Source organism: Macaca mulatta, chromosome 10 (genome assembly GCF_049350105.2).
Source record: "Macaca mulatta isolate MMU2019108-1 chromosome 10, T2T-MMU8v2.0, whole genome shotgun sequence".
Classification (NCBI taxonomy): Eukaryota; Metazoa; Chordata; class Mammalia; order Primates; family Cercopithecidae; genus Macaca; species Macaca mulatta.
The window spans coordinates 103,345,691-103,632,961 of record NC_133415.1 but is presented as its reverse complement, the minus strand read 5'-3'; the positions used below and the strand labels follow the sequence as shown (position 1 = coordinate 103,632,961).

At 47.5% G+C, this 287,271-nt stretch overlaps 3 protein-coding genes, 1 long non-coding RNA gene, 1 other non-coding gene and 1 pseudogene across 14 annotated transcripts; 2 read left to right on the top strand and 4 right to left on the bottom strand.

Moving 5' to 3' along the window:
• Window positions 1-17,254: 17,254 nt before the first annotated feature.
• Window positions 17,255-38,958, bottom strand: PARD6B (par-6 family cell polarity regulator beta). Its single transcript, XM_015148783.3, has 3 exons — window positions 38,507-38,958; window positions 32,331-32,553; window positions 17,255-20,998 (listed from the first exon to the last, which is right to left on the bottom strand). The coding sequence occupies exons 1-3, from the start codon at window positions 38,570-38,572 to the stop codon at window positions 20,169-20,171; spliced, it is 1,119 nt and encodes a 372-aa protein (XP_015004269.2). The 5' UTR covers window positions 38,573-38,958; the 3' UTR covers window positions 17,255-20,168.
• Window positions 38,959-56,737: 17,779 nt separating this feature from the next.
• LOC114670643 (U6 spliceosomal RNA) lies at window positions 56,738-56,844 on the top strand. Its single transcript, XR_003720344.1, has one exon. It is a non-coding gene; the product is annotated as a U6 spliceosomal RNA (small nuclear RNA).
• A 27,550-nt stretch (window positions 56,845-84,394) lies between these two features.
• RIPOR3 (RIPOR family member 3) lies at window positions 84,395-189,585 on the top strand. 10 transcript variants are annotated; one of them, XM_077951988.1, is made up of 25 exons: window positions 84,828-85,260; window positions 115,618-115,725; window positions 116,338-116,484; window positions 131,454-131,595; window positions 144,628-144,746; window positions 155,075-155,221; window positions 159,267-159,345; window positions 164,087-164,110; window positions 164,401-164,454; window positions 166,045-166,194; window positions 166,355-166,418; window positions 166,758-166,801; window positions 166,975-167,100; window positions 167,178-167,323; window positions 170,884-171,013; window positions 172,990-173,562; window positions 178,183-178,313; window positions 179,627-179,750; window positions 180,387-180,522; window positions 181,175-181,336; window positions 182,694-182,855; window positions 183,342-183,544; window positions 186,275-186,358; window positions 187,830-187,920; window positions 188,386-189,585. In XM_077951988.1, exons 5-25 carry the CDS (start codon window positions 144,637-144,639, stop codon window positions 188,484-188,486), a joined length of 2,841 nt encoding a protein of 946 aa, XP_077808114.1. In that variant the 5' UTR covers window positions 84,828-85,260; window positions 115,618-115,725; window positions 116,338-116,484; window positions 131,454-131,595; window positions 144,628-144,636; the 3' UTR covers window positions 188,487-189,585. The 10 variants fall into 10 exon arrangements, 8 of the variants coding, with proteins under 8 accessions (XP_077808111.1, XP_077808115.1, XP_015004270.3 ...); XR_013400050.1 differs by lacking the exon at window positions 131,454-131,595 and having other exon boundaries at window positions 84,586-85,260; window positions 186,163-186,358; XM_077951984.1 differs by lacking the exon at window positions 131,454-131,595 and having other exon boundaries at window positions 84,586-85,260.
• Window positions 115,256-122,338, bottom strand: LOC144332190 (uncharacterized). Its single transcript, XR_013400052.1, has 3 exons — window positions 122,253-122,338; window positions 121,453-121,502; window positions 115,256-115,392 (listed from the first exon to the last, which is right to left on the bottom strand). It is a non-coding gene; the product is annotated as an uncharacterized LOC144332190 (long non-coding RNA).
• Window positions 154,029-154,519, bottom strand: LOC107000358 (large ribosomal subunit protein eL36 pseudogene; annotated as a pseudogene).
• A 1,582-nt stretch (window positions 189,586-191,167) lies between the features above and the next one.
• PTPN1 (protein tyrosine phosphatase non-receptor type 1) lies at window positions 191,168-265,687 on the bottom strand. Its single transcript, NM_001258193.1, is given in 10 exon segments — window positions 191,168-193,028; window positions 194,239-194,434; window positions 195,775-195,998; window positions 196,370-196,531; window positions 197,071-197,280; window positions 201,053-201,190; window positions 207,019-207,117; window positions 210,741-210,841; window positions 214,341-214,431; window positions 265,490-265,687. Coding segments are annotated over 10 exon segments (1,308 nt in total). The 5' UTR covers window positions 265,553-265,687; the 3' UTR covers window positions 191,168-193,004.
• Between the last annotated feature and the right edge of the window lie 21,584 nt (window positions 265,688-287,271).

The following is a 287,271-nucleotide window of genomic DNA, read 5'->3' as shown; positions in this document are numbered from 1 at the left end:
GCCAACACGGTGAAACCTCGTCTCTACTAAAAATACAAAAATTAGCTGGGTGCGGTGGCGGGCTCCTGTAATCCCAGCTACCCAGTCTGAAGCAGAATCGCTTGAACCCAGCAGGCAGATGTTGCAGTGAGCTGAGATCACACCATTGCACTCCAGCCTGGGGGACAAAGCAAGACTTCATCTCAAAAAAATGTCACCCAGGCTGGTCTCAAACTCCTGGCCTCAAGCGATCCACATGGTGTGAGCCACCATGCCTGGCCTGCTTGTTTTTAAAGAGTGTATTTAAATGAAAAGAGACAAATTTAAAGGACCCTTGGTTTAAATAGAGCAGGTTGGAACCACCCTCACGGCAGCCCATGGTCCTGGCTCTGCCATCCTCCAGAACCACCTGGAGCCAGGCGGGGACACCCAGGTGTCTCTGTGCAGAGGACAGCGGCCTGATGGACAGACAGACGATGAGTGCCCTGATTTCTGATTTAGGAGAAGAACAAGCAACTCCTTGGGAAGCCCCAGTGTCCCCTGCAGTCCACTGTCCCAGGACTGCAGGCAGAGGGACGCCTCCTGCCCGCAGACCAGTCAACAGCAGGCACGGGAGTGAGGACCGGTGTCCAGGGAGGCCACTTCCCTCTGTCTGTCAGTCTGCAGCCCTGGGTCCCAGCCCACTCCACTGGCGTTTTCCCAGATAAAGATGACTCATGAATTTCTGTGAATTATCTAGAGGGCGTTTTAATTCAAATGGCCCCATCACTGCCCCGTCACCACTCCCACCAGCCATGTTAGGGGTCAGGCAGGGGTCACCTTGAAGACAAAGTCTCTCTTTGGGAAAGAAGCAGTTTTTTTTTTTGAGACAGAGTTTTGCTCTTGTTGCCCAGGCTGGGGTGCAATGGCACAATCTCGGCTCACCGCAACCTCCGCCTCCCGGATTCAAGTGATTCTCCTGCCACAGCCTCTCGAGTAGCTGGGATTAGAGGCATGCACCACCACGCCCGGCTAATTTTGTATTTTTAGGAGAGATGGGGTTTCTCCATGTTGGTCAGGCTGGTCTCGAACTCCTGACCTCAGGTGATCCAGGTGATCCGCCTGCTTCGGCCTCCTAAAGTGCTGAGATTACAGGTGTGAGCCACCACGCCTGGCCGGGAAAAAAGCCTCTTGAGGCCACTATGGGGGTGGCTGTGTATCAGGGTGCCAGGTGGGAAGGCAACTGGGGCCTGCCCAAGCTGGGGAAGAGAGCGTGGGGAAGTGGGGGGTGATGGGGTAGTGGGAGGGAGCCGGGGAAGCTGGGCCTCCAAGAAGCATAGGCTGACTTGGGAATCCCATCTCAAACGTGCCCCACCCTGGTCTCCAGCTGTAGGAGCAGTGATAAGGATGGGGACAGGCAGGAAGGGCTGAGATGAGGTGAGAGCAACTGGGGACTGCAGACAGACCCCTGACACTGAGGGAGTGAGGTAACCTGGTGGTTGCTGTTCCAGGCCAAGCACCTTTGTTCAACTGTCAAAAACTGGAAACAGGCTGGGCACGGTGGCTCGTGCCTGTAATCCCAGCACTTTGGGAGGCTGAGGTGGGTGGATAACTTGAGGTCAAGAGTTCGAGACCAGCCTGGTCAATATGTTGAAACTCCATCTCTACTAAAAACACAGAAATTAGCCAGGCGTGGTGGCACATGCCTGTAATCCCAGCTACTCGGGAAGCTGAGGGAGGAGAATTGCTTGATCCCAGGAGGCGGAGGTTGCAGTGAGCGAAGATCGCACCACTGCATTCCAGCCTGGGTGACAGAGCAAGGCTTGGACTCAAACAAACAAACAAACAAACAAACAAACCTGAAGACTGCAATAATGCCAGTGGTACCCAACATGGCTACAGGAGTTGTGCAGTGCCAGGCATTGCTCAAAGAATTCACTCATTGAATTCCTGGTACCCAGGAAGTCTGGCCTTGAGCCTGTGCTCTGCCCCCACTGAACAGACCCCCTCTTTCTAAATCCCGGACACTGGGCTGGACACACAGGCTGTCACTCACCCCCACAGCTCCACGTGGGGAGGGCACTGTTACCAGTGATTCAAACCCAGGTGGGCTGAACTCCGAAGCACACTTCGGCCAACCACTGGTCACTGGAGTGAACTGCCCCCAACCTCTGTCATCTCAGAGACAAAACCCTGCCCCCTCCACAGGGCTGGACGTCAGAGCAGCTTCCCTCTACAAAACAGTCAAAAAAACAAAGACAGACTTCCAGGCCTGCCGCTGCCTGGGAGAACCCTGAGGTTCCTTTTTGGAGTGACCTCTCCATAAGACGCACAGGCCATGCATGGGCCCACGAACATGTGAATTACTTCTAGGATCAGAAGACAAAAAATGATTCTTTAGGTCAAAGAAAATGTGTTATTATATAATAGTAATGTATTCATTGTTATAACAAGTTGTAATATCCCCTTCTCCTTTTTTTTTTTTTTTTTTTTTGAGAGAAAGATAGAGGGTCTCGCTCTATCATCCAGGCTGGAGTGCAGTGGTGGGATCACAGCTCATTGCAGCCTTGACTTCCTGGGTTCAAGCGATCCTCCCATCTCAGCCTCCTGAGTAGCTGGGGCTACAGGTTCGTGCCACTGCACCCGGCTAATTTGGTTTTAATTTGTTTAGAGACAGGGTCTCTCTATGTGGCCCAGGCCAGGGTGCAGTGGTGTGATCATAGCTCACTGCAGCCTCCAGCTCCAGGGCTGAAGCGGTCCTCCCACCTCAGCCTCGTGAGTAGCAGGGACTACAGGCGTGAGCCACCACACCCGGCCCTATTTCTTATTGGAAGGACCCCTGCAGGCCAAGATGCTCGGTGCCCAGGGAAGTAGGAGAGCATGACCCTGCCCTTGACCCCTCCCAGCCCTCCTGGGAATCTGTCTCCAGCCACCTCCAGGCCACAGGCTCCCTCCCCTTCTCTTCCCCTCCCAGGAGCTGTGGTACACAGATCAGCTTAGCGTTTCCCACGCTAAACAACTGAAACTGAGGGTTTTATCTCCCACTCTCCTTGCTCCCAGTTCAGCATGGCCACTGGCCTGGCCGAGACAGAGCCACTGGAAGTGCCCGGCCGGACCTCATGCTTGACCTTCAGCATCTTACTTAACCCTCGCAATGCAGGGCGGTGGCCTCCACTGGGTCCTGCTCAGCCACTACTCCTAGAAACGGTCTGGGGGGTGAGGGTGGGGCCCCCTGGAGAGCCCGTGGACGTGTGTTTGTGCCATCGCAGTAGTACACCCACCCCCTTCTGCTTCCGCAGAGCCTGGCCGGCTCCTCCCCATTCCAAGGAGAGGCTCCTCCTGCTCCCACTTCCCTCCTTTACATTCGGCTACTACTCTTAGGGGTGGGCCTTTGTTTACTTTGCATTTTCCTGATTCCTAATGAGACTAAGTATATTTCCTTAGGTTTACCGGCTTCCCAATCTCCTCTTCTGGGAATTACCAGTTCCTATTCCTTTGTCCAGTTATCTGCCTTCTTCTTCTTGATTCCTGGGAGCGGCTGATAAATCCCAGATGACCATCCTTTCTCAGTTTTCTCCCAGCCCCTCACCTTTTAATCTTATATTGTTCTGTGTGTGTGTGAGTGAGAGAGAGAGAGAGAAAGGGGGGGAGAGAGAGAGGAGAAAGAGAGTGAGAGAGAGTGAGTGAGAGAGAGAGATACAAGCTTTAAATGCTTATGTGGCCAAATCTGTCACAGGCTTTCCTTCTGTGTTTTAGAGTTTGGAAACTGCTTTCTCAGTCTCTAAGATTAAGTTGCTAATCTGTTAACCACTGGTATCTAATTCCCTGGGGGAGAAGCTTGTCTTCCCAGCCAGGCTGCAAAGTCCCCCAGGGCATGGCTCCATCTCCCCCGCTGAGGAAGGCCTTGGTCAAGATATTCCACTGCTCCTCAGAAATACCCTGAATTTGTCCCCTCCTTCCCACCTCCACCCCTACTCACCAGGACTAATCCCTGCCTCCCCCTTACCCTGTGCCCCACATGAATACTACAGTGACTTTTTTAAAAAGTATATCCATCAGAGGCCAGGCGCTGTGGCTCACGCCTGTAATCCCAGCACTTTGGGCGGCCGAGGTGGGTGTATCACCTGAAGTCAGGAGTTGGAGACTAGACTGACCAACATGGACAAACCCCATCTCTACTAAAAATAAAAAATTAGCCTGGTGTAGTGGCACATGCCTGTAATCCCAGCTACTCGGGAGGCTGAGGCGGCAGAATCGCTTGAACCCTGGAGGTGGAGGTTGCGGTGAGCGGAGATGGTGCCATTGCACTCCAGCCTGGGCGACAAGAGTGAAACTCTATTTCAAAACAAAAAACAAAACAGAAAAAACCTGATGTAACCCAAAGGTCCAACAATAGGGGATTGTTAAATAAATTAAACTGGTTACATATTATGAAGCTACAGCAAAGAATGGGGATGAAATGGATGCGGTATTCTGGACTAGGTCTTGGGCCAAAAGAAAGACATTAGTGGAAAACTAGTGCTATCTAAATAAAGTCTAAAATGTAATCAATAGTGAGCTGGGCACAGTGGCTCACGCCTGTGATCCCAGCATTTTGGGAGGCAGAAGGGGAGGATCACCTGAGCCCCGGAATTAGAGACTACCCTGGGCAAAATGGTGAAACCCTGTCTCTACAAAAAAAAAAATTAGCTGGGTGTGGTGGTGCAGGCCTGTAGTCTCAGCTACTTGGGAGGCTGAGGTGGGAGGATCACTTGAGCCAGAGAGGTCAAGGCTACAGTGAACTGTGATTGTACCACTGCACTCCAGCCTGGGTGATGGCGCGAGACCCTGTCTCAAAATAATAATAATAATAATAAAAAAAATCTGGTGTTTTGAAGGAGAAAAAGACACACATATCCCTGCAAGTGTGTACATTAGAGCAACCTTTCTGGAAGGAAATTGGATCTATTCATAAGCCACTCCCTCCCTTTCCAAACAAATGTGTACGCCTTGACCTAAAGATTCCTTTTATTCTAAGGAAATAATTGGACAAGGAACACAAGGATGTATTTACAAAGTTGTTCACCACAGCACTGTTCATGATGGTGAATGAATGAAAGCAGTTCAGAATAAGGAATTGGTTTTACAAAATGATGGTGCATCAATACAGTGAAATATGATGAAGCCATTATAAATGATGCAGAGCCATATTGACAGAGAAGGGTATGTGCAATATATTGTCCTCTAAAGAAAGCAAACTACAGAATAATTTTATAGGTCTAATATGAATATACATTTCATGTGCACATGTGCTGAAAAACTTGAGTGGTTATCTCTGAATAGTAATTTTTTTTCTCTAAAATTTCTCCTAAACTCACATATTACTTCTGTGGGCACACAGCTTCCTTAACTTGTTTACTTTTCATATACAATATTTATATATACAAATATACATTTTTCCTTTCCAGGTATGTCTCCGAAGCTCCGAGTTAAACCTTCAGGCCCAGACATGAATACAAAAAGCCCTGGCCAGGTGTGGTGGCTCACGGCTGTAATCTCAGCACTTTGGAGGGCCAAGGCAGGTGGATCACAAGGTCAGGAGTTCAAGACCAGCCTGATCAAGATGGTGAAACATGGTCTCTACTAAAAATACAAAAAATTGGCTGGGTGCGGTGGCTCACGCCTGTAATCCTAGCACTTTGGGAGGCCAGGGCAGGCGGATAACGAGGTCAGGAGTTCGAGACTGCACTCCAGCCTGGGCAACAGACAGAGACTCCGTCTCAAAAAACACACAGACAAAAAAAGCCCTGCCTACAACTTTTTTTTTTTTTTTTTTTTGAGACTGAGTCTTGCTCTGTTGCCCAGGCTGGAGTACAGGGGCGCCATCTTGGCTCACTGCAACCTCCACCTCCCGGATTCAAGCAATTCTCTGCCTCAGCGTCCCAAGTAGCTGGGACTACAGGCGCCCGCCACCACGCCTGGCTAATTTTTTTTGTAGTTTTAGTACAGACAGGGTTTCATCATGTTAGCCAGGATGGTCTCGATCTCCTGACCTCATGATCCGCCCACCTCGGCCTCCCAAAGTGCTGGGATTACAGGCGTGGGCCACCGTGCCCAGCGTACAATTTTTATTTTTGTTGCCTATTGATAAAAACATCTAGGAATGAGTACTCAACAAGGAAAAAGTAAAAACAATTAGCCTTAGGAAGAAAAGAGTAAAAATAAGCACAATGTCAGTCTGCCAAGGAGACACAGTGGTTCCACGTTCTGAGAACCCCTAATTGAGAGCGAACTGCTGGCCTGGAAATGAGCATCGACTGAGGAATAAATTATGTATGGCCACTGTTAAATATTTTATCCATCCTTTTTTTTTTTTTTTTTTTTTTGCGACTGAGTCTCTCTCTGTTGCCCAGGCTGGAGTGCAGTGGAGCGATCTCAGCTCACTGCAACCTCTGCCTCCCAGGTTCTAGCGATTCTCCTGCCTCAGCCTCTCGAGTCGCTGGGATTAGAGGCATGCACCACCACACACGACTAATTTTATCTATCCTTAACCATTATTTGTCTTCACAAAGCAAAAAGAGGAAAGAAAAAGAAAATACCCACATCATAAGCATTATCAACTTTGTCATCTCTCCTCCACTGCAAAACAGCCACACAAACTCTCCTGAAGAGGACAAACTTTAACCAGGTTTGAAATACAAGACCAATGTGGCATTACTACTGAGGAATGTCAAGGTGGCATTGCCTCGTCCGTCAGGTTTGTCATCCTTCAAAATCATGAACGTTTTGCTCTACGGAACATGCTGGTCTAAAAACCACATGGCCAGGCCCAGTGGCTCAAGCCTGTAATCCTAGCATTTTGGGAGTCTTGAGCCCAGGAGTTCAAGACCAGCATAGGCAACATGGTGAGACCTTGTCTCTACAAAAAATTTAAAAATTAGCCAGGCGGCCGGGCACAGTGACTCATACCTGTAATCCCGGCACTTTCAGAGGCCAAGGCTGGTGGATCACCTGAGGTCAGGAGTTCAAAACCAGCCTGACCAACATGGCGAAATCCCGTCTCTACTAAAAATACAAAAATTAGTCGAGCATGATGGCATGCGCCTGTAATCCCAGTTACTCGGGAGGTTGAGACAGAGAATCGCTTGAACTCAAGAGGTGGAGGTTGCAGTGATTCGAGATCGTGCCACTGCATTCCAGCCTAGGCAACAGAGTAAGACTCCATCTCAAAAAAAAAAAAAAAAAAAAATTAGCCAGGCGTGGTGGCACATGCCTGTGGCACACAGCTACTCAGTAGGCTGAGGAGGAAAGATTGCTTGAGCCCAGGCCGTTGAGGCTGCAATGAGCCGTGTTATTTGTGCTGCACCCAGCTTGGGTGACAAAGCAAGACTGTTTCAAAAAATAAAAATAGGCCAGACATGGTGGCTCACGCCTCTAATCCCAGCACTTTGGGAGGCTGAGGTGGGTGGGTTACTTGAGCACAAGAGTTTGAGACCAGCCTGGCCAACATGGTGAAACCCCATGTCTACTAAAAATACAAAAATTAGCTGGGTATGGTGGCAGGTGACTGTAATCCCAGTTACTCAGGAGACTGAGGCGCAAGAATGGCTTGAGCCCAGGAGGTGGACACTGCAGTGAGCCAAGGTAGCGCCAGTGCACTCCAGCCTGGGCGACAGAGTGAGACTATCTAAAAAAAATCAAATTAAATAAAAATAAAAATAAACTGTGTGGTGTATGGATTCTTGGTGATGCCCAGGCAGAGGGAGCTTGTATCCCCCTGGTATCCACACAGCGAGTGGTGAAGGACAGCTGGGATAGCTGAGGCCTGGTCAAGGGCTGATGTCGCCCATTCAGCCTCTCCCATTTGGCCAGCTTCCCAGCCACTCTGCCTGCTCTCCTGGCGCGTCTCCCTTTACCGTTTATTTTCTCCCACTCTGCTGGCCCTGTCTGCTCAGCTGTTGGAAACACATGCCAGCCCCACTGGGCATGGGCCCTGTGAACATGAGCCAAGGCACCCTGGGGGTGGAGGAAGGACACTGAGGCCAGCTCACCAGAAGAACCCTGATGTGTTCCAATTTAATTGCAGAGGTTTATAAACCTCTCACCCTCCAAAGGGGACTGAAAAATTATTACAGTTTGTCAGTTTCTAGTGGGATTTGTGTGTAATCACTTTTCCCATATTGTCTGGCATTGTGTATATGTGTGTGCTCTAGAAGTTTAATTTCACATCTAGGTAGATCAGATTTGTGTGTGTGTGTGTAATTGCATATGTCCACTTTAAAATGAACTAGTCAAAAGTCATGTGGAGGCCAGGCACAGTGATTCATGCCTGTAAACCCAGCACTTTTGGGAGGCCGAGCCAGGCAGATTGCTTGAGCCCAGGAGTTTGAGACCAGCCTGGGCAACATAGTGAAACTTCATCTTTACACAAAATACAAAAATTAGCCAGGCGTGGTGACACACACCTGTAGTCCCAGCTACTCAGGAGGCTAAGGTGTGAGGCCACTTGGACTCAGGAGTTTGAGGTTGCAGTGAGCCATAATCACACCACTGCACCCCAGCCTGGGCGACAGAGCAAGACTCTATCTCAAAAAAAAAAAAAAAAAAAAAAAAAAGTGGGGTGAGGGGAAGAAAAGAAAAAAAGAAAATTAGCTGGGTGTGATGGTTCGTGCCTGTAGTCCCAGCTCCTTGGGAAGCTGAGGTGGGAGGATTGCCAGAATCCTTGAGTTCGAGGTTGCAGTGAGCCATGATCGCACCACTGCACTCCAGCGTGTGTGCAAGAGAGCAAGATCTTGTCCCTTAAAAAAAAAGAAAAAGTGTGTGGGTGTGCATTTTGAAAGTCAAGGAGCTTTTTCCACATTTTCTTGTTTTACCAGATAAGGAGTCAAACAATCGAAATCAACATTCTTTGTAAGCTACCCTACGTGGATTGTTGCTCCTGAGAATGACTGATTTGAGATTCTTGGTGATTCTAGGGTCCGTTACTGGTCCACCGGAGAAGCAACACCGTTCAGCGTTGCTGTACTCAGGCAGTCGTCATCACTGGCATTACTGGAAGGCCTATGTTCTAAGTCTCTCCTTGAATTCCTCCTTACCCGTGCACATATTTACCAAGTTAATGATTTAGTTTCTGAGTCACTAAGCATACACATTTTTGCCTGAGTCAATTTGGGTTCATACCTGAGACAGCAGCTGAAGGCCTCTGGGAATGCAGGAGAAAACCTGATATGCAACTTACCTACCATTTATTGAAGGGTATCACATGCTGGCAGAGAAGCAGCCTGGGAACAAAACTCTTTTTTTTTTTTTTTTTTTTTTTTGAGACGGAGTCTCGCTCTGTTGCCCAGGCTGGAGTGCAGTGGCCGGATCTCAGCTCACTGCAAGCTCCGCCTCCCGGGTTCGGGCCATTCTCCTGTCTCAGCCTCCGCAGTAGCTGGGACTACAGGCGCCCGCCACCTCGCCCGGCTAGTTTTTTGTATTTTTTAGTAGAGACGGGGTTTCACCGTGTTAGCCAGGATGGTCTCGATCTCCTGACCTAGTGATCCGCCCGTCTCGGCCTCCCAAAGTGCTGGGATTACAGGCTTGAGCCACCGCGCCCGGCCAACAAAACTCTTATGTTCTATAAGAACAGTGCTGGGTTTGAGTGTAACCTGCTCCAGGTCTTAGAAACAATGGTATGAATGCTGTTTCCTTGTAGTTGCAAGCATTGCTAAGAGACTGAGTGAAAGAGGAGTGCTGTGCTGATACAATCTGCGGGGTGGAACCATTCGTCAAATTCTAGCCTTTCTTGTCCTTTCTTCTGGTAGATAACCTATAGCACAAAAACTCTGCCTGAAATCTTCAGAGGCTCATTTTCTGCACACATAAAAGGATTTGTGTGAGGAGTTACTGACTTCGATCAAAACTGCAATTCTGATGAATCAGAGTTTACCAATTTAGGAAGTGGGATTCTCGATCAGGCGCGGTGGCTCGTGCCTGTAATCCCAGCACTTTGGGAGGCCGAGGCGGACCGATCACGAGGTCAAGAGATTGAGACCATCCTGGCCAACACGGTGAAACCCCGTCTCTACTAAAAATATAAAAATTAGCTGGGTGTGGTGGCACGTGCCTGTAGTCCCAGCTACTCGGGAGGCTGAGGCAGGAGAAGTGCTTGAACCCAGGAGGCAGAGGTTGCGGTGAGCCAAGATTGTGCCACTGCCCTCCAGCCAAGGCAGCAGAACGAGACTCCGTCTCCAAAAAACAAAAAGGACATTTCATATGAAAATATGGATTTCTGCCATCTTCTGAAAAGTTAGATGAGCAGGGCCGGGCATGGTGGCTCACGCCTGTAATCCCAGCACTTTGGTAGGCCAAGGCAGGTGGATCACCTGAGGTCAGGAGTTCAAGACCAGCCTGGCCAACATGGTGAAACCCCATCTCTACTAAAAATACAAAAAATTAGCCGGGCATGGTTGCAGATGCCTGTAATCCCAGCTACTCAGGAGGCTGAGGCAGGAGAATCGCTTGAAGCTGGGAGGCAGAGGTTGCAGTGAGCCAAGATTGTGCCATTGCACTCCAGCCTGGGCAACGAGAGCGAAACTCAGTCTCAAAAAAATAAAAAAAAGAAAAGAAAAAAAGTTATAAGAGCTGACAACACTGGGCCCACACATACCAAAATGACAACCTGACAGCCATCGAATGTGGTGGCCCCTGCCTCGTTGGGGACAGGCATCTCCTACTTACCAGCCCCACCTGCCCTGCACACTCTGGCCCTTTGGGCATTTGAATTTTCAACTTCCTATCTGAGACCCCTGGTCCTATGATTTCTATACTTTGAAAGTAATAGAATTTGAAAATTTGAAACTGCCATTTCAGGTTGAAGTTTATATTGCATTTATATATTCTTTATATATTCAATTTGTGTCAGATTTATTTCATATATATATATTTATATATATATTTTCTCTTCTTTTCTGTTTTTTAGAGATAAGTCTTGCTCTGGCCCAGGCTGGAGTGCAGTGGCATGATCATAGCTCACTGCAGCCTCAAACTCCTAGGCTCAAGCAATCCTCCTGCCTCAGTCAGCCTCCTGAGTAGCTGGGACTACAGGTGTGCACCACCATGCCTGGCTAATTTTAATTTTTTTTTGGAGAGGTGAGGTCTTGCTATGTTGTTCAAACTCCTGAGCTCAAGTGATCTGCCTACCTCAGCAGATGTATTTAAAATAGAATCAAAATAAGCAATAACACTTGAAAACAGAAGTCCTAGTATAGTCACTATTAGGAGTTTTAAGTTTTTCCTTTAAATGTGGAACACTGCCACTGGTCTCTATATTTAATTTCCACCCTTACCACTTTACTTTGATAGAACACTGCTCTCTGTCCCCAGTTTACCTCGTGCAGGACACTTTATAAAAAAATGTATCCCCAAATACTCTTTAAATCTACAATGCAGTGGGAGCATTGCTTGAGGCCAGGAGTTCGAGACTAGCCCAGGCAACATAGTGAGACCCTGTCTCTCCAAAAAATATTAGCTGAGTGTGGTGGCATGCACCCATAGTCCCAGCTACTCAGAAGGCTGAGGTGGGAGGATTGCTTTAGCCCAGGAGTTTGAGGCTGCAGTGAGTTATGATCGCACCACTGTACTTCAGCCCAGTGACAGAGCAAAAGAAAAAAAGAAAAAAAGCTGCAGGTGATACCCACCGTGTTCCCTCCCCGGTAGTTCTTCCTCTTTCTTGTGGTAACAGAACCCTGATCCCTAATTTTTTTTTTTTGAGATGGAGTTTTGCTCTTGTTGCCCAGGCTGCAGTGCAATGGTACAGTCTTGGCTCACTGCAACCTCTGCCTCCCAGGTTCAAATGATTCTCCTCCCTCAGCCTCCCAAGTAGTTGGGATTACAGGTGTCTGCCACCACACCCGACTAATTTTTGTATTTTTAGTAGAGACAGGATTTCACCATGTTGGCCAGGATGGTCTCAAACTCCTGATCCCCGGTGATCCACCTGCCTCGGCCTCCCAAAGTGCTGGGATTACAAGCGTGAGCCACCATGCCTGGCTGATCCCTGATTTTTCTTTAGGGGACCATCCCTCCCTCAATAGGTCCAGAATTGGGCCCATGACTCAGGCTAGGACAATTAGGAGTTACAGGGATTGGGTTAGGGATGGGCACATGACTGAGACAGGGCCAGTGAGGGTGGTCTCTGGGCTTTGGCTGCCATCCTGGGGAAGACAGGCTCCCTGTCAGGTGGTTGGTAATGTGACAGAAAGTTGCCAGGGTTGCTGGAGGCCATCTTTGCCACCATAAGAAGGCACTTGGCCTAAGGGAAAAAAGGTAACGGGGAAAAACAAAAGCAAGAAATGGAGAGGGATTCCAGTTTGTGCTGTAAAATAATACAGTAGCCACTGTCTACATGTGGCTGTTAACAGTTAAATTAATTAAAATGACATGTAATTTGAAATCCAGTTTTTCAGTTGCACTAGCTACACCTCAAGTATGCAGTAGCCACATGGGGGCTAGTAACTCCCCTCTGGACAGAGCAGAAAGTTCTATCAGATAGCACTGTGTCTGATCTGTGCTGAAATCTTAGCCCTGATTTTTCAGTTACACGAGCTAATCCATTCCTTTGTATCTAAGTTGGAAGTCAATTGGAGTTAGGTGTATTCACAACCCAAAGAATCCCAAGGCAACAGCCTCTCACTCTGAACACTCTGACTACTGACCAGCCCCATTAGTCACAGATTTAGGTATCATTTGGGTGCTTTCCTTTTATTCAGACCAATGCCAAAGAAAGTCATTACTGAGTTCAGAAATGTAGCTAAGCAAACAACATTCGAGAATACTGGTGCCAGGTCACCATTTTCTATTGTTTCTTCAATAGGAATGCAATCAAAGATGCGGAACATGTGGATATAGAAAACACATGTCTTTCATCTGGATCCATTCAGGTTTTCTTTTCCTTTCTCTCTCTCTCTCTTTTTTTTTTTTTTTGAGACAGAGTCTAGCTCTGTCATCCAGGCTGGAGTGCAGTGGCACAATCTCGGCTCACTGCAACCTCCACATCCTGAATTCAAGCAATTCTCTTGCCTCAGCCTCCTGAGTAGCTGGGATTACAGACGGCTGCCACCACACCCAGCTAATTTTTGTATTTTAAGTAGAGACAGGGTTTCACCATGTTGGCCGGGCTGGTCTGGAACTCCTGACCTCAAGTGATCTGCCCCCCTCAGCCTCTCAAAGTGCTAGGATTACAGGTATGAGTCACTGCACCTGGCCCCATTCATGTTTTTAATCAGGACAAGAATAATTATAACATCTTATTTATTTTTTGAGATAGGTCTTGCTCTGTCACCCAGGCTAGAGTGCCCTGGCACTCATAGTTCACAGCTCACTGTCGCCTTGACTTCCTGGGCCCAAGCGATCCTCCCACCTCAGCCTCCTCAGTAGCTGGGACCACAGGTGCATGCCACCATGCCCAGCTAGTTTTTGTATTTTCTGTAGAGACAGGGTCTCCCTATGTTGCCCAGGCTGCTCTCAAACTCCTAGGCTCAGGTGATCCCTCCATCTCAGCCTCCCAAGTGCTGGGGTTACAGGCATAAGCCACCACCTCTGGCAATATATTTTATTTTATTTTTGCCAAATCACTTCTCACCTGATAAACCAATATTGAATCAAACTGATATGATGTACCTGTTGACATGGTGAAATGAAGATATAACATCACCTATGTAATATTCCTGATAAAAATGCAAACTTGAATCTGTTTTTTTTTTTTTTTTTTTTTTGAGACAGAGTCTCGCTCTGTCATCCAGGATGGAGTGCAGTGGTGCCATCCTGGCTCACTGCAACCTCTGCCTCTTGGGTTCAAGGGATTCTCCTGCCCCAGCCTCCCAAGTAGCTGGGATTACAGATGTCTGCCACCACATCCAACTACATTTTTTGTATTTTTAGTAGAGACGGGGTTTCACCATGTTGGGCAGGGTTTTGAACTCCCGACCTCAAGTGATCCACCCACCTTGGCCTCCCAAAGTGCTGGGATTACAGGCGTGAGCCACCGCGCCCAGCCACTTGAATCTAATTATGAGGAAACAGACAAACCCCAATGAGGGACAGTCTATGAAACAGTTTGTCTTTACTGTTCAGAAATGTCAATATTATGAAAGGCAAAGAAAAGCTGAAGAACTGCTCCAGATTAAAGGGACCAAAAGAGATGAGATAACTCAATGTGATGCCTTATTCTGGGTTGGATCCTGGATAAAAGAAAAAAATTTCTGTAAAGGATATCATTGGGTCAGTTGATGAGATTCTAGTATTGCTTATATATTAGATAATATTGTAGCAATGTTACATTTTTTGAATTTGATAATTGGGGTTGTATAAGAAAAAATATAAAAAATGTAAGAGAATGTCCTTGTTTTTAGAAAATATATGCCTGAGTCTAAAGGGGATAAAAGGGGAGAATCTCTTTAACTAATTCTGAAGCGGTTCAGGAAAAAATACACAGATAGCAAATGTGGATATAACCTGGACAAAGGTTATGCTTTTCATGCAGCTCTTTTCTACATTGGAAATTATTTCAAAACAAACAAACAAAAAAGCTAGCAAGCAGATAATACAGTACCTTTATTCTCCTTTAGGGAAAAATATGCTAGTCTTTCCCATGGCAGATATCTCAAGTGAAAAGTAAAGTGCTTCACAGTGTTTTTCAAACAGTGCATCCTGACATTGTTTTTGGAATGTTCCAATACACATCCTACACAAGTGAAATAGAAAATCAGAGCATTTTTCATTATTATATGAAAACATAGATGTGCGTGTCCTGGATTATAGTGTTCAATGCATTTCTCACTGTGTATTGCAGTTTTTTAAGAACAATTTTGAGAGCCCCTATAATAGGGTGACCCATATTGCAATCTACCAAGACAGATCCGGTCTGAGCCTGTTCTACTGGCATAGTTCATGGCAAACCCATTCATTCTCAAAAGTGTCCCAATTTGGATTATAAATTATAGTCACTCTTATTTTAAGCCACGATTCCTTTTTGTAACAGAATATGGTGTGGATAAATGTGCATGGTACTGCCAAAACACTTCAGCTTTTTCTGTACTTTTTTTTTATATGGAGAACGAATTTGCACATTATTTATACGATTGAAAATTATTTTTAAAAAGTTATCTTTACATACTCATACTGTATTATCTTGTTATCCATCCCTTGGGATTATAATGAACTAGATAATAAGGGTATTAAATTTTCTTTATTTTCTGTTACACAGAGAATACTACTTTTAGAGTGAACTTCATTCCCAAAAGAGAGCTTTTATAAATGGAAAAACACCTAAATATAGCTTGTAAATAAAATACAAACTCCATTGAATTTTAATATTAACTTATAAAATACAATTGTGCTGTAAAGCAACTGGATAAACACATTAGCTTTTAAAATATTATCTAAGTCTTGTTTTTAGGGGAGAATTTGGTAGATTACTACATATTAAGGATCTTTTAACCGATTAATTTCCTTTATATTTACCTTCTAATGCCCAGACATCTACCCAATGACAATCATTTGACTGCACATATACTTCCTTTGGGCAATGAAGACTTATTTTGGTTTCCAAAATATCTTTTCTGACAGTACTTAAGTAGCATGTTATGTGATCATAGCTAGGAGGCACTGGGTTTTGCTTTACCCTACAGATAACAGCCACCATCACCACGATACATCATCACAAGATAAAAACAAAGGCTTTCCAAGTTTAAAAGCAAAACACTCCCAAAATTGTGCTTAGAAGAACTCAGCTGCCAAGTCGCTGGTGTACATACTTCCAAGTTAAATCCTGCATCAAACTAAAAGAAGGGAAACACAATCAAAAGTGGTTCTATCAGTTGCTGTTAAACACTTGAGCACCTAAAGGCAGGACAGAGAGGTTTGGTTTTTGATAAATTTTTGTAACTTTAGTTTTCCCTCAAAATCAAATTTGTCAGGCTCTTATTCAGCACTGGAAACTAGGATGCAAATTGCATTGGGGTCATTTTTTGGGAATGAAAGGGATGTTTTAATTCTGCATCGTTTCACGGACCTAAAACCCAGAGATGAATATCGGGTACCAAATGCAACCCAACCAAAGGTGTGAAGAGTTCTATGTGCATGATGTTCCCTTTATACTCAGGGGATTTCCAGTGTTTTTAACTTGGAGGGAAGGAATTAGGATTGTCCTATTGTCCTCTAAACTTGTTGGCAGAAGAGTTAGTGCAATGATCAACTAAGCCAGTGGCAGGGTGGCTAATTTGGGATTAGAAATGGCTCAGGAAGGGTTGTTGTTTTCCTCAGACCTTTTTTTTTTTTTTTTTGAGACGGAGTCTCACCCTGTTGCCCTGGCTGGAGTGCAGTGACGTGATCTCAGCTCACCAAAACCCTCGCCTCCCGGGTTCAAGCGATTCTCCTGCCTCAGCCTCCCAGGTAGCTGGGATTACAGGCGTGTGCCACCACGCCCAGCTAATTTTTTTTTTTTAATTTTTAGTAGAGACAGTGTTTCACTATGTTGGCCAGGCTGGTCTCGAACTCCTGACCTTGTGATCTGCCTGCCTCAGATTCCCGAAGTGCTGGGATTACAAGCACGAGCCACCGTGCCTGGCCTTGTTCTCAGACCTTTTAAGTTTTTCAGTATAAAATGAATTCAATCCACATAGGCCATACTATATAGATAGTATTAATAAGTGAATTTGAATTTCAGAAGATAAGCTGTCACATTACAAACTAGTTTCAAATAGTCTTAAAGAAAATTTTGGGTCAATAGCTTGCATAACCTTTCACACTATCAGAATTAACGACATTTTACAAGTTACCTTCCAACCCATAGCCATATGGTCATACACAGTTGCAATAAGTGCACATACAATTTGGGGTTCATCTTTTACCAATTAAAAGTTAAGGAAGCAAGGATCTTGTTAAAATTCAGGGGTTTTTGGGAGGCCGAGACGGGCGGATCACGAGGTCAGGAGATCCAGACCATCCTGGCTAACACGGTGAAACCCCGTCTCTACTAAAAAATACAAAAAACTAGCTGGGCGAGGTGGCGGGCGCCTGTAGTCCCAGCTAGTCGGGAGGCTGAGGCAGGAGAATGGCGTGAACCTGGGAGGCGGAGCTTGCAGTGAGCTGAGATCCAGCCACTGCACTCCAGCCTGGGCGACAGAGCGAGACTCCGTCTCAAAAAAAAAAAAAAAAAAAAAAAAAAAAAAAAAAAAAAAAATTCAGGGGTTTTTCTCCCTACCTATTTTATATAATGATATAATGGGCACCTGGTATGTGTGGGCAGCTTTTCATATAACTTCAAACAAGAAAGTAGCCTTTATACAAGTCTATCTTTATTTGTAAAAAATAACATACAACTAAAGCTAATTTGATTTTTAAAATCAAAGTTCATTTAGTGATAATGTACACTTTATAAAATTGTAGTAAAATACTGACATTTGATAGTTATAAACAAAGTATCATTCATGTAAAAATCATGTTATAGCATGTAAAATTTAATTAGAAAATTCATAGCTCACAAAAGTACATATATTTTGTTGATAGCTCGAGAACATTATCATAAATTTACTTAAGATACAGAACAAAATTCACAGTGAGGCTTGACATTTAGTACTATAAAATTTTATGCTGGATCCACTGATACTTTTGTTAATAAGGTGCACTTGAAATAATTGAGACAACCAATGAGCTGATATTTTATCGTATAACCAGGATCTATTGGTTTTACAGTATGTCTAGTAATCAATTATTTCACCAATAATTTAAGAGTCAGAGATCTAGTTGAAAATACTATTGACAGATACCCTTAACACGATAATTAAAATAAAAAGCACTAGCAGCTTTGATTTCCATTTCCATGAACGTGTACAAGATAAATCTGTATTTCAGTTAAAATTTGTACAAAAAGTCAAGCCCTGAAGTAGTTTTTCCCCCAAAAGTTCTGATGTTAAAACTTTAAAAAAAAAAAGAGAGAGGTAGTGTGTAAAAATATTTTTACTTAAAATGTTGAACCCCTGCACCACTTATATTATAAATGAAAGTTAACCTTCTACATACTAACATTATTTTGCCATTCAAGAGTCAAATTTATAAGACTCACAGAATGTTAAAGCCGGAATGCCATTAAAAATAGTATATAAATGGAAGAACTTCGGTGATCTCAACAAAAAGTACATCGTATTACATAGTGTTGTGTAGTCAGTTAATAGTTTACTGATAATATGCTTAGTGGTAATGTGAACAAAATACATTGAAGTATTCTGAGTCAAGCGATATTCATGTAATCAAGACTTCTTCATATATTTTACCATATAGAGAAAACATCCTTCAAAACGGAGTCATTTGAATCTTCATTGTTTTAATAGCACACAATTGTTAAAAAGATATTCATACTAGCCCTACCATAAAGTTAATTAATAAATAACTCTCCATAAGCCATAGGGAACTTATGTACTTCATAATATTTTTAGTTTCTATATACAAGCATACCATTGTGCTTGTGCACATTGTACAATAAAATCAGGCAAGGAATTAAAGTTAGCAGCCTTACTCTTAGCTTGTTCTAAGTGGATGCACTGGAAAGTAATAAATAGCCTCATAAAATTAACAGTGATAAACTACCTGTCACAGGTGAATACTATGTAGTTTTCATAAACTGTAGGCAGTGTTTCTAGAAATCCCATGAAGGAAAACCCAATTTTTTTTTTTTTTTTTTGGTATAAAAAGTGCACAAGTTTGTCCTATGTGTTAAAACCTCTTAATTTGGATGCATTTTTTATCCAAAATGATGCATACTTGAATGCATTAAAAGCACACCAACAAAAATACACACACTAACAACAAAATGAATGATTTCAAATGAGACTGGGAATGGGAACAAGAACAGGTTAAAGGAGAGACTTCCATGTTTCCAAAGTCAAGAGAACTGCCTTTTAAAACATAAATTATAGCCATACACAATTAATTTGCAAATATGAAAGCTATAGGAAGGACAAACACCAACTTGAACAACTGTTGCAGAGTTTCATAACTCAAGAAAAGACAGCTTCCTGGCCGGGCACGGTGGCTCATGCCTGCAATCCAGCACTTTGGGCAGCCGAGATGGGCAGATCATTTGAGGTCAGGAATTCGAGATCCGCCTGACTAACGTGGTGAAACCCCGTCTCTACTAAAAATACAAAAAAATAAGCCGGACGTGTTGGCACACACCTGTAATCTCAGTTACTCAGGAGGCTGAGGCAGAAGAACTGCTTGAATCTGGGAGCTGAGATTGCACCACTGCACTCCAGCCTGGGCGACAGAGACAAAAAAAAAAAAAAAAAGAGAGCTTCCTGAGCTTTATAACATGGGAAGCAACTCCTAAAAACAGCCACGTGGTTTGATTCTTAGAAACTGGAAATGCACTTGAGAACATCATTTGTTACAATTTATTAGAGAGGAACATTAAAAAAACAAAAATCAAAATAGGCTGGGCATGGTGGCTGTAATCCTAGCACTTTGGGAAGCCGAGGCAGGACTGCTTGAGCCCAGGAGTTCAAGACCAGCTTGGGCAACATGGCAAAACTCTGTCTCTACAAAAAATACAAAAAGTAGCCAGGTGTCATGGTACGTGCCTGTGGTCCCAGCTACTCAGGAGGCTGAAGTGGGAGGATTGCTTGAGCCCAGGAGGTTGAGGCTGCAGTGAGCTGTGATCATGCCACTGCACTCCAGCTTGGGCAACAGAGTGAGATCCAGTCACTAAAAAAATAAAAAATAAAAAATAAAATAAAATATTGGGAACATAAGACCTTTAAGAGCTGAGGTCCCCAGTGTACCAAAAGAGAGAATCAGACTTCACATTAGAATTTTAAAAATACAGTTAAAGGAAAAATTAACTGGGCTCTGCACAGCAGGTTAAATATGCAACCACTTCCAACAGAAATGATCTAGTCTTCTCGCATAGTTCCAAGAATGTGCTTTAACATCTGATTCTCCACAGACAAAAAAGTAAAAGCACGTAACTTCATCAGCAAAGGCCCCTTTGTTTTGGACTTAAATTCACCTCTGATCCACCAAAGTTTATATTAACAATTACCAGACTACTACTTTAATAATATTGTAAGCTTGCAACGTTACTCGTCTCATGCCTATTCCACGTCACTGGTCAGAGGTATATATGCTTTTAAACTAGCCAAATGTACAAGTTCTCATGGCATCCTCACTCTGAAAACATTCAAACAATGGTTTCATAATGTTATGATTGTTCCATCTTCTTCTAAGAGTTTTTGATCTGGAGCATGTGTTTCAAATTCCGTGTTTGAGCCACTTGCTATGGGTGCTAAGCTCACTTCATTAGAGGGAATAAAGCCATTCTGTCCAGACTCAAAGCTTAGCTCTATCTGTGTTAATGACTCCAGGCTCTCGGTATTAGGAACAGCTTTTGGAATCTGCTGTGGCACTCCATTGTCTTCAATGATAATGTCATCTTCATCGCTGTCTTCATCCTCTGGCTCACAGCTTGGTTCAATGTGCTGTGGGGAGCCAAGAAGGCTGTTATCGGTAGACTGGCCAGAACTGCCAGAAGTCCGACTGTTCCTCACAACATTATTCCTCTGGTTTGCCGGTCTCACTGTTATGATGAGGTTACGGCTATTTGCAATCATCATGTCTGTTACTTGATCAAGGCTCTTCCCTGAAACTTCTATGCCATTAACTTCTAAAACTTCATCATTAACAGCTAATAGTCCTGTACTTTGAGCCAGACCTCCTGGGACAAGCCTGGATATAAAGATCCCTGGAACCTTTTCCAAGCCATGTGGTGTTACCCTGACACTGGAGCCATCCCGGATGTAGAATCCTAGGGGTTTCTCAGTGCCATATTTGTAAAGACGTACCCTACGATGTGTTTCTGGAAGAATATCCACGTCTATAATAGAAGACACAGGTCTAAAGTCTTGGGGCATACTAATGACTATATGTGGCTTTTTTCTATGGTTGTCAGGACGCAATACGTTGGTTAAAACATTCTTCTTCTTTATTAGCGTGTCTGTACCAAAGGCACTGTAGTCTGCTTCTTCTGTTTAAAAATAAAACAAAATAATTATAGAAATGCTGTAAAAATATCTATTCACTTGCGGCAGAATCTGTACAGAAAGGATAACTCAAAATATATTTGGTATATAAACAAACTAGCTAATAAGCTTATTTGCTAATCAGATCATAATCTAGTACAGTAGTAAAATGCCATACCAGAAAAAACCACTAGGTGGCCATCTCAAATACACATCACAAAATAAACCAATGTTGAAGTTAAATTTGATAGAGCTCAATCACTATTAAACATTAAATATGGCAAATGAAATTATGATAGATCTTACGTATTCTTTTTTTTTTTTTCTTTGAGATGGTCTCACTCTGTCGCCCAGGCTGAGTGCAGTGGCGTGACCTTGGCTCACAGCAACCTCTGCCTCCTGGGTTCAAGCAATTCTCCTGCCTCACCCTCCCGAGTAGCTGGAACTACAGGTGTGTGCTACCAGGCCTGGCTAATTTTTTTTGTATTTTTAGTACAGACAGGGTTTCACCGTGTTAGCCAGGATGGTCTCGATCTCCTGACCTCATGATCCGCCCACCTCGGCCTCCCGAAGTGCTGGAATTACAGGCGTGAGCCACCGCACCTAGCCAGATCTTACATATTCTTAAACATCATTAAATATATATGTATTTTTCCTTTTTTTAAAATAGGGTCTTGCTGTGTTGCCCAGGCTGGTTTTGAACTCCTGGCCTCAGGAGATCCTCTCGCCTCGGCCTCTCAATGTGCTAGGAGTACAGGTGAGAGCTACTGTGTCTGGCCTTAAAACATGATTTTAAACCAGCTTTTTTTTTTTTTTTTTTTTTTTTTTTGAGACGGAGTCTTGCTCTGTCGCCCAGGCTGGAGTGCAGTGGCCGGATCTCAGCTCACTGCAAGCTCCGCTTCCCAGGTTCACGCCATTCTCCTGCCTCAGCCTCCTGAGTAGCTGGGACTACAGGTGCCTGCCACCTCGCCCAGCTAGTTTTTTGTATTTTTTAGTAGAGACGGGGTTTCACCGTGTTAGCCAGGATGGTCTCGATCTCCTGACCTCGTGATCCGCCCATCTTGGCCTCCCAAAGTGCTGGGATTACAGGCTTGCGCCACTGCGCCTGGCCAAACCAGCTTCTTAAAATACATTTTTCCTTCATTTGTTTAAAAAACTTGTAATGTGGTTGGGCGCGGTGCCTCACGCCTACAATCCCAGTACTTCTCTGGGAGGCCATGTTGGGTGGATCACTTGAGCCCAGCCTGGGCAACAGCGTGAGACCCTGTCTTTACAAAAAGTAAAAAAAATTAGCCAGGTGTGGTAGTGTCTGCCTGTAGTCCCGGCTTCTTGGGAGACTGAGATGGGAGGATGGCTTCACTCCAGGATTCAGGTCTACAGTGCACTATGATCACCGCACTCCAGCCTGGGTGACAAAACAAAAACACGCCTGCAATTTACATGTTTATCATATGCAACTCAAAGACTTGAAATGGGATATCTGATTCTCAAAGTAAATCAAGAGAGTAAAATCATAAACCAGTATCAGAGGCTGAGTGGGCAGATAATGTAATTGATGCTGGTGCATATCAAACACACACTTAGGAATTTTGGTCTTTTGCTGATAAACACTCTCCCTCAGTTTTCTGGGGGAGTTCTTTTTTGTTGCTATTGTTTGAGACAGAGTCTCGCTCTGTCATCCTGGCTGGAGTACAGAGGCATGATCTCAGCTCACTGTAACCTCCGCCTCCCAGGTTCAAGCGATTCTTCTGCCTTAGCCTCCCAAGTGGCTGGGATTACAGGCATGTGCCACCATGCCCAGCTAATTTTTGTATTTTCAGTAGAGATGGGGTTTCACCATGTTGGCCAGGTTGGTCTTGATTGAACTCCTGACCTCAGGTGATCCACCTGCCTCAGCTTCCCAAAGTGCTGGGATTACAGGCGTGAGCCACTTGCCCAGCAGGAATTCTTGATCTCTCATGTTCATTTTGAAAGAAGCAAAGGTAGAGTTTTAACTTTTTTCTTTACTGTGTGAAAAACTATGCATAAAGTGCAATGATATTTTGTCCTCAGTGGTGGTGACACAGACAATAGGAAGTAGTAGGACTCTGGCAAACTGGAGAGCTCCTGCCTCATTTAGATGGCATAGCTGCTTCTCAGTTCCTGGCAGATTTTCTTCATGCCAGAAAGTCTTGCTTTTAGGCAAAATCTTCCCATCTTTAAATACTGCCACCTAATTAAACAATAAACTAAAAGGGAAAACAGAACACCTAACACCAGATATGGTTAAATTTATATGGCTGAAGGAAGATAGTCTATAAACAAAACATTTCATCAGAGAATGAGAGGTAAAAGGGAAAATGAAACTAACAGCAGAAACAAAAGTTAAAATAGTATTTTCAAAAATAACTACAACGAGGATAAACTAAAAAGTGAAATTTACATGAATTAAAAAAAAAAAAAAACTTCAATAATGCCTCTCCCTGGTTTTCTAGGGGCTAGGCAAAAAAAAAAAAAAGAAAAAAAGAAAGAAAAGAAAACAAACAAACAAACAAAAAATAAATGGCTTCCCTCCTCCACAAAAGAAATAGTTGAAAATCCTAGTCTCAACTGCTGCCACAGAAAACACCAATCTCACCATCTTGCATTTGTATAGTGCTTCAATTCATATTCTCTTGCTTAATCCTGAACCCCCTCATTGCTAAACTATTATCATCTTCACTTTATAACCAAGAAATTAAGGGTACAACGTTAAGTTATAGAGAAAGAACTAGAGTCCAGGTTTTCTTACTAGACTAGTATCTTCCAAGTCACAATAATGAATGCCAAGTATCAATTATGTCAGAGCACAGGGAGCTTTAGTATTCTTTTCTGATGCTGTGTGAACACTTTTCAAAACCTGGTTTCAGATAAATATATAAGGTTAGGGGTACCCTATTTTTTTGGCATTTTTCCCCCTTGTGGACACTTGTCATCATTTATAAAGTATTTGCACTGGGCTCTTACAGAGACAGAAATGTATTTATAATATGGCTTTGGATATAAATTCATTGGTACAACAATCTTTTTGGCAAAAAAACCTATCAAGAATAGTCTTCTGGTAATGTGTTTTCTCAAAATCATACACATTTCTGTTTTAAAACAATCAATAAGGAAAGCCTACATAACATTTATAAGGGAAATTCCAGACCGTACAAACTGAGAACAATATTAAGTTGCCTACATACCTACTCATGGGAAACCTAACCAAAAAAACCCCAAATCTGCATAATTTGGCATCACATCCAGACTCCATTTGAATGCTCTCTGCTAAATTCTCAAAAGCAATATGCCCCAGTACAAAGCCACCTTTGTTCTCCCATCTAGCTAATCAGTTTCCAGGCACTGGGAAAGAAAATATTTTGGCAGAAAGCCAGGGTTCAGGATGTTAAAGTGTAAAGGTGAATGTCCACAAGGAATTGGAGTTGACTTTCTACCTGAATACTATCAGAGCATTAAACTCAGAATGAGATGAAAAGTTTGAAAACTTGAGCATAGCCATTGTCCATTTGTATAATTTCACTTATGCAACAGTACATGATATAGGCTGATACAGCAGCACCACATTTATCCCAAGCCTTTTCTTCAGTCAATGATCTCGGCTAACTGAACAGACAAGGATCCACCTAGAAGGCCTCTAAATAGTCAAGCTGGACGTCTTACTTTCTTACACACAAATAGTGGCTGTTCTTCACTCACCCTGCAGGGCCTCCCTCTGAACCTCTTAGTCTTTAAACATTAATTCTGAAAAGCCTAGTAATCTCATTCCTTTGCTCATAGAGGGTCATAAACCACACATTCAGAGCAAAGGGTAAGGATCCACTTGTGGGTGGCAGGCAGATATAAGACATAAAAGCTTTACAGTGAGTAAAAAGCAAATCTAGAAGAAAAAAACTTCTACATAAGCTCCATCAGCATCCCCATACAGTAACAAAACAGCAACCGTTATAGTACAGTCATCAACAAAGTTCAAGATTATGCCCCATTTGAAGTTCAGAGGAAGAAATCAAATAATGAAATAATTTTTTAAAATGTTCTAATCCAAGGGTTGACAACCGTTTTCTGTCAAGAGTCAGACAGTAAATGTCTAGGTATTACAGGCCATATAATCCCTCTTGTAAAAGCAACCACAGACAATCCATAAAAGAATATGTGGCCAGGCATGATGGCTCATCCCTGTAATCCCAGCACTTTGGGAGGCCGAGGTGAGAGGGCTGCTTGAGCTTAGCAGTTCAAGACCAGCCTGGGTAACATAGCAGGACCCTGTCTCTACAAAAAAAAATTTAAAAATTAGCCGAGTCGAGCGCGATGGCTCACGCCTGTAATCCCAGCACTTTGGGAGGCCAAGGCGGGTGGATCACGAGGTCAGGAGATCGAGACCATCCTGGCTAATATGGTGAAACCCCGTCTCTACTAAAAATACAAAAAATTAGCTGGGCGTGGTGGCGGGCGCCTGTGGTCCCAGCTACTCGGGAGGCTGAGGCAGAAGAATGGCGTGAACCCAGGAGGCAGAGCTTGCAGTGAGCCAAGATCGTGCCACTGCACTCCAGCCTGGGTGACGGCAAGACTCCAACTAAAAAAAAAAAAAAATTAGCCGGGCATGGTGGTCTGTGCCTGTAGTTCAAGCTACTTGGGAGGCTGAAGTGGGAGGATCACTTGAGCCTGAGAGGTCGAAGTTGAAGTAAGCTAAGATGGCACCACTACACTCCAAAACAGGCAATAGTGAGACCCTGTTTCAAGAAAATTTTATATGCAAAAACAGCCAGCAGGCCTTAGTTTCCCAACTCTTGCTCTAATATAAAATGGTTAAATGAGATAGATCTGGTAACGTTTTTTGAGACGGAGTTTCGCTCTGGAGTGCAGTGACACGATCTCGGCTGTGTCACTGCATGATCTCGGCTGAGTGCAGTGACAATATCCAGAAGAGGGAGGGCCAGACAGACAAAGAAATCCAATACAGCTAGAACACAGGGTGAAAAGTGGGAGGGAGGGAGGGAGGAAGGGAAGGAGGGAGGAGTCAGGAGCTGAGTCAGAGGCAGCCAGGGGCCAAACAGACAAACAGGGCCTCCTAGGAAGTACCAAGGTTTACAGACTTTAGCCTAAGGGCAAAGGGAAGAAAACCAAGGATTTTAAGGGAAGACAGAGATGGTAAGCTCATTTGGTTTTTCTACAAAGCTCACCCTGGCTGCAAGTTGGAGAAGCATGTGAGGGGGAGGACAAGAAGCTACTGTAGCCAGCGCAGTGGCTCACACCTGTAATCCCAGCACTTTGGCAGGCCGAGGCTGGGGATCACCCAAGGTCGGGAGTTCGTGACCAGCCTGACCAACATGGAGAAACCCCATCTCTACTAAAAATACACAATTAGCCAGGCATGATGGCGCATGCCTGTAATCCCAGCCACTCAGGAGGATGAGGCAGGAGACTCACTTGAACCCAGGAGGTGGAGGTTGTGGTGAGCTGAGATCACGTCACTGCACTCTAGCCTGAGCAACAAGAGCGAGACTGCTTCTCAGAAAAAACAAACAAAACAAAAGCAGCAGTTACTTCAGTAAATTAGGATAGCACCTGGCCTGGAGCAGAGGACGTGGAAATGGGGAGACAAATCTGCAAAATAACTAGAACCCAGTTTTAACAGGCTTGGTGACTGACTAAAAAATAGGTATGTGTCAAAGGTGACACCCAGGTTGCTGTTGTGAATAACTGGTGTCACATACTGAGATGTTACTCCACAATTTCTTTTCTTTTTTTCTTTTTTGAGACAGAGTCTCGCTCTGTCGCCCAGGCTGGAGTGCAGTGGCGCGATCTCAGCTCACTGCAAGCTCTGCCTCCCGGGTTCGCGCCATTCTCCTGCCTCAGCCTCCCAAGTAGCTGGGACTACGGGTGTCCACCACCACGCCCAGCTAATTTTTTGTATTTTTAGTGGAGACACCCTGTCCCAGGATGGTCTTGATGTCTTGACTTCATGATCCACCTGCCTCGGCCTCCCAAAGTGCTGGGATTACAGGCCATAATTTATTTTTTTCATTTCTGGGACGTATCTTTTGTTAAAACTACAATTTACAATTCACTACTAAAACGTATGTTCCTTAGACAATTTTAAACTAAACTCTGATTCGGAAAAATGTAACCTTAAAAAACATCTACAAAATAATGTCCAGTGCACAAAGTCTAAGAGATGATTTAGATGCCCAGTTACCAGTATCTGGGCCACAAAATCGTGCCTGTGTGAGGGCATGCCCTACGTGAGACCAAGTTTAAAGCAAAGCCTTTCTAGTGTTTCCAACAAAACTAGAATAAATTGAAGAGTTAAACATATGTGTCTGGTGTCAATCAAAAATAGACTGTGTTATAGCAAGAAGTCTGGATGTAGAGATTCTGACTAGATCTGGAGAGGGGTCTGCTGTAGCACCTCAACAGATCCTCCACCTGGCTGATTATCAGGACTGGCTGGGAAGCTTTTAAAAATACACATTTCCCTGGCTGAATTCCAAACTGACAGGAATGACCTGAGTATTTTTAAAAGGCGCAAGCTTTAAACATTTTAAAAAAATTTTTGGTGCACAGCAATAACCTCAACAATGACAGCGGAAAAGTCTATTCTGTACCTTCTCTTCCCCGTCTCCTGAATCAATTAGGATAAACTCTAATACTCTTAACAGGGAATGGCCGATTGGGATCCTCCTCATGAAAATAACTTTTAAGATACCAGGTTTCTTGTGTTCTGTTTTTGCTCCCATGATAACTGCTCTAGGAATAGAGTATGGGATTTTTCTTCTAACAATAAATTGTTATAAAAATTTTTCAAGATATCCAACAACACTATCTTAAACTTCAGACTATAAAGTAGTTCACATATTGAATTGTAAGCTTTCACTTTAAAGGAATTTTAGTAGAGTATCAGATGTTAAAAGATCATATAGTTTTAAATTTTTAAATGGTTTTGCAATTTGCTTTTCAAAAATCACTTGGGGGCCAGGTGTGGTGGCTCATATGTGTAAACCCAGCACTATGGGAGGCTGAGGTGGATGGATCACCTGAGGTCAGGAGTTTGAGACCAACCTGGCTAACATGGTGAAACCCTGTCTCTACTAAAAATACAAAAATTAGCCAGGCATGGTGGCACACACTTGTAGTCCCAGCTACTTGGGAGGCTGCAGCAGGAGAATCGCTTGAGCCCGGGAGGTAGAGGCTGCAGTGAGTGGAAATCACACCACTGCACTCTAGCCTGAGTGACAGAGTTAAGATTCTGTCTCAAAATAAATAAATAAATAAATAAAATAAAATAATTGGGGCCAGGCACGGTGGTTCCCACCTGTAATCCCAGCACTTTGGGAGGCCAAGGTAGGTGGATCACTTGAGGTCAGGAGTTTGAGACCAGCCTAGCCAACATGGCAAAACTCTGCCTCTACTAAAAATACAAAAATTAGCTGGGCGTTGTGGCATGCACCTGTAGTCCCAGCTACTCGGGAAGCTGAGGCACAAGAACCCAGGAGGCGGAGGTTGCAGTGAGCCAAGGTCACGCCCCTGCTGCATTCCAGCCTGGGTGACAGAGCAAGACTTAAAAAAAAAAAAAAAAAAAGAAAACACTCGGTACATATTAAGTGTAACTTCTGCCTTATTGATGCCTAACTGAAATCAAAAAGCAAAGAAAACAGAAAATGTGCTGTATTCAAGCAGTAAAATGTAACTATACTTAATGTCATATTTTATATTAGTTTCTTGAGTTAAATGTTCATTAAGGTTTACAAAAAATCAGATTTCTAGTTAAGCATCGGCTCAACTTTGCTAAAAGAAAAAGTGCATACATTATAGTAAACTAAGTAAGTCTGCCAGATTTAGATGCTGGGACCTGATGGTAAACAAGACAGACAGGAAACAAGTTAACATATTCTTAAATAAGATACTTCCAGGTCTTCAGAGGATGATGTGGTAAAGGTGGGAGGGTGGAGGGCTTTAGTTAGGGTAGTCAGATGAGACTCCTCTGACAAAGTTATCTGAGCTAAGTAGGAGGAGGCAGAAGTGGGAAGAGCTGAGGGTGAAGTGTCCTTAAGAATAACCAAGCATAAGAGCACAGAAACAGAAACAAGGTCACAGCTGGGTGCAGTGGCTCACACCTGTAATCCCAGAACACTGCGAGGTCAAGATGGGTGGATCACCTGAGGTCAGGACTTTGAGACCAGCCTGGCCAACACGGTGAAACCCCATCTCTACTAAAAATACAAAAATTAGCAAGTCATGGTGGCGCGCACCTGTAGTCTCAGCTACTCAGGAGGCTGAGGCAGGATAACAACTTGAATCTGGGAGGCAGAGGTTGCAGTGAGCCGAGATTGTGCCATTGCACTCCAGCCTGGGTGACAGAGCAAGACTCCATCTCAAAAAAAAAAAAAAAGAAAAAGAAAAAGAAAAAGAAAAGCTCACCAAGTCTGAGGAACAGGGAGGAAGCCAATGTGGCTGACTGGGATGAGGGAGTGAGAGAATGAGGGAAGATGAGGTTGGGAAGTCCAAATCAGAAGGGATTTTATTCTGGTTGCAATGGGAAATCATCAGAGGGTTTTAAGCAGGAATGAACTGACTACCTACTTTCATTTTTGCTGAAGTCATATTTGTATTACATTTATATTTTTAAAATATAAAATATTTCTGTTGAATTGCCTATTTCTAAATCAAATTCTAAGGGTTATCAATTATATAGGACATTTTACCTCTACTATTAATACACAGAAAGCATTTGCACATAGAAACGTATTTCTAAGTTGTAATTCCTATGACAATAAAAACCGTCAAAAGTCTCAATAAAAATTACACCACCAATAAATAAAAACCAAAAAAGGAAATAAAACATAACCACCCTTAAAAGATGTTAGGATTAATTCCATAATCATGCAAGGGTATAATTCCATTAACAAAACATGTGGTGGTATAACCCAACTGTCATAATCTTTCTAAGGGGATAATCCAACAAAAGTCTGTCAGATGGCAACACTTTAAAAACCCGCTCTATATCTGAATGCACATTCCAAACAGCAACTAACTTTTTAACAAAAATTACAATTGCTAACAAGAAAGGCCTATTATTCAACCATAATTATTTAAATTCTTCCTCCTTTTCCAGCACTCTATATATAGCTTTCCAAGGTTCTATCCATGGTCTTCATCTCAGGTGGCCTTTATGTCTACTCCCAAAATTTTAACTATCACTTTTCGAAAAGCTTGCAAATCTAACTAGTTTTTGGATTTCTACCCTGAACTCTTGTCTACCATTTCCAATCTCCTGCATGATTGGTTAAGTTTATTTGTCCTAACACAAAACTCATAATTTTCTTTTCCAAATCAATCTACTCTGCTTGTTCATGACACTGTCCCAGCTGTCAGACTCAAACCATCAAGGTATGCTCTGCTGGACTCTCCTTCACTGCAAAGCAGCCAGTGAGTGCAATGACTCCCAAGTATTTCCCCTCCTATCTTCCCACCACTGCCTCCTCCCCCCGGGCCCCGCTTCCCTCCCCTCTACTTCTGGGCCAGTCTCCTCACTTCTTTACCGCCTGCTCCTGGCTCTCTACTGTAAGGCTGCTGCCCACTCCAATTCATCCTGAACAGCCAACTGAATCTTCCTAAGATCATATTCTCATTATATCGCACCCCTGTTAATTACCTACAAGATCCATCTCAGGAGACTTTAGGAACATTAATTTGTGTGTGAAAGTATTTTGTAAAATAGTCAAGTGATATAGGCAGAGGTTATCCTTGGAGGTTTATTTTGTTGGTGGACTTTAGTTCCTGAAACCCAGGAAAGCAAAGATACATAATCAGTGGAATTCCAGAGCCCTGGGAGTGGTCTAATGCTTATCAACTGATTAGAAATAGTTTTCACCTTCAAAGGTAATCCCTACCCATTCTCTCAAGCTACTTTCTTTTTTAAAAAAATTTTTTGAGAAGGAGTCTAGCTCTGTCACCGAGACTGGAGTGCAGTGGTACGATCTCGGCTCACTGCAACTTCCGCCTCCTGGCTGATTCTCCTGCCTCAGCCTCCTGAGTAGCTGGGATTACAGGCATGCGCCACCACGCCCAGCTAATTTTTGTATTTTTAGTAGAGACGGGGTTTCACCATGTTGGCCATGCTAGTCACGAACTCCTGACCTCAGATGATCTGCCTATCTCAGTCTCCCAAAGTGCTGGGATTATCACGTGAGCCACCATGCCTGGCTGCTCTCAAGCTCCTTTCTGGGTTGGCTTATAAATACTGTAAGTCTTTAATTTATCCCAATACTAGGCTCAATGCTCTCATGCTGGCTTCCCAAACCACTTCATTTACAATAAAGGAATAAATGGTACATACCATAATAAACCCTACCCTGCCCATCTGCAGACACACATACATACACACACAGAGGCTACGAGGTTAAAAAAAAAAAAAAAAGTTTTAGGACTCAAAATACATTTGAAAATTCTTGGCTGAGCATGGTGGCTCATGCCTGTAATCCCAGCACTTCTAGAGAGGTGGGGACTGGAGGATCACAGGAGACCAGGAGTTTGAGAAGAGTTTGGGCAACATAGTAAGACCCAGTCTTTACAAAAAAAGAAAGAAAGAAAGAAAGAAAATTATTGCCAAATACCGATTTCAATTTTTTTGGAAGACTAATTAATATCCGTGTTTACATCCCTCCATAATAGTAACTTCCCACCTCATTTTCCATATAATTAACTAGTTTTATACGATTTCTTTAAAAAGTATCCTAAAAGTAAAAGAAAATATTTACTGGGTGCCTACTATAAGCCAGGGCACTACACTTAGCTCATTTAATCCTCATAGTAATTCTACAATATATTATAATCTTTCTATAGATGCAGACATTGAGACTCAGGAAGATTAAATGGCTTTGTTTCTGGTATTTATTAACTGATAAATACAGCCCTTGAAAGTTGGTTGCCACCAAAAATCAGGAATGCTTCAGATTCCAAAGTCACACTCTTTTCACATTTTTCTGAATGGAGAATAATCCATTTGATAAAGTGAAGATTCAATAAATTCCCAATATTCAGTAAATTCCCAATTTCTACTTAAGGAAAAATAAAACCAAAGAGGTTAACACAAAAGTAACTAGAAATATAAATTTTCTAAAGTACACTTAGTGAAGCATAAAGATATTAATTAAACTAACAATATCACAAATGTTTTAACCTACGTGTTAGTTAACAGAAGAAGAAGATTCACACAAAATGTTTATTCACTAAGTTTGTGGCAAAGTCTGGGTATCCTTTCAGTGGGGAAAATACATTATTTCTATTTCTAACACAATTTTTCTGAACAGTGATACTTACCCTTCTTTTGTATAAATATCCTAAGCAGTGGATTGGCCGTTGAAACAGCTTTGTGATAATTATCATCATTATTTATAGGTAGTAAGTCTCCATGGATGTCTGCATAGCCTACCAAAACGTCAACATTGGGGATCTTATGAACATGTTGTAGTAATCCATAAAACTCCTCAAATTTTCCAGGTTTTGATCTTTCCAGCGAAAACCGACGAAATTCAGCTCCAAACTATAAACATAACAAACATATTACTTAAAAAAAAAAAAAAGGTAAAAGGACCCAATTTGAAAATGCATGCAATAGAAAAATTAACGAGTAGAGCAAGTATTTTTAATTAAGGAAAGAAGATTGTCTACTGTCAGGAACCTTACTATCAGGGATTTTAAAAAGCCTAAGAAAGGCATAAGAATGTGCCTCCTGACTGCTGTGTCTCTGAAGAGCATTCCTTTCAAGAGAGGCAGGCTCAACTCAATCCCTGGGGTACCTAGGCGTTACTGCGGACTGTTCTGTATAGTGACTCAGCTCAAACCCTGTCTGGAGCCCAGACTCTGATGACAATGCTCTCCTTACTTGCATCATGGGGTACCAAAGACTTGTCCAAGTCTTTATTTCGACCAAAGGAAAGCATTTAAGTGTCCTCCCCCATAAATGGAACTAGGATTTCATGGGATGTGGTAAGAATCAACAGCAAAATGTACAAAAAGAACTGTGAGCTACGTGGCATTAAGGTATGATCTTCCCTATGTTAACACAGAAAAAAGAAGCTTTAGTAATACATCAAATGTATGTCCTATAACTATCCAATTAACACACAAAGTGTTTATGTGTTTGGCACAGTGCTAGGCCCTAGAAAGCCTTGAGCCTGCTCCAGAAGCTCACCAATTAGTGGGTAAAGAGAATAATTACTTCAGGGAGGTATTAAGAGATCACATAAATGGGGCAGAATGGGGAGGAAGACAGCCTCTATCATGCCCAATACTTATGTTCACAGTTCTGATTCTCAGTCTGTTTCCCTACACCTCTGTTTTCCCAATGTCAAATAATTAAAAGTGACTCTTATTCAACACTAAGAACTGAGGCCGGGCGTTATGGCTCACATCTGTAATCCCAACACTTTGGGAGGCTGAGGTGGGAGGATCATAAGGTCAGGAGTTCGAAACCAGCCTAGCCAACATGGCAAAACCCGTATCTACTAAAAATACAAAAATTAGCCAGATGTGGTGGCACATGCCTGTAGTCCCAGCTATGCAGGAGGCTGAGGCAGGAGAATCTCTTGAATCTGGGAGGCAGAGGTTGCAGTGAGCCAAGATCGCGCCACTGCACTCCAGCCTGGGCGACAGAGCAAGACTCCGTCTCAAAAAAGAAAAAAAAAAAAAAAAAAAACCAAAACACTAAGGACTGGCTCCATCCAGTCCATAATAAACAGGATTTATAACTTACTGTGGGAATAGCATGACATTTCCTCAAACGTGGAAACCTTAGAAAAGTTAATCAGCCTTCTTCAAAAAGTGTCCCAGTCATATAAGTTTGAGAAATGCTACATAATTATGCTCTTGAGAATCACTGTGGAGACCAGCACTTTAAAGGCTCATTTAAGCCCTATGTTGATTTTTTAAAATATTTAAACAAACATTTGCCAAATGTGTTTAACCACACTGAACTCATATTTCCTCCATGTATCTATTACTAGCAAGAAATACTAATATAAAAATATTATGTCCCAGAGAAAAAAAGAGAAATACTAATGTACTGTTGGGGCAGCCTTAAGTATCATGTTGAGAAAGCCCCATCATAATAATTTGAGTTTACAAATATGTCAATTCATTTACCCAAAGGCCCCATGGGACGTCTGGATTCACTGGTTTTGCTCTATCTAAAGTTCATCTGCCCTGCTTACACCCATACTCCTCAGTGGTTTTAAAATCAAAACTCACTAAAAACACCTCTTACTTCTAACAAAAAGTTAAAATAGTTCCCAAAACACATTCCTGAAACATAAACACTAACATCTGTCAAGAAAATAAGGTGAGTCATACCTAAGGCTCTCAAAAAGTTTAGTCACACCTTCACATTTCGAAGTAAATAAAAACTCAGGGAACACCCTTCATATCAGAGTTAGTCTTACGATGTTATCAAAAGTCACAGTTTCTCTTCCATTTTCTTTATTCTGGTATCACAACATGAAGTTGCTAGTGCTTTCTGATTCATCTACAGGGTTTATCACTTCCCTGATGTATGAATGGGAATAACACCTGATCATTTAACATTTTAGGGCTTCAATGTTTTTGTTAAAGCTTTTGGATGAAATTTCTTCGCTCAAGATTTTCTCTTGCTTAACTGTTATGATAAAAACAATAAAAAATTGTATGGCTTCATGGTATATGTGCACTTTTGCCAATGTTGGTATGGGAAAAAAAACCAAGAGAAATTGTTATGCTTCTTGCAACACAACAATAGGATTAAGAGAACTTTTTACATGAACAAAAACACTGAGAGACAAAATTAAGATTCAATCAGCAATTATTCACTATGTGAACCATTTACAACTGTTTTATCGCCTAATCTAGTTTGCCCTAGTCATCCAGAATGCATATGGACTCCCTTCCCCCAGTGTCTGTTGGTACATTCTAGAAATGCAAACTTAATTTTCATAATCTATTTGCCTATGAATAATAATTAGGAAATTTTATGACTTAAAGACTGTTCCAGGGTTATTAAAGGACATCACCATGATTATTAAGAATCTTCCCAACCCTAGAGATACAATTAGGAAGATAAATCAGTTACCAAAGAAAAGTCACATACTAGCTGGTACCACAAATTGAACTATAGGTATATTTACATTCTTCATTCTTTTATTATCATTACTATTTTTCCCTTCCACGTGTGAAGATAACAATGTTGACACTACTGCTTTATTGCATTTTTTTATTTTTTTGAGATAGAGTCTCCCTCTGTCACCCAGGCTGGAGTGCAGTGGCTCAATCTCGGCTCACTGCAACCTCCACCTCCCAGGTTCAAGCGATTCTCCTGCCTCAGCCTTCAGAGTAGCTGGGATTACAGGCATGCGCCACCACACCCAGCTAATTTTTACATTTTTAGTAGATACAGGGTTTCACCGTGTTGGCCAGGCTGGTCTTGAACTCAAGACCTCAGGTGATCTACCTGCCTTTTCCTCCCAAAGTGCTAGGATTACAGGTGTGAGCCACCGTGCCTGGCCAACACTACTGCTTTACATGAAGAAAAAGAGATCCTAAAAATGGACCGGAACCCAGTGTGGTGGCTAACACCTGTAATCCCAACACTGTGGGAGGCCTAGGTGGGCATATCACTTGAGAACAGGAGTTAGAGACCAGCATGACCAACATGGCAAAACCCTGTCTCTAAAAAGATAAAAAAATTAAAAATAGTAAAACAAAAATGGACCAGCTAGGTGCAGTAGCTCACACCTGTAGCCCCAGTACTTTGAGAGGTGGACGCAGGCGGATCACTTGAGCTCACATGTTCAAGATCAGCCTGGGCAATATGGAGAGACCCCGTCTCTACAAAATAAATAAATAAAAATAAGCTGGGTGTAGTGGCGCACGCCTATAGTCTTGCTACTCAGGAGGCTGAAATGGGAGAATCGCTTGAGCTCAGGAGGTTGAGGCTGCAGTGAGCCGAGATCGTGTCATTGTACTCCAGCCCCGGTGACAGAGCAAGATCTTGTCTCAAAAACAAAACAAAACAAAAAGGACCTGCACACTACCTAGTTTTGGTTATAAACTCTTAGCAATCAGTTTCGTAAAAAGCTGTGATATTACTAAAGCAATGTCAAAGAAAATACTGTTTCAAAAATCTGTCCAAATATTTTTTAAATATGTATCAGCAATATATATTTGAAACATATAAGGTGTCACAGACACATTAGAAACACTCCCTACCTATACCTTGCCTATTTGTCAACAGCTAGAATAGTGGGACCGACTTCATTCAGCACATGTTCCTAGAATCAGTGTATGATTCTATTTAAAAGACACAGTTCACTAAAAGCGCAGTATGGCAGTTCAAATATACAACATGTAGTTTAGAAGTAAGTGAAAGATTCACAAGTCAGTTGACAAGAGAAAGGCAAAAAGCCTGAAATTCCAGTTTTAAAGCACTCAAGGTTTTCTTAGTACTAGAGATAAATTACTGTTTGATTGTACTGATCAGTATACTTAGAATTCCTACTCATTTTTTTCTATGGAAAAAAATTAAAGACTTGCTACCAAGATTAGTGCTATAAACTTAAAATTTTAAGATGATGCAATATCACAAGTGTTTTTCTTTCCATAACCTCAACACCCACAAATCCAAACTAGACTTATAACAGAAATGCCGTAAGAAGGTTCAACCACTGGGCATGGAACCACTACTGCCACTATACACCGCTAGTGGAAAAGCTCTGCTATATATTTTGGGTCATCTTAACGCTATAGCTCAAGCAAGTCACTTAAATTTGCTATGCTGTGCAGAGGACACATGGACGTGCACATTCCTTAAATTGCTATAACTACACTTCTATTCTTACTAATTCTGAAACTAGTGCCAATACTCATATGAGTTAAGTGCCAAATCTTTTTTTTTTTTTTGAGATGGAGTTTTGCGCTTGTTGCCCAGCCTGGAGTGCAATGGTGCGAACTTGGCTCACTGCAACCTCCACCTCCTGGGTTCAAGCGATTCTCCTGCCTCAGCCTCTCAAGTAGCTGGAATTACAGGCATGTGCCATCACGGCCGGCTAATTTTTTGTATTTTTAGTAGAGATGGGGTTTCACCATGTTAGCCAGGCTGGTCTGGAACTCCTGACCTCAGGTGATCCACACGCCTTGGCCTCCCAAAGTGCTGAGGTTACAGGCGTGAGCCACCGGCGTCCTGCCTCAAATCGCATTTTTTTAATGATGTTACAAACGAATGTAGATTTTCTCGATGTGATTCTCAGTTACAGAAACTTAACAGAACTTGGCTTATCAACCCTAGACAACAAAACCATTCTACCCAGACGCTCTAGGAAGCTTTCCTCACTCCACTGGACCTCACTCAAATCACTCCTTCATTTTACATACTCCTTGGTAGTCTTACCATCTACGATGCTCCATTACATTTTTTTAACTGATGTACTTTCAATTTTCTCCTTTTCTGTGTTTTGGCCTTCTCAATTCTATTTTAAATGTTCTCAGGGCCCAGCCAGTGTCCTGTTTTGTATTCTGCAGTGCCTAAAAGTTATTGTTAAAAAGGCATGAAGGCTTTGCAAAAAGCAGCTTGGAGAAGTCATAACCTTTCTGATCCTCAGTCTTCTCAGAGAATTGGACTAGATTATCTAAGCTCCTTTTAACTCTTTAACTCAAGAAACGCTTGCTGAAAATGTTCCCGTGGCTGCCCATCACCTTCAAATTCCACCTCAAAACCCCCTTTGGAAGGCATTCCCTAACTAATCCCTCTCTACAGACTACCCTGCTCACCGAGCCTTGAGACTTAGAAATTCAGTGAATACCGCAGTAATCAGCAGCAGACTGGCATACCGTTGGTCAAGGGGAAAAGTACTTGATGTGAGTAGGTAGCAGGATGGAATGAAAAGAGCATCTAGACTCAAACTGTAAAGTGCTACTCCAACGTAAGGTGATAGTGCTAATTTTACAGATTAAATGCATACCAAAGTTAGTGCTAGAAAGAGCGCCAGCAGGAAGCAAAGCGAACTTTTAAAGGGTTGTTTAGTTCACTGGGCTCTCTCCTTCGCCGCTCGATGCGCCCCTGAACCACAGAAAGTGGGAACAACGGGGTGGTCCAGGGCCCACACTCACAGCCCAGCAGGCAGGATTCTCCTACACCTTTTGAGCCGCCTCGCATTCCACTCAGTGTGTGCCATCCTCGGGTATACCTTGGCCCCTACTCCCGTCCGTGAACACGGGAATGAGATTTACGGAATGAGATTAAATGCTGGACTAGGTCTTCTCCCTGCCGGGGCCAGGGGCGGACACTAGAGCCCCCCGATCCCCGCCGCCCCCTCCTTGGCAAGTTTATTACCCACAGTCTCCCGCCCGCACCGTCCAGACCCCGGGGCAGCTCTGCCCGTCGCCTCCCACAGCGCTTCGAGCCTGGCCCAGCCTCTCCCAGGCCCCGGCCCCCCAGGCCCGCCGCTCCGCCCAGCCCGGGCCCCGCGCACCTTGCTCTTCACCTCCATGGTGCCCAGGCAGCCGCTGCCCGCCCCGTGCCGGTGGCTGCGGTTCATGCTGAGCGCCGAACTCCGCGACGGCCTCCTCCGGTCGGGCGGTCCCTCAGGAGCGCGGGGAGCGAGTGCGCGACCGGAGGTCTCGGAAACCGGCTGCGGCCCGGGCGCCTCCTCACAGGCACCTGCAGAGAGGGCGGCCGCAGCTCCTGCGTCTGCACTGAGCTCCACTCCGCCAGCTACTCACACAGCGGGACCGAGGGTCGGACTGGCGGCGCGGCAGGCGGGGAGGCAGCTCCCTCCCTCCGGGCCCCGGCGGCGACGGCGACAGCGCTGGAGGAGGAGGAGGGGGCGGAGCGGAGGCCACAGGCGCCGCAACCTCTCCCTCGGCCACCTCCCCCGCGAGCCCGCGCGCGCGCACCCGAGCCAGCCACAGCCGCGGCGCGCGCGCGCGCTCACCTGCAGCTGCCGAAGCTGCCGCAATCGCTCGCGCTCCGCCCACACCCAATAGGAAGCGCGCACCTGCGCCCGCGGCGCCAACCAATCGATACACGCCTCGCGCGGTGCGTGGGCGGGCTGCCTCCTCAAAAACCCCGCCTACCACCGCACCATTGGTCCTGCGCTACGAGGGAGGGGCGGGATCACCTGAAGCTATGGACCTCCGCCCCGCATCAAGCCGGAGAGACAGAAGGCGCATGCGCGGGTTCCGGAGTTTCCGCCCCGGGAAGGCACGCGGGGAGGCCGGCCGGAAGCGCGAGCGCACCTGAAGAAGGGCTCGGCTGGGTGGGCCTTTTGCGCACGCGCGGGTGCGCGCCTCGTTGTCCGCGCCGCCGGGGGCTCGCGCCGCTTGGCGCGCGCCGGTCACACGCACTGCCCGGGGATGGGATGCGCCGCGCGACAGATTGCAGAGGCGCCGCGGGGCTGTTCGGTTCCCGCCGGTCACCCTCACCGCTTCCAATTTGGGATGCTGCAGCCCCCAACGACGCCCCTCCACTGCCCCTTATCGTCGCTTAGGCGTCCCGCTGCAACTCTTGGTTACAAAATTCAAGTTTTCCCGCCTCTGCAGCAGTTGCTGGGGGAGAAGCTTAGGGCTCTCTTGGCTTGATTTTATCCGAAGAGACACCCTGCACACCCTAAGTCCGTCAGGTCGAAAGGGAAGGAAAGTGGGCTGAGGCGCGGGAAGGCTCCTTGCAGGCCCAGCCTCTACTCCGGTCTTTCTGGGGTTTTTTTTTTTTTTTTCTTTAAACCTATTAAGTCTTCCTCTTCCCTTCTCCCGCCATTCCTTGGCCATTCGCTGTTTCTACAAATGACAGCCTCTAGGTTGTGTTCGTTTCCCGGAGTGACCAAGCTGTGTCCCAGAGCAACAAAACGCTGAATCCTCCTCTCTGAACGTCCCAAAGCCCGGCCTCTCTTCACACAGACCCTGTTGGTCATGGAGAGGCGAGGAGAAGACTGAAGATTTTGTCTGGAGGAGATTCCTAGGTCCCAAGGGCTTCCTGTGGGACCTGGGAATCCAAGAGCTGTTGAAACCTGCAAGCCAGGAAGGGGGCTGTGGAAATGGAGGTGGAGGGGCAGGTCCAACCTGAGATGTGGCAAGAAGAGTGGTTAGGATACCTTCCTCCCCTCATCTCCCTTCCCACCCCGGATGCCTCCCAACACTTGTACCCCTGTTTCCCAGCACTTGTGACAAGTTCCAGGTTTCCCATTTTTGTGTGCATCTGAGTTTTGTGAGTAATCCGCCTCCAGCCTAGAATGAAAACTCCCAAAGGCAGGGACCGCTTGTGCTTTGCTGGCATTGAGTAGCACAGAACCTGGCTCCCAGCGGGTCCTCAGATGTGTCTTTGCTGGGTGCTGCAGCTGAGGGTGTCCGTTCTGCAGGCTCTTTGCGTCACCTGGGTTCAAAGGTGAGAAGCTCATTTCCCCCCCCCTTGGAGGATTTAGGTCACCAGACGTTTATGGGGGAATTTAAGGTTTTTCTGGCCACCTGTGGCAGCACAGGTGGAAAGGACACCAATCCAAGCTGAATAATAAATAAGCAAGCTGCCTCCCTAGGCAGCTTCGAAAGCACATAGGAGGTGACTAAAGCTCAGCCGGAAATAAAGTGCGTGTCAGGGAAACTGCAGGGCCTGTAACTCCCCTGTTTGGACTAGCACAGCAGTTCCCAACTTTTTTGTTTTCAAGACCCCTTTACACTATTAAAAATCATGGAGGACCCCAAAGTACGTTGTTCATGTGTTATGTCTTTCAGTATTTATCTTAGAATTAAAACGGATGTATCTAAAACATGGGAATATACAAGCATGCATTCCAACTGTCATCAGAGTGATGATGTCATCACATGTCTCGTCCCTTCTGGAAAACTCTATCGTATACTCATGAGACAATGAGAATGTGGAGAACAAATGATGTCTTAGTTTTGTGAAAGCAGTTTTGGCCTTTCAATGACCCCCGTAAAGGGGTCTCAGGGACTCCCAGAGACCACACTCTGATCATGGCTGGACTGGAAACCATGTCACCACCTTTAGAGAGCTCTGTTCTTAGGTCTCCTCCTCCTCTCCCTGATTGGCAGGGCCACACCCTGGGAGCAGTACCCCAGTTCTGTGTGAGTGAGTGTTGGGTGGTTGAGTTTTACTCCTGTTATCAGTACTGATTTATCAGGCCCTCTTGAAAAGGAAGTTCGTGGGTGCCAGTGCACCTGCGTGGGCCCTGCATTCCTGGAGGTGTTGTCACATCCTCTCTCCCTTCCCCGGGTGTGGCATCCCTCTTTACTTGGACTTTCCTTTCTAGAGGGAGGGCCAGGCCAGAGCTTCCTGGATTTCCTAAGGAAAATTATTTCAACCCGTGCGCCTGGGTTGTATAAGGAAGAAATGTGGAAAATAGTTGGAATTTGATAAAGGTATTGTGAAGGAAGAAAACCCTTTAATTCTGAGAGATGTTAAGGCCACAAGTGTGTTCACTGGGCCTGAATTTCAGCCATTCTTGAGAAGCATGATCAGCACAGACAAGGATATTATATTCCCGTTTCTTCCATTTGAAGGCTAACCCTAACCTTATTTCTCTCCATCATCCCTCTCCACCCGCAAATCCTCAAGCTAAAGCTGATCAAGACTTACATGTGGCCTGAAAAGCTAGTCCCTTGCCTGGGAGAATTAATACTCAGTGGGTTAGGGAGATAAGTAAGGTGAACACATGACATTCGGGACTCTCTAAATTATAGGTTCACAAAATTGTTAGTCCAGAATGGGCTACCAGAGATAATCATGCCCATACACTGTCAGGCCTCTCCACTCTGAAAGAAGTTAGTGAAGTTTACACTCCTGCTTTCTGCTCCATTTCAATACTCTGTGTCTTTAGGTTCTACAAACACCCTGTCATGTTTGTCTGAAATCTACCTTGTGAGGTGAAAGGAGTTTGTAATTTTCCACAGTTAGTTTTCTTAATTCGTTATCGTGGAATGATTCTTCTTCCTTTCCTTCTTCCTCCAACTCTTAGGAAAAAAAAAAAAAGAGGTGGCAAGAAGTCATCTGTATTGCTGGTAAAAATTTTTTCAATAAATTTCTCTTGCCAGCTCTTTTTCTCCTTGATTGCCCAAGTTCCAACTCGATGGAACTGGTTAATCATTCTTCGAAAAAGAGTTGAAGTGTATATTTACGAATATCAGACTACTCACCGAAGCATTTTAAGCATTTAGCAGAGGCGGAATTAAGTCACATGATCAATTTTCTGGTTAATAGCTTACAATACGGTACTGCTTTTTGCGCGGGGCCGGGGTGGTGGTGCTCACAGAGAGACAAATGAATTATTTTCTGTAGCCTTTAGGATGTGAGAGACCTTTTAGGTAAAAACTCAGCTTTGCAGGAGGTTGTATGTGCCAGGCACGGTGCCTAAGCCTTGCCCTTGGCTTGGCCTGCCACGGGTTTGCTTTCTGACCCCTCTCTGGGACTCAATTTCTCCATCTGTAAATGCAGGACCTGATGAGATCATCTCTACAACCCCTTCCAGCTCTTAACATTCTGTGGTACTCCAGGGATAATGGAGATTGATCATTATTTCAACATTACCAGGGATGAACTGGAATGAAAAGAATAATCTTTCCAAAAGGGTCAACAGACAGGCTGCAGTCATCAGCCAAACTATTCCACTTCCCAGGAGGTGCTGATGAAGAGAGTTGATAGTTAACATTTATGAGACCTACCAGGTGCCAGAAACTGGCTAAGCTGCTTTCTATTTACTTATTTAACTTTAAGTTGCATGATAGAACTTTGTATTTGGAGGCACCCAGATCTTTGTTTTTTAAACTGATAGACATTTATTTGAGTCATTGCTCTGCTCCTTGCTGTCTGGGTGACCTTGACCCTGTTCCCTTAACCACTCAGAGCCTCAGATTTCTCCTCTGTTCCTCTATAAACAGAAGTAGACAGCAATGCCTACCTCACCAGATTGTTGCAGGGCTCAGATGGTACAGATATTAGTGGGTTTCATTTAGCAAATAATGTTGCCTGCCAAAGCCTTTGAAAGGAATTCGTTGAAATAAAATGGAAATGTGTAATAAATAAATGCTTCTTTTTGTTTTCACACCGGGTAACCTCTCAGTAGACATCCCTCAGAGAGGCCAAGAGCAGTCATTAAGAGCATGACTCAAGCCAGATACCTATAGTTGAGTCCTGCCTCTGCCATTTTCTAACTATGTGACCTTAGGCAAGTTCTTAACTTCTTTGAGCCTCTGTCTTCTCATCTGTAAAATGAGCATAATAAGACAATGAATTGTCTTAATTCACATACAAAGCACTTAGGATAGTGCCCAACAGAGAGTAAGGATGCCCTAAGTGTTACATATTATTGTCATTATTGCTAATTATTTTTATTACCTACTGTCATAATATAATTCATTAATGTAGCATGTATGTAATGAGCCCCAACTCTGTATATAACGTTGTGCATGGAGATAAAGGAAAACAACAACGAAAGAATGATGCTGGGATTGATTCCTGCCATTGAGCACTGGGCCCTCCATGGACAGACTGCTCCAACAAACTTTCCTGGAGCACCTACCATGGATCAAAGAGACAGATGTGAACGCGACAGAGTGCTTGCCTCCAAGGAACTCAGAGTCGAGCTGAGAAGTCAGACCTATGGAGAGGGAACCACAAACCCCCCTGGAGATGGTGGGCACTAGACTTGACCATTCAGGGGTCACATGTGGTTCTGCCACCATCCTGCTGTGGAACCCTGGACACCTGTCTCAATCTTTGTTTCCTCAGAGTAAAATGAAGATAGTAATAGTATCTACCTTCTTTGATTTAATAATTATTGATTGAGGCTGGGCGTGATGGTTCATGCCTGTTTCCTAGCTCTTTGGGAGGCCGAGGCATGAGGATTGCTTCAGCTCAGGAGGTCGAGACCAGCCTGGGCAACATAGTGAGACTCTGTCTCTATTCTTTTTCTAAAAAAAATTATTATTATAAGGCCGGGAGCAGTGGCTCACACCTGTAATCCCAGCACTTTGGGAGGCCGAGGCCGGTGGATCACCTGAGGTCGGGAGTTCAAGACCAGCCTGACCAACATGGAGAAACCCCATCTCTACTAAAAAATACAAAATTAGGCGGGTGTGGTGTTGCATGCCTGTAATCCCAGCTACTTAGAAGGCTGAGGCAGGAGAATTGCTTGAACCCGGGAGGCAGAGGTTGCAGTGAGCCGAGATCTCACCATTGCACTCTAGCCTGGGTAACAAGAGCAAAACTCTGTGTCAAAAAAAATATATATATATTATTACTGATTGAGTACCTATTATGTACCAGGTACTAGTCTATTTTTTTTCCTTTTTTTTTGAGACAGAGCCTCATCCTGTTGTCCAGGTTAGAGTGCCGTGGTGTGATCACAGCTCACTGCAACCTCTGCCTCCCAGGCTCAAGTGATCCTCCTACCTCCAGCACACGTTCCAGCCTCCCAAGTAACTGAGACTACAGGTGTGCACCACCGCTCCTGGCTAATTTTTAAATTTTTGTAAAGACAGGGTCTCACTGAATGGTGTGAACCCAGGAGGCGGAGCTTGCAGTGATCCGAGATCGTGCCACTGCACTCCAGCCTGGGGGACAGAGCGAGACTCCATCTCAAAAAACAAAGCAAAACAAAACAAAAAGACAGGATCTCACTATGTTGTCCAGGCTGTTCTCAAACTCCTGGACTCAAGCAATCCTCCCACCTTGGTTTCCCAAAGTGTTGGGATTACAGGCATGACCTACTACACCCAGCCCCATGTAGTATTCCAGATGTTAAGGAAATTGTAGTTTAAAAAAAGGACAAAATCCTGGAGCTGACATTTGCAAATAAATGAATTTAAGTATGTAGTGTGTTAGCGATAAGAGCCATGGAGGAAAATAAAGCTGGGAAGTGGGATGGGAGGCCTGGGGTGGTGGAGTGAGGAGTGAAGGGAGAAAGAAAATTTAAAGTAGGGTAGCAAGATGGCTTCTCTGGGACATTGGAGGTGAGAAAGTGAGCCTTGTGTTTCTGCAGGTTTAGGGGGCCGGGACTCAGGATGGGCGTGAGGATTAAGGGAGATAAAGCTCACTTGGTGCCTGGCACACAGCAGGGCTCAGAAAGCACCAGCTACTATTTTAAGCTATTACTCAGTGCTAAGGCCAGGGGATGAAAGGAGAGGAGTGGGAGCAGAAGAGAGAGAATGACTAAGTCAGCCCCGGGGCGGGGGGGTCTGGAGTGTTTCACGGGTGAAGTGACTTAGCGCTAGGGCTGAAGAATGAGTAGGAGTTTGCTAGAGGCACGGCGGGGAGGAGGCATTCCAGGAGACGAGCTTCACAGGCAGTGGTGTGGGGGCAGGGAAAGAACATGGTGTATTCCCCAGCCAGCAAGTAGGGTGTGGGCGCGTGCTGGGTGGGGGCCCTCTCTGGAGATCGGGACTGGAAAAGTAGGTGGGAAGCAGATTGAGAAGGGCCTCGGAGGCCATGGTGCAGAGTTTATGCTGGGAGACTCCACACATTTAAAACTGGGGAATGAAATAATCAGATTTGTGTTTTAATAATATCTACTGAGGAGACAGGCAGTGGCGCAGCAAATTAGTAAGTCTTGCAAGGAAGGCTGTGATTAAATGGCCAAATGAGTGGTGTGGCCTGGGGGGTTTAGGGAGGAGGGAGGGTATGAAATACATTCATGTATTTTTTCATTCATTCAGCACGTATTTATTGAGGTCTAGCTAAGAGCCAGGCACAGGCTAGATGCCCAGGTTACAAGGGTGACAGACAGTCAGCAAGTGCACCAATGTGGGGTGGAAGGAGAGGCTGGGTGGGGACTCAAGGGGACCAGAGCTTCTGCCCCACAGGAAGGACTTACCTCCAGCCCATATGGCTGCAGCTGCATGGGAAGGAGGGCTTTGAAGTGGGCAGATCTGATTCTTTAAGAGAGGCTGGATTGGTTTTGTTTGTTTTTTTCAGAGACAGGGTCTTGCTCTATTGCCCAGTCTGGAGTACAGCGGTGCAATCATAGCTCACTGCAGCCTTGAAACCCTGAACACAAGCAATTCTCCCACTTCAGCTTCCTGAGCAGCCAGGACTATAGGCGTGTGCCACCATACCTGGCTAGTTTTTTACATTTTTTTGTAGAGATGAGATCTCACTATGTTGCCCAGGCTGGTCTGGAACTCCTGAGCTCAAGCGATCCTCACTCCTTGGTCTCCCAAAATGTTGGGATTACAGGCATGAGCCACTGCATCCAGTTAGAGACTGGACGTTTTTATATGAACCTTCCTGATTTTTAAATGTTGGCAACTGATCAAACCGGGTACAGTGACTGAAATGAATGGAGCAAGTGTGTGTGTGTGTTGTGTGTGTGCTTGTGTGTGCACGTGCATGCGCACGCACATGCGTTCTGCTTAGGTAGGGCATGAGCCACTGTACCTGACCAGGCCTGGAGCTTCAAGTGAAGGAGAAGAATGGCTTAAAATGAGACTGAAGCTGGACATGGTGGCTCACACCTGTAATCCCAGCACTTTGAGAGGCCGATGGCAGATCGCTTGAGGTCAAGAGTTTGAGACCACCCTGGCCAACATGGTGAAACCCCATCTTTGCTAAAAATACAACAATTAGCCGAGCGTGGTGGCACACACCTGTAATCCCAGCTTCCTAGGAGGCTGAGGTGGGAGGATTGCTTGAACCTGGGAGGTGGAGGTTGCAGTGAGCCGAGATTGTGCCACTGCACTCCAGCCTGGGCGACAAAGCAAGACTTCATCTCAAAAAAAAAAAAAAAGAGAGAGAGAGAGACTGACTGTGGCCGGATCATGCAGCCTCTTGCAGGCTATGACAAGGACATTGAATTTTATTCTGAGGTCATTGAGAAGCCATCTCAGAACAATTAGAAATAATTTTAAGATCTGTGGCATCTGAATCAGACCGAGATGATGGGAGTTAAAGGAAGAGGTGTTCTGGGCAGGAGAATAGCAAGAACAAAGGTTTGAGCAGAGGTTGATCAAGGTGAAGACAGTGAGGCAGGCTGTTCACATGGAGGGATGTAAAGACAATGGGAAGCCTTGGGAGATGACATTTGAACAGGCAGGCTGGCGCCGTTTTACAGAGATCATTGAGGCAAGATCTTTAGTCTCTTCCAGATTTTATCTTGTAGGCCTGAGTGTCCCAAATGTGCCTGAGGAAAAGAATTGTCTTGGGTGCTTATTAAAAATGCAGATTCCAAGCGCCTCTTCTGTGATCTCATGTCTGGTAGTCTGGAGTGCGGCCCAGGAAACCTATAATTATTCTTATTTTTTGAGACAAGTTCTCACTCTGTGCAGTTGCGCAATCACTACTCACGACAGTCTTGCCCTCCCAGGTTCAAGCAATCCTCCTACCTCAGCCTCCTGAGTAGCTAGGACTACAGGTGCGCACCTCCCCACCAGGCTAATATTTTGTATTTTTTGTACAGATGGGGTTTCACCGTGTTGCCTAGGCTGATCTCAAACCCGTGGGCTCAAGCAATCCACCTGCCTTGGCCTCCCAAAGTGCTAGAATTACAGATGTGAGCCACCACGCCCAGCAGTGAACCTGTAATTTGGACTCTCATCCTAGTGATCCTTATCTCAAGCAAGTTTAGGAAACGCTAATGTAAGTATTCAGGTGTCATCGCAGGTTTTTGACCTGGGAGTCAGAAATTGGTGTGTTAAGATAGATCTGAGGACAGAGAGCTGCAGGCAGGCCTGCATTTGAAGAGGCCCTGGGAAGAGGAACTTGCACAGAATGTGAAGGTCTGGACTTAGGTTGTGGAAGGGAACTGTATTTGTTTTTTTGAGTGTTTTGTTTTGTTTCTGAGACAGAGTCTTACTTTGTTGCCCAGGCTGGAGTGCGGTGGTTTGATCTCGGCTCACTGGAACCTCTGCCTCCTGGGTTCAAGCAATTCTTGTGCCTCAGCCTCCTGAGTAGCTGGGATTACAGGTGTGCACCACCACATCTGGCTAATTTTTGGATTTTTCATAGAGACAGAGTTTCACTATGTTGCCAGGCTAGTCTCAAACTCCTGACCTCAAGTGATATGCCTGCCTCGGCCCCCCAAAGTGCTGGGATTGAGCCACTGTGCCTGGCCAGGAACTGAATTTGTTCACAAAGTACCACACGCTGGGTGGCTTAACACAACACAATTTTGCTGTCTCACAGTTCTGGAGGCTAGAAGTCTGAAATCTAGGTATTGGCAAGGTTGGCTCCTTCTGGAGTCTCTGAGGGACGGGCTGTTCCGTGCCCCTGTCCCAGCCTCTGTGGCTGCGAGCAATCACTAGTGTTCCTTGACTGGCAGCTGAATCACTCTGATCTCTGCCTCCATCATCACGTGCATCATGTGGTGTTCTCCGTGTGTGTGTGTGTGTGTGTGTGTGTGTGTCTGTCTGTCTCTGTGTCTATTTTTATAAGGGTACCAGTGATTGGATTTAGGACGTACTCTAATGGCCTCATTTTAATTTTTTTTTTTTTTTTTTTTTTTGAGACGGAGTCTCGTTCTGTCACCGAGGCTGGAGTGCAGTGGCGCGATCTCGGCTCACTGCAAGCTCCGCCGCCTCCTGGGTTCACGCCATTCTCCTGCCTCAGCCTCCCGAGAAGCTGGGACTACAGGCGCCCGCCACCATGCCCAGCTAATTTTTTGTATTTTTAGTAGAGACGGGGTTTTACCATGTTCGCCAGGATGGTCTCGATCTCCTGACCTCGTGATCCGCCCGCCTCGGCTTCCCAAAGTGCTGGGATTACAGGTGTGAGCCACTGCACCCGGCTACCTCATTTTAATTTTAATTATTATTATTATTTTTTTGAGGTGAAGTCTTGCTCTGTTGCCCAGGCTGGAATGCTGTGGTGTGATCTTGGCTCACTGCAACCTCCACCTGCCGGGTTCAAGTGATTCTCCTGCCTCAGCCTCCTAAGTAGCTGGGACTGCAAGTGCTCGCTACCACACCCAGCTAAATTTTTGTACTTTTAATAGAGATGGGGTTTCACCATGTTGGCCAGGCTGGTCTGAACTCCTGACCTCAGGTGACCCACCCACCTTGGCCTCCCAAAGTGCTGGAATTACAGATATGAGCCACCATGCCAGGCCTGACCTCATTTTAATTTGATTACATCTGCAAAGGCCCTATGTCCTAATAAAGTCTCATTCCCAGATACTGGAGGTTAAGACTTTATCTTTTTGGGGAACACAATTCAGTCTACAACAGGGACATAGTAATGGAATAATAATCAAAATACTCATATAATACTGATCATAGTGGCTGCAAACACTGTGCTATGCATCTCACAAGCATTCCATCCTCACAACTATTTAGTGTTAATACACCATGTTTCTATTTTTCAAAAAAAGAAGAGCAGGCTGGGCGCGGTGGCTCACGGCTGTAATCCCAGCACTTTGGGAGGCCAAGGCGGGTGGATCATGAAGTCAGGAGATTGAGACCATCCTGGCTAACACAGTGAAACCCCGTCTCTACTAAAAATACAAAAAAATTAGCCAGGTGTGGTGGCGGGCGCCTGTAGTCCCAGCTACTCGGGAGGCTGAGGCAGGAGAATGGCGTGAGCCCGAGAGGCAGAAGCTGCAGTGAGCCGAGATTGCACCACTGCACTCCAACATGGGTGATAGAGCGAGACTCCGTCTCAAAAAAAAAAAAAAAAAAAAAAAGAAGAGCAGACTGAGTCTTGAAGAGGTGAGGCTTCCTGCTCAGAGCCTTGTCACCAAGGCAGAAACTTGGCCAGAAAGCACAGTTGAAGCAGGAGAAGGAAGAGGAAACAGAATAGTGAAATGCTTGGAGCAAGGGCTCTGGAGTCATACTTTGGTTCAAGTCCTGGTTCTGCCACTAGGGGAAGTGAGCTGGCCTCCCTGACTCAGTTTCTTCATCTGTAAAATGAGGATAATAATGCTGCCGGGCGTGGTGGCTCACGCCTGTAATCCCAGCACTTTGGGAGGCTGGGGCGGGTGGATCACAAGGTCAGGAGATCAAGACTATCCTGGCTAACACGGTGAAACCCCATCTCTACTAAAAAATACAAAATATTAGCCTGGTGTGGTGGCGGGCACCTGTAGTTCCAGCTACTCGGGAGGCTGAGGCAGGAGAATGGTGTGAACCCAGGAGGCAGAGCTTGCAGTGAGCCAAGATTGTGCCACTGTACTCTAGCCTGGGTGAAAGAGTGAGACGTTGTCTCAAAAAAATAAAAAATAAAAATAAAATAATAATGGTACCTATTCCTTGGATTTTTCATAATGATCCAATGAGCTATCTTTAAGGGGTTTGATATAGTGCCTAGTATTATACATAGTAAGCGCCCCCAAAATTGTCACTATAATTCATATTATTCAACTATTCAACTATTTGTGTTTTTTTTGTTTTGTTTTGTTTTTTTGTTTTTTTTTTTTTAGAGACAGTCTCACTCTGTTGCCCAGACTGGAGTGCAGTGGCACAATCACGTCTCACCGTAGCCTTGACTTCCCAGGCCCAAGCGATCCTCTCACCTCAGCCCCCCAAGTAGCTGGGACCCCAGGCTTGTGCCACCATGTCCACCTAATTTTATTTATTTTTTTGTAGAGACGGAGTCTCACTATGTTGCCCAGGCTGGCCTCAGCTCCTGGGTTCAAGCGATCCACCTGCCTCTGCCTCCCACAGTGCTGGGATTACAGGCAGGAGCCACCACACCAGGCTCTTCAGCTATTAAGAGACAGAGGAGGAGTGGACAGATAAGCAAAAACCATCGTGGGCATTCACACAAGGGGAGGAGCCTATTATCCCCATTGTAACCTTTAAGTTACATGTCGCCTAAAAATTGAGGAAGAAGAAAAGCCTGAAGGATTTGTTGAAAAGCTCTTTGCCTGGCACTTAATAAATTATCTTAATGGCTGTCCCATGACTGGCCAGAACATGTATTTGGAACTTTGGGAAACAAGTCAGTGTAGTGATAGGAATAAAAGGCATATCATGGGCCCCCGCAGAGTGGATATTGAGGAAATGAGGACCACAGGCAAGGAATCAACGATGGCTGGAGGCAGCCACAAATAATAACAGAAAAGATGAAGGAACATTAAAATGTGCAGGTGTTGGCCGGGCACAGTGGATCGCGCCTGTAATCCTAAAACTTTGGGAGGCTGAGGCGGGCAGATCACGAGGTCAGGAGTTCAAGACCAGCTTGGCCTACACAGTGAAACCCCATCTCTACTAAAAATACAAAAAATTAGCCAGGTGTGGTGGTGGGCACCTGTAATCCCAGCTACTTGGGAGGCTGAGACAGGAGAATTGCTTGAACCCGGGAGGCTGAGGTTGCAGTGAGCCAAGATCATGCCATTGAACTCCAGCCTGGGCGACAGTGCAAGACTTCATCTAAAAAAAAGAAAAAAAAAAAAAGTGCAGGTGTTGTTTCTAAAGCCCACATGTAGGCTGGGCTTGGTGGCTCATGCCTGTAATCCCAACACTTTGAGAGGCCGAAGTGGGAGGATTCCTTGAGCCTAGAGGTTCAAGATCAGCCTGGGCAACACAGTGAGACCCCATCTTAATTAATAAATAAAAAATTATTTTAAAATTAAAAATAGATAAATAAAATAAAGGTACATGTACACTCTCATTTCATCTTTTTTTTTTTTTTTTTTTTTGAGATGGAGTCTCACTCTGTCACCCAGGCTGGTGTGCAGTGGTGCGATCTTGGCTCACTGCAACTCCCACCTCCTAGGTTAAAGTGATTATTGTGCCCCAGCCTCCTGAGTAGTTGGGATTACAGGCACGTACCACCATGCCTGGCTAATTTTTATATTTTTTGGTAGAGACAGGGTTTCACCATGTTGGACAGGCTGGTCTCGAACTCTAGACCTCAAGTGATCTGCCCACCTCAGTCTCCCAAAGTGCTGGGATTACAGGTGTAAGCCACCACACCCGGCCTCTCATTTCATCTTAAGGTGATGGGCACATATCAGTTTGCTTGTGACTTTCCCAGTTTTAGTCCTGAGAGTCCCAAGAAACCTTCTAGTTCCTTGCACACCCTATTTTATCTTCATCAAAACATATGGATTTAGGTACTGTTATCATCCTCAATTTACAGATTGGAAATAAAGGCACAGAGACGTTTAATAGCTTGGCCAACATCACACAGATAAGTGGCAGAGCTGTGCGGTATTGAAACCCAAGCAGTTGGGTTCCAGAGTCCTTACCCTTTTATATAGCCTTTTTTATGGTCAAATGAATTTCAATTATTGGTTTAAAACTCTTTCTTCCTTCATGAAATACATCATTTTCTTTGGGACCAGAAAGCATGCCTGTGTCTTTTTCCTCCTGCCCGGAGATAATCCTACAGGTAAAAAGTCAGTTAAGAGTCAGGTTGCAATGCCTGTTGGCTTCCAGGAGCCTTCTAGAAACATGATATCCTCCCAGGGATCTGACCCACAGCCCCAGTGTCTGATCCGAATTCCTCATGGGATTTTTTAAGGAGGAGGAGGAGTGGTTAACCATGGAGAAGAGTTTCCAAAATGAAAATAAACCAATAAACAACATGACTTATTAACGGAGATCCAGTGACTTCGCCTTTTTAAGTTCAACACGAAGGCGGGGAGAACGAAATCATTTATAGAACTCTTTTCTCCCCCAGGAGATATTTAAGAAGTGAACATATTATTTGAAATTTAAAGGAATGTGAAGTTTATGTAAAATTATACCAGTGATGACAGAAGCTTGAGAACAACAACAAAGCTGGCCAGAGTTGATGCCCACGGTTTCAGACTGAGAAACACAGCAGAGGACAAGAACAGGGCAGCACGAACGTCATGAAAATGGGATGATGGAGAGAAAGGCAGGGAGCCTTTCTGAGCTGGGAGAGCTTGGACAGGGGACCTCACCTTTCTGGCTCTCTAAAATTAGATGCTGGGCCGGGCAGAGTGGCTCACACCTGGAATCCCAGCACTCTGGAAGGTCAAGGTGGAAGGATCACTTGCGCCCAGGAGTTCGAGACCAGCCTAGGCCACATAGTGAGACCTCATCTCTACAAAATTAGCCAGGTGTGGTAACACATGCCTGTATTCCGAGCTCTTCAGGAAGCTGAGGTGGGAGGATCACTTGAGCTTGGGAGGTCGAGGCTGCAGTGAGCTGTGATCATGCCACTGCACTTCAGCCTGGGTGACAGAGGGAGAGCCTGTCTCAAAAATAAATAAATAAAAAGTAAAATAAAATGAGACACTGAGAGTAGCTACTCCAGAGAGTTGTACTAAGAACTCTACCACACTGGGTGTGGTGGCTCACACCTGGAATCCCAGCACTTTGGGAGGCTGAGGAATAGAGGATTGCTTGAGTTCAGGAGTTTGAGACCAGCCTGGGCAACATGGGGAAATCCCATCCCTACAAAAAATACAAAAATTAGCCGGGCGTGGTGTTGCATGCCTGTAATCCCAGCTAATTGGGGGGCTGAGGAAGGAGGATCACTTAAGCCCAGGAGGTTGAGGTTCCAGTGAGCTATGTTTGTGCCACTGCATTCTAGCCTGGGCAACACGGTGAGACCCTGTCTCAAAAACAAACAAACACCACACACACACACACGAAAAAAAAGGAAAAAATGGAATTCCACTAGTACTGGGCATGCTGGCTTATGTGTGTAATCCCAACACTTTGAGGGGTGTGGGAGGATTGCTTGAGCCCAGAATTTTGAGGCTGTAGTGAGCTACGATTGTGCCCCTGCAGTCCAGCCTGGGTGACAGAGCAAGACCCTCTTTCTTTCTTTTCCTTCCTTCCTTCCTTCCTTCCTTCCTTCCTTCCTTCCTTCCTTCCTTCCTTCCTTCCTTCCTTCCTTCCCTTCCTTCCTTCCTTCCTTCCTTCCTTCTTTCCTTCCTTCCTTTCTTTTTTTTTTTTTTTTCTCAGAGTTTTGCTCTTGAGGCTGGAGTGTGGTGACACAACCTCTGCTCACTGCAACCTCCATCTCCCGGGTTCAAGCGATTCTCCTGCCTCAGCCTCCCGAGTTGCTGGGATTACAGGCACCTGCCACCACTCCCAGCTAATTTTTATATTTTCAGTAGAGATGGGGTTTCACCACGTTGGCCAGGCTAGTCTCAAACTCCTGACCTCAAGTGATCCGCCCACCTCGGCCTCTCAAAGTGCTGGGATTACAGGCATGAGCCACCATGCCCAGCCGACCCTGTTTCTTAAAAGAAAAAAAAAAAAAAAAGAAAAGAAAGCATCCCACCAACTAATAAAGATCTTACTTAACACTGTTTCTGGCACATGGCATGTGCTGAATAAATGGTATCTGTCACTAATCCGGACTTCTTTGGGTTTCTATTTTGACTTGTGATTAGAGAGAGCCCCAAGCTTGTGCTCATCAAAGGCTCACTGTGTCAGGCCCAAGCTAAGGGTTCTACACACATTGTGCTATTTAATCCTCACATTAATCCAGGTACTATTATTATTATGATCCCATTTGCAGATGTGAAGATTGACACTTTAGAGGGGAGAATAAATAGGTTTGCCTAAAAGATTTACACCATGCGGAAGGGGAGTAGCCTGGGATGAGGACTGAGGGCTGCTCTGACATTGCTCTCTACTGCACAACTTTGCAGGAAAAAAAAAAAATGCAATTTTCGTAATTCCAGAATTCCAGGTGCCTTTTTTTTTTTTTTTTTTTTGAGACAGAGTCTCGCTCTGTCGCCCAGGCAGGAGTGCTATGGCACAATATTGGCTCACTGCAACCTCCTCCTCCTAGGTTCAAGTGATTCTCCTGCCTCAGCCTTCCAAGTAGCTGGGATTACAGATGTGTGTCCCCACACCAGGCTAATTTTTGGTATTTTTACTAGAGACGGGGTTTCACCATGTTAACCAGGCTGGTCTCAAACTCCTGACTTCAGGTGATCCGCCCGCCTCGGCCTCCCAAAATGCTGGGATTACAGGCGTGAGCCACCGCACCCCACCCCAGGTGCCTTTACATATAAAGGGACCTACTTGTTTCTGGAAGGTGCCAGTGGGAATTTCCAAAGCAGAGCAAGGTGTGCCTGGCACTTTTCTTGAGTGGGGCGTCTTTGCTCCCGTTTAGAGGCAGAAACTTTAGGTGGAAGCTGTTTCCTGCACAGTTGAAGCACTTCAAGGTAGACTTGAGGAACTTGTGCCCTAGGACTAAATCCCCCTCACTCCTGTTTCATCATCCTGGGGTAAGTGTGTTCAAAAGCCTCCACTTCAAACAGTAGTCCTTGACTGGATGTGGTGGCTCACACTTGTAATCCCAGTACTTTGGGAGGCTGAGGCAAGAGTTCGAGACCAGCCTGGTTAACATGCTACAACACAGCAACACCCTGTCTCTATAAAAAAATTAAAAAATTAGCCAGGTGTGGTGGCGTTCGACTGTAGTCCCAGCTACTCAGGAGGCTGAGATGGGAAGATTGCTTGAGCCGGGGAGGTTAAGGCTGCAATGAGCCATGACCGCACCACTACACTCCAGTGAGACCCTGTCTCAGAACAAAACCCAAAAACCAGCAGTCCATAAAATAGGATGTTTGTGCATGTGGGTTGTGTTTCCTGTTACTTGGTGAAAATGGTAAGGAGAATGTTTATCTAAGTCTACTAACCTAGTTTGAGTTTTGAAACCACGAGCAGTAAATATTGCTTGTTATTTATGTGTGGCTGTTTTTGGTATTCTTTCCTTTGTTGATCAGTTCTATGACTTGGGGGAAAAAGGTCTCCCACATCCGTCTTTAAAATCAGAAGGGTGCAGGTTTAGTGATGTGCATTATTAAGTGTGGCCATGAACTTGACATCCTAAGCTCTCACCCTTTGAATGGCTCTCAATGAGAAACGTGGATTCTGGGCATTTTTCCTCATGTGGCTGATCCTCTCACACTCAGATAGTCATTCCTTCAGTGATGTATTCTTTCATACACCAAACATGGAGCACCTGCCACAGCTTATTTTTTCTTTAAATTCTTCTTTATTTAAACTTAAATAGAGATGGGGTTTTGCTATGTTGCCCAGGCTGGTCTCGAACTCCTGGGCCCAAGCAATCTGCCACCTTGGCCTCCCAAAGTGCTGGGATTCCAGGCGTGAGCCACCACAGCTGGCTACCTTCCTCAGTTTAGACAACTCTTTCTCTGGCAGCCCAGTGCCTCTCAGAGTGCTAAAGTACTGGTTTTTTAAATTGTCCAAATGTTGCAGGTAAAATGCTGCCGTAAAATACGATAAAATAAATTACCAGAAAAATAAAAATTTAAAACCTCAAAGACCTACAAAATACAAATTTTAATTTTTTAGTTTAAGATTCAACAGAGGCCCGGCACGGTGACTTGCGCCTGTAATCCCAGCACTTTGGGAGGCTGAGGCGGGTGGATCACTTGAGGTCAGGAGTTCGAGACAAGCCTGGCCAACATGGTGAAAGCTCATCTCTACTAAAAATACAAGAATTAGCCGGGTGTGGTGGCATGTGCCTGTAGTACCAGCTACTCGGGAGGCTGAGGCGAGAGAATTGCTTGAACCCAGGAGGCGGAGGTTGCAGTGAGCTGAAGTCGCGACACTGCCCTCCAGCCTGAGCAACAGAGCAAGACTCCGTCTCAAAAACCAACCAACCAACCAACCAACCAACAAAAAAGAATCAACAGAGTACATTTAGAGTAGTATTGTGCTTGAGGACACAATTACAATACAGTGTGGTAAATGTCCTCATATGTTTGAGACCCCAGATGATAGGAACATAAATAGTTTTGTGGGAACCCATAGGATTCAATTATCTATGTAGTAGAAAAAGCCTTAAAGATTAGATTCTGGTGCTTGGCTCAGCAGCAGAGCTACTCAAACTGGAATGGTACAGAGAAGATTAGCGTGGTCCCTGCACAGGGATGACGCACAAATTTGTGAAGTGTTCCGTAAAAAATAAATAAATAAAAATTTTTTAAATTAAAAATTAGAGTCCAGAGGCCTCAATGTCTTCACTTGTCAGATAGTCTATTTCATAAAGTTATTGGGTGAAGGTGAAGCATCAAGCACTAGATACACCTAAATCTGAAGAATTTTAAGCAAATCTCTCATCAAGTTCCATTGGTAGTTTAATAACTCAAACTTGCTGGGTGCGGTGGCTCATGCCTGTTATCCTAGCACTTTGGGAGGCTGAGGCAGGAGGATCACATGAGCCCAGGAATTCCAGACCAGCCTGGGTGACATAGGGAGACCATGTTTTTACAAAAAATAAAAAATTAGCCAGGTGTGGTGATGAACACCTGTAGTCCCAACTACTAGAGAAGCTGGGGTGGGAGGATTGCTTGAGTCTGGGAGGTCGAGCCTGCAATAAGCTGTGATTGTGCCACTGCAGTTCAGCCTGGGCAACAGAGCAAGCCCTGTCTCAAAAAAACAAACAAACAAACCATATATGTATATATTATATATACAATTTATATATATATTCTTTATATATATTCTTTATATATACATATATATGTAAAGAACTCAAACTGCTTACTCAAACTGACCCAGATAGACTTGCCTTGTAGAGCATCCTACAGATAAAAATATTTTTTAAATAATTTTTATTATCCAGGTGTAGTGGCTCATACTTGTAATCCCAGCACTTTGGGGAGGTTGAGACAGGCAGATTGCTCGAGCCCAGGAGTTTGAGACCAGGCTGAGTAGCATGGTGAAGCCCAGTCTCTACAAAAAATACAAAAATTAGCTGGTGTGGTAGCGTGTACCTGTAGTCCCAGCCACTCAGGAGGCTGAGGTCAGGGGATCACTTGAGCCTGGGAGGTAGAGACGGCAGTCAGGCGTGAGCCGTGATCGTGCCATGACTTGTGACAGAGCAAGACCTTGTCTCAAAAACAAAACCATACCCAAAACTTTGGGAGGCCAAAGTGGGAGGATCACCTGAGATCAGGAGTTCAAGACCAGCCTGGCCAACATGATGAAATCCCATCTCTACGAAAAATACAAAAATTAGCTGGGTGTGGTAGCACATGCCTGTAATCCCAGCTACTGGGGAGGCTGAGGCAGGAGAATTGCTTGAACCCAGGAGGCAGAAGTTGCAGTGAGTTGACATTGCGCCACTGCACTCCAGCCTGGGTGACAGAGTGAGACTCCATCTCAAAAAACAAACAAAAAACAACCCAATAAAATAATAATAATAATAAATTTTATTATAAAAGTAGAGCATTTCAGGCCGGGTGTGGTGGCTCAAGCCTATAATCCCAGCACTTTGGGAGGCTGAGACGGGCGGATCACGAGGTCAGGAGATCGAGACCATCCTGGCTAACATGGTGAAACCCCATCTCTACTAAAAAATACGAAAAACTAGCTGGGCGTGGTGGCGGGCGCCTGTAGTCCCAGCTACCTGGGAGGCTGAGGCAGGAGAATGTCGTAAACCCAGGAGGCGGAGCTTACAGTGAGCCAAGATCGCGCCACTGCACTCCAGCCTGGGCAACAGAGCGAGACTCCGTCTCAAAAAAGAAAAAAGAAAAAAAAAAAGTAGAGCATTTCATAGGGGGAAAAGAAAAATCTCTCCTTACATTTTTTTTAATTATGCACATACAAATATAGCAATGGGCTTACACCATGTATAATTTGTTTTTTGTTAATGAACCTTTCTTGTTACACTCAGTCATACATCACTGGTGATGCTTTCATTTTACCACCTATGTGCTCTTCCTCATTCTTTTTAGTTGCTGTGTAGTTTCCCAAGGTATAGTGTATCACAAGGCAGTTTTATGATGGTGAACATTTAGGTCATTATTACTCATAAGTGTTGCAGTGAACATCCTGTGGTATATCCTATGCACTTATGTGTATATTTCTTTAGGATAGATTCCAAGAAGTGAGCGGGTGTGTCTTTTTTTTTTTTTTTTCTGAGACAGGGTCTTACTCTGTCATCCAGGCTGGAGTGCAGTGGTGTGGTCATAGCTCACTGCAGCCTCGACTTCCTGGGCTCAAGTGATCCTCCCACCTGAGCATCCCGAGCAGCTGGGATAGGACTACAGGTGTGTGCCACCACGCCCGGCTAACTGGTTGTGCCCTTTTTTAAAATTTTGTATGCACTGCCAAAATCATCCTCCTGAAAGATAGTACCAGTTGTGATCAGTTGTTAATGTTGGACAGTTCGATGTCGAACTTTATTCTGCAGATCGAAAGGCTGAACGGGGAAGAGCTTGACAGGGTCACATGGTGGGAGGGCGAGCCAAGAACACAGCCTCTGGACTCTATCCAGCAAGATTCCGGTGTTCCTGTCATCCTCTTAAAAGCCCTGTGGCTACTTACCTTGTCTGGTATGATACCCTGCACAGACTCAGGTGGGAAGGCTTTCAATTCATGTCAAATAAACCTCTGTCCTTGAGATTGTATCTTGAAGTCCCTTGTCAAATCATCCTCCAGCCACAGCTAGGTAGAGGGGGTGAAGCACAAGCTTTGAAGGCGGCCACCTTGAGTTCCGATCTCGGCTCTGCTCTGGCTGTGATTGGGACATGCTGCCTCAGCTTCCCCAGGTTGGACACAGAAACCTCACCAAGCAACTGCAGGGATAAAATGAGAACGACGTGTGTGAAAGGCTCCTGGGAGGTGTTTGTTTTCTTCTCAGTCCTTCTCACCATGGAGTCGAGGACGGGGATTTGTGGTTGAGGTTTCCAACAGAGGGCACTGTCTGAACTGCAAGTGGGGAATCAGAGCCAGAGAAAGGAGCTGGTGTAGTCCTAGAATTTCGATTTAATTGAGATCAGAGTCATTTTACTCATCACTGCTGCACAGTCTTTAGGGTGATATGGAAAGATAATGTTTCTGTGGGTTTGGAGGTTATTTAAGGACAAGAAGTGGCCATGTACCAAAATTCCATGGACACTCCCTACACTTTAATCCCTCTCTGAACTCTTTGTGTCCTAAGTGTTATCATTTGTCTTCCACTGCTCTATCTCCCATGTAATCCATCTCTGTTAACAGCACCACTATCTCTCCAGTCATCCAGGACTCTAACTTTATTTTGAACCCTCTTTCTCTGTCACTCCCCATATCCACGTGGCTGCCTGATTCTAAACCTCTAACATAGCCAGGCGCAGTGGCTCATGCCTGTAATCCTGGCACTTTGAGAGGCTAAGGCAGGAGGATAGTTTGAGACCAGCCTGGGCAACATGGTGAAACCCTGTCTCCACAAAAAATGCAAAAATTAACTGGCATAGTGGTGGACGCCTCTAGTCCCAGCTACTTGGGAGGCTGAGGCCAGGAGGATCACTTGAGCCTAGAGGGTTGAGGCTGCAATGAGCTATGATCATGCCACTGCACTCCAGCCTGGGCGATAGAGTGAGACACTGCCTCAAAACAACAAAACAAAACAAAACACCAACCTCTAATAAGCTGGTCTTCTCCTGTTGGCATGTAGCAGCACCCCCAGGTCAGATACTCATAACCTCCTGCCAGAACTAAAAGCCACATCCAGAGGGGTTGCAGGAGGCCTCTGCTGAGGGCTGCAGAGGCAGCAACCTGCCCTGCCCCCTCCGTTCCCCTCCCTTCCCCTCCCTTAGCATAGTACTCAGTTCTTTCCAGGGTCTCTAGGCTCTGGCCCCAACCCCCCACCTTTGGTTTCCATAATAATGGCTGCCACTCATGGAGAGTTGACTGTGCAAAGCTAAGGCCTTTATAGGCAGGATGTCATTTAATTCTTACAACTGCCCTAGGAGATAGGAACTATTATTATCCTCTATTATGGATGAGGAAACTGAGAGCCAACAGGGTGTAGCAACTTAAGGTCACACAGCCAGGAAGTGATGACGTTAGAATTTAAAGCCCTGTGTGTTTTACCTGAGTTTCCCAAACAGTGGTCCCAGCATCCCCCATGGGTGTGTTAAGAGGGTCCCGTGAAATGTCAAAAATAGCAATGGCTTCTGTCTCAATGTTTACTTTATTTATTTTATTTTTTTGAGACAGGGTCTCACTCTGTTTCCCAGGGTAGAGTGCAGTTCTGTGATCATGGCTCACTGCAGCCTTGACCTCCTGCACTCAAGCCTCAGCCTCCTGAGTGGCTGGGACTACAGGTGTGTGACACCACACCCAGCTGATTTTTTTTTCTTTTCTTTTTTTTTTTTTTAAACAGAGACTGGCTCTGTTGCCCCAGCTGGAGTGCATTGGCACCATCTCAGCTCACTGCAACCTCCACTTACCGGATTAAAGTGATTCTCCTGCCTCAGCCTCCTGAGTAGCTGGGATTACAGGCATGCACCACCACGCCTGGCTAATTTTTGTATTTTTAGTAGAGACGGGGTTTCGTCATATTGGCCAGGCTGGTCCAGAGCTCCTGACCTCAAGTGATCCACCTGCCTCAGCCTCCGAAAGTGCTGGGACTACAGTTGTGAGCCACCGTGCCTGGCCATCAATTTCTACTTTCAAAAGATCAATAGAGTTACTATTTTTAAAATTTCCTTTAAAAACCTGGTGGCATGGGGCTGGGCACGGTGGCTCATGCCTGTAATCCCAGCACTTTGGGAGGCCAAGGCGGGTGAATCACAAGGTCAGGAGATCGAGACCATCCTGGCTAACATGGTGAAACCCCGTCTCTACTAAAAATACAAAAATAAAATTAGCCAGGCATGGTGGTGGGCGCCTGTAGTCCCAGCTACTCGGGAGGGTAAGGCAGGAGAATGGCACGAACCCGGGAGGCAGAACTTGCAGTGATCTGAGATTGCACCACTGCACTCCAGCTTGGGCAACAGAGCGAGACTCCGTCTCAAAAATAAATAAATAAATAAATAAATAAATAAATAAATAAATAAAATAAAATAAAATAAAAACCTGGTGGCATGGGAGCTCCCGCTTGCCCAGGGAAGGCAGATCAGGTGAGCGTGAACATCACACAGCCACCTACCTGGTTTCTGTGAAACACCTTGAGCACCATGTGGGTGATACAGTGTTTTAAGAATCAAATGACTTTCCTTCTTAGACTTATATTGCTTACTTTATACCATAGTAGAACACTATTGGTTCAATCTGACAAGTTAGCGAGGAGCTTGAGAGGCTGAAAAATCAGCATTAGAAAAAAAACGGAACTCCCGACACCCCACCCCGCAGACAAACAAACAAAACGCGGAGGCCAGTCGCAGTGGCTCACGCCTGTAATCCCAGCACTTTGGGAGATCGAAGTGGGTGGATCCCTTGAGCCCAGGAATTCGAGACCAGTCTGGGCAACATGGCGAAACCCCAACTCTACCAAAAATACAAAAAATTAGCTGGGTGTGGTGGTGGATCACCTGAGGTCAGGAGTTCAAGACCAGCCTGGCCAACATGGCGAAACCCTATCTCTACTAAAAATACAAAAAATTAGCTGGGTGTGGTGGTGCGCACCTGTAATCCCAGCTACTCAGGAGGCTGAGGCAAGAGAATTCCTCCAACCCAGGAGGCAGAGGTTGCAGGGAGCCAAGATCGCACCACTGCACTCCAGCCTGGGCAACAGAGTGAGACTCCATCTCAAAAAAAAAAAACAAAAAAAAAAAACCACACACACAATTTAAAACACAACATGCAAGTGTTCAAATTGTAGTAGACTTCAATAAAAGGTGGCTGTTAGGAGGATGGTCCTTTCACCAGAAAATATGCTCCATGAAGGTAGGGACTGTGTCTACTTTTGCTGCGGGATAAAATGTGTTCCTGGCACATAGGAGACTCAGGAATTATTTACCAAATGAATGAATGTTGATAATAGGCTGGGCGCGGTGGCTCACAGCTGTAATCTCAGCACTTTGGGAGGCCGAGGCGGGTAGATCACGAGGTCTGGAGATCGAGACCATCCTGACTAACACAGTGAAACCCCGTCTCTACTAAAAAATACAAAAAATTAGCCGGGCATGGTGGCAGACACCTGTAGTCCCAGCTACTTGGGAGGCTGAGGCAGGAGAATTACTTTTACCTGGGACGCGGGGGTTGCTGTGAGCTGAGATCGCGCCACTGCACTCCAGCCTGGACGACAGAGCGAGACTCCATCTCAAAAAAAAAAAAAAAAAAAATGTTAAGAATGTTGATAATATAGCTGTCCCAAAGATGAGATGCAAGATGTGATTTTCTGTTTAGAGGCAGAAAATTTAGGTGGAAGGTTTCCCAGCACAGTTCTCTTTAGGAGAAACTAAATGATGACCAAGATTTTCTTTTCTTTTTGAGACGGAGTTTCACTCTTGTCGCCCAGGCTGGAGTGTAATGGCATGATCTCAGCTCACTGCAACCTCCACCTCCTGAGTTCAAGTGATTCTCCTGCCTCAGCCTCCCAAGTAGCTGGGACTACAGGCATGCACCACCACGCCTGGCTAATTTTGTATTTTCAGTAGAGATGGGGTTTCACCATGTTGGTCAGGCTGGTCTCAAACTCCTGACCTCAAGCGATCCACCCACCTTGGCCTCCCAAAGTGTTGGGATTACAGGCATGAGCCACTGTGCCCGGCTGATGACCAAGATTTTCTGCCTTTTATAATTGGTGGCACACTCTCTCCTAATTATTTCATATAGTCCTTATAATCATCTTGTGCTGTGGCTAGATGAAGTGGTGTTCCCTCTTTATAGGGAGATTCAGAGAAGTGAAATGCTGTGCTTAGGGTCCCACAGTAAATGACAGAGGGCAGGTCTTTTGGACCTAAATCCAGTTCTCTTTCTACTCTCCTCCACTCTCAATACACCAAAGGAGGCCCAGAGATTGGTGACTAAATTGATCAAGTTCAGATCCCCCATCTGTGGAGTGAAGTTTGTTTGTTTGTTTGTTTGTTTGTTTGTTTTTAGAGATGGGGTCTCACTAGTTGCCCCAGCTGGAGTGCAGTGGCATGATCACGGCTCACTGCAACATCAACTTCCCAGGCTTAAGCAATCCTCCCACCTCAACTTGCAATGTAGTTTGGACTACAGGCACATGCCACCATGCCTGGCTAATTTTTAAATTTTTTTTTAGGGATAGTATCTTGTTATGTTGCCCAGGCTGGTCTTCAACTCTTGGATTCAAATGGTCCTCTCACGTCAGCCTCCTAAAGTGCTAGGATTACAAACGTGAGCCATCGTGCCCAGCCAAGGAGTGATATTGTGATTGGCCCCCACTTCTAAATGCTGAGGACCTCCTGGTCCTCAAGCACCTCTTCTCTTCTTTGACTTCTTTCCCAGGATCTCATCCAGGGTCATGGCTTTCGATACCACCTGTGTGCTGGTGGCCTTCACACTGATATTTCTGTCCCCAGCCTCTCCCCTGAACTCCATTCATGCATATATAGTTGCCTACTTGGCCCTTCCATTATTTCTATCTAGTAGGCATTTCACACTTAACATGGTCCACACTGAACTCCCCACCTCCCTCTTCATCAAGAAGCAGATCACAGCTCCATCTTTGCAGTTGTATCTTCCAGATGACTACCATTAGAATTATCCCTAGGCTGGGTGTGGTGGCTCACGCCCGTAATCCCAACACTTTGGAAGGAGGATCACTTGAACTCAAGAGTTTGCCTGGGCAGCATATGGAGGCCCTGTCTCAAAATCAATCAATCAATCAGGACTGGCATGGTGGCTCAGGCCTGTAATCCTAGCACTTTGGGAGGCTGAGGTGGGCAGATCACTTGAGGTCAGGAGTTTGAAACCAGCCTGGCCAACACGGTGAAACCCCATCTCTACTGAAAATATAAAAAACTAGCCAGGCATGGTGGCGGGCACCTGTATTCCCAGCTACTCAGGAGGCTGAGGCAGGAGACTCGCTTGAACCCAGGAGGCGGAGGTTGCAGTGAGCTGAGGTCACACCATTGAACTCCAGGCTGGGCAATAAGAGTGAAACTCTGTCTCAAATAAATAAATAAATAAATATAAGTAAATAAATAAATCATAAAAATAACAAAGGAATTATCCCTGACTCCTTCGCTTTTCTCACCCCTCAACATCCAGTCCTGTTGGCTTGACCTCCAAAATATATCCGGAATCCAACTATTTCTCACCACGTCCACATCTTCTACCCTGTTCCAAGCCACCACCATCTCTCGCTCGGACTCTCATAGCAGCCTCTTCTCTGGTCCCTCTGCATCTACCCTTGTCCCTCTCCAGTTGATTCTATACAACAAGCCAGAAAGGATTCTGGTAAAACCTGTCGGATAGTGTCCCTCATCCGGTCAAAGCTTTCTGAAAGCTTCTTATCGCATTCAGAGTCAATGCTAAACTTACAATAGCCTTCCATCTCCTGTGATCTTTCGTCCTTTATGCAATCTAGCTCCCACACCATCTCCCGCCTTCAGGTCCTTCGAAGTTGCCTCTGCCACTCCCTCAAGCCCCCAGCTCTCTGCTTCAGGTCAGATTCTGGACATATTTACTTGCTTTGTCTGTTTGTCTTCCCTGCTAGAACCTGAGTTCCCTGAAGGCCTCCGTGAGAGGCACAGACTTGGTTTTTTTCCTGCTTTATTTCCAGTATCTAAAATAGTTTTGGTCAGGCTCAGTGGCTCACTCCTAGAATCCCAGCACTTTGGGACCCCGAGGTGGGAGCATTGCTTGAGCCCAGGAGTTCAAGACCAGCCTGAACAACTTGGAAGGACTCAGTCTCTGCAAAAAATACAAAAATTAGCCACGCATGGTGGCATGCATCTGTAGTCCCAGCTACCCTGGAAGCTGAGGCAGGAGGATTGCTTAAGCCCAGGAGGTTGAGACTGCAGTGAGCCAAGGTTGTGCCACTGCTCTCCAGCCTGGGTGACACGGCGAGCTCCTGTTTCAAAAAAAAATAAAATCGTTCTGGCATGTAGTCTGCACTTATGAGTGAATGGGGTGATCAGTCAAAATCCATATGGTTCTAAGAGGCCGAGACTACCTTGGCCCAGACCCAAGGCAGCACGACATAACTTTACCTTTATCTGGCAAAGAGGGAACCAACAAATGGCACTGGTGGTGTCAGCCACAAAATAACACAGATTCCATGTTAAGGTTTGATCAGGATGCAGAGTAGGCTGGGCGCGGTGGTTCATGGCTCTAATCCCAGCACTTTGGGAGGCTGAGACGAGAGGATCGCTTAAGCTCAGGAGGTTCAGGCTTCTGTAAGCCATGTTCGAGCCACTTCATTCAGCCTGGGCAACAGAATAAGACCCTGTCTCAAAACAAAAACAAGAACAAAAACAAACAAAACAACAACAACAAAAACAAACACAACAATCTCTCCTGGCCATTTGAATTCACTGGGTCTGGGATGGGGCCCTTAAATCAGCCTTTTAATTTATAATTTTATTTATGTATGTATTTATTTATTTTTGAGACACAGTCTCACTCTGTTGCCCAGGCTGGAGGGCAGTGGCGAGTTCTTGGCTCACTGCAACCTCCACCTCCCGGGTTCAAGCAATTCCCTGCCTCAGCCTCCCTAGAGTAGCTGGGATCACAGGCAAGTGCCACCACACCTGGCTAATTTTTTATTTTTGTATTTTTAGTAAAGACAGGGTTTCACCATGTTGGCCGGGCTGGTCTCGAACTCCTGACCTCAAGTGATCTGCTTGCTTCAGCCTCCCAAAGTGCTGGGATTACAGGTGTGAGCCGCCACTCCTGGCCTATTATTTATTTCTATTTTTTGAGACAAAAGTCTTGCTCTAGTGCCTACTAGAGTGCAGTGGTGCAAACATGGCTTACTGCAGCCTCCACCTCCTGGGCTCAAGCAGTACTGTCACCTCAGCCTCTTAAGTAGCTAGGACCACAAGTGTGTGCCACCACGCCCAGCTAATTTTTAAATATTTTGTAGACACGGGGGTCTCACCATGTTGCCCAGGCAGGTCTCGAATCCCTGAGCTCAAGTGATCCGCCTGCCTCGGCCTCCCAACATGTTAGGATTGCAGGCATAAGCCAATTGCACCCGGCCAGGACTTTTTCCATGGCTGTTAAAACCACAAGGTAAAGATTCAAGTGTTTTTCTTTCAAATGTATTATATAAAAAGGAGTATATCTCAACAGCTGGAATCCAAACAGAATGAAACAAAAATTCAATGAATATGTATTTGTTTTTGATGCTTATTGCTCAGAGCAAAGTAAGGGAGGTTAAGCAGCAGAAAGAACCCACATCTCGTATTTAATATTAAGCAGCTGTCATCGCCCCAATTGATATATTGTTCACAGATTATGGTTTCTCTGGCACCTAAAATATACACACTCTCCATCCCTACATGTAAGTGTCAAGAGTCCTTAATCATCTCCTGTGTCGAGCAGATTATATTTCCCAAACAATGAGCACAATTTCTCCCTCAAGAAAACGTATTGAAAGATGCGAGAGACTGGAATGTGTAATACAAAACAGAGATGCAGAGAAGAGGGTTTCCTAGTTCAAGAGGAAGAATGACTTTATTGACTGTAAAAATAAGGTCTGCGTGCCACGAGCTGGCCCGGACCCATCTGTGTACCTCTTTTTCAAACAGACCTGAGATTAAAAACTGGCCAACAGCCAGGTGTGGTAGCTCATGTTTGTAATCCCAGAACTTTGGGGGGCTAACGCTGGAGGATCTCTTGATCCTAGGATTTTGAGACCATCCTGGACAACAGAGTGAGATTCCATCTCTTTTTTTGTAGAGATGGAATCTCGCTCTGTCACCCAGGCTGGAGTACAGTGGTGTGATCTCAACTTACAGCAACATCTGACTCCTGGGTTCAAGCTATTCTCCTGCCTCAGCCTCCTGAGTAGCGGGACTGCAGGCACATGTCACCATGCGTATTTTTTGTAAAGACAGGGTTTCACTGTGTTGTCCAGGCTGGTCTCAATCTCTTGACCTCAGGTGATCTGCCTGTGTAGGCCTCCTAAAGTGCGGGAATTACAGCCATGAGCCACTGTGCCTGGCCCATCTCTACAAAAAAATTCTTTAAAAATATTAGCTGGTGTGGTGGCACACGCCTGTAATCCCTGCTCCTCATGAGGCTGAGGTGAGAGGATCACGTGAGCCTAGGAGGTTGAGGCTGTAGTGAGTTATGATCGCACCACCGTACTCCAGCCTGGGCAAAAGAGCAAAACCATGTCTCTTGTTTTTGAGACACAGCCTTGCTCTGTCGCCCAGGCTGGAGTGCAGTGGTGCAATCTCAGCTCACTGCAACCTCTGCCTCCTGAGTTCAAGTGATTCTCCCATCTCAGACTCCTGAGTAGCGGGTATTACAGGCACCCACCACCACACCTGGGACATTTTTGCATTTTTAGTAGAGACAGGGTTTCACCATGTTGGCCAGACTGGTCTCAAACTCCTGACCTCAAGTGATCCACCAGCCTCGAGGAAAATAAATGGAAAGTGCTGGGATTACAGGTATGAGCCATTGCGCCCAGCCGACCCTGTCTCTTAAAATGAACAAATAAACAAAACTGGCCAGCCCTTTCATAGCTGTGTGGCCTTAGGTATGTCACCTGGACTCCTTTGAGTCTTGGCTCCTATTAAAAGATGCTATTGCCTCATAGAGAGGTTGTGAAAAATGGAAGGATAGGCTTTTTGGTTAGTTTTGTTACCATAATTGTTGTTTCCTGTCTTACCTGGCCAATGAATCCCAGCAAACCTGGGCACTTTCTAGCCCCCATACCTTTGCTGGTGCAACTCATTCTTCCTAGGCTGCCCTTTGAATTTTTGTATGCCCTATGCTGACCTGCAAAGTTCTGCTTAAATGCCACCTCTTCCAAATGCCTTCCTGGATGCCACCAGTCAGAAGTAATTTCTCCCAGCTCTTATCTTATCAACCCTCCATGTGATTGCGCCTCTGGTTACAGAAGTTAGTGCAAACTGCTCCCAACGCGTTGCTGCCAACATTCCTGTGAATGGCACCGCCTCCACCAGCTGCTCAAGCCCCAAGCTAGGCTTGTTCCAAATGCTTCACCCTTCATCACCTTTTAAAGCCGTCTGTTTTTGCCCATCTCCAGTTCATCCCCCACAGTGATCCTTCTAAAACGCAAACCTGTATTGCCACTGTGATGCCTAAAGCCCTCAATGGCTCCAGATTAGTCTAGGTGTGCCCTCCTTATCTCTGCAGCTTCATCTTTGTTTTTTGACATATCATTCACGTGCCATAACATTCACCCCTTTAAATTATACAGTTCAGTGATTCCTCTGTTTTGTTTTCCTTTTTTCTTTTTTAAAATTTACAGATGCACTTTTTGGTTTCATACGTGTGTGTGTTTGTTTGTTTGTGTTTTTTTGAGACAGAGTCTCGCTCTGTCGCCCAGGCTGGAGTGCAGTGTCGCGATCTCGGCTCACTGCAAGCTCCGCCTCCCGGGTTCATGCCATTCTCCTGCCTCAGCCTCCCGAATGGCTGGGACTACAGGCACCCACCACAACGCCCGGCTAATTTTTTGTGTTTTTAGTAGAGACAGGGTTTCTTTTTTTTTTTTTTTTTTTTTTTTTTGAGACGGAGTCTAGCTCTGTTGCCCAGGCTGGAGTGCAATGGCCGGATCTCAGCTCACTGCAAGCCCCGCCTCCCGGGTTCACGCCATTCTCCTGCCTCAGCCTCCCGAGTAGCTGGGAGTACAGGCGCCCGCCACCTCGCCCGGCTAATTTTTTTTGTATTTTAGTAGAGACGGGGTTTCACCGTGTTAGCCAGGATGGTCTCGATCTCCTGAACTCGTGATCCGCCCGTCTCGGCCTCCCAAAGTGCTGGGATTACAGGCTTGAGCCACCGCGCCCGGCCGAGACAGGGTTTCACTGTGTTAACCAGGAGGTGTCGATCTGCTGACCTCGTGATTCGCCTGCCTCAACCTCCCAAAGTGCTAGGATTACAGGTGTGAGCTGTTTGTTTTAAGAGAGGATTTTGCTTTATTGCCCAGGCTGGGGTATAGTGGCTTGATCATGGCTCACTGCAGCCTCAACCTCCTAGACTCAAGTGATCCTCCCACCTCAGCCTCCCAAGTAGCTGGGACTACAGGTGCATGCCACCACCCTCAGCTAATTTTTACATTTTTTTGTAGAGATGGGGTCTTACTCTGTTGCCCAGGCTGGTTTTGAATTCCTGGCTTCAGGTGATCCTCCCACCTCAGCCTCCCAAAGTGCTGGGATTACAGGCATGAACCACCACGCCCAGCATCGGATGTAGTTTTTAGATTCACAGAGTCATACAACTCTCATCACTATTTAATTCCAGAACATTTTCATAACCTACAAAAGATGGCCCAGACCCACTGGCTGTCACTCCCTGCTGTCCCCAGCCCTAGTCCCCGGCAGCCACCCATCTACATTCTGTGTCTCTAGATTTGCCTATTCTGGACATTTCATACAATTGGAGTCATACGAGAGGTGGCCTTTTGTGTCTGGCTTCTTGTTCTTACCAAAATGTTTTCAAGATTCATCCCCATTCATTGTAGCATGTATTAGTAGTTCATACTTGGTTTTGTTTGTTTGTTTGTTTGTTTGTTTGTTTTTGTTGAGATGGAGTCTTGCTCCCTTGCCCAGGCTGGAGTGCAATGGCACGATCTTGGCTCACTGCAACCTCCGCCTCCCAGGTTCAAGTGATTCTTCTGCCTCACCCTCCCACGTAGCTGGAATTACAGGCACCCACCCTCATGCCCGGCTAATTTTTGTACTTTTGTAGAGACAGGGTTTTACCATGTTGGCCAGGCTGGTCTCGAACTCCTGACCTTAGGTGATCCACCCGCCTCAGCCTCCCAAAAGTGCTGAGATTATAGGCATGAGCCACCGTGCCCGGCCAGTAGTTCATACTCTGATGGCTGAATCATATTCCATTGTACGGATAGACCATATTTTGTTTATTCGTTCCCTAGTTGATGAGGATTTTGGTTGTTTCCACTTTTTGGCTATTATGAATATGATGCTATGAACATTTGTGTTCAAGTTTTTATGTGAACATGTATTTTCATTTCTCTGGGGTATATACCTAGGAGTGGAATTGCTGGTTCAAATTGTATTCTATGGGTTGGGCGTGGTGGCTCATGCCTGTAATCCCAGCACTTTGGGAGACTGAGGCGGGTGGATCACCTGAAGTCAGGAGTTCGAGACCATCCTGGCCAACATGGCAAAACCCCATCTCTACTAAAACAAAATACAAAAATTAACTGGGCGTGGTGGCAGGCGCCTATAATCCCTGGTACTCAGGAGGCTGAGGCAGGAGAATCGCTTGAACCCTGGAGGTGGATGTTGCAATGAGTGGAGATTGTCACTGCACTCCAGCCTGGGCAACAGAGCGAGACTCCGTCTCAAAAAAAAAAAAAAAAGAATTATATTCTATGTTTAACCTGGAGACTATTTTTCATGGTGGCTGCATGGTTTTGCATCCCCACCAGCACTGCATGAGCGCTCTGATTTCCCCACATCCTCCTCTGACATCATCTCCTGGCCCTCTGAGCTCTTAACTCCATACCTCCTGTTAGTTCTTACATCAGCCTGGTTCATCTTCTCACACAGCCAAAGGAGGTGCTTGAAGATGCCTATGGTTTCAGCCCTACCAGACATAGTGCCTCCTCGTCTACCCTGAAATGAAATTCATAAATAACATAACCTACCTACCCAGATCATGAAAACATGTATGTGTAATTCTCAAACTATAAAATCAAGGAGAATAAATGGAAAGTCACTTATAATCAAATCATATGTACTTTAATGCTGGAAGGTCTGATGAAGTATCCAGGTGCCTGAACTCACAGGGGAAAACGCTTTGCAGGTGACAGTGATCATTGCAGAAAGATCCAGGTGTGGTGCATTGTGGCTGCGTGGAGTTGCTGCCAGGGCTGTTACTCCAGAGCAGTCATGAGTGCTTGGTGAATTCCTGAGCGAAGTTAAGCACAGGCCTTTCTCCGTTTATGTGGTCACTGCATTCCAGGAAAATTCAGTGTTTGTTAAAACCATGCAAAAAGTGCTCTGTATTTATATGTAAAATGGAGCCAGGTTCTAGACTGACCTAACCCCTCCTGGTAAGAATCACCTGTGTAGGTTCTTCCCCTCAGCCTCAAACATTCTTCCCTCCTCTTGCATCAGGTCACTTCACCAGCTCTTCCAGCTCACACCTTTTTTTTTTTTTTTTTGACAGAGTCTTGCTCTGTTGCCCAGGCTGGAGTGCAGTGGCTCAATCTCAGCTCACTGCAGCCTTCACCTCCCAAGTTCAAGTGATTCTCCTGCCTCAGCCTCCCAAGTAGTTTGGACCACAGGCATGCACCACCATGCCTGGCTAATTTTTGTATTTTTAGTAAAGATGGGGTTTCACCATGTTGGCCAGGCTGGTCTTGAACCCCTGGCCTCAGGTGATCTGCCTGCCTCGGCCTCCTGAAGTGCTGGGATTACAGGTGTGAGCCACCATGCCCAGCCGGGCTTCCACCTTCTAGTAGGCTAGTCCAGCTTATTTCCCATTTGTAGTCTTGAAGTTCCAACAAACAGGCCAGGCATGGTGGCTAATGCACTTTGGGAGGCTGAGGCGGGTGGATTGCTTGAGGCCAGGAGTTTGAGGCTGTAGTGAGCCATGGTCATGCCACCGCACTCCAGCCTGGGCAACAGAGCAGTACTCCATCTGAAAGAAAAAAAAAAGAAAGAAAGAAAGAAAAAGAAAAAGAAGAAATTCCAAAAAAGTAAAAACAAAGGTGGAAGGTGCAAAGTGGAGGCCTGGTCCCAAAGTGGTGCACGGTCATTTCCGCCTCATGGGTGTGTCAAAGCATGTCCCAGTGACAACCTGCTGCAGGGGGTTGGAGAGATAGGCTCACCTTTGATGGGAGAGGCAGCCCTGGCCCATGCACGGGTTCCAGGAGGCCTGCTTACCGGGACGCTGCTTGTAGTGATTCAGGCAGCAAGCTCCCTGGAATGCGCTCTTCTGCCCCTTGTCCTGAAAACTGAAGGGCAGCTGTGGCTCTTTCTTACTGATGGAGGATCCTCTGGGAGCCTGAGCCTCCCCTCTGGTCTTGGCATCTCTTTGGGCCTGAAGATGGAGGTGAAGAAGGTGAAGAAGATTAGGGTTTTTGTTGTTGTTTGGTTTTTTCTTTGAGCTGGAGTCTTGCTCTGTTGCCCAGGCTGGAGTGCAGTGGCTCGATCCTGGCTCACTGCAACCTCTGTCTCCTGGGTTTAAGCCATTCTCCTGCCTCAGCCTCTGAGTAACTGGGACTATAGGCACACATCACCAAGCCCAGCTAATTTTTTGTATTTTTAGCAGAGATGGGGTTTCACCGAGTTGCCCAGGCTGGTGTTGAACTCCTGAGTTCAGGTGATCCGCCTGCCTTGGCCTCCCAAAGTGCTGGGATTACCGGTGTGAGCCACCGGCGCCCGGCCCTTTTGGTTCTTTTTGAGACAGAGTCTCTCTCTGTTGGCCAGGCTGGAGTGCAGTGGCTTGATCCTGGCTCACTGCAACCTCTGTCTCCTGGGTTCAAGCAATTCTCCTGCCTCAGCCTCTGAGTAGCTGGGACTGCAGGCATGTGCCACTGTGCCTGGCTAAGTTTTAAATTTTTTGTAGATATGGGGGTCTTGTTATGTTACCTGGGCTGGTCTCAAACTCCTGGCCTCAAGCAATCTCTTGCCTTGGCCTCCCCAAGTGCTACGATTACGGGTGTGTGAGCCAGTGCACTCAGGTGAATATGTTCTGTTCCAGATTTTGTTTGGGTCTTGTTTGGTTTCATTTGGGAAGAGTGATCTCATTTTTGCTTTGGTGGCTTTGATATTTTAAGTCATGATATTTTATTTTCTTGCCACTTGCCTTATTTCTCTTCCAACTCACCTGCAATGAAAAGTCAAGGCAATGGAGCAATCCAGCTAGTTATTCTGTAGATTTTGCGGCAAAAGCACCTAAGAGTTGAGAGCATGGACTCTAGAGCAAGACCCTTTGAGTTAGAATCCTGGCTCTGTCACTTATTAGCTGTGGGACCTTGGGAAGGTGCCTCAGTTTCCTCCTGATCATGGAGGAATCCCTGATCATGAGAATGCCATTGCTTGGGAGGGTGGTGAGGATGGAGTGAGGTAGTTGATGCAAACCCCTAAGAGCAGTGGTTGGCACCCCCGGGAAGCCCCCGAATCTTGGGTACCAGGACTATGCACAGAGTAGGCACCTCCACAGGGCAGCGGGGAAAAGAGCCAGATCAGAGTGCTTGTGTAGAGGTCAGGCAAGCAGGGCACGGCCCCTGCCGCAGATGTTTCTCAGGGGTGGAGGCGGGGGGTTGCGTGGGGGAATAAAGAGGATGGCTTAAATATTATAAAAAGCAGTTTGTCGGCTGGGCGCTGTGGCTCACGCCTGTAATCCCAGCACTTTGGGAGGCCCAGCTGGGCAGATCACTTGAGGTCAGGAGTTCTAGACCACCCTGACCAACATGGCGAAATCCCATCTCTACTAAAAAAAAAATACACACACAAAAAAACAACTTTGCCGGGCATGGTGGTATGCACCTCTGTAATCCCAGCCACTTGGGAAGCTGAGACAGGAGAATTGCTTGAAGCAGGAGGCAGAGGCTGCAGTGAGCTGAGATTGTGCCACTGCACTCCAGCCTGGGTGACAGAGTGAGACTCCGTCTCAAATAAATAAATAAATAAATAAAAATAAAAGGCAGTTTGTAATCTCTTAGGGCATTCATGAAAGAACAAAGCCAGCACGTATGGTGACTCCTGCCCATAACCGGGTCTCATTCTAGCCCTATTACGAGGTATTTGTGCTTTCAATATAAATTATAAATCTAAACAGATGCAGGGTTTGTTTTCTCCCCAAAGCAGATTCCAACCAGCATGAAACCAGCCAACACAAATAAATTGTGTGCTTAAGTCCATTGTTTCCAAAAACATGTAAACTGTTGGGTTGCAGAAAGTCGCTTTGAAGGGGCGTCCCATTAGTGTTCCCAGCATGAGGGTTCAATTTAGGTGGTACATATTTGAACAGTGTGCTGGAAATTTGTGGCAAAGAGAGACACGCATGGGGTGGGGGCGGTGGGGCCAAGAGGCCCTTATCAAATCGTACAGGATGCATTTAGGGGCTGTTGAATGAAGTGGCAGCTCTGAACGCAAGAAGAACTGTAGAATTCCTCAGCTGGCGGAATCATTTTGGGAATGCAAAGATCGCTTTCAATGTTGTGTTTGTAAGGAAATGACAGTCACCAAGTGGAGAATGTCAGGTCCTCTGAGAAACCCTGTGGGCACTCATGTGCAGAAACTATTTACTTAACTGGAATTGGTTTCTGAAAAAATTTGACTTTGCAGATCCCAAAGGGAGTGTGGCGAGTGTCTGGGATTTTCTTTCAGGTCAGGACTCGGCCTTTGCTAATCTCCAAAACTGATAAGGCCTCCAGATTTCAGGGCAGATTCATTCCTCATTCCTCTGCTGAACCAAGGTTTAAAGTCCTGGTTGAGGCCAAAGGGAGATCTTGTCATTCCAAAGGCCTCGCCAGCTCCACAGAGCCGACTCCTATCTGATAGATTAGTCACATGGGATCAAAGGGTCGTGGAATGAGGCTCAGGATGGGCGAAGACGACAGTAGCGGAGACGCCTAGGAGTGATGGATTAGAATATTTATCTCCAGAAACACTGCAGCAATCTGACCTTTCCCATCAGGGCAGAAGGTAGATGGGGCTGATCATAGGGGAGAATTTTTGTGCCATTATCCTCAGGTAAATGACGGATTTTACCAAGTAGAATAGGTTTGGAGACTCTTCCTTCTGTTAAGTACCATCCCCTAATCCTCTCCCCAAACTCAGACTCTGTCTCTGCTCTTCATCCAAAGGATGCTTGGGCATTGGGAAGTAACGAGTCCAGAACGGCTCAGCCAAGAGTGACGTTGCCTGGTTCCAGTCCGGCTTTTCCATGTGAATTAGACAAATGACTTAAAACCACCCAGTATTTATCAAGCACCCCCTCTAGGCACAAGCATGCCGTGGTACGCGTGGCAGTCGTGACACAGAGTACTGTAGCCCTCGGTGGCAAGGTTTGCAGGCATTCATGTTCAGACCACTGGGATTGGTGATTCTCCTCTGACTAGGGCTGGCTTAAATGCTCCCTCTGTGGTCTTTCCTCTCAGGTGGAGGAGGATGAGAAAACAGGCAATATTGTGGGATGATGATGATGATGATGATGATGATAGCAACAACATACATTTAATAGGAGCCAAGTATGTGTCAGGCAGCCTCACCTTTTTACATATAATGTTTCAGTGCTTCTCACATTTAACACATATGTGAATCACTTAGAGATCCTGATAAAATGCAGAGGCCGGGCACAGTGGCTCATGCCTTTAATCCCAGCACTTTGGGAGGCCAAGGCGGGCAGATCACCTCAGGTCATGAGTTTGAGACCAGCCTGACTAACATGGTGAAACCCTGTGTCTACTAAAAACACAAAAAAATTAGCCAGGCATGGTGGCGTGCGCCTGTAATCCCAGCTACTCCTCGGGAGCTGAGACAGGAGAATTGCTTGAACCTGGGAGGCGGAGGGTTGCAGTGAGCTGAGATCGCACCACTGCATTTCAGCCGGGCAACAGAGTGAGACTCCGTCTCAAAAAAAAAAAAAAAAAAAAAAATTGCAGAATCTGGTTCTATAGTTTCGGGGTGGGGCCTGGGATGCTGCAATCTGCTGGTCTATATGCACATCGAGCAGCCAAGTATTATTTACCTAATGCTCACAGCAGCGCAATGCGGCACTGTTGTCATCCCCATTTTACAGATGAGGAAATGGAGGCCCGGAGAGGCCAAGTTACTTGCCCAAAGTCATGCAGCTCGGAAGCAGAGAAGCCGGGATGGAACTTCAGGGCCCATGTGCTCACGCAGTTCTGCCCTGATGGGGCAGCCAGGATGCTTGGTAGAGGAGCACTGTGCCCAGAGTGGGGGCTTGGAGAAGGCTTTGGGAGATTGAGACTCCTTAGCTGGATTCCAGTGGGTTAAGAGTTAAGGTATTAACCAGGTGAAAGGCAAGGTGGGTGGGACCTGGAAAGATCCAGGCTGGGGGAACCACAGGACACAGGAGAGAGGCTGGCACCTTAAAAGGACTGAGGTTCATTTAGTAGAAAGGGAAAAGTAGATTTGGGGTCAGAGACCAAAAGCCTCTGCAGGACCCTTAGGCTGCCAGGCATGGCCCTCCCCTGAGGGCCATATCAGAGGCTCAATCTAGAAAGATCAGGGAACCTTTCTGTTCTCTCATCCTTCAAGACCCTATTGACATACTTTCCTGGGATACCCCCTTGGTCCTCAAAGGCAGAGGCCCATCCCCCTGCCTCTACTGCCCTCCCCCTGCACTGAGCGCTTGGTGCTGTGGGTCCCAATTTTTTTTTCTTTTTTTTAAGACAGGGTCTCACTCTGTGGTCCAGACTGGAGTGCAGTGGCGTGATCTCGGCTCACCTCAACCTTTGCCTCCTGGGTTCAAGCGATTCTCCCGCCCCACCCTCCCAGTAAGTAGCTGGGATTACAGGCACACACCACCACTGCCCCGCTAATTTTCGTATTTTTTTAAGTAGAGATGGGGTTTCACCATGTTGGCGAGGCTGGTCTTGAACTCCTGACCTCAGGTGATCCACCAGCCTTGGCCTCCCAAAGTGCTGGGATTACAGGCATGAGACACCACGCCTGGCCGTGGGTCCTTATTTATATGTCTGTCTCTCACTAGCATATTTCTTCCTTAAAAAAAATTTTTTTTTGAGATGGGGTTTTGATGTCACCCAAGCTAGAGTGCTTGGTTCCATCACAGCTCACTGCAGGCTCCACTGCTCAGGCTCAAGATTCTCTCACTTCAGCCTCTGAGTAGCTGGGACCATAGGCACACGCCACCATGCCTGGCTAATTTTTTTTTTTTTTGAGATGGAGTCTCCCTCTTGTTGCCCAAGCCAGAGTGCAGTGGTGCGATCTTGGCTAACGGCAACCTCTGCCTCCTAGGTTCAAGCAATTCTCCTCTCTCAGCCTCCCGAGTAGCTGGGATTACAGGCACTTGCCACCATGCCCAGCTAAGGTTTTGTATTTTTAGTAGAAACAGGGTTTCACCATGTTAGCCAGGCTGGCCTCGAACTCCTGACCTCACATGATCTGCCTGCCTTGGCCTCCCAAAGTGCTGGGATTACAGGTGTGAGTCATCGTGCCCAGCTGCCCGGCTAATTTTAAAAAAGTATTTGTTGAGATGGGGGTCTTGCTATGTTGCCCAGACTGGTCTCAAACTCCTGGGTTCAAGTAATCTTCCTGCCTTGGCTTCCCAAAGTGCTGGGATTACAGGTGTGGGCCGCTGTGCCTGGCCTTGAGTATTTCTTCCTTGTTCTAGCATCTGGGATGAATATTCCTGCCCTCTTTACATGGTGAGGACGCTCTAGCATGGAGAGAGGTGCAGAAATCATTTGACAGTGTGAGAAATGCCACGGCATTTGGAGAGTGTATGCATGTGGAGGCGTGGGAGAGGGAGAGGGACCCTCTGGTTGCCGAGGGGTGGGAGATGAAAGGTGGCCCCTCGACTCACTACAAGGTTTACAGATGCTTTGAGCTCTTGAAGTGCCCTCTGCACTCTTCAAGGACACCTCTATGGGGGAACTCTCATGGATGGTGAAGCTTCTGGGGCAACGGAGAGTGGGTGTGGGTGCTCAGGGACTTGCAAGGTCGTTTAGAATCATCCCAGGCCAGGCACTGTGGCTCACACCTGTAATCCCAGCACTTTGGGAGGCTGAGGCAGAAGGATCACTTGAGGCCAGGAGTTTGAGACCAACTTGGGCAACATGGTAAGACTTCATCTCTAAAATATATATATATATATAGACCGGGCACGGTGTCTCATGCCTGTAATCCCAACACTTTGGGAGGCCGAGGCAGGTGGATCACCTGGGGTCAGGAGTTCGAGACCAGCCTGGCCAACATGGCAGAACCCCATCTCTACTAAAAGCCAGGTGTGCTGGTAGGCGCCTGTAATCCCTGCTACTCCGGAGGCAGAGGCAGGAGAATCACTTAAACCTGGGAGGCAGAGATTGCAGTGAGCCAAGATCTCACCACCGCACTTCAGCCTGGGTGACAGAGCGAGACTCTGTCTCAAAAAAAAGAAAAAGAAGGCTGGGCCTGGTGGCTCACGTCTGTAATCCCAGCACTTTGGGAGGCCGAGGCAGGTGGATCACCTGAGGTCAGGAGTTTGAGGCCAGCTTGGCCAACATGGTGAAACCCCGTCTACTAAAAATACAAAAATTAGCTGGGCCTGGTGGCAGACACCTGTAATCTCAGCTACTTGGGAGGCTGAGGCAGGAGAATTGCTGGAACCTGGGAGGCGGAGGTTGCAGTGAGCCGAGATCACACCATTGCACTCCAGCCCGGGCCAACAACAGCGAGACTCCGTCTCTCTCTTTCTCTCTCTCTCTCTCTCTCTAATATATATATATATATATAAAATTATATTATAATATATATTATCTATCTAGGGTCCACCAAATGCCACCAACTCAGTTCCCACCTTGACAACTTTGGCCATATGCATTTGCCACCTGGGCTCTTATGTAGTTAATATTTGTATTTAAATTGATTCACTTCCTCCCCCCACAACTTTTCATTTTGACAAATTTCAAACTTACAGGAAAGTTGAAAGAATAGTGCGAAAAACATTCATATACCCCTTTAGCTAGATTCACCAATTGTTAACATTTTTGCCATTTTGCTTTTTCTTTTCTTTCTTTCTTTTTTTTTTTTTTTGAGACAGGGTCTTGCTCTGTTGCCAGCAGACCCTGCCCAGACACTGCCCAGGTGTCTGCAAGTGACTGCCCAGGCTGGAGTGCAGTGGCACAATCATGGCTCACTGCAGCTTCAACCTCCCAGGCTCAGCCAATCCTCCCAACTCTGCCTCCTAAGTAGCTAGGACTACACCTAAGTTTTTGTACTTTTTTTTTTTTTAAATGGAGGCAGGGTTTTTCCATTTTGCCCAGGCTGGTCTCAAACTCCGGGGACTCAAGAGATCCTCCCTCGGTCTCCCAAAGTGCTGGTATTACAAGTGCGAACCACCTTGCCCAGCCTACAATTTGGTTTATCTTTATTTCTCTCCATATATACACTTAAAAAAACAAAACAAAACAAAACAAAAAACCCATGGATTTATGGTGGGGGGCATTAAAGATATTTAAATAAGCTTTCTTTCTTTCTTTTATTTATTTTTTTGTTTGAGAGGGAGTCTTGCTCTGTCACCCAGGCTGGAGTGCAGTGGCATGATATCAGCTCACTGCAACCTCTGCCTCCCAGGCTCAAGCAATTCTGCCTCAGCCTCCCAAGTAGCTGGGCCCGTGTCACCATGCCCGACTAAGTTTTGGATTTTTAGTAGAGACAGGGGTTTCTCCATGCTGGCCAGGCTGGTCTCGAACTCCTGACCTTAGGTGATCCACCTGCCTCAGTCTCCCAAAGTGCTAGGATTACAGGAGTGAGCCACTGCAACCGGCCTTAAATAAGCTTTCTATTTCAGAATAGTTTTAGATTTTCAAAAAAGTTGCAAAGATAGTACAGAGGGCTCTATCCACCCTCTACGGATTTCTTGTTTTTCTTAACTGTTCATCGTACATTATATGGTACCTTTGTCAAGAGCAATGAACCATTATGGATACATTATTGTTAATTTAACTTTATACTTTATTAGGTTTTTGTTAGCTGTTCCCTTATCTGGTGGACGTACTTTTATACTGAAAAAAAAAAAAAAAACAACACACACACACACAAAAAAAACCCTAAAAATAGAATGTTCATGGAAAACCATGATCAATTGCCAAACACAATTCTAGCTAGATGCTGTTAGCAGCGGAATGACATAAGCGTGGGGCCTGCTTTCTCTCTGTTAAAAAGGGAGATTGGCCAATGTTAGGTGTTAAAGACAGGCTAGATCAAGCTGAGACTTTCTCCCGGCCAAGTGGCATTGAACCAGCATGGTCATAGCAGCGAAATGGCTTTCTCATTATGAGATTCAGTGTTTAGTGCCCAGTCTGTGTCATCTAAAGTCAGCTTGGGTGGCACCCCTCCAGGAGCCCACCTTTGAGAAACACTGAGTGGTCTGGCTGTGCCACATCTGAAGAGGGTTGGAAACCCAGACCTGAGGCTGCCAGGCTCCAAACCTGGAGCTTCCTTCTGCCCTGGAAGATGGGGTCAGGGCTGGGTGCCCCGATTGGTGGTGGTTGAGGGGGATGGGGGGCTGTGGGGAATGTCATTTGTCTTCTCTAGTAACTCCCCCAGCTGTTTTTCCAAAGCTGGCAGGCATTTAACAAGTGATGGACAGAAAACAGCACACTGCAGAATTCTGTCCACAGCTCCTTGTCACGAACACAACGGCCACTTATTTGCCCGTCCTGTCGGTGAGATGCATGTGGCCATACTTTTAGTCAGTGAGGGGGTCGGACGTGGCTGAAATGAAATGGCTTTCTCAACTGCCCTTTGCATAATGTCTGAATTTGTTCATATTCATTCCTTGAAAATGCCGCAAAGTGGTTTTTGTGTTTTATTAGTTAGAGTAGGTGATATTGCTTCCTGAAACCAAGACTTTGCTTTCCAATATGTATCTGCCATCGTCATTTCCAGGAGAATTCAGCCCACTACAAACTAACTCGGACGGCTCTGCTGCCCTAAAGGAATTTCACTCTGGAATAAGTCACTGTTGGCTCATGGGTCTGGACATCTAACCGGAGGTGATTCAAACTAGAATGTTTGCAGAATTTCTGGGTTTACCCCTAAGGATTGCTCTTTCTTCCTTATTTCCTTCCTTTCATTTTTTTTCTTTTTTCTTTTCATTTTCTTTTCTTTTTTGTCTCTTTCTCTCCTTCCTTCCTCCCTTCCTTCTTTCTTTTCTCTCTTTTTCTTTCTTTCTTTTTGGTGGGGGCGGGGGGTGTGTTCTTTTTCTTTTTTTTTTTTTTTGGGACAGGGTCTCACTCTGTCACCCAGGCTGGCAGGCTGGAGTATGGTGATGTGATCTCACTGTGCCTGTAATCCCAGCTACTCAGGAGGCTGAAGGGGGAGAGTCGCTTGAACCTGGGAGGCAGAGGTTGCAGTGAGCTGAGATTGCACCACTGTACTCTGCTTCCTGAGCTCAAGCAATCCTCCTACCTCAGCCCCGTCAAGTAGCTGGGGCTACAGGTGAGAGCCACCATATCCAGCTAATTTTTTTTTGTACTCCTTTTTTTTTTTTTTTTTCCCGAGATGGAGATTCGCTCCTGTTGCCCAGGCTGGTGTGCAATGGCGCGATCTCAGCCTACTGCAACCTCCGCCTCCTGGGTTCAAGTGATTCTCCTGCCTCAGCCTCCTAAGTAGCTGGGATTACAGGCATGTGCCACCACACCCGGATAATTTTGTATTTTTAGTAGAGACAGGGTTTCTCCATGTTGGCCAGGCTGGTCTTGAACTCCCGACCTCAGGTGATCTTGGTCTCCCAAAATGCTGGGATTACAGGCAAGAGCCACCATGCCCGGCCTTTTTTTTGTACTTTTATTAAAGATGGGGTTTCACCATGTTGCCCAGGCTGGTCTTGAACTCTTGAGGTTAAGCGATCTGTCCACCTCGACCTCCCAAAGTGCTAGGATTACAGGTGTGAGCCACCATGCTCAGTCTGTTTCTTTCTTTCTTTTAATTATTATTATTTTCTTTTATTAATTTTAAAAATAGAGACAGGGTCTCACTATGTTGCCCAGGCTGTTTTCAAACTCCTGCCCTCAAGCAGTCCTCTCACCTCAGGTTCCCAAAGGGCTGAGATTACATGAGCATGAGCCACTGTTTCCTGCAGAATGCTGTTTATTTCTGACCTGACCTACTGTAGAATTATTTTAGTTAATCCGAGGAGGTGAATGGTTGTGATGAAATTTTCTCCACATAGGGGCGCAATGTCCCTAAAGAAGATAGATGAGTCAGGCGCGGTGGTTTATGCCTGTAATCCCAGCACTTTGGGAGGCCAAGGTGGGGCAGATCACTTTAGGTCAGGGGTTAGAGACCAGCCTGGCCAACATGGTGAAAAGCAGTCTCTACTAAAAATACAAAAATTAGCCAGGCGTGGTGGCGGGTACCTGTAATCCCAGCTACTTGAGAAGCTGAGGCAGGAGAATCGCTTGAACCTGTGAGGTGGAGGTTGCAGTGAGCCAAGATGGTGCCACTGCACTCCAGCCTGGGAAACACAGTGAGACTCCGTTTAAATAAAAAATAAAACACATTTTTTAAAAAGAAGGAAGATGGTTGGGACAAAAGTAACAGATCCATCTATTTTCACTTTTAGAAATGAAAGGATTACAGGTAAAAGCGTCACTCTCAAACTCTTTTCCCAGAGGTGGCAACTCAGTTTGGCTTACATCCTTCCAGCCTGTCTTGCTGTCTAAGCGTTTCCACAGTGTTTCATTTTATGTGTGTAAAGGGGGAATGTTACACAATCAGGATTCTACCAAATGTATCCTGCTGACCCCCTTTTCACTCAGTAATATGCCTTGGAGACCCACCTCTGCTGTTCAGTGCAGACACAGCTCTTTTAAAACTGCTGGCTCAGCTGGCACAGTGGCTCACGCCTATAATCCTAGCACTTTAGGAGGCCAAGATGGGAGGATCACTTCAGGCCAGGAGTTTGAGACCAGCCTGGTCAACATAGTGAGACACCATCTTTATTTAAAATAATTAAAAACAAACAAACAAACAAACAAACAAACTTGCTGCCTCATCCCAGCCTGGGAAACATGACAAGACCCTGACTCTATGAAAAATGTTTTAAAAAAATTAGCCAGGTGTGGTGGCTCACGTCTGTGGTCCCAGCTGCTTGGGAGGCTGAGGCGGGAGGATCGCTTGAGCCCAGCAGATGGAGGGTGCAGCGAGCTGAGATCATGCCACTGTACTTCAGCCTGGGTGACAGAACAAGACCCATTCTCAGAAAACAAAAAAACAAAAAACTGCTGCCTGACGTACCATATCTTTCACATCTTGTTCAAGCAGTCATTATTGGATGAGTATTTCAGTTATTTCCCATCATTTCCTATGATAAGCAGCTCTCAGCAAGCACCTCTGTTCCTGTCTCCTTGTGCACAGGCATAAGCGATGTACTGGCTGGTAGGAGATGCTCATCTCTGGTTTTCAGAGATCTTTGCCAAATTACCCTTCAGAGTCTGTGTGTGCGCTTTAGTGGGGAAGGGTGTCCATTCCTGTTCTTTGGTGCTGTTTATTTCTGGTTTCTTTTCCACACTAGCTGCAGAGTGGAAAGGAGCCAAGGGGAGGGAGAGAGAAATCCGTCTCTAGGTGTTCCAAGGCCCTGGATGTGCCACAGGGCCGGCCTCTCCTCCGGAGGCGGTAAATGGCTGCTTTGTTCTTGGGTTCGTCCCTGAGCAGAATCAGAACGCAGAGACCTGTCAAGTGGACAAAAGAAGTTGTGCCCATCCCCAAGCTTGGATCCCACCCCTTGACCCGGAGAAACTGTTAACTTTGTAGAAGTCACACACACACCAGTGTGACGGGGCATGGGGCGAGCGCCCACCCCGAACCCTGAAATAATTAAGTTATAAAAAAGAAAAAACATAACAAAAGAGCCTGACCCTCACTAACGGATGTAGAGGAAAGAACCAAGCTGACTCTCCATCTAGGAGAAGTGGGAGGCGCAAAGGGGGAAAGGGGCTTGGGGGAAACCCAGGACGGAAGGAAGGGGTGTGCAATGGATCAGATCTGGATTGAAGAGGGGGACAGATGGGAAAGGGGAAAGAAAGGAGGGAAAGGAGAAAGAGTGAGGAAGGTGCTGGAGGACAGTGACAAGGTAAGAAGAGTAAGGAGAGGGCTGGAGGAGGGAGGGGTGGCCAAGAGCAGTTTCGGAGGGGTAGGCTGCCTCCCAGTCTGTTTGTGATTAGCACGCAGCCTAGTGCAGAATGGAGTAAACAGAAACTTCCAGGCGTCCCCTCCGCCCCTCTCTGAGGCAAAGCAGAAATCAGATGCTCTGTGATTAATCGTGGAGGATTCAGGACACGACCACAAACGCTGTGCGGACTTGAAATTAGCTGCCTTTTCCCAGTCCCCTTGCCAAAATGGGAGTGGGGGGTGGGACGTGAAGGGGTGGGGGCCCCGCCTGCGGGGGGCCAGCATGGAATTCCCCCCGGCAGAGCTGGGAGTGACACTGACAAGCAATCGGCCGCGTCCAGAGCAGCAGGCGGCATCCGGGGGGAGCGGGGCCGGCTGGGGGGCCCCAGGAGGGCTTCCTGGAACCCCAGCTCCATGGCCGCCTGCACCCTGACACAGGCCAGATAAGAGTCCTGGCTGCATTATCAGAGCCCGGCAGGGCACCGGTCTCCCTGCACCAGAAGGAAGACTGGGGGCGCAGCAGGTCCTCAAGGCGATCTTCCCAGAGAGCGGACCGGCGGCTGGTGGCCAGAGTGGATGGACTTTGCCGAGCCCTAGCTCAAGTCCGGGAGTCCCGGGCCAGATGGGGGCAGACGCTTACTGGCGGCAATAGAGAAAGTGAGGCAGCTGCAAGGAGGGCGGCGGGACTGCACTTGAGTGTCCAGACCTGCTCCATGGTGAGTGTGAAGTGACTGCTTCCCATGTGTGCCCCGACGCTGCCTTGTGTGGACAGACTTCTGGAGCTGGGGGTGACGGGGGGGGAGGCAGCCCTTCCTCACAGGCCACCTGGAACTCCCAAGGCCAGAGGAGGGAACCTGGGTTGAGTCTGAGCTGGGATGGCGGTATCGTGCTGTGTGGTCTTAGGCAAGTTACTTGCCCTCTCCAGGCCTCCGTTTGTCCATTTCTAAAACCGTGGTTGAACTGGGTGATCTTTAAGAGATTCTCATGATGACAGCTATTCCTTGTGCAACTGCGATAAGCCAGGCACTGTGTAGGCATTTCTGAAGCCTCCGCTGGGGAAATCCCTGTAAGCCCGCTGTGGGGTAGGTATTATTGGTGTCCTCATTGTACACTGAGGAAACAGCAGCTGGGAGAAGCGAACTGACTTGCTGAGGTCACACAGTCCGTCAGTGGCAGAAACTAGAAAAGACCTAGGTTTTTCCGACTCTGCTTTGGCTAAACTCTTCCGCACACCCCCAGGATTCTGTATTCTGTGCTCCATGGTTCTGCAATTATCCCAAGCAGCAGGAGTGAAGGAGAAGGAGGTGTGGATGGAACATCAACTGCAGGAGGGAGGCAGAGGTGGGACAGGAGTGACAGGGTGACACCGGCAAGCAGCCTTTTACTCTCTAAAGGATGTGTCAAGCCAGGGTGGGGGCTGGCGGCCCTGGGATGGAGCAGGGGTTTCAGGCTTGAATGATGAGCGCCCAGTGCAATTTCCTAGATTTGCTGCCTTGTTGTAGGAGGCTCCTGGGGGCATGAGAGAAGAGGGTTAATATGTCAGAGGTGGAGAGAGCTGGGGGCAGGGAAACTGGCATATGCCTCAACTAGGTTTTGTTCCAATTTTATTTTGCCTTTGCAGAAAATCTGTTTCGAATCACTCTGGGCCTGTGCAGCGTTTTTGGATGAAATAGAATTCTGAAACGCGTACAGCGCTTTCCACATGCCTCCCCTGGAGGGAATCACATATTAATATTATCGTAAGCTATTTGCATATATATCCCTGCAGTTGTGGCTGGCAGCAGCCAAGAGATAAGAGACAGATAAAGTCAGCTCGTGTCTCCCTGGCACGGAAAGGGAGGGTGCAGGTTACATTCAAGAGCCAGGAAACACACAGCAGGTGGGGAATCCCTGGGGTTCCAGGCATCAGGCCAGAGTCAAAAGTCCCAGCACCCAGATGTGGCCTTTTCTTTTTTCTTCCCTTGGAAAATTCCATCCTGAAGCAGCTCTGTACTGATCCAGGCCTCCTTTCCTTTCAGGAACTGGCTGTGAATCCCCCACTGCCCACCTTGGGAACGAGTCAGCCCTGAGTCTGTGGTCTCAGCTCTGGGAGCAACTTGTCCAGAAGCTCCCCCAGTCCCAGGCAAACTGGGACAATTGGTCACCCTACCCAGTTCCACCCTCGATTTTCTTTGTGACCTTGAGCAAGTCACTTCCCTTCTCTCAGCTTCCTCATCTTTAAAACAAAGGGATTATTTTAGGAAAGCTCTACAATCTCTCTGCAACCCTCAGATTCCATGAGTCTGGTTGAAGAGCACTTAAGTTCTGGGTGAGGGTGTCTGAAAGTAAGATGAAGTTTGGAGGGAGGCTGGATGCAGTGGCTCACGTCTGTAATCTTAGCACTTTCAGAGGCCAAGGCAGGCCGATCACCTGAAGTCAAGTGTTTGAGACTAGCCTGACCAACATAGTGAAACCTCATCTCTACTAAAAATACAAAAAATTAGCTGGCCATAGTGGTGCGTGCCTATAGTCCCAGCTGCTCGGGAGGCTAAGGCAGGAGAATCGCTTGAACTGGGGAGGCAGAGGTTGCAGTGAGCTGAGATCGTGCCACTGCACTCCAGCCTGGGAAATAGAACGAGACTCCATCTCAAAAAAAAAAAAAAAAAAAAAAAGAAGTTTGGAGAGGAGGAAAATCTCCCCGCCACTTCCCTAGAGAAGTCCAGGATGGCGCTGGAGGAGGCTGGAATGAAGGTGGGCTTGGGGAAAAGGACTGATGGCCTGTGGTACCATCGGCACGGGGGTCAGTTGTAACAACCCGATGGCCCTGCAGCTTCTGAGGAGCCTCATGGGTTGTTGAAAGCGTGTCATGATCTTGTGGCCCAGCGTTTGTACTGAGTGCTTTGACCCAGAGGCCCACTGGTTGCTGAGGTTTTCCCCATTAGAACCTCAGTGCTCCCCCAGGATCCCCCAGTTCTTCCTGGGGAGCTCCAAAGGGGTATTTCACGTGCCCTCGCGAACCAGTCTCTTGTTTTAGTCATCCTTCCTGCTTCCTCTTTCCTCTGGGGCCGTTTGGAGATGCTTCCCTGCCCAGCACAGCGGCGCCCACGGTGCCGTCTCTGTAAACTCCCAAAGCTTCCCGCTACTTAGCGCTTGAGATGCCCTGGGTTCTGGGCAGATACGAAGATAATGGCTTCCTCCTCAGTTCAGTGATATTCTTTGCCATGTTGTCCCCACACAGAGGTGTGCTGGAGTTAGCTTGTACCAGCTTGTGAAAGCTGATTGTCAGATTTTCAGGAATTAGGTGAACGGGTTGCTAAACGCAGCCATTGTTAAATATTAAATTATATGAACTTACAATTAAATAAATTATATGAAAAACAAAGGTAATCAAGGCTGAGTGTGGTGGCTCATACATGTAATCCCAGCATTTTGGGAGGCCGAGACAGGAGGATCATTTGAGCCCAAGAGTTTGAGACCAGCCTGGGCAACATAGCAGGACCCCATCTCTACAAATAATTTGAGAAAAAACTAGCTGAGTGTGGTGGTGCATGCCTGTAATCCTAGCTACTCAGGAGGCTGAGGTGGGAGGATTGCTTGAGCCCAAGAGGTCGAGGCTGCCATGAGCTGTGATCTCACCACTGCACTCCAGCCTGGGCCACAGAGCAAGACACTGTCTCAAAAAAATAAAAATAGATAAACAAATAATTAGAAATGTTTTAGAAAGGAAAATATTAACTGGTATTTCTGAAGAATTATACTCCTTCATCAATTGTAACCATAGGTTGATTACAGATTTTGCTGGGGGCAAAAAATCAACAAAACTGCTACCTGTGAATGAAATGATTATATTACATGTACAAAAAAGGGTATTGTAAGTTTTATTTTTATTTGTAAATTGTGTGCTGCACATCCTTTATTTGAAGACAATTTTTTTTTTTTTTGAGATGGAGTCACTCTGTCGCCTAGGCTAGACGACAGTGGCGTGATCTCGGCTCACTGCGACTTCCGCCTCCCAGGTTCAAGCAATTCTCCTGTCTCAGCCTCCCAAGTAGCTGGGATTACAGGCACCTGCTACCATGCCTGGCTAATTTTTTATATTTTTGGTAGAGACGGGGTTTCACCATGTTGGCCAGACTGGTTCGAACTCCTAACCTCAAGTGATCCACCCACCTCAGCCCCCCAAAGTGCTGGGATTACAGGCACGAGCCACTGCGCCCAGCCTACATCAATACAATTTATAATAAACCGAAGTAGTGTGTGTGGATATGCAAATATATGTACTCGCCCATGCACACACGTGCACCACACACTCACTTTCTGGGGGAGAGAGCTGGTTGCTAAACCTTTGCCAGCGCACCACTGGTTCCACAGCACCTATGGTCGTGTCCGGGTTGTCCAAAGTCCTCTCACGAACAGTCCTCAGTCCTCTTCCAAAGGAATTCAGACCCCAGGCACAGGCGTTGGATGCAAATCTTTCAACTTTCTCCTCTCACTTAAACCAGCAGCCCAACTGCTCTCTCTTGCTGGAAGCACTGGAGTGGATGCAGACATATCGGGTGGGGTAGAGACCCTGTCTACACTAGCAGCATCTGGGCCCCAGCTCCACTAGCGCCAAAGGCCCTGGGACGCACTCTCCATTGCGTCCACTGTGTCTGCATTCGCAGGGCATTTCGAGTCGGTCCACAGCGGCTCCCGATTAGTCCTGTTCCGTTTCTAGTCTCTCTCCTGCCATTCTTTGTTTTCATGCACAGCGAATGATGCCCTAACAGAAACGGCATCTTGGAAGAAGTCAGAGGAACAGCTAAGCCAAACCTATAGGAAAGTTCAGACAGCTTGCTATTTTTAGAAACTCTAGGAGCCAGGTGGGCCCTTTCCAGTTGTAAGGGCCTAAGCCAGCAAGCACGAGAGGAAAATATTTCTCATTCCCAAGTTCCGCTCTCTTATAGTCCAGGCCAAAGAGGAGGCCCAGGTGGGACATTAGCTAAGAGAAGCGCGACTGCAATACAAGAGGAGAACCATGCCCACAGCAGTTTAAAAGAGAACTAAAACGTGCATTTTTTTTTCTTTTTTTTTTGTTAACAGAGTCTCACTCTGTCACCCAGGCTAGAGTGCAGTGGCGCCATCTTGGCTCACTTCAACCTCTGCCTCCCAGGTTCAAGAGATTCTCCTGCCTCAGCCTCCCTAGTAGCTGGGATTACAGGTGTGCGCCACCACGCCTGATTTTTGTAGTTTTAGTAGAGATAAGTGTCCCACCATGTTGGCCAGGCTGGTCTCAAACTTCTGACCTCAGGTGATTCGCCCACCTTGGCCTCCAAAAGTGCTGGGATTACAGGTGTGGGCCACTGTGCCCAGCCTATTTAAAAAAAAATTCTATCCCATCAGGCCAGGCACAGTGGCTCATGCCTATAATCCCAGCACTTTGGGAGGCCAAGGCAGGAGGATCGCTTGAGACCAGGAGTTCAAGACCAGCCTGGTCAGCATAGCAAGACCCTTGTCTCTACAAATGTATTTTAAATAATTAGTTGGGTGTGGTTGCATGCACCTGTGGTCCCAGCTACTCAGGAAACTGAGGCAGGAGGCTCACTTGAGCCCAGGAAGTTGAAGCTGCAGTGAGCCATGTTTGTGCCACTGCAATCCAGCCTGAGTGACAGAGTGAGACCCCGTCTCAAAAACAAACAAAGAGGAACGAAAAAGAAATTCCGTTGGCTCACCTGTCAACCTGCACCCAGAGGCTGACAGCTCTGTGTCACCTCCGCTCCCTCCACCCTGGTCCCAGCGGCCACGGTGTCTCTCTCTGGACTATCGCAGTTGCCTCCTCACCGGTGTTTCTGCTTCTCTCTTGCCTCCCTCCTGGTCTACTCTCCGTGTGCAGCCAGCGAGGTCCTGTTAAAATGAAATCAGATCCCGTTCCTTCTTTGTTCAGGACACCTCCTGTCTCCAGCCAGCCCTGGTCCCACCTTGCCCAGAGCACAGGCAAAGTCCTCACCACGGCCCACAAGGCCTGCAGGGCCCGGGCCTCTCTGACCTTGTCTCTCCTCCCTCCCACTCCCCACATTTGCTGTTCTTGAGGTCAGGCACAGTCCTGCCTCAGGACCTTTGCAATCGCTTTTCTCTCTGCCTGGGGGCTCATTCTTCACATATCCACGTGGCCCACTTGTTCATATCGCCCAGGTCTTTACACAAACATCACCTTCGCAGTGAGGCCATCCTGACTCTCCATTTAAAATTATAGCCTTCCTTCACTCCCTGGTCTTCTCTATCCCTTTTCTGGTTTATTTTTCTCCTTACCACACATCTCTCATCATCTAACATACATATATATTCTTATTTTCTTAAGTGTCCCCTGCTGGATGCTGGAATGTGAGTTTCCTGAAGGTAGGGATTTTTTTTTTTTTTTTTTTTTTTGAGATGGAGCCTCACTCTGTCACCCAGGATGGAGTGCAATGGTGCAATCTCGGCTCACTGCAACCTCCGCCTCCCAAGTTCAAGTGATGCTCCTGCCTCAGCCTCCTGAGTAGCTGGGATTATAGGTGCACACCACCACGCCCGACTAATTTTTGTATTTTTAGTAGAGACAGGGTTTTGCTATGTTGGCCAGATTGGTGTCGAACTTCTGACTTCAGGTGATCCACCCGCCTTGGCCTCCCAAAGTGCTGGGATTACAGTTGTGAGACACTGCGCCCGGCCTCCTTTTTTAAAAATGGACCTCAAGTAAGCAGAATTGACCGGGCACAGTGGCTCACGCCTGTAATCCCAGTACTTTGGGAGGCCGAGGCGGGTGGATCACCTGAGGTCAGGAGTTTGAGACCAGCCTGGCCAATATGGCAAAATCCCGTCTCTACTAAAAACACAAAAATTAATCAGGCCTGGTGACACGAACCTGTAATCCCAGTTACTTGGGAGGCTGAGGCAGAAGAATCACTTGAACCCAAGAGGTGGAGGTTGCAGCAAGCTGAGATCTCACCGCTGCACTGCAACCTGGACGATGGAGTGAGACTCCATCTCAAAGAAAAAAAAAAAGAAAAAGTAAGTAGGATTGAATGATTCATAATTCCATAATGACGTACTGAAAGGGCAACTGAACAGCTCCACCTACCCTTCCATCTAACAAGCTCTTTATAGCTATTTATAAAATGATAAATACCTGTGAAGCCACGGCCCCACCTAAGTGCTGGAACTCGGACAACCATTTTACATCTACTTCCGAACTCTTTTCCCATCTTGCCTCCCTCCCTCTCCCACTGTGGTAGTAGCTGCTTCTTGAATTCTGTGTTTAGCTTTCCCTTGCCTTTCTAAAAATTGTGGTAAAAAACACAGAATTCACCACTTTAGCCATTTTAGGCGTACAATTCAGCGGCACTACGCACATTCACAATGTTGTGCAATTATCAGCGCCATCCATTTCCAGAACATTTTCTTCTTCTCTATTTCCCTTGCTTAAAAAAATAGTTTTATCACTTACATGTATGCCAAAATAATGTGTCATTTACTTTTACTGCTGTTTGAATTTTACATAAAGATATATCTTGTCTTCTGGCACGTACACGCAGACACACACACACACACACACACACACACACACACACACATATATTTTGAGACAGGGTCTCACTCTGCCACCCGGGCTGGAGTGCAGTGGTGCAATCTCAGTTCACTGTAGCCTTGACTTCTTGGGCTCAGGTGATCCTCCCACCTCAGCCTCCCTGGTAGCTGGGACTACAGGCATGAACCACCACACCGGGCTACTTTTCTGTAGAGACAGGGCTTTGCCATGTTGCATATTGCCCAGGCTGGCCTTGAACTCCTGGCCTCAAGCAATCAGCCTGCCTTAGCATCCCAAAATGCGGGGATTATGGGTGTGAGCCACGGTGCCCAGCCCCTGGCACTTATATTTTTATAAATCATTTTATTGCTAAAATTCATTGATATGATTGCGTAACACTTGTTCATTTACTTTCCCCTGCTGTGTACTATTCCATGGCATACCAGCATTTATTTTTCCTGTCTATGACCACGTGGGTTGTTTCCGTTTGTCAGTTTTGTTTGCTACATAAACGGTTCTGCTTTGAGGGTTCGTGTACTGTCCCATCGCACACATACAGGAGTGTGTCTCAAGTATGTACCTGGGAGTAGAATTGCTGGAATATGAAATCGTATGCTGAATTATCTTCCAATGGTTGTACCAATTCACAAGCCACCCTCTACACATGGCATTTGTCAGATGTCTTACTTTTTGCCACCTGAATGGGTGGAATTTCCCCTAGATCTTGACTGACACCAAGGACAGGGCTGGAATGTCCAAAAGCCTTGAATGGGCTGTATGTTCGTGACGTCCCACATCTTTGTGGCACAGCTTCTCCTGGAGGAGAGCCAAGCCTGGCAGCTGTACTACAGAAAGGAACACGTGGAGTAGGGATTACGGATCTAATAACGTCAACTTTTCCTTCCTCCCCTCCACCTCCTTTTATTTGGTCTGGTTCTCACTGCGTGTGGGAAACGGTGTGGTGGGGAAGGGGCAAATCCTTGGTCCGTGACGGGCACTGTTGCATGCACTTTACAGATATTGCTATTAATTATTTACCCCTCAGATCCTGCAAACGGAGGTGCCCTTAGAAGCCCCACTTTACAGTATGGAAACTGAGGAACAGAGAGGTTAAGTAACTTGCCTGATATTACACAGGGAGTAAATGGCAGAACTGGGTTTGAATCCAGCTCTTCTGGCTTTCTCCGAGGTTTATGCTGCCTTTCAGTAGTGCCTGCAGTTAAGGGTTGCAGACTCCTCAGTCCTACAGACTTGGGTTCAAACCCTGGATCCCCTACCGCCTCACTGTATACCTCTGAGCAGTTATATCACGTCTCTGAACCTCAATTTCTCTAAAATGAAAAGAGCCATCTTTTCCAGAAGCCTCATTATATGTTTTTTTCTTGTGCCTTATTGTTTCTTCTCTTTTCTTCTTTTGTTTTTTTGAGACAGAGTTTGACTTTGTCATCCGGGCTCAGTGCAGTGGCACGATCTTGGTTCACTGCAGCCTCCACCTCCCGGGCTCAAGCAGATCCTCCCATCTCAGCCTCCTAAGCAGCTGGGACTACAGGCATGCACCACCATGCCCAGTCAGTTTTTATATTTTGCAGAGACTGGGGTCTCACTTTGTTGATCAGGTTGGTCTCAAACTCCTAAGCTGAAATAGATTCACCCACCTTAGCCTCCCAAAGTGCTGGGATGAAGGTGTGAGCCACTGTGCCAGCTCTTGTTTCTTGTTATGTTATATTCCCCTTCTTGAAGTTTCCCTAGAATATGTTCTTTGGCTTACACCTGTCAGAGTTTATCCCTGGAGCTGAGGGGGTATCAATGCCACTCACACTCGTACCTGCAAATCAGGGTGCCCTCCCACCCCCTGACCTAACAAAAGCCAAAGGTTGTTCGTAGGAGCAGGAGATAGGCGCTGGGCGTCAGGAAAGCAAGTGTCCACTCTGGGCTGGCTGGGCTGGTTTGGGCCACTGACCTTCGTGACCATTGTATTGTGAAAGAGGCTGCTCTGGTTGAGCTGTAACCAGCACAGGCAGCCTTTGGCCAGGTCGGCATGAGATTACCAGCCGCGCACGGGCGGCTGCACACAAGTCTGCAATACCTATTCTGAAGGGTAATTCTCTGGGATAAAGCGTGTTTATATTTTTTAGGGAGGTGGGGAAGAAAATTCCATTTCTGTTGCCAATTAGTTCTGCTTGAGAACAGCTTTCTCAACACCAACATATTGGCTGCCCAGACTTGAGTTCTGTTGATTAACTCAAAGTGGGGAAAAAAGTGATTTTTCTTTCCTTCCTCCACCCCCAACTGTGAAACCCGGCTGTTAGTGATGAAAGGGGTCCTGTGGATCATTTAGTTTTCCTTGTCATGACTCCAGGAAAGGCTATAAAAATAATCAGTGGGCCCCGCTGGCCGTAATTGACTGTAGAGAGAAGCTGGCTACCACAGCGCCTGAGTTATGAGAATCTGTTTCAGATGCAGGCTTCAGTTGAGCCTCCTCTAATGACACCTGCTCCCCAAGGCCAGTGGAGGGTGGGGGTGCTGACGCTTGTCTGCACGCTTCTCTTCCTTCCCAGGTTCCAGGGAGCTCCTGGCAGAGCGACCCAGGACAAAACAAAGATGCTGGGAGGATGGGACCAAGCATGGGTCTGGCGCCTGCTGCTTGCACCAAATTTCAGGTCTACTGTTTGTTTGTCTGTTTGTTCTGAGACAGGATCTCACTCTGGTTGCCAGGCCGGAGTGCAGTGGTGTGATCTCAGCTAACGGCAGTCTTGACCTCCCGAGCTCAGGTGATCCTCCCACCTCAGCCTCCCGGGTAGCTGGGACTACAGGTGTGTGCCACCACACTTGGCTAATTTTTGCAGTTTTTTAGTAGAGGCGGTTTTTTTGTTGTTGTTGTTGAGACAGAGTCTCACTCTGTCACCCAGGCCGGACTGCAAGGGCGCGATCTTGGCTCACTGCAACCTCTGCCTCCTGGGTTCAAGCGATTCTCCTGCCTCAGCCTCCCAAGTAGCTGGGACTACAGGTGAGCGCCACCACGCCTGGCTAATTGTGTGTGTGTGTGTGTATTTTTAGTAGATATGGAGTTTCACCATGTTTGTCAGGATGGTCTCGATCTCCTGACCTCATGATCTGCCCGCCTCAGCCTCCCAAAGTGCTGGGATTACAGGCGTGAGCCACCGTACCGGTGGAGATGGGATTTTGCCATGTTGCCCAGGCTGGTCTCGAACTCCTGAACTCAAGCAATCCTCCCGCCTCTGCCTCCCAAATTGCTGGGATTACAGGTGTGAGCCACAGTGCCTGGCCCAGTCCATTGTTTGTTGACCATGAATCTGGGTTCGAGGAACTTCACTTCTTGGTTCCTCTGTTTTTTTTTTTTTTTTAATTTAATTTTATTTTTTAATCATAAACTCAACCAAGTGGCACCTTCATTTTATATATTTTTAAAATATTATATATATAATATTTTTTGAGGTATATATAATGTTTTAAAATATTATGTGTGTGTATATATATATGTCTCTCTGTGTGTGTGTGTGTGTGTGTATATATATATATATATATATATATTTTTTTTTTTTTTTTTTTTTTTTTTAAGACAGGATCTTGCTTTGTCACCCAGGCTGGAGTGTAGTGGTATGATCATGGCTCACTGCAGCCTCAGATTCCTGGGCTCAAGCAATCCTCCTACTTTAGTCTCCTGAATAGCTGGTACTACAGGTGTGGACCACCAGGCTTGGCTAATTTTTTGAATTTTTTGTAGAGATGAGGTCTCACTTTTTTGCCCTGGCTGGTCTTGAACTCCTGAACTCAAGTGATCCTCCCACCTGGTATCATTTTAAAGGTGTCATTTTAAAGAGATAATAAGGGTTCCTCCTCCTGGGGTGATGTGAGGATTAAATGAGTTAATAACATGCAAAGCACTTGCAAGCAGCCCCCACCATGTGCAAAGTCCTGCGTAAACGCCAGCTTTTGTTATTTATGCAAGACTCCCCCACTCTTCCTCCCTTGACACTTGAGTCGTATGTGGTTGTGCCAAAATATCTTAGTCCCGTCCCCTGCTGATGGACATGAGATCAGTTCCGATCTTTGGTGATCACGAATAGCACTGCGCTGAATAACCTGTGGCTTGTGTGCCAGCCCCTCCACTCACTCCTTAAGGTATGTGACCCCCATAATAACCCTGGCCTTGGACTTTCCTTCCTGGAGCCTGCAGAACGAGGAGAGATGTGTGGGCATGTGGCCAGCTCTGGCCTGGCATGCAGACAGGCCTGTGGGGTGGGGTGGGAGGTGGGGGCAGGCCCTCCCTGAGCCAGGTGGGACAGATTCCTACTGTGTCCCTCTGGTGAGTGAGGAGCTATGGGGTGAGTTTCAGAGGGTTGCAAGGTCACCCAGCCCCCATGTTCCTGGCAAATGCCCTTATGTGGTCTGGAGAGAGGAAACCTGTACTGTGCCACCTGGGCTCTGCCCATTTTTTTGTAATCCTGTTCCTCTAGGAAGCCCGCTGGGATCTCTGCTCCAACACACTTTGCTATATTGGCCACTGGTTTAGCACCCATGGTGGTTGGTTCTCTTCTTGCGGGGCAAAACCCATGATGATTGAGAAAATGAGTTCTGGAGTCAGGAGGCTGATTTTGGTCCCAACTTCCCAGCACCTCCACCCTTGTAACTCCTGTGGCTCTGTGTCCTCATCTGAAAGCAGACTAAGAAGACGAATAATAAGGCCAGGCACGGTGGCTCATGCCTGTAATCCCAGCACTTTGGGAGGTCGGGACGGGTGCATCACTTGAGGTTAGGAGTTCGAGAGTTCGAGACCAGCCTGGCCAACATGGTAAAACCCCATCTCGACTAAAAATACAAAATTTAGCTGGGCATGGTGGCACGTGCCTGTAATTCCAGGTACTCGAGAGGCTAAGCCGGGGAATCGCTTGAACCAGGGAGGCAGAGGTTGCGGTGAGCTGAGATCGCCCCACTGCACTCCAGCCTGGGTGATAGAGCGAGACCCTGTCTCAAAAGAAAAAAAAAAAGCCAGGCATGGTCCCATGCCTGTAATCCCAGCACTTTGGGAGGCTGAGGCGGGTGGATCACCTGTGGTCAGGCATTCGAGACCAGCCTGACCAACATGGTGAAACCCTGTTTCTACTAAAAACACAAAAATTAGCTGGGCGTGGTGACACGAACCTGTAATCCTAGCTACTCAGGAGGCTGAGGCAGGAGAATCACTTGAACCTGGGAGGCGGAGGTTGCAGTGAGCTGAGATCGCGCCATTGCACTCCATCCTGGGTGACAGAGTGAGGCTCCATCTCAAAAAATAAATTAAAGAAAACAAGAAAAGTATAATAGTAATGGCAACAAATTCACAGGAAGGTCTTGTGTGGTCTCAGAGACATAATGCAAATGGGGTTAGACCCTGTGTCTGGCACAAGAAATATAAGCTGGTGTGAGAAAATGACCCATCTATGGGAATGCCTGGGCCACAGGCAGTTGCAGCCACCTCTGAAGGGAATTAGGCCGAATTCCCAGGAACTCGGCAAATCATCCACCCTCAGAACTGAGTTTTCTCTAGAAAATGAGGGTGCTAATGATATGTATCCCACGGGTTTGATGTGAGAATTAAATGAGACCAAGCACATATTGCCTTGCGTTTACACTGTGGTCTTGTTGATATTATTAGTTATCCGTGTTGATAGTTGTGAGCATCCTTCCAGACACTGGCACGATGTGGTGCATGCAGCTGGTGCTTAGTGACTGCAAATGGATTGACGGACAGGGCCAAGTGTGAAGTAGAATCTGGGCTGGGTGTGGGTGGCTCATACCTGTAATCCTAGCACTCTGGGAGACTGAGGCAGGAGGATTGCTTGAGCCCAGGAGTTTGAAACCAGCCTGAGTTTGAAACCAGCCTGGGTATAAGCAAGATCTCTACTAAAAAAAAAAAAAAAAAAAAAAGGTAGAATCTGGAGGAGGCACTGATAGAGGGTGCAGCCCTTAGGGAGAATAAAGGGAAAAAGCCTGATGTGACCTCACCTGTGGGTTTTTTGTTTTGTTTTGAGACAGAGTATTGCTCTGCGGCCCAGGCTGGAGTACAGTGGCATGATCACGGCTCACTGCAGCCTTGACCTCCTGGGCTCAAGTGATTCTCCTACCTCAGCCTCCAGAGTAGCTGGGACCACAGGCGCACACCATCATGTCCGGCTAATTTTTGTATTTTTAGTAGAGACGGGGTCTCGCTGTGTTGCCCAGGATGGCCTTGAACTCTTGGGCTCAAGTGAACCTCCTGCCTTAACCTCCCAAAGTTCTGGGATTACAGGCATGAGCCCCCACACCCAGCCCTAACCTGTGGTTTTATAGTCAGCTACAGCTTAATTCTGGGAGATGATGGGCCTTATCCCACACACCATGGCAAAGACGTGACACAGCAGGAGGCAGACCCACTTCCCCTGACTCTCAGGGCAGCAACCTTCACCCTGACCTTCAGCCCCATGCAGGAAGCGGCCCGTGGGGGCGAGATACAGTGTCCATCTGTGGCCAGAGCCCTTGCACATTTTTGACATTTTTGCATCTTGGGACAAAAGGCGAAGAAACTCAGATGAACTGGCTCTTGTTTCCTGGTGGAAAAACATTCCTGCTCTGATGGAATCTTCACTGTTGTGTGGTTTTGCCTGTGTTTGTGTCTCTCCCTCACTACCCTACAGTTCAGCAGTGGCTACTCTAGAAAACTCATAGAGGGTAGATCCAGGAATGATTTCTGGGATTGTCTGAGGATATTTAAGGGGCCAGAGGGCTCCCTGCACCACTGATGCTAGCCCTGGATCTCCTGCCCCTTCTGCCATTGGACTTGCCCTGAATGAGTGAACAAGTGAAAAAGCAGACATTTGCTGGACAGCTGCTGCCCTCCAGGCACTGGTGTGCTGGTGTTCCACTGTCTGGGGGCTGAGAGCCACTCAAAGCATTCGTATTGGGAAGTTGGCAGGGATGGTCTGGTCAACAGCATGGGCGTTGGCATTGGAGTCAGATGAACCTGCCTTTGTCAGTCCCTAAATAGGGTGGCCTTGGACACACCTGCCTGAACCTGTTTCCTCAACTGCAAAATGTGAATAAAGATAGCACAGTGTGGTCGGTGAGGACTGAGCAAGGAAGTGGCTCTAGCACTTGGCACAGAGTTGGCCCTTAAAAGCAGGCTTTAGACCAGGTAGACCAAATTGAAATCTAGATCCAGCTATGAGTCCCTTAACTTCTCTGAGTCTTTTTTTTTTTTTTTTCTGAGGCAGAGTCTCGCTCTGTCACCCAGGTTGGAGTGCAGTGGCCAGATCTCAGCTCACTGCAAGCTCTGCCTCCCAGGTTCACGCCATTCTCCTGCTACAGGCTCCCGCCACCTCGCCTGGCTAGTTTTTTGTATTTTTTTAGTAGAGACGGGGTTTCACTGTGTTAGCCAGGATGGTCTCGATCTCCTGACCTCGTGATCCGCCCGTCTCGGCCTCCCAAAGTGCTGGGATTACAGGCTTGAGCCACCGCACCCGGCCAACTTCTCTGAGTCTTGATCAGTCCCTCTGTAAAATGGTAGAGTAATAGTGGTGGTTTCCTCTTACAGTTGTTGTGAGGATTTAGGTGAATTCACACATATGATGCATTTATAATGCAGGGAATCTAGTGCATAGCAACCACCTGCATTAGCTGCCTAGGACTGCTGTAATGAAGCACCTCCAACTGGGTGGCTTCAAACAACAGAAGCTTGTTCTCTCACAGTTCTGGATGCTAGAAGTTTGAAATCAGGGTGTGGGCGGGGCCACTTTCCCTCTGAAGACTCTAAGGAAGAATCCTTTCTTGCGTCTTAGCTTCTGCTGGTGGTCAGGGATGCTTGTTGCTCCTCAGCTTCTAGCTGCACCATCTTTACCCACCACTTCCTGTGTGTCCCGGCTTTTTTTAGACAGGATCTCACTCTGTTGCTCAAGGTGGAGTGTAGTGGCCTGATCATAGTTCACTGCAGCCTCATCCTCCCACCATGGCTGGCTAATTAAAAAAATTTTTTTTAAATTTAAATTAATTTATTATTTATTTATTTTTTAATAGAGATGGAGTCTTGCTATGTTGCCCAGGCTGGTCTTGAACGCCTGGCCTCAAGCGATCCTCCTGCCTCAGCCTCCCAAAGTGCTAGGATTACAGGTGCAAGCCACTGCACCTGGCTTTTAGTTTCTTTTTTAGAGACTGGATGGGTCTCAGTATGTTGTCCAGGCTGATCTTGAACTTCTGGGCTCAAGCCATCTCCCTGTCTCAGCCTCCTAAAGCACTGGGATTACAAGTGTGAGCCACTGTGCCCAGCCCCTATCCTCTTCTAATAAGGACACCAGTCATTAGACTTAGGGCCTACCCTAATCTAGTATGACCTCATCTTACTGCTTAGATTTGCAAAGACCCTATTTCCACAAATGGTCACATTCTGTGTCTCTGGGTGGACTTGAATTTTGGGGGAACACTGTTCAACTCACACCACCACCTAATCAATAGTAGCTATTACGAATACTCCTCTTACGACAGAATTTGCTCAATACACACTATGTGCTGGGCACTCCTCCAAACTCCTTTTATTCCTCTTCCCATTTAATCCTCTCCGTGACTCTGTGAAGTAGGTACCAGGATTATCTCTGCCGAGGGCCAGAGAGGTGAGCTGATTTGCCCAGGGTCACACATGTTAGCAAGTGGTAAATCTGGGGTTGGGACTCTTTTCTCTCTGACTCCAAAGCTAGCAAGGTTTTGAGACCCTCCAATCCCGTCCCAAGAGCTTAGAGTCAGCTGCACATTCTGTCCCGGAATCCCAGGCATCAGAGATACGCTCTTTCCGGGCCCACACCTCCTTCCAGACACATCTTCCCCAGAGAGGCCATAAAAAGCGGGGGGAAAGGAATCTTGTCTTTATAATGGCCAACATGGAGTTGGCCTGCTCCTGCCTTGGACCGCTCGTGGCCGGCTCTCCTGTGGGTCGAAAGCGGTATGACTCCCATGCATGGCAGAGCTTGCCAGGAGTGTATACTTCATGCCTGACATCTGGTAACATTTTGGGAGTCTTGACTTGGGGCTACAAATGGAAAAATGGTTCATGAAGGTGTGATTTATTCATCATCAAGATAATGCTATTAAATAAATGCTCACAACGATTCGCTCCATCGGGTCAGGGAGCCCTGACTTCCCGGGCCAGGCCTGGCGAAGGCCCTGGCAGGACGAGGCTGTTTCTTTGACGCTGAGGAGAGCGTGGAGGCGTGCTGAGGCCGGACTGGGGCCTGATGGAGGCAAACAGTCACGCTGCCGGATGATGAACGGCAGTTTACATTTTAACATGCCTGTGTCTTGGACGTGGAGTAACTGGCTTTGGCTGATCGGGGGTGGGTGCAGTTAGGAGCCTCTCACAGCCGTGAGCTGGAGAAGAAAGGAAGGTCATTTCCAGAGACTGGGGCTTTGGGGCCAGGAAATAGTTGCTCTGTCAGCAGGGAGAGCCAGTGGGTGGGTTGGAGGCCCCTGAGAGAGATCAGGGGCTCCTGAAGGGCAAAGCCAGGCTGCCCACCTTTGCAGGTGTGTCCACCTTAGCTGGCAAGGGTGTCAGAACTAGCCACATGGCAGAGAGCAGTGCCCCAAAGCCAGGCTGCCTGGGTTCAAATCCTGCCTCCCTCACTGACCAGCTGGGCCTGGGACAGTCCCTCCCTAACATAGGGACCATTACAGGGCCCACCTCAGAGGCATCTGTGGGCATCGCAGGGGCACATGGCCCTAGGGGTCTTCACTAAGTGTTAACTGCAGTTGTCACGGTGGTGATGGTATCTAGAGAAGAGTGGAGGCTGGGATGCAGAGAGAAGCAGCCCTGCTGTCTTCTGGCTGTAGATCAAGGACAAGAGTTACCTTGTCTTCTGCACAGCAAGTAGGAGCCTTCTCCTGGACCTGCCTCAGGGCAATGGGGACATCCACCGGTCCGGCTCTCAGCACATTCAATGCTGGGATTGGTTACCACCCAGCTTGGACAGCCCACATAAGCAGCATCACTGGGCTTACCCCCAAATCTCTAAGCACTACAGGTGAGTTGCCATGGGCTGGCAAGCAGTCCCCGCACCTGTGGACATCGAGGATCTGTCTTCACATCCCCTTCTGCCCACATGGCTCCAGACCAGGAGGAGATGGGAGGACAGGTGTGCACCTCTATGGGCAGCCAAGCCTGGGGTGGTGGGTGGGGAAGGTGTCAAGTCTGATGCATGTCTGTTAGGGTTCCGGGCACTGTGACGTGCATCCAGGTGGAAAGTCCATTCTCCTAACTTGGAGTCTGGCATCTGTTACAGCATGAGAGCTGGGACCTGACCCTTCCCCTGTGTCCTTGTTACCCCCAGGACTGGCCACTGACAGAGCTGTGGTCAGGCTGTGGGACTCGGGCCAGCTGGTCGCAGCCTTCCCACAAGAGTCAGTTACTGGGGCTATCAGATGCTGTAGCTGTTGGTTTGTTTCTCTGTGGTGCCAAACTGGGCCAGCTTTTAGGCAAGAGCAACCTCATGGGGAACATAATCAACGAGAAAAGGATGGCAGAATGTGGCCTGGGGGTTGCCCAGTGGAGGGCAGAGAGTGCTAGGTTGCCTGGCCATGACGCCTCTTCAGCACTGAGCTCAGCAGGGGGCTCCAACCCCTTTCACTGCAGGACTCTGCTGGCTTCTGACCAGAGGTAGCTCTAAGCACACTGGTCCTTTGGAGCCCCAGGAGGAACTGACTGGGGTAAAGAGGATGGAGGTAGGGCTTCACCTTGGTGAGGGGCTTTCCTAGGGGGACAGCCAGGTGCTTGGCCTTGTGACAGCTGCTCAGTGAGGGTTATTCACAGCCCCATTGGGACTTGCTGATTGGGCTTCACTTCCTGATTCTGTGATATTCACATGGCTCCAGTTAGTAGTTCCATCCATCCATCCATCCATCCATCCATCCATCCATCCATCCAGTCGCCCACCCACCCACCTACCCATCCATCCATCTACCCACCCATCCACCTAATCATCTACTCATCCACCTATCCATCCATCCATCCATCCATCCATCCATCCATCCATCCATCCATCCATCCATCCATCTATCTCTTCTTCCTTCCACCCATCCATCTATCCATCCACCAATTTACCCACCCACACACTCACTCATTCATCCATCCACCCATCCATCCATCCATCCATCCATCCATCCATCCATCCATCCATCCACCCACCCACCCATTCATTCACCCACCCATTCATCTATTCACCCACCCAACTATCCTTCCATCCATCTATCCATCTACCCATCTACCCATCCATTCATTTTCGTGATCCTCACAATTAGCCTGTATGTTGGGGATGTGCTGTTATGCCCATTTTCAGATGAGGGTATGCACATACAGATTAAGAACTGGTCTGAGGGCAGAGCTAATGAGTGGCTGTATTAGTTATCTATTGCTATTAGTTATCTATCTATTAGTGGCTAGAGACTGATTTCAGTTCTTTTCTATGTGGGTATCTCCAGCATGGCAGCTTGCTATGTCAAAGCAAGAAAGCCAAGAAGTGTGTGTGTGTGTGTGTGTGTGTGTGTGTGTGTGTGTGTGTGTGTACGCTCACATGAGAGAGAGGGAGAAAGAGAGGTGGAAGTCACTGTCTTTTATAACCTAATCTCGGAGGTGACATCCTGTCCCTTTTGCCATATTCTCCTCATTAGAAGTGTCCACCCATGGCCAGGCATGGTGGTTCATGCCTGTAATCTGAGAACTGTGGGAGGCTGAGGCAGGTGGCTCACTTGAGGTCAGGAGTTTGAGACCAGCCTGGCCAACACGGTGAAACCCTAAACAACTCAAATACAACTAAACATGACCCTAAACAACTAAAATACAACTAAAATAAACCCTAGACAACTAAAAACACAAAAATTAGCCAGGCATGGTGGTGCACGCCTGTAGTCCCAGCTACTCAGGAGGCTGAGGCAGGAGAATCACTTGAAGCCAGGAGGTGGAGGTTGCAGCGAGCAGAGATCGCACCACTGCACTCCAGCCTGGGTGTCAGGGTAAGACTCTGTCTCAAAATAAATCAAATAAATAAATAACAGAAGTGTCCACCCACACTCGTGCCAGGAGGTGGGATCACTGGAGGCCATGCTAGAAACTGCCTACCACAAGGCCAAGCCAAAGTTTGAACCCGGTCGGATCTGACTTAAAACCTGTCCTCCCGGAGGAAGCCAACTATAGAGCCTTGTTCTTCCCCAGTCCCAGAGACCAGCCACCTGTCTGCTGCCACGCAGGGTTGGAATTTAATCACACATTAGCCTCACTTCATGGGTGTTTACTGAGCGCCTACTATGTGCCAGACACAGTGCTCCACAGGATGGTGCGGTGCCTGCCCAGGGGAGTGCACTGCTGGTGACAGATACCCGTGCTGTACATTTACTCACCTGCCACGTGGGTCTGCAGAGAACACGTCTTTCTTTTTTTTTTTTTTTTTTTTTTTTTGAGACGGAGTCTTGCTCTGTCGCCCAAGCTGGAGTGCAGTGGTGCAATCTCGGCTTACTGCAAGCTCCTCCTCCCGGGTTCACGCCATTCTCCTGCCTCAGCCTCCTGAGTAGCTGGGACTACAGGCGCCCGCCACTGCGCCCGGCTAATTTTTTCTATTTTTAGTAGCGACGGGGTTTCACCATGGTCTCGATCTCCTGACCTTGTGATCCGCCCGCCTCGGCCTCCCAAAGTGCTGGGATTACAGGCGTGAGCCACCGCGCCCGGCCCACGTCTTTCTTTATTTCCTGCAACTGATCTGATATTTCTCACAAAGCCTACTCATAGGGCAACAAGGAAAAAAACTAGATTTAATTTAATCTGATCCAGTACTTTAGAGGCCTTTGGTAATGCTTGGTCTCAAATTTCCTTCTGCTCCTCCCAGCTTTTCTCTAAGCTGGCACTGGGTGGGTGGGGGTGGGGGTGTCCGGTTGTGGATGACGAGACTTCCCAGGAGGAGAGGGGTTTGGGTTTCCAGCCATGTCTGATGCCCAGGATTGCTGTTTGACTTTCTGGCATTTTGGCCGAAACCAGCAGCTGGTAAAACTCATGCTCTGGGCCTAGGCCTGCCTGGCTGACTTGGCCCTACCTTGGCTCAGAGCTCCCTCTTCTTCTCTTTTTTTTTTTTTTTTTTTTTTTTGAGACGGAGTTTCTGCTCTTGTTGCCCAGGCTGGAGCGCAATGGTGCGATCTCGGCTCACTGCAACCTCTGCCTCCCGGGTTCAAGTGATTCTCTTGCCTCAGCCTCCTGACCAGCTGGGATTACAGGTGCCCGCCACCATGCCTGGCTAATTTTTGTATTTTTAGTAGAGATGGGGTTTTGCCACGTTGGTCGGGCTGGTCTCCAACTCCTGACCTCAGGTGATCCACCTGCCTTGGCCTCCCAAAGTACTGGGATTACAGCCTTTTTTTTTTTCCCCAGAGCATTTCTGAATCTACTCTCTACTGCGTCTGACCCTTACCTGGGCCATCTACTCCCAGACCCTTCTGCAGGTCCCTCTGCCCCTCACCTTAATGAGGTGTCACCTACTGAGCAAGAACGCATTGAGCCCATCCTGGCCCGGAGAGGACCCAGTGCAGCCAAGGAAAGTGACACACCAGAGCTTCCTTCCTTTCCACTTGCTGCACCTCCAGAGGCCCCACCCCTAAGCTGCTGGAGGGTGGTCTCAGAACACTTTCCTCCCAAGCCCCCAGAGGGTCAGTGCACAGCAGTGGCTTCTAAACCTACTGTCTCGTAGCAAAGTCTGTGTTGATGATCAGGAACTGGATCTGCCATGGTCCTCTTTATTCCTTCTGTACAAATTCAAATATTTCCCAGGTAGCCAGGTGCCTCAGGCCTGAGAGGGGAAGCGCTACTTACCCAGAAAGGCCAAAGAGGAAAGCCCGCTAATATTTTTCGAGCTATTAATATTACCTGTTACCAAAATGATCACACACGTGATTAGTCACGATCGTGGAACAAGTGCCGAAGAAAAAACCTAAGAGTAATGAGGGTGTAAGGAGAGCGGCCTGACCTAGCCCGGGGCTCAGGAGAGGTGGTCCTGAACCAGGGTTGGGTAAGGGGATCCAGAAGGAAGAGTAGGGTGGCTGGGTGAAGAGGGGAGTGTGTATGTGCATGTGTGAGTGTGTGTGTGTGTGTGTGTGTGTGTAAGTGTGCGCCATGTGTGCATATATGAGCACACGTGTGCATGTGTGTGCACGTGTGAGCATGCATGTGCGAATGTGTGTGCTATGTGTGCATATGTGTATTATGTATATGTGAGCATATGTGTGCACATGTATGTGTGTGACTGTCCTGTGTGTGCATGTGAGCAGGTGCTGTGTGTGCACATGTGAACACATACGTGCATGTGTGCATGTGAATGCATGTCAAGTGCATGCGTGAGCTATGTGTGGTGTGTGCATGTGTGTGTGCAGCCTCATCATTTCCCGAATTTTTTTTTTTTTTTTGAGATGGAGTCTCATTCTGTCGTCCAGGCTGGAGGGCAGTGGCTTGGTCTTGGCTCACTGCAACTCCACCACCCGTGTTCAAGTGATTCTCGTGCCTCAGCCTCCCAAGTAGCTAGGATTACAGGCGCCCACTACCACACCCCGCTAATTTTTGTATTTTTAGTGGAGGTGGGGTTTTGCCATGTTGGCCAGGCTGGTCTTGAACTCCTGACCTCAAGAGATCTGCCCGCCTTGGCCTCCCAAAGTGCTGAGATTACAGGCGTGAGCTACTGTGCCTGGCCATTTCCCCTGATTTGAGGCACTCCATTCTCTGAGTCTGGATTGCTGGGTGGGTGTGTGTGGGAGAGGAACCACACTGAGGAGAGGGAATCGGATTCTCTGAGGATGAAGTGCAAAGGCTGGGGCCTCTGCAGGAAGCAGCTTTGCCTGTTCACGGGAAGCAGCTTCTGGAGCCTGAGTGGTTGGCACCACCAGGGACTGCAGTGGTGGCAGCAGCAGGGGCAGGAGGAGGAAGGGCACTGTGTCCCCCATTAGGAATGTCCTCCTCTCTTTCCTGCTGGGCTCAGAGCTGAGAACCAGGATACAGGTGGCCAGGCGCCTCCGTCAGCAGACTCAGGGGCCTGGGCAGAGTCAGTTTCCCCACCTGTGCACAGGGGAGAACGAGATCTGTCTCTGCCAGGAGGATGAGTGGATGGTTCTCCCTGGGCTGGCAGAGCAAGCCTCAGACTGAGGGCAGCCAGGGCACAGCAGGTCATACTCCCACGGCAGAATGATGCTGAGGTTCCCAGGGTGTCCCAAACACTCTTCCCACCCCCTGCCCCAGTCTCATGAGAGGGCCATGGACCCTGACACTGTGACTACCCTCTGCTAGTCAGGCAGACGCTAGTCACAGCGGCATCGAATCTCAGAAACAGCCATCGCAGTGGGCAGTATTAGTATCCCCTTTCCTCAGAAAGGGAAATGGAAGCTCAGAGAGGTTACGGAACTTACCCAGAATCACAAAGCAAGCGTGTGTCCCATGTCTATGTGATCCCAAAGCCTTTGCTCCTCTGACTCCCACAGCTGCTGTGTGACTTTTCACTTTCCTGAAAGGGAGAAGAAAACAATTTGCTGTAGAAAAAGCTTCAAGCCAGACTTCAGAAATGCCCAGAGCTGTGAGTTCAGTATCATGGCCCCTGCCCTCCCCTCTCTGTGCAGTGGCCGCGCAGTGAGCTGAGCCACGGTGAGGGTGTGTTAAGAACTTAAAGCAGAAACTCGATTTTGAAATGTTCAAGGACAAGGCCAGAAAGGCTCCTTTGGGGATGGGGTGGAGGTTTCAGTCCATTTAAGTGGGCTGGAGGGGAATTTTAACTTTGCCGGCTGATGGTTAATGTTCCCTTCCCAAGGTATTCATGATTTATGCTGATGCTTTAAAAGAAAATTTAGCCAAGCTAGGTTCAGAGTCCAGGAAACTAAGGACAAGGCTTTCAGGAAAGCTTTGTTTGGAGGGGAGGTTAGGAGGGATAGAAGAACACTCCAGATACCTCGCCTCCACTCACCCAAAGGAGAGGTCACCTTATCACATAAGACCGTAAGATAGCTCCCCAGGAGGGATCATGCTCCTAAGATGTTTCTTCCTACGTTCGAAGAAATGGGTGTCCAAGGCTGGGTGTGGTGACTCATGCCTGTAATCCCAGCACTTTGGGAGGCTGAGGCGGGTGGATCACTTGAGGCCAGGAGTTCGAGACCAGCCTGGCCAACATGGCGAAAACCCATTGCTACAAAAAATACAAAAATTAGCCAGGCATGGTGGCACGTGCCTGTAGTCCCAGCTACTTGGGAGGCTGAGGAGGGAGAATCGCTTGAACCCAGCAGAGGTTGCAGTGAGCTGAGATGGCACCACTGCACTCCAGCCTGGGCAAGAGTGAGACACTGTCTTAAAACAAAAACAAAAACAAAAAGCAAGCAAACAAACAAAAAAACAAGGAAATGAGTGTCCTGGCTGGGTGCAGTGGCTCATGCCTGTAATCCCAGCACTTTCAGAAGTCGAGGCAGGTGGGTCACCTGTGGTCAGGAGTTCGAGACCAGCCTGGCCAACAGGCAAAACCCCGACTCTACTAAAAATACAAAAATTAGCTGGGTGTGGTGGCGGGCGCCTGTAATCCCAGCTACTCGGGAGGGTGAGGCAGAAGGATGGCATGAACCTGGGAGGCAGAGCTTGCAGTGAGCCGAGATTGTGCCACTGCACTCCAGTCTGGGCGACAGAGCAAGATTCTGTCAAGAAAAGAAAAGGGAAAGGGAAAGAGAAAGAAAAGAGGGTGTCCTTTCTCTGTATTACAGGCCTCTTATCTTAGCTGAATTGAAGAAAAATGTGTATAAGGCCCTAGATATTCACTGTCATGTTAATAAACCCTTCCTTGGTATCCATTCTGGGGCCTGAATGGAAAAACGAAAGGCCCAGAATCTGGGCCTTGGGACTCAGCATTACAAGGGACAAGACCCTGATTTATACCAGCTTAAGCCAAGACGGGAATTTACTGGCTCATAAAATTTAGACGTCTGGGATTCAGTTTGGCTTTAGGTATAGCCGGATACAGTGAGGTGTGTGGAGATGGGGGCTTTAGGGCTGATTTTCCTTCACCTGGCTTGGAGGAGGTTCCTCGGCTGAACCAGTCATGGTGGCCAGAAGAATGTGGAGGTGACTGTCTGTGTTCTACTCCATGTAACTATGTGCACTGAACGTGCTGTGGGATCATTCACCATAAGAAACCCGCCCGGCAGTCGTGGAGGCTCACGCCTGTAGTCCCAGCACTTTGGGAGGCCGAGGCGGGTGGATCGCAAGGTCAGGAGTTAGAGACCAGCCTGGCCAACATGAGGAAACCCCATCTCTATTAAAGATACAAAAATTAGCCCCGTGTGGTGGTGCGCACCTGCCATCCCAGCTACTCAGGAGGCTAAGGCAGGAGAATTGTTTGAACCCAGGAGGCGGAGGTTGCAGAGCACTGAGATCATGCCGTTTGTCTATAGCCTGGGCAACAGGGCAAGACTCTGTCTCAGAAAAAAAAAAGAAAAAAGAAAAGGGGTCTCTGAGCCAAGGTAGAGCCAAGTCAGCCAGGCAGGCCTAGGCTCCAGCAATCTTCTTGCCTCAGCCTCCTGAGTAGCTGGGACCACAATCACACATCACCACAACCAGCTTTTTTTTTTTTTTGTATTTTTAGTAGAGTCGGGGTTTTGCCATGTTGCTCAAGCTGGTCTTCAACTCTAGGGCTCAAGTGATCCTCCTGCCTCGGCCTCCCAAAGGGCTGGGATTACAGGTGTGAGCCACTGCACCCAGCCAGTACCATGGGTTTTGTTTGTTTGTTTTGTTTTGTTTTTTGAGACAGGGTCTCCCTCTGTTGTCCAGGCTGGAGTACAGTGGCATGATCTCGGCTCACTGCAACCTCTGCCTCCCAGGTTCAAGTGATTCTCCTGCCTCAGCCTCCCAAGTAGCTGGGATTACAGGCATGCGCCACCATGCCTGGCTAATTTTTGTATTTTTAGTAGAGGCAGGTTTTTGCCATGTTGGCCAGGCTGGTCTCAAACTCCTAACCTCAGGTGATCCTCCTGCCCCGGCCTCCCAAAGTGTTGGGATTACAGGCTTAAGCCACCATGCCCGGCCGGGTTTCTTCTTTACCCCCTCTTTTTCACTTCATAGTAGACACAGCACCCTTTCCTAGTGAGCCCAAACACAGCCTCAGACTCTATCTCAACACTATACCCAAAGCAACCAGTATCTCCCACCTTGGCGTTGGAACCTGAGCCAAAACTCTTCATAATTCCTGCTCCAAGCAGATGGAGATGGAAAAGCGCACTCTGAGCGTTGAGTGATCTGCCCAGTGTCACAGGGAACTCAGGCACACAACCCTCCTGACTCAGCCAGCCCCCTTTCCTGTGGGATCCTGCCTGGTGTGAGCCTTGAAAGCAGGTCTGTCCCTCAGTGGAGATTTCCACTCCAGGCAGCAGCTCCACGTGCACATGGAGAAGAAACAGACTTGAGGTCAGAGCAAAGCCAACAGCGCGACTGCCGACCCAGCTCTCAGGGGTGGCACACAGACAGGCGGGAGGGCTCACAGCCTAGCAGCCACACTGTCCCCCACAGAGATCTCACTGGGCTTCACGGTGTCCTACCTTAAATATTAGGTTGGTGCAAAAGTGATTGCAGTTTTTGTCCTTGAAAGTAATATATTGGGACCAGGTGCGGTGGCTCACGCCTGTAGTCCCAGCACTTTGGGAGGCCGAGGCAGGTGGATCACATGAAGTCAGGAATTCGAGACCAGCCTGACCAACATGGTGAAACCCCGTCTCTACTAAAAATACAGAAATTAGCCGGGTGTAGTGGCGAGCGCCTGTAATCCCAGCAAGTCAGGAGGCTGAGGCAGGAGAATCACTTGAACCCGAGAGGCGGAGTTTGCAGTGAGCCGAGACCACGCCATTGCACTCCAGCCTGGGGAATAAGAATGAAACTCTGTCTCAAAAAAAAAAAAAAAAAAAAGAGAGAGAGAGAGAAAGTAATAAGTCATATATTAGGTATTCAAGCATTAGATACAATTAAATCTAATAATGTGCTCGAGTTGGCGGCCACTCAAATGGTGAGGGAGGCGAGGTGTTTTCCTTTGGGGATGGGGATCAGGGTTTTGTCTTGGACGGTGGGACAAACGGCTGGCAGCAGTCTAGGGAAGCCAGAAAGTGGAGAGTAAATCCTGAGGTGGCCATGATTCTGCCAGCTCAGCTTTGCCCAATGAAGGGGAGAAAACAGGTGGCAGAGAGCCAGCCGCTTGTTTGCCATAGGAAGGCACTGAAAGGCTGTCCTGACCTCTAGGGGCCTCTTGTGATATGAACTTCATCATTGTAGGGAGCTGACCTTGGGGTCATGTGCTCACCACGCCAAGACCTTCACATGCGTTATGCTGATTAGTATTCACAGAATAGCCCTGGGAGGCAGGTGGAGTTATTCCCTCTGATCAGATGCTGCACTGGGGACTTGGAGAGGTGGAGTCGCACTGCCTGACCCTGGCTCTTAGCCACTGTGCCATACTCCACGGGCTGGCAGACACTGTGAAGCAGAACAGAACAGGGTATGTGAGTCACCTGACAATCATTAAGCACGTTGTAGCGAGCAGTAGGTCTGGGTAAGGTGATGGGAGGCAGCATGCGGGAGTCCCAGCCTCAGGTCACTTGCTGAAGGACAGAGGTGCACTGGAGAAAATGTGGCCTCGGAGGCAGAATCACGTCAGTGAATACCTGTGTGACTCACTCAGTTGAGCTCAGGGCCTACAAACAGGTGCAGTCAGCAGTTTGAAAACTTTTTTTTTTTTTTTTTTTTGAGATAGTCTCTCTCTGTCACCTGGGCTGGAGTACAGTGGTGAGATCTTGGACCACTGCAACCTCCACCTCCCCGGTTCAAGTGATTCTTCTGGCCTCAGTCTGCAGAGTAACTGGGACTACAGGCATGCGCTATGACACCTGGGTAATTTTTATATTTTTGGTAGAGACAAGGTTTCACCATGTTGGCCAGGCTGGTCTCGAACTCCTGACCTCAAGTGATCCGCCCGCCTCGGCCTCCCAAAGTGTTGGGATTACAGGCGTGAGCCACTGTGTCCGGCCTGAAAACTTCTTGTCTAGTACAAACTCCCATTGTACACGTGAGAAAGCTGAGGCTCGGAAAGAATTGACTTGCCCCTTGTCACCATGGCCAGAGAGTGGTGGGATCAGGACTGGGATCCTCCCTGGGGTCCTGGTCCAGTGGATACCCCTGTGGGTCCAGAGAGAAGGTATGAACTGTGATGGAAGGGCAGTGGTGGGCCACCTGAGAGGAGGGTCCTGGGTGGGCAGAGGCATCCGGGCACACCAGATGGAGAAATAGCTTAGAGCACTGTGTCTTGCTGTCTGCAACAACTCCCCAGGGGAGGGATGACAGCGGTCACGGCTGCACCTGTGAAGTCCACCACCTGGGCTCCAACCTAGCCCTGCCACTCTCCAGCCAGTGGCTCTGGGTGAGTCATGTCACCTGCCTGAACCTCCTGGACCTCAGCACCTTCCTCTCAAGGGACATTATCCCACAGCCCATTGCCTGGCCCTTAGTGCCCAATTTCACCAATATGACCAATTATGACTGCTTATTTATTTCCATTTGGAAATTTACTTTTTTTTTACTTTTTTTTTTTTTTTTTGAGATGGAGTCTCACTCTGTTGCCCAGGCTGGAATACAGTGGCGCAATCTCGGCTCGCTGCAAGGTCCGCCTCCCGGGTTCACACCATTCTCCTGCCTCAGCCTCCCGAGTAGCTGGGAATACAGGCTCATGCCCAGCTAATTTTTTTGTATTTTTAGTAGAGACGGGGTTTCACCATGTTAGCCAGGATGGTCTGCATCTCCTGACCTCCTGATCTGCCCGCCTGGGCCTCCCAAAGTGCTGGGATTACAGGTGTGAGCCACCGCGCCCGGCTGGAAATTTACTTTTAATTCCTTTTGGCTTTCCCCTTCTCTGAGGGCTCCTTCTTTAGAGGGTCCTGCCCTGGATGAAGACAAAAGCAGATACTCCCAGGTAGTCTGGGACACACCCACGCCTCCCATGGGTCTGGAAGTGGCTGGAGGAAGAGTGAGTCTGTGGCTGATCCTTTTCCTCATCAGGAGTCAGCTCCTTGGAGCCTCCAGGGATGTCTGAAGTGGCTGCTGATTGCGGAACCAGCTGGAAGGGAAATTAGAGGGCAGATGTGGCCACAACGGAGGCTGCAGCAGTCAGAGCTTCCCCGCAGTGTAGTGGGACAGGTGCCACGCCTGGAGCCCCTCAGCCCCATGTTCAGATCCCAGCGTCGTCACTGCCTGCCTGTCGAGTGGATGTGATTCCTCCCATGGTCGGCTGAACTGGCTATGAACAGCAGCTGTCCCATGCGGGAGCCCAGGGGAAATGGAAAACATCTCCGCCCCAGGCCAGCTTCCCCTTCTCTCCCAGGCCCCGACCTGCCCTTTAGACTCAGGAGTCCCTGCTTCACCCTTTGTCCGGAACCTTCAAGAGACAACACAACTCTGATAACAGCAGTTCCGAGGCTGAGAAGGGGGGTTGTCGTGGGGACAGCGTGTTCCTGCAGCTAAGCCTTAGCCTCTTTGCCTCTCCTCAGAATGCTTCAGCCCAGGAAAGGGGAACTTGTCACTTGGGACTTACAGGGACACTGTTTTGAATGTAAACTCTCCCAAAGAGCCTCTGCCTGCTTTAGGGAGGAATGTTTGTTTGGGTTCTATGAATCAGAAACCTACTCTACCAATTTCAGGTTTAAAAAGGATGGGTCACGAGGCTATGGAGATGTTTCTCTTGGTTATTAAAAATATGTTAGGCTGGGTGCAGTGGTACATGCCTGTAATCCCAGCACTTTGGGAGGTAAAGACAGGAGGATTGTTTGAGCCCAGGAGTTGAAGACTGGCCTGGGCAACATAGTGAGACTGTGTCCCTACAAACCTACAATTTTTTTTTTTTTAGACGGTCTCGTTCTGTTGCCCAGGCTGGAGTGCAGTGGCATGATTTTTGCTCACTGCAACCTCTGCCTCCCGCGTTCAAGCGATTCTCCTGCCTCAGCCTCCCAAATAGCTGGGATTATATGCATGCACCACCACGCCTGGCTAATTTTTGTATTTTCAGTAGAGACGGTTTTTCACCATGTTGGTCAGGTTGGTCTCGTACTCCTGACCTCAAGTGATCCACTCACCTCGGCCTCCCAAAGTGCTGGAATTACAGGCATGAGACACGGCACCCGGCCTCTACAAAATTTTGTTTTTTAAATTAGCCAGGTGTGGTGGTTCCTGTAGTTCCAGCCACTTGGAGGGCATAAGTGGGGGGTGCTGAGGTGGGAGGATCCCTTGAGCCCAGGAGATCGAGGCTACAGTGAGCTGTGTTTGTGCCACTGCACTCCAGCCTGGGTGACAGAGCAAGACCCTATCTCAAAAAAAAAAAAAAAAAAAGTTAAATCCCAGAAAACCCAATGACACTAATTTAAAGGAAGATTTGTTGGTTCATGTAACAGAAAGTTCAGGGGTAGTGCTGTGATTTGGATAGGGGTTGTCTGTCTCCAGCAAAACTCATGTTGCAATTTGATCCCCAGTGTGGCAGTGATGGGAGTTAGGGCCTAGTGGGAGGTGTTTGGGCTATGGAGGTGAATTCCTCATGAATGGCTTGGAAGTGCCACCCTCTCGCTGGTGAGTGAGTTCTTGCTGTCATTCTCGTGAGACTGAATTGGTTCTCCATCTAACCCATTGCTGTGAGAGTGGGTTATTATAAAGCCATGATGACCTTCAGGTTTTCCCCCGTTTTGCAGTCTCCCTTCTGTTTTCCCTTTTCCTGAATGTGGTGATGCAACGTGTAAGCCCTTGCCAGAAGTCAGGGCCATCCCTTTAAATGTCTCAGCCTGCAGAATTATAAAATGAAATAAGCCTCTTTTCTTTATGCATTACCCAGTCACAGGTATTCTTTTATAGCAACACAAAACAGACTAAGACAAGTAGAGTGGGTTTCAGGTGAAGCTTGATCCAGCCACTTAGCTCTATCACTGGGATCCAGAATCCCACAGCACCCGCTCCTCTTTCTATATGGATGTACTCCCAGAATGACCACCCCACATCCAGGTATCCATGACCTTTTAACTCAAGTAGCTGAACCAGCAGGAACATCCTGTGTCTCTTGATCCACATTTCTGAGGGAGGGAATCCAGTACCCAGGCTCATCCTTTTAGGGCATGCGTCTGAAGTCATGTTTGTGGCCAGTGAGTGAATGGTCTCTCCCGGGTCCGGTGTCCGTAGCTTGCTCAGTCATCAGTGGCCAGACCATGTGGGTCACATGCCTCCTCCACCTCCTTAGAGACAGGGTGTCTGAGAAGGGGTCACAGATAGGTCAGTCACCCCAATACCTCCCCAGAGAAGTCAGGACTCAGCTGGTGAGTCTCCAAGGACCCCGTAACTCCTCCCTGGCCTGGAAACCACCCAAAGAGGCCTATTTTGGTCTTAATTTGTAATTTTGGGACAATTTTAAGTTTGGTTCTGGTTAGAATTTTTTTTTTTTTTTTTTTGAGACAGAGTTTTGCTCTTGTCACCTAGGCTGGAATGCAATGGTGCAATCTCGGCTCACTGAAACCTCTGCTCCCATCCGCCTCCCAGGTTCAAGCGATTCTCCTGCCTCAGCCTCCCGAGTAGCTGGGATTACAGGTGCCTGCCACCATGTCCGGCTAATTTTTGTATTTTTAGTAGAGACGGGGTTTTGCCATGTTAGCCAGGCTGGTCCTGAGCTCCTGACCTCAGGTGATCCACCCCCGTCAGCCTCCCAAAGTGCTGGGATTACAGTCGTGAGCCACCACACCCGGCCCTGGTTAGAACTTTTATGCCTGGGTATTTCCTGATGTTTTGTTTCTGGTTCATTCAGGAGGAGAAATTCAGACTTCGGTTCAGGAAATGGTTTTAATCACTGTCCCCAAGAAATCGGCCAACAAGTACACGTGTCCACCATGAGGTGGAAAACCCAGAATCATTTTCAGATGGCTGTTAACCAGCGGCAGGATGGCTGCTGCAAGCAAACGCTGTATTATTATTTTTTTTATTTCATACCAGGAAAAGGGTTTTATCTTCAAAACAATGTATCCACGTCACTAATCGGTCTGGAAGAACTTGTTTGGCCAAATTTAGAACCCACAATAAGGTCAGAGAGAATAAATTTAGAACTGAACTCTGAGCTCTCAGGGCCAGCAGTTCCGTTTGGCACTGTGTACTTGCTAACTCCATCTGCCACCTTGAGCTTGACTGTATTTCCCCTTTACCTCCCAGGTCCACCAGAATTTGCAGGATAACGTAGCCTTGGAGAGTAAGACCTGGCATCTAAACCTGTCTTCACCATTTAGAAGCTGCGTGACTCTAGGAACGTGTTTCACCTCTCTGAGCCTTAGTTTCATCATCTTTTAAAGAAGGATGGAGGTAATAATAACATCTTATAAAATAACACGTTGCAAAGATTGATTAGAATTTTTTTTTTTTTTTCTTGAGACAGAATCTTGCTCTGTTTCCCAGGCTGCAGTGCAGTGGGGCAGTTACAGCCCACTGTAATGTTGATCTCCTGAGTCTAATCAATCCTCCCACCTCAGCCTCCTGAGTAGTAGGCATGTGCCACCACACCTGGCTAATTTTAAAAAATTTTATTTTGTAGAGATAGGATCTCACTCTGTTGTCCAGGCTATTTTGTAGAGATAGGATCTCACTCTGTTGTCCACTCTGCTGTCTCACTCTGTTGTCCATCTCACTCTGAGCCCAGGTCTTGAACTCCTGGGCTCAAGTGATCCTCCCAGCTTGGTCTCCCAAAGTGCTGGGATTACAGGTGTGAGCCACCTCTCCCAGTTCAACCATTCTGATTTCTGTCTCTGAATTTGAGTACTCTAGGAACCTCATATAAAAGGAATCGTACAATACTTGTCCTTGTGTAATGGGCACGTTGTCTTAGCATAATGTCTTCATGGTTCATCCATGTTGTCACATGGGTCAAAATTTTCTTCTTTTTTAAGTCTGAATAATATCTCCTTGCATATATACACACCACATTTTGTTTATCTATTCATTTGTCAGTGGACATTTGGGTCTCTTGCACCTTTTGGCTATGATGGATAATATGGCTGTGAATATAGATGTACAAATATTTGTTAGAGTCCCTGCTTTTGCTTCTTTTGGATATATACACAGAAGTTTGATTAAGACATTTTATGGAGGCTGGGTGTGGTGTCTTACACCTATAATCCCAGTACTTTGGGAGGCCGAGGTAGGAGGATCACTTGAGCCCAGGAGTTTGAGACCAGCCTGGGCAACAGACTGAGGCCCTGTTACTACAAAAAAAAAAAAAAATTAGCCAGGCATAGTGGTGCACCTGTAGTCCTAGCTACTTAAAAGGGAGGCTGATGCAAAAGGATCCCTTGAGCCCAAGAGTTCAAGGTTGTAGTGAAGTATGATCGCACCACTGCACTCCAGCCTGGGTAACAGGTAAGACCCTGTCTCTCTCTAAAAAATGAAAAAGATATTTACCCTATGTTTGGCATATAGTAAACGCTTAACACATTGTAGCCAATAAAACCAGTATTAGAAAAATACTGGGTGAAATTTTTAAAGTGCAGATTTAAGAATGAGATGTCATTTTTGCCTGTCAAATTAACAATAACTAAAAGGTAATAATCCTCAATGCAGCTGGGATGTGGTAAGATGGGTCTCTCTCTCTCTCTCTTTTTTTTTTTTTGAGATAGAGTCTCACTCTGTTGCCCAGGCTAGAGTACAGCAGTGTGATCTTGGCTCACTGCAACCGCCACCTCCTGGGTTCAAGCAATTCTCCTGCCTCAGCCTCCCGAGTAGCTGGGATTACAGGCATGTGCCACCATGCCTGGCTAATTTTTGTATTTTTAGTAGAGATGAGGTTTTGCCATGTTGGCCAGGCTAGTCTCGAACTCCTGACCTCAAGTGATCCGCCTGCCCAGGCCTCCTAAAGTGCTGGGATTATAGGCGTGAACCACCACGCCTGGCCTCTTTCTTTGTGTGTGTGGAGAGATGGGGTCTCACTATGTTGCCAGGGCTGGTCTTGAACTCCTGGGCTCAAGCGATCCTCCAACCTTGGCCTCCCAAAGTGTTGGGACTATAGGTATGAGCCACCTCGCTTGGCCATAGGGTTCTCTCATACATCTGTAGCTAATCTTTCTAGAAAGCAACTTGCAGTGCTAAATATGGTATATCAAGGCTCTTGGAAGTGATCATACTATTTGATCAATCATTTAACTTCTGAGAATTCATCCCAAAGACAGAGCCTCAAACATAGACCAAGATTTGGGTCTAGAGATGTTTATCACAGCAATCTTTATAATATTGTGGAAGCAACCTCTATTTCCATCCATAGGAAACGGTTTAAAAACTAATGTATGGACTATTTTGCAGTCATTAGAAATGCTTGGCTGGGCACGGTGGCTCATGCCTGTAATCCCAGCACTTTGAGAGGCCAAGGCGGGCGGATCACGAGGTCAGGAGATCGAGACCATCCTGGCTAACACGGTGAAACCCTGTCTCTACTAAAAAATAGAAAAAATTAACCAGGTTTGCTGGTGAGCGCCTGTAGTCCCAGCTACTTGGGAGGCTGAGGCAGGAGAATGGTGTGAACCCGGGAGGCGGAGCTTGCAGTGAGCCGAGATCACGCTACTGCACTCCAGCCTGGGCAACAGAGCGAGATTCCGTCTCAAAAAAAAAGAAATGCTTACGAGTTGACTGGGCGCGGTGGCTCACGCCTTGTAATCCCAGCACTTTGGAAGGCCAAGGTGGGTGGATCACGAGGTCAGGAGTTTGAGACCAGCCTGACCAATGTGGTGAAACCGCGTCTCTACTAAAAGTACAAAAATTAGCCGGGTGTGGTGGCGGATGCCTGTAATCCCAGCTACTCAGGAGGCTGAGGCAGGAGGATCATTTGAACACAGACAGGAGTTTGAGGCCCGCCTGGGCAACACAGCAAGACTCTGCCTCTAAAATGAGGCAATGAAACAGGAAACTGTATACACTATATTGTTTTATGAAAAAGAGATAAATATTGTATATATTTCTCCTATAAAATAGGTACTGTTTGCATTTACTGTTGCTGAACCTTCACTAAGCTCTATATATACTTTCTCTTGTTTACTCCTCCCAACAATCAAAGAGGTAGGTACTATTGTTACACCATTTTACAGATGAGGAAACAGAGGTTCCAAGTGGTAACATGATTCTCAGGGTTACACAGCCAGCAAATAGCAGAGCTAGGATTCAAACCCAGGCCCTTCAACTCCAAAGAGTATGAAAGAAGGGGACAGCCTGGCCAACATGGTGAAACCCTGTCTCTACTAAAAATACAAAAATTAGCCGGGCATGGTGATGTGGGCCTATAGTCCCAGCTGCTCAGGGGGCTGAGGCAGGAGAATCGCTTGAACCCAGGAGGCAGAGGTTGCAGTGAGCCGAGATCACACTACTGCACTCCAGCCTGGGCAACAGTGAGACTCCGTCTCAAAAAGGAAAGAACAATTCTGCAGTCAACCCTAACCTAACCATAGGAATGATTTTTACTTTCTTCTTCATAGTTGTCTGTATTTTTTTCCCAAACTGGGAGGAGGTAGAGGGAGCAATTTACTAGATAAAAAGGGAAAGAAAGAAAGAATTGCTAGTTTCAAGCAGGCATCTTTGAAGATAAAACATGAAGGTCTCGTGCCTCATGCCACGAACTCAGTTCGTGTTCATCTTTTTTCTGGTTAAAGAAGAGCAGAGTGTCCTGGCTGAGTCTTTTGGCTGATTACTTAATAATGGGAGGGTGTGCTGTGGACACACACACACACACACACACACACACACACAGCCCACGCCAACCGAGACAGGAGGGAGACAAAACCCAGCAGTAGCCAAAACTCTGCTAGATCGATGCAGACTGTTACAGGCGCAGCTTTCCAAAAAGCAGAGCTCAGTGAAATAAATATTTTTCCTGTGAGAAGAGGCTTAAGTCGGCGATCTTAACAACCCCCCAATTCATTCCAGATCCACTCAGAGCAGCTGGCGTCAGCGGGCCCATCTTGATACACTTAGGTTTGCTTGCTAACTGCAGTGAGCCCGTGTGTCTGGCTGCTTTCACCCACTGGGCAGTGTGCCCTGGGGCACTGGGCAGGGGGGCAAGGAGGAGTTTGTCCCTGGGGAACCCTCTTCCCACTCCCTCAGCTCCCCACAACTTCTGGGGGTTTCTCACTTTTTTTTCCCCTGTAAAACCACTATTTAATCTAAACTGGAGGCCTGAGAACTCAACCTCTTCTTGGCAAAAGGCTCCATTCTCTTAGTCCTGGAGACAATATGCAGGAAGAATGTACAGTCAGGGACTCAGGAAACATACAAATGGAAAGTCTGGGTTACCTCAAAAAGCGGGAGCTTCACTACCCAGGGAGAAATTCATTGATTGGTTCATTTACAATGGTTGGCTGGGTGCAGTGGCTCATGCCCATAATCCCAGCACTTTAGGGGGCCAAGTTGGGCGAATGGATGGCTTGAGGCCAGGATTTTGAGACCCGACTTGGCAACACAGCGAAACCCCATCTCTACTAAAAATCCAAAAAGTAGCTGGTGTGGTGGTGCATGCCTGTAGTCCCAGCTACTCGGGGAGTTGAGGTGGGAGAATCACCTGAGTTTGGGAAGTTGAGGCTGCAGTGAGTGGTGCTGGCGCCATTGCATACCAACCTAGGGGAAAGATTGAGATGCTGTCTCAAAACAAACAAACAAAAACTGCCAAACATGCAAAAACAAAGCGATGTTTAATTGAATCACCTCCTAAGTGTAAGATGTGGAACAAAGCTGATATAAGAGAGGACAAAGCCACTGGAGATACAGATTCATTCATTCATCTATCCCTCCATTCATTCGTTCATGGAAATTTGCTGAGTGCCTCCTATATGTTAGGTCGTCTCCTCCTAGTGCTGAGGACTTAGTAGTGAACCACGCAGACAAAAACCCTACCTCCTGGGTGGGTCATGAGGTCAGGAGTTCGAGACCAGCCTGGCCAACAGAGTGAAACCCCGTCTCTACTAAAAATACAAAAATTAGCCGGGCGTGATGGCGGGCACCTGTAGTCCCAGCTACTTGGGAAGCTGAGGCAGGAGAATCAATTGAACCCAGGAGATGGAGGTTGCAGTGAGCCGAGATCGCGCCACTGTACCCCAGCCTGGGCGACAAGAGCAAAATTTCATCTAAAAAGAGAAAAAACTGTGCTTCCTAGTACTTGCCTCCTAGCACTTCTAGTTGGGATGACAGACATCAGACAAGGACAAGGTAATGTATGGAATGTCAGATGGTATTAAACGCTAAAGAGAAAAATAAAGCAGGAAAAGGGAATTGGGAGATAGGGGGCTCGGTGGTCACACTTACAGATGAGGGGCCAGGAAAGGCTTCATGAGAGGGTATATTGAAGTCACAACCTGCAGGAGATGAGGGGAGCGCATTAAATAACAGTGACCCCTGGATCACGCAAGTCCCTTTTCAATGATCTTTCAGTGCTGATTATGCCAATGAGAAATACCCCAGGCGGGTGGATTGCTTGACTCTAGGAGTTTGAGACCAGTCTGGGCAACATGGCAAAACCCTGTCTCTACAAAAAAAATACAAAAAGTAGCCGAGTGTGGTGGTGCATGCCTGTGGTCCCACCTACTTGGGAGGCTGAGGTGGGAGAATTGCTTATACCCGGGAGGCAGATGTTTCAGTGAGACAAGATGGCATCACTGCACTCTAGCCTGGACAACAGAGGGAGACCCCGTCTCAAAAAAAAAAAAAAAAAAAAAAAAAAAAAGCCAAGTGTGGTGGCATATGCCTGTAATCCCGGGAGGCTGAGGCAGGAAAATTGCTTGAACCCAGGAGGCAGAGGTTGCAGTGAGCCAAGATCGTGCCACTGCACTCCAGCCTGAGTAATAGAGGGAGACTGTCTCAAAAAAAAAAAAAAAAAAAAAGTATAGAATTTAGTGGGGTTTTTTTTTGTTTGTTTTGGTTTTGTTTTTTGGCATATTCACAAAGCTGTGCAACCATCACCACTAGCAGTTTTACCCCAAAAAGAAACCCCATACCTATTAGTAATGACTCCCATTCTCCCCTCCCCCAACTTCTGGCAATGACTGATCCACTTTCTGTCTCTCTGGATTTGCCTGCTCTGGACTTGGATGTCAGCGGAGCCATACCTTCTGTGGCCTGCTGTGTCTGCCTTCTTTCACTTAGCGTACTGTTTTCAGGGTTCATCTGTCTCGCAGCCTGCATCAGGGCTTGGTCTCTTTTATATGGCCCTATCGTGTCCCTTTGTATGACTGTCCCACATTTTGTTTACCCACTCATCAGCTCATAAACATTTGAGCTGTTTTTACCTCTTGGCTACTATGAATAACGATGCTCTGAATGTCTGTGTACAGGTTTTGCGTGGACATATGTTGACATTGCTCTTGGATGTATACTTAGGAGTGGAATTGCCGGGTCGTATTTACATGTAACCATTTGCTTAATTTCATACTTAACCATTTGAGGAACTGCCAAGCTGTTTTCCAAACCAGCTGTGTGCTCTTACTTGTCACCAGCAGTGTACCAGGGTTTTAGTTGCCCCACATCCTCTCCAGCGCTTGCTGTGGTCTGTCTTTTGAATGATGGCCACCCTAGTGTGTGTGTGTGTGTGTGTGTGTGTGTGTGTGTGTGTGTGTGTGTGTATATAGTGGTATCTCCCTGGGGATTTGAGCTGCATGCCCAGTCGTCAGGACTTCGGTCAAGGCTGTGCTTATGGGTATAGAGAGGGCTCGGCGATTTCTTTTTTCTTTCCTTTTCTTTTCTTTATTTTATTTTATTTTTTAGACAGAATCTCTCTCTGTCACCCAGGCTGGAGTGCTGTGGTGCAATCTTGGCTCACTGCAACCTCCACCTCCCAGGCTCAAGCGATTCTCCTGTCTCAGTCTCCCGAGTAGCTAGGATTACAGGCGCCTGCCACCATGCCTGGCTAATTTGTGTATTTTCAGTAGGGATGGGGTTTCACCATGTTGGCCAGGCTGGTCTTGAACTCCTGGCCTCAAGTGATCCACCTGCCCCAGCCTCCCAAAGTGCTGGGATCATAGGTGTGAGCCACCGTGCCCAGCCTCGGTGATTTCTTGAGGGACAGTCAGTGGGGCCTCAGGGTTTGGAACCTGGGAGGATTTGGGAGTGGGATAGGCCTGGGGAGAGTACATGCCAGGGACAGAACTGGGAGACTGGACCCACCCTCTTCCTGGGCCCAGGGTCACCTCCTCCCTTAACAGTGTAAGGCCTTCGTCTCAGGCTTCATTTTAGACCAAGAGAAAGAGGTTCTACAGCAGAACTCTAAATACAAATCCTTCCTCAGGGAAGCCAATGCAAAGGGAATCTTGAGGAGGGAGCTCCACTCAGGCCTATGCCGGACTCCAAGGGGGAGTTCAAAGACATAAGGTTTTGTCTTTGCCCCGCCATATCCGCAAGAACATAACGCATGTACCATCTACTTTCCCCAAAGTTGTGATTTTCTGTTCAGGTTCCTGATTCCCTAATTGGCCTGTAGCTCCCAGAGCAGCAGATCTGGGCTCCTCCCTATCTTCTTTGGTGTGTGGGCAGTTCATTGAAGAACACTGGTGCATTGGTGTTAGTTCTCAGCTGGTTTCTAATATTTAACATATACAGTGTTTCTTGAGCTATTACTATGTGTCCTTACGACACATACCCTGCTCTGATGATTTCCGTGCATTTTATTTCCACTGCTCTTTCACAGAGGAGGAAACCGAGGATATAAGAGGTGAGCAAGGGAGTGTGGACAGCGTTCCACAGCCAGTGGATGGAATTGCCAAGATTTGAGCATCGTTCCGTCTGACTCCAGAGCCTTTGTCTCTAACCACTAGACTATACTGGGAGGGTAGATTGAGTAGGAGCCTTCCATTTTCAGGCTTCCTTGACAGAGGGTGTATTGGTTTTCTATGGCTGTGTAACAAATGATCCCAGACCTAGCAGCTTAAAACAATATCCGTGTATGAGCTCACAGCTGTGTTGGTCCAGAGTCTGCTCATCACAAGGCTGAAATGCAAGATGTTGGTCAGGTTGAGTTCTTGTCTGGAGGATCTGGGGACAAATCCTCTTCCAAGGTCATTCAGTTCCATGGGGCCATAGGACTGAGGTCCCCATTTCCTTGCTAGCTGTCACTGGGGGGCTCCTTTCAGCTTCTAGAGGCCTCCCGTATTCCCCACCATGTGGCCACCTTCATCTCCAAAGCCTGCAATGGAAAATCTCTCTCACGCTGAATCCCTCTCATACTTTGGACCTCCTTGGCCAGTAAGAGCCAGTATTATAGGAGGCTGAGGCAGGAGAATCGCCTGAACCCGGGAGGCGGAGGTTGCAGTGAGCCGAGATCATGCCACTGCACTCCAGTCTAGGCCACAGAGCGAGAGTCAGTCTCAAAAAAAAAAAAAAAAAAAAAGCCAGTCCTATTTGAGGGCTCTCTAATTAGGTCCGGCCCACCCAGGCTAATCCCCCTTTTGTCATATACGGTAACCATGGCAGTCAGATCATAATATTCCCAGGTTCTGCCCACAATCAAAGGGGTGGAACCTGTGAATATTATGGGCTTAGAGAAGTAGAGTGTCTTTGGGATCATCTTAATATGCCACTCACAGGGACTGGGGAAGGTCTTCGGTGCTGATAATAACAATAGCAATAGCAATAGTGATATTAGTACTTCTTTTCTTTTGCTTAGAACTTTGTGGATTACAGACTCATTCTACATCTGTAATCCTGCAGGAGGCTGTGATGGACTGAATGGGTCATTCTGAAATTCATATGTTGAGGTTGGACATGGTGGCTCACACCTGTAATCCCAACACTTTGGGAGGCCAAAGTGGGCAAATTGCTTAAGCCCATGAGTTCAAGATCAACCTGAGCAACTTGGTGAAATCTCTTCTCTACTAAAAGTACAAAAAGTTAGCCGGGTGTGGTGGTGCATGCCTGTGGTCCCAGCTACTCAGGAGGCTGAGATGGGAGGATTGTTTGAGCCCGGGATGTAGAGGTTGCAGTGAGCAGAGATTGTGCCACTGCACTGCAGCTTGGCAACACTGTGTGAGACACTATCTCAAAAAAAAAAAAAAAAAAATTCCTATGTTGAACCCAAACCCCCATGTACTGTGATTAGGAGGTGGGGCCTTTGGGAGGTGAATAGATCTCGAAGGTGGAGGCCTCGTGAATGGAATTAATGGGGTTAGTGCTTTTTTTCTTTTTTTTTTTTTTGAGATGGAGTCTCGCTCTGTCACCCAGGCTGGAGTGCAGTGGCCGGATCTCAGCTCACCGCAAGCTCCGCCTCCCGGGTTTATGCCATTCTCCTGCCTCAGCCTCCCGAGTAGCTGGGACTACAGGCGCCTGCCACCTCGCCCGGCTAATTTTTTGTATTTTTTAGTAGAGACGGGGTTTCACCGTCTCAGCCAGGATGGTCTCGATCTCCTGACCTCGTGATCCGCCCGTCTCGGCCTCCCAAAGTGCTGGGATTACAGGTTTGAGCCACCATGCCCGGCCAACTAGTGCTCTTATAGCAGAGGTTCCAGAGTGTTCTCTTGCCTCTTCCCTCCAAGTGGGGATGAAATGAGAGGACCATAGTCTGCAACCTGGAAGAGGGCCTTCACCAGAACCTGACTATGCTGTCATCCTGATCTCCAACTCCTTGCCTCCAGAACCATGAGAAATAACCCCCAACCCCCACCCACCGGCTTATGGTTCTCTGTTACACACAGACTGCAGGCTGTAACATATGTGCCTGTATCCCCATTTCACCCATGGGGCGAGTACAGCTCAGACAGGAGACTGCCTAGCTAGCCTGGCTGGGCCTGGAGCCCAGATCTTTTGACCCCAGGCCAGGGCTTTTGGCGCCCAGAGCATCCCCTGCCCCCACTGGAAGCCTCAAACCTCATTACCATCTTTGGAAGGGGGCAAAGTATCTGCTTCCAGCCAGCCTAGCCCTCGGGGAGCACTTCCCTGTAAACTCACCCCATTGGGTCATCCAAATGGCTTTTACAGGAATTGCCTGTGGGCGAGCAACCTCACCTCATTAAGCAGGAAAAGCAATAAAGCCCAAGGGCTGCAGAATCAGGATAGCTCCTGGGCAGGAAGCGCCCAGTCCCTGGGAGTGGGGGGCACAGGCAGGCTGGGCCAGGCTTGGCTGTATGGCCAAGACCAAGGGTCCATGCTCTCCAGAGGGGAAAGTGTCAGGACTGTCACCATTGTCCCACCTCTGAGTGTGCCAGGCATCCTTCCTGGGGGCCTATATATATATATATATATATATATATATATTTTTTTTTTTTTTTTTTTTCAGTCGGCTTGCTCTGTAGCCAGGCTGGAGTGCAGTGGCATGATCTCAGCCCACTGCAACCTCTACCTCCTGGGTTCGAGCGATTCTCCTGCTTCAGCCTCCTGAGTAGCTGGGATTACAGGCACCCACCACCACACCTGGCTAATTTTTGTATTTTTAGTAGAGACGGGGTTTTGCCATGTTGGCCAGGCTCGTCTCCAACTCCTAACCTCAGGTGATTTGCCCACCTCGGCCTCCCAAAGTGCTGGGATTATAGGCATGAGCCACCGTGCCCTGCCCCTGATTCAATAACATCATATCCTTATAAGAAGAGGGAAGACCTGTGAAGACAGAGACACTGGGAAGTACCATGGGACAACAGAAGCAGAGACTGGCATCATGCAGTTACAAGACCAGAAATGTCAAGGATTGGTGGCCATCACGGGGAGCTCAGAAGAGGCAAGGAAGGATTCTTTCCTAGATCCTTTAGAGCAGGAGTCCCCAGCCCCTGGGCCATGGACTTGTACTCGTCCATGGCCTCTTAGGAACTGGGCCACAGAGCAGGAGGTTAGCAGCAGGCAGGTGAGCGAAGCTTCATCTGTATTTAGAACCACTCCCCATCGCTTGCATTACCTCCTGTCAGATCAGTGGAGGCATTCGATTCTCAAAGGAGCACAAACCCTGTTATGAGCTATGCATGCGAGGGATCTTGGCTGCATGCTCCTTATGAGAATCTAATGCCTGATCATCTATCACTGTCTCCCATCACCCCCAGATGGGAACGTCTAGTTGCAGGAAAACAAGCTTAGGCTCCCACTGATTCCACATTAGGGAATGTGAGTTGTATAATTATTTAATTATATATTACAATGTAGTAGTAGAAATAAAGGGCACAATGAGTGTAATGCACTTGAATCACCCCAAAACCACCCACCCAACCCCCACCCTGGTCGGTGGAAAAATTGTCTTCCACAAAACTTGTCCCTGGTGCCAAAAAGGTTGGGGACCGCTGCTTTAGAGGGAGCATGGCCCTGCCAACACCTTGATTTAGACTTCTAACCTCCAGAACTCGAAGACAATAAGTTTCCCTTGTTTTAAGCCACCCAGTTTGTAGCATTTTTTTTTTTTTTTTTTTTTTTACAACAGCCCCAGGAAACCATAGAGTACTCTGAATTATTTATTTATTTATTTATTTATTTATTTATTTATTTATTGAGATGGAGTTTTGCTATTGTCACCCAGGCTGGAGTGCAGTGGCATAATCTCAGCTCACTGTAACCTCTGCCTTCCAGGTTCAGGCAATTCTCCTGCCTCAGCCTCCAGAGTAGCTGGGATTACAGATGCCCACCACCACGCCCAGCTAATTTTTATATTTTTAGTAGAGATGGGGGTTTCTCCATGTTAGTGAGACTGGTCTAAAACTCCTGACCTCAGGTGATCCACCCGCCTTAGCCTCCCAAAGTGCTGGGATTACAGGTGTGAGCCACAGTACCCGGCCACTACCCTGGATTTTAACCTTAGCAGCACAAAGTGGTAAGATAAGCTATACATTGTATTTTGTGTTTTCCTTTTAATAAAGAGAAAAAGAGCAAGTCCTCGCAATTGAAAGTGACTGTAAGATAATGCAGTGGCTTCCTATGTATAGATGAGGACCTGGAGGCTCAAAGAGGATAAGTGACTTGTCCAAGATCACATAGTGAGAATGAGGCAAAGGCTAGACTTGAACTTGTGTTGACTCCATGGCCTCTGCTCACCTCTGTGTCAGTGTGTGGTTGTGTATCTCACAGGTTATTGGCATGTCTGTAAAGAGTCCCAAAATCCTAGTCCCTAGATGTCACTTTTCTTTTTTTCCTTTTGAGATGGAGTTTTGCTCTTGTCGCCCAGGCTGGAGTACAGTGGTGTGATCTCACCTCCGCCTCCCCAGTTCAAGTGATTCTCCTGCCTCAGCCTCCCAAGTAGCTGGGATTACAGGCGCCCACCACGATGCCCGGCTAATTTTTGTATTTTTAGTAGAGACAGGGTTTTGCCATGTTGGCCAAGCTGGTCTCAAACTCCTGACCTCAGGTGATCTGCCTGCCTCAGCCTCCCAAAGTGTTGATTACAGGCGTGAGTCACTGCACCCGGTCCCCTTTTCTTTTTCACATGAGCTCAAAACTTAGTACTATCCTTTTCCTTATGGGAACTACCTATGCTAGCCACATTTCCTGTAATGTGAGCCCCTGTGAAGCAAGCCTTCTTTCCCTGGTGATCTTCATTACAAAATTGGAGATGCATTCCCAACAAAATCATCTCCCAGTAGACCCAAGTAAGAATGTTTGGCAAAGTAGAAATTAATTAATAAACAACTTGTAGCACACAAACTCTAGTGTCTGCCTGGAATGTTTTGCAACACTTTTGGAAATTCTAGAATTACAATCCCAGCACAAGCTGTTTATTTCAGGCTGTTAGGCCACATACATATCTCACATGCTTGAGAATCTACTGACTCCACTCTGAGCATCAGGAATGGAGCCCCTCTTCCTTTTGTGTGGGCATTTATAGTGGCTAGTAGAGCAGGGTTGCAATACCTGGGAAGACCAGGAGGGGTCTGCTTCCAACAGGAAATGGATTTAAAGCTGAAGGTTCTTGAAATTCAGGGCTTTGGGTTCTAGAAAATAAGTCTGTTCCTTTGGGAGGAAATCCACTGTCCTCAGGATGTAGGTTTAACCATCTGATTCACTTAGTCCCAGGTCAGACATGGTGGCTCCCACCTGTAATTCCAGCACTTCAGGAGGCCCAGGAGGGTGAATCACTTGAGCTCAGGAGTTTGAGACCAGACTGGGCAACATCGCAGCAAAACCCTATCTCTAACCAAAAATACAAAAATCTTCTGGCATGGTGGTGCACACCTATGGTCCCAGCTACTCAGGAGGCTGAGGCAGGAGGATCATTAGAGCCCAGGAAGTTGAGGTTGCAGTGAGCTGTGACCGCACCACTGCACTCCAGCCTGGGCGACATAGTGAGACCCTGTCTATAAATAAATACATAAATACATGAAGTTGCTCAGTCCTGGGAATGGAACAAAGATGTGAAAGAAAATCTGACTTTTCCTGCCTCCCTACCTAGACACGATCCTGCCCCAGGGAGGCACTTCAGCTGGGGTCAGAGTGCCTGGGACAGTCTCCCTCTCCAATCGGCACCAGGATGAAAAAGAAACTGCATATTTCACTGTCAAAAGAAAAACTAGAACAGCATGCCGGCTTGATGTGTCTCTTGTAAATTGTTTACCTCTGGAGGACCAGATGGCTCATCTCTTGTTGAACCCTTGACCACTTCCCGTGCTGTTAACAGCCTCCACTAGCAAACAGACCCGGCTCCACTGGCTCACGTGGCTGTGCGGGAGTCCCAAGGCCGGCTGGCCTGTGGGGAGTTGCGGGCATTCCAGAGGGCTGACTCAGCAGTCCTGGGCTCTGGATGCTTGAGGAAATGCAAGACAGGAAGGATCTAGGTTGGGCAAATGGTCAGGTGTGGCAGGGATGGACAGCAGCTGGAGGGAGCAGGGATGGGCTTGAACTGCCCATGCCTACAGTGTTCCCAGTGCCCTTAGGCTATGGCCCTAGCATCTCACCCACCTACAGAGTCCTTCTAACGTAGTCCCCATTCACCTCACCCGCTCACCTCTTACCACTCAGATGCCTTGGAATGTCAGCGTTTCCCCTGGCCCCACCTCACCCTGGCTACGTGTTGGGTGGAGTGGGAGAGGCCGCATCTCCCGCTGCTGCCTTACAGGCCTGTGGAGGATCCACAGACACAGGATGGATTACGAACAGGCTTTGTCCTGACTATGATAAGATCTGACTGTGGTTTTTTTTTTTTGAGGGGTAGAACGGGACACAACGGTGCTCTTGCCTTCCTGGGCAGTGGGCAGCGAGCTTTTGGCCGTCCCTGCCTGGGTTCCATCCTTAGACACCACAGAGCAAGGCCTCTCTGGAGCTGTGTGCTGGAATTTTTTTTGTAAACTACTTTATAATAAGAAATAGGGGCAGGGCGCGGTGGCTCATGCCCGTAATCCCAGCACTTTGGCAGGCTGAGGCAGGCGGATTGCCTGAGGTCAGGAGTTCGAGACCAGTCTGGTCAACATGGTGAAACCCTGTCTCTACTAAAAATACAAAAAAATTAGCTGGGCTTGGTGGCGTGTACTTGTAATCCTAGCTACTCGGGAGGCTGAGGCAGGGGAATTGCTTGAACCATGGAGGTGGAGGTTGCAATGAGCCGATATTGCGCCCCTGCGCTCCAGCCTGGGTGACGAGAGAAACTTCGTCTCAAAACAAAAAAAAAAAAAAAAAAAAGGGCTGGGTGGCTGGGTGCCGTGGCTCACACCTGGAATCCTAACACTTAGGGAGGTTGAGGTTGAGGATCGCTTGAGCCCAGGAGTTTGACAGTAGTCTGGGCAACATGGTGACACCCCATCTCTACAAAAAAAAAAAAAAAAAAAAAAGAAGAAAGAAAAAAAAAGCAAACAAAAAAACCAAAACAGAAATTAGCTGGGCATGGTGGCACATGCCTGTAGTCCCAGCTACTCAGGAGACTGAGGTGGGAGGATTGCTTGAGCTCAGGAGGCAGAGGTAGCAATGAGCCAAGATTGTACCACTGCACTCCAGCCTGATGATAGGGCCAGATCTTGCCAAAAAAAAAAAAAAAAAAAAAAAAAAGAAGAAAAGAAGAGAAAGATGTACCAATCCAGGTCATAAAAAGTATTACATGTTTATATTAAACAAATTAATGCATTTAACATGTATGCATGTTCTCCTTGAGCAACTAAAGTGGTAATTTGTTTCTGTGCACAAGAAAAGGCTAGAATTAATATATCTATTTTAGCCGTTATAAAATACTATGTTTTTAGTGTCAAAAATGTGCCTTAAGAATTTTTGGTTGGGGTCAGGTGCAGTGGCTCATGCCTGTCATCCCAGCGCTTTGGGAGGCTGCAGTGGGAGGATTACATGAAGCCAGGAGTTCCAAACCAGCCTGGGCAATATAGTGACAAACTAATGGACTTTTAAATTTTTTGTTTATTTTAAAATTTTTTTTACAGATGTGGTCTCACTCTGTTGCCCAGGCTGGAGTGCAGTGGCACGATCCTAGCTCACTGCAACCTTGAACTCCTGGGCTCAAGAAATCCTGCTGCCTTAGCCTCCCAAGTAGCTGGGACTACAAGCACGTACCACCATGCCCAGGTAATTTGTAAAAATTTAGTTTTAATTAAAAAATTTTACTTATGAGTGACCATGGCCCAGGACATAGCCTCAGGGGCTCCTGAGAATATGTGCCCAATTTTTTTTTTACTTCTCTCTATGTTGCCCAGGCTGGTCTCAAACTCCTGGCTTTAAGCGGTCTTCCCACCTCGGCCTCCCAAAGTGGTGGGATTTGGCCAGACATGGTGGCTCACGGATGTAATCCCCGCACTTTGGGAGGCCACGGCGGGAGGATCACTTGAGGTCAGGAGTTTTAGACCAGCCTGACCAAGATGGTGAAACCCCAACTCTACTAAAAAAAAAAAATACAAAAATTAGCCAGGTGTAGTGGTGCGCACTTGTAGTCCCAGCTACTCAGGAGGCTGAGGTGAGAGAATCACTTGAGCCTGGAGGCAAACGTTGCAGTGAGCCAAGATCCGGCCACTGCACTTCTGCCTGGCGGACAGAGCGAGACTCCATCTCAAAAAAAAAAAAAAAAAAAAAAAAAAAAATGCTGAGATTACAGGCTTGAGCCGCTGCATCCAGAGCTGATGGACATTTTACTTTTCTTTTTGGGTTTTTTTTTTTTTGAGACGGAGTTTCGCTCTTGTTGCCCAGTCTAGAGTGCAATGGCACAGTCTCGGCTCACCACAACTTCCGCCTCCCAGGTTCAAGCGATTCTCCTGCCTCAGCCTCCTGAGTAGCTGGGATTACAGGCATGTGCCACCACGGCTGGCTAATTTTGCATTTTTAGTAGAGATGGGATTTCTCCATGTTGGTCAGGCTGGTCTCAAACTCCTGACCTCAGGTGATCTGCCCACTTTGGCCTCCCAAAGTGCTGGGATTACAGGCATGAGCCACCGAGCCTGGCCTCTGATGGATTTTTTTTTTTTTTTTTTTTAATCACTGTGGTATTCATGTGGGGCACAGGGTAAGGGGGAGGCAGGGATTAGTCCTGGTGAGTAGGGGTGGAGGTGGGAAGGAGGGGACAAATTCAGGGTGTTTCTGAGGAGCAGTGGAATATCTTGACCAAGGCCTTCCTCAGGCGGAGATGGAGCCATGCCCTGGGGGACTTTGCAGCCTGGCTGGGAAGACAAGCTTCTCCCCCAGGGAATTAGATACCAGTGGTTAACAGATTAGCAACTTAATCTTAGAGACTGAGAAAGCAGTTTCCAAACTCTAAAACACAGAAGGAAAACCCGTGACAGATTTGGCCACATAAGTATTTGAAGCTTGTGTCTCTCTCTCACTCACTCTCTCTCTCTCCCCCGCCCCTTTCTCTCTCTCTCTCACTCACACACACACAGAACAATATAAGATTAAAAGGTGAGGGGCTGGGAGAAAACTGAGAAAGGATGGTCATCTGGGATTTATCAGCCGCTCCCAGGAATCAAGAAGAAGAAGGCAGATAACTGGACAAAGGAATAGGAACTGGTAATTCCCAGAAGAGGAGATTGGGAAGCCGGTAAACCTAAGGAAATATACTTAGTCTCATTAGGAATCAGGAAAATGCAAAGTAAACAAAGGCCCACCCCTAAGAGTAGTAGCCGAATGTAAAGGAGGGAAGTGGGAGCAGGAGGAGCCTCTCCTTGGAATGGGGAGGAGCCGGCCAGGCTCTGCGGAAGCAGAAGGGGGTGGGTGTACTACTGCGATGGCACAAACACACGTCCACGGGCTCTCCAGGGGGCCCCACCCTCACCCCCCAGACCGTTTCTAGGAGTAGTGGCTGAGCAGGACCCAGTGGAGGCCACCGCCCTGCATTGCGAGGGTTAAGTAAGATGCTGAAGGTCAAGCATGAGGTCCGGCCGGGCACTTCCAGTGGCTCTGTCTCGGCCAGGCCAGTGGCCATGCTGAACTGGGAGCAAGGAGAGTGGGAGATAAAACCCTCAGTTTCAGTTGTTTAGCGTGGGAAACGCTAAGCTGATCTGTGTACCACAGCTCCTGGGTGGGGAAGAGAAGGGGAGGGAGCCTGTGGCCTGGAGGTGGCTGGAGACAGATTCCCAGGAGGGCTGGGAGGGGTCAAGGGCAGGGTCATGCTCTCCTACTTCCCTGGGCACCGAGCATCTTGGCCTGCAGGGGCCCTTCCAATAAGAAATAGGGCCGGGTGTGGTGGCTCACGCCTGTAGTCCCTGCTACTCACGAGGCTGAGGTGGGAGGACCGCTTCAGCCCAGAGCTGGAGGCTGCAGTGAGCTATGATCACACCACTGCACCCCGGCCTGGGCCACATAGAGAGACCCTGTCTCTAAACTAATTAAAACCAAATTAGCCGGGTGCAGTCACGAACCTGTAGTCCCAGCTACTCAGGATGGCTTGAACCCAGGAGGTCAAGACTGCAGTGAGCTGTGACCCCACCACTGCACTCCAGTCTGGATGATAGAGTGAGACCCTGTCTCTCACAAAAAAAAAACCGGAGAAGTGAGCTGGGGGCGGTGGCTCATATCTGTAATCCCAGCACTTTGGGAGGCCAAGGCAGGCAGATCACCTGAGGTCAGGAGTTTAAGACCAGCCTGACGAACATGAAGAAACTCCGTCTCTACTAAAAATACAAAAAATTAGCCAAGCATGGTGGTGCATGCCTGTAATCCCAGCTACTCAGGAGGTTGAGGCAGGAAAATCGCTTTAACCCAGGAGGCAGAGGTTGCAGTGAGCCGAGATCGCGCCACTGCACTCCAGCCTGGGCAACAAGAGCAAAACTCTGACTCAAAAAAAAAAAAAAAAAAAAAAGGAGAAGTGCATATTACAACTTGGTGTAACAATGAATACATTACTATTATATAATAACACATTTTCTTTGACCTAAAGAATCATTTTTTGTCTTCTGATCCTAGAAGTAATTCACATGTTCGTGGGCCCATGCATGGCCTGTGCGTCTTATGGAGAGGTCACTCCAAAAAGGAACCTCAGGGTTCTCCCAGGCAGCGGCAGGCCTGGAAGTCTGTCTTTGTTTTTTTGACTGTTTTGTAGAGGGAAGCTGCTCTGCCGTCCAGCCCTGTGGAGGGGAGCAGGGTTTTGTCCCTGAGATGACAGAGGGTTGGGGGCAGTTCACTCCAGTGACCAGTGGTTGGCCGAGGTGCGCTTCGGAGTTCAACCCACCTGGGTTTGAATCTACACCCTCCCCACGTGGAGCTGAGCCTGACCAGTGCGTGTGTTCATCACACTCAGGCATTTTTCGTTTGTTTATTTTCGGATGGAAAGGGGAGATAGCCCTTCCCCCGGTCTCTCCTCCCGGGCAGCCGTGCCGCAAGGCCAGGGTTGCAATGAAGGCAGGTCTCAGGCAGGTCTCGGCTCTGCTCTGGCAAAGGGGCCCCAAAGGTCTGAGGAATCCAGCCAGCTCCTCCAAGCTCATGTCCTTGGTCTCAGACCTACAGGCTTTGTCCACATCCTAGGCTGGTGACAGCATGTGTGTGTGTCACGGCTGGAGTGGCAGAGGCCCTGTGGGAGCTGCAGATCCAGGCCCCCTCCGTAGGTGTCAGGCTGTGTTATGCCAGAGTCCCACACCTGTTCGTGTGAGGGGAAGGTGCCTGTGCAATACTGTAGCCAACCAAATACCACAGTGTCTTCAATACTACTCATCTTGCCCATGGAAAATTATGCCTAAGCCACCATATGGGTCAATGAATGCTCCAGCCCAGATCCAAAGAGATGCCTTTAGCCCAGGGACGTGTGACAGTGTCTGGAGATGTGCCAGGCTGTCACGGGCTGTGCTCCTGGTGTGGGGACACTGCTGAACACACAGGACAGCCTCCACAGCAAAGCATTACATGCCAAGGTCCAGGGACCCTCCCATAACCAATTCCAGAGCGAGGGCTTCTGATTGGAGAGCCTCACACTGCATATCCCTTCGTCACTCATGGGCCCCAGGTCAGGCATACACCCACCTGCACCACACTGCCTATACACAAGCACTTTACCTGTGTTGTATTTATTTATTTTTGGCTCACTGTGTTGCCCAAACTGGCCTCAAATTCCTGGGCTCAGCCTCCCAGGTAGCTGGGACTACAGGTGAGTGCCACTGCACCTGGCTTTTTTTTTTTTTTGAGACGGAGTCTCGCTCTGTCACCCAGGCTGGAGTGCAGTGGCCGGATCTCAGCTCACTGCAAGCTCCGCCTCCCGGGTTCACGCCATTCTCCTGCCTCAGCCTCCCGAGTAGCTGGGACTACAGGCGCCTGCCACCTCGCCCGGCTAAGTTTTTGTATTTTTAGTAGAGACGGGGTTTCACTGTGTTACCCAGGATGGTCTCGATCTCCTGACCTCGTGATCCGCCCGTCTCGGCCTCCCAAAGTGTGCACCTGGCTTTTTATGCAGGCATTTTAGGTGAGTCATTGGAGGCACAATGCTACCAACTTGCCACTTCAGGTGGCTCCATCTCGATGAGCCTCAGTCTCCTTGTCTATACAATGGTAACAGTGCCCCACACCAGGGGAGCTGTGGGGGTGAGTGACAGGCTGTGTGTCCAGCCCAGTGTCCAGGATTTAGAAAGAGGGGGTCTGTTCAGTGGGGGCAGAGCACAGGCTCGAGGCCAGACTTCCTGGGTACCAGGAATTCAGTGAGTGAATTCTTTGAGCAATGCCTGGCACTGCACAAGTCCTGTGGCCGTGTTGGGTACCACTGGCATTATTGCTGTTTTCAGGATTTGTTTGTGTGTGTGTGTTGGAGTCTCGCTCTGTCACCCAGGCTGGAGTGCAGTGGTACGATCTTGGCTCACCGCAACCTCTGCCTCCTGGGTTCAAGCAATTCTCCTGTCTCAGCTTCCCGAGTAGCTGAGATTACAGGCATGCGCCACCACGCCTGGCTAATTTCTGTGTTTTTAGTAGAGATCCGGTTTCAACATGTTGACCAGGCTGGTCTCAAACTCCTGACCTCAAGTTATCCATCCACCTCGGCCTCTCAAAGTGCTGGGATTACAGGCATGAGCCACCACACTCAGCCTGTTTCCGGTTTTTGATAGTCAAACAAAGTTGCTGGGCCTGGAACAGCGACCAGGTCACCTCACTCCCTCAGTGTCAGGGGTCTGTCTGCAGTCCCCAATTGCTCTCACCTCATCTCAGTCCCTCCTGCCTGTCCTCATCCTTATCACTGCTCCTACAGCTGGAGACCAGGGTGGGGTGCATTTGAGATGGGATCCCCAAGTCAGCCTGTGCTTCTTGGAGGCCCAGCTTCCCCCACTCCCTCCCACAACCCTCCCACGACCCTCCCACGGCCCCATCTTTATCTTCCTTCACCCCCTACGCCCCATGCTCTCTTCCCCAGCCTGGGCAGGCCCCAGCTGCCTTCCCACCTGGCGCCCCGATACACAGCCACCCCCACAGTGGCCTCAAGAGGCTTCTCTCCCAAAGAGAGACTTTGTCTTCAAGGTGACCCCTGCCTGACCCCTAACATGGCTGGTGGGAGTGGTGATGGGGCAGTGATGGGGCCATTTGAATTAAAACACCCTCTGGATAATTCACAGAAATTCATGAGTCATCTTTATCTGGGGAAACGCCAGTGGAGTGGGCTGGGACCCAGGGCTGCAGACTGACAGACAGAGGGAAGCGGCCTCCCTGGACGCCGGTCCTCACTCCCGTGCCTGCTGTTGACTGGTCTGCGGGCAGGAGGCGTCCCTTTGCCTGCAGTCCTGGGACAGTGGACAGCAGGGGACACTGGGCCTTCCCAAGGAGTTGCTTGTTCTTCTCCTAAATCAGAAATCAGGGCACTCATCGTCTGTCTGTCCATCAGGCCGCTGTCCTCTGCACAGAGACACCTGGGTGTCCCCGCCTGGCTCCAGGTGGTTCTGGAGGATGGCAGAGCCAGGACCATGGGCTGCCGTGAGGGTGGTTCCAACCTGCTCTATTTAAACCAAGGGTCCTTTAAATTTGCCTCTTTTCATTTAAATACACTCTTTAAAAACAAGCAGGCCGGGCATGGTGGCTCACACCATGTGGATCGCTTGAGGCCAGGAGTTTGAGACCAGCCTGGGCGACATAGCAAGACCCATCTCTATAAAATATATCTCTATATATATATTTACATTTTCTTTCTTTCTTTCCTTTTTTTTTTTTTTTTTTTTGAGACAAAATCTTACTTTGTTGCCCAGGCTGGAGTGCCATGGTGTGATCTCAGCTCACTGCAACCTCTACCTCCTGGGTTCAAGCGATTATCCTGCTTCAGCCTCCTGAGTAGCCGGGATTACAGGAGCCCGCCACCACACCCGGCTAATTTTTGTATTTTTAGTAGAGACAGGGTTTCACCATGTTGGCCAGGCTAATCTCGAACTCCTGACCTCAGGTGTTCCACCCGCCTCAGCCTCCCAAAGTGCTGGGATTACAGGCATGAGCCCATAATTACAGGCGTGTGCCTGGCCCCAAAATTTTTTTTAAAAAGACAGAAAAACTCCCTGCCCCCAGGAGCTAAGATTCTTGAGAAGGATACTTGATTAACTGATGAATGAGACAGTCAGAACCGTGAGTTCTTTGAAGGATACGGGTGAGGGGCAAGGCCACATTAGCCAAGGGGGTCAGCGAGGACCTCTCTGAGGAGGTGGCCTTGGTGGTGACGCCTGCAGGCTGGGAGAGAGTGATATGGAAGTCCTGGGGGAAGGGAGGGGTGTGCCAGGCAGAAGGCACAGCCAGGGCAAAGGCTGGAGGGGGGCTCCGGCTGAGGCCCGTGCTTTGGCAGGGAGGAGGAGTTTGGGTCCTTCTGGCTCTTCCAGTCGCCTTTGGGTGGTCCAGGCAAGTTGTGTGACCATACTGGGCTTAGTCTTGCCATCGGTAAAATGAACGAGTTGGACTCTTGGACTCCACACTTTCTCGGGCCCCCTCTGGTACAGGCAAACTGGTTCCCAGAGAAGCCTCCTCGGGCGCCCGTCTGTCTTCTGTGTAAACTCACATTCCTCTTCCTGGGCTATTTTGCCATTTCCTTTCATGCGAAACCAAATGAGCTATTTTGGAAACTCCTATAAGCAAACTAAGCCCTGGCTGGCATTTGAGTGGATAAAAAAGAGCCCTAAGTGAGGGACTCAGGCATAAAAGCCACCCAGCCCCGAAAGCCCATGACGTTAAATTTAGATGTTTTACCTCTAAATGAGGTGAAATTGCAGGTTCCCTCTGGCTGGCAGTGGGGAGGAGACGCAGGGCAGCTTCGGCCAGCAGTGAGCAGGACAGATTTAGCGGGAGTGGGCTCTGCTTCCTCCAGCCACACCTTGGGGACGGAGGTCCAGGACAGTCCCCAGTGTCTGGGAGCATCTGGCATCCTCTCCCCGCATGCACCAGCCAGGTCTGAACGGCATCAGTTCTAAGTGCCAGGCCAGAGCGAGGCAGCGAGGGACACGGAGTGGAAGAGGCTGTCCTGTCTGCCACCAAAGGTTTGGGAACTGCATGACTCTGTGCCTCCCTGCTCTGCCCTGGGGCCCAGCAGGGTCTCTGCCCTGTCTCTCATGCCTGCAGAGTGCTGGTTACCCAGGGCTGCCCTAAGCCCCCCGAGCGTCCCTCCTCTCTTCCCGATGCCTCCCCAGGGACCTCCTAGACCTGCCCACAATCCGGTAGCTAAAGGGTTAATGCCAGCCCCAGCAGGCGTGGTGACATATGGTGGGAGGGGACAGGGTCTTCAAGACCCTGCTCCAGCACCCAGCCTCCACTTGCTGCTGTGCGAGTGCTTAAATATCAGGAATGTCACCCTTAGTCGCAGGTGACAAACTGGACCTGTCAGAAACTGTCCGCTGAAGGCTCCTGAGATTCTGGGTCTCAGCCTGGCCATCCCATCCCCAATCAGCGAGGGGGAGATCTGTCTCTTTTACCACAAGAAACACAGCTTGGCTGGACTCCAGGTCAACGTCATGGATCAGCCCCACTAGGCCCAGCCGGGAGGGGGCGCAGCTGAGCTGCCTGGGAACCGTCACTGTCCGCTGGCCCCAAGGGGCCCACAGGGGCTGGGGCTGCAACACCCTGAAGCCAATAGAGGTTGGGCTTGATTTTTCTCGGCCACCATCCAGGGCTACCTTTCTAGCTTGGCAGGTCCCCCTCCCAATCCTATTTCCATCCTGGGGCCTCTTCCCTCCTGGAGGAGGTCTGGCTCCTGGGAGCAGGGCGTGTCCTCAGCAGAGCTCCGGGAGCAAGCGCAGCCTAGTCCTGAGGCCAGGCTTTGGAGTCCACGCGCCCAGGTCCACCTCCAGCTCTGGCACTTCCTACCTGTGTGACCTCGGAGGACTCATTTCTGTCCTCTCTGAGCCTCGGTTTCCTTCTTTTCTTCCTTTCCTTTTTCTTTTCCTTCTTTTCTTCCTTCCTTTCTTTCTTTTGAGACAGGGTCTCACTCTGTCAGCCAGGCTGGAGTGCAGTGGTGCAGTCTCAGCTCACTGCAGCCTCGACTTGCCGGGAAGTCTCCAGTGATCCTCCCACCTCAGCCTCCCGCAGTAGCTGGGACTACAGGTGCACGCCACCACACCTGGGTAATTTTTAATTTTTTGTAGGGACCAGCTCTCATTAGGAGACCCAGGCTGGTCTGGAACTCCGGGGCTCCAGTGATCCGCCCACCTCAGCCTCTCAAAGTGCTGGAATTACAGGCATGAGTCGCCATGCCTGGCATGAGCCTCGGTTTCCTTATCTGCAAAATGGGGGATAATAATAGTACTTGTCTCATATGGTGTTGGAGAATGAAATGACAATTTTAAGTCCTTAGAGCAGGTAGCAAGCAGTGCTAGCTACCCAAGGGTCAGAGGCAGGGCCACCCATCATCCTCAACAGCTGCTGCAGCTTTTGTAAATAAAGTTTTACTGAAACACAGCCATGACATAATTCATTTACATAATGTCTGCAGCTGGTTTTGCTCTAAAATGCTAGAACTGAGTAGTTGTGACAAAAACTGTATGGCCTGAAAAACCAAAAATATGTACTATGTGGCTTTTTATTTGTTTGTTTTTGAGATGGAGTCTTGCTCTGTTGTCCAGGCTGGAGTGCAGTGGCTTTATCTTGGCTCACTGCAACCTCTGTCTCCCGGATTCAAGCGATTCTCCTGCCTCAGCCTCCAGAGTAGCTGGGACTACAGGCGTGTGCCACCACGCACAGCTAGTTTTTGTGTTTTTAGTAGAGTTTCACCATGTTGGCCAGGCTGATCTCGAATTCTTGACCTCAGGTGATCCACCCACCTCAGCCTCCCAAAGTACTGGGATTAAAGGTGTGAGCCACTGCGCCCAGCCTTTCTGTCTGGCTTTTTACAGAAAACATTTGTTCATCTTTGCCTTAGAGTCCAGCACATAGTGATTATTATTATTATTACTGTTACTATTCCAGCACCCTCCTCTCGGGTTGCACAGCCTGGTGAAGTAGGGGAAGCAGCGTCAACCTTTCCTTCATTGTTTTCTGGTTCAATAAAGATGTGTTATCAATCTTCCATGCACCTGCTCCCTGCCCGCAGGGAGCTCCCTGTCTAGGATGGGGAGATAGACAAGTCACCATTCACAGTCCACTCTAACAGAGGAAGTCAGGGGCGTCCAGAGGAAACACCAGACACAGCTAGGAGTGGGGAGGTGTCCAGGAAGGCTTCCTGGGGGAGGGGACACGTGGGCTGAAAGATGAGGAGGGTTTAGCCAGGAAGCCAATCCATGTGGCGATGGCACGTGGAAGAAGGAAGAGCCAGACTTCAGTTTGAAAAATGTGTGTCCTGGTCAGGCATGGTGGCTCATGGCTATAATCCCAGCACTTTGGGGAGTTGAGGTGGGTGGATCGCTTGAGCTCAGGAGTTCAAGAACAGCCTGGACAACATGGCGAAACTGTCTCTACAATAAATACAAAAATTAGCTGGGTGTGGTGTGCCTGTAGTCCCAGCTACTTGAAAGACTGACGTGGGAGGATGGCTTGAGCCCAGCAGGTGGAGGTTGCAGTGAGCTGAGATCATGCCAGTGCACTCCAGTCTGGGCAACAGAGCCAGACCCTGTCTGAAAAAAAAAAAAGAAAGAAAGAAAGAAAAGGAAATAAAGAAAGAAATATGTGTGTCCCTGAGTTGCCTCTCACCTCTCAGAGCCTTTCTTTCCTCATAAGAAAAATGGGGCCACTGAACCTCATAGTGCTGTGAGTGATGAGTCTGCTGTCAGGTTCTGCAGGTCTGCTCCGAGCCTTAGTTTCCCTCCTTTGTCCTCCTCTCTCTCACACTGAGCAGAAGGACCTGGGGCTTGTTTTGAGCATTGCATGGGGAGGAACTGCTTAGCAATTGTCCTTCTTTCTGACCTTGAAGTGGAGTGACTGAGGTGAAGCTCCAGGAATGGCCCAGAAGGCCTCTGATGGGGAGGTCCAGAGGGAAGGGCTGGGGAGACCCCTTTCAGCTCCAGTCCTCAGGCTGACTCCAGAGCACGTCCCAACTACACACCTTGGGGAATCGCTCCCTACTCCGTCCTTATTCTCTTGCCTGGCTTGGCTGGGGGGATCAAGCAGTTTGAGCAGCTTCTCAGGCCCTGCATAGGTGCTGATAGGGGCAATAGCAGTGAGGAGCTCCTAAATGTTTAACAAGCAGCAGACAGAAACTCTAACTTGTAGAACTTGCCACTTTCTGTGGTGTAAATACTCTTACTGTGGCTGATTTCAAACCACCAACATGATGTCAACAGGCTCACAAAATTCCTGAACATTTAACAATGGACTCTTTTTTGTTTTTTGTTTGTTTGTTTGTTTTGTTTTTTGAGTTAGAGTCTTGTTCTGTTACCCAGGCTGGAGTGCAGTGGCATGACCTCAGCTCACTGCAACCTCCACCTCCCAAGTTCAAGCGATTCTCCTGCCTCAGTCTCCTGAGTAGCTGGGACTACAGGTACCTGCCACCACCCCCAGCTAATTTTTTGTATTTTAGTAGACGAAGTTTCACCATGTAGCCCAGGCTGGTCTTGAACTCCTGAGCACAGGAAATCTGCTTGCTTTGGCCTCCCAAAGTGCTAGGATTACAGGTGTGAGCCACTGTGCCTGGCCCAGTTGACTCTTGTGAGCTGGTACAAGCTGGCTCAGCACAGCACAGCACAGGAGGGGACTGTGGGGGATCTCTTTATGGGGGGCAGTTGCAAGGCCCCAGTGCAAGGCACTCCTGACCACAGGTAAGACAAGCTCTGACATCGGGCATCCTCGGGTTCTAAACCCAGTGCTCAGGTGCCCTGCTGGGGCCCCTGGGCTAGTCTCATCACTTCTCTGAGCCTCAGTTTCCTCATCTATGGAATTAGGTCATCAAAAGCTCCTGCTCTTAAGAGGGTTGTGTGGATTTCATAATTTACATAAAGCATTTAGTGCAGGGCCAGCTTAGTAATGAGTAATGAGCATTTGATGAATGATGCCTCAACTTCCCCATCTGTACACAACGCTGCTAGTCATGGGTTCATAGCTGTTCATGGATTCGTAGCCACTCATGGGGCACCAGGCTTGCCACACAGCGAGTGGTCAGCAAATGCTTGCTACCTTCCTCCATCAGGGCTAGAAGCCGCTCACTTCTCACTTGGCTCTCCCTGAGTCACCTGGCTCATCTGGCTCACCTGGCTCGCCTGCAGGGCTGGGGTCTTAGCCAATTGCACAGAGAGAGCCAGCCCTTCTGACGTGTCTCTTGCACACTGTGGGCTCTCAGGACGTGCTCTCCTTGGTCCTTCCAGCAGTCTCCATGGGAGGTCCTTTCTGAATTCCCATTTTACTGTTGTGATCACTGAGGCCCAGAGCCTGAGTGGCACAGCTGGGATTTGAACCCAGATCCACTTTCTTTGTTGCCAAGCTTTCCTGTGTCCAGCACATGTGGGGCTGTGGGGTGGGGGATATATGGGAGGAGGCCTGTGGAGGCTGCACAGATCTGCCAGGAGATGCACTAGTAGATGCTGCGCAGATGTGGCTCGATAGAGGAAGTTTTTCCAGGCAGAGGCCCCCAAGTGAGCAGAGGTGTGGCAGGGTGGACTTGGCCCCTGGGGGAAAGAGATGTTGGAACATGGGGGTCTCATCGTGCAGGAAGATGAGGGCCTAGGTGGACTGGAGCTTTTTCATAGGTTTTGTCTGGGCAGTGGGGTCCCTGGAATCCTTGGATTGACACCACCCTGGCAAAGGAGCAAAGTATGAAACCATAGCAGCTGAGATTTAGGTTAGATATGAAGGAGAACTTTCCAGTTGCCCGTGCTAGAAGATGCTGACCTACATTCCCAAGGGATAGGGTGAAATTTTCCCAATCTAGAGATGGTTTGGAAAGAAGAGAAGATGGCCAGGGCTCGGGGTTGACCCCATTGCAGGGCGGGTTGGAGCCGGGGCAATGGATCGGGGTGGAAGCAGCTTTGATGCCAGCAGCTTGGCTTCCTGTGAATTGGGCTTTTCCACCCGCTTCTCAAAGCCCTCCCATGGCTCCCAGTCACCCTTGCCCCATTGTAAGGCCAAGCCCCTCCTTGGGGCTACCAAGGCCCCTCGGGACCCGAGCCCTGCCGGCCTCTCTGACCTCATCTTTAGCCCCCTGAGCTTCTTGCTGCTTCTGGATGACACCAAGGCCCCTCATGCGTCCTGGCCTTTGCTCAGGCTGTTCCCTCGGCCTTGGACACCCTTCCCCTTCACCCCACCCCAGCCTTCCTCCTCAGCTCTTGGGCGCCTCTTCACAGCTGGGTCAGATGCCCTCTGGGGACCCCCATCACTCCAACACAGACTCTGTATCATGACTGTTCGGCCCTTGAGGATGGGGGGACTTGGCCTGCCTTGCAGAGTTCACCTGTGTTAGGTGCTCAGGGAGGGCTGGAGGAGGGAGAGGAGTGTCTGTGGGGGTGAGAGGGCTGTGTTCAGGAGGTGCCGTCCTCCTGCTCTGGGAGGCAGCATTACCCGGCATTAGGGTACCTGAGCACAGAGTGCAGAGTACAGACACCTGGGTTCGAATTCTGTTCCCATCACTGTCCCCCATCAGGTCCCCTACCCTTATGGGACCTCAGCTTGCTGACCTGTAAGCCGGGCACAGTACCAGCCCCCACAACACTCTGGGGCCATCGTGAGGTCTGTAGGTGGTGGTGGAAGGTGGCTGACCTGCGGACAGCACTCGCCGGATGATGGTGCCAGGCTGACTCTCCTGTCCTCTCCTTGCAGGTGACCGCCATGTCAGTGAGGTTGCGGTTCCTGTCCCCTGGGGACACAGGGGCTGTGGGGCTCGTGGGCCGGAGCGCCTCCTTCGCAGGCTTCAGCAGCGCACAGAGCCGGAGGATTGCGTAAGTTCCGCCCGTGTCCTGTGTCGGGGTGCAGGGGCGGGGCTTGTTAATGGGCAAGGGCAGGGACATCCTCCTCCTGCTGCCAGAGACCCGAAGGCTCACTCTCAGGCTGGCTTGCAGAGAGAGAGAGAGATTGAGAGAGAGAGAGAGAGAGAGAGAAAGAGAGAGAGATTGAGAGAAAGAGAGTATCTTGGTGTTGGGATAAACCTATCATTTCCTTGAGACCTGAATGGTTATCATTTCAAATGCTCCAGAAGTTGATCTGCATGAGCTTAGCAGGTCCACTTGGCAGATAAAAAAAAATTGAGGCTCTGGCTAGGCACAGTGACTCACGCCTATAATCCCAGCACTTTGGGAGGCGGAGACAGGAGGATCACTTGAGCTCAGGAACTTGAGACCAGCCTGGGGAACATAGCACAACCCCATCTCTACAAACATTTTTTTGAAAAACCAAAAAATCAGGTTGGGTGCGGTGGCTCATGCCTGTAACCCCGGCACTTTGGGAGTCCGAGGCAGGCGGATCACTTGAGGTCAGAAGTTTGAGACCACCCTGGCCAATATGGTGAAGCCCCGTTTCTACTAAAAATGCAAAAATTAGTTGGGTGTGGTGGCACGTGCCTGTAATCCCAGCTACTTGGAAAGCTGAGGTGGGAGGATCACTTGAACCTGGGAGGCGGAGGTTGCAGTGAACCGAGATCGCACCACCGCACTCCAGCCTGGGTGACAGAGCAAGATGCCATCTCAAAAAAACCCACAAAAACACCAAAAAAGAAAAACCAAGAAACCAGAGGCTCAGATAGGTGGAGCCACTGACCCAAGGTCACAGAGCAAAACTGGCGCAGGGTTGCATCTCCTAAGGGCGGGGTTGGGAAGGAATGTTCTTCCTGTCTGAAAGACTAGGCAATGGGGCCACCTCTTCTGGCTCTGTGACCTGGGGCAAGTGACCTCACCTCACCAGCCTTGTTGTCTTCATCTGAACAGTGGGAATTGTGGGTGCGCCCTGTTCCTGGGGCTGTCGGGAAGGAACCACGAGGGAGGCAGGGCCAGCAACCAACGTGGCCGGTGCCGTGGGGGGTTATCAGATGAGGGAGCAGGCTTGGCACAGATGGGCCTGGGGGGCAGCACTGACCCTATGGCCGAGTTCCCGGGGTTGCTGGCTGGACCAGGCCCTGCCTGCTGCCCCGTCCTGTGTCACCTCCCGCTTTAGGTACTAAGTCCCTGGGCAGAAGGTTGTTTCTGCTCCCGGAGGCCACAGCCTGATAAGCTCAGGCCTGCTGCCCCCTGGCTCCAGGGCCTCATGCCAGGCACTGTGCAAGCCCTCAGGGAACCGTTTACGAGTGGGCAGGACTGGGGACTGGGGCAGTTTTCCGATATCCTGAGGGGGCCAAACCTCTGTCTGTCTGAGCCAGTGGGGTGGACGGGTGGGGGTCCCCAGCCAGAGCAGAGTGCAGAACCCAGTAGGTCAGTGAGTCAGTCAACAACCAAATCCCACCATGCTCTTCCCCTACTTGAAACCCTGCAGATTCCCATACTGCTTAGAATAAACCCAGTGCCCTCCTGGCCTAGAGGCCCCTGGGACCTGGCCCCAGCAGCTTGCCTCTCTCCCCTCCCAGCCTCAGGGCCTCAGCACACACGTGCCCTCCTCCTGCAGTTCCCGCCCCACTCCTCCAGTTTCTGCTGAATCACCTGCAGGCATTGACTTACTGCTAGGTTCTGGGGGAGGACCCTCGATCCCCAGACCAGGCCAGGTCCCTCCTGTGTGTGCTCCCTAAGCTGTTTCCCAGGGGCGTTTGCTGCTGGGATAGGACCTCACCTCCACCCTGCCGAGGTCAGCCCACCCAGCTCACTAACCTTTCCCTGGGGCCTCCCTTCCCATGGGTGCCAGGACCCCAGGGTTAAGATACTGGAGTGTCCCAGCTGAAAGCACCTTAGGAATCCCGGTTCACGCAGCAGATATTCATGGAGCACCTACTCAGGCCCTGTTCTGGGCTTTATCAGAGGCCCTCACTTTCTTGTAGGGGTCTGTAATCAAGGCTGGGAAGGTCAGCTGTGCAGATTACCTGGCTAGGGGGCCATCCAGCCCAGCTGACCCTCTCCAAGCTGTGTGCCCCAGAGTGAGGCTGGTCCACTGAAGCACTATAGGGACCCCTGTGTGGTCTGGAAGGAGGGGTAGGGTCTGCAGACCCTGTAGCCAAGGGCAGCTTCAAGAGCAGGCAGCCTGCGCTCTGTACGGTAATTGAAGGCTCTGCCGTTGTGCTCTAGAAAGTTTTTTTTGTGGGTCTCACTCTGTCGCCCAGGTTGTAGTGCAGTGGTGCAATTCGCTACAGCCTTGACCTTCTTGATTCAAGCGATCCTCCCACCCCAGTCTCTCAAATTTTTTTTTTTTTTTTTCTTGAGATAGTTTCTCTCTGTCGCCCAGGCTGGAGTGCAATGGCGCAATCTTGGCTCACTGCAACCTCTGCCTCCCAGGTTCAAGTGATTCTCCTGCCTCAGCCTCCTGAGTAGCTGGAGGACTACACACCACCACGCCTGGCTAATTTTTGTATTTTTTTTTTCTTTTGAGACAGAGTCCCGCTCTGTTGCCCAGGCTGGAGTGCAGTGGCATGATCTCGGCTCACTACAACCTCCGCCTCCTGGGTTCAAGCAATTCTCCTGTCTCAGACTCCTGAGTAGCTGGGATTACAGGTGCACGCAGAGACAGGCTTCTACCGTATTGGTCAGGCTGGTCTTGAACTCCTGACCTCAGGTGATCCACCTGCCTTGGCCTCCCAAAATGCTGGGATTATAGATGTGAGCCACCACGCCTGGCCTAATTTTTGTATTTTTAGTAGAGACTAGGTTTCACCATGTTGGCTAGTCTGGTCTGGAACTCCTGACCTCAGGTGATCCGCCCACCTCAGCCTCTCAAAGTGCTGGGATTACAGGTGTCAGCCACTGTGCCCGGCCCCAAGTAGAAATTCTTAATAAATTTTTTTTTTTGAGACAGTCTTGCTCTGTCGCCCAGGCATGCAGTGGTGCAATCTAGGCTCACTGCAACCTCCACCTCCCAGGTTCAAGCGATTCTCCTGCCTCAGCCTCCTGAGTAGCTGGGACTACAGGCGTGGGCCACCACACCGGCTAATTTTTTTTTTTTTTGAGACGGAGTCTCTCTGTCACCCAGGCTGGAGTGCAGTGGCCGGATCTCAGCTCACTGCAAGCTCCGCCTCCCGGGTTCACGCCATTCTCCTGCTTCAGCCTCCTGAGTAGCTGGGACTACAGGCGCCCGCCACCTCGCCCGGCTAGTTTTTTGTATTTTTTAGTAGAGACAGGGTTTCACCGTGTTAGCCAGGATAGTCTTGATCTCCCGACCTCGTGATCCACCCGTCTCGGCCTCCCAAAGTGCTGGGATTACAAGCTTGAGCCACCGCACCCGGCCAATTTTTTTTTTTTTTAAAACAGAGTTTTGCTTTTGTTGCCCAGGCTGGAGTGCAATGGTGCAATCTCAGCCCTCTGCAATCTCCACTTCCTGGGTTCAAGTGATTCTCCTGCCTCAGCCTCCCGAGTAGCTGGGATCACAGGCATATGCCACCACACCCGGCTAATTTTGTATTTTTAGTAGAGACAGGGTTTCACCATGTTGGCCAGGCTGGTCTCGAACTCCTGATCCCCGGTGATCCACCTTCCTTGGCCTCCCAAAGTGCTGGGATTACAGGCATGAGCCACTGCACCCAGCCCAAAATTCTTAATAAATTTTGAATAAAGAGCCTTGCATTTTTATTTCGCACTAGACTCCACAAATTTCACAACTGGCCCTGCCTGCAGCTCTCCTCCTGCCAGGCCTGTGGGGGCCTCTGAATGTCCTGCATCCATGGGACATGTCCCCTCAGGCCCTAGAGGGGAGCTCTGCCCAGAGAGTGCCCCCACGGTGGGCCCCTGCCTCTTCTTGGCCCCATCCTGGATGCCTGGGATCAGCTCTTTGGGAGGAAGGAGGACAAAGGTGATCCATCGCCTTGACACCAGGGCTCGCTGGCTGTCAGCAAGGGTCCCATGGTGTCTAAGTCCTAGTATAGGAAAGACAGCCCTGATGGCTCTAAGTATCCCGGACCCCTCCTGTCCCCCACCTGATTGTCAGGGATTCCAGAGGATGCTGGGCCTGGGCTGGTTCAGAGGTCCCTGGGCAGTCCCCACCTGGCCTCAGCCTCTGTGGCCCCCTTGTGTGAGGGCAAGGAAGAAGCTGCCCACGCCAACGGGGAAGCGGTGCATCTATTTTTAACTTCCTATCTCCATCGAGCTCCCTGGGGTCTGGACCCTTGGAGCCAGGGCTGGAGCATGATTGGGTTTCAGACCCCACCTTCTGGCCTTGTTCCCCGGTAACCCGAGCAGGCGGAAGTGCAGCCACACTGTCCAGGCAGACAACCTGGCAGGAGGGTGGGGCTCTGTGTGGAGAGGGTGGGCTGATGCCCCTCTGTGCCCACCCCCACCTGGACCCCCACCCGGCACCTCGAAACCCGTTTCACTATAGACAGGGCTTTTTATTCCACAGTCAGATGGCTCACTTGGGGAAGTAACCTGGTGGGGAAATTTTATACTAAGATGTGAATGATTGACATAATAAGGCCATTTCCCAAGAGCGGGACCTGGGGGGTGGGAGGATAGAGAGATAAGAGGATAAACAGAGAGGATGAAGCAGGAGAGGACCAGGCCCTGACACTGTCCCATTCTGCCCCAGTTGACAGGCATGGCTGCCCTTCCCCCTTTCCTGCCCCTCCTCAGCCAGGTCTCCCTCCCCCAGGCGGTCAGGCAGGTACTCCCTGAGCCAGGAGCCACTGGGACATCCTCCTCAGCTTGGGAATTCCCCTGTTGGGATGCTAAGGAGTGTGGGTGTGAAAACGAAATAACAGCCATGAATTTACAAGGAGCGGAGGCTGGAGAAAGAGGCGGCTCATATCCAGCCCTGCCTGTGATGCTGTCAAGCACACAGACTCTGGAGCCAGAGGCAAGTGATACAAGTTCTGTCTCCTGGACTGTACCAGGGGGCCTGACCTCAAAGTCTGTCAGGAGGAATGGGTCCATACAGGTAAAGCACCAAGAGCAGGCCAGGCGGGCGCGGTGGCTCACACCTGCAATCCCAGCATTTTGGGAGGCCAAGGCGGGCGGATCACTTGAGCTCAGGAATTCAAGACCAGCCTGGGCAACATGGTGAAACCCCATCTCCACCAAAAATACGAAAAATTAGCTGAGTGCAATGGTGCATGCCTGTGGTCACAGCTACTCGGGAGGCTGAGGCGAGAGGCTCACTTGAGCCCAGGAGGCGGAGGCTGCAGTGAGCCGAGATCACGCCACTGCATTCCAGCCTGGAAGACAGAGCAAGACCTCGTCTCAGTTAAAAAACAAAAACAAAAGCGCTGAGAGCAGAGCTTGAACTTGGCAAGTGCCGAGTGCATGCCTGTCATCATCACCGAGCGGCCAACACCGCCAGGCACCTGGGTAAATGGTTGGCTCATGTCCTTGTTGCATGGAGTCTTCACCTGAAGCCTGTGCAGTCAGTCTTATAATTGGCCCTGCCTGGAGGCTGGGGGCAGGTGCAGGACTTGAGCCCAGCCCTGTCTGCCTCCAGAGCCTGCACTTGCAACAGCCGAGTACCAAGGCCTCTGCCAACCACAACAGGCAGAAGGACTGCTGTAGCAACCTCACATGAGGGCTGGGGCTGGCGGGTTGCATGTGCCCGTCTGGAAGCTTGTCTGGCATGCCAGGGGCTGTTTAATATTTACTGAGTCCTCCCAGACCTGGTGAAACATCCGGCCCCAGAGGCTCTCCCTGCCCCGGCTTCTGTGACACCTGGGCCAGGCATGCAGCCTGATTTGGCCATCTGGAGGCTGCACGCACATCACCTTCCCCGGGTGGGCGGGCCCTCAGAGTGGCCACTGTGCCTGTTGAACCTCAGACAAGGAGCACGGGGCTCAGAGCTTTCCCGGGAGCAGGTGCATTCAGGTATGGCTGCAGCAGTGAGGGTATAAGGTCCCCAGGTGGACGGAAGCAGGGCTAGGCCAAGGGTGCACACCTGCTGGGGACTGGAGGTGGGAGCTGGGAGTGAGCGGGCTCCTGCAGCCCCACCTCCAAACTGCCTGCCCCACTGCCTGCTGCCTGCCTGCCGGGGTCTCTAACCTGTCAGAAACCCGCCTTTCCCCGAGGCTGCAGCCCTGACCATCTATGCCGGCCTTGAGATGGAAACCTTGCGGAGGGCCCGGTTCAAAAGGTGGGTGATGGGGCCTCAGGGAGGGCATGGGGAAGAGGGAGCACAGCCCCTCTGGGCTTTGGAAAGCATCAATTAACATTAAATATATACAAATGGCCGGGTGCGGTGGCTAATGCCTGCAATCCCAGTACTTTGGGAGGCCAAGGCAGGCAGATCACCTGAGGTCAGGAGTTCGAGACCAGCCTGGCAAACAAGGTGAAACTTCGTCTCTACTTAAAAAAAAAAAACAAAAATTACTGGGCGTGGTAGCAGATGCCTCTAATCCCAGCTACTGGGGAGGCTGAGGCAGGAGAATCGCTTGAACCTGGGAGGCGGAGGTTGCAGTGAGCAGAGATCATGCCACTGCACTCCAGCCTGTTGACAGAGCGACATTTCGTCTCAAAAAGAAAAAAAAAAAAATATATATATATATATTATAATACCTGTCTCCTAGGGTGGTTGTGGAAGTCGAGATATTTCTATAAAGCCCTTAGCGAGCTCCTGGCGGCTGCAGTTGCCCCAGTTACTTAAGCTCATGTGTTCTCACTAAGCTCCCGGGGCCCTTGGGCTTGTGGTATCAGCTGTTCAGCGGCCCAGTAGCCCTGGCCTGAGCTTAGTTTCTCTGCTCTACAGTCATTACTTGTCATCGTAAAGGTGTTGGAAGCTGGACTTTCTCTGGGAGCTGCCCTTCTGCTCCTCTCACACATCCTGGGTCTCCAAAGCTAGAGAGGCCCTGGGTCCAGGCCCTCTGCAGACTCCCACTTCTGCTTGGGTCAAACCTTGCTCCTTGCTGTCCACTCCCAGAGCACAACAGGCGCCCCTCTCCACCCTTGCTCCCTCTGTCCCCAGCTGGGAACACCCAGGGGTGCACTCGCTGTCCCACTCTGCCTGCAGGGGCCAGGATCTCTGTTCTCCAATCCTCTTGGGATGCTATATTTTCCTCCATTCAGCTGAGCTTAATATTTACGAAGTACCTAATATTTTCTTCTTTTTTCTTTTTTTTTTTTTTAGGCGGAGTTTCGCTCTTGCTGCCCAGGCTGGAGTGCGGTGGCATGATCTCGGCTCACTGCAACCTCTGCCTCCCAGGTCCAAGCGATTCTCCTGCCTCAGCCTCCCGAGTAGCTGGGATTACAGGTGTCCACCACCATGCCCAGCTAATTTTTTGTTTAGCAGAGACGGGGTTTCATCAGGTTGGCCAGGCTGGTCTCAAACTCCAGACCTCGGTTGATCCACCCGCCTTGGCCTCCCGAAGTGCTGGGATTACAGGTGTGAGCCACAGTACCCAGCCCGCACCTAATGTTTTCTAAGCTGTAAGCCAGGGGAAAGATACAGATAGGATGTGACGATTCTGACAATAGCTCGCATGTCGAAGGTCTCCTTTGTGCCATATTTTGGGCATGGCATCTAATAGAATTCTCAGCACCACCCTCTGATGTATTATGTGGTTCCATTTTACCGATGAAAAGACAGAGGCTTGGGTGGTGTGTTAGTGTAGAGATGAAGTTGTTTTGATAAAAGGACCCCCAAAATGCAGGTGCTTACTTAAGCTTGGTTATTCCTCTCTCTCTCTGCAGTCCGGAGCCAGTGGGTGGATGAGGGCATGTGTGTGGCGGGCGGTCTGCTTCACAAGGCTGTTCAGGGTCTGTTCCTTCTCTTTTGTTGCTCAGTCAGCTTTTGGGGTGGGTTGAAGCTGCTTCCAGCATACCCTTATTCCTGCCCCTGGGAAGAGGAGGAGTTGGAAGAGAAGGGCCAGTAGTCCCCTGTGAGAACTGATGCCGAGCCAGGCGCAGTGGCTCACACCTGTAATCCCAGTACTTTGGGAGGCTGAGGCAGGTGGATCATTTGAGGTCAGGAGTTCAAGACCAGCCTGGACAACATGGTGAAACCCCGTCTCTACTAAAAATACAAAAATTATCCAGGTGTGGTGGTGCATGCCTGTAATCTCAGCTACTTGGGAGGCTGAGGCAGGAGAATCGCTTGAACCCGGGAGGTGGAGGTTGCAGTGAGCCAAGATTGCACCTATTGCACTCTAGGCTGGGTGACAGCGACACTCCGTCTCAAAAAAAAAAAAAAAAAAAAAAAAAACTGATGCCAAAGTTAGTTCTAAGAGTCATTTCTGCCATGTCTCTTTTGTGAGAATGTGGTCATTAAGTGATACCTGGTGCCAGGGCACCTGGCCGATGGCTTTAGAGGGCTAAGAGCGGACTTCAACACATCTGTTGGTGAGCAAAGGCTTCATCAACCAGCCTGGTCCTCAAGCCTCATGGATAAGTTATGGGATCCTGAGAACGGGCTTAGATGCCAGGGAAACCAGCTCTGTGCTGTGATGAGGGTGCCCTGGCCTCGTACTCCTGTAATCAGTCTTGAGATGCTGCTACATCGCTAAAGGTTGGGAGACCCAGCCGTCACCACTGAAAGGCAGTTTTTAGGATCATCCAGTCCACACTCCCAACTCCAGCTGGCTTAAGCTAAAAAAGAGTCAGTTGGCTCATGTAACTGCAAAGCCCATGGGCAGGTACAGCTTTAGACATAGCTGGATCCAGGAACTTACTGTCATAGAGATTTGGCCTGACTCTGTTTGTTCCTCTCTGTGTTGGCTCCAGTTTCCCTACGTGGTGGCAAATGGAGGAGGCTGGAAGTCCCGGGTGTATGTTCCCCAGGTTAGCAATGCCAGGGGAAAAAACCCTTCTCCCTTCTGTGAATTCTGAACTCCTGGCTGGCTACTGGCCAGGTTTGATCCCCATATTTCTTGGCCTAGGGGAGCAGAATATGTTGACTAGCGCAGGCCTGGGATGTGGATTTGTGGAAGAATGCTCGTGTGCACGTGTGCGTGTGCAATGTGTGTGTGCATGTTGATTGGTCAGGCTACCTTTCCCCCAAACCACAAGTATAAAAAGCAAAGCTGGGGAGGTTCCCCAGAGGAAAATTGAGGTGCTACTACTGGAGGGAGGGGATGGAAGCTGGGCAGGTAAAGCCAACAGATGCCTCCCCGTGGGTAAAGCACAGGACTATGACTTGGCCTCCTACACGGCTTTGCCTGCACAGGCAGAGCATGCTGATCAGAGAGCATTGGCATTTGGGCTGCTTGATTGTATTTCTTGCTGTAAGTTCATTTCTGATATCAGACTTTTATTACTTTTTTTTTTTTTTTTAATTGTCAAGCTGTTCTTTATTTCTGGGAGAGGGCAGGGGATGGGGCTCAGTCTTTCCTGGCAGTGGCTTTCCTCATGGCAGCCAGAACATTGCTCAGCTCCTTCCGCTTCTTCTTGGTACAGATGTGTATCCCTATCCTTTCCTTGATGAACTTGAGGGTCCGTTTGTCCTTGGAGACCTTCAGTAACTCCATGGCGCCCCGCTCATATGGGGCAAAGCCACACAGCTCTCAGATCATGTCCCACACAAACTCAGTGTATTTGGTCAGATGCCTGCTGTGGCGGCTGTGCCTGGGCTTGCTCACGCTCTTGGTCACCTTGTGGTCCTTGTTGAGGCCTATGGCTATAGGGTAGTGCAGAGCCAAGGCTGCTGCTCTCCAGTGGCAGCCATGGCAGAAGGGCTTTATTACTCTTAATCCTCAAATCCAGGCTCCTTATTTTTATTTTTATTTTTATTTATTTATTTTTTAAGATGGAGTCTCACTCTGTCACCCAGGTTGGAGTGCAGTGGTGCAATCTCGGCTCACTGAAACCTCCCGCCTCCCAGGTTCAAGTGATTCTTGTGCCTCAGCCTCTGGAGTAAGTGGGATTACAGGCATGTACCACCACACCTGGCTAATTTTTATATTTTTAGTAGAGACAGGGTTTCGCCACGTTGGCCAGATTGGTCTTGAACCCCTGATCTCAGGTGATCCACCTGCCTCAGCTTCCCAAAGTGCTGGGATTACAAGCATGAGCCACCGTGCCCAGCCCCAGATCCTTATTATACAGACGAGAAAGCAGAGGCTCAGAGAGGCTCCATAACTTTCTGGAGACCACACTGCTTGGTGGTGATGGGGGTGGGACTGAGCCGGGTCTCCTGACTCCCTGTGGCTCTGGTCACTATTTCCAAAGTGCCTGCCCCTGGAGAGGGCTGTCAGGACCGGGCTCTGATTTCTCTTCCTCTCCACCCCTTCTCACAGAAAGTCCATCAACAGGAACTCCGTGAGATCGCGAATGCCTGCAAAATCCTCCAAGTTGTACGGCACGCTGCGAAAGGGGTCGGTCTGTGCAGACCCCAAGCCCCAGCAGGTGAAGAAGATCTTCGAAGCATTGAAAAGAGGCCTCAAGTAAGGCTGGGCTGTGTGCTGCTTCTAAGAAGTGCATTCTTCTACCTCGCCTTCTCTCTGTCTCTTCCTGGGGAAGCGTGGGTGGGTCTTGTCTACAGGAGGTGACAGGTTAAGTTCCTGGTCATTCGTTTAGTCAACAAGTATGTCACGGTGCAGCCATATGCTCAGCCCAGTTCTTGGGCACTGGAAACCTGGCAGTGACTAAGGCAGGAGGATTCTGGTCTTGTGGAGCACGCAGTGCAGAGGAGCAGATTTGATGCAATCAATCAAGAAGCAATGCAATGAATCATGCAGTCCATCATGGAACTTCCACCTGTGCTGAGTGCAGTGGAGAAGGGTAACAGAGAGACGGTGTGTCGAGGGCCTCAGCAGACAGGATGATCCTGGCAGTCACCGAGGAGGTGCTGACAGTGTCTGACACACAAACGGTCTGAAAAGGCGCCACCATGCTCACCTCTAGGGGACAAGCGTTGTAGGCAGAGGCAACAGCACGGGCAAAGGCCCCGCAGTGGGAGCCTGAACTGTGAGCTCACACACACAGGAGGTCAGGGCAGTGGGTGTCTGAGTGAAGGACAGACTTGCTCAGAGACTGACTGATGAGCTGGGCTGAGGCCCGCACAGGAAGAATGAGTCACTCCACAAATTTTTTTTTGAGATGGAGTCTTGCTCTGTTGTCCAGGCTCAAGTGCAATGGTGCAATCTCAGCTCACGGCAGCCTCTGCCCCTGGGGATCAAGCAATTCTCCTGCCTCAACCTCCCGACTAGCTGGGAGTATAGGTGCACACCACCACACCAGGCTAATATATATAGAGATATATATATATATATATATTTTTTTTTTTTTCCTTTTTTTTGAGATAGAGTTTCACTCTTATTGTCCCGGATGGAGTGCAATGGTATGATCTTGGTTCACTGCAACCTCTGTCTCCCGGGTTCAAGCGTGAGCCACCATACCTGGCCTAGGATCCTTATTTTACAGATGAGAAAGCAGAGGCCGAGAGTAGCTCCTGCCTCAGCCTACTGAGTAGCTGGATTACAGGCGCCTGCCACCACGCCTGGCTAATTTTTTGTATTTTTAGTAGAGATAGGATTTCACCATGTTGGCTAGGCTGGTCTCAAACTCCTGACCTCAGGTGATCCGTTCGTCTCAGCCTCCCAGAATGCTGGGATTACAGGCATGAGCCACCGTGCCCAGCCAATATTTTGTATTTTTAGTAGAGACGGAGTTTCGCCATGTTGGCCAGGCTGGTCTTGAACTCCTGACTCAAGTGATCTGCCTGCCTTGGCCTCCCAAAGTGCTGGGATTACAGACGTAAGCCACCATGCTCAGCCCACAAATATTTATTGAGGCTTACAGAGTGCCAGGCCAGGGGACAAAAGTAAACTAAACACACAAAATCCCTACCCACTGCAGAGCTGACTCCTAGTGGGGAAGAGACAGACAATACACAATGCAGAAAAGAAAAGGACAGAGAATATCAGATGGTGTTAAGGGCCACAGAGGAAAACAGGCCTGGGTAAGAAGGCGGAGGCAGGGAGGGTTCATTTTAAATTGGGCAATTGGAAGGGAAGGCCTTGCTGAGAAGGTGACATTGGAGCACACGCCTGAAGGGGTGGAGTGAGCCATGCGGATAATGGGAAAAGAACATTCCAGGCCAGGCTAGCCACATACACAAAGGCCCTGGGGCGCAGCAAGGAGGCCAGCGTGGTTAGAGCCAAAGGAAAGAGGATGAGGTCACCGGGCAATGGGGACCAGATGACAGGGGGCCTTGTGGGCCAAAAAGTGGTTTCCCGGAGTGATTTTCCCCAGATACAGTGGTACTTAGACCCTAAATTCGCTCCTACCTACATCTTTGTTTTTTTTTTTTGAGACAGAGTCTCACTCTGTCACCCAGACTGGAGTGCGGTAGCACGATCTCAGCTCACCGCAACCTCCGCCTCCTGGGTTCAAGCTATTCTCCTGCCTCAGTCTTCCAAGGAGCTGGGACTACAGGCATCTGCCAACACACCTGGCTAATTTTTTTTTGTATTTTTAGTAGAATGGGGTTTCACCATATTGGCCAGGATGGTCTTGAACTCCTGACCTTGTGATCCACCTGCCTCAGCTTCCCAAAGTGCTGGGATTACAGGCTTGAGCCACCACGCCCGGCCCCTACATCTCTTATTTATAGACGGGGCACCTGAAAGAGGAACCAGAGTCAATTAAAAGTTGAAACCAGGCCGGGCGCGGTGGGCCTGTAATCCTAGCACTTTGGGAGGCGAAGGCAGGCAGATCACAAGTTCAGGAGTTTGAGACCAGCATGGCCAACACGGTAAAACCCCGTCTCTACTAAAAATACAAAATTAGCCGGGCATGATGGGGCATGTCAGTCATCCCAGCTACTCAGGAGGCTGAGGCAGGAGAATCACTTGAACCCGGGAGGTGGGAGTTGTGGTGAGCCAAGATCACACCATTGCACTCCAGCCTAGGCGACAGAGCAAGACTCAAAAAATAAAAAAAGTGAAACCACCTTAGAATGAAATGGTTTTCAAAATATACATCCTTGTTCGGGCACAGTGGTGGCCACCCTGTAATCCCAGGACTTTGGGAGGCTGAGGCAGGCGGATTCCTTGAGCCTAGGAGTTCGAGACCAGCATGGCAATATGGCAAAACCCTGTAGAGGTGGAGGTTGCAGCGAGCTGGGATTGTGCAGAGTTGGAGCTAGGATGTGCATGGAGGGTAGAGCATGTTTCTGAAGGGCAGATTCTGTGTCCTTTAAGGACCACATGTTTGAGACTTGTCTGGGGCCAAGGCAGTCCCTTCTTCTCAGAAAGCTCAACACTTCAGTGAGTAGCAGCCTGGCAGAAGCTCTCTTTTCCACATTTGAGGTGGTGTCAGTAGAGCCCAGAGAGGGTGAGTGACCTTCGTGGGGTGACTCAGCAAATCCAGCAAGATGGGACTCCCTGCCCTGGCCCCCCACATATCTAGACCCCTCCTTTTTTTTTTTTTTTTTTTTTTGGAACGGAGTCGCTCTGTTGCCTGGGTGGGGTGCAGTGGCGCCATCTCGGCTCACTGCAACCTTCGCCTCCTGGGTTCAATCAGTTTTCCTGCCTCAGCCTCCTGAGTAGCTGGGACTACAGGTGTGTGCCACCACACTCAGCTAATTTTTTTGTATTTTTAGTAGAGATGGGGTTTCACCGTGTTAGCCAGGATGATCTCGATCTCCTGACTTTGTGATCACCCACCTCAGCCTCCCAAAGTGCTGGGATTACAGGCGTGAGCCACCGCACCTGGTCTAGACCCTTGACCTTGAGGGAGGTGTGCCATGATGGCCTCCCCATGAGCTGGGCCCCAGCTTGGGAGGGGGTGAAGATTTTGGGCTCTGAAGGCCACTGTGTGGTTTCAGACCTGGGTCAGCCTCTTGTCTGCTGTGTGACCAGGGCTGGGGTACTTGCTGCCTTCGAGGGTTGGTTTGTCTGTCTTTAAAATACATATACTAGGCTGGGCGCAGTAGTTCATGCCAGTAATCTCAGCCCTTTTGGAAGCCAAGGCAGACGGATCATCTGAAGTCAAGGAGTTTGAGACCAGCCTGGCCAACATGGTGAAACCCCGTCTCTACTAAAAATACAAAAATCAGCCAGGTGTGGTGGCACACACCCATAGTCCCAGCTGCTCAAGAGACTGAGATACAAGAATCACTTGAACCCAGGAGGTAGAAGTTGCAGTGAGCTGTGATCACACCACTGCACTCCAGCCTGGGCAAGAGAGGAAGACCTTGTCTCAAATAAACAAACAAAAAATAAATAAATAAATAAAATGCACATAATAACAGTAGGACCTACTTGTGGGCCTGGTGAGGGAATTCACTAGGAACTTCCCCATAACCAATTTTGCACGGTGCTGGGCACACAGCCCCCAGTGTGAGGGGGCTGGGCTTCCTACCTGCTTCTGAGCCCCGCTGAGCCCCGTGTCTGCTCTCCACACGGGGACACTGTCCATTTGGCCTGTTTCCTTTCCCTTTCTTGTTCCTCTTCCATTTGAAACTCTTCCTCGCTCTCCTTGCAGGGAGTATCTGTGTGTGCAGCAGGCTGAGCTGGACCACCTGTCTGGACGCCACAAGGACACCAGGAGGAATTCCAGGCTGGTGAGACCCCTCCCTGCCTGCTTCCCACCCAGATAGCCTCGGCCAGGAGTAAAAGATGAACCCGCGTTCCCCCTAGCCTATGTCACGGTGTGACTCTGTCTCAGAACTAGAGGTTTACGGAATAGCCTCTTTATGTTGTGCTGAGTTAACTTCACTTTGGCACATAGAGCAGTTCACACGTTTTAGGCCCACGTCACACTCTCTCTCGGTTCTAGAAGTAACGCTAAGGTGGGCAGAGTATAGAGGTGCATTTCTTTTAGGTCGTCCTACTTTATAGACCTTGGCCATCAGGTGACCTGGACTTGAGATGGCTTCTGTAATGCCAGGAAAGTGGGTCAGGTGTCACATCTCGGGTATGTCACAGTGGCCCCTGCCGCTGTCCTTGATGAAGCCCGCGTGTTCCTTCAGTGTGCAGCTGACAGGCAGCGTTTCCTGCCATCATCAGGGGAGCGTCTTTTTTTTTTTTTTTTGAGACAGGATTTCCCTTTGTTGCCCAGGCTGGAGTCCAGTGTCACAATCCCGGCTCACTGCAACCTCCACCTCCTGGGCTCCAGCGTTCCTTTTACCTCAGCCTCCCAAGTAACTGAGACTACAGGCGTGCACCACCATGCCCAGCTAATTTTTAACATTTTTTTTAGATACAGGGTCTCATCATGTTGCCTAGGCTGGTCTTGAACTCCTGGGCTCCAGCAGTCCTCCCGTGTCCAGCCAAGGCAGTGTCTTTGAGGCTGGCCCTGGGCCCTGTGTTGCTCAAGGCTCACCTGCTCTGGTTTTTGCCTTTCTCTTAGCAGAGACAGACTTAGCAACACACACACACACACACACACACACACACACACACACTCACAAATAGCATACCTCATTAAAAAAAATTTTTTTTTTGAGACGGAGTCTCACTCTGTTGCCCAGGCTGGAGTGCAGTGGCACAGTATCAGCTCACTGCAACCTCTGCCTCCCAGGTTCAAGCAATTCTCCTGCCTCAGCCTCCTGAGTAGCTGGGATTACAGGCAACCACCACCACACCCAGCTGTTTTTTCACATTTTTAGTAGAGACAAGGTTTCACCACATTGGTCAGGCTGGTCTCAAACTCCTGACCTCAGGTGATTTGCCTGCCTCGGCCTCCCAAAGTGCTGGGATTACAGGCATGAGCCACTGTGCTGGCCTCCCCTTTTGGTTTTTCAGACAAATCACAAATTTGTTTAGGTATAAGTATATCCCATGGAATCTCTGGGACATACTTATGTGAAAATAATTGTTCCTTGTTTATTGGAAATTTTAATTTTAATTAGGTGTCCTGTATTTTATCTGGTGACATGGCTAGGATCCCACTGCTCAGGGACTTCATCCTTCCAGCGGGAGGATCTTCCTTTTATCTGGGAAGTCTCCACTGCTGCCTTGCGAAAACCCCACATGTCCTTAATGAATTAGATTTGGAAACAAAAGCAAGGAGGCCTTGCTGCTGTGGGATTCTCCTCCCAGCCAGTGTTTCCCAGAATCCCTCCTCCAAAGCGCCAACATGCAGAGCAGGCCACCAGCTTGACTGAGGGACTGGGAAATCGAGGAGGGGAGATGAGTTTTTCTACTAAAATAGCATCCAGCGGCTCAGCGCAGTGGCTCACGCCTGTAATCTTTGGGAGGCCAAGGCAGGTGGATCACTTGAGATCAGGAGTTTGAAGCCAGCCTGGCCAACATGATGAAATCCCATCTGTACTAAAAATACAAAAATTAGCCAGGCATGGTGGTGGGCAGCTATAGTCGCAGCTACTCGGGAGGCTGAGGCAGGAGAATAGCTTGAACCCAGGAGGCGGAGGATGCAGTGAGGTGAGATCACACCACTGTACACCAGCCTGGATGATAGAGCCAGACTCTGTTTCAATGAATGAATGAATGAATGAATGAATGAATGAATGAATGAAATAAGCCAACAAGCAGCTTTCTCTGTATCCTGGCTCCAGCAGAGAGGGCCTTGGAGTGGGCAGGGTGGGAGAGGTAAGGGCCCAGCCTCATGCGTGTGCCAGGCAGGGACTTGGGGAGGGAAAGGTCTGCCAAGCTTAGCATGCTTCACCCTTGGTGGACAGTTGGGCGGGTGACCAGCAGCAGATGGTGGGAGGAGGTGCTGCCAAGATCTCATCCAGCTCCAGCACCTGCCCCTCTTCTCACACGGGTGCAGCAAGTCTCACCCCGTGGACTTCCTTTCCCATTCTTTCTGTTCTAGAAGTAACTCTAAAGTAGGCAAGAGTATAAATACATGTATGTTTTAGCTGCTCCCATGTCATAGATGGGCACACTGAGGCCGGGGCACAGTGACCGCACTGGAGCCACATAGCAAGATGCCTATGTTGGGTCCTGCTCCTGTGACACTGCTGGTTCTCATTTAAAACAGATACTGGTTTTCAAGACGTTGCTGGGTAGTCACTCTTCTTTTCAAAGGCTTGGGATCTTTCCTCTTTGTTTATTTCTTTTTTTTTTTTTTTTTTCCGGAATGGAGTCTCGCTCTGTCACCCAGCCTAGAGTGCAGTGTCAAGATCTCCGTTCACTGCAACCTCTGTCTCCCAGGCTCAAGTGATTCTCCTGCCTCAGCCTCCTGAGTAGCTAGGATTACGGGCACACACAATCATGCCAGGATAATTTTTGTATTTTTTATTTAGTAGAAAGGGGGTTTCACCGTGTGGGACAGACTGGTCTCGAACTCCTGACCTCAGGTGATCCACTCACCTTGGCCTCCCAAAATGCTAGGATTATAGGCATGAGCCACTGCACCAGTCCTGTTTCTTTATTTCTTAAATGAAGTTTTAATTCTTAATTTTAAAAAGATTTTATTTATTTATTCATACATTCATTCATTCATTTATTCTTAAAGAGATAAGGTCTTACTCTGTCACCCAGGCTGAAGTGCAGTGGTACAATCATAGCTCTCCATCACCTTGAACTCCTGGGCTCAAGCAATCCTCCTACCTCAGCCTCTCGAGTAGCTGGGACTACAGGTGTGTGCCACCATGCCCAGCTAATTTTTACATTTTTTGTAGAGATGGGGTATTGCTATGTTGCCCAGCCTGGTCTTGAACTCCTGGGCTCAAGTGATCCTCCTGCCTTGGCCTCCCAAAGTGCTAGGATTACAGGTGTGAGCCACTTTACCTGGCTTAAATGGAATTTTTATTTCTTTATCGTATACGTACAATTTCACATAAATACATACATGGGACTTTTTGGGGTTGAATCCTTCTTTCTCTCTTGATTGATGCCCTCCTCCATTCGATCTTCTGTGTCCCACCCTGTTTAACCCTTGAGAACAATTTTGTATTGATCTTTCCATATTTTTCTCTCTGGTCACATAATCATGTAAATGTGTTTAGCAGTTGTGAGTTAATAATTGTCTTACAAAAATGAAATGTCAATTTACATACTCTCCTACAGCTTACTTTTTTTTCCTGGTGGATCTCCAACCTCATGGTAACCCCTCCAGGTTCAGACATAGTGACTGTAATCTCCACTGGCAATTAACAGCCAGTGAAAATTAGAGTCACTATATTTTAAAATTAGAGCCACTTAAAAAACAAGAGTTTTTTAAACATTTGTTTAAAAAAAAGTTTCTTGGCCACACTTGTTCATGTACATATTGTCTGTGGCTGCTTTCCCGCTATGATGGCAGAGTTGCTTAGTTAGGACAGAACTTTGACCCTGATGAACTTAATCCCACAGGCAGGTACAGCACTTCACATGCCTTAGGCCCACTTCACATTCTCTTTCTTGGTTCTAGAAGTAACTCTAAGGTAGGCAAAGATGTGTATGTTTTAGATGGTCCTACTTTTTTTTTTTTTTTTTTTGAGATTGAGTCTCGCTCTGTCGCCCAGGCTGGAGTACAGTGGCGCGATCTTGGATCACTGCAACCTCCACCTCTGAGGTTCAAGTGATTCTCCTGCCTCAAGTCTGGCAAGTAGCTGGGATTACAGGCATGCACCACCATGCCCAGCTAGTTTTTATATTTTTAGTAGAGATAGGGTTTCACCATGTTGGCCAGGCTGGTCTCGAACGCCTGACCTCAAGTGATCTGACCACCTCAGCCTCCCAAAGTGCTGGGATTACAGGCGCGAGTCACTGCGCCTGGCCAGGATGGTTCTAATTTATAGATCTTGGCATGGGGCGCCCTGGCCTGCCAAACCTGACATATTTACTATCTGGCCCTTTATAAACCTATGGAAAGGTTTGCCTGCCCTGATGATATATTATTTGTCATGGTCGCACCCTGGTCTCTGGAATAGATAGACTTAGGAATTCACCATTAAGGCTTGAACTTCTGTGCCATGTGCCCCTCCCGCTTCCATCCCCCTCACATTCTTTTGGTCATGGCTGAGGCCATCCCTTCAATCCCAATGGTTCCCATTTTGTCAAGGGCCTTCTGTGTCCTTTTTTCTCCCTATGAGGCAGGCGCTTCTCCTACCCTGCTTTGCATAGCAGGAAATGGAGGCCCAGAGAGGTTGAATGACTTGCCTGGGACACACAGCTGGGAAATAGAAGAGCCAGACCTAGAACTGCCTCATCCAACGTGCATGTGTTTAATCAGTGCTGTCCTTGGCATGGACAGCAGCCTGCCATTGGCAGAGGAAGGAGTGGGGGTGGCTGTAGACATGGCTTTCTGTCCTCTGACTCTGAGCTCAGGCAATGCCAGCATAAAGCTCATAGGCCTTGGAGGAACATGTGGGACTCTAACAGCTTCTTCCGCCTTCCTTTCCTCCCCCACAGGCTTTCTATTACGACCTGGACAAGGTGAGTCTGCATATGGTGAGTGAGGTGGGCTGGGCCCTGCTGGATGAGAATGACTGTGCCTCATTGCATCCTCCTGGCTGCCCGATGGGCAGAATACCTGGGTTTCCTCCCCATTTTAGGAATGGGAAGGCTGAGACTCTGCGATGAGCCTTCCTCAGGGATGGTGAGGGCCCGGCCCAGCACTAAACCCCATTCTCTGAGTTAGGACCTGCAGGAGGGTGGCAGGGGCAAGCAGGGCCGGCGGGTGGCCCGGGCGACTTTGCAAACATCTTCCCTTTTTCCGGGAGAAGCAAACGCGCTGTGTGGAAAGGCACATTCGGAAGATGGAGTTTCACATCAGCAAGGTCAGTGGCTCGTGGGTGTTGCAGGGTGGGGCAGGGCAGTGCCAGCTTGCTGGGCCTCAGCTAGGTTAGCAGGAGCTGGGGAGGTGCCCTCGGAGCAGGGGTCAGGGCCTTGGGGTATGGGGCAGCTGCAGGAGGCTAAGGATAAGCAGGGGCCTTGGGACAGCTGAGGGACAGCAGGGGCTCAGCCCTGAGGTGGGAGTCGGGGGCTCAGCCCCGAGGTGGGACTCTCTGAGGACAGCGTGGGCTCTTTCTTCAGTTTATGCAGAAAGACCTCATGCTCAGTCTTAGATGGCTGGGAAGGTTGAACCCTCCCAGCCCATTGTACAGATGGAAAAGCAGAGGTCCAGAGAGGAACATGGGTTGGCCCAAAGTCGCACAGCAGATCCTTAAGCTTTAGAGTCTGCAGTTTCATGATCTTGCTTTACTCCCCGCACTGCCCAGCGGGTGGCAGGCTATCACAAACTCACCTCCCGTTTCACTGTTGAAAAACCAGGCAGAGGAGGAGAAGGGACAGATTCCCTTGTCCCTTTCACTCATTTTTGCTGTGCACACTGTGTGCCAGTTGCTGCCAATAGCTGGGTATGCAGCAGGCGAGGCAGGAGTGGCGGGCGAGGCGGGGAGGCGGGCGAGGCAGGGGTGGCAGGTGAGGCAGGGGAGGCGGGTGAGGCAGGTGAGGCAGGTGAGGCAGGTGAAGCAGGTGAGGCGGGTGAAGCAGGTGAGGCGGGTGAAGCAGGGGTGGCAGGTGAGGCGGGTGAAGCAGGTGAGGCGGGTGAAGCAGGGGTGGCAGGTGAGGCGGGTGAAGCAGGTGAGGCAGGTGAGGCAGGTGAGGCGGGTGAAGCAGGTGAGGCGGGTGAAGCAGGTGAGGCGGGTGAAGCAGGGGTGGCAGGTGAGGTGGGTGAAGCAGGTGAGGCAGGTGAGGCGGGTGAAGCAGGGGTGGCGGGTGAGGCAGGTGAAGCAGGTGAGGCAGGTGAGGCGGGTGAAGCAGGGGAGGCGGGTGAGGCAGGGGAGGCGGGTGAGGCAGGGGTGGCGGGTGAGGCAGGGGTGGCGGGTGAGGCAGGGGAGGCGGGTGAGGCAGGGTGAGGCAGGGGAGGCGGGTGAGGCAGGGGAGGCGGGTGAGGCGGGTGAGGCAGGTGAGGCAGGGGAGGCGGGTGAAGCAGGGGTGGCAGGGGTGGCGGGTGAGGCGGGGTGGTGGGTGAGGCAGGGGTGGCAGGGGTGGCGGGTGAGGCAGGGGAGGCGGGTGAGGCAGGGGAGGCGGGTGAGGCGGGTGAGGCAGGTGAGGCAGGGGAGGCGGGTGAAGCAGGGGTGGCAGGGGTGGCGGGTGAGGCGGGGTGGTGGGTGAGGCAGGGGTGGCAGGGGTGGCGCGTGAGGCGGGTGAGGCAGATGTGGTCCCTGCCTATGGGGGTTCACGTCCTACTGGGGCCAGGGGTGAGTGCTTTGAATGGGACTGGACAGGTAGTGACTGCCACCATAGGCTGGGCTAGCGGGGTACTTAGCTCAGGGAGGGCCTCTCCCAGAGGGGAGAAGTCGACAGGCAGGTGTGGGGCCACCCCTCCGCGTGGGCAGCGCCACCAGCCCGTGTGCCCACCACAGGTGGACGAGCTGTACGAGGACTACTGCATCCAGTGCCGCCTGCGCGACGGTGCCTCCAGCATGCAGCGGGCCTTCGCCAGGTGCCCCCCGAGCCGCGCGGCCCGAGAGAGCCTGCAGGAGCTGGGCCGCAGCCTGCACGAGTGCGCCGAGGTGGGCCGGGCCAAGCTGGGCTGGGCAGCAGGGGCAGTGTGGAGCTGGGTCGGGCAGTGGGGACACCGAGAGCTGGGCCTCTGTCTGGCTGCAGGGATGGTTAGAGGCCCCCGTGGCCTAGCCCCAGGCAGCCTCCTGAGCCAACTCCGGGGCTTTGCAGGACATGTGGCTCATCGAGGGGGCCCTGGAGGTTCACCTGGGCGAGTTCCACATCCGGATGAAAGGTAACAGGGCTGAGAGGGGTTGGGCGGAGGCCTTTCTGGAGGCCCTGAGACTTCTGCTGAGGAGCGCGGGAATTGGCTAGAATCCCAGGGGTCTGAACCCAGCCCTGGCTTTTGCATCCATGTGACATGTGACCTCTGGCAAGTCCCACCCCTCTCTGAGCCTGGTGTGAGGGCCCAGCACCCTCCTGCCCATTATCCATCGTGATGGTTTTCCCCTCCCCCCATCCTCACCCCACTGAAACTGAAAACCTATACTCGGGGGACCCCCAGCGAGGACATGTGGTCCCAAGTCAGGGACAGTGGAAGGCAGAGGGGAGACTGGCCATGTCTGTGTTCCAGGCTTGGTGGGCTACGCACGCCTCTGTCCCGGAGACCACTATGAGGTACGGCCACCCTCCAGGGTCAATCCTCAGGGCTCCCCACCAGGTCTTTGGGGGATGGGAGCTGCTGGGAACCAGGGTTGCAGGTGGGGCTCTGTCTGGCAGGGAGGGCCCTGGGCGGGCAGCAACGGGACACCCACCTGGGCTGACGCGGCCCCTCTCGGGCTGGTTCACAGGTGCTCATGCGTCTGGGCCGCCAGCGCTGGAAGCTCAAGGGTCGGATTGAGTCAGATGACAGTCAGACCTGGGATGAAGAGGAGAAGACCTTCGTCCCCACGCTGCATGAGAACCTGGACATCAAGGTGGGGATGAGGCCTGGGGGCGGGGCTGGGGTGCCTGGGTGCTCAGCTCAGACACCACCCTCCAGCCCCACCCCTAGGTGATGGAACTGCGGGGTCTGGGCTCGCTGGCTGTGGGCGCAGTGACGTGTGACATCGCCGACTTCTTCACGACACGGCCACAGGTCATCGTGGTGGACATCACAGAGCTGGGTACCATCAAGTTGCAGCTGGAGGTGCAGTGGAAGTGAGTCCCGCCCAGCCTGGGGACAGCGGAGGCCTGGCCGGCTGCCCCTGGTGGCCTGACCACACGCTGGCCCTGGGTTCCTGCACCAGCCTCCACCGAGGGTGTCCCCGCCCTCACGGGTCCTCATCTGTCCCTCACTCCTGCCAAGGCCTGGACCTTCTCTGCAGCCCCTTCCTGCCTTTCTGGTTTTGCTTCCATTCTTGCTTCTGAACCCAACTATTAAAGCCTCAGGGAAGTTTGCGGGGGACACTTTCCAGGGCCTCCAGGCTTGGCTCCTTGGAGGAGGCTCACCTCTCCAGGGAGGCCCTCCTTGCTGCTCCCACCCCCTCATTCCTGGCCGACCCTGGCTGCCCCTCAGGCCCAGGGCTGAGCAGTCACCTGCGTCCCCTTCTCAGCTGCAGACCCATGAAGCCCATGTCCGTGAGATCATCCCCTGGAGCCCATGAGCGTGCCCATGAGCGTGCCCATCAGTGTGGTGGGCTCCAGAGCTCTTTGTTCTAAGGAAGCTTTGCATTTCCAAGGCGTTCCCTTCCTCCTCCTTGGCACAGGGGCAGCAGGAGGGAGGGCTGAGGAGCCTCCTCTGCTCTGTGCTTGCTCTGGCCAGTCGGGGCTGGTCTCTCTCCTCTCTGCCTAGGGTGGGTGTCTGAGCTGGGGGTCACAGAGCTGCTGCCCTCTTCCCCCGTGAACTGGGTGAATTCTGGTGAGCGACCACCTGCACCCTCAGGGTCCTCACCTCTCTGGTAGGGCTGAGAATACCTCTTGCCCAGGGGCCCCTGAAGTGTAGAGGGTGGTGGGCAGCTCAATGCCATCCAAGCCTAGGACCCAGGGCGCCTGCGGGTCTGCAGATACCCCAGGCAGAGAAGCGGGCACTTGCAGAGCCTCTGAGCTGTAGGACTTCTGGTCAGGCCAGGCCCAGGTGCCACGAGCCAGGCCTTTGTGCAGATAATTATGAGCAAGTTTCTTCGAGGCAGGAGGGTCTGCGGGGACCTACCTGCTCCGAGTGCAGGGCTGGACACAGGACAGGCTGAGCATCACTCACCTCTGTGCTCCCATGCGCTCACCTGGCTTCCCAGCCTTCCCTGTGCATGTTCCACATGGAGGTTCTTCTGTAAGGGCGCCCCTTTTACAGACGAGGGGTCTGAACTGAGTGTCCCCTGCTCATTGGCTGAGCTTCTCAAAGGGGCCTCTAATTGGGGGTGTCCAGTTGTTATTGGTGGAGGGTCTTGATAATGAATTGTCCAGGTCCTTGGCGTTTTGAACAAAGACTTGAACAAAATGCACAAAAGGAGCAGAGGAATGAAATGCAGGAATGAAGCAGCAGGGCTTTATTAAAGCAAGAAAGCAGGTTGGGCACGGTGGCTCACGCCTGTAATCCCAGCACTTTGGGAGGCCTAGGTGGGCAGATCACCCAAGGTCAGGAGTTTGAGACCAGCCTGGCCAACAAGGCGAAAGCCCGTCTCTACTAAAAACACAAAAATTAGCCAGGCGTGGTGGTGCGGGCCTGTAGTTTCAGCTACTTGAGAGGCTGAGGCAGGAGAACTGCTTGCACCTGGGAGGCAGAGGCTGCAGTGAGCCAAGATGGCACCACTGCACTCCAGCCTGGGCAATAGAGCAAGACTGTCTCAGAGGAAAAAAAAAAAAAAAGAAAAAAGGCAAGAAAGCACTCTGCAGGGTGGGAGTGGGCCCAAGCATGTGGCTCAAGGGCCTGGTTACAAAGTTTCTGGGCTTTAAGTACCCCGTTTGAGGTTCCTATGGGCTGCCCCTTGTCTGGATAAAGGATCTGGTCTGTGGTTAGAGGCTGAGGTGGATGGCACCCTACGCAGATAGAGGGACGGCCCTTGTTTTGCCAGTAGCCCATCCAAGGCACCCTCCCTTTCCATGTGGGCCGTGTGGAGGTGGGAGGGCTGTAGGGACTTTGATCCTTCAGTGTGGGGAGACGGGATTTTTCCTTTTGGGTTAGCTTTAGGAAGATTGCATTAATTGGCAATTCTCTGTCCCTTCAGACCTTGGTGTCCTTCCTTGATTTAGCATCCATTGGCCTGAGGTTTCTGCCTCCAGATCCTGCTCTCCTGCTCCTAGTCATTGTCCCTCACCATCTGGCTCAGGGCCCTCAGGGTGGTCAGAGGCTGAGAAATTTTTTTTTTTTTTTTTTTTTTTTTGAGACAGTCTCTCGCTCTGTCGCCCAGGCTGGAGTGCAATGGCGTGATCTCGGCTCACTACAACATCTGCCTCCCAGATTTAGGCAATTCCCCAGCCTCAGCCTCTCAAGTAGCTGGGATCACAGCTGCCCGCCACCATGCCCAGCTAATTTTTTTGTATTTTTAGGAGAGATGGGGTTTCGCCATGTTGGCCAGACTGGTCTCAAACTCCTGACCTCAGGTGATCCACCCGCCTTGGCCTCCCAAAGTGCTGGATGACAGGCATGAGCCAGTGCGCCCGGCCTTGAGAAACATTTCTAAAGGGGTCGAGGCCATGTAACTTGGAGTTCCTAGGCTGCACCTGTGACCATGCGCAAGGCCCTGGCCTTGGAGACCCAGGCCTCCATTTCCTGTTTTTTTTTTTGAGATAGAATCTCGCTCTGTTGCCCAGACTGGAGAGCAGTGGCATAATCTCGGCTCACTGCAGCCTCCACCTCCCAGGCTCAAGTGCTTCTCCCACCTCTGCCTCCTGAGTAGCTGGGACTACAAGCATGCATCGGTCACCACCTTAGCCCAGCTCATGTATTCATTTTTTGTAGAGATGGGGGTTTTGCCAGGTTACCTAGGCTGGTCTCGAACTCCTGAGCTCAAGTGATCTGGCTGCCTTGGCTTCCCAAAGTGTTGGGATTACAGGTGTGAGCCACCGCACCCGGCCCATTTCCTCTTAAATCCGTTAAGTACAGTGATGTCTGAAGAGTAGCCAAAGCCTTTAGTGATCTTTAAGGCTTTGGAGTCAGAGAAATCTCTGTGTGAATTCAGTTCCATCTCGCGTGGTTGGTTGTGACACTGCCCTAAGCAAGTCACCTATCTCTCAGAGCCTTCCTTTCCTCCCCTGTAAATAATTTTCCAGGCCACAGAGGGCTGCCACTGGGGGTGGAAATAAGGATTTGTGTAAAGTGTTTAGTAGAGGCCGGGCTCAGTGGCTCACGGCCTATAGCCCCAGCACTTTGGGAGGCTGAGGCAGGCGGATTGCTTGAGCCCAGGAGTTCGAGACCAACCTGGGCAACATGGTGAGACCCTGTCTTTACAAAAAATAAAAATTAATTTAAAAATTAGTCCGGCATGGTGGTACATGCCTGTGGTCATAGCTACACAGGAGGCTGAGGCAGGAGGATCACTTGAACCCAGGAGTTCAAGGATGCAGTAAGCTGTGATGGCACCACTGCACTCTAGCCTGGGCATCAGAGCAAGACCCTGTCTCAAAAAAACAGTTTAGAGCAGAGTTCCTTGCACACCATCCATGCTATTATATTGTAAGATGAAGACCATCTACCTGTGTAACCCAGGTGTAACCTGGGCCGTCTGGGCCTGAGATGGCCTCTGGGCACTGATGGCATCCTGGCCTTCTGTTCTCTCCTCCAGCCCGTTTGATACTGAGAGCTTCCTGGTGTCACCCAGCCCCATAGGCAAGTTTTCTATGGGCAGCAGGAAGGGCTCCTTGTACAACTGGACACCCCCGAGCACCCCCAGCTTCCGGGAGAGATACTACCTGGTGAGTGGGCCTTCCCTGGGGCAGGGCTGCTGTGGTCACCCTGGGATGGGGGCAGCACGCGGGGGCTGGGCTGAGCAGTCTGGCCCTCCCAGACATGGCAAGCCTCAGGCTCAGCCTCCGTTTGGGGTGATCCTGGGTGTTCTCTTGTGCGCTTTCTTCCTCTGCTGCTAGCCTCCATCCCAGCCTGGGTTCTGGGCTTGGCTGGTTCTTCAGAACATCTGCAATGGGCTCTCTGGATGGTTCTACCACCCCAGCCATGGCCTTGGCCTTAATATATACGTTTCTAGTAATATTACTTGACAGAGTGCCTAGTAAAACATCTCTTTCCTGTGATCTCCATGAATCAGGGTCCCCTCCTTAATGCCAACTCCTGTAATCAGTTTCTTCCATATTCTTCCAGAGATAGCAATCCATCTACCAGCAAGTGTATGCACCTCTTTTTTTTTTTTTTTTTTGAGAGGAAGTTTCACTCTTGTTGCCCAGGCTGGAGTGCAGTCGTACAATCTCAGCTCACTGCGATATCTGCCTCCTGGGTTCAAGAGATTTTCCTGCCTCAGCCTCCTGAGTAGCTGGGATTATAGGCACACACCACCACATCCGGCTAATTTTTGTATATTTTTAGTAGAGATGGGGTTTTACCATCTTAGCATCTTAGCCAGGCTGGTCTCGAACTCCTGATGTCAGGTGATCCACCCACCTCAGCCTCCCAAAGTGCTGGGATTACAGGCATGAGCCACCGTGCCCAGCCCTCTCTGGACTTCAATTTCTGTATCAGAGAAGTGAGAATAACAGCACTGCCCTTATGGGATTGTTGTGAGAGTTAACTGAGTTAATGAACACCAACCATTATCATTGGTTCAGCTGATGAGAGGTAAGCATTCGTGTCCATGTACCCAGATTCACACTGTGGCACTGTATTCACCATCCGTGTGGCCTGAGGACCTCTCTGAGGTTAGGGCAGTGCCACCCCCATGGGGTGTGGTGAGGGTAATGCGAAGGCCCTGGAGAAGGGCCGGCAACCTCAGAATGCTTAATAACAGCTGCTGCTGTTTCTATGGTGTGTATATTGGGCCATTCATTCATTCATTCACTTCATTCAAAACTAGGCTGGGTGCAGTGGCTCATGCCTGTAATCCCAGTACTTTGAGAGACTGAGGCAAGTGGATCACCTAAGGTCAGGAGTTTGAGACCAGCCAGGCCAACATGGTGAAACCCCATCTCTACTAAAAATACAAAAATTAGCCAGGCGTGGTGAAGTGCCACTGTAATCCCAGCTACTCAGTAGACTGAGGCAGGAGAATTGCTTGAGTCCGGGAGACAGAGGTTGCAGTGAGCTGAGATAGTGCCACTGCACTCCAGCCTGGGCAACAGAGTGAGACTATTTCAAAACAAAAAAAATGAAATTATATGCTAGGCTCTGCTCCAGGCCAGGCAAAGACTGTGCCCTCAGGGAGCTGAAATTCTACAGGGGAAATAGATGATACCAAAATCCGACAAGTGCACAGTCAGCCCAGGGGCGTAAGGACTGTGGGAGACAGCAGGAAGGGAAGGGGCCCACTGGGGCCAGGTGGAAGTTGCCACTTAAAAAAGGCTGTCCAGGGCAGGGTTCTCAGGAGAGGTGACACCTAAGTAAGGTCCTGAGGAGGCGAGGGCACAAGCCGTGAAGGCACATGGGGAAGAGTGGCCAGAGCACAGTCAGTGCAAAGGCTCTGAGGCAGGCACAGGGGGCCCAGCCCACGGGGCATGAACAACAGTCAGGAGGCTGCTGGGAGTGAGTTGGAGGCGGGATGGGGGATAAGTGCAGAGAGGGGACAGGGTCTTGTCTGCACCTCTGGGATGCTGGTCGCCTGGGCAGGCCTCAGTCATCCTGAGAACACGGGCATGCGGAGCAGGTGTCTGTCAGGGGAAGCCCCTCTGGGGGACTTGCTGTGGTCCCTGGGGTGGCTGGTGAGGCCACTCCGGTGTCCCCTCTCCAGTCTGTCCTACAGCAGCCAACACAGCAGGCCTTGCTACTCGGTGGCCCAAGAGCCACCTCCATCCTCAGCTACCTGTCTGACAGCGACCTCCGGGGTCCCAGCCTAAGAAGCCAGAGTCAGGAGCTACCTGAGATGGACTCCTTCAGCTCTGAGGACCCCCGAGACACGGAGACCAGCACGTCAGCGTCCACCTCAGATGCGGGCTTCCTGCCCTTGGCCGTCGGCCCCCACGCCTCCATTGAAGAGGAGGCCCGGGAGGAGCCCCTGTCCCCAGGTCTCCTGCCAGACATGGCCCACCTCTCGGGAGGCCCATGTGCAGAGCAGCCCGGCTGGAGGAACCTAGGAGTGGAGAGCCCCAGCCTGCCACAGGGCTCCCTGTTCCACAGTGGCACAGCCCCGAGTAGCCAGAAAGGCCACGAGGAAGGGGCAACCGGGGACAGAGAGGAGGGGCCTGGCGTGGCCCTCGAGGGGCCTCTGCAGGAGGTCCTGGAGTTGCTGAGGCCCACGGACTCCACCCAGCCCCAGCTCCGGGAGCTGGAGTACCAGGTCCTAGGTTTCCGGGACCGGCTGAAGGTATGCCCACCCCGCCCTGGGCGGCGGCCCTGCTTTGCTGATGGCATGATGACTGGGAGTGGGCTCTGGGACCACACAGCCTGGGCCGGCATCCTGGCCTCATCCCTGCGTGACCTGGGTAGGCCATGTCTCTGTGGGCCTTGGTTTCCTCATCCGGCAAGTGGGGATAACAACAGCCCTCATGGGGCTCAGGAAGATTCTAAGAGTTCACAGTAACAGCTCAGCACATCCAGCCAGAACCTGGCCCGTCTCGCACCTTCTGACCTGGGTGGGTGGGGCTGTGGCTCGTGGCTACAAACCCAAACTTGGAGTGTTGTCAGGGTCAGAGCTGGCTCCGTGGAAGGCCCCACACAGTTCCGCTTGCCTCATCCACGCACCCCGCACCGAACCTTCCCCTCCACAGGGCTCATACCCCAGGGCGTTCTCAGTTCACAGGAGGGCTTAGGTGGCAGGTGGCTTTTAGAGGCGCTGACCTGGGCAAATTATTATATTCCCCTCTTGTGTTTACACAAATTTGAATGTACATAAAATGTATACCACTAGTACCTATTAATACATCTATTAACTTAAAGACATCCTTCCCTGGACACCCTCTTTTATTTTTTATGTATTTATTTTTTGAGATGGAGTCTCGCTCTGTTGCCCAGGTTGGAGTGTAGTGGTGCAATCTCGGCTCACTGCAACCTCTTCCTCCCAGGTTCAAGCGATTCTCCTGCCTCAGCCTCCCAAGTAGCATGGATTACAGGTGCATACCACCACGCCTGGCTAATTTGTGTATTTTTAGTAGAGATGGGGTTTCGCCATGTTGGCCAGGCTGGTCTCAAACTCCTGACCTCAAGTGATCCCCCTGCCTCAGCCTCCCACAGTGCCAGGATTACAGGCATGAGCCACTGCACCCGGCCTGGACACCTTCTTTTAAATGGCAACTCCCACCGGGCCCTGGCAAGCCCATCCCTTCCTGCTCTGTTCCCGCGGTCCTTATGCCCTCAGACTGGCTGTGTACTTCTCTGATTTTGCTGTTTTCTGTTTTCCCCTCTTTTGTGTAAGACACACTTTGGCACTGAAATAGTTAACAGCTCTCTTCAAACACATTTTATCGCTACCCACACCTCCAACAGGACAAACCAGCCCAGGAGAAACAAGTTTCATTTCTCACTTTACATCCATAACTTTAAAAATATGTTCCGTTTACCACTGCTATGGTTGTTAAAAAGGACCTGCCTAAAATTTCCAGAAAAAAATTTAAGAAATAATGTCACCTTTTTTGGTATTTTATGTTTTTCGTTTTTCTTGAGACAGGGTCTCACTGTGTTGCCCAGGCTGGAGTACAGTGGTGCAATCTTGGCTCACCGCAACCTCTGCCTCCTGGGATCACACAATCCTCCACCCTCGGCCTCCTGAGTAGCTGAGGCTACAGGCACACATCACCATGCCTGGCTAATTTTGTTTATTTTTTGTAGAGACAGGGTCTCACTTTGTTGCCCAGGCTGGTCTCAAACTCCTGGACTCACACAAGTCTCCCGCCTCAGCCTCCCGAAGTATTGGGATTACAGGCTTGAGCCACCGTGCCTGTACCTTTTTTGTACTTTTTATTATTATTATTTTTTTTTTTTTGAGACGGAGTCTCGCTCTGTCACCCAGGCTGGAGTACAGTGGCCGGATCTCAGCTCACTGCAAGCTCCGCCTCCCGGGTTCACCCATTCTCCTGCCTCAGCCTCCTGAGTAGCTGGGACTACAGGCGCCCGCCACCTCACCTGGCTAGTTTTTTGTATTTTTTAGTAGAGACGGGGTTTCACCGTGTTAGCCAGGATGGTCTCGATCTCCTGACCTCATGATCCGCCCGTCTCGGCCTCCCAAAGTGCTAGGATTACAGGCTTGAGCCACTGTGCCCGGCCTCTTTTTTGTATTTGAGTCAGCATGCACATTTGTCACATACTTGTATTTTGAAAAATTACACCCAATTTACATAAAAATGTTAATGCCGCAATAATGTAATCATTTTAAACATCTTTGAGGAACTTTTCTTTTTTTGGCAAATGAAGTCAGAACAATGCAAATTGATTACAGACCGTGGTTTTTAGTTTGACTTTCTGGAGAGAAATTACACACACACACATTTATGCAAATCTATGTGTATATGAATACATGTATGATGCTGGGCGCGGTGGCTCACGTCTGTAATCCCAGCACTTTGAAAGGCCAAGGCAGGTGGATTGCTTGAGGCTAGGAGTTCAAGAGCAGCCTGGCCAACATGGCAAAACCCCATTTCTACTAAAAAGACAAAAAAATTAGCCGAGCATGGTAGGGTGTGCCTGTAGTCCCAGCTACTTGGGAGGCTGAGGCAGGAGAATCACTTGAACCTGGGAGGCGGAGGCTACAGTGAGCCAAGATCGCACCAATGCACTCCAGCCTGGGCAACAGAGCAAGACTCTCTCTCAAAAGAAAAAAAAAATCATGTGAGTGCATACATACACACACACACATACACGATTTATCCTCATTCTTCGTGGATTCTGTATTTTGAAATTCATCTACTTGCTGAAATTTATTTCTAACCCCCAAGTCAGTACTCGAGGCGATTCCAAGTGGTTTTTGGGGCTGGGCAGAGTGATAGAAAATCTGAGCTGCTCGAAGCGCACATTCCCAGCTGAGGTCAAGTGAGGCAACGCTTTGCCTTCCTGTTTCAGCGCCCAAACGGTAAACAAGCGTCCTCATGGTCTATTTAATGCCATGTTTTTCAAGTTTTTGTGCTTCTTGTTGACGGTTTCACTGTTTAAATGCCTCCCAAGTGCAGAGCTTCAGTGCCGGCTGGTGTTCCTCAGTCCAGGAAGTCTATGAAATGCCTTACGGAGAAAATGCGTGTTAGATGAGCTTCCTTCAGCCATGAGTTGTAGCGATGCTGGCTGTTGAGTTCAATGTTAATGAATCAAACATATCTTTTTTTTTTTTTTTTGAGATGGAGTCTCACTCTGTCGCCAAGCTGGAGTGCAGTGGCATGATCTCGGCTCACTGTAACCTCCGCCTCCTGGGTTCAAGTGATTCTCTTGCCTCAGCCTCCCTAGTACCTGGGGTTATAGGCACTTGCCATCATGCCTGGCTAATGTTTATATTTTTAGTAGATATGGGGTTTCACTATGTTGGCTAGGCTGGTCTTGAACTCCTGACATCAGGTGATCCACCTGCCTCGGCCTCCCAGAGTGCTGGGATTACAGTCGTGAGCTACCATATCCGGCCAACAATAGCTATTAAACAAGGTGTCTTTAAACCGAAAGACACATACAAGGTTCTGTATTGCTGTGTTGATAAAACTGCTGTGACCAGAGGTTCACAGGAACCTAACCCAGTATCTCCCTTAGGAACAGTGGTTCAGCTTTTGCTGATTGAGTTTTATAGAACATAACTAATTTTTTTTTTTTTTTTTTTTTTTTGAGATAGAGTCTCACTCTGTTGCTCAGGCTAGAGTGCAGTGGTGCAATCTTGGCTCAATGCAACCTCCGCCTCCCCGGTTCAAGCAATTCTCCTGCCTGAGCCTCCTGAGAAGCTGAGACTACAGGCCTGTGCCACCATGCCTGGCTAATTTTTGTATTTTTAGTAGAGATGGGGTTTCATCATGTTGGCCAGGCTGGTCTCGAACTCCTGACCTCAAGTGATCTGCTTGCCTTGGCATCTAGAACATTACTACCTTGACTATTGAGAATCAACAGTCTATATGCATGTGTGTATTGATACGCATGTACATACACACGTATGCATGTATTTTTGTATCGGAAAATGGGATCTCTGCAACTAGCCTTGCTATTCCCTTCGTCCTCGAGATTCTCTCTTTGGGCTCAATGGTTAGGATCCTGGTTTTGCTTTATGGCTTCTGCTTGGGCTGTGCCGTGGCTGCAGTTTGTGTTGGACAAGGCCTGGGTGGGGTGTGCTGGGAACGGGGGCAGGGACCAGCCCTGGAGCCAGCCACGAGTTGCGGACAAGACAGAAATCTCCAGGGAGGGAGCTGCCACTGGAGGCTCTGGTGACTTGACCAGTGGTGGGGTGGTGGCTCCAGCACTCTCTGTTAACCTGTTGGGGAGAGAAACCCAACAGGGTGGAGGAACCTGAAGCCCACAGGCCTTTGAGCCTCGTGAAGAGGCGTTTGCCTGACCTACACCATCTATTTAAAATACTTTGAAATTTGTTGTTGGTATTTCAAAACTGGGCAGTTTCCCATACAAATCCATGTTTTAGGGTTTTCTTAGAACTGGGCAATCTATGAGCGCGGCCCCCTCTTAGGGGAGGCACCTGTACTCCTGCCTCCCCGGTCCCTGCTGGGGCCGCTCATTCACTCTTGCCATTGGCCTTGTCTCCGTGGGGGTTTGAGATACAGGGGAGGGTTTTCAGATCTGTCTCCCTCAAGATTCTGCTCCTACCTTGTCACAGGCCATTCAGGAGGGACTTTGAGGGGTGCCATGCCCAGTGCCATGCCTTGGGCCAGCGGCTGGGCTTGTGCTGGGGGATGGTGTGTGGGATCAGGGCTCAGGACCAGACACTGCCCAGGTCTGCCGTGAGGCCCCTGAACAGTATCCCAGTCGGATGGGTGGGGCCCGGTGCTGCCCTCAGGTCTGGCCACTTCGTCCACAGCCCTGCAGAGCACGGCAGGAGCATGCCTCGGCCGAGAGCCTGATGGAGTGCATCCTGGAGAGCTTCGCCTTCCTCAATGCCGACTTCGCCCCAGATGAGCTATCCCTGTTTGGGGGCTCCCAGAGTCCCCGGTGAGTGCACCTCCTTCCAGCAGTAACCCAGTGGCCAGCACTCCCACTGGGTGACCCGAGCTCCACATTTCCTGCTGGCCTCCCGGTCTGTTTCTCCCACTCTCCTTGGCTCAGCTCTTGTCACTCTATCGTGCACCCCTCCCCACGCCATCCCCGCACATCCCCCACTTGGCTCAGAGCTGGTCCTCAGTGACCATGAAGTGGGTGAGATCATCCCAGCCTTGCCCTGAGCCTTCTGCTCCAAGGAATAAGCTTTTATTATTATTTTTTAAACCTTAAAAAATAACCACCGAGTATATAGAAGTTCTTTGAGGCCAGGCACAGTGGCTCACACCTGTAATCCCAGCTCTTTGGGAGGCTGAGGCAGGCGGATCACCAGAGGTCAGGAGTTCGAGACCAGCCTGGCCAACATGACGAAACCCCGTCTCTACTAAAAATACAAAAATTAGCCAGGCATGGTGGTGTGTGCCTGTAATCTCAGCTTCTTGGGAGGCTGAGGCAGAAGAATCGCTTGAACCCGGGAGGCGGAGGTTGCAGTGAGCCGAGATCGCACCACTGCACTCCAGCCTGGGTGAAAGTGAGACTGTCTCAAAAAAAAAAAAAAAAAAAAGAAGCAGCTCTTTGCCCTCTAACCAAGGTGCAGCAGTACCCAGTGCCGTTCCCTCTGTCCCACCGCAGGGCCCACACCTCCCATGACAGCTTCCCTCGAGGCTACACAGCCTCACCTTCCCCACCCTCCGAAGGCTTCTGCATCCACATCTCACCACGTGGAAGAGCGGAGGCTCAATTCCTTCTCCTCGCCTCTCACAGTCCCATGGGCCAGTGTGGGATTTCGTGCCACACTCGCTTCCGCCCTTCTTGAGTAGTCGTGAGTGGGTCGGGCAGCAGGTCCAGCCTCTACCACGGAGCGGACTTGGTGTGAGGTGCTCTTGCCCACCATATTTCATGCACCCCTCATGGCCTTGAGTGTGGGGCTCCTGCCTCCCTTGACAGATGAGTCAGCTGAGCCTGGGGGAGGCAGGCTTGTCCAGCGCCACAGAGCTGGGATTAGTTGGAATTGTCTTCTACCTCCACGAGACATCCTGGAAGACGACTGCCCGCCCTGCCTTCCCCAGGCCCTGGGCCACACCGTCCAGCTCTGTTTTGAGTTGCTGCCGCCCTTTGCTCCTTTCCCCTTCCTCCTCGGTTGAACTCCCTGGGACCTGGAGTGGGCCTCCCTGACCTGGGGCTCTCTGGGAAGGGAGGGTTCCCCCTACCCTCAGAGGGAGCTGAACTGCTAACCGAATGGTCACCCAGTTCTCAATTCAACTCAGAAAGGACCGGCCCCTGCCCCCACCATCATCACTGAAAACGTCATCCAGGGAACTCACAGCCGGTGCCCCGGAGCTGGACGTGCTGCTGACGGTACACCTCCGAGTCTGCAAAGCTCTGCTGCAGGTGGCTGGGCTAGGGGACTTGTCAGGGAGGGCAGATGGGTTTGGAGTCCTCTTGGCAAAGGGCTCATCTTGAAGGTAGTGGGAAGCATCGTAAGGGGTGACAGACCCGCATCCTGGAAGCCCGTGAGACTGAGGCTGTTCCCCAGTGGAAGAGGCAGACCAGGGTCTGGGTGAATACTCCTGTGGCTCTTAGGCAGCCCAAGCCCTAAACCAAAGGCTGTGGTAGTGACTCTTTCATCTATAGATGCCAGAACCCTAATGCAAACTGGCTCAGCCAAGAGGAAAATGTATCGGCTCATGGCATTGAAAGCCTCAGAGGTAGGCTTCAGGCCTGGCTGGATGCACGGGTTCAAATGCTATCAGGACTAGGTCTCTCTCAGTTCTGCTTTGCAATGTAGGTTGGCTTCACTTTCAGGCAGGTTGGTCCTCCGTCTGGGGGCAAAGGTGGTCCCTGGCAGCCCAGCCTGCATCCCATTAGCTCAGCCACCTTGGTGAAAGGGGAATCCTCAGATGACAGTTAGGGAGCTGCCCCCAGGACAGAAGAGGTGGGCACAAGCAGGTGGGAGCCAGAGTCGTAACGGCTGCCCTCAGCGGGCATGCTCCATGCTAACCTGGAGCATTGTGGGCTGCTTCCCAGAAACTGGCCTCCCCTAATTTATCAAGGCTGGTCCAGGAATGCCTGCTGGAAGAAGTGGCAGAGCAAAAGCATGTTCTGGAGACACTTTCTGTCCTTGACTTTGAGAAGGTCGGCAAGGCAACATCCATCGAAGAGAGTAAGTCGCTGCCTACCACCCAGGGGCTGCACGTGTGAGTGGCGCGTGGGGACGGGATCAAAGCTCGGGGAGCCTCTTCTCCCTTCCTAAGAGCCAAAGTTAACCAGGGCCCAGAGTGGAGGCTGTGGCTGGGCTGGACTCAGAGATACACACTCTTTGCGGGGAGGTAAGGGAGGCGGTCTTGGGGCTGCAGCATACTCTTCAGTCAGCTGTGTGACTCTACAGGCAAATGTTTCACCTCTCTGAGCCTCTGCTTCCCTATCTGTATAGGAGGAGGGAACTGCATAGGATTCAGTGGGCTAAGCCTAGGCTACATTCAAGGTGCAGAATGTGCCCTCAAAGAGTAGTTGTGATCCCGCTGTGCCTCTGCCCCGTGGGACCTCCCCTCTCAGAAGGCCAGGTTCCTTGTCTGTAAGGAGAGGCTGGTGACAGCAGCCCCTCCCAGGTTGTTGTGGGGACTGCAGGTGGTGGCCCTGGTAAGATGCTTAGAGCCAAAGCTGCTCATGTGTCACATGGGAATGCAGGGAAGGGACCTCGCATCAAGCCACACCGTCCTCCCCACCCCCTCAGGTCCCAGTGGAGGGAAACCTTTGGGGTCCTTGTGACGTGCTCTCCCCGAGCCACCATTCAGTTTCTGAACTGGGGCTTTCAGTCATCCCACAGGCCTCGCGGAGGAAGGGGTGCCTGAAGCTGTGGAGAGGGTGCACAGGGCCTGGCAGAGTCCTGTCCTGCCCTGCCACGAAGCTGCTGAACCAGCTCAAGAAAACCTTGCTGCACAGAGTCAGAGGGAAATACCCGGGACAGCTGGAAACAGGTGGGTTCCTTCCTGTCCTGCCGTCCCCTCCCACAGAAAGGCTGTATTGAGTCTCCAGGGCCTGCAGGGTGGCCACAGCTGGCCTCATTTCAGCCCTGTCTTCGCCTCTGAGTGTCTTCATGCCATCAGACGGAGGTGGTTTCTCAGCTTCAGTGCAAGTCGCCGCCCTTTCACTGGGCGAGAAGGGGCCTCCACCTGGGGCCTTCTGAGCAGTCTGTGGAGCCCTGAAGCTGCGTGCAAACCCTGATGGGCCAGTGTATTTTTATTTTCTTTTTCTTTTTTTTTTGAGATGATGTCTCACTCTGTGGCCCAGGCTGGAGTGCAGTGGCACAATCACGGCTCACTGCAACCTCACCTCCAGGGTTCAAGTGATTCTTCTGCCTCAGCCTCCTGAGTAGCTGGGATTACAGGTGCGCACCACCACGCTTGGCTAATTGTCTTTTTTTGTATTTTTAATAGAGACGGGGTTTCACCATATTGGCCAGGCTGGTCTCGAACTCCTGACTTTGTGATCCGCCCGCCTCAGCCTCCCAAAGTGCTGGGATTACAGGCATGAGCCACTGCGCCCGGCCGCTGGTGCATTTTTCTGGGGACAGATTCCATGCCTCCCACCAGAGCCTGACGGGGTAAAGAATGAACCTTACGGGAAGGGAGGCCTCTAGAAATGTGGGCTGGACTGTATTCTTCCCAGAATGCAGAGCCGTAGGGCCTTCTCTAGAGCAAGTGAAAGGTGATAGTCATGTTCCAAGCACCACCTGGGCTGCTGGTTGACGCATATTCCTAGGCCCTGCCTCGGGATTTAGATCCAGGTGTGGTGTGGGGCCCTGGGCATGGGGATGAACCCAACACGGTCTGACTCAGGGTGAGTCAGAGTCACAGTCCTGACTCCAGCTGGGCACACTCCTCCCCCATGGCACAGGAAGTGCAGTGAAGGACACCTGCCCTTGTGCCATCAGAAACCCTTTTATTTTTTTGATATGGAATATGGAGTTTCACTCATGTTGCCCAGGCTGGAGTGCAGTGGTGCAATCTTGGCTCACTACAACCTCCACCTCCCGGGTTCAAGCGATTCTCCTGCCTCAGCCTCCAGAGTAGCTGCGATTACAGGCATGTGCCACCACACCCAGCTAATTTTGTATTTTCAGTAGAGACGGGGTTTCACCATGTTGGTCAGGCTGGTCTCGAACTCCTGACCTCAGATGATCCGCCCACCTCGGCCTCCCAAAGTGCTGGAGTTACAGGCGTGAGCCACTGTGCCCAGCCCAGAAAGCCTTTTAGCTGACCAGGCTACTCCCAGCTGAGAAGTGTGGAGGGTTGAGGTCTCAGTTTCTCCTGATGTGCTCTCCCCTTTGGCCAGTGTGCCGCAGGCTCCTGGAGCAGGTGGTCAGCTGTAGTGGGCTGCTCCCCGGAGCTGGGCTCCCCGAAGAACAGACCATCACCTGGTTCCAGTTTCACGGCTACCTGCAGAAGCAGAGCGTCTCCGACCTGGAGAAGCACTTCACCCAGCTCACCAAGGAAGGTAAGGCTGGGGTGGGTGGCTGTCATAGCAGAGGAATATCCACGGGGCCCTGTCACATGCAGTTTCTCAGGTTATAATTCGGAGCCACTACATCTATCCCCGCCAACTGTTCTTTTGGGAACCCCGATTTAATGAGATTCCGCATTCAGCCAATGGGGGCTGATATCAGCTCCCAGGGAAGTCAGCTTTAAAAAGCACGGAAGAGAGTTCAGAGCTGGGTAGGAGGGTGATCTTGGCTGGCCAGAGTCCCTGGAGTGTGGGCTGTGGTTTTATTAATTTTTGGAGCATATTTGATTCGTGTTAAAAGGCCTTCCTGAAGATTCCAGGAGCTCCCTGGGAAACTAGTCCAGACTGGGCCTTGGTGATCATCCCGGTGGGTCTGGGATTTGTTCCTCTGTGGCTACTGGCAGCAGCCAAGCAAACTTGCAGCTGTCCTGCCAAACTCCCACTCAGGGGGCCCGGGCCCACCTCTTTTCTGTCTTCTAGTGACACTCATCGAGGAGCTTCACTGCGCAGGGCAGGCCAAGGCGGTCCGGAAGCTGCAGGGGAAGCGGCTGGCCCAGCTCCAGCCCCTGCCCCAGACTTTAAGAGCCTGGGCGCTGCTCCAGCTGGACGGCACTCCGAGGGTGTCCAGGGTGGCCAGCGCTCGCCTGGCGGGTGCAGTCAGGAACAGAAGCTTCCGGGAAAAGGTACGTTGTCCAGGGCAGGTGGCAGCCCCTGGCCACAGATGTGTGGGCACAGGTAAGCAGGTGTTCTCATGGAAAAGTACAAAGGAGTGAGTGCCAGGGGCTGCAGTGGCTGTGAGCTATTTTGATGGAGGGACCTGGGCTGCCACCTAACACACATGAATGCACCTTGCTGCTGCCAAAGCCAAACATCTGAGATGTCACTTTGCACGCTGAATGTTTTTCTCAGTGGTTTATTTATTTTTTTGAGACAGAGTTCTGCTCTGTTGCCCAGGCTGGAGTATAGTGGCATGATCTTGCAACCTCCGCCTCCTGGATTCAAGCAATTCTCCTGCCTCAGCCTCCCGAGTAGCTGAGATTACAGGTGCCCATTACCATGCCAGGCTAATTTTTGTATTTTTGGTAGAGATGGGGTTTCACCATGTTGGCCAGGCTGGTCTCAAACTCCTGATCCTGTGATCTGCCCGCCTCGGTCTCCCAAAGTGCTGGGATTACAGGCGTGAGCCACTGCGCCCAGCCTTTCTTAGTGTTTTGATAGTCATCCTTATTTACTTTCAATTAATATTCGTGGCTACCTGGTAATGGGTCATTGTGTTCAGTCCATTTGAAAACCAAGAGAATGGACCTCTCTGCCTTTTCACTCTTGGCCTGTGACTACTGTATGTTTAAGCCGCGACACTCTGAGGGGTTCAGGAAGGGTGACATCAAGGGCATAGTCTACACTGCTGGTCTCAGCTCCAGACTGGAGAGGAAATCTCCAGTTACGTTGCCAATAGCCCTTCTTGGAGCCCATCCGCCTACTTTGTGGTTGTTTTAAACTCTTTATTTGGAGACTTTTGAACTTGCAAAAGTAGGCAGAGCAATATAATGAATCCACCTGCACCCATAACCCAAGCCCAACCACCATCAACTCATGGCCAATCCTGCCCCTTCTCCCTCCACTTCCCTGTATCACTTTGAAGCAACCTGAGGCATCCTATTTGACCTTAAATAGTTAACTATATGTGTCAAAAGGTTAAGAATTCTTTCAAAAATCACAACTCTAATACCATTACCTTATCTAAAAAATTAACCATGAATTTCTTTGTATCATACATCTTATGTTCAAATTTCCAAGCCTCAAACATCCTGTTTTTTGCTAAACTAGGATCTACATAAGGACACATATTGTGATTGGCTGATGGTTTTCAATTTCCACTTAATCTAAAGGCTTTTTCTCCATTTCTTTTTCTGCTTGCAATTAACTTGACAGTCCCAGGTTGTTCTAGACTATCTAGACTTTGCTGCTTGCAGGAAGTTTAATGGTAGTTTAATATATTTGTTTTCTGTAGTTCCTGAAAACTAGTAGTTGGTTGGCTTCCAGGATCCATTGAAGTCAGGTGTATTTTGTTTTTTTGGGTTTAGGGGTATGGGGGTATCTTTTCATACTGTAAACAAGGCCTCCATGGCCAGATGTGGTGGCTCACGCCTGTAATCCCAGAACTTTGGGAGGCCGAGGCAGGTGGATCACTTGAGTTCAGGAGTTCGACACCAGCCTGGCCAACATAGTGAAACCCCATCTCTACTAAAAACATAAAACAATTAGCCAAGAGTGGCAGTGCATGCCTGTAGTCTCAGCTACTCGGGAGGCTGAGGCATGAGAATTGTCTGAACCTGGGAAGCAGAGGCTGCAGTGAGCCGAGATTGTGCTACTGTACCCCAGCTTGGACAATGAAGTGAGACTCTGTTTCCAAAAAAAAAAAAGCCCTTCGTCTTCATGTGACAGACTTGAGAGAGTAGGAAACACTGAGGTGGGGGCCAACCCAGTGACAGATCACTTGCCCTCAGGTGAGGGTGCTGAGGAGGGAGTGGGCTGCCATGACCTGGCACCCCGGGATTAGAGGCAGTGGGTAGTGTGACATTTCCATACTGATATGGCCTGACAGCCTTCACCAGTGCCCTGTGTAGGAGGAGCGGGAGAACCCGATCCTACTCCCAGTCTCCCTGTCTTCCCAAAGCAGCAGACACTTCGGAGAGCCACCTGCAGATGGGCCCCCCCACCGCCCCACCCGTGCAGTTGAAGGTGCAGCCACTCGACTGAGTGAGCACAAACCCACTCCTGGGTTTCCCTTTGCAGCCGCAGATGCTGGACTCCCCTGCGGGCCGGGCACAACCCCGTGTGCTTTCTAACAAACCCTACAGCGACGCATGAAACAAGTGCCAGCTTTGTTTTCAGCTGAGTCAAGTTAGGCCCAAAGACATGAACTGATGTGGCCATGGGCGTGAGACTGAAGAGGGCACGGTCACCGCTGAGATTGGACAGGGGGGGCTGAGGGGAATAGGCAGGTTTCCCTCTGGCCTGAGGCAGCAGCGCTGCCCGTTTTCAGCTGCAGAGGGCGATGCACATGGTATGATCAGTTCTTCTGTTGCTCTGAGCTGGGCATCTGATGTCTCTCAGTCAGCATTTTATAGACAGCAGTTTCAGAATGCACTTCTGGAATATCATTAGACAAAAGGAGTTTTCTTCATTGTATTAGCCCTGGGACCAGTTTTTAGGGATAAATTAAACACCACAGTATAGCTCTTGTGACTGTGTACACCTGGCCCAAAGATGGACTGATCCTGTCCTGAACGTTGTTTAGAGAAAGATGGGCACAGCGTGCCTTACTGTCGGCACCTGGCGGTTGATGGACCCGGAACCATGGACTCCACTCCTGCTCACCCCTCCATTCACAGCCTCCTTACTCTCCCCAGGCTGTGCTCTTCTACACCAACGCCCTGGCAGAGAACGATGCAAGGCTCCAGCAGGCCGCGTGCCTGGCGCTCAAACAGCTCAAGGTGAGCCTGACGTTTCTCCATTAGTGGCTGACAGAGAAGCCTGCTTGTGGTTAGGGTTAAGGTTAGTTAACTTTAAAATGATTTCACTGGGGCCGGGCCATGGTGGCTCACGCCTACAATCCCAGCACTTTGGGAGGCCGAGGTGGGCAGATCACCTGAGGTCAGGAGTTCGAGACCAGCCTGGCCAACATGGCAAAACCCATACACACAAAATTAGCTAGGTGTGGTGGCACATGCCTGTAGTCCCAGCTACTCGGGACTTGAACCCGGGAGGCGGAAGTTGCAGTGAGCTGAGATCGTGCCACTGCGCTCCAGCCTGGGCGACAAAGCAAGACCCCATCTCAAAAAAAAAAAAAAAAAGTATAAAATACAGAGATAGAAAAGAAAGTTATCCATCATCCTAGAATGTAGCAGAAGCAACGGCTGACATTTTGGTATGCTTCTTTTAAAAGTTTGTGGGTATGCGTGAGCATTTAAAATTGTTGATCCAAACATAGTTTAAAAACAGTCAACAAAACAAGAACATTTTGTGTTAGACTGGCAGCACTTTAGAATTCTTTATTTGTGGTTTTTTTTTTGGGGGGGTCTTTTTTTTTTCACTTTAGAATTCTGTATGAAGGGGCTATCAAGTATACACCTTAATTTAACCTACTCACCCGCTGTCATAGGAAATAGTTTTCTTTATCCAATTTTTATCATAAAGCATGTCATTGTGATCATGTTTGTGCATAAAGCTTTAAAAACAGAGTTCTGAATTATTTCCTTAGGCTAGACCCAATTCTAGGGCCAGAGAATATGAGCATTTTTGAGACTTGATACAACCCACACATAGATCCCATGGATGTGAGGGGATGCCCGCTTTCCCTCAGCCTCACCTCAGCCTCACCTGCATTTGGAATTGCACAGCTGCTAGATTAAAGATAGTTCAATACAGATTGAACTCGCTCATCCCATTCTTTCTGGGATGAATCAACAGGAAATTCTAAGAGGAGAAGCTGGTTAGGATCAGAAAACCAGCAAGGGCCGGGTGTCCAGTAGAGGGCGCTGCAGCGCATGCTGGTCCTTGGCCCGCAGGAGCAACCCGCGCCGGGGGCATGTGCCAGAGTCGGGCATACTGGCACAGGCTGCCCTGGAGAGTAGGGTAAAGAGAGCATGGGGGAGGCAGGAAGGTCCAGAAAGCAGCAGGTCTCCTCCTTTTCAATTCTAGCCTTTCAGCAGGCATCCAGGAAGACGAGTTCTGCCAACAGCCTGACTCCCTAGCAGGTGTCAGAGCTGAAGAGGCGAGACACTTCCACAGTCCAGAGGTGCCTCTCATGCACCTGAGGCCACCTAAAAAACCTGGAAGCCTGGAGAAAAAGAAGGGGCTGAGTCCCCAGAGACCACGCTAGGGCTGGCCCTGCAGGGCCGCTAAGTGGACTCTACCTGCTGTTGAGAAGGCCCCCAAAGGATTCTTTCTCCTAATCTCGAATAGGGCATTGAAAGCATCGACCAGATTGCCAGCCTGTGCCAGTCTGACCTGGAGGCCGTGCGGGCGGCAGCCCGGGAAACCACACTCTCGTTCGGTAAAGTGGCACAATCTGTGCAGCGCAGCGGAGTTCCTGGGGCCCTCAGAACCTGCGAGAGGCCACAGCCACACCCAGCTCTCCCAGCAGGCAGAACAGCTCTGGGGTACCCGGGATGGGCACCGTTAGCAGCCCTGGCACAGAGCCAACCTTCACCCTTTGTAGCATCCTGCCAGGGCTGGGTGGCAGGGAGTGTTCGCTATCTTCTTAGACTTTATGACCTTTGGGATAGAAGCCAGAGGCAAGGCAGGGTTCCGATTCAGCAGGACATCCTAGAGTTAAAGGCAAGGCCCCCCAGGCCATGTGAGTCACCAGGTGGGGGCTCCCGCACATACTCCCTCCCCTGCCGCTTTGCAGAGACCACCGGGACCCACAGTCACTAAGCACTAGGGCCACCTTGGCCCATGAGAGTCGGAAGTGCCAAGGCAGGATCCAATCTGGTGACAGGTCCCTTTGCTATTTCAGGTGAAAACGGACGGTTAGCTTTTGAGAAGATGGACAAGCTCTGCTCAGAACAAAGAGAAGTCTTTTGCCAGGAGGCAGATGTTGAAATCACAATATTTTAAAAAATCCTGGTCGTTGAGCACAAATCTCACATCGGTTTTTTGCCGCTGCCCGGCTTGGACATAGCCTGCGCGCTGGGTAATGGTGCTGTGCGCTCCTCCAGGAGTGTGAGCTGTCCAGAGCGCTGCCTGAGGCTCCGGCCACTGACCCAGCCCCAGGGCATGGGCTGGTCTTTTGTACAGAAGCAGAAAAAAGCAAGGCAGGGGCTGCCAGGCCTCAGTGGAGCGCTCGACTTCTGGCTGCGGGTCTGTGTGACCTTCCCAGAGATGCAGAGCTGAGCTGCACTAGGTGGCCACCTACAAAAGGGCCAAGGCCAGGCAAGTCGAGGCCCTAAATAAAAGGCTCCAAGACAAGTGTGTAGAACTCCAGGCCTCCCTGCCGGTCAGCTGCTTGGCACTTCTGGGTCAACAGGCGCTGGGATGCAGCAGGCTGGCAGGTGGCTGGCCCTGTTAATGCAAGACTGCTCAGGTCATTTCAGCAGCAGCCAGGTGTCACCTTGGTGAGCTGGGGAAGGCGGGAAGGCACAAAGCCAGGGTTTCTACATGCACACTCTCAGCCTGACCTGCAGCCAGAGTGCCGGTGGAACTCCCAGACAGCGGCTGGTGGACTGAGAACCTCATTTTCCCCCTGTTCAGCAGCACAAACGGAAGAAGCCACCACATCAGCCCAGGAGCCCTGAGTAGCACGGGCAGCAGGGCCACTCACTTTGGCCATCCGCACCCAAATGCAATCAAGCCAGCTTCGGAAGCTACCCTAGGGTCTCGTCAATAAACCGTTACAGAAGCCATCAACTGGCCTGAAGAAAGAGTTCACTGAAGAACACACTGTTTTAAAGAAAGAAAATTAGTTTCCTATTTAAGTCTTAAAAAAAGCAAACCATGTCCTGAGATGTCTGTGTTAATAGTGCAGACAGAACCTAGGGTTTGAGGTTGCTGTAGCAATGGCATTGGAGAACTTTAACTTGAACATTCTCATCGATACTTCCTGTACATATTTTGTGCTTTTTGGTTTAACTTAGTATTTATTTGCCTTGTTCATATGTTCCATTTTCTGAAATTTCAATTAAACTATTTTAATTGGTGTTTCACTGTTTACCCAAAAGAGTAGACAGCGGTTGTTTCCCCAAACACCTGCCAGTGGGGAGGTCACCCCTGTGGTCTTGTGGTGCGCTGTGGGGACACTTAAAGGAGGGCGGCCTCAGGCAGCGACTCTGGTAAACGCTGTCTCCAGGCTTCTCTGCATGCTCTCGAAGGCTCCAGGCGTGCTCTCCCCTATATGGGCACTCTGTGGCACAGCCTTTGCCCTTTTGCCCCATCTGATTTCTGGCAAACCCCCTCCTCTTTTTTTAAGCATCAGCAGTACCCACTTAGAGCAGGGGTCCTCAACCCCCAGGCCACGGACCGGTACCGGTCTGAGGCCTGTTAGGAACTGGGCTGCATGGCAGGAGGTGAGTGGCCGGCGAGCAAGCATTACTGCCTGAGCTCCACCTCCTGTTAGATCAGCTGCAGCATCAGGTTCTCATAGGAGCGCGAACCCTATCGTGAACTGCATGTGTTATTGTGAACTGCCTGTGCGAGAGATCAGCTTGCAAGCTCCTTATGATAATCTGATGCCTGATGATCTGAGGTGGAAGTTTCTATCCCAAAACCATGCCTCACCACCCCCAGGCCTGTGGAAAAATTGTCTTCCATGGAACCGGTCCCTGGTGCCCAAAAGGTTGGGGACCATTGCCCTAGAGCGTTCTCTTCTTGAAAGCTTAGAGGCCCTTTTTTATACCTGAAACAGTGGGAGCAACACTGACATCTGCAGCCCTAGGCCCCTGCGGGTCCACATGACCACAGCCTGTCCTTTTCCCAGTCTCATGAGCCTGGGCCTGCAGCCAGCTTTGAAACAGTCGAAGAACCTTGGAGGGTACCGGGGAACTCTTTGTACTATTTTGGCAACATTCTGCAAGTCCAAAGTTACTTCAAAACGAAAAGTCAAAAAAATCACTTTGGGGGGAATTTTTACATTGTTTAATTTTGTACACAAATGAAAAACTGTACTAATTTTTTATCTTATTTTTAAGTCAACTCTATATCAAATGGACTTTACGTACTGAGATGCGGTAACCATTGTGTCTTACAGGTAATTGGGTAAGGGACATGGTTTTGAGATTACAACTCAAAACACTGTTCTTCAAACAACACTGATAAGTTTGTTAAGTTATCCAAGGGCCCTCTACATGGAAAGCGTGGGTTTGGGAAGGAAGTGGGCTGAGGCCTAAGGTGTTCAGTAAGCTCACCCTCAAGGAAAGCGCTCCAGCCTGAGGGCGCTGGCAACGCGGGGATGCTGAGGTTAATTCTTAGAAGTGGAAAACTCTAACCCCAGCTGATTGACAACATCTGTTTCACATCAGCAGGGATGGAAAGAAACAGGAGTTGCTCATCCTGGTTTAGCTCAATTAAGCAAAGAAAAAAAAAATGGGAAGCACCCCAAATTCACGTTCTTTAGAAAAAAAACTTTATTGTTGCAGCTAAAACGCAAACCCATCATGAATATGGCAAGTTGGAAAACTGTACAGTCTGACAGTTCTGTGAGGTCACAGAAGACCCTGAGACACGCCCCCCCACCCACCCGGTCATGCAGCCACGTATCCACACACACCTGAAAAGGTATTATACCAAAACACCTTGCTTTTTTTGTTTTTATTTTTGTAAAAATGGTTTATTCCATGGCCATTGTAAAAAATAATGACCTGATGAGTAAATATTGGCTTAAGGCATATAGCAGAGCAGCTCGCTACCTCTCTAACATACGTGTAACAAGGTGGAGAGCCAGCTGCTCTCCGAGGATAGGAGGTTAAACCAGTACGTCCATTTTGAAATGCTACTATATATACACACCCAAACTACTACATACATATACAGGACTTAAAAACAACAAGCCCAGCTCAGAATGCTTACAGCCTGGCACCTAAGCCTTATCCACACCTCACCACAGCTCTATGGGGTGATGCCTCGAATGTTCCCACGACAGAATTTCTCTGTACTGGCTTCTACCACGAGAAAGGCAAAATGTGAAAATGCTGGCAAGAGAGTAGCTCGGGAGCTACAGCTGCCGTGTTTTTCTTGTTAAAAAGCCACTTAATGTGGAGGTCTTCAGTTCCCTTTGCAGGAAGAGTCGTGAGCACCATCAGGCCCCACAGGGTTCGAGGGTGGGGCAGACGCGCCTCTCTCGGCAAGGTGAACCCAGACGGAGACGGCGGCAGGCTGCCTAAAGGACCGTCACCCAGGCTGTTTCAAGAAGTGTGGTTTCCAGCAGTTGCCTCTCTTCCAAATCACAGTCTGCTCAAGAAGAGTGCTGACTTGGAATGGCAGAGGCTGATCCCAAAGGTGGGGGGCGGGGGGTGTCCCTGCTTGCCTAAATAATGTCCAGAGCGTGAGGTGTGAATATGGCTTCCCATACCCTTGGAATGTCTGAGTTACAGCGAGACCCTGCTGCACCAGGACAGGCCGGGTCTCACCAGGAAGTCACTAGAGTGTCAGGCCAGGAATGAGGCAAATGCCTATTCCTGGAAAACTGCACCCTATTGCTGAGTGACAACGACTTCAGCAACAGGCTTAGGAACCACAGCCATGTAATGATCAGGTCATGCACAGGCAGGTTGGACTTGGACATGGGGCACATTAGTAAGCAGAGATCAAAGTTTCTCATTTCAAGCACATATTTTTCATCAGGACACAAGAAGACCTTACATGCATTCTAGTACACACGGGGGAGCAGTGATTGAGAACTAGATCTAGCAGATAACAGGGAGGAGAATAAGCGGGACAAAGTAATCTCACATCATGTTTCTTATTAAATACCCACGTGTTCATTATATATTATAGCATTGTTCTATCTTCTCACGTTACCCACAATATCACTAAATAACGACTGCCTTACAACCGTCCTCCTTCCCAGTACTGGTCTGACGCAGCAGGCCCATGGCAAAGTCTTCCATTCCCAGTACTACCTGAGGATTTATTATTGTACTTTTTGATAAAGCCCTTGATGCAAGGCTGACATCAAAAATTTTTAATACATTATTGGTTCAAGAAAATGCTAGTGCACTATGGACACCTTTGGGGAAAAATTGTTTAAATAAATATGGAGTGGAGAGTTGCTCCCTGCGAGTCAAGGGGGCTGTTGGTGTACCACCTGCCTGGGATGCTCCAGGAGGGAGCCCTGGGTGGGGCGAGCCTCCAGACAGGTGCAGGCCCCCTCCCTCTGCGCCGCCAGCATGGTACTCTTTCACTCTCCTCAAAAAATGGCTTGTGGATTTGGTACTCAAAGTGGAAGGGGCAAAAAGTAAAAGGATGAGGGGTGAGACACACATCCGGGGAAGATGGGTTTTAGTGCAGAACCAACGTCCGTCCGGGGCCCGGCTCTCTACGCGGTCCGGCGGCCCTTACCTACCGCGGCATGCCTGCTAGTCGGGCGTGGGCTCTGCGGGCAGAGGCGGACAGTGGGTGGAGGTGGAGTGGAGGAGGGTCAGGCTATGTGTTGCTGTTGAACAGGAACTGGAATGAAACCAAACAGTTCAGATGAGCCCAGACCCGCACCCGCAGAGCTGTCGCCTCATGCACGACCCCGGCCACACCCCCCGGCAACTTCAACCTCCGAGGGAGCAAAGGGGGTTTTGGTTTTATTTTTTACAGTAGCCCCTTCTCCCCAAAAATCACCCCCAAGGAAAAAATTGTTTGCATTTTGCAAAACCATCTGATGTACTCAGATGGCCACCTGAAAAGAGGTAAAATATTTAAAACGATGAAAAAGTCTCAGGAGGTCATTTCCATGGCCAGAGCTCTGAGGCTAGTCCTCTCTTCCCCTTACTTAACAGCAACACACGTCTAACGTGTGGATTTCTGCTGAAATGGCACTTCTCCCAATGAGGTGGAGCCCACTCCTCTGAATTAACAGAGGGCTGACATGCTGAGGGCCACCCTGTGGTGACCTCTGACCCCCAGGGAGAGGCCTCGAGGACACTCTTTTATGGGAATGGGGTGATGAGGGCTGGTACATGAGCAAGATGGCTGTCACAGGAGGGAGCAATGGAGAAAGGACAACGGACACCCTGAGCAGAAGCAGAGGCAGGTTCTGTTTCTCTAGACGGCCTTGTGTTGCTGTTCTTACAGTGGGAAAGCTCAAAGACCCTGTCCTGGCTCAGTGTGCACACAGCTGAGGGGGGCTTGAGCGCAAGAGCGTCCTAACCCTCTTCTCCAAGGGAGTTTACATTCGTAAAAGTTTGGGATTCCTTCCCTGGGAAATCAAATATAAATTATATAGCTAATTACATCACCTAAGGGTACGAGAAAGTTTCATTAAGTGCCTAGTTTGTTTTTTTTCCAGAAATAACAAAAAGCTGCTTTTTATAAAGGTTAAAAACAACAATGTGTTGTAATTCTATTTTTTTCCAAAAACAAAGGAATAAAAAAAAGAGAGAGAGAGAGAGACAGACGTATTTGGCATTTTCTCTACTTACTCCTGAATAGGTTAAGGCCCTGAGATTAGACTCTTATATTCTTGGGACCAGAGGGCTCCTTAAAACCCCAGTGCATCGATCCTTAATTCTCGTTAGCCCTTCCACAGTTCCAGACTTTAAAAACCTTTGATCTGTTTCTTCTGAGACTGGCTCAGATGCGCCACAGAACTGAATCCTACCATCGGGCTAGCGGCCAGTGCTCTCTGCACACGAGCATCTCGCCAGCGCGTCTGTCAGTGGAAACATACCCTGTAGCAGAGGTACGCGCCGGCCGTGAGGACCGTAGCCACACACATGTTGACCAGGAAGGGCTTCCAGTGACTCAGTGCATGGTCCTCCTCCTTCTTAGGCGGTGACGGCTCCCCTTTGGCTAGGGAGGCAGCCTGGGCACCTCGAAGACTTCCCCCCACGACCCGACTTCTAACTTCAGTGTCTTGACTCATGCTGAGGAATCAGAGGGGCAGAGATGGTTTACTCACTTTGGAGAAAGTGAATGGCAAGGATGCTGCTATTGTGGCAGGAATTCTGGGAAAAAACAAGCCACGTGTAGACAGAGTAGGGTGATGTTAACCTTCCAGCGAGCCAGCCCCTCTTCTTGGCGGGAGGGCCAGGCCAGGGCCCACAACAGCCTGAAGTCCACTTGTCACCCCCTCCCCCAGGTACTTCAGACAGCACCCACAGCCAGGGTAGGGTTCACAAGGTGCCTGGGCGATTGGGCACTGTGAGGATTTATCTGGCTGGAGGATCCACTGGTGTACACACTATTGTATGACTTGCCTTCTCATTTACTGCAATTGCAATGTCTGGCCACATCAGTACACCCAGATCTCATTCTTTAAGAGCTATAGAATATCCCAACACCGGGAGAGAATGTAATTGATCAGGTCCCTGGTTATATCATTGGCCTGTCTCTAATTTTTCACTACTACAAGCAATGCGACAACAAACACAACTACCTATACACATCTTTACATGCTTATTTTGAGAGTCGCTGCAGGGTAAATTTCTCCATGTATACAACTGCTGGATCAAGTATGCACACGTCTTAAAACTTCCCTCCGGAAAGCAGGTACCAAGGGCACGGCCGGCAGTCATCTCCAGCTGGAACTAACACCTGCTCGTTCTGCAAGCTTTCTGTGCACGGCCACCTACTGCAAGCAGCCTTTCCTGACCACCTCAGTGGACACCTCTATCACATCACTGTCCATGGGCTCCCACCAAAATATGCTTTGGGTCTGCCTTTTTCCCAACAAGATGATCTAGAACACAGACCAGGGGACATGTTCTAGTTAACTCAGTACACCACACATATCAATAGGTACTCAATAATGGTTGTTAACCTGCAAGGAAGTAAAATGGGATTTAATCAAGACAACATAAAAAAGGTTACAGTCCCCAAAGGACCACTGTGGGGACTGAGGGCACATGGTCAAGCCTGGACATCACATTTCAGGACTGTCCGGAAGCCTGGGGGAGGGTGCTATCATCAGGGGGCAGAAAAATGCTACTCGGTGGCACCGAGCCCCTCATTCCAACAAGCACCACAAGGTGGCACTAGAAGCCCACAGAAGTGGCTCATGTCCTGCGGCCACCCTGTGCCCAATACCGGGCCTCCCGCAGTCAGGAGTGGAGGGGCTGTGGTCCACACGCCCTGTTCCCCAAGGATGCGGAAGCACTGCTTGCCAACAGGAGGCTGCGTCCACAGGGTTTCAGTACCAGTGTGTGTTTCTAGAACAGAAGGTCATCTCCCCTCAACCCAACAAGCCGGGACCCAATCATATTACCTTTCCATGCTGTAGGGTGCGGCATTTAAGGGGCTTCCTGTTTCTTCCTTGATGGGGCAGTCTTTATCCTCCTGGGTCTCATCCTTCACCCACTGGTGATTTGGGAAGAACTCCCTGCATTTCCCATTGTGTGGCTCCAGGATTCGTTTGGGTGGCCGGGGAGGTGGGGGGACGTGCTCGGGTGGGGGCTCCAGGTCCTCGTGGGAAAGCTCCTTCCACTGATCCTTGAAAGAGCAGCAAGAGGAAGTCCTATTAGTGTTCGCGTCGGCTGGCTTGTCAGGAAGTCCCCTTGCGTGAGCAGAGGTGGCGGCTTGGCGAGGGGCTCTCGGCCTCTCGGGGCTGCAGCCATGTACTTGGAAGATGAAATCTTTTGAAAATAAAGTCTCTTCTTCCTACCGATGCTCTCTGTGAGCACTTCAAAGGCACAAAGTGCAACATGGTGAACATTTTGACAACTTTCTAGCTATTTTAAACATGAAGGGTAGCTATTTCCCCTGACACCAGACGGTGTTTGAACTTTTACAACTGACAGCCTCCTTCAAAGACAAAAAAGTTAAAATGGTCACACCTGGATTCAAACAAAGGCAATGCTGACCTGCACAGAGGAGTCCCCCATGATGAATTTGGCACCTTCGATCACAGCCAAGTAGGAGAAGCGCAGCTGGTCTGCTGTCTGGATCAGCCCCATCCGAAACTTCCTCATTTCTAATAGCACTTTCTTGATATCAACGGAAGAAGGGTCTTTCCTCTTGTCCATCTGAAAGCCAGAGAGAAGACATAAGTCAGCCAGGTCCAGTTCTCAAGGGCAATGTGACTAACACAGGTAGATGTCTGTCCCCTCCCAATCTCATGCTGAAATGTGATCCCCAGTGTTGGAGGTGGGGCTGGGTGGGAGGTGTCTGGGTCAGGGGGGCAGGTCCCTCATGAAAGGCTTGGTGCCCTCCCTGAGGCAATGCATTCACAAGAGATCTGGTTGTTAAGAGTCGGGACCTGCCCATCTCTTGCTCCTGCTCCCCTTCGCCTTCCACCATGACCGGAAGCTCCCTGAGGTCTCCCCAGAAGCCGAACAGGTGCTGGCGCCATGCTTGTACAGCCTGCAGAACCGGGAGCCAGTTAAACCTCTTTTCTTTATAAATGACCGAGTCTCAGGTACGCCTTTATTAGTAACGCAAAAACAGACTAACACAGTGAGTCTCTGTATTTTGGAAGAGGAGTGCTTCAGTTTCTATTTAGGAAAAAACATCACAGCAGAGCAGGTGGAGGAGCTCCCCAGGGTGCCTGCAAGGGCCTCCTTACCAGCAAGAGGCAGGTATCAGCCAGACAGAAGGTCCCAGACCTGCCGATACCCGCACTGCAGTGCACCACGACGGGCCCATGCTCCGGGCTGAGTGACCCTGACTCTCGGACTTTGAAAAGAAAGTTCAAGAATGAAGCTGGCGATTCGGGGACTCCAAAGTCAGGCCATGTGGTATAGTGGAAATGTAAGATCTCTCGAGTTTCTTGGGTCTGAAAGAGAAAAATACTCACGATGATTCTAAGAGAATCATCTGTACAGAAATCACTAATTCCAAGTACACACAGAATCACCTTCCACTCATTGACCTCTAAGAGGAACATTAATTCTCAGACTTTCTCTCCCAGCGTCCACACACCCAGTCAACAAATACCACGCCGTGGGGCCAGGCCCTGGGCTTGACACTGAACCTGCAGGGTGCACCTGCTTAGACTTCACGTCCCTTCCGACTGACGAGTCCTCTCACCTCTTTTCTCTTTTCTCCCTATCACTTCTACTGTCTACATGGTCACAACTGGTTTCTCTCTGTCTCACGAGTCACAGTGATGCTGCGTGGCCACCCATAAAATCCTGTCATGAAGCCCTGCAAGGCCTCCCATGAAAAAGTGAACAAGGAACAGCAGGTGAGGCACTGGCTCTGGGCAACTTTCAGACAGGGCTTCAAGATGATCTGGAGGTTTCAGAGGATTGTCACTTTAGAGAAAAAAGTAACAGACTTGGTCTCCAAAGACTGGTGACTCCAAGGTGTGGCTCAACACTCAGCTGACGAGGTAGTCAAGGCGAACGACATCAGCCCATGAACCGAGCGTGGGTGCTGGCACTGCGCTCTCCAGGCAGGCACTCCCATCCATTTTCCTGAGGAGGAGGTGGACATTTGGAGGCAGAGAGTCCACGCTCAAAGCCTGCTGCAGACACTTTTGAAAGGTGGACCCCAGCCCTTGTCCCAGAGTGTCTCTTCCCCTGGCTGAGTCTGCCCCACAGGAACAGAAACAACGGCCTGGGGTCTGTTTCCAGCTCTGCTCCTTCCTTGAGGCTTCCGGCAGCTGTGATCAAAAGGCAGCCCTCACTAGGGGGAGTGCCCAACATCTTCAGTGACCTAAGAGCTCATAGTAAATGGGAACCAACCACTTGGTAAGCAATGCCCTGAGAGGGAAAGGGCTCCGGAAGTGAAAGTCTCCTAACATGGGCCCAGGAAGACAGCCACAGACAGGAACCATACCAGCCTGGAGGGTTTCCCTGTGGCCTAGTGCCAGGGCCACCTGGAGAGCAGCTGATGGCAGAAGGATTCAGGCCAGAGATCTGCTCATGATGTCTTCCTTCACTTGACGAATGTCCACACTATGCCAACCATGTGCCAGTTACCGTGCCACGGAGGCGGGGGCAAAGATACCACCTCACCCTCACTGAGCTCATGGCAGAGTTACTAGGACCTCCCCCAACTCCGCTGGGATGAAAATAATACATATTTAACCCTGCCTCAGCCATTAACTACACTAGTAAATAATATTTAATATTTATTAAATATTAAATACAGTATCTTGCACAGAACAAGGAGAAATTTGTGTATGTTAGGATAATTGCTAGAATCATACTAGGCAATTCCATCATTCTTTCCTCTCTAGAAAATGGTATCCATATAACCTTAATGACATTAAAGAAAAAGAAATATTTCTTCTATTTGGGGCGTGCAGGTGAGTGGGGAAGAAAAGGACTTAAAATGTATTTTAAAAAATTAATATTATTATTTTGAGACAGAATCTCGCTCTGTCGCCCAGGCTGGAGCACAGTGGCATGATCTTGGCTCAATGCAACCTCCACCTCCCAGGTTCAAGCAATTCTCTGCCTCAGCCTCTCGAGTACCTGGGATTACAGGCGCCCGCCACCACGCCCGGCTAATTTTTTTGTGTGTGTTTTTAGTAGAGACAGGGTTTCACCATCTTGGCCAGGCTGGTCTTGAACTCCTGGCCTCGTGATCCACCTGCCTTGGCCTCCCAAAGTGCTGGGATTACAGGAGTGAGCCACTGCGCCTGGCCGTTAAAATGTATTTTAAAACTGAGTAAGAAGCAAGCATGCCAAACTCAAGTTTTCTTTTAATCCTTGAAGGTGTGGGTTACCGCCCACTGATACCCTCCCTCACACCTGCCCACATCTTTCACAAGGAATTCACTCCAGCCCTGTGCTAGAACAGACAGCCATGGCTGAGAAAAGCCTTTTAAAAACAAAGTCTGTTGGAGCAAACAGATCCTAACATCAAAACCTCTGAGCTGGCTGTATTCATTCTGCCAAGCAAAAAGCACACAGCTCTTCTGCTCTGTTGAAATTCAGTTTCCCTCAACAAGCAAAGAGTTCCCCAGAAGTCACTCTTAATGTCAGGTTTGCAAACGCTAAAAAGCATTTTTTTAAAAGTCTACTGCATAAATCCTCTAGCACATTCCAACATGCTGCCCATGTTACTCCGAGAATCTTCCAGAAAGCGCCTCCATCCGCTGTACTCAGAGCCCCTCTGCCCTACCAGGGCTATGGCAGGACTGCTGACTCTGGAGCGGTCACCACCAGAGGGCAGAAAGCACTCGAAGCAGCTGCACTGCTACCATCCTCAGGAGCCAGGCAGCCTGAACCCCTTCCCTACTTCCTGGTAACCTGTGCTAAATTCTAGATCTTACTTTCACTATTCTATTTTTTTTTTTTTTTTTTTTTTTTTTTGAGACAGGGTCTTGCTCTGTCACCCAGGCTGGAGTACAGTGGTGCAAGTATAGCTCACTGCAGCCTTGAACTCCTGGGCATGAGCAATCCTCCTACCTCAGCCTCCTGAGTAGCTGGACTATAGGGGAGTACCACTATGTCTGGCTAATTGTTTTTGTTTTTTTTTTTGTAGAGACGGGGGTCTCGCTATGTTGCACAGGCTGGTCTTGAACTACTGGCCTCGAGAGTAATCCTCCTGGCCTCAGCCTCCCCAAGTGCTGGGATTAAAGACATGAGCCACCACAGCTGGTTTACATCAACTATGAAATGAATGGCAGGAACCATGATGATTAAAAAGTAGTGCTTGAGAAGGGGAGGCATGGGGTCACCCAGAAGCAGATCCCTCCCCACCCACACAGCCCTGGAGCCCCAGTCCACATGGTCTCCCTACAGCTCCATCTTCCCTTCAGACAAAGCCCGTGCTACACACCCACAGTAACTGCTAACCCTTCCCACACAGGACCTCCCAGAACCCTGGCAAAACCTGCGTTTGACAGAAGAGGAAACGGAGACACCGTGACGAGCTGGTAAGGTGGGACCAGGATTCCACCCCAGTTAGGTTCCAGAGGTTGGTGGCTTGCCATCTTCACTGGCGCCCCCAGGTGCTGCCTCGCACTCCCTCCACTGTTCCCCAGAATGAAACGAACACCTCCAAGTTACGGATCCAGGGGAATTATTCTGAAGCCCCAGGAGCAGAGCCTTCAGTGGTGGTGCTGCTTACCACAATGCCTTGCCATGTCCCAAGACCAACTTTTACCAAGCAAGTAGCTGGTGTTATAAACTCTTCCCACAACAAATAAACCCAATACCAGGCCTAGAAAACTTCCACTAGCTATAAAACTGGAGTGAGACCCCAGACCCCTTCTTCCCTCTCTTCAAAGACTGAGGACCACAAAGAAGGCAGCATGCTCCGCTGGGACCTGCAGACTGCCGCTTCGGTCCCTCTGCAGCTGCACAAGCAGGAACCAGTCTTTTGGGTCAGAAACTCTCCTTTCCCTAAGAACCGGTGTTAACTGTTGTTAAAGGTCAGAGAGAGCACTGTGGTTTCCACCCTTTCTGGGCATTCCTGGGCACTTGGTAGGTGCACAAGTAAGCTCCGCTCACCTCAGTGCCAAAACCACATCTTGCTCGGGGTACACAAAAGCCAGGAACACTGGCAGGAGGTAATATCACCCAAGGGATAAAGGAAGAGGCATCTGAACCAGTAGCCGCCTGAAGTGCTGAAGTGCGTGCCATACTCACTGTAAGGTTTTCCAATTCTAGCTGTCGCACTGTATAATATGATTTGATATCTTCAGAGATCAATGTTAATTTCAAGTTTGTGTCTTCAAAGATCATTTCTTTTTCTTCTTTTTGTGGCCAGTACTGTGCGCATTTTAACTGGGGGAACAAATAACAGTGAATTATTGTGAGCAACCATTTTCCTATGGCAGGAGGCCTGGAGCACATCCCACAAGCTTCACGATAACCCAAAGACCTGGGGTTTTCTGAACATGGAAGCCATGGTCAGCACAGAAGCCTGCTTCATGGGGAGATGGGGGTGGGGGCACGAAGCTGCTGACTGGGGCAGGTTGTGCAGACAGGGCTCAGACTTCCAAACCCATCAGCTCCCTGGTCAAACACGGCAATGGGGTCCTGCAGGGCTCTGACGCTTTCTCACAGTCTATGAGGTGAAGCCAGATTGTACAAAAGGCTTTGAAACTCCTCTATGTAGCCATTTCAAACATTACACAGGACCTGATCAGGCTGCTGGCATAGAATGTAGGTGCTTTACTCTGCACAGAAAACTCACAGGCAATTAAAAATAAAACTGGGAGAGACGGCAGGTGAGGCCCTTTGGAAAGGCTGAACGGTTGTCACCAAATGCAGACTCCCTTTCAGAGAAGGCTTGGAGACGGGCTCCCCAGGGCTTGCCCTTTCATTCTGGTTTGGTTCAGTTCATTCAGAAAAATACTTTTGATGTTCTATTTTGATAATCTGAGACACTATTTGATGTTCTCGATTTAAATGTAGCTTGTTAAATTTTTCTTTAAAACAAGCAAATTTATGAAAATTTGGTTTCATTTAGGGTCTAAGACAAAAACGGACTCGAATTTAGTGACATTTACTGAATCTGCCTCAGTTATGCAAACGTTTCTGCTCATGGATAACTGTTGTGGACAAAAATGGCAGATCAACAGGGGCAGAGCTACCGGGTCAGCCTGACCATGTGCCTGGACATAGGGAAGCTCAAAGCCCTTATGATTTTCAGCGGAAGAAATGTCAGCGTGTGTCAACAGCTCTTTGGCAAATGACACTTGCAGTTCACGTGCACTGACCCACTCAATACCTCCTCTGGGGCAAAGGATGGTGTGGGTGAAGGGAACCACTTCAGGGCCAGCTGTCTGTGAGGAGAGACTGCTGTACCCAGCAGTGACAAGGTGGGCCACGGAGGAGGGCTGAGGGGGAAATGCTACAGACAGGCAGCAGGAATTCAGAAGAGGGAAATGTTTCAGGTCAGCCAAAGTTACAGGAAAGAAAGATCAGAGAAAGCTCTATGCAAGAGGCAGGTTTTGAAAGATGACTAGGATTTCCTAGGCAGTGACTGCAAATAAGCCAGGCTGAAAAGAGCAGCTGGAGAAGGGGCCAGCAGAGGCCCAGATCACAGCCGACTGGCAGCAGGCCCACGGACCTGTGGCATCATCTGGGGGCAATGAGGAGCCAGGAAGCACTTGAGGAGGGTGAATATAGAACCACAAATGCCTATTGGTCCTGCTCTGCTGAAGCTGGAAGCTGCCCAAAAGACAAAACCAAAGCAAAATGTGGGAGAAACAAATTAAGAAACACTAGGTTGTGATGCCAGCATCGCAGCAAACTTCTCAGTGCCAGACCAGAAGCCAACAGAGCTTTCTGAAGAGTCTGGACACGGGCCTGTCTGAAGTCTTAGCCAGTTTCATCCATGTCACCTTCCTGGATCAGTGATGAGTTGCCAAAACTGAACTCTTGAATGGGGACAACCTGTCACCACTGAAGCAATTCTGCCACGCAGCACGGAGGCGCTAATTACATGGCAAGACCCCCACCTAGCCACAGTGGGTGTGGCAGCTGAAAGCAGGAACTTAGAAGAATGTGAAAAGATGCATTAATCCCACACTTCTAACAAGTAGATCTTATAATGCCTCAAGACCCCAGAAACAAGAGACTGATCTGATAGGTTCCACACCACCCATGCTGGGGTGCGCATTCCACACAGTGAGCAGAGAAGGAAGCAAAGAACAGAAATGCAGGAGGAAGAGGCCACCATTCCTCATCTCATGAGCAGGGTAGATGAGTCTTAAATTTCACCTCCAGACAGCAAGCACTCACTTTCAAAACCAAACCTAATGCCTAATAACCCTCTGTAATCTGGGTAAAGACTAAGACTTTGGAACTGTACAAGAGGAATTCTGTCATACAACTAAGTGTCAATCACCCAATATTTATTTTTAAGGACTCTCAGGTGTCTACAGCAGCAAGCTATGCCCTGCCATTTCCAATAGAAATTTTTGTTTTAAACACATAAAATTTTTAAAAGGCACAAGATCACTATTTTCAGTTACCCTATTACATTGATATATACTGCCATGAAAAGTAGACAGACTTTTATTAGAACATAGTTCTTCACTAGGCCTCAAATTGAGTCCTATCTTGGGTTGGCACCAGAGAAACATGGCGGTGCCAACATGCTGGCATCTCTTGTAGTTGCTGTTTCCACCATGAAGGCAGATGTTAAAGAGTCCTTGGGGCCTTCCCAAACAAGTGGGCAGGCGGTATTTAGAAAAGCTATGAAAGACATCTACATTAACCCTGTGACAGGTAATTTGGTTTCGCCAAAAATTATTAACACAGAGAACTAAGTAATTCTTAACACAGAGAACTAAATACGAGAGAAAAATGAATTATACGGACCCTGTGATACAAAGTTCAGTGTTTTGTGCATGAAAGCACCTGAAAGCAAACGGCAGCTTTAGCGAGGATTTCAGGAGAGAGATACAGGTGAGATTCTGCAATGGCCAATTAAACTGGCCTTGCTTACTTCCCCCATCTAAACAACAATCCCAACCCTTACGCCATGGTGCAGCCTACACTGACGTGTCTAAAGTCAATCCTTAAACAGAACCAGTGAGAACTCTAGCCATCTGGATGACCCCAGTCTAACACACACAATCATCTTCTGCATAACTGGTTTCCGGGAAGCCCAGGGTCCCAAAAGACAACAGGCATGTTTGCCAAAAGTAAGAGGGAGCATCCTACACTATTTGGTGAAGGAAGGAAATTAGAAAACAAGTATGCATTAAATGAAAACTCCCCAAAAGCTGGTTTTACCACAAGCTGTGTGGATCATTTATAATTAGATTAGCTGAGCAAATAAGATACTGTAACTTCTCATGATTTTTCCCAGCCAGCCCTCTGGGAAGGATAATGCTGATACAGAATTGAAAATGTTGATCCCAAAGAAACTTTAACAATCTCAAACCATACATTGTTTTTCATGCCAATTTGCATGCCCAAGTAATCCTCCAGTGGACTGGGATACTTAACAAAGGAAAGTAGGGACTGCTGGCACAGTTATCACAGTAAACTACAGCAAAGCCAACCAGCCATGTTTTCGATGCCACCACAGTAACCCAAAGGGAAAGGTTGTCACAGTGGATCTGTGGGCCATTTGTGGTCAGCCTTGGGTGACAGACAATGAAGCACAGGGCCTGGTGAGGCTGGAACACGTAACGACAGTGCTGGACACTGCTCAAACACATAACCACAGCGGTGGACACCGCCCCTTGCTGTAACGTGACAATGATTGCTAAAGCAAATCTTGTGCTCACAGCAAAGAGGTTTTACCAAACACTTAGCAACAAAGAAATAAATAAAAAGCAAATGCTACTGTATCTGGTAATTTCTGAATAAATGTCTTGATTTAAAATTCCCAACCCTCAATACCATCTAGAGCAGTGGTTCTCAACCAGGGGCAATTTGGCCTACGAGGGGACATTGGACAAAGTCTGGAGTCTAGACACAGCTGACTGCCACATCTGGGGAGGGGGTGCTACTGGCACCTGGTGGGTAGAGGCCAGAGATGCTGCTAAACATCCTACAATGCCCAGCACAGCCACTCCCCGTCCGGATCCCTAGCAGAGAGAATGATCCAGCCCAAGTATCAGTAGTGCTGAGGGTCAGAAGCCTGCAGATGGAGCTGTGCTGAAGGCTTCCACAGGCCGCCAGGCTTCCCCCTCCCTCGCCGAGAGTGTGTGCTGTGAGAACCTGATGCTTTGTTCTTTACTCAAACTTGCTGACGAGTGGTGAAGAGTGGGGGTTTGCTTCACATTTGTAACTTCACATTTCACTAATCAAGCTACTAAGGAGGGAAGAAAAAATTTAAAAACCACCTTTCACTGAAAAAGTTATTTTCTAAGACAAGATACATTATATCATCAACAGAACACTCAGGCAAGCTCCCTGTTATTATTGGGCAAATAAATAGTTTCATTTTTTTAAAAAGTAGGCAAAGGCGAAAAAACAAAACAAAACCCCAACCCCAAAACAAACCAAACCAAACCCCTATGATTTTAAACATGCGCTGTCCCAAGAGGAGGGCCTTCTGCGAGTAACTAAAGCCGTTTCTTTGTGTGTGGTGGAGGGAGAAGCTTTGTGGTTAATGCTTCAAGTTTTCACTGCTGAAGTTTCCTTTGATGTGTTGCTTCTTAACACTTGGATTTTTACACTCTAGGGCCATGACTGTGCTTTTTTTTGGAAAGGTGGCCTCTCTGGAGCCCCCACGTTCTTCTGTGGCTGGAGGCAACCAGGACAACTGTGAGAACAATGTCCCAGCTAAGCCTGGACCTGGCAAGGCCCAGGGACACCCAGTTCCCTGCTCCTGGGCCACACGTTCCTATTGGTCTCCACGATCCTTAGCTCGTCTCCTCCTGGACCCCGCAGCAGGGCTGGCAGTGCTGGGGAGCAGCGAGGGCAGGGAGGCCAAGGAGCCTGTGGCCCTGCTGAATGCTGGCCTGTGCCTGCACGGGCAGACGGTCTACATAGACTATCTACACAGTCTACACAGGCCGGTCTACAGAGACGGTCTACACAGGACAGTCTACACAGGCCGGTCTACAGAGACGGTCTACACAGGACAGTCTATACACGACGGTCTACACAGACAGTCTACACAGGAGAGTGGCTGCCCAGAGATCGGCTATCCTCAGCTATTCCAACAGAGTGAGGAGGGCAAGGGAGAGTGCAGGCAGTTGGGGAGCTGTGGGCAGCCATCCAGGGGTGCCTGGAAGTGGGATGAGCATGGGCACTGGGACTCCTTGGCCCAGAGAACATGGTAAGAAACTAAAAACAAAAAGTTTGTCCTGGCTAAAGTTCCAAGAGCGGTGAGAGGTCTGTGTCCAGGGGCCTAGGGCCAGACCTGCAGGGTTCTGTAAGCCATACCATGCACTAACCTGTGAGGCAAAGGGAACCACACAAACATTTTCAGCTGGGAAGAACTGTGGTGACACTTGGATTTGAGAAAGCTCATTCTGGAAGCATGGTACAAAAATGAACTGTGGTGAGTTGAGAAGGAGAGGTGGCTAGACCCAGATGCAAGAGGAGTGGTGGCCTGCACAAATGGACACCATGCAGCCACACACTAGCCCTAGGGGTGTTTGAAAAGTTGCAAGAACTTAGAATGACACACATCCTGAAGTCAACGCTCACTCCGAAGAGGTACGGCAGGGCAAGCATCTGGGTATTGGATTGAGGCAAATCTCATCTAGAGTCAGTCACTCCCACAGCTCCGCAGAGGTAGCCACACTCTCACCAGACAAAAAATCAGACACCATGAAGATGCACTAAGAATTTGCTTTTCAATAAAAGTAGGTCTCCATAACTCCACACACAAGTCCACACTGTGACGAGAGCCGCAAAGGCAGCGCAGGTGGGCGGAGCACCACACGCACCACGCTCTGGAGAAGGTGTGGGCGAAGAGGTCCATGCAGTTCTTCCGCCGCCTCCCTTTCATTCACTTCATTAAGTGGTTGATGACCAACATGCATTTATTTGCTGCTGTTTTAATTTTTTTAAATAAAAATACTACATAAAGGAAATACAAAAGCAAGAAAAATAATTTAAAAATCTGGATGAAATGTTAACTGTATGGAGTGGTGCGCATGATCACATACACAGCAGATGAATCCGAGACTTACCGAACCTTTCTCCATCACTCTGTTGAGCATGACGACACCCCTGCTTTTCTGTTCCCACACCATCTCCCAAAAGTGACCGCATGTGTTAGGCAAAGGGCCCTGCAGACACAATAACACAACATGTGACATCTGAAACATAACACGCCACAGCGTGAGCTCACCTTCTGTAGTCAGCTAACGATAGCGCCCTCAGTCCCCACAGCTTAGGCAGAGTGGCGGCTGAGGCTGCGACAGGGACCCACCTCTCTCTGCCTGGTGGTCAGTAACTGCAGCTCCATTTTCTACCAGGCAGCAAAAGGCCATTTCCGCATCTCAGTTCAGGGCTGGCCGACCAAGGACAGAAAAATGCCGATTCTGCTTTCTGGCTCAGGCAGGCCAGCTAAGGGCCTCCACTGAGATTCGTCCCCAAGGCCCTTGGGCTATGGGACAAAACTCCTTGGTGCAGATGAGAGGCGGTGTGGGGGCGTGACCAACCACAACACTCCTCTCGGTTCCAATCATGTCATCTCGTGACCTTGGGCAAGTCACTTCATCGCTCCCTGGTCAGTTTCCCCATCGCCTACTTGACTAATAATAGTACCTATTCACAGAGCTGTGAAAATGAAGTACATTCATTTATATAAAGTACTTAGCACAGTCCCTAGAATGCAGTAAACACACAATGAAATGTCAGCAACTATTCCTACTAACAGCAATGAGGACCCTGATGGCAGACAGCCTCCCTCCTTGGCGCAACAAACTTAGGAGATGTAGAAACACAAATGGTCATTGAGGTGGCCCAAAGGGAACAGAGTCACTGGGGCATGAGGTGTCTGCTGAGCAGCTGGCCCATTTCACTCCAGCTCACCCGGCAATGGGCACAGATGTTTACTGGACACAGGGTATGAATGCCTTGAGTTTGTCTCAATTATCAGCAGTCGCTGGAAGAGACATCGCCTATTACCTCCACATCAGAACCTGTCATGACCTCATGTCCTTGGCCAGCATCACTTCTCATGGTTTCCATTCTCATCTATTTTCATCTAAGCTCCATTTCTTGTTTTTTTTTTTAGACAGAGTCTCGCTCTGTCACCCAGGCTGGAGTGCAGTGGCGCAATCCTGGCTCACTGCAACCTCTGCCTCCCGGGTTCAAGTGATTCTCCTGTCTCAGTCTCCTGAGTAGCTGGGATTACAGGTGCACACCACCACACCCGGCTAATTTCTGTATTTTTAGTAGAGACGGGGTTTTACCATGTTGGCCAGGCTGGCCTCAAACTCCTGACCCAAGTGATCCGCCCGCCTCAGCCTCCCAAAGTGCTGGAATTACAGGTGTGAGCCACCACACCCAGCCCATAAACTCCTTATTCTTAAAATCTTCTCCCTTTAAGTCCCATCACACTTGGCTCAACCATGCTAGCCCTCAGTGTCCTCTCACTTTCTTTCCTGAGCTCATCTTGAACTTACTGCCTGAACAAGACAAGTCAGCACTCCCTGTGCTGAAGGGACTTAGAGAAAAGCAGGCCACATTTAACTCTTCCCTCCCCAGTGAACAGAAAAACAGCTCCTGGCAGTCAGAAATCCCGTGGCACATGGCTGATGACCTGGGCTTTGCATTCTCCACCCTGGCGTGAAGACTCCAGTCACTGCAGCTCTCCACTACTCCCTTCATGTCTTCCCTAACTCCCAACACCACCCCAGTTTAGAATGGTCTGAAGGATCACAATCCCCTAAGATCTGCAAAGACACACACCACACTTAGCTGACACTGCACGGGGGAGGTGAAGGAGGACCCCTTGGACATTATTCTCTGCTCTTCTATACTTCCGACTTTTAAAAAATGAGAAGACAGACTTGTATTATTACATAATGATGTAATATAATGAAAAAAAATGGGAAGGGTGTTCTTGGTTTGGGCACTAGGAAAATGTTTCAGTCATAGTGTCCAGGGGTGATACTTTGGGGTCGGGCTGCCTCGACTCCCTTAGTAAATCCCCAGGGCAAAGGGAAACTGTGTAAACAGTTTCTCGACATCCCCAGTGCCACCTCACAAACCAGACAGAACTTCCCATGTCCCAAGGAAGTGCTAGGATGCGGGGTAGGCAGGACAGTAGCACAAGTGTACATGGCATTTGCTAATGCAACACTTGACATGATACACCCAATAACAGGTATTTAAAGGGCTTCCTGACTCCACACCAGAGTTGAAGGGCTGAAATCAGGAAGCAGGAAATTTGACTTCTCCAAAAAGCAAAGTCCCCAAGAAGTCACTTTTGCCTCAACCTCATCCCCAGACCTCTCCCTCCTTATCAACCCCCTCCCCCATAAGCCTCCCCTAAATACCCCAATGGTGCTGGGAGGACCAGGAGCTCAGGGTCTGGTAAAGGCCTGCCCTGTATTCATGTACCAAGAACTTACTCAATGGCCCCACAGGACTGAACACAGCTGGGCTGATGCTCTACATCCCAGATGACGAGAGGCATCTGGGCTGATTTTGGTCATAAATGGGGAGCAACTGGGACAAGACAAAAAGGCAGTGAAGAAAGGCCTCAGTTGAACGCACCCTGACCTAGCTCCTTGCTCAAAGCAGCCTTTCTTCATACAGCATTCTGGCTTCCCCAGAATTTTCATTTCCAAATTATTAAGCAAAATTACAATGTTCGAAATCACCCTATGGCCTAAAGCCATATAAAACTAAAAGCTGACATGGAATGAGAAAACAAAAATTATGATGAAAAACAAAACAAGAAACTCAGTCTTTTTAGACCAACTTACAGGTAACAAGTTAAGACTTGAGAAGATTAATTAAAAAGCAACTCTTTTTATCCTCTTTCCCAGATACCCTTTTGGTCACAAGCCACTGAGTGTTTTACAAGAGGCTCAATTATTAAACCACTTTCAGGATTTTGTTTCCATAAAGATGCCAAAAGCCAACAGAAATTTTAAGTCATTTTTCATGCTTGTTCACATGATCTAATGACGCCTTTCTTCTGGGCCAAAGAATGAGAACCATGGCGAGGCCGGGCGCGGTGGCTCACGCCTGTAATCCCAGCACTTTGGGAGGCCGAGGCGGGCGGATCACAAGGTCAGGAGATCGAGACCACGGTGAAACCCTGTCTCTACTAAAAATACAAAAAATTAGCCGGGCGCGGTGGCGGGCGCCTGTAGTCCCAGCTACTCAGGAGGCTGAGGCAGGAGAATGGCGTAAACCCAGGAGGCGGAGCTTGCAGTGAGCCGAGATCGCGCCACTGCACTCCAGCCTGGGCGACAGAGCGAGACTCCGTCTCAAAAAAAAAAAAAAAAAAAAAAAAAAGAGAACCATGGCGAGCTACTCTGAATGGCTCTGGACAGAGATTCCTGGTCTACTGCTAACGTTCTTAGATTTGCCATCACAAGTGCTTGATGCTCTACGACAAATACTTCTGGAAGCAACACAGGTACAGACCCTCCTCCAGCCATGACTGCTGCCTCTGCCAACAGACCACAGGCAACTCTGGCATTTTAATGTTGTTTTTTATAAGCTCTCATTTCCAGCAATGTCATCTTACACTTCCCAGAAAAGATTAGTGTTCCTTACAACCAAACTGAACCTGTGAAGGAAGATTTTCCCCCTTCCTTGTTGCTTTTTGGTTTGCTGAAAACCTGACCTTCTAAAGGATGTGGCAGATTTTATTTGAGGTGTGGATAACAGCACTCTCAAACTCTTAAATTGACATAAAAAAAAAAAATTCAGACAATCTGCTTACCTGGGTAAGGATGTAACTCCTTTGGGCTTCTTCCATTTTTATCAAACTAGCGTTGATATAGTCGTTATCTTCTTGATGTAGTTTAATCCGACTATGGTCAACTGAAAGGCAAACCAGAACTCAGAGGTTAAACCCGGAAAAGCTGAATGTGTCCATGCAAGTGCATACCCTACAGAAAAGCAAAGGTGAGTTGGTGGCATTGGGGCATTCACACTGGCTGAAGCCCTGTTTTAGTTGAGATTAGTCATCAGTATGGGGCGACTGGGATTTTCTGAAAGGGTTTTCGGAAGTGTTTGAAACTTCACACTATGAAGCAACAGCGGTAAGCCATATTACAATATGGATCATGTCCTATCTGGGAAATCTGTTCTCAGGTCATATCTTGTTATGACACTTATTACTCTCCCCTCAAACCTTCCAGGACCAGAGGAGGGCATCAAAGGATCTGTTCTCTGATGTGTAACTTTTTTTTTTTTTTTTTTTTGAGTCCGAGTCTTGCTCTGTCACCCAGGCTGGAGTGCAGTGGCATGTTCTCAGCTCACGGCAGCCTCCGTCTCCCGGGTTCAAGTGATTCTCCTGCCTCAGTCTCCCGAGTAGCTGGGATTACAGGCACAGGCCACCATGCCCACCTAATTTTTGTATTTTTAGTAGAGATGGGGTTTCACCATGTTGGTCAGGCTGGTCTCGAATTCCTGGCCTCAAGTGATCCACCCACCTCAGCCTCCCAAAGTGCTGGGATTTCAAGTGTGAGCCACCCATGCCTGGCCGACATAAACTCTTAGAGAGCAAAAAATATGGTGGCTTCAATCTTTAAAAGGGAACAAAATCCACCATAAATTCCACCTAGTCCCTACAGCTGTTGCTAGTACAATGAGCTACAGTAGGCAGGATTTAAGATCGAACTTCAACCTCACCTCTGTCCAGTAGTTTCAAGATTAAATAACCTAAGTACACAGCAGCATGAAGTCATACCTTGACCTTTATACAAGGTTTTTGTTTTTTTTTTAAGTTCAAGTATAATGAACTTCAATGATTCTAAATTTTTAAAATTCAAAGCATATCACAAAGACATTTGAAAGAGAATTTAAACCCAAACACTGAAAGCATATTAAATGTACCTTTTGGTTTTTAGAAATAAACTCTCATTTGGAAGTTCTGCCCCAGATCACTAAAAGAAAAAAGCCACTTTTTTTCTTGTATCATTTGTTTGTCACAAAAGCAGTAGCTCCCTGAGGGCCACTTTCCTTATCCTGTTAGTAGAGCTAATAAGAGCAGGTGGGGACCTTTATTTCTGGCACAGCACAAGGGACAATAAACTCAGGTGACCACCCATAAATAGTACCTTCTCCCTGCGTCCAAAGGGGAAAGGAGACATGAATGGGGATAAGTGGTCTGGGGCTTTTTGTTCTAAAGGAGGATTCCAAAGAGAGATGTCTTTGAGAACCAGCCACCATCTGGAATACTGTTTCTCATTATGGACGCTTAGTACAAATAAAGATACTTGGATAATTTTTAAGTGGATCATAGAGATAAAAGACCTCAAAAAATTATGTAATGGTATTGGTGGGTTATGTGAGTGGGTTCAAACAGCACTGGGTGACTCTGGGCAAACAACTCACCTCAGAGCCTTGGTTTTTTTAACTTGCTAAACGGTAGGTGACAAGAGGGTTGTGGGAAGAGTCAATGAGCTGAGGTGTATACAGAGCCTCGTTCAGCAAGTGCCTGTAACTGTGGACTGCTGTCATCACCAGCAGCACCGTGAGCTGGGCAGCAGGTGACCTTCTACCTTGACTCATTCTTCCCCATAACCTTCACAGCAAATGACTGTTTCTACTGGAGGATAGGAGTAGGGGAGAAAGATAAGACGAGTGGGATTGGGAGTGAAAAAGCTGGAGAATTGTTTCCCTGGAAGAATTTTTTTTTTTTTTTTTTTTTTTGGCTAGTCAAGTAAAGCAGTGGGGATGGAGAAGGAACAAAGAAATCTGTAACTGGTTGTGATCATATAGTTGTAAACACTACTGTACTTGGACCAGCCCCTGGAAGAATATTTTTAAAACTGTTTTTTTTTCTCTGTAAAACTGATTCATAAAACCATTTAGATAAGAAATGTTAAAAAATGTAGCAAAGGAATATTAAAGACAAGATTATTCCCTAATTAGAGCAAGTACAGCAAAAGCTAGAGACCCAGGGTATCCTGGCACCATGTGAAAGAGGTGAACGGTGATGGTTCTGTTGCGTTCTGATCAGCGGTCTGGAGGTTTCTGGCAGGACTTCACAGCAGAATCCCCAAGGTTTTTTCTTTTTGTTTTTAAACAAGTATCAATGAGGTGCCTCAGCTGAGACATGCTAAATCAAGAGTACCATGTGTTGGCGCCAATCATGTCACCTGATGACCTAGAAGTGCACTTCAGATGTTGGTGACAACCATCCCCACCACCGACAACATTTATTGAGCACTTATGTCTGCGTGAGGTACTGGGCGCTGGGCTAAGCGGTTTATGTTGCTTCATCTTCACACACTCCTATGAGAGAGAACAACCTGCCCAAAGCCACTCAGCTCTAAGTGGCAGAGCTGACACACAAAACCAGGCAGGGAACCATGGTGGCAAGCCAAGAGGCACACGTTCTACACCAAGTCTAAGTCCATTTTTAGACCCCTTCCAGGAATCTGGGCGCCACCTAAGTCAGATCAGGATGCACTGCTAACCCTTCTGGCAGAGAACAATGACAGCCACCACTCCCAGCCACGGGCACAGGACCTGCAGGAAGTGCTCACTGGAGGAATGACTGGATAATCTTCTACATCCCTGGCAGAGCATACTACCACGGAGACATTGGCAGCTATGACCCCTCACTGCCTGACAATGTCTAAAGACCTGGAGGGGGTTCAAAAAAGCCTCTGTGGCCTAGAGGAGATGGCGCAGTTCACGTCCTGTACTCATTCCAGTTTTCCTTGCTTTATGCAAATCCTAACATGTTAAGTTATTTACTTTTCAGCTACCGGCAGATTGACAGCCAATCACTCAGAAGGCGGACAGGGCTGCCACAGGCCAGCAGGCACACTGACAATCTTAGGAAGAACTAACAGCAGGAAAGAGGGAGAAAAATGACGAGGTTGGCAGGGGTGGAGGCAGTGGGGACTCCAAGCAGAGCTGCCTTGCATATTCAGTGCAGGGGACAACAGTGCCCACCCCTGAAGGCCTGTGTGGGGCTTCACTACAGCTGAACACAGTGCTTGTGCTCTAATGACGCTACTGCTGAGTCATCCAGAAAAGCTTTTATTATGCCTGCTATCCTCTGCTTCAGCTGGTAGGAAAATGATTCATCACAAAAACAGTCAAAGCTAAAAAAAAGTGCTTTGAACTTCACTGAATTTTCCAGAAACTGAAACCTCAGCCCTTGTATAATGGTGGAAAAATGAGCCATTACTATACGTCTCTAATGCCTTTACTATAGGAAACAATCAAGTCATAAACCTCTGCTACATTGATTTATTATTATATTTCTTATTATACCAAACCCCGAGGCGAAAGGAATCTTGACTAAAAGGGCCTGCAGCAGAGGAAGAGCAAGACTGGTACCAGCCACGTGGATACTTACAGGGACTGACGTCTCTGTACCTATTTCGGTTTTTGTTCTTAGGAAGCTTGGCCACTCTACATGGGAAGTCACTGGCTTCGTGTCGGATATCCTACAAAAAAGAATAAAGACATTTAACTGACTGCCAGGCACTGAGGAAGACTCAGCAAAGAAACAGACATCAAAGAGAGCTGGACAGTATGGGAAACGCAAGGTGATAATTCAGAGGTATGTATCAGGTCATGGGGGAAAACCGAGGAGGAACGAGCACAGGCCTGGGGTGGGAGGCAGTGATGTGGGGCAGGAAGATGGAAAGATGAGGAAGAGGGCAGAGAGACAGACAGGAGGGACAATTTACTCTGGAACACTCCGCACAGCAAAGGCATGGGGGCTGGAGATCGCATCTCATGCCAGGAACAGTGAGTGGGCAGTAGGAGGTATGACAGACGGCTGGAGGACACGGTGGGTAGCCCAGATCACGGAGAGCCTTGAAAGCCAGGCCTGGGAGTTCCAACTGCAATTTCTATAAAGCTACGATTATTAAAAATAGATAAAATGTAATTTTATGCCAACAAACTATCCAACTGCTTTCCTAGGAAAGCAAATCCTATTTTTGTGGTAAACAAATCCTATCACCCCTGTTTCAATGGAAGACTACACCATGGCTCCTGATCACACCTAAAATTCCACTATAATCACATTAAACAATCTTTTATTTGTATTTGTTTTATTACTAAAAAATAAAATACACAAAACAACGTGAATGTACTTACTGCCACTAAACTGTGTACCTAAAAATGGCTAAAATGGAACACTTTATGTTTTGTATATTTTAACCATAATTTTAAAAAAAAGACACCATCCCCCATGGTGGGAATAGGAGAGCAGACAACAGCAATAGAATTCTGGAAGCTGGAAATCAGGCTGATTAGTGGTTGGCAGTTGTGAGAAAGCAAAATTACAAGTGAACAGTAAGAAAGCCAGACTGCCAGCCGGGCGCGGTGGCTCAAGCCTGTAATCCCAGCACTTTGGGAGGCCGAGACGGGCGGATCATGAGGTCAGGAGATCAAGACCATCCTGGCTAACACGGTGAAACCCCGTCTCTACTAAAAAATACAAAAAAAAAAAAACTAGCCGGGCGAGGTGGCGGGCGCCTGTAGTCCCAGCTACTCGGGAGGCTGAGGCAGGAGAATGGCGTAAACTCGGGCGGCGGAGCTTGCAGTGAGCTGAGATCCGGCCACTGCACTCCAGCTTGGGCGACAGAGTGAGACTCCGTCTCAAAAAAAAAAAAAAAAAAAAAAAAGAAAGCCAGACTGCCCGAGATTTTCACTCCAGATTCCTCCAAAGGCTCTGGCTGTGCTCCCGTGGAGGAGTGGGATTCCCTGCAGGGGACAAAGGTAGAGCCATCTGGGAAGACCTGGATTGCCATCTCATTCCCCAAGCTCCTTCCAGGCTCCTCAGACTTCTGCAGAAATCTAAAGACATACTTTCTGGAAAAATGTAAACCAGGAGGTCTATGAACTGCAGCAAGACTGCTGGCACAGTGGAAGATGTGAGCGCTCCACCAAAAATGGGGTAAGAGCGGCCATGCACAAGCCAAACACCAGGAACTCAAGTCCTTTTCCCCAAGAGACACTCACACTGCTGGCCGCTAGACCCTTCTCCTCCAAGTAGGAGGCAGAACATCTCTAGATAATCTGACCAGGCAAAAGGCACAACCAAAAGACATCCTCAGACTGCACAACTGGCAGCCTCCCTAGAGGCCCTGTGGCTAGCGCAGTGTTCACAGGCCCCTTACACCTGCTCAAGACTCTCACACTCCAATAAGCCCTTACTCTCCACCACATGCAGATACCACTGATGATCAGATATAACAGGAAAGTCTCTAACAAAAAAACAAAAAACAAAAACCAGAAAAAAAAAAAAAAAACAACCCTTAGAGGAAACAAACTGCAGAGAATAGAAAGATTTAAAATATATACTAATATACTAAGAAAGAAAAGTCATCTTGCATCTATGTATTAAGAACAGAATGTTATATAAAATAAAGATGTCTCTCGAAACTTAAAAACAAGATAGCAAAAATGACAAGTTCAACTGAAGAATCAAATAGAAGTAGAAGAAATCCCCCTGCCCAAGAAAGTAAAGTCAAGAAAAAAAAATAGAAAATTAGCAAACAAAAAAATACAAGGAAAGAAAACATCAAAAAGTAATTCAAGAAAACCTCCCCAACCCATCCAGTACTCTGCATAATGACAAAAACAGGCCCATTCTAAGGCACAGTAATTGCAATCCCAGAATTCTGTGGACAAAGAGAATGTTCTGTACGTTTTTGGGAAGAAAAAACAGTTCACTTTCAAAGGATGAGGCGATTAGCATAGCTTCAGATTTTGCAAGAACACTGAAAGCTGGCCAGCAATGAAGCAATGCCTTCAAGATTCTAAGAACAATGATTTCCACCTGGAATTCTATACCTAGCCCAACAGACATGAAATGAGAAGGGACAACAAAAACATTCCAAGGTGGGTGGATCGCCTGAGGTAGGAGTTCAAGACCAGCCTGGCCAACATAGTGAAATCCCGTCTCTATTAAAAATACAAAAATTAGCTGGGCGTGGTGGCGGGTGCCTGTAATCCCAGCTACTCGGGAGGCTGAGGCAGGAGAATCACTTGAACCCAGGAGGCAGAGGTTGCAGTGAGCTGAGATGGCGCCACTGCACTCCAGCCTGGACAGCAAGAGCAAAATTACATCTCAAAAAAAAAAAAAAATTCCCTGATGTGTAAGGTCTCAATACCTTTATCATCCATGCTCCCCTTTTCTCAGTAATCACCGGAGCATCTTTTCCACCTGAGTGATTAAATAAACCAAGAAAGAGAAAGATATAGGATACACGGGGGGTGGGGGAGAAAGACCCAAGAGTGAAGACAAAGGAAATTTCTGCAAAAACTGGAGGGAGAGACAGCACGGTGACAACTACATGACAGACACGGGAAGTGAGCAGGCTGGATTGGAGGAGTATGACTCACGAGATAGCTGTGTGAACACGCTATCCCAACCATGCCATACCAACCATGACCTAACAAAACTACCAGAGGAAAACGAGAAGACCTGAAATTCAGGAAACTGGATATCCAGTAGAGAAGAAAAGCAAAGAAAGTCTCAAGATGACAGCTGTGAGTGGCAAGTCTATAGACCAACCACCTAGATACACGGAGAATGGAAATTGCAAGTGGGATGTCTCCAAGGAAAAACTTGAAACTGAAACCGCTCTGTCCAATACAGTAACCCCGAGCCACATGTGGCCAGTCTGACAAGAGATGTTCTGTAAGTGTAAAATATGCATTGGATTTTGAAGACTTAGTAACAAAAGAAATAATAAAAGCAAAATATCTCAAGTATTTTAAATACTGACCATTTATTGAAATAACATTTTGAACAAACTGGGTTAAGTAAAAGATACTATTAATTTCATCTGCTTCTTTTGACCTTTTTTACCACGGCTACAAGAAAAGGGAAAATCATGTATGTGGGTTGTAATATGCGTCTACTGGACAGCACTCCCTGATCTTGTGGAAAATTGTTCTGTAAGGCTATAAGAAGATATGGGAAGATTAGCAAAAGGTACAAAGAAAACTATGCAAATAAAAAAGAAGGCAATTATCATGGGGTATGGTGGCATGCATCTATAATCCCAGCTACTTGGGAAGCTGGGGCAGGAGGCTCACTTGAGCTGAGAAGTTTGAGATGAGTCTGGACAACATGGCAAAACCCACCTCTACAAAAAATATAAAAATTAACCCAGCGTGGTGACAAGTATCTGTAGTCTCAGCTATGCAGGAGGCTGAGGTGGGAGGATTGCTTGCGCCCAGGAGTCCTGGGCTGCATGCGCTATGCCGATTGGGTGTTCACACTAAGTTTGGCATCATTATGTTGACCTCCCAGGAATGGGGGACCACCAGGTTGCCTAAGAAGGGGTGAACTGGCCCAGGTTGGAAATAGAGCAGGTGGAAATTCCTATACTGATCAGCAGTGGGATCGTGTCCACAAAGAGCCACTGAACTCTAGACTGGGCAACATAGTAAGATCCCATCTGTTTAAAAAACAAAATAGGAAAAAAAATTAAAAAGTCAATTATTAACAACAGAAATGTTTAAAAAAGAAACACAATACAGTACAATACTATCTGTGACTACGTACAGAGGCAAATAATGTAAACAATGAGTACCAATTTAACCAAAAGGTAAAACATTGGGAGAATGGGGGAGGTGAAGCAGAGGGAAGGAAAAGAAAGGGGATGGCTGTTTAAGAAAACTAAATCCTCCACCTTAGTAATGGTCTCGATTAATATACCAAAAGATAAACATTTTGAGGTGGGCACGGTGGTATGTGCCTGTAGTCTCAGCTACCTGAGAGGCTGAGGCGGGAAGACCGCTTGAGCCCAGGAGTTCAAGGCTGCAGTGAGCTACGGTGGTGCCACTGTACTCCAGCCTGGGCGACAGAGTTAAGACCCTGTCTCTGAAAAATAATAAAAAGAATGTATAAGTTTAAAAAAGATAAACATTTTGCTTAGAAATATGGAGATACAAACAAGCTGTAATCAATCAGCAGAACAAAGACTGGGAGTGGTGGTTGATGAGAAAGACCAGAGAAATGGTCTGAGGTGGGGGCGGCAAACCACCAGATTTTGTTTTTCTCAAATGATGGGGTTTTGCTCTTGTTGTCCAGCCTATTAATTTCATCTGCTTCTTTTGACCTTTTTTACTATGGCTACAAGAAAAGGTAAAATCAAGTATGTGGGTTGTATTATATGTCTACTGGACAGCACTCACTGATATTATGGAAAATTGTTCTGAAATAGTGCGATTTCGGCTTACTGCAACCTCTGCCTCCTGGGTTCAAGCAATTCTCCTGCCTCAGCCTTCCACGTAGCTGGGATTATAGGCATGCACCACCATGCCTGGCTAATTTTGTATTTTAGTAAACAGACAGGGTTTTACCATGTAGGTCAGACTGGTCTCGAACTCCTAACTTCAGGTGATCCACCTGCCTCGGCCTCCCAAGGTGCTGGGATTACAAGTGTGAGCCACCGCACCCAGTCAAACCACTGGATATTATCATAAACCGATTAAGGTACTATTTGACTCCTTGAGTCATGTGCATATTCAACTTAGATTTTTTAAAATGTCCACATTCTGCTATTCTGCTTATTTATTTACAAAACTATAAAATGGCAGGTAAGAGTTTTTGACTTATACTAGAAAGCAACTAATAACAGAATGATGGAGCTGGGAGTGGTGGCTCACGTCTATAATCCCTGCACTTTGGGAGCCAAGGTCGGAGGATTGTTTGAGCCCAGGAGTTCGAGATCAGCCTTGGGCAAAAAAATGATACCTCGTCTCTACAATAAACTTAAAAAATTAGCCGGGTGTGGTGGCGTGCACCTGTGGTCCCATCTACACAAGGGGTTGAGGCAGGAGGATCACTTGAGCCCAGGAGATTGAGGTTACAGTGACCCACAAATGCATCACTGCACTCTAGCCTCCCTAACCTGGGCAACAGAGCGAGACCCTGTCTCAAAAACAAAAACAAACCCCACACGAAAAAACGACAGCATGATGACAGATTACAAACCTACCTAAAAGTAAATAAATTAATCCAATAGTAACACGTCCACTGCATCACTTACAGATGAGATTAAGCTTTCAGGGAAACGCCATACAGCACAGAGAGAGAGAGAAAAAAAAAAACCTGAAAGAGTAAAAATCTAGGTCTTAAATTTGTTGTTCTACTTATCATTTGGAAGCATTCAGCAGTGAGTACAAATTCTGCCCTTGAAGTGAAAAACAATCTGGTCAGTCCAGCTGGTGTGACTGGATGAAGATGTAAGAAATATCTGATACAGATAAACCACTCGGCTAACGAATATATACTCGGAGCAAATAAGGGCCAAAAATGTCAATAACAGTTGCAACTGATTTTATTCAGCCAAAAGGATTATGCATATGTACTTTTTTTGGTGTGTGTGTGCATGCCTGAGAGAAAAATAAAAAAAAAAGAAGAGATGGAAGAAGGAAAACGTGGAGATGTCATTTAACAAAGACATTGGGAAAATAAAAGGTATCTACGTAATACTTTTAAAAAAATAGATTTTAAAATTAAGGTATACTCAGAGTAAAATGCAAAGATCTTAAGTATGTACTTGAGTAAGTTTTTAAAACTGCCTTTAAGGTATATTTTACAAATAATAAAACATACCCACTTAAGGGTTCAGTGAGTTTTAAGCAATGTCTACAACCATTTAACTATCAATGCAACCAAGATACAAAACATTTCCATCACCCCAAAAAGTTCACTTGTGCTTCTGGTTCCAGTCAATTCAACCTTCCACTCCCACTCGCCTACTGCCACCAAGGGCAACCACAGTCTGCTTTGTATTGTTCACATTTTTTTCCATACCATCTATCTAACTTACTGCATTTACTAGCACACAGTTTGCATAATACTTTTAATTCTCTGTTTTTCTTCCCGATACTGTTAATTTGTATGTCTTCTCTTTTTTCTTGGCCAGTTTAGCTAGAAATTTATCAATTTTATTGATCTTTACAAAGAACCAGCTTATCAATTTAATTGATTTTCTTTGCTCTTTGTTTTATACTTCATTAACTTCTACTCTTATTTCCTTTCTTCTTCTTACTTTGGATTTAATTTGTTCTTTTTCTAATTTCTTACAGACAGCATGTAGTTGGGTCATGCTTTTTCAATCTAATCTGACAATCTTCATCCTTTAATTCAGGTATTTAGAATATTTACATTTAATATAACGATTGGCATGGCTGGATTTAAATCTGCCATGTTGCTAGTTTAGTTGCTTTCTATTTGACTCATTTGATCTTTGTTCCTTTTTTCCCCTATCTCTGCCTTCCTTTGAATGTTTTCCTTTTTTTTCCATCTATCTTATCTCTACCATTGGCACATTAGCCATATCTCTTTATTTTCACCTTTAGCGGTTCCATCTGGTTTACAATATGCATTTAATTCATAATGGTCTACTTTCAAATAATAGCGCATTTTACCAAAAATATGACAACAGCAATTGTCCACTTACCCTTTATGCTATTATCATACATCTTTACTTCTGTGTTATAAATATATTACTTTTGCTTTAAATTTTTTTTTTTTTTTTTTTTTTTTTGAGACGGAGTCTCGCTCTGTCGCCCAGGCTGGAGTGCAGTGGCCAGATCTCAGCTCACTGCAAGCTCCGCCTCCCGGGTTTACGCCATTCTCCTGCCTCAGCCTCCTGTGTAGCTGGGACTATAGGCGCCCGCCGCCTCGCCCAGCTAGTTTTTTGTATTTTTTAGTAGAGACGGGGTTTCACCGTGTTAGCCAGGATGGTCTTGATCTCCTGACCTCGTGATCCACCCGTCTCGGCCTCCCAAAGTGCTGGGATTACAGGCTTGAGCCACCGCGCCCGGCCTTAAATAAATTTTAAAATGATAAAAATATATTTCATATTTATATATGTCACTTTTAGCAGTCCTCATTCTTTTAGATATATCCAAATTTCCATCTTTTATTATTTCTCTTCTGCTTCAAGGACTTCCTTTTTTTTTTTATGCTAGTCTGCTAGCAACAAATATTCTGCCTTTATTTTTTCCCCAAATAAGTCTTTATTTCACTGCCTTTTTTTTTTTTTGAGAGATGTGGTCTTGCTGTTGCCTAGGCTGGAGTGCAGTGGCGGTCCTAGCTCACTCCAGCCTTGAACTACTGGGCTCAGGCAATCCTCCCTCCTTAGCCTCCAGGCTAGCTAGAATTACAGGTGTGGACCAGCACATCCAGCCAATTTATTTCATTTTATTTTTTGTAGAGACAGGGTCTGGCTATGTTGCCCAAGCAGATCTCAAGCGATCCTCCTGACTCAGGCTCCCAAAGTGCTGGGATTGCAGGCATGAGACACTGTACCAGGCCTACTTTGGTTTTTTTTATTTTGCTGAAGGTTTGTTGAAATGCTTGAATCTGTTGCCTTATAGTTTTCATTAAACCTGGAAAAAATTTGAACATTATTCCTTCAAGTATTTTGGGGGCAGACTTGTTTAATATTGTTCCATATGTCACTAAGGATCGCCCCAATCCACATTTTTTTCCTCTCTGTACTTCACTTGGGTATATTCTCATATAGATGTTCACTGTTTTTTTTCTTCTGCAGTGCCTAAACTGCTACTAATCCTATCCAGTTAAAGTCTCATTTCAGATACTGTATTTTTCTTCTTTAGAAATGGTATTTGGTTCTTTTTCTTCCATTATCCTCATCATGTTGTTTTTCTTTAAATCTACTAAGTTATTTATAACAGCTGTCTTAATGTCTTTATCTGCTAATTTATCATCTGTCATTTCTGGGCTTGTTTCTATGTCTGATTTTTCTTCTAGCTTAGCATCACATTGTTTGCTTATTATTATTACTTCTTGTGTATCTGACGGTTTTCGGTTGAATATTTCTACCAAATATCCTATGTATTATGGAGGTCTGTCTCTCCATTCTGGCCGATGCAAACTTGAATGAGTGCTGGGAATTATCCATTCCCCAACAGTTGTTCTTTATCCAAGCTCATGAAGATACACCCTAGCAAGTGTATACTGTATCCAGCCAGACTCAAGGTGATCCCTTTGCAGATTTCTGGAGTTCTTTCTGTCACAGCCTGCTCATCCTTAGTACCCTGCTCCGCAAATCCTAGCCATTTCAGCCTCCTTTGAACCCCAATCTGCATCCTAAACTCAGCAAGATCGCCAGGCAGAGAGTTCATCCTAGGGCTCATCCCTTTCCAGTCTACTAAGGTAATGCTTTTATTATCACTCCATAGTTTTCGTATTAGTCACTAGATAAAAATTAGATATCAGAGTGTCAACATTTATTCAACAAGTATAAAGGGCCTAATGTGTGTCAGGCACTGTTTTGAATATTGGAGCTACAGCAAAGAACCAAACACAAAAAGTCCTTCCTTTATAGAATTTACCTTCTATGAGAGAGAGAGACAGAAAGACAAAATATATGTCAGCTGATAAGTACTAAACTGAAAAATCAAGTAGAGGAAATAAAAGGAGAAAGTTGGGGAGTTTTTTTTTTTTATGATAAGTAGGATGGTCACAAAAGACCTTCCAGTAAAAGTGACACTGTAACAGAGATCTGACGAAGGTGAGGGAGTGAGCCATGGGAATGTCTGGGGGGGAATATTCCAGGTAGGAGGACGCTTGGCATGTCTGAGGAAGAGAAGAAAGCCATTGTGGTGGGAGTGAGGGGCTAAGTGGTGGAGATGAAGCTGCAGGTCAGGGAGAGCATGCTGGATCCCGGAACAGGTATATTAGTACTATACCTGGCTAGTTAAAAAAATTTTTTTTTTTTTTGGTAGAGATGAGGTCTCATTATATTACCCAGTTGGAGGCTGGTCTCAAACTCCAGGGCTCAAACAATTCTCCAGTCTCAGCCTCCCAAAGTGCTGAGATTACAGGCATGAGCCACTGCACCTGGCCGAGGATTTCTGCTCACAGCAGTAAGTGGATCCCTTCTGGCTGCTACATGCAGATAGGATTGCAGGGATCAATGGTGTAAGGAAGGATACAGTCAGGAAGCTAAGGTAACAATGCAGCAAAGGATGCTGGTGGCTGAAACCACAGTGACAGTAACAGAAGAGGTGAGAAGGGGTCGGTTTCTGGATAATTTATTAGAAATCACAGTTTCTGGTGAATCCCTCATCTTTCCCTATTTTAGAATGGTACATGGAAAACATACACATACTCTGAGTACAAGTCTTTATATTTCATTTTGTAAGATAAAATGCCAGGCTTAGAGTCTTAAAATTGAGGGGTGATAGGACCTATACAATAAAAGGTAACTATAACATTAGTGGTTTGGAAGAAAGTAACCATACCATAACAGAAAAACAAGATTTCTGTATTCTACAACTGTATCATAGGTAAGCTAACTTTCCAACAGCTATAGAAAAAGCAGATTCATGACTAATGAACACATTTAACTGGCCTTCCACTGCAAGCACAAAATGTCCCTAGAAGATCTTTTATTATGCTAACCAAAGATTAAATAAATACTTCTAATCTACTGAATGTGTAAAATTTCCACAGAGAAAACAAAATAAAATAAAAGCCTTTAAAACTGGTAAGATGACTGCTGGGTAAACTGATGAGCCAAACCAAAAGGGAATAATAAACTTGCCATGAAACAGATTCCCAGAAGAGTCCCCTAAACAAAAACAATAAAGATGTCAGGAATCATTCAGTGTCTGCCTCAGCATTTCAGCGCTGGATCACACTAAATTAGAAATTTTACCAATGGGAAATGGTATCAACAGGTAACAAACAGATTCTTTACGGATCCCTCCTTCCCTTAGTCCATACCTCAGCGGTTTTTTTAACAGCCTCCTTGCTCCTAGTGTAGATTTCAGAAATGTGATAGAATAAAACGCCACACATCATAGATGTCAAATGTGTATGGCTCTCCTAGAGTGCAAGCCTGATCATGTGTTCCTGAAGCAGGCCTGGGTGTGCCCAAAGCTTACAGGTAAATGGTTTCCATTTTACTGTATCACTTTACATAGGCATCAGGCACCCAAAGTGATCTGAATCATTTCTGTGGTAAACCATTGTCATGGGTGAAAAAAGCAAGTCTTTCCAAAGTTATGATTTAGCTAGGCTAGGAAGATTCACAAACACTTGATCAAGTTTAAACAAAGCATCTGCTGAGCTGGAGATTTTAAAAGGGTGAAGGAAGTGAGCAGGGCAGAAACCTTCCTCACCTGAATAGTTTCTACAGCTCTTCCTCATTTCCCATCCTCCCCCACTCATTTAAGAAGATAATCGATGATCTCCCAATGAACGCAAAGGGGTAACATAAAGCTCTGGTAACAGAATGAATTAGAGCCTGGAGTTAATTAATTTTTATATTTATTCAGGAAAGCTCAATATCCATTATTCAAACACCTCCCAAATTCAATTAGGCAAAAAGTCAAACTTGGGTGAAAAGCTGACAATGTTTGATTAGAGATTTCTATTTCTCCTGAAAACACAGGCATAAAAGCCAGTTTAGCCTTGTGGAAATATTTCTATGTTTACATTAAGCACTTCATCAAGCGAAACATCACAATCTGGGTTTAACACCCTTCTCCTCGCTCCACAATTGGGTGAATGTCTCTTAGAGGCTCCACGGTAAAAATGCATTACTCATTTTAAAGCTATCTGCTAAGTGAAGAAGTAGAGACAGCAACCCATTAGCAGCCAGGAGTCTGAGAAGAAGTGCTTTGGACTCTCACCTTAGTGTCCCCTCCTAACATAGGCCCAGGCCCAAAGTAGGCACTCAACATAATTTTGTTAACAGAATTAATGGATGCTTCTAAAGGTTCCCAAAGCTTAGTATCCTTAACAATATACCAACATTCTTTACAGAACAGAACAGAAGTGCTCCTGAAAGGGAGTATGTATAAGCAAATATCTGATCCAATCCTATTTTCTCAATTACTTGTTACAAAATGGAAGTTACTGAAATTACATTTTATTTATTTATTTATTTGCAGTTGACCCACACAGGCTTCTGACCAAACAGTGCCAAAATAGTTACTAAAACATGGATTCAAAGCAGAAAGAGTAATTTTTGACAGTGATCTCTGTTTTAAAAGTCTAAAGGAAGAAAAAATTCCAAGGGTACGTTTTACTCACTGGAACTTCAGGGAACGACAAAGTCCCTTAGCACCCATCATATCTTCTAAGCTCTTCTGGAACCTCCATTCTACAAATGGTTGTCTAATTTGATTGTTCGAGTTGTTACCTGGTTCTTTAGGGAAGCTACTGGCTCTCAGAAATGTACAGACAGAGCTAGATTGAAGGGAAATGCAGAAGTATAGTAAAGGCAATGATTTAAAATGCAGTAAGTGAACACACGGTGTACATTTCCTGGAACTCTTGCAGTAGTCGCTGAATAGGGATATATATATAGAAGGGGGGTGGGGTGGCTAGCATAAAATTTTAGAAACCAGATCTTCAAAGTAATGCATCTTGAACAAATTTTGTTAATCACAAATCTCATTACAAATGAGAAAACTTCTGTGTAACAAAGTATACTCTGAGGAATACACAAATCATCAGAGGTTCAATATCTTCCAAGTCAAAAGCAAAGCTGGCCGGGCGCGGTGGCTCAAGCCTGTAATCCCAGCACTTTGGGAGGCCGAGACGGGCGGATCACGAGGTCAGGAGATGGAGACCACCCTGGCTAACACAATGAAACCCCGTCTCTACTAAAAATACAAAAAAATTAGCCGGGCGAGGTGGCGGGCGCCTGTAGTCCCAGCTACTCGGGAGGCTGAGGCAGGAGAATGGCGTAAACCCGGGAGGCGGAGCTTGCAGTGAGCCGAGATAGCGCCACTGCACTCCAGCCTGGGCGACAGAGCGAGACTCCGTCTCAAAAAAAAAAAAAAAAAAAAAGCAAAGCTATATCCTTCATATATGAAAGTTAATGAAACAATATATATGTACTACAAAAACGTTAGGAAAATATTTTTAAATTTACATATACATTCATATAAGCAATATGAAATAAGTCAAATACTTAATATTAAATGCTAAGATAAACTACACTGTTTAATAATAAAGAAAAAGCTTAAAATTAAGCTAATCAGTACCAAGTGTGTTTTGTTTTAAATTTTAAAATGACTATGTACTGAATAAGAACACATACTAAAAAGCAAACCAGAATCTTATGTGATAGTTGAATGAGAGACAGGGGTTGAGGGGAGGAAGGAGCAAAACTGGTCAGCATTGAAAAGGCAGCAGGGTACCAAGTAACTGTCCCTGCCACAGCTGGAGGAAGCATTGGGTCTGCTTGTACAGTGGTCTGGGGCAAGGTTAATAGATACTGGAGCTACAAATCACTAACAGAACAATTATGTGCACTTGGAAAACTACATGGAAAAAAATAATCAACTGCTTTACAAACTTCCCACAAATCAAGAGATAAGGGCAGGAATGAGAGTATGAAAAAATGCTTCGTGAAACTGGCATGGAGACCTCCTGGTGGAGACGTTGGGGCTCGTTTCACGCTCTGATGTACACCCACTGCTCCAAACATAAAACAATGGTCAATTAAATTTAGAGAAAACCATAAAGGCACAGCTAGGCTCGAAAACAGCATGAGAATGAAAACAAAAGGCTCCCAACTCAAAATGACCTACAAGCAAGGTATCAAACGCAGAAGATAACTAGTTAGTTCTACAAAAGATAACCAACAAATCAACTAGAAGAAAAATCCATTCCATATGCAATTTATTGTAAAGTTGTTGGGGACTTTAAAAATAAACACACTTGGGCCAGGCGTGGTGGCTCATGCCTGTAATCCCAGCACTTTGGGAGGCCAGGGCGGGCGGATCACTTTAGGTCACGAGTTCAAGACCAGCCTGGCCAACAGGGTAAAACCCCACCTCTACTAAAAATACAAAAATTAGCTAGGTGTGGTGGCACGCACCTGTAAGCCCAGCTACTCAGGAGGCTGAGGCAAGAGAATCGCATGAACCCAGGAGGCAGAGGTTGCAGTGAGCTGAGATTGTGCCACTGCACTACAGCCTGGACACAACAGAGCGAGATTCCCTCTCAAATTAAAAAAAATAAATAAATAAATAAACATACTTGGCCAGGTGCAGTGGTTCACGCCTATAATCTCAGCACTTGAGGAGGCCAAGGGCAGATCACGTGAGCCCAGGAATTCAAGACCAGCCTGGGCAACATAGTAAGAGCCCATCCCTACAAACAAACAAACAAAAATTAGCTGGGTGTGGTGGCTCTCACACCTGTAGTCCTAGCTACCTGGGAGGCTGAGGTGGGAAGGTCACTTGAGTCCAAGTAGTTGAGGCTGCAGTGAACTATGACTATGTCACTGCACTCCAGCCTGGTGGCAGAGTAAGACCTTGTCTCAAAAAAAAAAAAAAAGAATAAAATAAGCAAATAAATATATTTAAGATTAGAAATACATGAAGGAATCGTGTATGAAAAAGATGTTATGAATAAAAACAGGAAGAAGTAAAACCAGAACAAGGAGATGCGACTGAAGAAATGATAAATCCTGGAAATAAAATGAATAATCATGAAAAATTTTTTAAAAACCTCAAGAGATAGGATAAATGCTAGATTAAACCCAGTCAAAGCATGAGCAGATTGAAAGCTACTACAGAGGAATGTGCCCACGATGCAGCACGAATAATGAAACACAAAACAGAGCAGTTCAAAAACAAGGGGGATAAACGGACTCCAGTCCATACCTCAAAATAAGCAGCACTGAGACACGGAGGCAAAGGGTCAAGATGCAGGATGTTGAGAATAAAAAAATCTTCAAAGTAAACTACAATATTGTTTGGAGGCTTAATAGAGCATTAACATGGTCATTTACTTAATTTTTTAAAACTCTATGGTTATGCAGCCATTTAAGAAACTCTTAAAAATTCAATAAAAACGGACCACTGTCATTGATGGTGACCCTAAATCGTTTACAAAGCAAAGCCACTTTATATGTGTGTGGCTAATAGCTATTTTTGATTCCCTGAGGCCTGATGTAGTTTCAGAACTGAAAAATTATTTTCCAGCTAGAATGAGATTCATCTGCAATGGAGCATCCTATCTTTAAGAAAATACTGTTATCAGTAGAAGCAACATATTGACATGGTGGTCTACCACTGAAAAATTTTAACGCGGCCGGGGGCGGTGGCTCACACCTGTAATCCCAGCACTTTCAGAGGCCGAGGCAGGCGGATCACAAGGTCAGGAGTTTGAGACCAGCCTGACCAACATAGTGAAACCCCGTCTCTACTAAAAATACAAAAATTAGCTGAGCGTGGTGGCACGCGCCTGTAATCCCAGCTACTCAGGAGGCTGAGGCAGGAGAATCGCTTGAACCCGGGAGGCGGAGGCTGCAGTGAGCCGAGATCATACCATTGCACTCTAGCCTAGGTGACAGAGTGACACTCTCTCAAAAAAAAAAAAAAAAAAAGAAAAGTTAACGCAGATAAAATGAATTTGGGCCTAAAACCAGAATTTAGAAATAGCACACCAACTTCAATATAGTAAGCTACCAGAGCCTTTATTTATATTATTTATACAAAGAATTAGAATAGAATCATATAAAAATTGCTTTTTCAAGTGTCCTTGATTTTAAATCTTATTTTTACAGTCCTTAATATTGTCTGCTTTTAAAAAATCACTTATGTTTTCTGTTAAATGTCAAGAATTTCACCTTGGGTAGAAATCAATAGGCAGAAAATGAATCAGACTTACAGTAATTGATGTCAATAAAACATATTGGAACCACTATTTTTTTTAAATGCTGAGAACCACAAAACCATTCCTGTAAGAGAACAGTCTAAAAAATTAAATCTACTTTCACTTCTGTTTTGTTTACCTTCTGCTTTCCATAATGACAGCTTAAGAACTTCAGGCCCTGGGCTTCTGGCTGTTTGCCGGAGGACAGTGGTACAGTTGACTAAGGACACATGTAGTTGGCAGACATCTGCAAGTGGAAAGCTCACAGCTTTCCTTACCGGGAACCAGACTACCAATCACCAGCTTCTGCCCTCCATGGTCCCAGGGAGAAAGGTACCATAGGAACCCACATGATACTCCTACCCTGAAGTATGGAGAACCATCCTCACAAAACAGGGATGATACTTTGGTGAACAATTGGAGTGTGAATGGAAGGAAAATAGAACATCAAAATGAAACTGGCTTTGGTTAAGAATTTCTTCTATATTCCAAGAGCAGCACAAGATTCTGCTACCAGAACCAAGGAAAAGGCATATGTAGTATTATCAACCAAATGAGTTTATGAAGTGCTTTCTAGATGTAGCGTACTTTTCTACATACCATCTGAGGGGTAAGGATGAAGAAGGAACAGAGAATAAAATATGACCAATGCCCAAAATTATTTGAAACGAGAGTGCTTCAGTGAAGCCACAACAATAAAAAGACAATCTGGGGAAGAGAGGAAGCAGGCAACCAAGTTCCTCTGTGTGGCTTTCCAAAGAACTCGCCATATGCATTAAGAAAGCAAGGTTTAGATTCAATGCATTAATCCCTTCAATTCATCCAAATATTGACTGAGCATCAACTATGTGGCACGTACTAAGCATACGAAGACTAACAAGAAAGACAAAAGTCCTGCCCTCACAGAGCCTGCGCTTCAGTGGGGAAGACAGTCAAACAGATGTCTGAGCTAGGCGCTGTCATATGCAACCCTCACAAACATTACATCCTGGCTCATTGTTTCTATTCTTTTGTAGAGACAGGGGGGTCTCACTATGTTGCCCAGGCTGGTCTTGAACTCCTGGGCTCAAAGCGATCTGCCTGCCTTGGCCTCCCAAAGTGCTAGGATTACAGGTGTGAGCCACTGAGCTCAGCTGGACTACCCTTATTAAGGCAGAATCATTCAAAGGCCACAACCTCTAGCTGCACCTGCATCTTTCTTTTTGCTTCTTTCTGGGGCTTAAGAGTTCTGGCACTGAAAAAAGTACCTGAGAACAATGGTGCCAGACGGTACACATAAAACCACATGTATCATACATTATTAGCAGTTTAAGGATAACTTGGTCTACATACAGATTTCTCATCTTTTTCAGACTAATCCACAAGGAAGATGCAATTCCACTAACATAGAGCTAATTTAAGATGTTGCTGAATAAACAGCAAAGATTTAAAATCATCAGTTCAGTGAGTGCTTACTATTTACTATGCCAAGATGTATTATGCCTTGTCATGATGTTACAAGAAACAAAACTCACTTGAGCCCATGGCCTACGGTTTTCTATTGTTCTCCCCACTACGACGTCATGCAATATTCAGGGTGACTCGAAATTCCTACTCAAGAAAATGTATCTGGACCAGATGCAGTGGCTGATGCCTGTAATTCCAACACTTTGGGGGGGCTGACGTAGAAGGATCACTTGAGCTCAGGAGTTTGGGACCAGCCTGGACAACACTGACAATATAAATAAAACAAATAAAATAAAAAGTAAAGGAAGACATTGTACCTCTTGATGGGAATCACACTCAGGAACTTGCAGAGAGGTGGGAGAAACCTGTGGCTACTTCTGCCAACAATCTAATGTTATTTTATTTATTACGATTACTATTACTTTTTGAGACAGAGTGTTTCTCTGTCACCCAGGCTGGAGTGCAGTGGTGCAATCTGTGCTCATTGCAGCCTCTATCTCCTGGGCTCAAGCAATTCTCATGCCTCAGTCTTCCGAGTAGCTGGGATTACAGGTATGTGCCACCACACCCAGCTAATTATTTCTAGTTTTAGTAGAGATGGGGTTTCACTGTGTTGGCCAAGCTGGTCTCGAACTCCTGACCTCAGGTGATCCGTCCACCTCAGCCTCCCAAAGTGTGAAAGAGACAAATACCTCAGCTCCTTACTTCTCAGGTACAGCAATGTGGAGGCATGGTCCTCGCAGTCTCTCAGACATCCCCAGTGGGTTTGAGCCCCACTGGCCCACTGGGAACCTGCTCATTCATGTCCCTTCCCAGACATCGTGATTTGTTTCTTTCTGTCCCTTGCCTTCTAATCTTTTGGAATGTTAGTGTTTTTCTTGTTCATATAAGCTCTTTATATATTTTAAGATCATCAACTCTTTATCTTTACTAGAAATCACTTTTCCAACTTATCTGTTTGCACATTTAAAAAATCAGGCAGGGCACAATGGCTTACACCTGTAATACCAGCACTTTGGGAGGCCAAGGGAGGAGGACTGCTTGGGCCCAGATGTTCAAGACCAGCCTGGGCAACATGGGGAAACCTCATTTCTACAAAAATAAAAATAAAACAAGTAGCTGGGTGTGGTAGTGCATGTCTGTGTTCCCAGCTACTCGGGACGCTGAGGTGGTAGGATCCCTTGAGGCCCTGAGGTCAAGGCTGCAGTTAGCCATGATCAGGCCACTGTACTTCAGCCTGGGCAACAGTTAGATCCTGTTTCAAAAAAATTAACACTGCAACAATTTAGGCCAGGTGCAGTGGCTCATGCCTGTAATCCCAGCACTTTGGGAGGCCAAGGCAGGCGGATCACGAGGTCAGGAGTTTGAGACCAGCCTGGGCAACATGGTGAAACCCTGTCTCTACTAAAAATACAAAAATTAGCCAGGAGTGGTGGCCCATGCCTGTAATCCCAGCTACTTGGGAGGCTGAGGCAGGAGAATTGCTTGAACTCAGGAAGCGGAGGTTGCAGTGAGCCAAGATTGCACCATTGCACTCCAGCCTAGGTGACAGAGTGAGACTCTGTCTCAAAAAAAAAAAAAAAGTTTAAAAGTAGTTTTTAATTTTTATGTATTCCAACCTATTGACCCTTTCCTCTGCAATTTCCTTTATTGCTTCTAAAAGTAGAAAGTCTTCTTCCTCAATATGGGAATATCACCTTTTTAAAAAAGCATTAAACATTAAACCATCTGAGTTTATATTTTCCTTCTACAATTTTCAACTATGCCCATTATATTGCCTTTACGTCTCATACTATGCTGAGAACAGGCGTTTCTTCTGGTTTGGTCAGCTAAACACAGTTCCACTACGCGTGGTGTCTTCTTTGCGTTGTGTATTTCAGTAGCTCAAAAGGCTGCATCCTCCTCCGGCTCCCGAAATTCAAACAGTAACAAAATGCAGCTGCATCCGGTAGTTCTGATTTCAGAATGAACACATCACTATTTTTCAGAGATAGACAAACTATTATAATTAGATAGAGTTGGTTTTTAAGAAGATGATGCAGGTTACCTTCATTCTTTGCAACTATTTAGCAAATTAAAGGTCAAGAGGAACACAAGATTAAAATATAAGGAATTTTAAAAACCTACAATAGTATTTTTGTAGTTAAATACTGCTTCTTTGTCCTTCTGTATGAAGAATGGGCAGGACGGCTCTGGTATAAACACTTCCCCCTTCCCCCACATTTATGTTGTGTATAAACTTGTAGTAAAATACAAGAAAATACTGAAACATTAAATTGTTTCTGTTTACCATGTTCATATGCAGATATTTAAAACAAAGAAAGCATAGCTCTCCATGGCAGTTATCTGACTTCTAAACTCCAACGAAGCAAGTTGTATTTTATCAAATATATTTAATTAAGAAGCAATGTTCAGAGTATCTATTTCATGTAATAGTCAATAAAATAGCAAAATCTCAACAAATATATCTTACCACTTCCTCAACATATTTAGTAAAATGGGATTTTAAAAAAGTGTTCTTATCTCTTTCCTCTTTAGTCACAAGCCTTGGGCAACAACAGATGGAAGATCTTTTGGTTGTCTGCCTTCTTAGAACGGAATACATAAAAAATAAATTGTCTATACAATGCAAGCAGGCAGTAAACCTTTGCTAATAACATATGATCAATTTTTAGAAGCTTTTGAAAGCTGAGGGATGCCAAATCCTTTCTTAAGAGGGCTTGCTCAATATCTCAAAGCCACAACTAAAACTATATAGGAACCAAAATCCATATACATATTGCTAGAAACAGATCCGGGGTCGCTATTATTACATAAATAACTTAGGCCTTATAAACAGCTGTTGCAGAGATAATATCCTTTAAAGATATTACACAATTGGCTATACACTCTTCCTCCAAAGCTCATGAAATGATGACATCTAAGTTAGGCTAAGAGGAAAACAAAGCCCTAGGACCTGCAAAAATCAGGATGAACAAAGAACTTTAGCAACATTAAATCTAGTCAGATTTTCATGCAACAGCAGTATATAAACTCGGGGAAAAAAATCACTATTAGAATATGTCTTTCCTGCTGTGCTAAAAATCAATCTTCACAAGGTTACTCAAAGCAAACAGTATAAAGATATTCTTGTGCTCTTAAGAGGACAAGATAGCTAGAAAGCCAGAATTGTAAAACTCTTTTAAAGTAACTGGTTTTACCCAACCCCCTACGTGTATTAAGGCAATATGATGCCAAAGCCAAGTTTTAAGGATCACCTTCAGAGTGAAGTCCACATTGTACATGCAGCAAATTTCTGTCCTTGCATTTCAAGTTATGCCAAGTGTTGATGGGGCAGGTAACTTTGTCATGGTCCCTGTCCCCAATGAGTTCCCATTGTGGCCACAAATAGTGTTGAGTAGAAAGTACTGATCAGAGGGGAAGTCTATTCTACAGGAAGAAGGGAAAAACATCAAGGTTGGCTAGTAAAAACAAGAGTAGCAAATTCAGTAGTTGCAGAGCAGCCACATCTGGTGCAGAGGAAAGAGGAAGCTTCCAGGCACCAGCGACCTGCTACCTCTCCTTGCCAACTTTGGCTGGCCTCAATGGGTGGTAATAAATCATACAGCTGCGTCCAAGCTGCTTCCCCTAGTCTGTTCCGGCACTGTTGCTTCAAAGGAAACCTCAGCAATGAGGGCCAGGATGGAGAAGGGATGGCCATTCTGAGGCTAGAGCAACGTCAGAAGCCTGCTGCTTGTGTCACTCTGTTGGTTCTTGCCATCAACACAAAAGGTTCAGAAAGAAGAGAGGAAGCTCACACCATACTACGATGACTTGTGACTGGGTCTGTTGCCCAGGCTCTTAGAAAGGAACATGGGACACATGGACAACTGCTAAATGTCTTGCCACTGTTCACCAAGCCTGGAGAGGCTTCACAGAGGAGATGACAGATGAGCCGCCTCATACATCTCAAAGGAGCCGACACTCGCAGGTCTGGCTTGGTCATCAGCACAGCACAACTATGCAGACACTGGGTCCTCCATAAGGACTTACTGAATGAGTGTGCCAAACAGGCCAGGAAGAACCAAGGTGAAAGCAGTGGATGTGGATTGAGAAAATAGACATAGCATGATGATGACTATGGCAAACAAAATAAGAACTGCATAAGAAAGCACCAGTGACCAAGTCAACTTTGAGAACTTTCTCTGTTCTCTCCTTGACCTCCTTAACAGAAGGCTCATGGGGCATTTTTCAGCAGTGAGTAATTTCCTGCTGATATCCAGGGAATGGCCGGGTGTTGAGAGAAACATTTCTCGGAAGAATGTGCCTCTTCAGCTCTACTTCTCCTGCAGGTCGCACTGTTTTCTGATGTGGTACATTCCTGAGACGGAATGTAGTACGTTCTATCTGACACAGAATCTAGGCTCCTCACAGCCTCCTTGCAAACTAGGGACTGAGCAGGTGGATGGCTAGGATATCAAGAAGATTTTCACACGGAGCCCCGAAACAAGCCAGATAGAGTGTATAATCCACAGCATTCCCAGTGGCAGTAAGACCCAATGAAGACACAACACAACTCAGGCAAGGGTGGCAAGTACTGTCTTCCCAGCTCCCTGTGCCTCGAAAAGCCCACCGTGATGATTAGATCCCTAAAGGATGGACTCTTGAGTACTTGCAGACTGATGGGTACCTCTGCAGAACCCTGGACAGTAGCAGCTTATTTCCTGGATATTTTGCCTTTCTACCTGAGTCCAAAGTACAGGTGGTAATGGCTCCTCCAATCCCTGAGTGACATGGTTTGTAGTTTTGCCCCCTCCAAATCTCAGGTTGAAATGTGATCCCCAATGTTAGAAATGGACCTAGTGGGAGGTATCTGGGTCATGGGGGCAGATCCTTCATGAACGGCTTGATGCTGTCCTCATGGTAATAAGTTCTCACTCTATGAGTCCATGTAAGAGCTGGTTGTTTAAAAGAGTCTGGCACCTCCCCCTTCTCTCTCATAATTTTTCTGTTAAGTTTAAATTTATGTTTTTAAAAATTTTTAATAAGGCCGGGCACGGTGGCTCATGCCTGTAATCCCAGCACTTTGGGAGGCTGAGGCAGATCACGAGGTCAGGAGTTCGAGACCAGCCTGACCAACATGGAGAAACCCCGTCTCTACTAAAAATACAAAAAAATTAGCTGGGCATGGAGGCACATGCCTGTAATCCCAGCTACTTGGGAGGCTGAGGCAGGAGAATCACTTGAACCTGGGAGGCGGAGGTTGCAGTGAGCCAAGATTGCACCATTGCACTCTAGCCTGGGCAACAAGAATGAAACTCCGTCTCAAGAAAAAAATTTGTTTTTTTTTAATAAATGAAGTTAAAAAAAGTGAGAGGAAGTGAAAGAAACAGACGACAGGCAAAGAAGATCAAACATACATATAACAGGCTGAGTTCCTGAAGAAGGAAACCGAAGCAATGTACCAGATGAAAAACTGAAAACTCTAATTCAAGATTTTCCTGAAATAAAAAAAAAAAAAAAAAAAAAAAAAAAAAAAAAAGATTTAAAACTACATATTGAAAGAGCACACGGATTTTTGAGGGAGAACAACCCAAAACAGCCAACACCAAGACATGGTTGAATAAATGATTAGACTTTGAATTAAAAGCTTAAAAAAATCCTTTGTTCCTCAAGCCCTGGAGTTCAAAACTGCAGTAAGCTATGACTGCATCACTGCACTAAAGCCTGGGCAACAGGGTGAGATCCTGTCTGTTTAAAAAAAAAGAAAAAGAAAGAGGGAAAAAATCCTTTGGGCACCTAGGCAAAAAACCCTAAGTCAGTTATAAGCAAAAGATAATTAGACTGTCAAACATTTACAGCAATGCTTTATACCAGAAGACAATAGAATAACATATTTACCTTAAAGAAAGAAAATGTGATCCAAACATTTTTATATACAGACAAAATGGCCTTAAAATAATAGGCTGCTGACAAACTATTATGAATGTGTACTGTTGATTCACAGAATATCGTTTCCATAAGCCCTTCCTGAGGAATCTAGGGCAGAAAGAGCTTTAGGAAGAATTGAGAGAAGAGGCCGGGTGCGGTGGCTCACGCCTGGAATCCCAGCACTTTGGGAAGCCGAGGCAGGTGGATCACCTGAGGTTGGGAGTTCGAGACCAGCCTGGCCAACATGGAGAAACCCTGTCTCTACTAAAAATATAAAATTTGCCAGGCGTGGTGGCACGTGCCTGTAATCCCAGCTACTCGGAAGGCTGAGGCAGGAGAGTCGCTTGAACCCGGGAGGTGGAGGTTGCGGTGAGCCGAAATCGTGCCATTGCACTCCAGCCCGGGCGACAAGTGAGCATTAATATTTACTAGTAGGTCTAAGATAGAAGGATATAAGGGAGACAACACTCTATACTACGGCTATGTCCAAGGCAGGAGCACAGAACAGGATGAGTTTGTGAAAAGTAAAACAATCTTGCTTATTGGTTTTATAAGCAGCAGCTAGGAATACTTCAAATCAGACTCTGGGGGAGGGTGAAGGTAGGGAGAAGAAATGAATATTAGCTAACTTCAACACTGCTCACACAAGGGAATCACAACAACAGCCCAAAACTGAGAAGATGAAGGGCATACAATAAAGATATTAGTATAGAAGCAACTATTAGAAAACACAAATGTTCCTAAATACCAAAAGATTTAATGATTTATAAAATTTCTCTTCATATTATACAAATAACATGTCCAGCGTATATAATACAAAGATATAACGATAACCTAACCAGTGTTCGGTCTGGCAGTGTCTACTCTTCCGCACTCTTCTCCAAACACACGCAAACATAAATAGCGAATTCTTACTGCTTGTTTTTACACAGATAGCATCACACTGTCCACATGACTCTGACAGTCACACCTAACTAGTTTTTCTTCTCAGGTCCTTGCTGTTTGCTTGCATAGCCCCTTGGCCGTTTTATCTCCCGTTTCTACATTTTTTTCCAGCTGACTTTCTGGTCAGTGTGCTTATAGCTACCCCATGCAACCTGACAACCAGCTTCTCTTCTGTCCTTTTCATGCTTTCTCAACTCCAAATACTCTAACACAACTTCAATTTCACTTTTTTTTTTTTTTAACTTTTTACAACACCCTCAAATCAAAAATTGGGATTGTTTTCTGATTATAAAGGTACTGGGTTTCCATTTAGAAAATTCAAGCAACAATGAAAGCCAAGAAGTATAAATCAACTGACCACCTATGTACCAATCAGGGTGGTGAATATCTTTTCGGTTATTTGTTCCCCAGAGAGGCAACCAGGGGAGAAAGTTCGATGGTCTATTACTACCTGAGAACAACATCCACTCAAGATGAAGAGCAAGAGCTCAAAGCCTCCTTTGTTGCTGGTAATTTCCCCATGTTTATTCTTCTACTTACTCTACTCTGCTTAAATTATAGGCCACTTGACATGTACATTACCATCAGGCCTTTTTCAGACACTGCTGACGCTTCAGTCCATTTTGAACAGCATTCAACGGTTCTCTGTTGGTTAGGTATCATCCAGCATACCTTTCAGCAGCCACGGGGGCAACTATAAACCGGCTAAACCGTATCTAAACAATCAATAGGATGATAAAGTACAAGCAGATCGGAATTCTGTTTTCAATCTCATTATTTCTCTTACAGGTAGCTGCTTTCTTAAAACAGGTTTAGAGAAAACAAACAAGGATATGAGGGAGATATGATTAGGAGAGGGGATGCTTTTTGAGGGCAGAACAAAACAACCTAGAATTGAATCACATTAAAAACAGCTTTACTAAAAAAAGAGTATTGAAAACACAATGCATACGTAAGTGAATACAAGTAAAATTGGGGAAATATGAATAAGACGAGTAGACTATATCAATGTCAATATCGTGGTTGTGATACTGTACTGTAGTTCTGCAAAATGTTATGGGTAGTGGATGGGGGAACTGGGCAAAGTGTACATGGGATCTTCTTTTTTATTTTTATTTATTATTATTATTATTTTTGAGACGGAGTCTTGCTCTTGCTGCCCAGGCTCGAGTGCAATGGCACCATCTCGGCTCACTGCAACCTCTGCCTCCGGAGTACAATCGATTCTTCTGCCTCAGCCTCCCAAGTAGCTGGTATTACCGGCGCCTGCCACCATGCCCAGCTAATTTTTGTATTTTTAATAGAGATGGGGTTTTGCCATGTTGGCCAGGCTGGTCTCAAACTCCTGACCTTGTGATGCGCCTACCTCAGCCTCCCAAAGTGCTGGGATTACAGACCTGAGCCACTGCGCTCAGCTCTGTATTATTTCTTACAACTGCACAGGAATCTACAATTATCTCAACAACAATTTCAATTAAAATATATGATTGGCAAAATACAGATCAAAATGTTTAGAGTGCTTATAAGCTGCAGTTATAGGAATAAAGAAAAATTTTACTTTTTTTGTTTTCCACAGTAAACATGAAATACAGTATAAAAATAGAAAAAAAGTATTTCTTAATAAAAGGTAAAAAGATATAATCCAGACTTGGGACATGTAAAAAATATTTTATAAAATCTCAAGGAATATAAGTAAAGAGAATACAGGACTGTTCAACAAATCACAGGATTTTAAGTTATTAAAAACATCCCTAAAATTAAAAAAATCTGGGTAAACAAAGGGAAGGGCCTATGTATAGTGGTAAAACATTAACTTAAGGGAATGGTATGTCAGGAGGCGACGTACTTTAGGGACCAATGTTCTGGCCACACACCTTCCCTGTGTCCTTCAAAATTGCTAAGCCACTTCTAATCACATCATTCTTTAGGCCTTGCTTAAGTGCCCAAGGACCACTTCAAACAAGCTCAAAGCTCCTTAGTAAACACTTGCATTGCATCTTTTATTTTTCTTTCCCAGCACTCCTCCACAATTAAAAATTAATCATTTGTGTGACTGTTTCACATTGGTCTTCCTCTTACGACTATAAAAGAGGCCATGGGTATGCGTTTCTGATCAGCACACCGCCTGACAACTGCAGTCCCAGAATATATTTTTAATGAAGTAAGTGCCAACATAACTTACATGAATATACAGATGGCTATCACGCTGCTTTATAGGGAAAAGTAAGACTTTTCTGTTCAAGAATAACTGTTAGGTAGGTAGATGACTCTCAAGAGCTGAGTCTTCAATGAGGCTTTATTTAATTTCACAAACATTTCTGAAGGATTTATGGAGGTATCCCATCTTATGTGGTCACTAAATCCTATAGTTAGATATGAGGTAAAATTTGCACACAATCAAAATTAACCTCAGGAAAACATACCTTAAATTGCCAGCATCTAAGCCTTAGACACTTTAATGCCTAGATTTTAACCTCTTTTCTCTTTTCAACAGATGCCTCCCTTTCCCCAGAGGATATCAAAGTGTGGTTTGATATTGGCAACGTGCTGTTCAAGGAATTTATTTCTCTCTTTTTTGGGGGTGGGGGATGGGGAGCAGTACATATGGTTTAATCAAGGAAGGCTAATGTATGGATGACACAAGCCCATAGGGTCACTGAACATTAGGTACTGAGGATACAAAGATGTTAAAGTTAATCCCATGTTCCTATAGGGTTCACATTCTAGCTAAAAAGAAAGTAATGCATAACCAATTGAATAAAAATATTAATTCATATAAAATGTCTAAGCATTAAAAAGGAAGAGGATGCTACAAAATCCTATTCTGCACGTCAGAAGCCAAACACTGTTCTTTCTAGCAGCTTGCTTTCTGTAACCAAATCCTAACTTTCCCCTAGGCAGACGGAGTCCTCAGGCAAATTAGGGCAAAGTTAATGCGCTCACAGAGGCAACAGAGAAAGAGTATTCATAATAAAATATTTCCCATACTACAAAAAAGGGGGGATTCAATAGAAAGGACAGTTCAGTGTAGGAAGAGAGAGGCACGTGCTCTGCTGAGGCAGGGGCTGTGAATAGAACGGAGGGTGGCTCTGCAGGCAGAAGACACAGCATCAGTAAACACAGAATGTGGAGCATGCGCTGCAGGTGTACGGGGGCCTGGCCAGGAGAGCAAGGGAGTGCCTTTATCCGGGCATGCCTTCAGCACCTGTGTTAGGAATCTGGAGGTAACACCCTCATCAATGGGGAATGGAAGTTTTCAAGTAGGACAGTAATACATCACATGTCCTCCCACAAAAGATACAGCAGAAAGGAAGGACCTGAATCAGCTGAAGGCGACTTTGAAGACCACAGATGAGAAGGGCCTGAACTAAGGCATGGGAAGGAAGTGAAGGAAAGAGTTTCAGACATACATCCCAAGAATAAAATTGGGCCTGTAATCCCAGCACTTTGGGAGGCCAAGGCAGGAGGACCGCCTGAAGCCAGGAGTTCAAGCCCAGCCTGAGCAACACAGTGAGACTCTCTCTACAAAAAATAAAAATAAAAAGTTAGCTGGGCACGGTGGCACGAGCTTGTAGCCCCAGCTATTCCAGAGGCTGATGTGGGAGGATCATTTGAGCCCAGGAATTTGAGGTTACAGTAAGCTATGATTGCAACACTGCACTCCAGCCTGGGTGACAAAGCAAGACCACGTCTCTTTAAAAAAAGGATAAGAATTAAGTTGGAGGACTTGGCAGTCAACTGGATGTTAGGGTAAATTAGAGTTGAAGATTACTTTAGGTTTTGAGTTAGAGTAACTAAGGAATAGATACAAATATTAACTTGTAAATGTGTCCACTGACTTTATAATTACTCAATGTATTTCTCAATACAGCAAAAGAAAAAAAGTATTATAGTAAAAACAAAAATCAAGCTTACAAGACAGATAAAGCAGTCCTCTACATTACAAAATACACTCTTCAAACAAAAGCAGCAGAAAGCTTAGAGAATACATTAGACAACATATAAAATCTTATGGGTAACTGACTTCTGATATATTTTAAAACAATGTAGCATATTTTCACAGGATAAAAATACAGCTTAAGTGCTTGAGTGATTTTCTGGCAAAAATAATTAAACGTGTTACAAGGAACTGCTGGTAAGTCAGAGCAAGAAAATCTAAAGTCTCATTTGAATTAAATTTGCTAAAAGCAGAAAGTGCTATTTAATATCACAGCTTCAGCCGGGCAAAGTGGCTCATGCCTGTAATCCCAGCACTTTGGGAGGCTGAGGTGGGCAGATCACAAGGTCAGGAGTTCGAGACCAGACTGACCAACATGGTGAAACCCTGCCTCTAATACAAAAATTAGCCGGGCATGGTGGTGTGCGCCTGTAATCCCAGCTACTCAGGAGGCTGAAGCAGGAGAATCACTCCAACTCGGGAGGCGGAGGTTGCAGCGAGCCGAGATCATGCCATTGCACTCTAGCCTGGGTGACAGAGCGACTCCATCTCAAAAACAAAAAAAATACGACAGCTTCTACAGCCAGACAACCTGCCCCTCTTCTGTGCTCATAACTATTAAGGAGAAAAAAAAAAAGATGAAAACTTCCATCACTCTCTGCCAGAAGGCACTTGTGGAACAATCTGGAGTTCTAGGGAGCAGCCCTGTTCCACCTCCAGCCTCACCTGACCTATCTTCTTGGTTACAGTGATGCCAGACTGAACCTTTTGGAAGTCGTACATCAAATCTTCCTTTCTGGGAGGGGGCAAGGGTGCCCCTTTCTGCTGAGAAGTGAAACAGCAGCCACCAAGTCTGGGACAAAAAGCCTCATGTGAACAAGCAAGGGGCCTCCAGCTCTCGACGAGCCAGCTGAAAAAAGCCCATTGAAAAGAGTGGGCTTCTACATGGAAATCCCTTAGCCTGCATCTTCATCAGCTAGCAATCGAATGCTCTTGCATTTCAGCAGTGTTTGGCTGAGGACAGAAATGGGGTACAGGCTGAGTGTATCCAGGTAGGGGGCGGGGGGCAGTGGGTAAAGTGATGTCTCCCGGACATGAGAGCTCCCAAGACAAGTTGGAAGCCCTCTGTACAGTTATGTACTGCCATGAAAAGGTCTTGTCTGAAAACTAATCTTAAATAAGAAATATAGTCAAGGGAGGCAATGTAAACTCTAGAGGCTGTTATTTTCTGCAACGTGATATATACAATGGAGAATTAGATGGAAATGTGTGTACGGTTTACAAGATTAGTCATCTGGGATTCTACAACTTCTCACAGCAAAATTAATATGTAATAACTCTGCCACAACATTTAGATTTAGAAATTCGCTAGAACACATCAAAAAAACTATATATTTATTTCAAAATCAAGAGACTGTGATAGGATATTCAGTTGCAGACCAGAGGCAAAAATCCTGGTCAAAAGCAAAAAAAAAAAAAAAAAAAAAGTGGTATTAGAAGAACAAAACAGGGCAATAGCTGCGGACCCCAGGAGAAAACAAAAGGGGATAGTGAAGACAGCCAGGCCCAAAAAGTGTTCCTGGAAGCTACTGATCTCCACCCCAGCAATTCTAGCCTAATCCTGTTTCTCAGGGCTCTAGTATACACCCTGCATCCCTGAACCCAGTCTGTACTCCAAAATTCATGGGAATGAAACTTAACTGGAAATGATAAAACCAATTCCAGTGCCAGGATTGCAGGGAAGGGGATCTATGAATACACACCCACCCACAAACAGACACACACACCCCCGATCGTCCACATGGAACCCAGAATGTTTTTTATTCATACAATCATTATTATGTGTAATATTAAATACATTACATACAAATCATTATCATACATAGTTCCATAGGGGAATTACACATTAATTGGAATACTGCAGGTATGTTGCAGATTACACAGGTTCTACAGACTCATTTGGGATTTAACCACCATTCCCAACACGGATTCTACAGGACAATACAATCAGAGCTCCAGACAACCAACTTTCCAACTTTCCAACTTTTCAAGCATGACACATTTGTGCGTTAAGGACTGTCTGTACTTTCATGCTTGATTACCATTTTGACTCCATGTCAGCTAAAAAAGTCCATCTGAGCATCATTCTCTGAACTGACCCAAAGAAGATTTAAGGGGACACTCTGTAAACAATAAACTGTGAACCTCACAAGCTAGGTACTCCATAACATGTAAGACTGGCCATGGCTTTTACCAAAGCCTCTCGATTTAAAACAGATTATATGAGGATATTTAAAAAACAAACTCATGGACACAAAGTTTTGCCACAAAAAGATGCTGTTCTACTTTGCAGGCTATTATAGTTAGTTTTTCAGCTGTTTATTAACATCTCCATCCTCCATCCTCTTCAACCGGCATTGGTAGGTCACAGATCTCCCCTTAAATACAGAGGTAGAAAGTACAACTACAGACAAATTCGATACCAGAAGATGCAGTGTATTACTAGTCTGCAGCCAATCCCAGGTCACAAGGCGCACATGTGGAGAACCACAGGGCTACCATGGTTACCTTGTGCATAGCCAACACCACATGCCCTGCAGCCTTATAGGGAAGTAGCCCTAAGATCCCACATGTCAGTAATTGCTAGTGGTAGCTGTGGTGGCCATGTAGGGAAAGGATGGTAAGGAGAGAAGCAGGACAAAAAGTATGGCTGTGGGTGGGGACTCAGTAACACACAGAGTACGATTAGGAGGACAGAGCAAGCATGGCAGAGCCCAGCATACTGGAATACAAAGGATCTCTACTTCCCACACTGTCCACGACAGCTTCTATAAGACTCCCTGCCAGGCACAGTGGCTCATGCCTGTAATCCCAGCACTTTGGGAGGCTGAGGCAGGCAGATCCCCTGAGGTCAGGAGTTCGAGACCAGCCTGGCCAACATGGTGAAACCCTGTATCTACCAAAAATACAAAAATTAGCTGGGCATAGTGGCAGGCACCTGTAATCCCAGCTACTAGGGAGGCTGAGGCAGGAGAATCACTTGAACCCAGGAGGCAGAGGTTACAGTGAGCTGAGATCACACCACTGCACTCCAGCCTGGGTGACAGTGCGAGACTCAGTCTCAAAAAAAAAAAAAAAAAAAAAAAGACTCCCACCAACAACCCCGCCTTGAAGGTTTTATTTCTACTTTGTTCTCCACTGTTCCACCTCTGGCCTTCAATCTCATTAAAAGGCATTTTTATGTTTAAAAACACTCAGTAAATAGCACTGAGGATTCAGAACCACAGTCTAAGTGAGAAAAGCAGAATGAAAGCCGGTGAGTGCAGTGGTCTGGAGAGGAACCGTCTATTCTGTTCAAACTCAGTTACTCTGATGACAGGCAATCAAAGGCTCCAGGAAAGTAGTGCATCAGAGGAAAGGTGCTGGACCAGGAGAAAAGGGTTCCCTTCGGGTCCCAGGTCTGCTCTGGGACCACTAATCAGGCTGGGTCTCAATTCACTTAAAAAACAATCCTTGGCCAGGTGCAGTGGCTTGTGCCTGTAATCCCAGCATTTTGGGAGGTCGAGGCAGGAGGACTGCTTGAGCCCAAGAGTTGTAGACTAGCCTGGGCAAAATAGTGAGACCCCGTCCCTACAAAAAAAAAACAAAAAACAAAACAATTAGCTGGGCACAGGGGTACATGCCTGTAGTCTCAGCTGCTTGGGAGGCTGAGGCAGGAGGATCATTCAAGCCCAAGAGGTTAAGGCTGCAGTGAGTTGTGATTGTGCCACTGCACTCCAGCCTGGGTGAATCCCAGCACTTTGGGAGGCCAAGGCGGGCGTGATCACCTGAGGTTGGGAGTTCAAGACCAGCCTAGACAACATGGTAAAACCCTGTCTCTACTAAAAATATAAATATCAGCCCAGTGTAGTGGTGCATGCCTGTAATCCCGGCTACTCCAGAGGCTGAGGCACGAGAATCGCTTGAACCTGCGAGGCGGAGGTTGCAATGAGCCGAGATTGACCCACTGCACACCAGCCTGGGCGACAGAGTGAGACTCTGTCTCAAAAATAATGATAATACTAATAATAAATCAAATATAACAAGAAACCAAACCTACCCTAAAAATCCCTTTTCCACAAGAATAGACATGTCATCAGCTCCAAGCTATAAAGCCCAACTTGCCTAGTCAAGAACAAGTTTTTGACTAAGTTTATTTTTATATCTTACTTCTCTATTCAAATAATACCATTTATTTCATAAAGATCCAGGAGATGGGGGGAAAGTTGAGATCCACAAATAAAAGAATAATCTTCAGGGCCGAACTAAGGATAATATATTAAGAAAAAAGTTAAAAACAATGATTTGGTTTCAGATGCAAAAGTGTCACCTGCTCAGAACTTTTGCCATAAACTTTCTGACAAGATCAAAATCTCAGGAAATTCCAAACCAATAAAAGTCTAAAGACAAATTACTTAGGAAAAATGATCTTTGGAGACCCAAGCATGCTCCTCCCATTGTCATCCAGTTTTTACTTTTATATTGGACTACCAAACCCACCACAAAATCATATGCTAAAAAGAGCTTTGCTTCCTGCAAGTTGAAAAATCTCCGGCTTTTAATAAATGCCTCTATTTCCAGTCAGCACTGGTCAGTCCCAGCTACCAAACCTACGAAGTTTGAATGAGAGAGACTCTCTCATACTACCGACGTCTCTCATACTTGGCCAGCACACTGGAACACAAGACTAATAAGCCACAGGGAAACCACCTCTCCAGAGTGGCATGGTCTGTGCAGGGCATGGAGGCAGGGCCAGGTGATGAAGACACGAACTGCTTCGAGATGAGACTTAGCCCCATCGAGCATTAACATAACTGGGATTAGATCCACTGAAATTCAGTCCAATTCCATGCAAGGCACCGTGAGGGAGCTACCAAGCATTTACACATAGTTCTCAATCAGAAATAGTATACAATCTCACAGGGGAAAAACACCACATACAGAAAATGAATATAAAAAGGGACAGAAAAAACAAAGTGTAAAATGTAAATTGATCTTGGGTAAGTAACACATGGTTCAATACAATACCATAAACTCAAAGCCTCCCTATCAACCACAGTTTCCAATTCATGAACCTTCTAAATACCATTCTTACCTATTCATTCAGGAACTACTTATTGGGTATTTACTTTTTTTTTTTTTTTTTTAGATGGAGTCTCGCTCTGTCACTCAGGCTGGAGTGCAGTGGAGTGATCTCAGCTCACTGCAACCTCAGCCTCCCCAGTTCAAGTGATTCTCCTGCCTCAGTCTCCTAAGAAGCTGGGACTACAGGCGCCCGCCACCATGCCTGGCTAATTTTTGTATTTTTAGTAGAGACAGGGTTTCATCATGTTGGCCAGGCTAGTCTCGAACTCCTGACCTCAAGTGATCTGCCCGCCTCAGCCTCCCAAAATGCTGGGATTACAGGAGTGAGCCACTGCGACTGGCCTTATCAGGTATTTTCTATATGCCAAACACTATATTGGGTACTAATAGATACACTAGAACAAAAGCAGTCCCGCCCTTTATGAGATTTGATAGATTACTTGGCAATAGGTAAGTAAACAGACTATTAAGAGCAATGCGTGTTATTACAGTATACTCAGACATGGTGCTATGAAAGGAGGCCTTCAGAGGGCCATGGGAGGACCTAGACAAGGCTCCTAACTTGGACCTGTGGAAAGGGGAAATCAGAGAAAGCATCCCAAAAGAAATGTGCAAAATGTGACTGGAAAGAAGAACAAGAGTCAGTTAAGTAGAAGGCAGGATATTCCAGGCAGAGGAAACAGCATATGCAAGGCTCCATGAGAGGCAAAGACCACCACAACTTCAGGAACAAAGTGCCTCTGACGGCTGTCCCAGAGTGCACGGTGGATATGTGCACACTCTGAATTCAAGGGCCAGTGCTACTTCCTGGGTGAGTGAATGAGATGGCTCAAAAAGAACAAAAGGGCTAAATGAAAGCAGCAGATGGGGTAAATCCTGTAGGAACTCCTCAAGTTGAGGAACAGAGAAGACACCGACAAGTGAGGTCTAGGATTAGCTAGAGAAGCAGGAGATATAAAAGAAAAGGAAAAAATAGAGTTATTAAAACAGGGAAGAGAATATTCAATAAGCAAACACAGGTCTGCCACACTGAACTGCATTAAAATTAGGATGCAAACTATCCACTGTATTAGCAACAAGGAAGCAGATCTTGTCAAGAATTATTTCAGGCCAGGTGCGGTGGCTCACACCTGTAATCCTAGTACTTTGGGAGTCTGATGTGGGCAGATCACTTGAGGCTAGCCTGACCAACGTGGTCAACATGCCAACAAGGTCAACAAGCCTGGCCAACATGGTGAAGCCCTATCTCTACCAAAAATACAAAAAATTAGTCGGGCATGATGGCAGGCACCTGTAGTCCCAGCTACTCGGGGGGCTGAGGCAGGAGAATTGCTTGAAGCCAGGAGGCGGAGGTTGCAGTGAGCCAAGACTGTGGCACTGCACTCCAGCCTGGGCGACAGAGCCAAGACTCTGTCTGGGAAAAAAAAAAAAAAAAAGAAAGAAAGAAAGAAAAAGAATTATTTCAGTGGCTTGGTAGCATAGAGCCTCACTTCCCTGGAAGATAAACACAGAGTGACTGGAAGATGAACGATGGGCACAGTGACCTATTTACTTCAAAAATTTCAACTGGAGGAGAGTAAAAAATAGCGGCTGCAGGGGCAGTCTCGGCTGGAGGAAGCTGAGAATGTTGAACTGGCATACAAAAGATGATAATTGGGAGGGCCTGGAATCCATTCCTCAGAGAGTCACCAACCCCTTATTGCAAGATGCCTTGAACAGGCGAGATGGGAAGGGGTCAGGAGCGCAGACTGAAGGTTGCCTCAGACAAAGAGCAAAGGCTCCTTTTCCCCTGTGAGAGAAATGAGGTGGGAAGGATGACAGGTAAGCTTTAGAGCTGATGGCCAGATGCCGAGGGAGACAGATTGGAGATTAAAGACTGGATTTCTAGGGGCTCAATACTGGGAGATTTTTTTCCCAGCAGCACTTAGGAGCCTGGGCCCAGGAAGACAAAGGCAGGTGCGGAGCCTGCTCCAGGGCTAGAGGTGGTAGGTAAGAAGATGGCCACAAGTACAGTGGAGAAGCAGCATCTAAAGTGACTGACCACAGTCTCCACTGCAGAAGGAGGGAAGTGAGGAGGCTGTGGTGGCAGGAGGGGAGAAACAGCTGGAAATCTGAATGAAGGAGAAAACCCAAACTAAAGAAAGTGACTGAGCGAGGGAACATGGAAGCACAGAGGCTGTAACTAGAGAGCAGAAGGTCTGAGCTTAACAATAGGTGAAAGGTAGAGACGACCTCAACAGCCAGGGAGGGAAATAGCTGGAAGAGAGGAACAGGAAGTTCCCTGGGACAAGAGGTGATGATGCTGGGTGGGCTGCCCAAATGCACTGACATGGGCCAGGGGTGACAGAGCCTTGAAATGGAAAGATAGGTTGTGAGCCAGTAAACTAAGGGGAGTAGGGAGTGCTGCAAAGGGGCCCATTTAAAATACAACTAAGCTGGGCATGGTGGCTCACACCTGTAATCCCAGCATTTTGGGAGTCCGAGGTGGGAGGCTCACTCAAGCTTAGGAGTTCAAGACCAGCCTGGACAACATGGTAAGACCCTGTACCCAACCAAAAAAAAAATCATTAAAAATAAAATTAAATACAAAAACAGAAGGCAAGCAAGTAAGCAATTCCCCACTATGGCAATTTATTGACTAGAAAGCTTAACTGCTAAGATATATATGCATACAAATACATACACACACACACACACACCCCCATGTGCTCCCCCACACCCCCCAGGCATTTTCACTCTTCTCAGCAAATCAGAAAACAAAAGCATAATCAACAAACTGGGGTCTTCTCCAGAGTTCAGACTTCTAACCAGGATGCCTTTTTATCACTCATTATTACTCATCCCTTTCTTCAAAACCGCTGCCTCCCCCTGTGACAGTGTGGCCATATAATGCACACTTCAGTGATTCTATCAAGGAGTTTATGAACTATGGGTTTTTTACCCCATACATCTACTTCTGTCACATATGTTCCATGGTATCCACTCACTGACACACAAATGACTCCAAAAGAAAATAGAAAGGGAAAAAAAATCTCACCATTCAAAAAAATAGTCAAAGTACCTTTTTATTCTCCTTTGTCATCCATTTTTAAGGAAAACCTTTCCCCATTCAGATGTTTAAATGATTTGTAGTCAACAACTATTAAAAAAAAAAAAATCAAATCCAGGACTACTTCTATATATAATCCTCACAGCTAGAATTAGGAATAGGAAAAAAGGGGAAGCGTTTTCACAACTTCAATGGTTTGCAGACAGCTAGTTCTGCTATCTATGTGGCATAGATGGCATAGGGACTGCTTCTATATGACAAGGGAAGAATTTAATACATGTGTGAATAGAAAACGGGGAGCAATCAGGAAATCATTCAGAATTACTCAACATAATTTTTTGTTGTTGTTGTTGTTGTTGTTGAGACAGAGTCTCGCTTTGTCGCCCAGGCTGGGGTGCAGTGGCCAGATCTCAGCTCACTGCAAGCTCTGCCTCCTGGGTTTACGCCATTCTCCTGCCTCAGCCTCCCGAGTAGCTGGAACTACAGGCGCCCGCCACCTCGCCCGGCTAGTTTTTTGTATATTTTTTAGTAGAGACGGGGTTTCACCATGTTAGCCAGGATGGTCTCGATCTCCTGACCTCGTGATCCGCCCGTCTCGGCCTCCCAAAGTGCTGGGATTACAGGCTTGAGCCACCGCGCCCGGCCTCAACATAATTTTTGTATGTAAATTTAAGTAACCAGGCCGGGCGCAGGGGCTCACATCTGTAATCCTAGCACTTTGGGAGGCCGAGGTGGGCGGATCACCTGAGGTCAGGAGTGCGAGACCACCCTGGCCAACATGGTGAAACCCTGTCTCTATTACAAATACCAAAAATTAGCAGGGCGTAGTGGCAGGTGCCTGTAATCCCAGCTAGTCAGGAGGCTGAGACAGGAGAATTGCTTGAACCTGGGAGGCGGAGGTTGCAGTGAGCCGAGATCGCACGATTGCACTCCAGCCTGGGCAACAAGAGCGAAACTCTATCTCAAAAATAAATAAATAAATAAACTTAAGTAACCACAAAAATATCTGTGATCATATCTGAAGTGTTACAATGCCTAAAAATTCAGTCTTATCACTTAGCCATTTAAAAGATAATTATCAGTACACTTGAATTTTTTTAATAAGGTGCTTGACTTGAAAGAATCACTCAAAGCTATCTGTGTACTGAGAATTGCTAATAAGACTACATAGGCCAGGTGCAGTGGCTCACGCCTGTAATCCCAGAAATTTGGGAGGCCGAGGTGGGCGGATCATGAGGTCAGGAGTTCGAGACCAGCCTGACCAACATGGTGAAACCCTGTCTCTACTAAAAATAGCAAAAATTAGCTGGGTGTAGTGGCAGGCGCCTGTAATCCCAGCTACTCAGGAGGCTGAGGCAGCAGAATCACTTGAACCCGGGAGGCGGAGGTTGCAGTGAGTTGAGATCGCGCCACTGCACTCCAGCCTGGGTGACAGAGTGAAACTCCATCTCAAAAAAAAAAAAGACGACCACATAATGGGATAAACCAGCCAACATTATTGAAAATATCCCTTGAAATTCACAACAACTAAATGAGACCTTTATTCTCATAGTGTCGGCTGCAAGTCAGTGAGCTAGGCACATATTTTCAATATATTCCTAGTGGGAAGGCTAAAATTTGAAGATTCTTTTAAAAAATCTTTATATATTAAAATATAATTCTGTTTTTTTTGTACAAATCAAAGATTATCTGCACACATACTTGGATAAAAGTTATCACTTCACTTCAATGAATACTATACTGCCTGCCTACTAATTACAGTGCACTGTTGTTGGTGTTCTAGGGCTACAAAATTTACAATGAAACAAATATTATCCTCCTGGAGAAGACACCTACACAGATGCCTTCACTATCTGGTCTCATGAGCTCAAGGTCATGATGGAATAACCTCCACTAGGCTACCCTTCTGGAAGCATTTAGAGGCCATATGGCAGTCAAGGTTAAAAGTAATGGCAGAGGAAACATAAAAAGGAAGAGAGGAAAAATATATACAATAAGAGAATAATGCATATGCATTGTGTGAGGGGGTAGCAGAGAAAGGTTAAGACCAAAGAGGAAGGAAGTGAAATATGATCTCATCCTTTCAAGCCTAGGTGACACTTAATATGAACAGAGACGGACAAGAAGTCAATCCCAGATTAGGGAGGGACTCAGAGAACATACAGGCTCACTCCTCCTTGTCCTTCAGAACTTCAACTAGATACTATCTTTATACACTTTCCTTTATTTGTTTTGCCTGTTCCCAATCCCAATTAGATACCCTTTCCTGAGTATCCCCACAGCACCTGGAGCCTAAGCCTGTAAGAGTTCTTATCACCGTAAACTGGGATTATCTTTATGCAGACACTTTGTCTGCTGGACTACTGAACTTCCTAAGGGCAGGTACCAAGTTTTTCTTCCTCACCACATATCCTGACTGCCCAGCACACAGCCTGGTACCTAGTAGTTGTTCATGTATTATTTGTTGAATGACTGAATCAATGGACACTGGCTGCAAGGAGCTTACAATCTAGAGTAGAAAAGCAAATGAAAGATGGACAAAAAGCTTCACAGAGAAATTGGTCCGGAGTGGTTTTAATTTCACATACACAAAAAAGTATAAAGCAGCCATGCTGTCATGCCATATTATCCCAGAGTGCTAAAACACTGAGCTGTTTTTGTCCTTTTGGGAAGGGTTCTCTGAAGCTTCGGAGCATTCTCCGAATGTTCTATATTTAAACACCCCACCACCTACCAGATGCTTCCCCTGGACATCCTCTATTGACATGTTCACAACCAGATCACCATCTTCTTTGCACACCTGTTCCTTTTCCTGTGTCCCCACCTTGGTGAGGGGCTGCATCTTTCATCTAGCTATCTATTTCCCTAATCTGGAACATTCCTTCCATTTCCTTTTCTTCCCCTTCCCCCACATTCAATAAATCACCAAATCCTCCTGATTTGAGACAGTAAGGCATAGAGATTAAAAATACCTGGCCGGGCACGGTGGCTGATGCCTGTAATCCCAACACTTTGGGAGGCCGACGCGGGTGGTCAGGAGTTCAAGACCAGCCTGGCCAACATGATGAAACCCCATCTCTACTAAAAATACCAAAAAAAAAAAAAATTAGCCGGGCATGGTGGCAGGCACCTGTAATCCCAGCTACTCGGGAGGCTGAGGCAGGAGAATTACTTGAACTCAGGAGACGGATGTTGCCATGAGCCAAGATCGCGCCATTGCACTCCAGCCTGGGCAACAAGAGCAAAACTCCGTCTCATAAATAAATAAATAAACAAAAACAAATACCTTTCCCTTTGGAGAAAGATACAAAACTTAGGACAAAGACCTGGACTGGGTTATAATAGTAAAGAATCATCCTTATCTATTGCTTGTTCTAATTTGCCATACACGACATACCTCTATAGAGTAACAGGTGTTCAAGAAGGATCAAAGAAAAAGCATGTCCTACAACATAATATGTACTTCTGTTGCTAAAAGGGAGAGACCTTCAACAAGATACATTCCTCCCTGCAACCTGTGTATGGATTTTCTTTTCTTACGGCTATGAGGACAAGGTAGAGAAACCATCTAGTCAGGAAGCTGGACACATGACAAATCGTATCACTCCTGACCAAGTCACAAAACAAGTCATTAAAAACCTTACTTCGTAGTCGTCTCGGTGCAAGCATATTTGGGCAAGTCATTCTTTTATCAGCTCCCATTAGGCCCACCCAATTTAACTTCAAGTTGGTCATCAAAAATAGTTCCTGGAAACAACTGAACATGCGACAGAAATACAGCCACACTCAGTTGCCTGAGGTGGGAAAAAATGGTGGTGGCTTCTAACTTCCTCAAAATAGCAGAAGGGGGCTGAGGATAAAGAGAAAAGAGGAAGAGCAGGAAGGGAAGGAGCACCTGGCCAACGATTTTATCCCGGACTTTACGGTCAAGGGCACTCCCTCAGGCCACTAACCCTTTAGCCCTTTGCTTCAATTTTATTGAACGATAATACACCAAATACCTACACAAGGCCAAGCATCACATAACATTAACATCAAGCTTGACGAGAAAACCCAGCTTGGGGTAGGGGTTGCAAACTCAAGTGCTAGGTAGTGCACACCGACAAGGACAGCGTGACCCACTGTGGGACTGTGGTAAACTCTGGAACACACAAATGTCCATCCAAAAGGAGTTGTGTCCCTCAGTCCAGCAGACCACTGCCAGTGCAGGATCAGATGGTGTGATTTTCAGATTTTTCGAGAGAGGCCAGAATCCAGAGTTGCATGTCATTTCTCCTGATTCATTTATAAACGATGGCACAAATTAAACTCTTCTCTTTTTAAAAAAACATTGTGTGAAGCAAGCAAAATATGACTGTCAGTGGCCAATTTGTGACATCTAGGTAAGAGGTTAGAAAACTAGGCAAAGGTCAAAAACTACAAACTCTCTCTTCCTATGTCCTAATAAATCGGGGAGGCTTAGCACAATCCCCTGTCTTTCTTCACAGCCATGTATTTAGAAGCTGAAGCAATGGCCACACTGCCACAGTGCTATTGTGAAGTTGAATCCAGGACACAGGAGAAGACTGAGGGCCTGAGACCTCACTGTCCTCCTAAAACATTTCCTGCTATTATAGACCAATTGACAGTATATAATAAATAGCGCTTCATGTAAAGGACTTTGCACAGTGCCTGAGGCACAACGCAGAATTCAATAAATGTTAGCTATTAGTGGGTTTTATCCTGAACAAGGGTAGAACATGCCACAGACTGTGTGTGTTTCTCTCTCAAATGGAAGATTTTTTAGTCCAATTACAAAATCCAACATTCCTCTTTAGACAAAAGAAGAATTTCAAAAGGAACTACATTCATCCATGTGGCATTCAGGAATTTTAAAATATAATGTGGTTTATGCCCCAACAGGGCATTTTATTATTTTTAAGGAAATAATGTTTTTTTTTAAGTTTTAATTTGAGTTAGTATGAAATTTTAAAGTTCTGTCCCACTTTTAGATCGGGGGATCAGGAACAGCCACATAATGCTACCAAATCCCGCATGAGTAGGCCATTTTTTCCAGAAAGATCACCCCACGCTCTGGTCTCCTCCTGTGACTGTGTCTTTGTAGAATGTGAGACCCAGGTAATGCTATATAGCTGTCTAGTCTAATGACTACATTTTACAGATCTTGTATGTAACTCCTCAAAATCCCACAACAGTCAAAGGCAGAGTCACAATCCAAACCCGGTGTCCTGAGTTGTCTTCTTCCATGACCTCACACGTCCCCTCCTGTGAGTAGTGCACATGTTCAGGGTGGCTGCTTCAGGCGAGCAGGGCAGCTTGAGACTAAAGCTCTGAAACACAACTGTTCTGTGTGAAACTAACCAACACTGGAGACAGATACAGGCACCTACCCTTAGGAGCAAAATGTTCTATCAACCAAGGGCACAGGCTGGGGAAGGTTTCCTACACACAGCCCAGCAGAGTCTTGCTTCTATACATTGCAGGCATGGTCAAAATCTTTTAAAAATCCTCTAATATCAACTGTGCCTTTTTAACCACTGGCTTGGAACAAGAATTCCATACCTGTATGAAAGAATTTACTTGCTGGAAAAGTAGAAGTGTCACAAAGCAAAGGAATCAAGGTTTTTGTTTTTGTTTTTTTTTTTTTTTTTGAGATGGAGTTTCACTCTTGTTGCAGAGGCTGGAGTGCAATGGTGCGATCTCAGCTCCCGGCAACCTCTGTCTCCCAGGTTCAAGTGATTCTCCTGCCTCAGCCTCCCAAGTAGCTGGGATTACAGGCATGCACCACCATGCTCAGCTAATTTTGTATTTTTAGTAGAGATAGGGTTTCACCATGTTGGTCAGGCCAGTCTTGAACTCCCAGCCTCAAGTGATCCACCCACCTCGGCTCCCAAAGTGCTGGGATTACAGGCGTGAGCCACCGCGCCTGGCCGGAATCAAAGATTTTTAAATACTGTCACTATGCTTCAAACTGTCCAACTTCCAAAGTACTGAGAAAATATTTTTTGAAATGTAGCCAAGTATAGAATATAGACTGTGTCCTACATTCAAAAGTTGTCTTTCTAGAAAGCATGTTTTAATGGCAAAGGATACAAAGCAAGCTGTAAAAAGAGACTAAAATTAGCTAAAACCGCAAATAACTTAACATACTTATCACTTCCTTATGATCAACCTACAAAAATCAAACTTTAAAGGCACTTACAAAACCAAAGGTGGGAGGCCAGCTGCGCCCTTTAACTTTAGCTCTACCCTTTCCTCCTTCTAACATGGACCCTGGCACGTAAACATTGCCAGACAATGACATTGTATTAATGTGAAGGCGAGCAAGCACCAGGGAAATCACGGGAGCTCAGTTTTGCACTGTAAATAAAACAGCATGTACCACGCAGTTCTTAAGTGGTTAGAAAGGTAACTACCTCCTCAAACTGAAGATGGGAAATGAAGATGAAGGCCCACACCCATCTCCAGCTGCATTTCACAGACAGCTAAGGACATACCACACTCCCACTTCAAACCAAAGTATTCTTCCATCTTCTAAAGCCATCTATTTCCTACTTTCAAAAGCAACATCTTCCAAGTCTATTGGGAAACCAAAAGTTTGTCACCATTCGAGTAGTGGAACAAGTTGCAAAATGAGGCTTAGTTGACAAATATATAATCTTGGGGGAAAAAAGTCACTGGGTTTGTTAAACTACATCTACTTTTTCAGTGATTCTCTCTCTGAGTGTATTAACTATGTCTGGTAAGTTTTGTGATAAATTTTTTGGAGACACTTCAAGCTCACAAAGGATGAAAACAAGTGGTTAAGGATGAGAAGAGAACCTACCAATACCACTGTGCACACTCCAACATTGTTACTCAAACTTTCAAAAGCATTTTCATCAGCAGGTAGAGAAATAGGGGCAAGTAGCAGACCTGGGTAGTTATTTGTGGTGTGAACAGGACAAACAAAATACTGATAATGGCACCAATATTCCTAAGATTTATCCAAGAAAAACTGTCAGTAAGGCATGAAGGAATATTTAGAAATGCTCGGAAATGATACCATGATAGGTACATAAAAGGGCCCATTAAAACCCAGCATTCTAGGGATGTGGATTCTCAAGGAATGTTCAAGAGCAACTCTTAGGTGTGGCTAAACCAGCTTGCACGCTGGGGACTGCTCCAAAAATTTGGTTCTGTGCTTGTATAAACCTGATGTAGCTTAATGTAACTTCCTGATCTTGGCCCCATTCTGCCTCACCCCACCTCGGAGGATGATCCTTAACACTCTGGCAACAGGGAGGCAGCGTCCAGGTAGTGGAGAACAATAATAGTAATGCTCTTAACTCAAAAGTCCTGTCAAGATACAGTTCAGATCAGAGTAAAAAACAACAAAGCAAAACAATGACAACAACAACAAACCAAAAAATGATATTCCCTCCCCAGGCCCGAAAAAAAATTCACAGGGTACCTTCTTAGAGGCCGCTTTTCTCTATGCAAAAGTTAGCCACAAAAATATTTATGACTCAGTGAAGGCGTATTTTCCCTCTATCCTTACAGAAGCAAACTAAGTCCTGACTATTTGAAAAGTAAAACAGTAGTTGACAGTGACAAATATTCAACCATCAAGGAGAATTAAAGCTAATTTACCACGTTATGCTAAATGCAGTTTGCTTATTTGTTCTCGAGTGAAGTTATATTCAGAAGTGACTTCATCCTTAGACATTTTTAAGTAACCCACGTTTGTAAGAGAACTCTATTTGGAGTAATTAGTTGATGTTCACTTTCCTGTAAGAAATTCGCAATAGTGTACAATCCTGTAACCAGTGCCCATCTGAATAAAAATTAGCTAAGCTGTTTGCTATAATTTAACATGGTGACTTTTAAGTAAGATTCTGCAAAAGGAAGAGATGTGCCAATAAAAGATCCATTAAGAAAGAAAAAATGTCGAAAAACATTTCTTAACAGAGATAAGGGAAGAGTTTTCCTTTTCTAATCACTAAGAAATTTTTTAAAATTATTTTGAAGACCTAGTTTTGCTATGCTCATCTTATCTTTGCGAATGACGTTGCTCACCCACAAAAGCCACAAACACAGCCGAGGCTTCCTTCTTCATCTGTGAAAGTAAAACATACCTCAGTCTCTAGGAAGAAATATCTGAAAAGTAAAGACAAGGAGACAGGGACACAAGCCTACTTGGGGCCCAAAACTTTACTTCAACAAGTGGTTAATCCTCAAGAAGGATTTAGAATTTTCCAGCACTAGATTCAGAGTAGTAAAGAATATGTTTATTTCTCAGAGAAAATGTAGACCTTAAGTGTCCCTTTGCCATGTTTACTCTGAGTCCATATTACAGAGCTGACTTCAGAGCACTAATTCTATCTAATTACCATAGGGTATCCATAAAACCTTACTGCCTTGGTAAAACCATAAGCATTCAGTATATCGAACCATGTCACCCATTTGTCTCTTAAAAAAAGGATTGGGCCGGGCACAGCGGCTCAGCCTGTAATTCCAACACTTTGGGAGCCTGGGGCAGACAGATGGCTTAAGCCCAGGAGTTCAACACCAGCCTGGGCAACACAGCAAAATCCCATCTCTACTCCAAAAAAAATACAAAAGTTAGCTGGCCGTGATGGCACATGCCCATAGTCCCAGCTACTTGGGAGGCGGAGGTGCGAGGATCACTTGAACCCAGGAGGTGGAGGTGGCAGTGAGCCAAGATTGTGCCACTGCACTCCAGCCTGGATGACAGAGCAAGATCCTATCTCAAAAAAAAAAAAAAGTATTAAAAAAATAAATTTTAAAAGGACTTTATAAATAAATTTATAAGTACTTGGTATTATTTTATTTGTAGTGTGACTTGTACCAAAGCGCAGACATCAATAGATTTGATGGCTACAGTTTTCTTTGGTTGTTTCAGGGCAGGAGGGAATCTTCCATGTGAAATGGACTTGTTTCCAGTTTTCATACAATCAAAATTTACAAGCTGTCAGCAAGATACTCATGATTATGTCAAGCTGCTTTGAAAAAGGAGAGGGCACCAGCTAGTAAACTCTGAAGACCATTTCTACACAAAGTAAAGCATTATTTCTAAAATCCTGGAGACTTAGGTACTTTCTTCTCAAATATAGCAGATGTGTCAACTATCATATTATTCAAATGAAACTTAGACCAGATTTAGGTTTCCTCCTAAAATTACAACATAAAGGGCAGCTATTCTTTGCGTACCTAGTTAGGGTTGAAGCTTTCGTAAATTCTCAAGAATCAGTTCCTCTATCTTTTACAGGAAAAGCCACCCAATTGCTACTTGAGAGAAAAACTGCAAAGGGACAGCGTCCGTGTCAGGGCTACTCATTTTCCCACATTACTAAGTCAAATGAACTCCATTTATCAAAAACGTTTCATGCCCCTTGGGAAAAAACACCCCATTCTTTTGAGTTGTTAACTATACTCACAAACCTCCTATAAATTTTTGAGCCTAATCGTACCCACCCACACCTTACCAAACTGAGTAACCGCTGCAGTGTTTACAAGGAGTATTCAGGAACATTAAATTCTATTTGTGAGTACATTAAAGATTTTTATTACTTGACCTGAACTTAACGATCTGTTAGTCCAGGATCACTTTGACAAAGGGAGAAATCAAAACCCAAAGAAAGTAAGGGACTCACTCAGCACTGTTAGTATGACAGCTGAGACTACAACTATACCCAGACACAGGGGACACTAGAAAAAGCAAAACATGAAACTACTCTCTTGGCCCTAAGGGTGGTCTGATCAAAGGCCAAAAAGTGTCATTACCATTTATAGTTCGAAAAAAATAAAAAATCAAAGACTTGGCAACGGTCGCTATTTTATGGCGAACTATATTTTATATCCCAAAATCAAAAAATATTTTACAAACCAACCACATGCAAAAGCCCGCTAGAAGGCTTGTGAGAACCAGTGAGGAGTGATGACGGCAGAGGAATTCAACAATTCTTAGAGAGACAAACATATTACCTCCAAGTTGCCTGTAAGGTTCACTGTAGGCCAAGTACAAATTTATTGTTACATTTAAAGCTTCTGTGAAACAAATCAGTGGTATCAGCTTCTACTGGATAAGAATGCCAGCCTTTCTTCCAAAGCCACTACAGCAGGCAATACTAAATTACCTCATTAGGCCATGATTCAAAATGTGCTAGGACTTTCTCCCAGAGTGACCTCTGCTATTGGTACTAAGGTGGGCTAATCTATTAGTCTCCATCATTGCCCCCCTAGAGTGGGAGCCAGGAACCATGTTTTGTACATCTTTATACCATCAGGCTAGCAAAGTACTGACCACCAATTCAATCCCAACTTCTGTTAGGTACCTACTCTGTGCCAGGAGCAGAGGACTTCGAGATGAATGAGAAAGATAGAACAGGTGGCCTCGGGAAGCTTGGGCTCCACTGGAGATAGACCTGGTATATAAAGTAGCAGCTACAGCGGGCACAGTGTCTCATACCTATGATCCCAGCACTTTGGGAGGCCAAAGCAGGAGGTTTGCTTGAGCCCAGGAGTTTGAGACCAGCCTGGGCAATATAGTGAGACCTTGACTTTATAAAAATTTTTTTAAAAATTTTACAGACGTAGCTACAATGACAGCAGGACTTTAGAAGAGATATGTGCCAGCTTGTATGAAAACACACAGGTGATGGAGTAAAACTCCGGTGCAAGGAAGCACACATTTGAGCTGGAAGACGCAAGCTAGACTGAATGGGAGAGGCATCCTCAACAAAGTACTTAGCAAAGGTATAGAGGAATGAAGGGTGAGGATGAGTTTGGAGAATGCTGCCTTTTCTTGTCTGGCTAGAATGGAAGCCACATGGGAGGCAAGGACTGGAAGCTGGCTGCCATGCTAAGGAGGAGTTTGGACTTTACAAGCGTTATGAAAGAATCAGAAGTAGTTACACAGAGGAGTGACAGGCTCAGGTCTGGTTTTAGAACAATTAATTACTCTAGTGATGATGGGACCATATTAACGGGTAACCGGTTTCAATCATTTCTGCAGTGTGAAACTAGAAACCATTGCAGGCTCATAAGCAACATCTGAGAACCTAGACTACTAGCGTGGTGGAAAGGATGCCATAGTAACCAACCAATGAAATGTGGCAGAGGGAATCATCAACTACTCCAAAGTCCCCAACCCTTCTGGATACTCAAAATGTGAACATGGAATGGCTGGTGCCAAACTACATCATCTGGGAACAATGACCCAGCTAGAATTCCAATTTTCCTGAACAGGGGCAGCATAAAGCAACATGCCCAGCCTATTTGCCAGTAGTAGTTGTTACCAGAAACAAATCAGCATGAACACTGTAGGGAGGAATGTCAAATTGTGCAAAATATATATAGGCTCAGGCAGGCCTCAGAGAAGGTACCTGTAAGCCAGGCATGGTGGCTCACGCCTGCAATCCCAACTTCGGGAGGCCAAGGTGGGAGGATCGCTTGAAGCCAGGAGTTCAAGACCAACCTGGGCAACACAGCAAAACCCCATCTCTATTTTTAAAAAGAAAGAAAGAAAAAGCACTGCTAGGAACAAAAATTGCCAAAAGGATTCTGTAATCTACAAGATCAGAGGACAGTTTTCTTTAACAAAGAGAAAAGGGAAAGAATCACAAAAGAAAAGGCCATTATTTCAGTAGCTAAGTCAAAAAACCTCCACAGGAAATTTCTTATTCATTTCTACTGTGAAATTCAGTACACATTCAATTACATTATTCAATACTAGGTATTTTAATAGGTTTTGAGGAGCTATTCATGATAAAATGCAAAATGGAGGAGAAGCAACGGCAGATAACTTGAGGCTAAGAAAAAGCGGCATTACCATTACCCCCCAACTGACTTTTTGGAACCATCTGGTATGGTTTACTTACTTCCAAAAACATCAAAGTATTCCTATAAAAATGCCAGTGATGTCAAATAACAATAGCAAAAAGTTCTTCCCTTCACTATTTCTACTTGTGTTCCCAGTTAATTTAACATCAGTCCAGACAATTACAAAGGTATTTACACCATTTCCAAAGTACTGATCAGACACCTAAATTTAGTTCACTCAAACCAGGGCTAAACAAGAACATTTAGATCTAATGGGTCACTCAAGATGACTAGAACTTCCCAGTCTCTCCATGTCATTTCCGTTGTCTTTTTTTTTTTTAAGTGAAGTGAGTCATAGTGTATATAGGTCTTTCTCCTTTGCATAAAATAGTTTTTTTTTCCTCTGAAGAAAATGGTATTTAAGTAAACGTTATTGGCAAATTTTAATATTCATCTTTTTGGAATATAACAACATAAGCTGTGTATCAGTAAGGAATTTTAGTGAATTATTGTTACACAGTTTTAACCTAGTCCGGCATTAGATTGTATTTCATAATGAAAACAGCTATAAAAACAAATGTCAACTGGAAGAGTGGCGCATTTTACAAAGCCTGCCTCTAACATGAATAAATCTTGCCTTCATGTCACAAGCTACTATTGCAGTCCCCTTTATCTGAAACAATCAAATCATTCACACTGAAATATAGTGAAAGGTGTCAGAGAATCAAAGAATTTACAGATGAGAAAACAAGCAAAACACCGGACCCAACCCCTCTTAAACTACAGATGGAGGGCAGCACATGAGCTATTCTTTTCATTCACTCAACCCTCTCTCCTCTCATTCTAGCTCAGTAAAACCAATCTATTTTCCTCATCTGGGCTCGCTCTCTCCTCTTAGACAGCTAGGCCCAATCTAGCAACGGGATGATCTGAAAGTGCTTAAATGCTAGAAAACAATGTCTTTAAAGCCATCTATATACACTATCAAAGCTGACTTTTTATAGACCTAGATGCTTACTAGCATCTATGCTATTCATTAAAAATACGGTTATGCTCACTTTATCAAATTGACCTAGCAAAGAATCTCTGCCTGAAAATTTGTTTTCTAAGCCACCACATTCCTCAGCACTCAAAAGTCCTCTTCACTCTTGATTCTTTCCCCAATAGTTTTCAAGTTTTTACATCTTTTTGTTCTAATTAGAAAATAAGTTAGAATAACTGACCTGTTTACCAAGTTGTAAGCAAAAATTACATTATTTCTCTAATCACAATAGGCTAGGCAAGCTCAAAGTATGACTTTGTATAAGGCTGCCCTCATTTCGACATCTATAAAATATTAATTTTTTAAACTTCCATTTTCTATCAATTGTAAACACATTTCTTTGAATCCCTGAAAAATAATGGTTTTGGTAAACTGATACACACCTTGGAAAGTCAGCCACTTTAGACTCAAGGTCATTTGAACTCTGTTTCAGAAAACCCTACAGTTGTATGACAAAGAGTTACTTTTACACTTAGAAAGGAGAAAAGCTTCTGATTTCAAGATTCTAGAAAAGAAAAATACCCATACAGTGGAGGTGAGAAAAGCCCTCCGTGACAATTCTCCAAGACCAAAAGAAACTACCTCCGGGAATGTGGCAATCCATTAAGAAACAGTGAAAATCTCAACACCTTGACTAACTTGTGGAGTTTACTTATGGCAGAAAAACTTATGAACAATGAAGGAAATGAATTGAAGACTGACACACTCCATGCTAGTTGCATGCTTAATACAGTTTTAACAATGCTTGGGTGACAGGTCAGCCCACTCTGGCTTTAAATTGTAAGAAATAAAATTCAACTAAGAACTAAGTTACAATACGTATTTCTTGTTGTCAACTCAGTCAGTTTCAGTGGAAAGACTTCTCCACAATGCTTCCACTGTGATGGGATGTATCATAATCAACTCCAACACTTCAGATCAACAATTTTCATTTAAAGGCACTTTAGACTCTACTGCATTAAACTGATGCAGAAAATTTGTCTACACATTCTCAAAGTCACTTGTGGAATTCATTCAACTAATTCAGAGACCAGATATGGCATACAAATTTTATATACTGATCAATCATACTTATTAGTATATAGATTACAGTGGTTAGAAATATTAGTCTAGCAGAAACTAATATACACACTACAGTTCAAATAAAAAGAGTCCTGTCAAATAAGCTTGATGTAAATCCACATGAAAATCAAGGCTGCCAAAAAAAGGCTTTTGTTAGTCAAGCATACCAAAGAACTGCTTAAACCTTTTTTCCTTTCTAAGCAGTGCTCAAAATAGATTTTAATACTACAGCTGATGGATCTCACAATTTGCCTTTTGAGCCTATAAGCTGAAACCAGAATCAACTGCCGTCTCCCTTTACACAAGTAACAAAATCTCTCTATTCTGTATATCGCTTAAGATACTGTGCAAGTGTGGTTTTAGTATATCTTCACAACCCCCGCAATGACATTTAATTGGGAGTATGTATTTTCTTCAGAGGATTTAGCTGCTTGTGAAAGGAAGAGCTCTTTGTGTTTTTAACTATTTGTTTTACAGATCTATGAGAAATCCTACTTTCCTAACTTTTTAACACACAAGGAGATGAAGACTCCTAAGACAAGGTCATCTCTGCCATGACCAAAGACTAAGCTGCTCACTGAGGAAAGATGCTACTTTAGAGAGGGTTAAAACGTTAACCTTCCTGATTCCCTGCCTGAAAGGATAATATCATGGCCCCAATGGAGTGGGTACCGCAGGCCTCCTGGCTAGAAGGTTCTTTAGCCCCATATTATCATGGTTTTCTGCTCCTTTTGGTTCAGCTCACAAAGCAAATGTCTCTTCCTTTGACAGGCCTTCCCTGATCCCCTTCTCTAAGGTAGCCGGCTTTCTATGCAGTCACCCTGTACCCCGTTAGGAATTCGTTCTCTTCACAGCACTTGTCTCTATCTGAAATTATTTGCTTTTGTGTTTGATTGCCCTATTCCACTCTACGCTCCACTAAGGCTAGCATCTTGCCTGTCCTGTTTAGCAAACACCATCTCCAATGCCTAAGCGGTGCCTAGCACAGAATAAGCTCGCCAACTCCTATCCAATAAATGAATGAACAGAAAGGGGGAAGGGGACAGTCATCCCTGGGACTCGACGCACACTGAGACTAGGGAAAAGGAAATGTGAAGGAGGGAGGGGGGGAGTAACCTTTTTCCCCAGGGAGACAAAGGAAGAGAGTCTGAGGTGGTCCAGTCCAGAAAAGGAAACAGTGGGGGTGCTAAATCACCCCAGGGGACAAAGAGTGGACAGGCAGGGGGCGGGGTCGGGGTGCGAGGGATTCGCGTTGAGCACAGACAGGCGATCCCCGGCTTGAGAGATCACCCGGGCTGCAGAACAGGAGGGAGGTGGGGGATCGAAGGGGGCTCCGAGGCTGCGGCGAGAAACGGGCCCACCCCGGGGACAAAAGGGGAGGGGGACGCAGTGCGTCGCTGTCCCATCGAATCCTCAAGCAGGAGGAGCGAGGCAGAGGGCAAGACCCAGAGGGAGTCTGGAGCCTGGGGGTCTGAGGGGATGTTCAAGCGGCCTAAGCGAAGGGCCCGCCACGCTCCGGGGCGCTCCCGCACCTGGTAAATGGCCGCCCAGCTCCCGGACTTGTCGATCTGCTCGAACTCCTTTTCCATCTCCATGACGGGCCAGGGCGGCTGCTGCGCCTCCTTCTCGGCCCACTGCGCAGTCCGCCGCTCTAGGCCGCGTCGCGCTCTTGGCCCTGAGGTCCGCAGCAAGCACCGACTCCTGCCGCTACCGCCGCCCTAGCCGCCGCGGCTTCTTCATGTCAACCGGCAGCCGGAACTACGCACCGCGCCTGCCAGGGGCTCCGCCCCCGAGCAGAAGGACCAATCAGCGATCGAAAATGTCGACAAGCACTTCCGCGGGGAGGAGCCGGGGGAGGTGCTAGGGGAAGTGGCCCCAGCACCGCGAGATATCTAATTGCGCGCGCTCCCTCCTCCGCTCCGGGGCTTTGGGCTCGGGCGTGGCGCGCGCCCGTTGCTTAGGCGACCCCGGGAGCCCTGCCCACGGCGCGTGGGCTCTCCAGGCCCGGGAGGGCCTTGAGTTCCAGCCTCCGCCCGGCCCGTTGAGTCACAGAGTGAGTGGCCTTAAAGTAGTCATGCACCTCCTTTCCTGCAGGGCCTGGGCCCCGGCCTCGGTAATCCAAGCTGGAGTATGGGCGGAGGGCACCGTGCTCTATTTCCTGCCTCCCAGCTCTGGCCAGATGTCTGCCCTCTTTTCATGAAACTCAGTGTCATGTTTCACCACGCTGCTGGGGAACCCACTACTCTCTAAGGGTAGTGTCCCTGTCTGAAACGCAGAATTTCCACTTGGGTGATGCAGGAATGAATGGATAGGGATGGAAGGATTTTAAGTGTTTCCCAGAGTATCAAGGAACTCCTGCTCAGACTGAACTAAGCAGAGCACAAATTCCACGGTGCGTTATGTTAAATAAAAATCATAGGAGCCCAGGCGCGGTGGCTTATGTCTGTAATCCCAGCACTTTGGGAGGCAGAGGCAGGCGGATGCCTTGAGGCCAGGAGTTCCAGACCAGCCTGGGTAACATAATGAGAACTCGTCACTACTAAAAGTTAAAAAATTAGCCGGTGTGGTGGGGCCCAGCTGCTGGGGACTGAGGCAGGATGATCACCTGAGCCCAGAAGGTGGAAGCTGCAGTGAGCTGTTTTGGCGCCACTGCACTCCACCTTGGGTGACAGAGCGAGACCCTGTCTTGAAAAAAAAAAAAAAAGGGCTGGGTGCGGTGGCTCACACCTGTAATCCTAACACTTTGGGAGGCCGAGGTAGGTGGATCAGCTGAGGTCAGGAGTCCCAGACCAGCCTGACCAACATGGTGAAACCCGGTTTCTACCAAAAAAAAAAAAAAAAAAAAGTAACCGGGCGTGGTGGTGCATGCCTGTAATCCCAGCTACTTGGGAGGCTGAGGCAGGAGAATCGCTTGAACCCTGGAGGCGGAGGTTGCAGTGAGCCGAGATAGCTCCACTGCACTCCAGCCTGGGCAACAAGAGCGAAACAAACAAACAGAAAAAGTTCTGGCATAGGGTCCCAACAGACTACACTAAAAATCAAAATGGAGTCACTCATGCTAAAGTTCTACATCATCAGACTGATAACCTTTCCTGAAATCAGAAGAGAGATACACACCCTGATTTCCCAAACAGACCGTTTTAATCAACATAATGAAGTTCGCTTTGCTTTAATCCTTACAACAAAAAGTAACCTGAAGTAACCCGATGCGAACCAATCAGTTATTTCTCTCTTGTTCTCTTTCCCTGTTCCTGCCTTACAAGGAAAGTAACTTTGAAATGACCAATCTACTTTTTGTTCTTTGTTTCTGCTTTTTTCAGCCCTTTTCTGTCTATAAAACCAACCTCCTCTGCTCAGTTCATTGGGACACTTGTGCTGCTTTGTGGAATGAAGTCTTGCCCGATTCTAGAATCACAAATGAAGCCAATTAAGATGTTTAAACTAAAAATTTGTTATAATTTTGTCTTTTGACATTTACAATCACCTGGGAAGTGTGTTGAATAATGCAGGTTCCTGGACCCATCTCCAAATCATTCCGATATCTTTGGTCTAGGGATGAGGCCAGGAATCTGCATTTTCACCAACAACTCCAGCTGATTCTGGTACCTGTGATCCTTGAAGCACCCATGAGCAGGTTGGTCAGGTTGCTTTCCTGCAGGCTCTAGTTTAAACATCCCCCTCTGGGCCTGGCATGTCATGTGAACGTTGTGAATTCCAGGAGGTTTGAAAACCTAGAAGAGAGAATTGTCTTCATTCCGTGTTGCCCAGAGCCACTGCCTGGTATTATCAGCTGAATTCCAGCTCATTCCTTGAGTGCTTGTGGCAGGCACTATGCCTGGAATTCTAAGTACACATTCCCATTCAATCTCCACAACAACCCTCCAATACAGGTGCTATTATTTCCATTTTATAGACAAGGGAACTGACTGGCTGTGATGGCTCACACCTGTAATCCCACCGCTTTGGGAGGCCGAGGTGGGCGCATCACTTGAGGTCGGGAATTCAAGACTAGCCTGACAAGCATGGTGAAACCTCATCTCTACCAAAAATACAAAAATCAGCAGGATGTGGTGGTGCATGCCTGTAATCCCAGCTACTCAGGAGGCTGAGGCACAAGAATCACTTGAACCTGGGAGGCAGAGGCTGCAGTGAGCTGAGATTGTGCCACTGCACTCCAGCCCAGGCAACAGAGTGAGATCCTGTCTCAAAAAAAATTAGCCATATGTGGTGGCGTGCACCTGTAGTCCCAGCTACTCAGGAGGCTGAGGTGGGAGGATCACTTGAGACTGGGAGATTGAGGCTGCAGTGAGCCATGATCATACCACTGCACTCTAGCCTGGATGATGGAGTGAGACCCTGTCTCAAAAAAATAAAAAAAAAATAGGCCAGGCGCGGTGGCTCACACCTGTAATCCTAGCACTTTGGGAGGCTGAGGCGGGTGGATCACCTAAGGTCAGGAGTTCAAGACAAGACTGGCCAACATGGTGAAAGCCCATCTCTACTAAAAATACAAAAAATAGACGGGTGTGGTGGTACACACCTGTAATCCCAGCTAATTGGGAGGCTGAGAAAGGAGAATGGCTTGAACCTGGGAAGTGGAGGTTACAGTGAGCTGAGATTGAACCACTGCACTCCAGCCTGTGCGACGGGAGCAAGATACCATTCAAAAAATAAATAAATAAATAGTAAAATAAATAAAAATAAAAAATTAGATGAGGGGGGACCGGGTGCGATGGCTCATGCCTGTAATCCCAGCACTTTGGGAGGCTAAGTAAGGGTAGGGGATCACCTGAGGTCAGGAGTTCGACACCAGCCTGACCAATATGGTGAAACCCCATCTCTACTTAGCCAGCCATGGTGGTGTGTGATTGTAGACCCAGCTACTCGGGAGGCTGAGATAGGAGAATTGCTTGAACCTGGGAGGCGGAGGTTGCAGTGAGCCAAGATCACACCACTGCACTCGGGCCTGGGTGACAGAGCAAGACTCTGTCTTAAAAAAAAAAAAAAAAAGAGAGAGATGAGGAAACTGAGGCACAGAGAGGCAAAATTACTTGTCCAGAGTAGCATTGCACATTGGTATGGAAACCTGCATTCTAACCTGGTCTCCAGAGCTTGCTTCGGAGCCAGGCTTTGTGGGTCCAAGTTCCAACTGAATAAATACTAGTGGTGCAAGCTTGGGCAAATTTTCATTAATCTCTGATCTCTGCTCTCCTTTGTAAAACAGAGATAATAAAAGTGCCCACCTCATAGGGCTGATGTGAAGATTGGATGAGTACATATCATGCTCTTAGTATACTGAGTGGCTAAATAAATATTAACTGTCATTACTACATATCTTTAAATAATAGCAAATAAAGGAGATAAATGAAATGTTATTGGGCCGGGCACGGTGGCTCAAGCCTGTAATCCCAGCACTTTGGGAGGCCGAGACGGGCGGATCACAAGGTCAGGAGATCAAGACCATCCTGGCTAACACGGTGAAACCCCGTCTCTACTAAAAAATACAAAAAAAAACTAGCCGGGCGAGGTGGCGGGCGCCTGTAGTCCCAGCTACTCGGGAGGCTGAGGCAGGAGAATGGCGTAAACCCGGGAGGCGGAACTTGCAGTGAGCTGAGATCCGGCCACTGCACTCCAGCCTGGGCGACAGAGCAAGACTCCGTCTCAAAAAAAAAAAAGAAAAAAAGAAAGAAATGTTACTGAATACATACAATTAACTTGATCACCAACATCTTTAGAAAGCAAGCATTCCATAGGGGAAAATTGAACAAAAGATGCCCATTCCAGTGAAAACTGTGGGAGCTGCCACACTTGGAAGCTGCCTAATTGAAGTCTTAGTTCCTTTAAGTGACCGTCCAGACTCCTGTGCTCCTCCCGCCCTTATACCCTTATTCTTTTTGAGTTCTAGTTTGTCTGGAACTCACAACCCTGGGAGCATCTTGGAACAAAAACAGAGTTGGTTCATTCCTATCCCTGTATGTCAAGCTAAGTAAGTAAATAAATGCCCATCCTGAGCCCAAGTGGCCCTCACGCCTGCAGCGGGTGCCACCCAGTGACTGGAGAAGCCTTTTTTGTTTTGTTTCGTTTTGTTTAAGATAGAGTCTTGTTCTGTCACCCAGGCTGGAGTGCAATGGCGTGATCTTGGCTCACTGCAACCTCCACCTCCCAGGTTCAAGTGATTCCCCTGCCTCAGCCTCCCTAGTAGCTGAGGTTATAGGTGTGTGCCATCATGCCCAGCTGATTTTTGTACCTTTAGTAGAGATGGAGTTTTGCCATGTTGACCAGGCTGGTCTCGAACTCCTGACCTCAGGTGACCTGCCTGCCTCGGCCTCCTGAAGTGCTGGGATTACAGGTATAAGCCACTGCACCCAGCCTGAAGTAGCCTTTGAATGGGGGCAAAGCTATACACCGGGTCTTGGTGGGGGAGAGGGGAGTTGGAGGCAGCCTCAAGCAGGGTCCAAGTTTGGGCTGTTTAGAGGCTGTACTTGTTTCCAGTGGCTGCTGTAACAAATTACCACAAATTTGGTGGCTTCAAATAACAGAAATTTATTCTCTCATAGTTCTTGAGGCCCAGAGTCCAAAATCAAGGTGTTGACAGTGCGTTGCTCCCTCTGAAGGCTCCAGGGGAGGGTCATCCTTTGCCTCCTCCAGCTTCTGGTAGCTCCAGTCATTCCTTGGCTTGTGGCTGCCTCACTCTGATCCCTGCCTCTGTCTTGGCAGACTTTCTTCTCTGTATATCCTGTTCTGCCTGTGCCATTTCCCTCTGCCTTGTTCCTACAAGGACGCCTCTCTTTGGATTCAGGGCTCATCCTATCCAGAACGATTTGGCAATCCCATCTCAAGATCCTTAAATTTCTTACATGCGCAAAGACCCTTTTTCCAAACAGGTCACATTTATAGGTACAGGGACTTGGACATATCTTTTTGGAGGCCTCCACTCAATCTACTATAGTGGCAGAGAGTAAAACCTTGCCACAAATATTGATCCTGAATGAAACCCCTAATTTCAGGTACCAGTTAATTTGCCCTTCCATTCATTGTGTACATAGCTTTTAATATTTCGATCATGAAGCCCTCCTATGCAAAATCCTCTGACAGTTTCCCATCCTACTTAGAAGAAAACCCAAATTATGTCTAATCCTGGCCCACAAGGCCCACGTGACTTGGCCCCTCACTGTGTCCCCTCGCTTCCTTCCCTGCAATCTCAGGTGTATCTCCAAATATTTGGGGCTGGCTCCCAGGCCAGGACCTTTGCACCAGCTGTTCCTTCTGCCTGGATCACACTTCTTGCAGATCTTCTCAGCTTTCAGGTCTCAGGTCAAATGTTACCTCCCCGAACAGGTCTTCCCTGACCACCTTCCCTAAAATAGTCCCCAGTCACTCTTTAGGGGAGGATCCTCTCTTTCCTGTTCTAGCTTCTGGTGGCTCCTAGCACTCATCTGTGTCTTATTTATTTGCTGACTTGTTTTCTTCTCCTGCCCCTCATTGTCATGTTCTAGGAGGGCAGGGACCTCGACTTCTTGTCTGTCTCCTTGATATTTGCTTGAGAGGAGGAACTCAAGGTCTACCCTGACTCTCTGAGGCTTGGTGTTGACCTGCAAAGCTCTGGCACTTCCCTGCCAAGGCCTGACCTAGAAGCAGCCATGCCCTGGGATCTTCCAGTGATGTGATGGTGGTGATTGGGAATCTTTAGTGATGACTGGTTAGAAATAGACAAATGATCATGTGACATGATGGCTAAAACCTTTTCCTGGCAGGCAGGCCTGAGGAATGGTCTCACGCGGCTTCTCCAGCCTTTCCTTCATGGATTTAGCTAATGGAGGAAATCAGCACTACAAATCAATGACCCATTAAACTTTTTTAAATGTCCTAAGAGTCGTCAGTAGAGAAGGATGGCTATTTACCAAGCCTCCAACAGATCACTGACTCCCGACTTAGTGAGGTCAGCAAGTTTCCTGGAAAAATTGGTCCTGATCTTCTTCCTGGGAGATGGCACAGTTTTAAGAGCTTGTGATCCTGAATGAGCCTTACTGCGTCTCTAATGACATGTCGCTTCCTCAGAGAGCCCCCTTCTGACCACTTCTAATAAACAGTGCTCTATCACTCTATTCCTTTTTCTTCTTGGCACTTACCAGGCATTTAATGACTTATTTTTTCCCTAGTGTTACCATGTGATATGATGTTGTATATTTGTTTTATGTGTTTATCATCTGTATCTGCCAGTAAATGTAAACTTCTTAAAGAAAGAGACTAAGTCGATTTGGTTCATTGCTGTCTTCCCTGCACTACAGATCATTCCCAGAAGAGCCTATCAGTTTTAGAAGATTCTAGAAATGAACATAACAGGGCTTCTTTATACATCATAGACTCAGAGCTCAAGAATCCTCAAGGTCATCTAGCTTCCTCCACTCACCACTAGGTACACATAGCCAGGAAGGAAGGTGGCTCTTCCCTCCAAGATTCACCTATGCTCGCCTAACAGAGTTTGGGCACTTTGACTGGTTGGCTGACTTAGGGACAACGAGACATCCCTGCGATGGAATAAGTATGGGGCAAAGCCAAGGCCAAAAGCACTAGAAACTGGGTACACAGAACTCCAACCTTCAGCCATAAACCATGCTAACTAATAGCGTTACTTTTTCTTTCTTTTTTGAAGAAAAAAGAAGGAAACTTTGTTGCCCCAGGCTGGAGTGCACTGGTATGATCTCAGCTCACTGCAATCTTTGCCTCCCAGGTTCAAGTGATTCTTCTGCCTCAGCCTCCCAAGTAGCTGGGATTACAGGCACTTGCCACCATGCTTGGCTATTTTTTTTATTTTTTATTTTTTTAGTAGAGATGGAGTTTCACCATGTTGGCCAGACTGGTCTCAAACTCCTGACCTCAGGTGATCTGCCCCGCCTCAGCCTCCCAAAGTGCTGGGATTACAGGCGTGAGCCACCACGCCCAGCCTAAAAGCATTACTTTGAATTTTATATTTCCCCACAGCCCTGCAAGCCTGGTGTTTATCCACTTTTGAGAGATGAGAAAATAGCTGCTCAGAGAGGCTGAAGAGGTGAAAGAAATGAACACCCAGTACAGAATGCTGGCTTGCACGCTGAATGACAGAGCACGGTGGTACAGAGCTAGGAGCTTCTAACCCCTGAGGCTGCTACTCACTAGCTTGCAGGCCTGGGTTAAGTTGCTTAATGGATGTCCTGGTGTCAGCTTGGATACTTTCCAGTGAGAAAAACCCAACTGAAAAGTGGCTTTCGCAAACGGGGAATTTACTGGCTCATGAAATTGGGAAGTCCAAAGGAGGCTTGCTTCAGGCACCACCAGATCCAGGGCCTCAAACAACATCACTGTGACTCTGTCTCTCCCCCGCTCTCTTAATCTTTCTCCCCCTGTGCTAGCTTCACTCTCGAGCAGGCTGTCCTCTAGAGGGAACCAGGATGGCCCCAGCAGCTCCAGGCTCACAGCCTGTCAGCTCAGCAGCTCCAGTGGGAAGAGCTTCTTTTCCCTGCTGGGCCCTGAGTCCTGGCCTTGAGTCTTATTGATCCAATTGAAGCTCACATGCCATCTCTAATCCAATCCCTCTGCCCAGGGGAGAATTTGTCAAATGAGAAAACTGAGGCTCAGAGAGGCCAGTTGTTTAACCAAGGTCATACAGCCAGTAGGTAGTCAAGTGGGATTTAAATCCAGGCAGCCTGATTTTAGCATCTGTGTTCTCAGCCATGAAGCTATACAGTCTCTCCAAGGACTCCCATGAGCTCTAAAAACAATAGTAATAACAATGAGGATAATAATAATGATAATCATTCATTAACACCACCACTGTGGAGCCTGTACTATTATGATCTCCATTTGAGCCACGGCACAGAGAGGTTAAGCAACTTGCCCACAGTCACACAGATGAGAAATGGTGGAGTCGGGATTTGAACCCAGTTCAGCTCTATTTGCTGCTTCCAATTCTGAAATTGTATTAAATATATGAGTTCTGCACTGTTTCAGAACTCACGGGAAGGTTAGCAGCCCAGAATCTCCCACTCACATCTTTACTGGGCTTCATTTTTACCGGGCTTCATTTTTATAGACTCCCCTGCCTCTTTACCACCCGGAAAACATTTTAAGCTTTACAGCAAGTCATTAAAAAGAAACAAAAATAAATGCATAAATATAATCCCACACTGCCTGTCTGGTAAGAGCAACTTCCCCGATGGGGGGGGAGGAGGAGGCATTCAGGGGGAACTAGGGGAATCACATGTGTTCTGAGAAAGGAGTGTCAGAGATGTGCGGGAAAGTTCAAGGAGGGAAGTTGGACCCCAAAATGGAAACCAGTCCCAGCCCCATGCTTTCAGCAAAGGAGGAGTCTGGGGAGGGTTTCCAGAGGCCACTGCAACATCCTCCACACTCTAGTTTGCAGGGCTGAGACTTGCGTGGACACTTTCATTGCACGCATGGTGGTTCTGGGTGTGGGTTCTGGAATTAGGCTGATTTGGGCTCATGTGTCCTCGTGCAAGTTCCTTACCCTCTTCGATCCTCGGTTTTCCATCTTTTACAGAAGGCAGGGATGTGATGATTAAATGAGAGTATGCGTGTAAAGCACTCAGCCTGGTCTCTAATTCACAGCAAGGACTCAAAAAATTTGCTGTTGTTCTACAGTTGTGTAAATTGCTGAATGGAAGAAAGCAGGCTACCATTTGTCTTCAGAAGTTTTCATAATATATGTTGCAACCTGCAATTTTATGTCCCTATTTTTTGTTCTGCTGCTGTAGGTGAACTTAGCTGGTTTCAATGGTGTGTGTGCAACCTGTGTGATTGCAGAGTCGCATGCTCAGAAGGGGCCTGCACTTGGTTTGCTCTGCTGTCTTTGCCTTGAAATTCTTTTTTGTTTGTTTTTGAGATGAGTCTTGCTCTGTTGTCCAGGCTGGAGTTAAGTGGTGTGATCTTTGCTCACTGCAACCTCTGCCTCCCAGTTTCAAGAGATTCTCCTGCCTCAGCCTCCCAAGTGACTGGGATTACAGGCACCCACCACCACGCCTGGCTAATTTTTGTATTTTTAGTAGAGTTAAGGTTTCAGCATGTTGGCCAGGCTTGTCTCAAACTCCTGACTTCAGGAGATCAGCCCATCTCAGCCTCCGAAAGTGCTGGGATTACAGGTGTGAGCGACTGCGCCCAGCTGAAATTAGTAATAATTTTTGAAAAAGGAGCCCTGCAATTCATTCTGCATTAAGCTTATGTAACAGTTCTGGAGGTGAAGTCTAGATTTTTCAAGTTTTTGAAGGAGATTTGGAGCGGTTTTTGTCTTTGAAGATGGGAATGTTCTTCCGCCATTATTCTGGGAGAAATCACTGCTTTTGGGGAGAATCCTAAGACACTGATATTATCCAGATGCAGACTCCCCATGTTGAACTGTTTCTTATTGTTTAATAACACTAGGTATGTTAGCTACGTGTATTGGGCTTTGACTAAAGACTAGGCTCTGCACTAAGCTAGCACTTTACCTTTATCATCTCTCTAGATCTTCCCAACAACTGTGTAAGAGAAATTGTCATTAACCCCATTTCACAGATGAGGAAACTGAGGCTTGGAGTGATATGTGACTTGCCCACTGTTCACACCAGCATTGTGATAATGCATGTAAGTTGGGTAGATCTGTACTAGGACCATAGCCTTTTAGAAAAGAGGAATGAATTTCTAAGCTTTGATTTAGCTAGAAGGGTTCTTGAAGTCCTTGAAAGAGATGTGTATCTTTTTGGCCAAGTGTTTGCTCCAGTAGTTTCTGTATTTAAAGATGGAAATGGTCTTCTGTTTGAGACTTGACTGTGCAGAGAAGAGGGGCTGACCTGAATTTTCCTTCTCCTTGTGTTGGTGGGAAGCCCATGGAGAGGACTCCCATTTGGAATAACTGAAAGTGGAGGGACCCAGGCTTGGGGGATCGCACTTACAACTCTTGTGATGGCCCCACCCAGGCCACAGGGAAGTGAGCTGCAAGGGGAACCATATGGGGAATCATACTTTCTTCAGGAGAAAATGCCCTTATTCTGGGGTAGGCAAGGAAGTCAGATGCATTGTGGGAAGGGGAGGACCTTTTGCTTTATCTGGGCAAAGAGGAGAAAGAGGGGGTCCTAAATTCTAGGGAGAAGGAGTTAGGCAGCCATCATCCACGGGAGTAGGCTTGTTCTCACAGCATGATAGCATGCTAGAGAGAAAGGAGGGTGAAGACCAGCTGGAAAGAAAGCATGAAGCAGTTATATGACCTCCAAGCACGATTTATTTACAATTTCATTTTGCGTTTCCCTTTTCTGCATTGTAATTCTCACCTGCTATCCCCAGGGCTTCAGTAAAATTTTGTTAACTGCTATGGGCTCATCTTAGCTGCTGGGTCAGATACTAATTGTCCCCAATGTCAGTTCTCGCTTTCATAGAAACAGGATTGTAACTGGGCGCATGCCTGCCTGGCTAAAGACTACATTTCCCAACTTCCCTTGCAACTAGATGTGCCATATGACTACATGCTGACCAATAGGATCTGAGTGGAAGTGATGTGCGCCATTTCTAAATCATGCCTTTAAAGGCTTGGTTCAGGGGACAGTGTGGGGTGGAGTCAGGGTCTTTTTTTTTTTTTTTTTGAGGCAGAGTCTTGCTCTGTCACCAGGCTGGAGGTACAGTGGCACGATCTTGGCCCACTGCAACCTCTGCCTCCCGGTTTCAAGCAATTCTTCTGCCTCAGCCTCCTGAGTAGCTGGGACTACAGGCGCGTGCCACCACACCCAGCTAATTTTTGTATTTTTAGTAGAGATGGGGTTTCACCATGTTGGCCAGGATGGTCTTGATCTCTTGACCTTGTGATCTGCCGACCTCGGCCTCCTAAAGTGCTGGGATTACAGGTGTGAGCCACCACGCCTGGCTGGGTTGGGGTCTTTCAGCTTTTCTTCTGTACTACTGCCTGGAATGTGACATGGTGGCACCAACTTGAACTGGTGGACAAGAGCAACATGGAAGGGATGGAAGAAAACAAGATAGAAAAAGCCTGAGACTCTGACCCCATGGGCCAGCCCCATTAGCCCCAGACTGATCACACACTGTTACATGAGCAAGACATAAAAGGGCTGATATTCAGCTGATATGCACAGCTACAGTCATCCTGACTGCTTGTACATATCATTCTGACTGGTTAAAAATAAATTTCTGGGTTGGGCGTGGTGGCTCACGCCTGTAATCCCAGCACTTTAGGAGGCCGAGGTGGGCAGATCATGAGGTCAGGAGTTCGAGACCAGCCTGACCAATATGGTGAAACCCCTTCTCTACTAAAACTACAAAAATTAGCCAGGTATCTTGGCAAATACCTGTAGTCCCAACTACTTGGGAGGCTGAGGCAGGAGAATCGCTTGAGCCCAGGAGGTTGCAGTGAGCCGAGATCGCGCCACTGCATTCCAGCCTGGGTGACACAGCGAAACTCAGTCTCAAAAAAAAAGTAATAAACTTCTGCTTTGTTTAAACCACTGTTAATGAGGGTCTCAGTTATAGTAATTGAACTTATATTCTAATCAATCCAGCCATGTTTTGGGGGCTGTTAAGGAAGAGGGCTGGGTACTACTTTCAAGTTGAGATGGTGTTAGTGACAGGAGCAGCATCCTGGTACAGACAGTTAGGAGATGGCAGACAAGGGCAGTAGATGCCCTGGGAGAAACAGCTCACTGTGGTTGCCAAGCAACCACAAGCATGGTCCAGGGGACATGAGAACATCCCCCAGAGATTCTGAGTAATATCCTGCAGAAAGAACCTGATGAAAGTTTGGTCTTCCTAGGGTCATGGGGTTCTGTTGTTAAATATTAAAGAGGAAGCTGGAAATCTGGGGGACAACTGGGGTTATAAACAGGGCCCAGTGAATGTTAATTCCCTTCTGAGGCAGACACTGTTGGTTGTTTCTCTGCTTATCTTTCTCTTCCCCCTTCTTGGCTGACAGTGCCTGTCCATTATAACAGAGCCTGAAAAACTAGGAGGCCCCTTCCAAGCCTCCTTTGCATTAGGGCATGGGTATGGGACTCAATCCTGGCCAATGGCAGTATTGCAAAATCTGCCCAAGAGCTTCTGGGAAAGATTTTCCCTTATTGTAAAAGAGACTTATGGGGCCTGGCATGGTGGCTTACGCCTGTAATCCTAGCACTTTGGGAGGCTGAGGCGGGAGGATCACTTGAGGTCAGGAGTTCAAGACTAGCCTGGCTAACACGGTGAAACCCTGTCTCTACCAAAAGTACAAAAAATTAGCCAGGCGTGGTGGCAGGCACCTGTAATCCCAGCTACCCAGGAGGCTGAGGCAGGAAGACTGCTTGAGCCCGGGAGGCGAAAGTTGCAGTGAGTCAAGATCGTGCTACTACGCCCCAGCCTGGGTGACAGAGTTAGACTCTGTCTCAAAAAAAAAAAAAAAAAAAAAGTCCGGAAATGGTGGCTCATGACTGTAACCCCAGCACTTTGGGAGACCAAAGTGGGTGGATCATAAGGTCAGGAGATTGAGACCATCCTGGCTAACATGGTGAAACCCTGTCTCTACTAAAAATACAAAAAATTAGCCAGGCGTGATGGTGGGCGCCTGTAGTCCCAGCTACTGGGGAGGCTGAGGCAGGAGAATGGCATGAACCTGGGAACCTGGGAGGCAGAGCTTGCAGTGAGCTGTGATTGCGCCACCGTACTCCAGCCTGGGCAACAGAGCGAGACTCCGTCTCAAAAAAAAAAAAAAAAAAAAAAAGAGAGAGAGACATATGGGAGGAATATATATATATTTTATACACCAGGCTAAGATAGAGGAGCAAAAAGATAAAAAAGCACTTAGGTCCTTGACATCACTGAGTTATCGAATTGTCCCTGGGACTGCCTAGCTCTGAACTTACTTGAAGACATCATAAATGTTTTTACTATTTAAGCCACTTTGGGTTGGTTTTTTTTGTTACCTGCAGCTGAGATCATGCTAACTGATACAGGGTCTTTGTCTTCTGTCTCTACCTTCCTTCAGCCCTATGGGTCTCATGTTTAGACATGTTCCTTCCCCAGAGCACCAGTTGTTTGAAGTCAAGATCTTTTGGAAACTACCTGTATTAACTTATCATCACTGCCTGCTAAATAAGATTCTTTCTGGTCACTCCTTACTTCTTCATTTCAGGAGCGAGATTGGTATCTGGTGGGGTGAAAGCAGAACCTCAGCCTTCATGCAACTCTGTATTTGGGTACGGAATGATCCTCTCATATTGGTCTTAGCAACCTGCACGTGTGTCTCTCTCAGCAGACTGTCAGCCCTCAAGGTTGTGGATCCTGTAGTATTCATCTTTCTATGTCCCCAGGGCCTAGCCCAGGACCTGGGCGAGAAGAGGTGCTTCTTGAATGCTTGTCAAATAAATATATGAAGAATTAATCATCACATCCCATTTTATCACCTCCCAAAACAGAGTCAATTTCCCTCCCCACTGCCTTCCTGCATTCCTCTAGGGCAAGATGGTTCTTGCAGGGAGAGAGAGAGTGAGGATGAAGAAGAGGTTAACCCAATTCTCATTTCCAAAGCAGCTTTCAATCCCTGCCTTCTTAAATTACCCTTAATCTACCCACTTTCAACCTCAACAGTGGGTCAGCACTGAGCAACTCTGACTTTGGTCTCCTTTAAAAAAAAGGAAAAAGGAAGGAAGGAGGGAGAGAAGGAAACTCTGCCTGTATTTAAACCATTTCAAGAAACAATGGATGAACTAAAGAGAGAAAAAATTTAAACTGGGTGTTTTCACACGCAGAGCTGGAAGTTCTAGCATTGGAGGTAGGACATTTTTGTTGTTCTTATTTCTTTTTCTATCACAAAAGGAATACGCATTTAATGAAGAAAACTTGAAAAGTGCATATAAAATATACACAACTTACTTTTTTTACTTTTTTTTTTTTTTTAGACGGAGTTTCACTCTTGTTACTCAGGTTGGAGTGCAATGGCGCAATCTCGGCTCACCACAACCTCCGCCTCCCAGGTTCAAGCGATTCTGCTGCCTCGGCCTCCCTAGCAGCTGGGATTACAGGCGTGCACCACAACGCCCGGCTAATTTTGTATTTTTAGTAGAGACAGGGTTTCTCCATGTTGGTCAGGCTGGTCTTGAAATGCCGACCTCAGGTGATCTGCTGCCTCAGTCTCCCAAAGTGCTGGGATTACAGGCATGAGCCACCGCGCCTGGCCCACAACTTTTTTTTTTTTTTTTTTTTTTTTTTTTTTTTTTTTGAGACGGAGTCTCGCTCTGTCGCCCAGGCTGGAGTGCAGTGGCCGGATCTCAGCTCACTGCAAGCTCCGCCTCCCGGGTTCACGCCATTCTCCTGCCTCAGCCTCCCGAGTAGCTGGGACTACAGGCGCCCGCCACCTCACCCGGCTAGTTTTTTGTATTTTTTTAGTAGAGACGGGGTTTCACCGTGTTAGCCAGGATGGTCTCGATCTCCTGACCTCGTGATCCGCCCGTCTCGGCCTCCCAAAGTGCTGGGATTACAGGCTTGAGCCACCGCGCCCGGCCTCCCACAACTTATTTTTAACTCTTACTACTTGTGCTGGTCACTGCTCACGTTTTGGTAAGCACATTTTCACAAGTTCTTAGGTCTCTCTGTCACTTCATCTGGATCTTCATCCTCCCTTTATTCTAACTCCTCCCCTTTCACTCTGTCTGTCTTTCTCCAGGTCTCCGTCTCTGTCTCTTTCTCTTTTTATCAAATTTTTTTTTTTTTTTTTTTTGGTGACCGAGTCTTACTCTGTTGCCCAGGCTGGAGTGGCACAATCTCAGCTCATTGCAACCTCCGTTTCCTGGGATCAAGCAATTCTCCTGCCTCAGCTTCCCAAGTAGCTGGGATTACAGGCATGTGTCACCACGCCTCAGGTGATTCGCCCACTCAGCCTCCCAAAGTGCGAAAGAGATAAATACCCCAGCTCCTTGCTTCTCAGGTACGGCAATATGTAGGCATGGCCCTCGCATGGGTGGGTTTGAGCCCCACTGACCCAGTGGGAACCTGCTCATTCATGTCCCTTCCCAGACATTATTTGAAGACATTATTTGAAGACATCAGGAGCATTTTTACTGTTTAAGCCACTTTGGATTGGCTTGTTACTTGTAGTTGCGAGCATGCTAACTGGTACATGGTCTTTGTCTTCTGTCTCTATCTTCCTCTAGCCCTATGGGTCTGAAGTTCAGTCATGTTCCTTCCCCGGAGCCCTAGTTGCCTTGGAAGTCAAAATCTTTTAGAAACCACCTGCATCAACTTGTCACCACTGTCCTAAATAAGAAACTTTGTGGTCTTAGCTCCCCACTTTCCCACTCCTCACCTACTGCCTCCAAGGATCTCCCCAGGAGTAAATTACTTGCATTTAAATCCTTGTCTCGGAGTTGGCTTCTGGAGGAACTCAGATGAAGATGGCAGACTTTTCACTCTTCCTTTTGTCTAACTAAAAGGCTTCAAACAGAAGTTTCTTCTTTAAATGATTGTGAATCCAAAAATTTCTGGCATATTTAAAAGAGCAGATCTTCCCAACTTTTAGTCCTCAAGATATCAAAAATATTGCATCTCCATCTAGCACCCCCGCATTACACACCTACTTTGTGCCAGGCACTTTACATGTGCCAGGCACTTTACATGTGCCGCAGGATGATGTTAGGGGTGCTCTGAGTCTCTTGGCCTAAGTTCAAAGGTCATTCAGTAGTTGGGGTCAGCCACCTTCTTTCACTGTTCGCTGTGGAGTCATTTCAGCAGAATGGCAGCCCATCCTTATGCCCATCCTACTGCGGGCAAGAGTAGTAGGAGAAGGGGAAAGAGAGCACGCCTTGCTGCTTCTGCTCCCCCTACCCACTGTCCTAGCTCCAAGCCACTAGAATCATGAGTCTGGCTTGAACTGGGTGACGTGGGGCCAGGGGATCTAGAAGAACTTTGAATCAAATCTGAGAATGAAATTTTTTTCCAAGGAAATTTACATTCAACTATAAAACATATACAGAAAAGTATATGTATGTCCACACACACAGATATATCATACGTGCACAGCTCAATGAATTTCCCCAGACTAAACATGCTCATATAACCTGCACCAAGATCAAGATACAGAACTCTCCCAGCCCCTCAGAAAGCTACCTTGTACCCCTCCTAGTCACTACCCTTTGCCAAGGGCGACCGCTATCCTGCTAACACCCTGGATTGCTTTTGCCTATTTTTGAACTTCACATAAATGAAATCATGCCGTGCATGCTTTTTGGTATCTGTCTTCGTTTGTTCGACATCACGACCGTGAGATTGGGTCTCGTTGTGCTTCACTGGTTGAGACTGGCATTCTAAGTGGAGGAGGTTTGGGTTTTAAGACCTGAAATAGACAGCTTTGGTAACCAAAGCGTCAGTCAGGCATGCTATGGAATTGTTGAGAGGTCGGTTGAGGAAGCCCACTCTTAGTAGCTCCATGACTTTGGACAACTCACTTCCGTTCTTTTTTTCTCTATTTCTGTAGAAGGGGGATAACTATTGGTCCCTATCTCAGAAACTCACTGTGAAGATTCGATGAGTAATGTATGCCAATAGCAGAGGCAAGTGCCTGGCACAGAGGCAGGGCCACCTGGGAGCTTGCCACTACCTCTGCTTCTGCCTTGACTACCACTACTCTGTTATTCTGATCATTCCCCAGAGGGAAAAAAGAAATTTCAACAGAGACCATTTGGTAGCAATTATTGTAAAAATAAAGTGGTTTCATAGTTACACCTCAACAAGTTGAGACGTGTCCCTGAACCAGTTAGACATGTGTCATCTCAGTTAAAGTTCACATCAACCCTGAGAAGTGAATGCTCGTTTGACAATTGAGGCAACTGAGGCTCAGAGGGAAAAGAAATGCACTCCCTCAACTCACTCCCACAGGGTTACAGAGCGAGTTGGTGGTGGAGCCAGGGTCTCTGCAACCTTGTGTGCTATTCTCCTTGCCCTTTTACCTAATTCTCCTCCTGGAGCTGGTGGGTCCTTAGGATGCACGGGGATGACCCCATTGGACTGCCTTTGTCATGACCTTCTAAAGCATGCGGTGCTGCTTTAGAACTTACCAAAATATTTTCTGTGTGGATTTCCATCAGCCTGTTCACATTTGGCTTAATCTTTCTTGTGGGTCTCAAAAGTAGCACTTTCTGAAATACCAGGTGAGTCAGTCATACTCAGCAAACGAGTTTTATGGTGACTAAGAATGTTGGGGCTTTTTGCTGAAATTAGTCAACTGAGGTAACAGAATTCTTCCATTGCATATCACAGAAATTGGTTCTGGTCAGGCTGGGTGTGGTGGCTCATGTCTGTAATCCCAGCACTTTGGGAGGCCGAGGTGGGCAGATCTCCTGAAGTCAGGAGTTCAAGACCAGCCCGGCCAACATGGTGAAACCCATCTCTACTAAAAATACAAAAAATTAGCTGGGCATGGTGGCGGGCGCCTGTGATCCCAGCTACTCAGGAGGCTGAGACAGGAGAATCGGTTGAACCTGGGAGGTGGAGGTTGCAGTGAGCTGAGATGGCGCCATTGCATTCTAGCCTGGGCAACAAAAAAAAAAAAAAAAAAGAAAAAGAAAAGGAAAGGAAATTGGTTCTTACCAACAGAAACAGAAAGGCAATTTGTTAGAAGGATGTAAGGTGCTTTTTGGAAATGGAGCAAGAAAGCTCTGGAACCAAGTTTAGAAAAAATTGGCCACATGATGCGCTGGGGGATCTTGCTGGCATCAAGTCACGAGTGTGCTCCTCAGCTCTGAGGGTGCGGCACTCAGGACGCTCTGGCTGCAAGTAACAGAAAACTCAACTCAACCTGGCTTAAGCAGTAAGAGAGTTTATTGGTAGGAAGGACAACACCAAGGTTGGTTGATTCAGAGGTTCAAGAATGTAATTGAGATCCAGGGTTCTCTTTCTTTCTTCCCATTACTATCCATGTGTTGGCTTTATCTGAAAGCTGGTTCCCTGTGGCTGCAAAACAGGGCAGGCTGCCAGTAGTGATTATGAAAGTAAGATCATTTGCTAAATCATCCAGTGTGAAAGAGAGGGAGTGTCTCCCCATAGCTCTCTCTTGAGAGTAAGGAAATGTTGCTGCCAGAAGTCCCCAAGAAATCTATCTTTTTTTTTGAGGCAGGGTCTCAGTGTGTTGCCCAGGCTGGTGTGTAGTGGCGTGATTATGGTTCACTGCAGCCTCAACCTTCAAGGCTCAAGCAATCCTCCCACCTCAGCCTCCTGAATAGCTGGGACTACAAGAGTGCCCCACCACAGATAATTAAAAAAATGTTTTTTCCTAGAGACAGGGTCTCACTATGTTGTCCAGGCTGGACTTGAACTCCTGGCCTCAAGTGATCCTCCCACCTCAGCCTCCCAAAGTGCTGGAATTACAAGTGTGAGCCACTGCAGCCAGCTTTCCTGGTGTCCTTTTGGGCAAAACGGGCTTGGGCCTGTTCACTCCTGAACGAATCATCAGCAAGAGGCACAAGGGATGATTTTGGTCCCCAGGGGACATTTGACAACGTGTGAAGACATTTTTGGTTATCGTAACTAGGAGAGGTGCTAGTGGCATCTCGTGGGTACAATCTGGGGATATATCTATGTATCCTATAATGGACAGGACAGCTCCTTCCCATCCCTTACACACAGAAAAGAATGAACTGTCCCCAGATATCAACAGTCCTGAGACTGAGAAACCTTGGCTTAGACAAATCAGGCACATCCCTGCTCCTGGAGTATAATAGCCTGGTGAGAGTCATCCACAGTTTCCACTGCAAACTTTCTTTCAGAACTTTTTTTTGTCATTCTGTTTGAGATTGAAATTTCAGAGAGGGTTTGTTTGGCTTGGCCTGGGTCACCTGCCCACTTACAGACTAGTAGAGGACAAGGCACTGTGGTTGGCCTGAAGTTCCCCCACAGGAAGCTTGGGATACTGGCATGGGAAGTGGGACGGATGTTAAACAAGCAACAACAAAAAAAAAACCCACCTCAACTGGGATGAACTTCCTCAGTGACATTTCTTACAAAGAAGAGGAAGACATCCTGGAATGATATGGGGGAGGGGTGAGGAGAGGGAGAGTACAATATATATTAGCTTGGCTTTATTATTTTTATATATATTTTTTGAGATGGAGTCTCACTCTGTTGCCCAGGCTAGAGGGCAGTGGCATGATCTTGGCTCAGTGCAACCTCCACCTCCCAGGTTCAAGTGATTCTCCTGCCTCAGCCTCCCGAGTAACTGGGATTACAGGCAAGCGCCACCATACCTAGCTCATTCTTGTATTTTTAGTCGAGACAGGGTCTCACCGTGTTGGCCAGCCTGGTAGATTGACTTTAGAGATGACTGTCATCAATTCCTTCCCTCCCCATATGTGTGTGTCACTCCTCCTTGAGATATGGGGTCTGCCCATCCACCTCCTTGAATTTGGCCTGGGCTTGACCTTGTAACTGTTTTGACCAATAGAAAATAAGGGAAATGATGCTGGGTCGGTTCTGGACTTCTTGTCCCAGTAGCCAACTGCATGAGAGACCCCCATGTGAGAGCCACTCAGCTAAGCTGTCAACCCACAGAACTGTGAGTGGTACTAAATAATTGTTGTTTTTAAGCCACTAGATTTTGAGGTAGTTTGTCATGCAGCAATTGATAACTGGAAAAATACACCAATATAATATACATATAAAATAAAGATATTTCTATTTTCATATTTACTAATCATATTAGCTAATTTTGCATTGCTATAAAGGAAAACCTAGCCTGGGCAACATGGTGAAACCGTATCTCTACAAAAAATAAAAAAATTAGCCGGGCATGGTAGCTCATGCCTGTAATCCCAGCATTTTGGGAGGCTGAAGGGAACAGATCACTTGAGGTCAGGAGTTTGAGACCAGCCTGGCCAACAGGGTGAAACCCTTTCTCTACTAAAAATACAAAAAGTAGCTGGATGTGGTGGTGTAAGTCCCAGCTACTCAGGAGGCTGAGGTGGGAGGATTGTTTGAGCCTGGGAGGTGGAGGTTGCATAAGCCACAATCGCACCACTGCACTCCAGCCTGGGCGACAGAGTGAGACCCTGCCTGAAAAAAGTAAAAAAAAAAAAAAGGAATACCTGAGGCTGGGTAGTTCATAAAGAAAATGTTTACTTGGCTGGCTCATGGTTCTGCAGGCTACACAGGAAGCATGGCGCTAGCATTTACTCACAGCAGGAGGTGAAGCCGGGGAAGGCATGTCGCATGGTGAGAGAAGCAGCAAGAGAGATGCCAGGCTGTTTTAAACAACCAGCTCTTGAGTGAACGAACTGAGTGAGAACTCAGCCATTACCATGGGGAGGGCCCCAAGCCATCTGTGAGGGATCTGCCCCCATAACCCAAACACTTCCCACTAGGCCCCACCTCGAACACTAGGGATCACATTTCAACATGAGATTTGGAGGGCATGAACATCCACTGTATCACTCATATTTTAGTTAAAAATATTTTTATTATAAAAGTAAAAAAGCATCATGAAAATTTGGGAAAAAACAAACACCCCTAGTTACACCGATTTAACTCTAATCACAATCAGCATTTAGTTGTGTATTCTTCCACTATTTTTTTCTTACACAAGTTTTCAATCCAGCAGTTTGAGAGCATCTCTTTTTTTCTTTCCTTTTATGTCATCATTATTATTCTACATGGTCACAGCGTCTTCATAACCAGCAAGATACAAGAGCTACCTGTAGTAGACTGAATAATGGTCTCCCCCAAAGATGTCTGTGCCCTAATCCCTTGAACCTGTGAATGTTACTTTATATGGCAAAAGGGGCTTTAGAGGTATGATTAAAATATGGATCTTGAGGTGGGTGGTGGGGGATTACCCTGGGTTAGCACAGTGGGCCCAATGTAATCACAGGGGTCCTTATAAAAGGGAAGCAAGAGGGTCAAAGTCAGAGAAGGCCATATGAGGAAAGAAGCAGGGTCAGAGAGAGGCTGGAAGATGCTATGCCACTGGCTTTAAAGATGAAGGATGGACCAACCATGAGTCAAGGACTGCGAGCGGCCTTTAGAAGCTGGAAATGGCAGGGAAACAGATTCTTCCTCAGAAGCAAGGCATGAGTTTAGCTTGAGTTTATCTCCACAAGACCCATTTTTGGACTTCTGGCCTCCAGAACTATACAATAATAAATTTGTGTTGCTTTCAGCCACTAAATTTATGGTAATTTCTTACAGCAGCAATAGAAAACTAAGACATCACCTTACTGAGCATTTTACACACATCATCTGATTTAATTTTCACAGCTGCCCTGAGGGACGAGTCCTATTACCATCAGCATTTCAGAAATGAGAAAGCTGGTACTCAGAGAGACGAAGG

Coding starts and splice junctions, on each gene's coding strand:
- PARD6B (XM_015148783.3), bottom strand. CDS start 38,572: ATGAACCGCAGCCACCGGCACGGGGCGGGCAGCGGCTGCCTGGGCACC. Junction 32,554..38,506: donor CCATGGAGGTGAAGAGCAAG/GTGCGCGGGGCC, acceptor TTATGTTTATAG/TTTGGAGCTGAATTTCGTCG. Junction 20,999..32,330: donor GATATTTATACAAAAGAAGG/GTAAGTATCACT, acceptor ATTTTTAAACAG/AAGAAGCAGACTACAGTGCC.
- RIPOR3 (XM_015148784.3), top strand. Junction 167,324..170,883: donor CAGCTGGAGGTGCAGTGGAA/GTGAGTCCCGCC, acceptor TCTCTCCTCCAG/CCCGTTTGATACTGAGAGCT. Junction 179,751..180,386: donor TCTGCAAAGCTCTGCTGCAG/GTGGCTGGGCTA, acceptor GCTGCTTCCCAG/AAACTGGCCTCCCCTAATTT.